Here is a 217,509-nt window from a genome sequence, read left to right as displayed (position 1 = left end):
TAATATTATTAGTAATATTACATAATTATCTAAAGTTGAATATGAAGTTTTCAGTTCTTTGTTTTGTATTGTAGAAATGTGCATGCTGACTGCCCTCTAAAAGTTTAAACTAGTGCAGTTTAATTTTCTGGTGGCCAATCTGGTACCAAGTGAGACCATCAAACCCTTTAGAGTCATATCAGCCAGTTGTTTATGTTTAGCACATAGTTTTAAGTAGTTCTTTGATTTAAAGTCATGCTAGATGCATAGGTGCATGTCAGCCAGAACTCAGGTTAAGTTAACCCTTAAAACTTATTGGTAGAGTTTTAGACCTCCTAGTGGCAGAGTCCTTGTCCTAACTGGAGCGAGCATCAGTGACAAAATCAGCATGATTACATGGATTCCTGTTGTAGTAACCTGATTTAATGTGAGCGATGTAGTGCGAAGCAGCACGATGCAGCACAATAGTTTTTCCCCTGTTGCCTCTTTCTTGTTCCTCTCTCATTAGTGTTTAGATGGACGAGGAACAAGGAAGGCGGTAGATGAGAAGGTATCAGGAGTGTTGGACAGGAATGCTTTCCTCTCTCAACAGAGCTCATTAGCTTGTGCTGTTACTGTGGTTGAAATGTTGTGCTCTGACCTGTGTCAACACAGAAGCCAAACTATTTGGCTCAAAGGTTTCAAAAACTCATCCAAACAAAACACTACACTTCCATTTGTCCGCATTCAAAATAAAAGCACTTTTATACTATTCCTGTGGTCTGAGGAATGGTTTGTATGGTACTGCTGGCTATGCATACAGGGATATTGATGGATATCCTTGATCCCTGACTATTTACAAGGAGAGCTGGAAATTTGCAGGGCAGCAGTAAGTGTGTGGACACAGTCACACTTCCAAAATGAGCCAAAATAAGCTTCAGCGCACCATTGAAGGCTTGAAGCTTTTATATAGTCATGTAAACACTCAACTGAAAAAAATCAGGATGCTTATAAACTTTTATTGGGAACCACTGTCTTCCACTTTCTAAAATGAAAAGTATTGTCAGAAACACCACAAACAAGCCTTTTTTTGTACAAGAGAGAAAATCAATGGGACGCCTTCACTGACAGTTCTCCTTTGGTTACCACAGCAGCTGAGATAGCAGAGAATGTAATACGTACCAATTATGATGACAATATGTTTTCAGCTGAGTGCAGTCATAAAACAGCCATCTCAATTTCTTGCTAAATCTAAGACTTTGATTTGTTCATCTTGTAAATAAGGATCTCATCTGGTCTAAGACTGAAGATAAAGGCTGGGTGCAAGTTAGGGTGTGGGCACCTGTTTTGAAGTTCCTGATAAAAAGAAAGCTTTATAAACCTTGAGACCTGAGGAACAATACTTCTCAACTCCAAATAGGGTCCTCACTGGCTCTATAAAACCAGTAAAATGCATTCAAGACGAAAACAGAATTCCACAAACCATAGAGTGATGGCTAGATCAAATTAAAATACCAGACTTTTCTCTGCAAGGGATTGAAGAACCAAAAAAATTAATTGGTTTTAAAGTTTGGTCTGATTTTGATGCATTATCAGGATTTTGACCAAGTGTCTAAATGGTCTATAACTAAAACATCTGGAGAAACTGGATGCCGGGGTATCTGTCTCTGAGATTACTGGGCAGACTGTGCTGAGAGTAACCAGTCTCCAGGAGATATACGTACATAGAGCAGGACTTTGGCGACAAACTGCCCACAGAGCTGAGACAAAGCGGCAAAGAGACACAAGGGCTCCAAAGGTCAGAGGGAGCTGGCTGTTAAAGATGCTGGGACCTTAGTTTGAATCTAAAAGAATTTCCTGTCATTAAGAAGCTGAAGCACTTTGGTTGGGCTTACTGCAACAGGCAGACGGGATGACTGCATACAGTGGGTGTGGGGTTTGCCAACTGCATGTCGAAAGATGCAACCTAGTCAAGCTTTGGAGCTGTTGATGGTAAGCAGAGGCATTACCACACCTCCATACCATGCCTTACAACCCAGTTAAAGTCAGGAGGAACTTCAACTTCTTAGAACCCCTTAAATTAAGGGTTAAGAGAAACCAGAGAAACATTTCACACATCAACATACTGTATGTAAAGGAATGTCTACTGACCCTTGAACCGTCACTGTGAGCTGACAGTCTACTATACAGCTGGACTGCAAGGGGAGAAAGGATGAACAGTCCTGCATCACAAGAAAAGCCAGGGTCCGGGGTTTGAGCCTTGGACCATTTCTCTGTAAGTTGGAAATCCTATCTACTGGATTGCCTTGCAGTGTTCACCTTAGTCTTTACATCATTATGGCATTCTATAACATGGACCAGATTTAAATTTATGAAAAACAGAAAATTCCAACTACACTGTCAAGGATAAAACCTATGACCATCTTTCTGTGAGTCATTCTAACCACCACAACTGTGCCATCTCTCAGCGCTTACTTGTCGGCACTTTCCACAACATTGTGATCAAACAGAGCCACTCCAGCAGGAGAAAGCCTGACCACTCAAGCCTCACATGGGAAGATGCCAACAGTACATCCACCACACCGCCATGCTGCCTCACTGGTCTTCATTATTAGGAATTATTCTTTTACAAGAACACTATAGTAATTCCAAAGAATAGTCCCATGCCACTGGGAATAAGTCAGAACCGTCTGTCTTCACTTGAAACACCACTTAGCCAGGATTTAAACTCAGAACTACTATATTAACTTCCTACCTTGCAGGGCTTTAGGTTTATACTAAGCTGTACATAGTGGTAGTATAGTATGGTCCAAACTCCAGTGGTAAAAGCTTGGAACGTTATTTCTTCACATGGTAAGGTCCCAGCCAAGATTGGAACCCAGAACCATCTTGCTGCAGAGTGGTAGTGGTAAGTGACACACCTCTGTCTTGTTTTTTGAAGACTTTCTTGTTTTTTTCAGTAGTTCCAGAGTGTGTTTCATAGTCCTGTCTGGAGTATGCCATGATGCTGTAAGGTGTCAGTCCTCAACACCACACAACTCTCTTGCTTGTTTGCCAATTAATGCAGACGACTACAGTGCCTATAAAAAGTATTCACCCCCTTGGATGTTTTACTCTTTTTTTGATTTGATAAATCAATCACAGTCAATCAATATAATTTGACTTTTTAAAGTTTACTCTAAGTTCTGAGTAGATACTGAGGAGTTGTACTGTGAAATCTGATTTTTCCTTGTCATTCCAACCGAGCTGTTCAGGAAGTCACACCTTCATAATAAAGTAATTACACAGCAAAATTGACAATTAGTTGAAGTCATACAGAGTTAAATTAAACACGCGTCTATATTGGTCCACACTACATATAGTTAAGTTACTTTTAGGCCATTAAGTATTTTACAGTCTGACAGAGCTGCAGTACCTCTTGAAAATCTGTGACAAAGTGGTTCTCCTCTGGAAAGAACAAAGCAAAGAGTCAACCTCAGACCAAGGCAATATATACTGATGAAGAATAAGCACTATCTGTCCTTTAGGAACTCATAAAGTCACAGACAAGAACTCAAGCTCTGCGGATATCTTAACTTATGGTACAAATGTGGGTCTCACATTAAAAACAACAACAATCCAACAGATACATGAGCAAAAGACCCCAGCAGGGACCACTGTGCAAGAGATAACATACAAACACACCTGAACACTCTGCCAAAGGGAGAATCGGAAAATCCACTCGCACATCCCCCATATTTGAAATCACAGTGGGTGGAACTTATTTCAGTTTCACCAACAAGGTGAATGTTCTGGATTGGCCAAGTCAAAACCCAGACCTCAATCTAATAGAGCATTGTGGACGGACTTAAAAGAGGCTTTTCACACTTAATCTAGATGCAAGCCAGACTGAGACCTAACCACACAGACTCTTCTAAATCCTTACTTACTTGAAGAGGTTGTAAATAACAATAATGCAATCACTTTTTGACCTTACATATTTTCATTTAATTGACATTACTTTGTGGAATTTTTTTCATATTGACCTTAAAAGGTGTTTTTTTGTCCAAAAAAAAAAAAAAATCCAGATTATATTTCCCAAGGTTCATTTATAACATCAATAAAATGGCAATTAATCCAAGGGGTGAATACTTTTTATGGGCACTGTATTCAAAGGCTTGGTTCAAACTCATCCAGTTGAAAGTCAAACCATTCTGAGATAACCACTTTATAAACATGTCACTTTGTAGGTCATACTTGTTCAAGTTTATTCCAATATTGCTGGTTTAAAGTCTGAATGTGGTTTTCTACATCAGAAGGAAAGGCTCCAGCAGGAATTTGAACCCAAAAACATCTTCCTGCGAGGCAGCTTATGTCATCTTTACCATTTTTTGTAATTCTTGCATTTCTTTTTGTAAAGATGTGGTGCAGGGGTTCCCCTGCCTCAGATACTCCCAGTTTGGGGAGGTTACTGGCACTTGAGGTCATCACTGCAAAACACTCAACCATCCTTAACAACCCCTAGACCTGATGGGAAGGCTCCAGTTGGAATTCAAACCAAGGTCCAGCATGCGGAGGGGCAACAGTGCTCGCCACCAACAACCGCTGTGGAAGTTAAGTTTAAGCTTCTTCACTGAAACATAGATGAGGGGATGAGTACCAACAGTGTAACAAACCTCCACAGGAATTTGTCCCTCAGTTATGAAGAGGACCAGTAGATTGCCAAACTTGAAATATGGGAGAAACATTTGGATTATTCCTTGCTTGTGAAACTGTGAACCAATTTTTAGCCCTGCAGGAAAATAAATCATGATGGTTTAACATCTAAGTCACATATGCACTATAGACTTTACACTTGAGATCTGTAGTGGTGTCCTTATAGGGTCTGTAAATGCAGCTGCTTGTGGAGCTGAGGGAAGATATGTTTTAAAAAATAACAGATTATCACGTCATTGATTTTGTGTCATATTCTAACATAGAACCAGATAATGTGTGCTGAATGTCATCTAAATGTAATTCTGTACTTTCATTTGTTGAAGAAGAAGAGCCGTTTGATTCAGTCCTTCTTTGATTATGAAAACCATAAAGGATATTCTTTATCAAGGTGGGTGTGTTTTGTTGATTGCCGGATGATAATGGTATGCTTATAGATTTTTAAAATATTTTAATGTATTTTATTGTATTGTTTTATTTGTTTTTCATTTATTCATCAGCTCGTTCTTTATTGTTTTATTGTTCTTCAACTTTTATTGTTTTTTTGTTTGTTTGTTTTTTTGTTTTTGTTTTTTGCTGTCTGTTTTTTGTGAAGCTCTTTGGGCTGCATGTTTTTATGTATGAAAGGTGCTAACTAAACGAAGTTGAGTTGAGTTAGTTGTGTTTTTTTCAGGTTGCCCTTTCAGTTGCAAAAGCTTAATCCAAGTCGCTCATGGGCGACTATAGTCATATACCTAATATTTTGGGATTATGACAGTACTTTTACCAACAGATATAGAGTTCTCTCTTTAAGGTGTTTCCTGTAGAAAAAGAGATACTCAGTCTTTAAAGGCAGCCTTCTAGCTGAGAAAATGCAAATCTGAGCAACAATAGGGGCTTTCTAAAGGTAGCCCTGCATGTAAAAAAAACACATTGCCCTTAGTTAAAGATTAACATTAGCATCTTTTGTATGTTATTCAAAGAAACAAACGATTTCCTCATTTTAAGAAAAAGACAAAACGACCATAAGTCAGCTTCAATTGTTTTGTGGTGCAGTCCAAATTGTGATTTTTTTTTGCTGTGTTTTTCCTCAAATCATGTCAATCGTACTCACCTCTATCTACTGTACATTACTGTAACTTCTCTGTCATTGTCATCCTTACTATAACTGCTAGTGGGTTAAAATAAAAGAAGCCCTTAAGGGGGGGGACTCCACATAAAGAGATATGGGGATAAGCAGAGCAATGGCATTCTGGCATTTATTCTCAAATTTTCTCAATATGTGTTCCTTTGTACAACAAAGGCCTTGATATGAAAAAATTGTCAATTTAAAAAATCAAAAATGTCCTAATATGCAGAGTTTCTTTTCAGTGACAAGTGTAATGTAGCTCCCACTGGCAGGACTGCCCACAGATTTGGCTGGGCCCCTGACAAACCCAGACGATGGGCCCTCCCCAGTTATGATTTATGGATAGTAGCAATGCATGTGTGTTGGATCAGTAGCATTGGTGCTAGCATACATCCTTATGTCTGAGCTCAGCCCAACAACCGTATGCAACTTTTACCCATCTTTGCCTTCTTTTACCAATTTTTTTGGGCATTAAACCATATTTCCCCACATTTTAACTGCTTTTCATTCGTTTTTTGCTAATCTTTACCAATTTTTGCTATGTTCTTGGATTTCATCACCTTTTCTGCCACTTTAAGCAACTTTTTGCTATTTTTCACCTATTGCTGCCACTGTTGACCCATTTTTGCCACCATAAACCCCTTTTCACCACTTCATGTCCATTTTCACCTATTTTAAAGGGGACATTTTATGCAAAAATCATTTTTCAGGCTTTTATAACAACAATATGTGCCCCTGGCCTATCCACAATCCCCTCAAATACCAGAAAAATCCATTCCCCTCCACCCTCTCTTTCTCCATCTTTCAGATAATATGTGATGAAACAAGCCATTCTCAGATTTTCCCCTCATGACCACATGAGGGGAGTTAGCACCACCCCCTGGTCTGGTTGGCCCTCCTCGCTTGAAAGAAAGTTCCACCCTCGTCTCCTGATCTTCCTCTCAGCTACCAGCTGAGATGCCGGATAGTTCAGTGGGCTACCCTGCTGACTACGATCTGAGAAACTGATGGTTCAAATCCCAATCAGGTCCTTTACTTTGGATAAAAGTGTCTTTAACATCCGGAGTGCAACATCCATTTCCTGAGAGGGGTGTGGTCAGGGGCGGAGTAGGACAGCTAATTAACATTTAAAGCCACAGACACAGAAACAGCTCGTTCTGGGAAGGGCTGAAACAGAGATGTTTTTAGACATGCAAAAATCCTAAACTAAAGTGTTTTATCAGCAATAAACTTCACAGGCATGTTTTGGGGACCTCTGAAAACAATATAAACTTGTCTTAAAAGGGTAAAATTAAAGTCCCCTTTAATTGCATTATACTGTTTGTTATGCCCATTTTTGCCACTTGGGACCCCCTTTTCACCATTTTTTTCCTGCAGTTTTTGGTAACTTTTTTTTTTTTTCTCTCTCTTACCATTTTTGCCACTTTCGACCTGTGTTTTGCTTCTGTTAACCCTTTTCCCACTTTTAACAGATTTTGGCCACTTTAAACCCGTTTCTGCTACTACCAAAATCTCATTTCAGCCCCTTTCCTGCCACTTTAAACCAATTTAAAATCTGTTAAGAAAAGGGGTTTTACATTTCTAAGAAGGCTACTGCATGATTAATATATAAAAACGTATATATAAATGTATTTGTTTCTTTGATAAGAGTGGTTATTATTCAAGTAAAAAAAGAAATATGGTTATCTCATTATCTCAGCTTAACTTTACAATGGACCACAAATTGGCTGGGCCCCAAAAATCCCTTCCCTTACTAAGTGGATTATAGGCAGCCAAGCAATAAAGGAAATTTTTGTAAATAGAATTTTAGAAAATCAACAAAGTGACCTCCTGCCGATCCAGGAAAGTCGTAGACCTGGACATACCTACTAATGTTTAAATTTTAAATGCTATGGTGTTTCAACCAAGGCTCTACTTTCATAGTGAAAAAGTAGTTCTGTCTGTTACACCTGAACTTTGAGTATGACAAATACGAAGATGTTTACTTGTTTGAACTACAAAAGCTTGTTTAAAAAACAAATTATTGATCAGTAAAAAGTTGTGACGTAGAGGCCTTACAGAAACGTTATCAACTGTTGCTGCTAACTGTCGCACTGACAGTCGACAACCTGTTAAGACTTACAGGTGGCACATTTTATCGTTCCGGGGTTTTTTTTATGGAGGGAAAAGGTCACCATGCCGAGTGTCTGAAAGACCTGGTGCCACACTCACACTAACTGATGTGGAAAAGGTAAGTTTGTTTTAGGTTTGTAGTAGTCAACAAACATCCGCAAAGTAGATAGCTAGCTAAAACTATGCTAAGCAACATCACTGGCTAGTTTCTTTTGCTAGCTAACAATGCTCTGTTGTTTTTCATTGAAAAGAGTCCCAATATGTTAATTGAATTAGCTTAACTGAGACTTACACGTAGATTAGAGGTTAAAAAATGACAAACTTTATATCAACAATGTATTTTTGTTGAACACTGTTGTGCCATAAGGTAACGTGTAAGGGTGCAGGTTATGTTTTAAATAGTAGCCGTGTAAACTGGTGTCACTCAGCTAAATGTGTCTGTAATTGTCGCATTTCCAATAGATGTTTAAGACGGAAAGCGTCCTTAACGAATGCCTCTGGTCTAGTTTACCATTATGAAGATTCTTTTTGACATGTTATGAATATTAAAAAAAGACATTTATTAGGACACTTTGTTTTCCAATTTGGTTGCTGCTACAACTACAGGCATGTTCGCTTCAAGGTCGGCAGTTAACACAGTCACTCTTTAAAATATATCACCTGAAGTAGCCACACAGTTTGACTTTTGACCATTTATAAAGTCTGCTTATTTTAAAATAACAAAAATTCTAACCTGTGAAACATGTATTGTAATTTAAACTCCCATTAAAAAGTTTCAAACGAAATTTAAGCACTTGATTAGCCATTACTGAGTCAACTGCGCATAAATACACGGTAATGACGTGAAGACGTCATTATGCATAATTTTTAAAATTGTACGTAAGTTTTGTGTGCAAGTCAAAAAAAGCAACACTGATTTATTTTTGGTAACTGGTGTAGAAGCCATAATTCCCCCACAATTTATCAAAAACCTAAAATAAGAGTAGTTTAGAAATTCAGTAATAGTGGAAAAACAGTGCACATTGTAAGAGAATATTGTTTAAAATCGAACTACTATTCTCGTATTATTATTGGGGACAGAGCCCTGAAAATATATGCATAAATAAAAATATTAGAACTTTCTTTTGACCTAAATCGTTTTGAATTTATCAAATGTATTCTACATTTAAAAATGTTCAAATGTCTTTAACTAGGCTCCAGGATTGGAGATTACAAGCCACAGTTTTTTTGGCTTTTCAAAATTAATAATGAAATAAATCTTTAAAAGTACACACCATATCAGGCCGCAGTTAGAATTATTAGAAAATAAATGCTTTAAAGAAGTATGTCGTGTTTGAAGAGAAATGATAAAACATCGCTCAAAATTGACCTCCTACCTTATCATTATATTTTCATGTTTGAGCTCAGCCCAAAAGCAGAGGGCGCCATTGCTTTCTTTATGGAAGCAATTTTCTTGACAATTGTTGCAACATCCCTTCTCTACTGTAGCATCTTTCTAATTCACAATCCTTTAGAGGGACCCACCTCCACATTTCTCTCTCTCTCTCTCTCTCTCTCTCTCTCTCGTTCTCTCTCTCTGAGGTGGAGGAGAGCAAGTGAGAGCAGTTTGAGTTGTGCGCTGCGCTCTATGCCAGCAAGAGAGGTGGGTTTCGTCTCCACTCTGTGTATCTCTGGGTAGCAGCACCCCAGCATGCAGCCAGCCTGAGTGCCATGTCTAACAGCTGTGTTGGCAAAGGGTTACAGCTCATCTGAAGGGAAGGGAGCATCCTGCTTTGAGGAAGACAGAAGATAAAAGAAGACTGACCAGTTGCAGGGACAAGGGGGATATAACTGACAGCCCCCCCACCCCCTCGCATCACTAAACAGAGCAAAAACGGAAGGCTTTGGAGTATTCAATTTTTTCTTTCGTTTTATATTTTTCTTATTCCTCATCGCGGTGCTGGGAGGTGCTTCATCTTTTCATATAGTCTCTCTCTCCATCATCTGCCTCCTCATTTATTTTTCCATCTACCTGGTGTATAATTTTCTCTATCTATGAGTGAGGAAAGAGAGAAAGGAGAGAGTTTTGTTTTAATATCGGTCCTTTCTTTCCTCTTCTCCACTCTTCCATCCCTCTCACCAAACCATATCATACCTGCCAGTCCCTCCTTGCCTGTTCATACCTAACTGCTGCCATCAGTTCATTATTCCCCATCCTAATGCCTTTTTCTGTCTCTTGAGTCTGATGTTTTATGAACTTGGATGAATTTTCTTCAAAGACAACTAAAAAACTCCTCATGAATGACTTTTTCCCCTTTTCCTTCTCTTTTTGGTCCCTCCACACCCATTTTCTTTGCATCACACTCTTGCGGGATTCTTAAATGTTACTCTAGGTAGGTTAACTATTGTTTAGTGTCTGTCTATCTGTCTGTCTGTGTGTATTTGTGTGTGCTTTACGTATACATAAAACACACATTAACACACACATGCACTCGCACACTAAACTATGCCTAAAAGAATGATGATGTACAGTGAGTCGATATTGGTCTGGTCTCGCACTGATTTCACTCCCTCTCCATCTGTTCTCCTCATCAGTTCAACCCATATTTGATTGTTGTCTTTGAGAAACCTTTTTATGTGTCCACATGCCATGAACCTATGTTCCATTGGATAAAGCTGATTGATATGTTTCACAACAAACAAACAAAGAGACTTTAGGTTCACGGAAAATGTAATTCTTTTTTGAGCACCATTGGGGCTCTTTTATTTTGATCATAATCTGGAAAAGTTGAGTAATTTCCCAATTTAATGAAAACCATCATATTTCATTGAGTTGCTTTTAAAGTTTGGGACGGATGCCCTTATCGAGCCATTACGATTGTTTCCCATTTCATGCTTGATTTATGCTCTTGATCCGCACATCCATCAGCAGCCATTAGTTCTTTTACTGCCTCTTTGCCCCTTCTCATTTAACCTTCCCAGCACATTAACACACAACCCCCAAACCCAAATTTTCATTTCTGATTTTTTCCAGACTCAAATTCTTGCAAATCTCTAGTTTTCACTTTTCTTTTCCATCTCTCCATTTTGTTTTCACCCAAAACTGTCCATTCGTCATCCCTGAATTCTACACTTGTCTTCATTCTCTTCCTCTATCAGGAAAGAGAGACCGTTTTGCGTTAGCTTGATGTTACATAGTGGATTAAGTTGGTAAAGCCAGGCAGTGGATTTAAGGTGTTATAGACAGTGTGCAGGTTTGTCGATAGACAGACTGATAGACAGAACTTAATCCCCCATTACATTACTCTCTTTCTCTTCTGCTCTGTCACGTCTTCCTCCCTTTTCAATGTTGTGTTTGATCTTTCGTCTCCACTTCTCACTGCCACACCTTTTTGGGAGCGTTGCTTTCCAGTGTAACCACTGATAGACTGTATGTTTTTAACCTAAATATCCATGGACATCTGCCTGAAATAGACTGTGCACTCAGCCTTAAGGTGAAACATTACACCAAGTAGGACATAGGCCCATACACAAACCACTTTAGCCTCCTTTGTCCTCCTTTCTTACGGACTGATAAAGTGGCTTTACACATACCTTTTTCTTGATTGTTCTGAGAGCGGGATGTCACCATGAAGGAATATGAAGGACCACTCGTTTTGCTCTGTCTTTGCTTTTGTGTCTCAACTCTGCTCCTGTATAAAACATCTCCACTACAGTCTATAAATTATGTGTTACAGAAAAGAGTTAATTAGGTGAGTAGTGAATTGATATAGCACCCACTTCCTCCTCGCAACTGAGTGTATGCACATGCATGAACTGAATGTGTGCACGTGCATTCAATTGTCTGCACAGTCCTGATGGAAACGTCTTCCGCATGAACTTTCATCAGCAGGTTCTCTGTCAGGGTGTTTTTTATATGAACCATCACACTGGCTCGTGCTGTTCAACCTCTTCTTCACCCTGCTGTGACTAATTGGATGTTTATCAGTCCATGCCTTTGATCTTTATCCATTTTCTGTACTTCTGCTGTTGTATCTCTTCACGTATAACCATGTAATACTTGAATCCAAACAGGAGAGATTTTGAACAGGAGAGATTTCTCATATCAAGTGGTTTTTATGTTTGGTGGCTGAAGGCAGCCTAAAGTTAATGACACATTTCAAACCGTCAGCAAACGCCAGTTGACTTTGTCAGTTATTCCGGTGCAGGTGCATGTTCTCAGCTGCATTTATTTTAGTCCTCTCCTTTTTGTGCTTTTCAGTTTTTAGTTGGTTAAGGTTTGTAAACCAATGCTGTGCTGCTGCCCTCCTCCTCCTCCTCCTCCTCCCCCTCCTCCCTCCCCCACTTCATTTCTTGTTGTTTCCTGCTCGATATGCAACAGATCTCTGAATATGAATCACAGATCTAATGCCACTTCTACACCAGCTTTATGCTCTCAGACTCTCCAGCATGACCTTAATGAATACACCGTACTCTATATTTGACATTGAGGCTGTACATCTCAAAATGCTGTGATCCACTGCTGTATTGTTGTTCCACTTCCAGATAAAATAATGTTTGTTATCTTATCAGTAAAATTACAAATGCAATTTAGCAAGGTGGAATGCTCCAAATAGCAACCGTTTTACACTTAAAAGTGAACTATTAAACCACACAAACATGGTCATCTGAGTTCAGCTCATATCACTTAGCGCTAAAATATTTGTAGATAAATCAAGAACTGATTTGAAATGTATAAATACATTCAAAGACTTTCTGCTAAATTTCTTAACATTGGAAATGCACATATTTAAAACATAACTAAAGTCCTACGGTGGCTTCCTCTTCCTCTTAAATATTTTCCATTAACTGAGTAAAAGTGTGGGCTACTGCCCTGAAAGTTTGAAGTGGATTTTAATGGAGCGTCTTAAAGCCCAAACAGTCTAAATGATTTAGGACTTGGTCCTTAAGAGTGTGGGGGGGCTGATTCACTGTGAGGACAAAGTGGTTTAAATATAAATGCTAAAATAGACAACTCCACTGCTTGGCTGTAGTCTAATGAAGCATTTATGGTTCAAATAGTCTTTGGGACTGAGTAGAATTTTTGAGATGTTAACCCTAATAGGAGGAATAAGCAGTACAACATTAAACTGATTGGAAAATAAGTCATGTGATACATGCATGGTTAAAACCTTTTGGCTTTCAGGAACAACTCACACTAAATTCAACATTTTTTGAAGTTTTTGATTCATACCAAACAAAAAAATAAGCCTAATTCAGACATTTTAAGCCAAGGTTTATCGAAGGATATACTACAGTTTCTGCACGAGAGCCATTATCAGTGTCATTTAATGCTTTTATGGGAGTTAGAGATAATTAGACTCTGAAGGAACTGGAAAGAAAGATGGATTTTTGTAAACAAAATTTGTTGAATGCATAATTTATCACCCTGCCAGAAAGGATTTAAATTCTCTACATGCAGATATCCTCTGACTATTTTACTAAAGCTTCATTTTGTACTGCCACTCCAACAAAACTACCCTTGATAAACACATTCATATCTCAAGGTACAGATTTATCCCTCTGAGAGTATCTATGTTAAAATGACTTTAAACTCTCAAGACAGAGCAGCATCAGGACTGTATGAGTCCTTTCCATCAACCAATCCATAGATTCATTGTTTAAGTCTATTAAAGATATCCCTGAAAAACATATCCTACTACAGACATCATCAACTGGCGGCCTGGGGGCCACATCAGGGCCCTCACAGCTTCCCATTTGACCCCCAAAAGATGATTAAATTCTGATGAATAGGGAGAAAGAAGATGTTGTGATATTAAGTTGATCTTTTTTTCTGTCAGTCCCTACAGTTAATAAAACAGTCACTAAAACTATTGAGATTGAAAAAGGTTTGTTGGTAATGGCTTAAGATTTGATAACATTATAATAATCCACCTGTTAGCCAATAATAAGCACATAATAAACACATAACCATGAGTCCATCCCAGATTAAAGCTGCCGTTTTCTGCATCAGCTTTCTGATGCAGGATCTTTGAGAGTGTAATGTGCCCCACCAGAGAATCAAAGCAAAAAACCCTTGCATGTGTTCTTCACCATTTATGACATAGTATATTGGCATCAAACCCAGGAAAACATAATAGTGCATGAATGGCCAAACTATTGCAAATGCCACCTTGTAGCTAGTTGTATCAATACGGACTGATCTCACTTGTAAATGATGTATGAACATTTGAAAGAAAATTAGAATGTTTTAACTAAAATATGTTCATTACACCACATTTCAGTTTTATGAAAACTGAAAATAGGCCCCCCAGAGCGTCTGTCAAGAGAAAAGCTGGCACATGCACACATATAGTGGAGGACCCCTGTCCTACGGGATCCCAAAGGTCAAGATATGATTCAGAATAGTTTTTTTTCCTCAACACAAAACAATTAACTAGTTGAGGACAAGAGAAACACCAAATAATCACTTGGTCTAAAATGCTCTAGCTTTTTTTTCTAGAAAAGAACTATTGAAACAGTAATTTATTAAAATAGTTGATTGCATTTCTGTCGATGGATTAAAAAATGGTTTAAACTCCACTGTAGAGTGACAGTGCTATTTTAAGGCTCTCTGTGGAAATAGAAATAATTTGAAATCTTAATGTGTTGTACTCTGTTAAATTGTTAATCACTTTCTAATGAACCTTATATGTGTTTTTATTGAAGAAAATTAATCATTTTTTATCCACTGTCAGCTTTCATCAGCCAGCTCAAAATCCAACAACCAGTATCAGTAAGGGCAAAAATGATTCATTGAAATGTTTAATTTAAGCATATCACTCATGCTAATCACCTTAATTGATTAACTTAAATCAATTAAGAATAGAAATAGTGTCCACAGCTTTGTAATTACAGTAGGGCTTCATGTCTGTTAATTAGGATAATATAACTGTCAGGATGTATGTGAAGACCAACCCATTAAACCTCAGAGACATCTTTTGCACCCTGAACTGCAGTTTTAAGAAACACTGGATGAAAGCGAGCATCAAACAAAGTTTGTTAGAATTTTCTAAGAGAGATAGCACTGTTGTATTACTAGGCAACAACTTGCAGCACATTCAGATTGCAGTGAAAGAGGGCATGTAGACACAACGGCTTGACTGAGCTCAGCCTTGACCTCTCAGGCAATTGACTTGTGTACACAGTGGCATTCAGCCTTCACCAACAAAAACATCCATCCAAAGCCGTACTCTATCTTTTGAATCTGTCCTTCTCTTCTCTTTCTTCAGACTGAGGAAGAGGAGAGCACAGAGCGGGGCTGGCAAACTCATGATCATGACCGGCTAAAGCAAGCACAGGCAAGGAACGAAAGAAAGCTGAAGAAGAAGGAGGAGGAGGAGGAAGGGTGGGAAGAAAAGGACTGTGTACACACACATACACACGCTCACACACACTGCTGCTCATCCTTATCTCCACAGCAACTGTGTTCACACACTCACATACTTCTGGGAGGGGACCTCAGTGAGCTAGTGTTGGAGGAGGAAGAGGAATCAGATGGAAAAAGACGGTTGAAAGATCTTCTATCACCCTCTTATATCATCTTTCAGTTTCTTTTAGTAATTGAAAGTGCTTGTTAACATTTTGAGCTGATGTTCAACTTTTTAAGTCGAGTCAAAACCATATATTCTCCAGGATCCCTGCAGACTCTTCTTTTTCGCCTGAAAACGTTATTTCTAAGCACTCTTCTGCTCTTTTCAAAAACAGTCTTCATGTTAAGCTAATAGAATTTGAATGAATGATTTAGAACTTTTTATGACACTTAAAATCAGCCGTCTTCCCACATACTGAGGCTCGAGCATCGCCCACCTGCACCCCCATTCAACCCCAAAGTACACTCCCCCTCTCCTGCTGCAAGACCCAACTCCAGGCTTCTGTGTGTGACTTCATCTGCCTACCATCCCTTCATCCGAGGCTATGAGAGGAGGAGTCGAACCCCAGATCATTCCATCATGCCAGTTCTGAAGAGCAGAGAGGAGATCCGGGCTGGCAATGTTCAAGGTAGGCCAGTGACTCTTGTGTCTGTATGTAATGCAGAATAGGGCTCAATTTGTCTAACCATCACAATCAAGACTTGCACAGGCTTTTTGTGATGTGTGCACAGGTATAACTTTGGAAATCAGAAAAGAATTTGAAGATCTAAATGATAAAAAGTATAAACAATCAATTGAAATCAAGTGTTAGAGATACCGCATTTAACGTCTAAATTCCATTTAGACATTCCAGAGGAAAGAATGCTGTCATGTCATCGTTCAGCATCGTTCAGCCCTATTGCATGATACCGTCCTCTTAATATCCTATCATTGTTTATTTATGTGTGTAGTTAAACTCTGCCTCATCAAAATGGTTCCAACCTGGGTGATCGTTGACAAAATGATAAAGCTACTTATTTGAATAATTAACTGGTTTTTAAAATGTCATTAAATAGTGGTAAAGTCTAACAAACTTGCCAAAAGTCGAAGATGACTAGAAAAACAAACTGGCGCATTTTTTTTTTTTTACGTAACTATGATTTTAAATTTTTGCACAATTAACAATAATTTTACTTTTTATTGTTTGAGTCACCAACATAACTATAACATCCAAGTGTTTGCATATTGTTTCCTGTTGTATCCATCAATTTACCACACTTTAACCTCAGAAATTGTCCTATTCGTTCCTTGTCATGTTTTTTATGATAGATATCAGAGGAAGAGGAATTATTGGGTCAAAATCACATCAACAGATGTTTCATGTTGGACATTAGATAACAGCATTGTGTAATTTACGATGACACATCTGGCGCCTCTTGAAATAATAGCCTCAAGGACTTGTCTTATAGTTAAATTAGGGAATCACTGCGCTTCATCTCTTATGAAGAGTTCAGTGGGCTGTACAATTTTTCCACAGCGATCCAGTGCATCGTTTAGCAACAATATAGTTGAGAAACTTTCCCTTAACAAAAAGCTGGAGAGAAGTATTTTACAAAACTGTGCAGGGATGTTTTTTAAATGCTTTTTTCAGAGTTCCAGTAACAAGTTTGTCAAATAAATAGAAGTTGATGTAGACAAATCTTGGTTTATATGCAGATACCTGTGGCAGTTTTTGTTCTGTGTTGGTTTTAAGAAAAAAAAGTTAGGATTGAGAATGACATGAGGAGTATGAGGAGAAGAAATAATAGTGCTTAAGACAAATTGTCCTTTTTCTTCACACATTGTTCCACTGCTTTGTGAGAGAATCTGGTGTTGAGATAAGGTATAACAAGGCAGCAGCTTCAATAAGCCCATCAAAACCACGGGTTGTGCTGCTTCACGAGGGAAAACAGGTCGAGACAATAGTAACCATACAGAGCAGGAGAGTAAGGAAGCCGGAGCCTATTTTATTGCTGAGCTTGGGCTCCTTTCAGCAAGTCGCTCAGGAGTTGGACTGATAAAAGGCACATTTAAAACTTGGAGGGATGTGAGAAGATAATGGGAAGACTTGTCTGAGAGGCAATGTGACAAGGCGGACAAGAGTGGAGATAAAATAAAACCAGCTTAAATGGAGAATTCACACATGAAGTTCATGAGTATAGAACAGACTTTTAGACCACTGGAGAATGTGTTCAAACTTTACTGTTACTCCACTGTGCTGGAACTTAATGTGCAGCAGAAAATGTGCAAAATTGCCTTCAATGGAGTAATTCCAGATTGTGTCTCCTGGTGGCATCGAGGATTAAGCTCTTAGCCTGATTGTTTTCAGCTTTGTGTGAGACTAGTTAAAGCTCTGCACATTTGCATCCACTGACTCACGATCTGCTGGAGCTATCTAATTATGATGCAACTCCTTGTTAAAGCGTGACTAAGAGGAGGTGTGTGACAGCTAGTTATGTCCCTCCCGCACGACACTACCACTTCAGCACTGACACACACTGGCCATATTCTTCTCCTCACACACATATATGCTGCACAGTCTCTGCACTTTTCTGTTCCCCAAGCCCCTCACCACAATATTTCAATCAGGACTTCATCTTCTGTCTCAACAGTTGGCTATTGGCTGACACTGCAGGCTTGAAATGGCTGCAAGTGAACTGTGTTCCTGGGGCAGATTCCTCCTCTGAAAAAGGAGCGTGGAGGGAACATGACATGAGAGCAGGCTCCGGGTTGAGGTGTGGCAGAAGGGGATAGACAGACAGGCAAAGATCCAAGTGCAGGCGGTGAATCCAAAGGGAGCTTCACAGACAGAGGATGAAGTAGGTAGCTTTGTAGACAGATGTAGTGTATAAGCAACAAGGCCTAGGAGAAGTGTGTTGTTGCAGTTCGGTGATGCTGCATGTTTTTGAAGAATTGCTTCAGAAAAGGGGATTACTGAATCGCGCATTAGTTCTCCTGTCAGGCTGGCAGTATGGCCCCTGTTTTGATCAGCAGACCATGAACAAAGTAGTAGCACTGAAGTGCTATGAATATATGTGCATCAGGATGCTGATGCTGAGACTCACAGACAGCTGGCTGAGTCACTTTTGGATATGTGCCTCATGTGAGCAGCTTTACAAATGTTGATTGAGTCGTTGAAGGATTACAGGTGCTGAGCAGCCTGGTGTTGATTGTTTACTCAGAGAGGAGAGGGAGAGATGTGCAAAGTAGTCACACAGTTTCTCAGAAGTACTGTACCTCCATCAGTCTTCATTATCAAATTTGTTCAAGGAAAGATCCATGTAGCAGAATTTTAAAAAGAATGTTATATTGACTCAGTTTGCAGTTTCCAAAACGAATATTCCCTCAGTCCAAAGGCTGAAACCTGCTTCTCTGGACTCCATGTGGGCGGAGGGCACTCACTCAGCCCTTTCTTTGTACCAACATCTTGTAAAAATTTTAGCCATTTTATTTCTCTTTTCCAAACCTGCTCCTCAACAGGAGCTGAATAAAGCACCACCAGCTTTTTTTAATGTGCAAATCTGCACATTAACCTCTTGATGGTATGTTGGTGTCAGCTCCTCTGTGATGCTCATAGCAACTGCCTCCAACCGCTTTCAGAGATGTTTACATGCACCCTTGAAGAACCCGTCCTACCTTACGTTTTAATTATATTTAAACAGATTGTGGCAGGTGTTTTGCTGATTGATTTGGAATATTTCGTCCATCCTTTTTATAGTGACAGAAGCACATGTCAAACAGAGACATCTTCAGCATTAAGCACTGCAGCTCAACAGCACCACAATCAACAGCATCTTAAAAACTCCTCTACTGAAAGGTGTATTTTATTTGGTTTTGTTTTCCTTTAAATATTGAACATTAACTGATTTATTTTACACAAGTTTTGTTGTTAAAACATGTTCTCACATTTCTCCAGAGTAGGTAGATGTTTTGTCCTTAAACATGAGCTTCAATCATGCTGTGTAAAGTATTTTGATCTAGTGATGTACGATAATTATTGGTACTGGTAAATGATCAGCTGATATTGCATATATTTTACATTTTTTATTATCCCGGTAATAATATATTAACTGATAAATTCCATAATAAAGGCGTTTGTTTTCTTTCTTCCAAGCGAGACTAAAACAGTAGGTTGACGCCATGGTATGTGACCCATCATTTAGCCCAGGGGAGAGGTCGAAGAAGCCTCAGCGAGAGGCGACAGCCCGTCTAATAACACGGCATCACTGGTGGAGTTATTCTGTCTTTAAGAGGAGGATAACATGACAGTGTTTTTAAAACTTGCCCCGCAAAGATCCTGAAGAGTGAAAACAAAAATCCTTGCGTTTTAACAGATCTTATCAGTCACTTAAGAGTTCCCATCCTGACAACGGATTGTTGATATGAAGCAGCGCTAGTCACTGGCATTAGGACCAAGCAGAAGGCTACAACCAGGCAGAGTGCTGATTCAGCAGGCATTTGAAACTGCAGCAAGTTTGCCAGAGAGCCCAAAGGCAAATCTATTAATTACAAAATCAGTCTCACGTGCTCTTGATCCACCGCTACTTGTTAGACGTATCACTGCCAGCTCTGTATGATGTAGATTCATTCACAGTCTGATTGACATTAGGAACAGAGGTTTGACCAGGTGTACTTATCATACCTATCTCCGATATGACTGATGTCAGTGCGTATGTTGGATCTTTATGAAAAAGCATCAGCTTTCTTAAAATTCTGACTTGTTCAGTAGAAAATAACCCAACAGTTCCCTGACCTTCTGCATTTATCAAGCATGGCAGCCTGTTACCATTTTTGTGTTTTATTTGTAGAGTAATTTGCAGGAGGCTTTTAGTTTCTTGATTTTTAATTAAGGAATGCATTCTGCTTATTTGAAAACTACCTGTTTTTTAATACTGATTTGACTTGTCAGCTGAATTCTTGTTTAGTTGATTGAAATTTCATATTTGACGTTTTGTCAAGATATTTAGAGGTGTTTCATGGAAAAAGGGAAAAAACAAACTCTTTAAAACTGAAGTATGTTAGTTATTTGTGTATTTTGTACTTTGTTTGGTACACAAATGTACTAGTTAAAGTAAAAAGAATGTAACAGTTAAAAAGTCAGAATTATTCTTTGTTTTTGATTGCAACATGAATTAGTTGTAAATATCTTAGATCACTACATATTAACCTCTCTTACCCCCAGATGTGCATAAATACATAAAATTATCTTCTTTTTAAAAATCAGCAATTGTAAAAAGAAGTATTGGTTTTTATTGGGTATCAACCATCAGGAGTAGGAAATTATCAGTTATTGGTATCGGTTCAGAAAATACTTATTGTGCATCACTAGTTTGACTCATTCCACATTCAAAGCAGATAAGTGTCTTATCACACAGAGTCAAAGAAAGCAGATACCTCCTTTGCAGGAGAAGGTTGGCTGTCAGTAGAGAGAGTGAGAGTTTTCTTTGGTGTTCAAAAGTGTACAACAAGGTTATAACTTATGAGGAAAAACTGTCAAAATAAAAAAAACTTCCAATGCAAAAAAACTGTTTTGTTAATTGAAACATAAATTAAATACCAGAACCTTTCCAAACCGATGACTGAAACTGTACTGTGTGATTAATTAAAATTAGAGACAAGCTGTCCTTAGGTTTAGTCTCTGACACGGATACTGACTGATTTGACCTTTATGGTTTGTCTCTGGCACATTGATTTCAGTTTAGGAAGGGCTTGTTAATGGCAGAAAATATAACTGTTACTTGTGTGTTGCCTGATTTCTGTCTCTGAAACATAAATACTATATGGCTTTTTTATTACGGGCTGCCTGCAAATAACCTATTTTCAGTGACACACTTGAGTAAATAATTCTGCTCATCTATTAAACAATATTATCCTGTTTACTTTAGTTCCTGAATTATTTCAAACTCAGATATAATATTTTCAAGGGTGTGATCAGGTCAGCAAAGCCCACCCCTAGCTTGTTTGGTGAATGGCTGTTGTTGATCGTCCTTAGTATTTTTACATGAAGTTCATTCGAAGAGCATTCAGACTCCTTTTTCAGTTTTGTTATGTTTCAGCCTGATGCTATACTGGGGAAAAAATCATTTCTTTTCTCATTAATCTTCACCCAGTACCCAATAATGACAAGGTGAAAACAGAATTTTAGACATCTTTGTAAATTTATGACAAAGAACAAAACTAGGATATCAGATTGACTTAAGTATCCAGACCCATTGCACCCAGTTGGCTTTCATGTGTAGTTTTTGCAAACTCCAAGTGCGTTTTCATGTGTTTTCCACTGAGGAGAGGCTTATGTCTAGCCACTCTACCATAAGACCAGGTTGGTGAAGGGCTGCAGAGATGGTTGATTTCCTGGAATTTTGTGCCATCTCCACACAGGATCTCTGGAGCTCAGTCAAAGTGACCATCGAGTTCTTGGTTACCTCTGTAACTGAGGCTCCTCTCCCCAATTGTTGTTTTGCTGGGCGACCAGCTCTTGGAAGAGTTCTGGTTTTGCCAACTTGTTCCTTTTGAGAATTATGGAGGCCACTGCGCTCTCTGGAACCTTCAGTGCAACAGAATGTTTTTCAGAATTTCGAAGATCTGTTTCTGGCAACAATTCTGTCTCTGAGCTTCCGTAGAGAGGTGTGTGCCTTTCCAAATCATGTTGAATCAATTGAATTTAGCTCAGGTGGACACCAATCAAGGTGTAGAAACATATCAGCAAAGATTCAGAGCAATGGAATACAGCTGAGATAAATTTCAAGTGTTGTTGGAAAGGGGCTAAATATTTATGTGAATGTGATATTTCAGGATTTTTTTTTTTAATATAAATTTGCAAACATTTCTAACATTTTGCTTTCACTGTGTCCTGATGGGTTACTGAGCATTGGTAAATGAGACAAAAATGTTTTGTTTTTTTAACTGTAGCATCGGGCTGCAACAAAACAAAAGTAAAAATATGAGGGAGGCCTGAATACTTTCTGAATGCATTGTATATTATATAAGGAATGCATGATCTTGATATGAGCAGATATTACCTGTAAAAATTACCTATCGTATCAGCAAATGTTATATTGTATTTTTGAATATTATTTACTACCAATACATTGACTGTAATTATCAGCCATATGTACAAATAAGTGTTTGTTTCAGGCAATACCAGCAGACTTACGTCAGCTGAAGTCTTTTTTTTATTCTCATTCTCAACTTTTAAGTGACTTTTTAGGACTACTGCTCATTAGTATTGACCCGTATTGGCTGAAATTAATTTTTTTATGTCGGCACATTGGATATTGTCAAAAATCAGATTAAGGTCCATAATTAGCGCATGCTTGTTTTAATTGTAGTATTTGCCTGCTATATTAAACCTTTCAGCACACGTTGGTTAAGCCACTCCATGCCATAATCTTCAATCTACCTTCAGTCTCTAAGTTCAACACCATCTTTAAAATAAGAGCAAGTCTGAATCCAGACAAGTCATCTACCCTTAGTAGGAGACGGTACGAAAATCCATAATAAAACAAGAAGTTTTAAATGCAGAACAGTGGAATTTAAAAATATGACAAAAGAGGGGATTAATCACATTAACTATGAAAATCCTGATATGGATCACTCTAAAGAAATTGGAATAATTAGCAAGTCCTAGTCCTGTAATGAAAATGAAACAATAATAAGAATTGGTGTGCACTTTGGTCTGCATTTTTAAAAATGTTATCTGAGCTCTGGAGTCCTACTTCTTTCTAACATAACAGCAGATTGCACTGTTGTTTAACAGTTTACAGTTTTAATAATGCAGTCACATGGTATAAGCCATTTAACTTTTGAAAAATGCCAATCACTCCCTGGCTGTTAAGGTTGAGGGGTTTACTTTGCTTCTTCAATAACAGATTAATAATGTATCAGTCAAAGAATCTAAGCAAACATAAATGTTTTCCTCACAGTCTCTGGTTTCACATTTTTATGTTTGAAATGTATTTATGTCAGATTTATCTGTGCTGACAGTTCTTGCAAATATGTGTTGCTATGATATAGACAGGGCTCAAAAGTAGTAAATGTCTCCCTTTTTGTTTGTCAGTAAACGTTATTTTAGGGTTGGAATCTTAGATATGTGTTTTGTAAAATCAGATCCAATGTTTTTACATTGGTGCTTACATTCATTGCTGTCAGTATCTACAAGCATTGGCAGAAGTGTTAAACATGCCTGCTTCTGAATATTTATGAGAGAAAGAAAAAATGTGCTTCCACCCCTCTTTCAAAATTTTTGTCTCTTCTTTCTGTGAGAAAAACCATGTTTAACTAAATATTAATGAGAACAGAGCACTAACATACTCATAAACGTGTCTTGAGAGAAACTTCAGACTCCGATGTTAAATTTATGTAGCTCCATTCAGTCACATTATGGCTGTGAGGAATTTGCATTTCACAGAGTCAGCAACAAGTCTCACCTTTACACACAAATTCTGAGTGCTGTGCTCATTAGATATTGAAGTCTGTGGTTGTTTATCTCGGTCTGTGGCTTTCTCCTGTCACACAGACAAAGAGAAGAGGCTGTGAACTACAGACAAAGCTGTGGGTCAGATGTTGTGCTTGTGTTGTACACAATGAATGTGCAAACAGACAGATGGTTGCAGATGAAATGTTAATTGTCCCTCAGGTAACAGAAACTGATCGTCTAAACAGACTGTATAAGGGAAACCGAGCATTAATACCATCCCTTTTTTGTTCAAGACAGAAAGTGAAGATGCCTTTTCTACCTCTTCTAAACCTAGTCATGTGTGACTGTGAGAGAGAGAAAGAGCTAAGAATAGAGAGAAGGGGGCCCGGTGCTGTGACGCCGCCTCTACCCAAACTGCTCTGCTTCTCTGTTACTTGAGTCAGCAGGCGCTCAAACACTTTTCTCTGATATGTGTTTGTGCAGGCACTGCTCAAACTGAACACAGTACAAACTATAGCTTTTGCTTTATGAGTGATTTTTTTCACTGAAGTATTAGATCTGTGTTTCCCCCCTGCATGTGTTCACTAATAACATTATCAAAATATCTGAGCTGCCACATCTACAAACTGAATCAGAAACTGTCACTTTTCATAACAAGCCAGAGTGATGCCGTTTGAAGTTCCTCCATCGACAGAGATGGAGGATTTTATTTCATGTTGTTTTTCAGATGAATGGGAAAAAAGGACAAGATCTATGATTTGAGGAAGGGTTCATGTGTGGAGATGAGAGACACTGAAGAAGGATCTGATAGCTGAGTAAGATCGAGCTTCATTTGACAATTTCAACCTCTTAAAGGTGCTTGAGAAACAGGCTCAAAGAATCATGTCAAAGAGATGGCTTTGCTACACATGGAAATATGGTAGAGGCAGAGAAGTGGATCAGGAGACATGGATCTGTGTGATGTTGCATATCAGTGAAATTCTAGTTCAGAGTACTGGGATTGCTTTTATTTAATGGCAGTTTAAAGGGAAATGCTTGAAAAACTTTTATGCTATATTCTGATTGTGTGGTGCTGCTTTTACTCAACTGTCTCGTTGATAACAACTTTGCTATCAGCAGATGGTTGCTTTTTGATATCTTTAGTGTTTATATTTGCAGACTAGCTCTAATCAATCTGCCTCCTTAAACCCCTCCATAAGTAGCAATGCCATTAATTAATTTGCCCTGAATTACTTGAGACCGGGAATGAGTTTGAAAAGCAGACATCTGCAGAGATGAGGAGGATTCAAACATGAAGCTACAACACAACAACACATGCTCGGAGGGAGAGTTGTCAGTTATTTATGTACTTCTGTAACAAAGCAGAGAAGCAGGTGATCAGTGTAGACAGAGGCAATGCCGAAAGGTAGAGCAAACCTCTGAGGGGGGTAAATTGGAGGGTGAGGAGAGAGGGAAAAAAAGGACATGTTATCCTGTGGCTGAGACTCTGCTGCAACATTTAGTTCTAAGTGGAGGGGAGTGTGTGGGCTTATATTACTGAGATTGTGTAGGATTGGATCTGTGCGATTGCTTCTTGAAATAAATATTCCAGGTTTATGTGGGAAGAAGAGTTGAGGTGATGAGAAAATAAATTTGCAGCTATTTTGATGAAGGTTTGAAATAAATTTGCAGGCACAAATGCCTCCTATTGCCTAGCTTCTTCAAGTTGGTGCAAATTTGATGATTATAACTGATAAGGGCAGAACAAAATGTGTGGCATAAAAGAAGATAACAGGGAAGTCTGAATGACAAATAGGGTTTTATTGTGCCTTACATGAGGAAGAAACTGACAAACTCAGTTGTTTACAATGATAGAGAAGATATCCGATTCATTGTAACACAACCATTAATCCATAAATTAATTTTCTGCAGTCATACAAATGTTATGGTTTTAATTTTATTGTTTATAGAATAAAATTATTTTATGGTAAAAGAAAAAAAAACATTATTAACTTTGAAATTCAAACCTCTCAGTGTGCAGTTGTATCAAGGAGCCTAATAATAGTAACACTTTCACAAGCATTTTCAAGATTTCATACACCGAGGATGTAAAATGTTACGTTAATAACTGTAGTTGAGCTCATCTATATTGCAAACTTACACCAATCTCTGACATACTCTAATACAGAGTATTTGGAGGTGAATTCTTTATGAATCAATACCAGAAAGAAATTTATAACACCTTTCCTTGCACAAAGCAGCAAGTGGACGATGTAATCAGTGATACGTGTCACGTTATCAACCACAGATCTTGAGGAGGACTTATTTTTCAATCTTAAAAGCTCTTTAGGACACGCCAGCTCATTGAGAATCAGAAGATCCACTCTCATTTAAACACAGGCTCAAAATCAGAGCAGGATTCTCTCCTCACATAATCTTTTGGTTGGAATGATAATGAACAAGATAGTGGTCAGGGGATTTAGGTTGATAATTGGACAGACTTGATGAAGAGCAGAGAACGAGAACGAGTAAGGATGAGGGTTCAGTCCATACGAATAAATCTATGGCAGCTTGATCTAATATACTCTTTTCAGTCTGTTACATAGACAAAAATGATAAATGAACAGTAATACTTGGAAAATTAGGTTGTTTTGCACCCTCATACTGAAAATGTTTGATATTACGAGAGGATTAGTGATTTTATGGCTGTGGCACTACAAAATGCTCACTTACCAAAATAAATATGACAATATCACATGCAGAACTTTTAAAAAGACATACATACAATGCTTAACAAATTTATTAGACCACCACCCAAAGTAAGGTTTATGCCACAGCATTGGTAATTACCAAAATCATTTTTTGTTTCTGCAATGGTTAATACACCAATATGTAGAAGCTCTTTAACTGAAATGATATTTTTAATGCTAAAACATTATTATTATTGTTATCCATGAGTTTTCAAATTTACTGATTTACAAAAACACTGAAAAAATAGTGAAGCACATTATTATTTCTTGATTAATATATGAAAATTATAGTTATTTACTTGCATTCCTGAACAGAAAAATGAGTTTTAGTGGTTGAATGTTATGCTTGATTAATTTCTGACTCCTCAGAGAAGCCCAGTGAGCCGGCTCAAATTTGGGTAAAGAAAGGTGAATTCAGTTTGAAATTCCTCATTCCTGTTTGAAATGGTAAAACATGGAGAGCTCACTGAAAATGAAGAGTCTGCATTAAAGCACTTCATGATGCTGCATGGTCTCTGAGACAAATAGGGAAAGACATAAAGTTTTCTCACAGTGTGGTCAAGTATGCTTTGGAGTCAATTGCTGAGACTGGTGCTTACAAAATGCACCAAGGAAGAGGCAGGAAACAAAAGTTAAGTGAAGCAGATGTCAGACACCTCAAGATATGAAGTACTAGAGACAGAAGGAAGACCACTGCTGATCTTCAGGCAGAGATGAATGCTTCTAGATCAGAGTCTGAGAAAGTCTCCAGAAGGACCATAAGCAGACGACTGATGGAACAAGGCTCAAAGGGAAGAACAGCTGCTAACAAGCCATTATTGAGGCCTGCAAACATCCAGAAACGCCTCAGATTTGCCAGGTAGCACAAACACTGGACTGTTGATGACTGGAAGAAGGTACTCTGGACGGACAAGTCCAAATTTGAACTCTTCAGTCAGCATCGTCATGTTTATGTCCGCAGAAAAGCTGGAGAACGGTTTGATGCCAGATGCACCCACAGTGAAACACGGTGGAGATTCCATTATGGTATGGCATTCCATTTGTAGTGAAAATCAACGGTATCATGAACAAGAACGTCTACCACAACATCTTAGTGCATCATGGAATCCCTTCTGGACTGAATCTGATTGGTCGTGGGTTCATATACCAACAAGACAATGACCCCAAGCATACTTCAAAACTGTGCAGAGACTGTTTGACCAAGCAAAAGAAATCTGGAGTACTGGAACTGATGGACTGGCCAAGTCAAAGTTTGGGTTTGAATCCTATTGAACAAATTTGGGATTTAGTAGATTCAAAGATTGATTGCACAAAAGTTTCATCTAAATCAAGTCTGTGGGAACAGCTAGAAACTATTTGGAACTCTATAACAAAAGAGACTGTGGAAAAGTACATGTAAACAATGCCAGCAAGAATGGAAGCTGTTCTCAAGGCCAAAGGAGGCCATACAAAATATCAAGTTTTTGGTTATTATGTGTGAAAACGGACTATTTAGTTGTTCCAGTTTGTTATTTGCCAAATAAATAACAATAACATTTTTAGTTTTAAACAAGTTTTTTAAAGATTTCTAAAATATATATGTTTTCTCATTTTTATGACAGGTGGTCTAATAAATTTGTCAAGCATTGTACATGAAGAGAAAATTAAATGTATGAAGTCATTACCATTTGTTTAAATCAATAGTTCTCTAATGGTCTAGCCTCGGGACCCACCAACTCCTTAATGAGAAAATAAGATCAAATGTATTTATTGTAAAATGTTGAGGTTTGGACCTTTGATGGAACAAGAAATGACTGCACGAAGAAACCTGACAAAACAAACATGTTTGGAATGCTCATACAGAAACCCTGAGAGGACATGGCATTCATACATTATTATTTTACTCTGTTTGCTGCTATGACATCACCTATTGGCCAGATTCTGTCTGTCACCAAGCAGATTTATGTTGCAAAGCTTCAATCTAAAATGTTTGAGAATGAATGGACCAATCAGCCTAATTTGAGGAGATGGTAGCTTCAGGCAGAGTTTAGTTTTACTGCAAGCTGGTAAACAATGGCAGCTGATGAAGAGTTCAGCTCAGATGTTGCTACAGCAGTAGTTTGTTTTCAGAACGGGACAATATTTCTTTATGAAAAGAAGAGCAAAGAACGGCACTGAAAGCCTTTCATGGTGGACAAGATGTTTTTGCTATTCTCCTGACTGTGCTATTCTCATCTGTAAAACTTTGATTTACCAACTGTCTTCACTGATGGTGAACAACAGTAATGGCTGCCTGTACAGCTCTCAAGTTTAGTAGTTTACTCTTCAGGGATACATATGCTCACTGTGTCTTCTGTCTTGTCGCACTGATTGGCCTGTAATGATTGTGGCAGACAGAATGTTCATCCAATCATCCTCCAGGGTTTTTATTTGAGGTTCTACCGATCCCAAACACCGACTACAAACTGTTGGATGTGAAATATATCCTGTGCAATGGATATGGGAAGCAGTCAAGTTGGTGATAACAAGGGCATTTAGGTTGTTTTCCAGAGACACTGAAAACTGAACACATTATTATGAGAGAATCCGGACAAAACAACAGCAGTTTACTTATTATCGTGACAGAACAAGTAGTAACAGAGAAATGTAAAATGTATGGATGTCTTCTTTTGCAACAACCTTTTTTCCATGCACATATTTGTGATCCACCGATAACAGCTCCACAACCAGCCCACCTATTGGGTTAAACCTAGGGTTGCATGATGTTGGATTTTTGCAGGTATCTGATATGCTGATATTTGTTGATTCATTTTAGCTGATACCGTTATCCATACTGTATTTATATTTATATTTCAGACCTAAAACTTTAGTTTTTAAAACACATTATCAAGCTGTTGATAAGGTTTGGTAATTAATTTGTTCAGAATATCAAAAGATATTTTTTTCTTTTTGATCTTTTTTATTATTGTCATATCTGTGTAACAGGTAAAAAAAAGGTAAAGAAATAAAGGTAAACGTGCAAAAAGTAGATAACTGTTGAAACTGCTGAGTTGTTGTCAGCCTTGTTTTTCCAGAAGTTATGAACAGATCAGATGCTGAAGGTCATTCAGGGCAGAAGTGAACATCTGCTACTTGGTTCAAAGAGACAGGCACCAAGCTGTGCAGAAAGAGAGTTATTAAAGTGGAATATAAATAGAGAGAAAGGTGAGGTTATTGTTAATAATTAAAGCTTAGCAAGTCACATTACCTGTCGCATCCTATAAACAGTGGTGCACATTATAATGGCGCTTTTTGTGCTCCATTCACTTAGAGGAGGAGGGTGCAAGGCTGGAAATAATGCACTTCTTTTTTTAGTTTCCAGTTAAAAGACATTAAAAATGCCATCAATATGGAACTAAAGGCACATTATGAGCACTTTTTAGATTTATTTTGTGTAGAAAGGGAGATGTTAACCCAATCAGAATGCTGTTTTTGGTATTTAAAAGGGTTGGTATTGCAATTTTTTGAAAAGGACATCTATGTTTACTTTCTGTTTGGTTTAACCTTTTTTAAATTATCAACATATAATGATATTCTTTCTGTGATATTGTGTGTGTGAGTTCTGTATGTCTGTATGTGGATAGCTGCTTTGATCTTTATTTTAATGCAGCCCTTTATCTGCCCGGAGACTACAGATGGAAATTAACAAGTAAGCCAAATCTGGTCCAAAGCATCTTCTCTTCTTGACACTAATATTATTTTCTACATTGTCCCCTATACAAAGAAACTTCATCAATGAAACCAAATAAGACATTATGAAGTATAACGCAGAGTGGAATGAAATGGAATTTTATTTTGTGTGTGTTTATTTTTTTAGCTGTGTGTTCTCTACAGGACAAAAAAACTGCAGGTACAGAAGATCTCTCAACATTGTTTCATTGGTGAGAAAATAGAGCAGTTTGTGGTAACTGAATTGTCAGTATCATTTAGAGTTGCTCCAGGTCACATAAGTGTACTTTATATAGAATTTTTATTGTTCATTTACAGCCTTGGTGCATTATTTCTGCAACACTGAGATAAATTTAACTTATTAACTCAGCACAGAGGATTTGCTTGCTGGTGGTGCAGCTACAGGTACTGTTTGAGGGGTTAGTTGGCCTCATGGGGGACTGCAAAGGTATTGGGCTGGTTAGAGACCTCAGGTTATTGTAAAACAAACAAAGTGGATTGTGTTTCTTTTATTACAGCTAGTAATTTTAGTCCTTAGAGTGTCTTTTCAAAATCCCAAGAGTGGCAGCCTTTGATTTCTCAGATTTTGACGCAAGTAAAGTAGTAGATACAAATTGAGTCTGAATGTGGGTCAAAAACTCCTGGATCATTTTTAGCTTTTCAGAAGGAAAGCAAATTCTGGGATGACACTTATAAAAGGGTTGTGAATGCCATTTTGCTGAATGAGTGGTTGAGATGAGAAACATATTCGAGTGAATTATTCTGTTCTTTAGAAAAGAGAGAGAAAAAAACAGGCCAGTAGTGCTTGACATTGACTTTTGTGACGTTTCATAAAGACATGGCAAAGCTCTGCATGCACTTTGTAGATATGAAACAGTGTTGGCCCAGCCTCTTTGAGGCTGTATGGACCCCTGTGATGCTGCCAAGAGGGACACGTCACTTTGCTGCTAAATTAAGTCCGGAGCAGCAGATATAACCTCTCTGGAATAAATGGCTTCAATGAGGTAATGAAGACTTCAGGGGATAGATGGATCCTGCTACTGCCCTGCACCCCCAACCCCCCTCGTGCTATGTGTATGTGTGTCCTCTGCATCTCAGTCAGTTTATTGGCCTCTGATGAAGAGGCCATATAATGTTATTTAGAGAGCTGAGGAAGCCTCAATAAGACAGCAGAGATCTGTAGAGTGTCTCATTAGAAGTGCAATTAGCAGTGAGAGGAGTCTTGACCAGACTAAAGTGCACGTAATGAAACACCTAGGACCCTCTTCAATAACCTTGTGATTTTTTCAGGTATTCTTGTTTCCTCAATAAGACCATAGTGAAGTGGCAGAAAATCAATGAAAAATACTATTAAGAGTTTCCAACACACTAAATATGACCTGCTGTCTTGATAAAAACTCTCTTTCCTTCATGTGCTTTATGTTGTCAAATAAGTGCTATCTCTTACCTATGATACACTCTGATTAGAGGCAATTTTTTTAATTTGAGAGGGTCATACTTCTCTTGACTGGATGTGACTTTGGCTCATTTAACCGTCATGCCCACATTTACGTTTTACTACCGCATTTTCATGATTGTCAAGCTTGATTTTATAAAATAAGAGATGTTTTTCATGACTGAAATTGGCCCTGGTGGCTCATAACACAATGACCTGTTCTACAACAGACCTAAAATACTTTAGTATTGCTTTACAGAGACTTGAAAATTTCATTTCAATATAGGAAAGCCACCATACTGAGAGGTATTTCTTAGAATTTGCTGACAATACTGTTTTAGTCTGCCTCAGGATTGAGAGGTCCATTATGGACCAGTTTTGACAGATTTTGTGAATTGTTGTGACAGCCATGTCTTCAAGTTAAACATGGAAAAAACAAAGGGCATGGTCATTGATTTTAGAATAACACCACAGCCCCCTCTCCCAACCTTTGTCAAGGGCATAGATGTGGAGATAGTTGAGTTTTGTAAGTACTTTGGGATCGTGATTGTTAAAAACCTGACCCATGACATAAACATATTGAAAATCCGCAAGTGCATACAAAGACTGTATTTCCTGCTCAGACTTGATCAGGTGAGTTTAAGTTTTTGTTTAATTTCATCTTATGGAAACCTTACAGTAAAATAAAAATTGTCTGTCCAGAATTGTCTCAGAAGCCAGATAACTGGCATTCAGCAGCTCTCTGTTACAAAAATGTTTAACAGACATGTTGTGCAGGAGCACAGTAAATCTCACCAACTCTGACCGTCCTTTCTTAAGTTAGCAGTTTTGCTACCAAATTATTACCTCCGCCAAGGAGGTTATGTGATTGGGTTTGTTTGTTTGTTTGTTTGTTTGTTCGTTTGTTAGCAGCATAACTCAAAAAGTCATGGAATTTTCAGAAAATGTCAGAAATGGCATAAGGAAGAACTGATTAGATTTTGGGATCAAAATCCGGATCACTGTCTGGATCCAGGAATTTTTTAAAGGATTCTGTACTATTGGGAGATAGTGCTAATGGCACTACATTGGCCTGCATTGTTACCACACTACACCAGGAGATGGCGGACTTATTCAAAGTTTTGGAGTTTATAGGGTTTGAAAGATGCATGTCTGGTTGAGGAGACGAATTGGAGCGTAACAGAGAGAAAGACAGCAAATTGTAGTGAGAATACTCACAACGCTGGGAGGAATAGAGGAATATTCACCCTCTGCCATGACTTCCACACATAGCGAAGCCAATGCTTTGCCTGAGCGAATTAGATTTTGGGACTGATCCAGATCACCGTCTGGATCCAGGAATATTTTTAAAGGATTCTTCACTATGGGGAGATAGGGCTAATGGCGGAGGTCTGCGCTCTCTGAGTGCTTTACTAGTTCCCTATGCATTTGAGCAATTTGGACAGTGTGCATGGATTTGGGTATAACTTTGGGTGGTAGAAAACACAAAAAATGCCTAAAATTGGGTTTCTGGAACTTATTTTTTGTTGTTGAGGCATTACAACAAATGTACTTTGTTAATAGTATCATATTGAGTTTAAAATCTTAGTATCATGACAGTTGTCACAGTTTCAATGTCTCTAACTGGAAAGTACACCGCAGACATAAAAAAAACATATTTTGACCTCTTACATGTCTGTTTGTGGTTCTGATTTCTTTCTAAACAATATTAAAAATGTATTTCTATAGCTATTAAGAAAGGATCATTATTGCCATTTATGAGGAAAAACCTTTTCTTAAGAGCCAGGGCTTATAATTAGAGCTCTTAAGCAATGCTGAAGTTGCCCACTGCCTGTGTTGACAACATAACTATGCAATCTGTAGCAGTTAAATGACACAGCCATCACAGCCATAATCATGAAACTGTTAAATACTCATTAAAGAGCAACACTGTTGCATGGATGTCATGTTCCTTCGATTAAAATAGGCATGTTGGTCTATTCTGTGTCAATGTCAAAATACCCACAAGACCATCAAAAGTATGTTAATCCACAACTGAAAATAGTCCCCAACAAATACTCTATTTACGCCTGGTGCTGAATACTTACTTTCCCAGCTGCTTTAGGATTTTACTGAGCACTTGTATGTACGAGCCGTTTTTAACTCATCAGTAGGTACAAATGGGCTCCATATGAGAGCCACTGGAAGTTGGAAAGTACTGAGAGAACCGAGCAGGCAGTGTTCAGGCTGACTTTAGCCCTGTGTTATTAAAAAGAAGCCCCCTTAATCATCTGAATGAGGACTGTTCAGGGACAAGGCTCAGTGCCAACGTGCTGGACTCCAACAAAAAATCTGTTGAAATGGTTGAACTTTTGGCTGAAGTTTCTGCTGGACTGCAAAGCAACGTCATCCTGTGTGAGATAAAATCATGGCTACTGTAATTATTTCTCAAGTTGTATGATCCAGCCAGTTCCCAAAGTATTTTGGCTCTTCTAAATCTTCAAACTAATGGATCTGCTCCTCAAATCTGTCTTCATAGGTCATATTTCATGTCTCGTTATAAAAAGAAACAACACACTGCAGCCTTCATGGTTTATAATGCTGACCTATTAGAGGTTCAAAGCCTGCTATTGTTTCAATCCTTTAACTGTGTGACATTAAAAGCAAGATGATGAATAAAATACAGAATAACACCAGTGTTATCTCCTAATGTGTATTCACCTTTGACTGTGACATTTAATATTGAAGAGTTGGTGTGTTGCAGAGAAAATGTTGAACTCACAGTGGCACTTGATTTAGTGAAAGTGAATTGAATAATTACAGGGGATGTAAATAGAACTTGTGTTGGCTGCAGGAGAGCCATTAGAGCTGCATGACGTCTGATTACCTGACTGAACCTAGCGATGCCAATCAGCTCTGACTGACATGTCTCGATGATGATTCATTGAAAAAACTCCACCAGCCTTTTGCTGCAGCTGATTCAAAACTATTTTTCATTAGAGCAGTGGCCTTGTACTTGCCTGCAGTAATTCACTTCTTCACTGAAAAACAGTTTAAACCAGCGAGATCACAAGGATGTGAGTCTATTTATTGCTTATCAATTTTTGCCACATCTGTATCTGGGACACATTATGGCTATCTAATCAGAAGAAGATATGTGTATAAAGTCAACAATCTTTGGTGTTTATCTTCACTTCTTTAATTGTATTTTATTTATTTAGGCCACCTTTATGGGTTTTTAAATTTTGGCTTCCAACTGTGATTTGTTGTTAGACGGCTGTTTTTTAGACATTAACTATAAAGACCAAGATAACACTTGAAGTATTAATGCTATTTTGTAGGCCAGTGCCTAACTAGAGAACGAAGAACACTTTGAATAATATAAGACTAGATGTTTGCCTGACTTTTTTTCTCTTTTCTTTGATTTATGTAGTTTTTTTTTTTAATCTTATATTAGCACAAATATATCTGTGGTATCTATCTTAACTTGTGTATTTATGATTTGAAAATGAAAAAAGCACATTTGACTCATATGGTTTGCTGATAGGAAGGCTTTAATGTGTTGGAAAGTGCAGTTATGTCAAATATTTTTCTTTTTCTTTAACTTTAACTCTAATAATGCAGTATGTAGCAGCTCTATTGTGTAAAATTAGTCTTCTTGTTAACAAAAATAATAATAATAATTAACAATCAATCTTGTTAATTCAGGGTGAGGAAGTAGAAAGAGTGCATTATAGCTTTGCATTTTATAGATCTTTAACTGTTAGCCCGACCCTGCAATATGATGAGGCTTGTTCTGTACACACTTATGATCTTTTATAGCACCAGTTTTGAACCAGCAAACCCAGACACTTAGTAAGGACATCTGGAGCAATAGTTTGGCGTGCAAATCGAGACAGATAGATTGACACACACACACCCACAGAAGCAAGTTATAGTAGTAAGATATGTCAAGAGAAGAGAAAAAAGAGATGTCCAATATACATATATACAATGTATTATTGTCTTGACTTGTGTAACAGAATTATTGGATAAATGGTGCCAAATATCTGTTTTTAAATTTAAAATAGCAGTCTTTTTCTTGGACAAAAGAAGTCCTAAACTTTGATTTACTGTCAGGGTCTAACATAAGAGGAAATGTAGGCACAGTGGGAGTCTTACATCAACAGAAGTAATGGAAAACAAACATCGTTATTTTTTAGAAATCAGTCTTGTTATCCCACTAATTCTCACAATGAGTGCATCTCTAGGTTTATCATACATTTTGATACTTTTCCAATACCAGATATAAATACCAGATTTAAAAACAGATACACATTCCTATTTCAACCTAAAGATTCTGTAAGAGGAGGGAGACAGAGGACGGAGTGATGGGGGATTAAATGAGAGGGCAAGTGTGCTGTTGCTGGAAAAGACTAGTGACACTGAGATAGAAATGTTATTTCCTGATTGTTTTAGTTAAACTTTTAAAATAATTGTCCAAATAAAACAGCTGTCCAAGTTAATGCTTGGTAATGTCAGTCTGTTACGCACAGAGAGCAGAGGGGAGAAACAGGGTGGTCTCCTGGTCCCAAAAGTTTTTCTTTACATCCTGACCTGTGGACTGATGACAGCTTCACAGCCCTGCACAAACACTGATGCTCAAAAAAAGACCTACACTCCCTCTGCTTTATTCATAATAGCTTAGAGGACATTTTTTGATTTGATTTTAGGTAGGCCCTATATTTTTAGGAAAACTTAATATATTTTGCCTTGTACTGCTATAAGCTGTGTCAAATTTTGGTGATTGCTGTTCAGTGAACCTTACATATGTGCAGATTGGAAATTAAACAACTAAATTCACCAGTTTTGGGGGTCCAGTAGATCATTTTTATTCTGGTGGTATTGCGACAGGTAGTGGTATTGTTTGATTTTTACTACTATTGTAACACAATTCTAAATTCTGTTGTTGTGACATCTCTAGCTCTAATTGTGTTGTATCCTTAGTTTCCCTGTAATTCCCACCCCTATGATACATGCTAGTAAACAGAAGTGGAGAACATTTTCCCCTGCTATGGATTCCTTCCAGGCCATATTTAGATCTTTAAATGCTAACCAAAAACTCTGCTGTCAAAGATTTTTCTGTCATGTGGCTGTCGGTCTACATTGTGTGTACTGTATGGTTAAAATACTTTATGATTTGTTATGGTTTATAAATCATGTGTGATGCAGTGATTGCTTCAGCAGAAATGACAAAAGTACCACTCTTACCTGAAACCGACCACCCACTTTATGTAAATATGCTGCTTAATAGATATGCCTGTCAGCTTATGTTACCCACAATGCCTTTCAGATGCAATACACTGTAGCCCACCACACAGAGTCTCCAGGGATATAGTAGAGCCTGATAATGATGGCCTACGTGAGATTTAAATAGCATGGCAGCTTCAGTTTTAATGTCTCAGGCTGCTGCTCATAGCCTCTGCAGAATATATACTCTCCACTCTTTAACAGCCCGCAGCACTCAGGAAAAACAGCTGACCATTAAAATCAGCACTTATTCATTGCTGTGGGCGAGAGCTGATCAAGATGTACAGTTCATGGCCTGATTGATCGAGCAGAATCTTTATTGGCAGATTTAAAGTCCTCGGGTGTCAGTGCCTGCTTTTGAGCGTCTCAAGCAGCTCCGGTTTCTACTGGTTTGTGCCATTTGACAGAGTTCTGTGATCAATGCTCTTTGTAAATGTTAAGCGTGATTTGACTGATCTCTCAGCCTTATTGGCATGATGCAGCTCATCCCAGAGCCTGCATGTGAACATACTGTGTGGGGTGTAATATTTGTATGTATATGGGGTCTGTAATAACTCTTGCATGTTTTAATGCTTGATATGCAACAAAAGGGCTCAGGTGGCATCTGACCCAAACAATGCTTGACCTCATGTGCATATGCTCAAACTATTGGCTCAGTGTTCATGCATGTGTGTGTGTGTGTTAACTACTGAAGGTTATTCAGGTCCATGGTAAATTACAGGATACAAGCAGCGTTCACATATGGGTGTTTGTGTAGCCACTTATCTATGCTTTACATGCGCCATGTATGTTATTGTAATTGCTGTGTAAGTGCCATAATGGGCATATGGGAGCACATGTATTCATGTGTCATCTTTGCTTTGTTGATGCGGTGTAAAGATGGCTTACTTAGGTATACTCTGCTGTCAGTGTATGATCCAGTCTTCGACCTCTGTTTGAATTAGGCCTACATGGTAGGAGGAAAACCTGTGTGAAGATTTTGTTCAATATTGCTGTGACAAGATTACTGGTGATAAATACACAAGTGTGTGAAGTGTGCATATGAACTCTAAAGTTCCTTAGTCTTTTTTCTCTGATTAGGTACCTTACTTTATCACGGCCCCAAATATTTCATTGCTTCTTATAAACCTGTGCTTGTGGATATGTAAAATGAGTGCACGGGTTTGCAATCAGTAAAAAAACAGTATTGCACTGAAACTTGTGCTAACAGTTAATGAAGCTGTGGCCACAGTGTGCAAAACTGTGGGCACAGTTTAGAAAATTTGTGCAAGTGATCTCAATCGGATTTTTTTCTCCTATATGATTCATATTTGTTTTTATTATAGCATGAAACAGCACAGTTCATATGGAATGATGTTTCGATTAGATTCAGATCCGGTGTAGTCCACTTTTATATACAAATCAAATACAAGCAGGGCCTTTTTTCAATTCCAAATAATCCAAAATAAAGACACAGCTGAGCTGATAAATGCAGCAATGAAAGAGGAACTGACAGAAAATAATCTGACTAATCAAAAATAATCTGAAAAGTCAAATATAATCTGAAAAATCAAATAATGACATTTAGGCTTATGGGATCCCTAAAATTATTACTTTTTCTCCCTCTAGATTGATAATTTTATCTCAGCAGCTCTGACAGTATACAGAGCAGTATGGGTTATATAGAAATGATTATTAAAACATATCTAACTGAAAGCAATAAGACGGGCCTGTTTGTGTGTTATATGAAAAATAAGCTTCAGTACTAGTTTTTATTTAAACTCAGCTCAACCCAACTTTATTTATGTAGCATTTTTCATACATTAAAGCTGGGGATGGAGGCACAAAACTGTGTAAAGTTTTAAAAACAATTAAAGGAACTTTAAACCAGTTCTAAAAGAAACAGGGAGACAGTGTGAAGTTTTTTAAAATGGAGTTATATGATCAGTTTCTTTTTTCTGTCTGCAATGTTCTAAACAAGATGGAATTTTCTTAGAGACTTTTTGGGAAAACCAGGAAAATGGGAGTTACAATAGTTTAAATGAATGGTGATAAAAGTATGAGCTAAAATCTCAGCATCTCTCTGAGATAAAAATCGCTAAATTTGGCAGTGTTTCTAAGATGATTAAAGGAGGTACTTATGCCCTTGTTAAAATGTGTTTGGTGATAATTCTAAAGTATTGGTGTGAGCTGAATCTTATATTTTATCGGGCCCGACTGATATGGATTTTTGGGGGCAGCTGCCGATATTGGGGAATAAAAAAATCCAATATCCAATGCATCTACAGATTAAATTTAAAATTAAATTCAACATTTATATATATTTTTTTAAATTAATTAATAAATAAACCAAATAGCTTTACTGTCAGAAAACTGATAATTCTGTATGCTTCTTACTGAGGTTTCTTTGGGTACCAGGAGCATCATACTGGGGAGTCTGTGTGTTTTGCCAAACCCACTCACATACATCAGAGGTTCAGAATATTAGGAACACATCTTACAACAACAGCAACACTCACTATCATGTCAGTAAAGAAGAACGAATCATCTCTCTTACAGTGCCAACATTTACAAAATCAAACATTTATTGAAGTAGAATTCCTGGTGATGTGTGTGTTACATTGCACAGACGTGTCTAATGAAGTGGTCAGTGAGTGTATTTCTAAATGGTGCATTTATTGTTATCTGTAGGTGTAGGTAAATGGATAAGCATGTGGCTGCGTAATATTACATTTACCATTATGTTTATTGTGGTGTTACTGACTCAGCCAAAGTTAATAGCTAGCTAATGCTAAGCTACATTATCCTAACTTTTGTGAGCTAATATAAACAGATAAGCGTGACGGACACAATGAGGCACAAAGTGACTCGTGGACAAGTGGGTTGAACTGAAACAGGAAACGTATGGAGTTATTGTTTATTTCACAAACTAGTTATAAACTTACAAATGAGGCAAACAATTCTCTTCAACAAATATGATGCTGAGCCAAGCTGCTCTGTGCTTTAGTATACTCTGCTGTAAGGAGGTAAATATGGAGTGTGTGACATGAAATGAGTCAGTGTGTCATCTAAAGGATGAATGATAGAACACAGACATCATGTGTAAATAAAACCAAGTCTTACCTCCTGCTCATTATTAGTGAAACAAAAACCAAGCGTAAACATCGGTGTCTATCAGCGATTAACAGTGATTTTTTTGATATGCTGTAATCGGTGGATTAAATCGGCTAGTTGATCAATGCTAATACTAATACTTTTCATGAAAAGGGGAATACAAAATGTTTGTTGGTCTTTCTTCTTACTCCCCTCTCACCATCTGCTCCACAACAGAGAGATCTGATTGGTTAGTAGTCAGAGTTTCATGCAGGTTTGTCTTTTGTCCTGAACAAAACACACTTTGGAGCTTTTCAGGTGTTCAACATAAGTTGCCATGGTGATCTACCTCATTAAGAAGTAGCTGTAGGTGATTAACCAGTATTAATATCATCACCTGTACAATTTCTGCGATGGAATGGATTTTTGAATCGCAGTGATTACCAGTTTAAATGCATTGCATTGTGTTGAAGTGTGGAATAGCCAGTGACTCTGTCAGTGTAGCAGAGTGATATGTGACAAACAACAGCTCAGTCTGAGTCCTGACACCTGCATGTTTTGCTCTAGCATTACTATTTGTGCTGTTGTAATGAATGTGCAGCACAGTGGATAGGTAAAATGTGTTCTTTTCTCTCTTAGTTTTGTGTTTTAGCATTCCTATTGGCCTGACTGGGGCTTCAATGAACGCTGTGCTTCATAGGATCAACCTGGTTTGTCTTCAGCTCGGTGCTGCGGTGATTCATCAAACAACAGCTTTACAACTCTTTAAAGGAGTGTTTAAACTCAGGACTCATTTATTTGAAGTCCATGGTGTGTTAAAAGACTTGCTGCTACTTAAATTTTTTTGGTTTTGTTGTTTGAATTATTGTGCTTTCTGTTGTTCTTTATCATTGTTTTAGAAGTGATGATAGAGGTTTGTCATATTTGTCATACCTTGTGGCTTTCAGGTTTGTATTTCTAAATGTGTTATTCTAAAAATGTATTACTACTCCAATGTCCTTTGGGATGAGTTTTTTGTGCATTTTGATCTCATGATGATGATAAAAATGTTAAGACCTTGTTTATGTTATTAACTTGGGAGTACTAGTGATAGCAGAGATATTATGTGAAGGTGATTGTCCCATTGTCATAGCTGCTCCTGTGCTCTTTTATCTGACTCCATGCTCCCTCCATTGAGTTATTTCTGTTTATTTACCTGGAGATTGTTTTTAATGTGAGCTATGCTAAAAGGAAAAGTAGTGGATCTTCTCTGTCTGCAGGAGTGCATTAGCTTTCTTCAAGTGTGCGTGTGTGTTATGTGGGTGTTTGTGCACACGTTTGTGCGAAGGCTTCTTGCTGTTTATTTCATGTGAGAAGCGTTTCGATTTTTGTCAGAGAAAGTCAGCTCAGTGATGCACGCCGCTTAGATAAAAGTAAATTGTGTCTTATTAGGAGAGGGCATGCACGCTGCATGTAGCATACTGGATGAACTAGTGTGAACCGTGTGTATCTTCCTGTCCATCATGGTGTTATGTGGAGGCTTATTTGAATTGTTACTATGGAAACAGGGTACTGTCACTGTACAGAAACATATATCATAGTGGGTCTCCCTCCCTGCTCCCTCATTTACTGTCACACTTTTTGCTTTATTTTAGAGGATATTCTTCCGATAGCTTCCCTGCAGTGCAACCTCTCAGAGGACTCATCAGCAGAGTTTCCGCCCTTTTTTCCCTCTACACACTGGATTTAGAGCATTTCTTCACTCCCTGCTTGTTAACCTTTTTTCCTTAGATTTCTCTACACCCCCCCCCATCCTTGACTCTTCTTTTATCATCCTTTGCTAATCACATCCTCTTTTCATCTTTCTTTCTTCAGCTATGTTACCCTTGCACAACTCCTTCCCTCTCCCTCCCTTCTCACAGCTTCTTCTTGCTGGTTATTCCACCACCTCCATCTCTTTTGTGTATGTCTCTATTTATTCTCTCTCTCGCCCCACTCTCCTCTCTCCTCTTCTTTTCTCTCTACTGCCTTCCTCCCACTCGTTTCCTCCTCCTCCTCCTCCTCCTCCTCCTTCTCTCTCTCTATTTCTTTCTTTCTCTTGGCTCCACTGTGGCGCCCCCATGGAGAATTCTGCCCATTTACAATTAGCATGTGCACCTGCAATTAAGCCTGACAAACCTCTGCTAATTAGACCATTAGACAAACTGTTTTCATGAGGAGATTGCATCCCCCCTCTTCTAACTTCCACACTCTGTTCAGTATCTTCTGTTTCTACCACTGTCAGATGTCACTTCACAGCTTCTCTCTTTTTTTATTTTTTCCTCTTTGAGCTTTTGGAGTTGACTGGATCAACTCCACAACCCATGAGGGGCTACGATAAATAAAAGATTAGCACAGGTGTTGTATGAGCAAAGAAGCCTTTTCCTCTATGCTTCCTTCATCCCTCTCCCAAAGGCTCTACTTAAAATATAAGCATGGATATATATTCCTCTAAACCTTTTCATCTTTGTCCAGGCAGAAAATATGCCCAAAAGGACTGACCCCTTCCATTCGATTGGTCTGTTGGTTGGTCAGTGAGCTCTCATCTGACCACAAATCTTGTTGTTTGGACATTTGCAGCTGAGGTGTGCTAAGTAAGCAAAGGAAGAGGGACCAGAGCAGACAGAGCTTGGCAATCTAGGAAGAGAGGGGAAATGAACAGCAAACACAGAGATTATAATATTTTCTGATTGTTGTATAGTGGTCACACTCAAAACAACTAGGGGGGGAAGACAGAATGATCCTAGATTGTGAAGACATGGAGGGTTTTGACGATCTGCTAAGGCAGTTTTATAAAATCTTTTTTGAAGAGCTTAAAAGATAGTGTCCTAAACCGTATGCTGGAGGAAGGGATCCACATTGGTTAGTCGTACAATACTGACCTGTATTTCCTGATTATAGATCAATCCTTGTAATCAGCATGCTGAAGGTTTGTTGTTGAAAATAACAAAGTTTCTTCTCCTTGCAGAAGAGCGCTGTGTATGAGACTGTACTGACAGTGCAGCATTCATGCATGCAGCTTGGTGTTTGACTTATCCTCCAGGGTGCTTCCATGTAGCGGACTGGATTGGGCTGTATAACGTGACAACTTCTTTTTTGGGGTTTCCAGGTAGGCTACGTGCCTTGTGACACCTGGCTGCCTTTCACAGAACTATAGCCAGTGGTGTGTTTTTAAGGGGATGGTGCATGGTTGGAGAGAGAATTACAAGGGACAAAACCAAAAAAACTGTCACAGTAGGTTTAGGTCAGTTAGAAGCTCTAAATGTCAGTTTTTGTATTATTATTTCTAATAGCCTGAGGGTATTTTTAACATAGGGTGGCGGTGATGTCTGTGAGGTCCAGACATTGTTGTTATTTAAAATGGTATTTATTTTTCCTCCTGATGTCCAGAGTTTGTTGCTTCAGGCAGTCTTCTCTGCTCTTACAGTAGCGAAGTCAGCGTATTCTGTTGCTTGTTTCGTTTGCAGATGTCTGATCAAATTTGTAATTATAAAAACAACACACAACCGCCTTGTGAAATGGTTATGTCACAGATGCTGCAAATGGTCATTGAACTGTTTTCGCTCTCAAGCTTGAAGTATTTTCATACTGCTGATATTTTAGCCATGGGGATTGATAAAGTTGCTACTGCTGCTCTGTTTTCTTACCCACTTGTTTACGGTCTGCCACAAGTTGCTGTGTGTCTATGACACCTGATAGTTGGGGTGATGGGATCAAATTGCAGATCCCTGATCAATTAAAAATGCTTATATTGGCTCTAATCTGATATATGTGATCAGGATCAGGACACCCTTGGCTCTACTTTACTACATGACCCTGTGTCACAGAAATTAATCTCGTTCTGGGTTATGTTTATGTTTTTTTTACTTTGGCTACCTTAAAACAAGGCAAAAGGAAGTCACATATGAAAATATTCAAGATCAGGGTACTTGTAAGCCTACAGGTGTATGATTTAGCTTTACTGTCCACATCAATTGAATTGAAAATCACTATGATAAAATGTGCCTGGTGAATAGTTTTGTGAAAAACTCAAAAGGAAGACACAAATCATAATTTTATGAAAATGCAGGATGTGGCTCCATAAAATCACCATAATATAAATGTTTGTTTCTTAAATATTCTGGGTGAAGACCAGACCCCTCTTACCTGATGGTGCTAACTATGAAATGGCAAATATTTAAAGTACTCCATTAACTCTTAGGTTGTTGCAAAAAAAAACAAACAAACAAAAAAACAACTACGAAGATTTGACTTGAAAACCCAATATTTGTGCATTTAAGAATGATAAGGGGAAAAGGTAATACATTTTTTTTTTATCATAAACTAATGCATTTACCTAAAAAAAAAAAAAAAACTTGCGATAAAATTGAGCTCTTGATCTGGCATGAAAAATCTTGTGAAATGATGTTTTCACCTTTAGAAACATCACATCTTCAACTTGACACCAAGATGCAGGATGTTTGTGTTGACGTGGAGCTGTGTGTGTCACTGGTCTCCCCTCCCTCACAGCTTTGACTCCTGCTGCCTGTTTATTCACCAGGTGGCAAATGCATTGTATTAAGTCCCTTTATTATCTTGTTTAAATGTGCATAGCAGCAATAGTGTTTGTTATGAAGAGATAGCAGAGGATGGACAGGCAATGTCTCTTGTTCTTGAAAGTCCTGACCTGCTGACTTTTTAAATGCTGAATGCTGTTTGGTAAATGCTAATAAATCGCACGGTCTAGGCTGGAACAAATGGTCCTGTCAATAATTACTGTTATAGATGATGACAAAAACAATTATCTATGCTCATTTTGTAGGCTGAATGATTCTAAGTAGTTACTGTGCAGTGATCACAAATAGGCAGATGCATGCTCGTTATTTATGAGTTTTTTGTTTCTTAATTAGTTAAAAAATGATAAAAAAAATTCTGTGATAAAACTTATTATGTTTATTTTTACATGTATTCAGACTACCAGAAGGATGAAAAATTAGGAACCTGTCAGTGACTATACTAAGCTTGACATAAGGTGCAAGGATTTTTGATAACAGATTTTTAAAAAACACCTGAACACCCTATTGATCGGCCAGTGCGTGGATGTAATTGCAGTCAACCAAGATTTTCTTTGGTTGACTACAGACCTACAAATTTGTACCCTGAATACACACCTTTGCCTGCTTACACTCTCACAGTGAGGAACCACAATTTTCACATCAGGCTATAACTAATTGTGTTTCTCTGAGCTTGTCGACTCCCTCTGTTTACGTTTTTCTCTCCCCCTCTCTCATTCTTTCTCTCTCACCCCTTCTTCATTTATTTCTCATCTTTCCTTCACTGCCCTTTGCACTGCTGCTAATAGAGGAGCAGTAAATAATAGCAATAACAGTAAATAAAAGGTCTGCACTAGTCTTAAACGAACAGCAGATGGATCACAAAGGGTGGGGGAGAAGTGAAAGAAAACAGGTTAGGAGGGTAAAAGAGAGAAAAGAAGGTAAAGAATGGAGTGAGAGGGAACAAATAGAGAGAGAGAGAGACTCAGCAGAGCCTGGTCTGAGTGTCTAATGGTCACTTATCCTTGCAGCGAGTCCATGAAGCTGTAAGGCTGTCAATCTGTCAAAATGCACCCAGTGCTGTCCTGACTCTTCCAAAAACACACCCACTCACACACCTACACACACATGTGCACTTACGCACAGCTCAGTATCTGCTTCCTGCTCTGTCTTTGATGTGTGCCACAGGGTTCCTCAGAGGGAGTCAGCACAGAATAATGGATGCTGCGTTGTCACTAATGCTCTATAAGAGCACACAGGCCTCGATCAGAGTATGCTTTGATACATGGATATGTGGGTCACATGGTTTAACAACTCAGCGATGGAATCCGCTTTTTCCCCTTTAGATCTGAAGTGTCACAGGAGTGCATAAATGTGCTTTATCAGTGCTTTTAAGAGTTCTTTCAGTACCATTTTTCTTCCTGATACAGATTCTGATACTTCAGTATTGGTTGATGTTTAGCGCCTCACAAATAATTGAATGTATAACAGGCATTGGTGGAAAAAAACATGGTTTACTGACATTTTGTCTGCTTTATCTGAAGTCCAAACCTACTGCAGCTCATGTCAGGCTGGTTGATGGTGTTGCTTGTGATTCAGTTTGTCATATCACCAGTATCTGGTTTTTGGACATTGCAAGCAGGTAAATGGGAAATGGAAGAAGTGTGAAAAGTAAGCTATTTAATACAAAAAAAAAAAAAAACATGCTGTGAATGTTGACAATGATTACATGTATCTTAAATAAACTTTGCACACTGAAACCTAACCTGCAGCACTATACTCAGATACACATAAAATGGCTTTAGTAGCTAAATTTGTGCATGGAAAAAAATTGCTTTTAACAAATATTCTAAAACTGGGCTTGCAACACATTTTTGTGTTTATATGTGCCATTATACAATGGTTATAACAAGAAACATGCATGCAGCATCTTTATTAAATTAATCACCTCATATAGGAATGTTATGCAATACCACGAGGATAAAGATACAGAAAAAAAAGAGTTCATGTGCAGTACTGTCCCTCCAGCAGAGAAAGATTAATGGCACTGTATAAAAAGAAATGACTTAATTTGAGTGACAGGGAGAGTCATTGCTATGGAAACAACACATTATCTCTTCCTGTTGCGGTGGTGTGAACTGGTAGGGTTTCACTCATCATTGGTCTGAACTGGGCTTCAGATATTTGCTGCTGCAAGTACTAAAGTCTTGTTTCTTATCTTGGGGGATGGATGTGAGTGCATTTACTGACTTGCTGGTATGTGATATCACATTTAGGTCAGTGTCTGAGGGCTGCCTTGTTCCTGTATTTTCTTATTTTGCTGTTTCTGGCACATTTTTCAGCATCAATGTTTGGTCAGTGGTTGTTTGTATGAGCTACCAGCCAGGAAAAGTTTGCAGGACATGATGTTGGAACTGCATAATATCATATCAGCTAGGAGGTCATGGTTAAAAAGAAAGGAAAACCTGTTGTTGTTGGGCTGTGGGGAAAAGAGGTCAACTTGAAATGTTTTGTTAACACAATGATACCAACAAGTGTGTTTTGTCCACCTGAAACTTTCTTTCGAAGCATCAAATAAAACTGTTTCCATGCATTTACTGGATTTCTGATTCCAATTTCTTCCACTGTCTTTGAAAGTTAAAAAAAAAATAATAATAATTATATATATATATATATATATATATATACATATATATATATATATATATGTGTGTGTGTGTGTGGGTGGGCTTTCTAGAGTACAAATTGTGTAACTTTAAAAAATGTGTGTAGTGTCACAGTAAAGGTATTCAAACAGTGGGTCCGTTATTTCTGGATGCGTTTTTTTTTTCGGATCCATAATCCAGATAAACGTCACGCTCTTGGACCTTGCACACTGGATCAGATGCGTTTTTATCTGCCTTCACTGCGAAAATTCGGAGAATGTGGCAAACTGTTTCGTTGGAGAAATAGAGAGAGCAGCTTTATAGTTCTGTCTCTGTTATTATGAGCTGTGAGTAGGTTACATCGTATGCCTTTATCTGTGATATTTCTATAGCTGATATTCACATAATGCACCGGAAAACTACGGTGTTTGCAGCAAGAGTTCGGGAGTGGGAGAGAGGGAGGAGTTGGACGGGGGTGAGTGAGCGAGAGAGAATAAAGCAACGGGTGCTGATCTGAATCATGAATCACCCATCTATCTGTTATATTTCATAGGTTTATACCCACAGAATAAATGAGCAAACTTTGGTGTTTAAAGTGAGGTTAGTGTGAGAGAGATGGAGAGAGAGAGGGAGGAGGGGTCAGGCAGGGGTGAGCAAGTGAGGAGGAAGCAGCAGGCACTGTTTTCAATCATCAATCACCCATTTAAATGACTTTGACTGATGCAAAATTTCACATAAAATCGACCCTGTTCCGAATAAAAATATGATGGACGAAAAATTCAGCGTCAGTCTGCAAACGTCATTAGAACAACATGAGCTCGATTTTCTTTTTTAATGTGTGGAAAATTCGTACAAAATAATCAGACCCAGTGTGCAAAGGTCTTAAAGGCTTGTGTTGATGTGTCTCTGATATCTGCAGATGATATTGGCCCTGAAATTCAAAGGATAGAAAGTGTTTTGCATTAATTTTCTCTGTCACTTTCCCTTTCTTCTTCTCCAGGGACTGCATTTACACTCCTCCACAATGCTTGTCAGCCTCCACCCTTCTCCCTCCTGTCTTCAGGACAAGCATTACGTCTTCCCCTCCTCCTCTCCTCGCCATCAGCGTCCTCCTCCGCCTCCTCCTCCAGGCCAGCCCTCTCATCATCCTTATCTCCAGCCTCGGCTGACTGGGCCTTTCCTCACCTGGTCCTTCTCTCTGCTCCTCATTTCCATACTCCTCCTGCCCGTCTGCGAGTCCCGCAGAGGTGGAGGTCAGGGGACAGGTCCTGGAGGGTCACCAGGGGGACAAGGTGGCCAGAGGGGAGGCGGCACCCAGAGGGGTGTTGCCATCCCTCCTCAGTACTCCCCTGGCTTACCAGCTCTCCCTCCAATCAACCCCAAACTGATCAACTCCCTCAGCATTGCTGTCATCCTAGTGGGCAACTCTAGTGAAGTAACTTTAGGGGTTGGACTTGAGAAAGAGGACTTTCTCCACATCCCCTACCCTCCCAAAGTGGAGGTGGTCACCATGAATGAGACCGACCCCAAGAGTATCATCAATCGGATCTGCACACAGATGACGAGGAATTCCCTGCAGGGAGTTGTGTTTGGTGATGACACGGACCAGGAGGCCATCGCTCAGATCCTTGACTTCATCTCCGCCCAGACACACCTCCCCATCCTGGGCATCAGAGGAGGATCCTCCATGGTCATGGCTGCCAAGGTAGGAAATGTATTTGTTTTTATGGGAAAAGCCACACAAAGTCATTCATGTACATCATAAACTTCACTGGTCTGAAAAATCATCAGGGCAGTCATGTGAGGAAAGGAGAAAAATAACTTTTTGATTAATAATTTATTGTAGGGCAATATTATAGATGTAAAATGTTCTCTGATATTGATTATGTGATTTTTTAAATTAGTTAGCATTTGTACAGGTCTTTGAATGCTTTAAACAGCAAACTACAGTAATATAAAAAAATCACATTAACTGCATCAGTTTCAGTCAGAATTTATAGACTGAAAACAAATGTCTGATTCATTCATTTCTCTGATGACATGTATTTTAAGTAAAAAAAAAAGCAGCTTTAAAGTTTATTTGGGTTTTTTAATGGAGCTTCGGTTTTATTGGAAGTAATGAGAACACAGAAAGAACAATCATGAAGTGCATTAGCAATTTACTGCTCAGTTCTGCTTGTCATTCTGACCCAGCCTCTCTGCTGATTGAGTTTGCTTTTAATTGACCTCCTCTGTGAATCTGACATCATATTGAAGCTCCTGACTGCGAGCATACTCAACTCTAGAAGGACTCACAGTGTGAAGCAAAAGAGAACATAAAAATCCATCTCCATGGGATCGGGATATAAGAGAGTTGGCACCAGACTGCTTGAGGACAATCTATGATCCAGAAATGGAACAATAGCTTTGAAATGTATCCAACAAATCATGTGGAGTTAATAGGCGTTCAAGTCCCTAACAGGGATTTGACGGAATCTATATGATGCTGAGGTTGGGCTCTTTGCTTTTTGATGCAGCCAACTTCCTGTGGAAAACTGGTGTCATATAGAGGCTATATCCATTTTTATGCTGTGATCAGTGATCACGTCTGTATTTCAGATAATCATAAGGTACAAAACATGTTGGTAAAGGAGAAAGTACATACTGTGTGTTTGGCAGTGCAGATGAACAACAAAGTAAGTCTTCTGAAAAAATATATTTTTCCTCATGGCTAAAAATAACTGATAGACCCAGTACAGTCTGTATGCTCCTGCCTCATCCATCTTTAGCACTCAATACTGCAAATATTGAATTAACACATGGCATGACCCTAATGGTGCTTTAAAGGGATACTTCAACATTTTGGCAAATTTTCCCATTGCCATAATTCCTATAGTCTTAGTAATAGGTTTGTTTCCATTAGTTGTCGGTGCAAGCTGTTTCTAGATCTAGGGGGACTGATATACCAGCTGTGCAGCTAATGCTATGGAGACAGACGGTATTTTTGGCTTCCCCTCATCAAACTCATCAAATACACAATTCAACAACTCCAAAACTCTCTCGTGGACAAGTTGTGATCTGCACATTCACCACGCTATGAAATAATAGCGTATAATTATAATTACACAATTATAATAACGTATAATTGTGTGCAAGGTTCGGGGGTGTGACTATTTTTTTTTATTAAGGCTCAGTTATGCTTCCTGCATGGATGGCCACACAATTGCAAGATAGCAGAATTTAGTGATCAGATGTCTGTACGGTGATATGGTGCATGTGTTTTTTTAATGGCCTGTTCTGACAACTATGTGGTGTAGCAAGAATGTGGGGAGTGGCTCAAAAGAAAAGATGGGATCCTCTGACATTAAAAAGGCAAATACATTCAGCAGTTGTAGTTCAGTATGAATACATTCCTAATAACAAAAAAGCAAAAAGCCAAATTACCCCCTCGTCTTGAAATTTTTTTCTGTAAAGATCCAGATCTGATTAGTCCTGGAGGACTGTGCATAAATCTGCATGAAAATAAGACAAAGTGATGTCTTGAAATTGCTGTTGTTAGAGGTTTCACATTAATTGGATTCAAGTGTAGCAAAGTCATGCATTTCAACTAAGATAAATTTACCAGTGTCAAAATGGGCTCTCTAAATGGCCTAATTAGACAAACTGGTCATGCTCAGTAAATGCAGAGATTAAGGTGGATATTAAGCAGTGTTTCCCATACGTTCAGTTATTTGTGGTGGACCGCCACAAATAAATTAGGCCCGTCACAAATAGATTCTGGCACTACCTGTAAAAAAATTATGTGGAAGTTTTGAGCCGCCAGGGTGCATTTCTCGCTGGAGTTTTGCTTCTCCCATTGTCCCTGAATGCATCTCTTACACCAGAGAGCTGTCTTTTTCTCCTCCGCCCATCCAGAAAACTCCTGCACATGCGGCCAGGTTTTTTTTTTAATATTAGCGGTGAGAGAAGCAAGGGAGAAGAAGGTAAACAGAGCAGAGTGGCGAGTTAGCGGCTAGTTAGATGCCTGACGGACACTGAGAAACAGCACTGGATTTGCAGCATTGAACAGTCGTTCAACTTTGAAAAGGAAGAGGTCTAACTCATGCGGTATTTATTAAAATATGCCACAAGATGACTCCGAGATAACAGTGGCAGTAACAGAACACATCACTAAAGACGCTAAGACATGAGCCCAGTGTTGTTGAAAAGCCAGGATTTATAAATCTCATAAAGACATTTAACCCAGAATACAAGATTTGCCTGGGTACAAACATTTTGCTGAAAACTCTCTGCCAGAGTCGTACATGTCAGAGAGAAGATGGCCCAGCAGCAGACAAATGTGATCCACTTCTCCACAACAGTTGAGCCTTATCTCAGCCTAACAGTTCAAAACACCGACAACAAGGAGTTAAGATGTTCCTGCCTTCAGACAAGCCCCCATGATCACACAGGAGAGTTTATTGAAACAGGTCTAAAAACACTCTTGTGTCATGAACTTGTCAGAAACTGGTCCAGCGTTCATCAGCACACATAATGGACTAATACAATCACAGCTGTGAGCCTGAATGGAGGACTAGACTGCAGGGTTTTGGCCTCTGGCTGCATTCAGGATTGGTGAGTTTTGTGTAGGTTTGCTTCACTCTTAATGAGGGAAATAATCATTTTATAATCAGCAATAGTAAATATAACACAGAGAACATTTCAGGACTGTCCGTACACTGTAAAATACAGAGTATTTCAAGATTTATGTATTTTTGATTTATTAGTCAAAGATTGAGTAAAGTCCATTTCAAAATAAACCCACCACCACAAATAGATTCCGGTCCTGTGAAAAAACACTGTTAAGTGACTTTGCTGAGCCCTAAAAAAGACTTATTTTCATCAAATTTACAGGCTTTATATGTTGCTTTACAAATTTTTATCTACTACATCAATTTGGGAGAGTCAAAGAACAAATCCAGTAGAACTTGATGAATGCAAAGATTCCCATAAAATAAAGATGAGAACAATAAAGGATTATAATGTGACAACAGAGAAGAAGAAAACAAGATGATAAACAAGTCAGAGAAAGAATGGGGCGCGAAGTTTATGAAATAACAACTTGTGTGGGTGCAAGGAGGAAGAGGATTCTGCTCAACGTATTATTACCACATTTTACTGCTGACAGAGAGACAAAGGGCACAAACTGAGAGTGACAGCAGAAAGAGAGAAAATGCTAGAAAGATAAAAGTGCATCACACACGTAAAAACACTGCTGAGGGAATTCAACACATGAGAGATGAAGGGGGGGTACCTGCTTTGCTCAACTTCAGCATGTGAAGCACAAGCTTTAGGAAATCTCTGTTTTTCTCTGTTGTTGTCAGTGTGTTCAAGTGCTCATTCTGCTAGAGCTGCATTCCACTATTACGCATCTCTTCCGTCAGTCATACAAATACACCAGCCGAGAGGTTGAATGCGGTGGAAACTGTTGGCATGGCAACCATATGCTTATATATTTTTCTCTACATAGTGTATATAATCAGGTGCAGAGGGGGAGAGAAAAGAAAGGATTATTTCTTAGTCAGACGAAAGCAGTGCAAGGTGAGAGGAGGGATAATGCCCTTGTTATGAAGGGGCGGGGGGGGGGATTTTCAAATAGATGAATGCATAGAGTAAAGCATAAAACAGAAATGTCAAGAAAAATCAGAACTAAACATCAACACAACACAAACAAAAATAACGCATCATGGCACCTACACTCACATACTGGAAAATAAAAGCTTATTCTGAAACTGTTGTTTACTTATTACATAAAAAAAGTTAAGGAAATTTATCAGCCACTCTTAATAAGTTAAGCCGATTTTTAGTGTGTGAATTTCATCAGTTCATGCAATTTAAACATGTGTTAGCATTTTTTATGCTTCCTTTCAATTTGTTTAAAAATGTTAGGATTGTGGACTCTGGTTTGACATCCATCCATGTATTTTTAAAATCTGTCTGCCAGGATTTAAACACTGACTTTGTTTTAATTCAGAGGCAATATACTACAGAATATTAACCTGACATGCTAGATGGATATGTTTCACACATCCATCTAAAAAACCTTCAATACTGAGCATTTAGGAAAGGGCAGAGGCTTTGAAAAACAACTCGGAGTGTGATTGGATGAACGTTCTGTCTGTCACATCTTTACAGGGCCAATCAGAGCAACAAAACGTGAGGTAGCCACTACCGAGGTGTGCGTGCACGGTTACAGAGGAATAACGTGAACTATGTTGACTGTAGACATGTCAGTACACGACTTTTGTCATTTTTGAAAAGAAAACAACTCACTGCTGTTCTTTGTTCTTCTTTTAACGAAGAAATGTTGTCAAGTTCTGATAAAACTGGCTCTTTAGCAACATCCACACTAATGTCTTCTGCCATAATTGCACCAGCCTCTTGTTGCTGCTTGCTTATGCCAAAACTCAGCCGCGCCTGAAAGTACTGCCCCTCGTCACTGATTGGTCCTGTCACTTTCTAACTGGGCCCAAACGGTTCAGATGGGAGCTTTGCAAGATGGATTCACCAGTAAGAAACACGGAAACAGGCCTATCCATCTGCTTTGCAAGGTTAACAGCATATTAAACAACTATGAAAAGTTTTGAAATCTGCAGTTTTGCAGACCAACCAAAGATATGAAGACATCTGATAACAACTTGTGTATTTAAACTGCATCACCAGAAGGTTTTTGATAGTTAAAAATGAAATAACTGCATGTCCAGGACTTCTAGTTTTGTTGTATTGGTATCAAACTAGTTACATCATCCTCAGATTTTTTTTTTTAAACTAAAATCATATCAACATTTATGATTGTGGTATCCAAACATTCATTTATTTCTTTACAGAAAAAGCATTGATTTATTTGTTGTGTACAGACATCAGCTGAAAAACATTGAGATGTGATGTTTGGTCCATATCGCCCATCCCTATCACACATTGGATGTTTGCAAGGTTAATTACAGGCCATAGTAGTTGGAAATGTTTGGCACTGTCACTCCAGCTTGCTTTTCCTTCCTCTCCTCAACACACACCTTGATTCTCACAGGTGTGCAGTTGTTGTCAGAGGTGACTATGTGACTGCGCAACATTAAGCATAGACTACACTCAAAATAATATTTATACCAAAAACCTGGGCTGTAAGTGATTAAATTACATGTAAATTTTCCATGTATTTTTATTAGTTCATGTATTAGTTCGAGGTAAAAAAACAAACAATAAAAGACATTAAAATAATGCTTTAAACCTTGTTGAGAGAGCATGAAATAATTAAGTAACTTGGGTCATATTTCATTGAATTAGAGTTATGCAAACTTGCTCATAAAGGTCAGGTGTTAATTTAGTCACTCAGTGTAAACTTAAGTTATTCTTTCACATAAACATTATTTGTTAATTTGAATAGACATTAAATGAGGATTATCTTCCCTGAGTGGAAGTGATCCAGAACCTTTGTTCAACAGCACTAACCACTAAGGCTGTTTGAACGAATTTCGTAGTTTGATTATAATTTGAATATTTAAAACTCATTAATATTCCAAAGCTGAAGTTACTATTCCAACGTGTGTTTTTTTTTTTTTTTTTTTTTATATTTTTGCTGTTTATAATCATTCTAGAGTCTCTCCCGTCTCTCCTTGGCCCCTACTTCCCCGAAAGGTAGGTGTAGGAACCACATATTTCGTCACATGACACGTGACATGATAAACATTAAAGTTTTCACTCCAAAACACAGAGGCACCAATGGCCGCCATTGGGGATGTTTATCGACAAGGTGGTACACACAGGCAGTATTTTGGCAAGTAAGGCTTCGCTACATCAAGAGATGCTGATGTGCGAGAGTAAACCGCGCTGCCCACGCACAGTTACTCGCTGTCATGGTGGAAAATGTTCCAGTCCAGGTATCCTCTCCTGTCCCAGCTGGCACACCGTTACCTGTGCATCCCGGGCACCTCCATCAGGGCGGAGAGGGTTTTCTCCACGGCTGGGACGATAGTGAACAAAAAAACGCTCTGTTCTTAATTCAGAAGACATGGATTGCCTCGTGTTTTTAGGTAAAAATATGTACGAACAAGATAGTACCAACATCTTTTTTATGTTTTGGTCATTATAAACATGATGTCATCACTGCTGCAAGCGACGGGATTTAATTTGTTTTTGTTTGACATTTAATTTCTAACCTGTTTGTTCGTTTTAAAGTTGACCATCAGTACCAAAATACCTGTTAAAGGCCTCTAAATGGTGCAGGTGGCTGTGTTTGCACTAAAAAAGTACATAAAAATCAACATTAACAACCCACTCATACTTGTTGCACTGGCATCTTACATGTGCCCAGCATCCTGCATTTTATTGGGGGAGGTGGGGGGTTGCCCTTATCTAGAGATGAGGACAGAGGACAGAGGATAGAATCAGAAACAGGGATGAGAGAGTGGGGGAAAGACATGCGGGAAAAGAACATACATCCTGCATTTTTTAAACTAATTTTAGTCTGTAGAGCTGTGTCATTAGTAAATCTTATACACAAGTACAAGGACGTTAACCATGATAAACGTCACAGTTTTATTTGAAAGGACAAAGTGGGCGGGACAAGCTGTGTGTGTAAAAAAGGGAAGGATTTTTGCATGTGATTAACAGAACTGAAGGGAAAGGTGAGCAGGTTAACAGAGCAAACTCTAAAACACATTTCTGAATAATGCACAATCAATGAAATACATAATATTATCTATTGGAAATAGGATTATGTAGCTTATTTTTTAGGTGATTGCCATTCTACATATTTGGAAGGCATTTATGAATAACAGGTAAACTTTCTACTTTCTAGTGATTTATAATACGTTGAAATACAGCATAGCTCCTACTGATTCTTCTAATACTACCAGTTATAAGCTAGTCATGAGGGGAAGCAGAGAAACGACAGTAGCAGGCTCACTGGTCCAGAAATATCACTGTTACATTCTAGTTTTGGGAATCTCAGGGTGCTAATTTGAAGAAGAGATGGAGCAATACATGTGGAATTAAGTTTAAGTTGTTTTTAATGTTGATGGTGAACCATGTAAAAAAATGGTGCAGCTGTTCTCTTGGCTGAGCTCGTCCTCTGAAAGCATAAGTACTGTATTAGAAACATCCTGCTGTTATACGTCATCAGTTATTCCCTAAATCATGTTCCTGGAAATTGTAATTCAGTACACCTGTGGTATTTGAGCCTTAAAATCCTTTATCTGACACAGGATGTCGGTGGAATTGATGACAAACATATGAATGCAAACGCTGAAATAGTGAACATTCTGCATGGTCTTGTTAGCTTTTGAAGGTCACAAAGAGGCCATTTTAATTTTAGTCATTTCCTCTACTAGATTAAAACTCACAGTATGTTTAAGTTTTCAGATAAAATCCCCCTCTATGTTTAAAAATCCCTCATGTGGAGAATTTGGGGGGAATTCCCTCTAAATTAAACATTTGAAGGCAGAGTAAGCAATCACTGCAGTACAAAGTCTTACAATCAGCATCCCAGACTGTGAATCACTCAAAACCATGAGATGTTTTCCAACAGATGTGTGCCTATAAACATGGTATGATGCAACTTTGGCCTCTTTGTCACATATATTCACCAACTTAGCACACACATATTCATGAACAGATGCCCAACCTTTTAAGTCTTTTACTGCAGAGATGATAAATGACTGTCTGAGACAAAGTAAAAAAGTTACTGGTATTGTAGTACACCGTAAAACTCGTGCAGTATGGCCAGGGTTGTGGAGTAGAGGCAGAGAGCATGTGTTTGTGTGCAAAAAAAAAAAAAAAAAAGCAAGTGAGTGATTTTCTAGCATCAATAACTCAATTCCCCCCAGGTGTCCAAGTCCATCCCTTATCTGTTCACAACTACGTCTAATCCATCGTGCAAATCATCCCGCAGCCCTTTTGCCCAGGCCTCTGTGTACAGACCACATATCCTGTCACTGAGCAATTTGACTTGTATTCAAAAGAACAATCAGCACACATGCCCTGTTTACAGCATTTGCTCTTTAAACTGCATTGCCACATGCTTCACAGCCTCAGTGGAGAATAAGGGGCCAAGTCAGGTGGCCTTGCAGGACTTCAGGCTTTATTTTTTTGTCCAATACCCCATTATAATGAATCAGTGACAGATGCAGGTAGACCAGAATGCACCAAACAATTCACACACGTCCATTTAGACATTAATTTGCTCCATGCCATGTGTTGGTATTGGCATAATGGAGCGACAGAGTTGGACCTGGCTGACAGTCAACTCCAGCTCAGGAGACTAATGAGGTCTTCCAAATCTATTGTTAAAACTTAAGCTGTGTGTGTTTGTGCTGTTGTGTGTGTGGGTGTGTGTGTGTGTGTGCGTATGTGTAGATACAACGCACATGCTGGTGTTCAATGATAATGGCCTCTTTGCCTGTGTTTGGGAAGATTACAGCTGTTTTTGTTTTCTCTCCAAACAAGGTACCTATAGACACTCAGCATTCTGACACCGATTCTCCTGAACAGTGCAGTCCTTTAAATTTTTTTTAACACTAGATTTTATTGTGTGGTTTAACACCTAACTGACAAATGTTTTAATCATTGGTGGGGAGGGGGGCTTTTTTATTGTAATCAAAAGCTTTCAGTCAGATAGTCCAGATAGTCAGAAGTTAAACTCATTGATGAATGAGCCACTGTACTGTGGGTCAGCAAATCAAAAAAGTAAAAATCCTGGGTGAGACTAACAGATACTTTAATAAAAGGCTTCTTGCTCACAGCTCTGTCTGTCAGCAAAAAGCTGATTCACGCCTTGATTGATTACCACAATTAAACCCCCCTCTCTATCTCCAAATAGGAATCCTGTGCAGAAGTGTATGAGTCCTTCTTGTCGGGAAAGTTAATTATCTTGCGGACCTGTTCAGCCCCTCAGACCTACAATATTTGATATTAGAGAGAGCAGCTGGTAGCTGTACAATGATACGTAGGTCGTGCTAATCTGTTGCAGCTGACATGATTGTTAGAGCCAAGGGTACACTCTATTTTCTCATCCTATTGTTCTCATTCCCATTTCTGGCTTTATGAGCCCCCTCTTTCATCCTGCATGCACCATGTATCCCATTATTCTTGCTGGTTGTACATGAGGGGATAATGGACTGCCTCCGTAATGCTCTGATTTGCAATTAGGACCAATCCCAAAAGACTAGAGAATTATGGAAAGAACTACAATAGTAATCTGCACATTTAGTACATATTTCACCTAATGTAGCTATATATAATGTAAGTTTGTGCTATTTTTTATTTCTGTGACTTCCATTTTTAAGTCTTCTAATTCAGGACTACATCTCAAGAAGCAAAAATGCTCCATATAGCTCCCATTACTGATGCTGATTGAAGATTTCTTATCAGTGTAACAGATTAATTTGATTCAGTTTTATCTTCTTAAGAGTGAGCTGTCAACTGTGACAGGGATTTTATTTTTACCCCATCATTAATAAAATAGAGATTCCCCTTTCTTTTTAAGATGGATCAAAAAACTATTTAAATCAATTATTCACAGATTTTTTAAAATTATTTTTCATTTCAGCCAATAATCTCACATTGTAGTTTGTTTAAGCTTTCATTATGCAACATAATATGTTTGGCGTCAGGCTCCGACATAATCGCTCCTCACAGATTTTACATACAGAATTTGAGGAGTGATAAGATAACAGCTTAAACCCCCAGTCGGAGCCAACAGGTGGATGCTGGGGTGGAAGTGGGTTGAAGGCGAGAGCACAGTGTTGATCTAGGTGCAGCAATTGCAGCAGAGGAAGATATCGGAAATCTTGCAGCTTAAATAGCCCACTAATTTAGGAGGACGTGTGTCATGTGATTTCATTAAGATGCATGTCAGGTGTGAATGATTGTGCTCAAGATTACTGACAGAAATAACTTGCATGCTTTGTTTTATTTCAGCCAGTAATCTCACGTTGCAGCTTGTTTAAGCATTTATTATGCAACATATGTTTGGCGTCAGGCTCCAACATAATCACCCACGGGGCAGCAAGCCAGGATGCCATATTTTTATCATGGAAGATAAAGAAAAATGCCTTAGTGTTTACAATGACAAATTGAGTACCCCCATCAATATTTGTCAAACTGGATGTTTCAGAAAATGTGACTCCGACTCTTTGGGACTGAATAATGAAAGGCAAGATCCTTTAAAGAATAGGAATTAAAAGTATTGCGACACTTACAAGCCCCCCAAAAGTATTATGTGCAACTGCTGCAAACGTCAAATAGAAGTATAGGGATAGTGGCCATAGCTTAACTTAAGACACCAACTGATGCATCAGTTTATGAAAGTACTCTGTAATTGTTGCATGATACATGACTCATTTAAAAGTCAAGTTATAACCAATATTAAATTTTTTAGGAGCTCAGGGCTGTAGTGCATGGTTTATGTCAAGCTGGATTGTATGCTGCCAGCATTGTTTGATACCATGCGTGGTAAACTGTGGTCTTTGATAGAAAATATGATAAAGCAGTAACTTCAGAAATCTACCGTTTAAGATCAAACAAGCAAAACATAATATTAGCATTAGCATTATTTTTAACAACTTTAAATACGGAGTCTTTAAACTAAGGAATTCACACTCTGTTGAATACATTGATGCCAGTCGATGGCTAAGTCATTTTTTCTAAAAGCAGCTCGTCTGAGCTGCAGTCATTAACTTAGACAGGTATCCTTAATTCAAACATCAGATATTTTATGTTCTATTGTGTATAGACTATTGGCTTATGAGATTTACAAATCATTGCAATCGGTTTTATTGACATTTTGCCCAACTTTTTGGGATTGGGGGTTGTACTTCTTCCACCTCTGCCATTAACACTTCTGAATATCAACTATGTTTAAAGATTGTAGCACTACCTCCAGCCACAGACTAAACAGGGATACAGACAAAGGCCTGGTTTATTCTTATGCATCAGATCTACAGTCCACATAGTCCTCGATCCAGTGTTGAGGCCGACATACGTAGCTGACAGGCTACTCCTTAAAAATGTAACCAAGCCTTGAAATTGCTCAGACTGCAAGCACTTTGATAGGTCCACTGTGTAGCACTGGGTGACTGTTAGTCTCTAAATGTGTACAGGCATATTGTGTGTACTCTAGAGTGAGAAAAATGGCTGCAGATAAGAAAATAAGTCAAATACACTTGCCAGCATCTGAAATTATCAGACCAATTTCCTCAAATTAGGTGGACTATTGTACAGCAACACAGAAAAATTAATGCACATGTAGTGGTGACAATGGTATAGGCCACTTTAGTGTAGCTTTGGTCTGGATTAAATGCAGAAATATAACCGGGCTTAACTTTAAATCCATAAACAACCAAGAGGTGGTGCTGAGGTGAGCCATGAGCCTGCTGACATTCAGTTGAATTGTGCCCACCTGGATTATGCAAATTTATGAATAACTCTTAGGCTTAATAAAATCCACACTGATGGGTAAGTTCCCCTCCCGGTAGTGTGCACCAAAAAAGACATGAACTACTGAGATCAATACTGCTTTTTTCAACCAGGCTGTAAATATGTTTATTCCTGTAAAACTGGGTAATTTAATATGGAGCTAATGGGGCTTCCATGGCTCTCAGCAGCAGTTTTCGTGGGGACTGCAGCTTTCTGAACTTCTGCTTTGGCTTTATACTACAATAGAAGTTACTGCTCGACTTTAAAAACTGCAGGGTTATTGTTCAGTTATACAGTTGCATAGATTTGGAAAAACATGTTGGTCCAAGTGTTACTGGATTAAGGAAGAGTAGGGTTTAAGTCGCACTACTTTGGTGATCCAACCATTAATACAGAAAGTCATGTGTGTTCTCCTGTGTGTTTGTCTCTAAAGCAAACTGTCACTGGAGTAGTTTCACAAGTTCCACCAGACTGGAGGTCCTGGCTAGATAGAAATTTACATGAGTTAAGTATTTTTAAAAACACATTAACTGGTGACGAATCTGAAATCAAATGACAAACTACAGCCATTCTATGTAATGAAATGTCCATTTCACTTTATTTGATCAAAATGGCATCTCTCCCTCAGCCAGGTAATTACACCTCATATGCTGGAGTGTTAAAAGGGCAGATATTTAGTGCTGGCAGGGAGAAAGCAGGAGCAGCTCCCAAAGCCTTTTACCAACCTGTTGTAACCAAGTGCAATGCAGATAGTCTCCTGTGATCTCCGAAATTACTCATCCTGTCCATGCACTGCACAGCCGCTGATAAAACAAACTCATTATACAGAGGGAAAGTTGAGGAAGGAGAAGAGAGAGGAAAAGTGAGAGGGGAGGGTTTTCAGCCCATTTGAAGGGCACAATTAAAATTTATAAGTTTAACAGAAAAGAGTGAGCGTGGAAAGGAGCTAAATGTGTGAGTCTAGGATGAAATCATGGGGCAATAAGGGCAGGACTACATTAATGTACAGTTAAGGTGTCGTTTTAGAGAAAAGTGTAGTAAAAAGAACAGCATAGATGGAAAATGGACGACAAAAGGTGGGACGAAAAGGGACAGGGGCTTTACGTCAGTGTTTTTGTTTTGTTTTGTTTTGTTTTTTTACCTCAACCTTGATGTCAGTGTATATGTGTGTGTGTGTGTGTGTGTGTGTGTGTATCCTGAGAGGAGAGAGCGAGAGAGGCTGTAGAACAGAATGATATGCAAATCTGTCTAAAAACAATACCTAGTCTACTATCCACAGCAAGGTATGGCTCAGCTTGAATCACTTTGCCTTTCCTTTTTTTAGTTTTCCATTGGCACAAGTTGTGGACAGCACTGATCCTTTTTTTAAATCACTTTGATTGAGGTTCCAAGTGGCAGCCAGTGTCTGCACAGACTTACACAGCTTTCAGTAGTTAGCCTGAGCAGGTTGTGGCGACTTTGCAAAGAGCAAAAGACATCAACAATTTTTAAGAAGTCAAATTTCACAATGGTTAGCAAAATATCTTGGGTTAAGTTAAATATTAAAACAACTTAACTTGTGCTGTAAATCATCAACTTCATACAGTACAAGCATGAAATCACTGATGTAACCAACTCTCTGTAGATTTGTTATGAAGCCCTAAGATGGCAGTCACCATATTGGAAATGTATTCTCAACCTACCTTTCAATCAATCAAGAAACCGGTAAAGAGTTGGAAATGTGGTGGGCCTTAAGTCCCCTAGCAAACAGCTACAACGTGTCAGCTTTCTGAAATAAGACCTAATGGGGATTTCTTAGCTTTTGGGGCTAACCTCAAGTGGACCCTTGAGGAGATGTGCTTTTTTTGCACTTCTGCATCAGCTTCATTTTCACACCAAAGGTTGCAGCTTGGTTTTTACACCTCTAGTCATACATCTCAAACTGTTATTTTGACTGTGCTTTGTGTGGTGCTAATCAGAAAGTGTATTCATGCTGATTTGCAAAAGCTCAGATGGCAAAAACTGCAATGTAACTATCATGCATATTAATGCTGAATATGTGATTAAAAATTGATTTTATCATCATTGCAAAAAAATGTGCAATGAATTCATAGCAAATGGCACCTGAGGTGGGATTAATTGATAAAAAAACACATTTTACATACACAAGTTATGCACTCATTCACCATGCATTATTTGACCAATCAGACGGAGCCCTGGATATGCCAGCTAATTAGATAAAGCTCCAGCTAGGAAACATACTCTACCAAGTTAACTCAGAACAACATAATCGTCAGTACGCTTGCATGCACAAGTCAGTTAAGCCACTGTTAAGTCTGGTTTAGGATTTTCAACTTTCAGGGCCACCGTGGGACTACAATCATTGTCTCAGTATATAAGCACAGCAGGAGAATTTATTGGCACAGGTACGAAAGACATGTTAGCTAGCTCATGAGAGACAGGAGAGACAAGAAATGTGGAATACAGACTTTGTTACGAAAAAGAAGACCAGCTCTGACATTTGAGCTCTTTTTGGATTCAGAGGTGAGGACCCTTTACAAACAGAGGTACTGTGTAAAACTTGCCGAGGAGCAGCCACTTTCAGAGGAAATAGGATGAACCTTTATCACCACCTGCAACAAAACTATAAAAATACACAAAACTTGGGACTATTCAAACAACAGAAACCTAGTCAACATTACAGCAAACATTGGTTGGACTTTTTAAAATGTGATTAGCCTAAAATACCAGGCAGACTCATCCATCTGGGATCTCATCCATAGATGATGTTTAGAATGGGCAGAATGTAAAAAAAACTCAGAAGGTGACTGGATGTATGTTCTGTCTGTAAAATTCATTGCAGGCCAATCAGAGCAATGAAACATTTGATGTAGGTGTGCACCATCCCCAAGAAGTGAACTAATTTATATAACACAAGCTCAACTGGCAGCACCACGGTTCTAATCTGCGGATCTGCAATGCTTTCACACCACGCACAATGACTGAAAATCCATGCATACAGTTTACAAATCCACAGGCATGGATTATAGATAGAGATGCACAATTTTTGATTTTTGCTGAAATTTAATTTTAGTTGTAATTTAACTTGAGTGAATTTGAAGTTGTAATTACCCTAACTGATTTAAAAATAATCAGCTGCATTAGAGTACATTTCCACTTAAACTTTTCCACTTTTGTTTTTCTTAAATGTTCAAAAGGCACTGTCTTTGAGCTGTGCTTTAAAACTCAGTGACTACACAGTTCTATTTGAAATAAATCACTTAATACAGCCAAAGACAACACAACTGTCACACACTCACTCTTCCAGTCAAAGACAGAGGAGCTGTTGTCGTTTCATGATGTCACAGATTAGTATGATCCCTTTTGATTTTAGCTTCACAGACAGATGCTCATGTTCTCGTGCCATACTACGATCTAGCTGTCAGAGACCACCAGAATAACGCACAATCAAATGACTTTTTCTCTTTGGGGTAGATTTTCTTACTATCATAGGACCCATCTGTTGGCCCCAACTTTTAACGGGTTAGGGCAATAGCAAAACAAGGGAAATGGGAACATCAATCAAATGTAGACTGCCATGGTATCTCACAAAGACAGAGTAAGATGGAAAGAAAGTGTGTTTGAAGATTGCATAGGAAAGGATTGTTTTAACTGGGAGAGGAAGGGTAAAATAATAACGCTGAAACAATTCCTCAAATTATCCGCGTGATTTGATTAAAAAAAATTCCTCGAGGCAAATCATCTGCCTCGAGGCTGTACTTAAATCAGTCCTGTATACATACACGTCCACACTGTCAGCTTGGACATCGTGCCGTGAGTTGCACGGCATGCTGTTTTTTGCACGGACGGCTATTTGTGTGGCACAATGCACTTGTTTTTGCTGTTACAATAACAGACAATAACATGCATGATGTGAGGCGTGAAAATCACGAGGGAAGAGAAGTTGATGCAGTGATGTTCACAGGCACACGTCCTGCGTTTTTATGCATCCACTGCCTGTGGCTTCATGGCAGATATGGCACTATGCCTGCACCGGTGAACCTACACAGATCTCCGGGTTTACGTGCTGCCTGCATGACTCACTGGTGTGAGACAGCGCTCAGTTTGTGTCTGCAGGCTTCAGGGAATTTCATAAACTTCTCTGATTGACTACAAAAGAAACGATAACTACAGCCCTATTTTACATGATCTAGTTGAATGCTATGTGTTTGATTTATGGGTTAAGTTCACATTCTAAAAGGGTTAACTCTGTTTAGCCCTCTTTGTGTAATACAACACTTTAATAAATAAAATCAATAAAACTAAGGAGTTTACTGTAACTGCAGCTTTTGCCTGGAGGAAATATGAAATAACTAACAAATACCTAAAACGACTGACTGTTAAATTCAACTGTTGCTTCACATTTTTATGTGGCCATCTTTCTGCTCTGCCTTATTGAACCGGGTTTGTGGGTGGAACAAGTTTTGATCATGTTTTGGATCTGCTAATTGTCGATACTGATCCATATGAGAACTTTTTAAGTCTGCAGGATACGGCATCCATGGTTTCAAAAAAAAAAAGAAATCAGATTTTGATTCACCATACCACAGAAAAGATTTCTATTTTTCCTCATTTTGCATTTTGAATGAGCTTTGTCGGCAGTGTTTCTGGATTGGCTTCTTCTTTGCATCACACAGGTGGAGCTTGCTTTTGTGGGATTTCTGGAAGTGTTCCTGAGCCCATGCTGTGATTTCCAGTACAGAATAATGCCTGTTTTTTATTCAGTGTGGCCTGAAGACCTGAAGATCATGAGCATCTAATGTTGACCTTTAGCCTTGTCCCTTGTGCACAGAGATTTCTTCAGTCTCCCTGAATGTTTTAATGAATCTTTTTTATTATGAAATGTATATAGTCGAGCCCATGCAGTGATGTCCAGACAATTAATTCAAATTCTCACCTTTCGATCTGATATAGGTCTTCACCAAATCCTGATTGAAATCTTTTTCCTGAGTTTCTGTCCACATTTGGTGTGTCTACGCTCTGTTTTGTTGGCAGAAATGATCTTACCAGCTGATACTGTTAAGCGCATATCTGCAGATACCAATATTATGCTGATTACATTGTACATCCCTAATTTGTAGTAAGCACAGTAGCCTGCTACTGTGGAATCAGAAATCATTGGCTGGTGTATTATTTTGTCAGTTGTTTTAATTTTAATTTAAATGAAAGCAACTCTAATGGTATAATAATTGTATTTTCATTTTCCAAAGAAAAAGGCTTTTGCTGCTTGACAAAAGTAGTTATAAAACCTAAAGTAAAGCTGGAAAAAATACCAAAACATCAGGTTGAAAAAGGCTAAAATGCTTTGAGGAAACCTTGAAATTTGATTCTTAACAATTAAGAGCTTTGTCACTGCAAGTGTTTGACATCTCTGGTCACAATGTTGATAATAATTTGATTTTTTTAAGTACTGGAATGGCTAAGCAGAGGATGTCAGGAATTTCTGTCGATGTTGAGGAAAGCATCAACTATCGGTATATTCTGTTGTTTAATTTCAAAGGAATTACTTTGGCAGTGAGTCTGTTTGTCTGCTTTAAAAGCAGGCATTGATCAGATGGAGTGATGGGCTGTTGTGCTCTGTGATACTCTGTTTATGTGCCATTCACAGCAGCTGCCTGTGTTTAACATCAGACCATCAAGTGTTTTTGCCGGGGGAATTGAACATATTCATTCTGACAGATGTGCCAACAGTGATATCAGAGAGCATTTAGGTGCTAAATATTAAAAACTGTTGTACTGAGAAGACAGTCTCAGTGTTGTTTTACAACCAAGCACAAGAAGCTAAAGGCTTCATGCATAATACACATCATTACATTCTGCTATTGTTTCCCCTCTTATAGCACCCAGTTTATGCACATTTAATGTTTCGCAGCTTCCAAAGCACCATCCTCAGGGCAGTTCTGCTGCCTCAAAAAGTTCAAGCTGACCCTCCCACAAATTTTCACTATTCAGTATCATTAGTGCTTCAAACTAAAGGCAAACTCTTGCTATGTAGAGTTCATTTTTTAGAAGCTGTGTTCATTAGAGAGAGCTCGGGTGCCATCGCTTATGATTCTGAGCTTCATCATGTCGTGTTTTTAATGTTTGGGGAATACAGAGCATAAAAGCAGTCAGTGGGAGATAAAAGATGAAAAGATAAGAGATGGGGCTAAAAAACACTGTCATTTAAAGTGTTGGTTTTCATGGTTTTGCGTCAGGCTGTAGAAGGGCTCTTAAAAACGGAGAGAGCTAGCTGACTTGTGGGTATTAAATCCCGAACAGGCAAAAAGGTTGAGTTTGTTCTGATTGCGTGGAGCTCTGGGAGGACAGTCATTTACATTCATCAGTGAGCCTGCGCTTGTTGGGACTGAGATAAGAGAGGAGAGTGCGGCTATGGAGGGAAGAGGGAAACCAAAATTTGATGCCATAATGGAGTTAAGTTATTTTATCAGCACTGTCCCTGACAAAATGTGTCTTTTCCATGTCTGTGGATACAGTCCCATCCCCAATTATCCTTAAAGCACATCTGTAATCCAGAGAGTTTTGAGGGTTTTGGAAATGGAACAGGCCCAGTCTTTTTCCTATTAGCACATAATATACATTTTCTGAAGCTTTCTAAAGCTTTTTAAAGGATTCTGTAAGCTATAATAACTAAACAGGACTTTTAACCTTTTTGCATCGTCCTGGTAAATATTTTACTGCAATGGCCACTTATGAAATGCATTAACAGCAATATTTTAGAGAGCATTACCAGCCATGAGATGGAACAATTATGATAATTAGAGTTCCTTTCGCATGGTCTTTTAAAAATGTAGAGAATAGAAACATGAATTCCTGAACAATGCAAGTTTCTAGAATATTAACTACTCAATGTGCTCTAACATTCAGACACAGGCTGTGTCCCTTCTTGACCCGCTTCATTTGGACAAATCTGAACACAACAGTTGCATTCCAATGCGGAACAAAACAACTGGGCAGTAGCTGCTGAGAAGAGGTGATCTCAGCTTTCTTCCAGCTGAACCTTGAAGTGGGTTCCTCACAATTAGAATGCAGTCATCCTGGCAATCACAACACAAAGTAGAAGTAGTAGAGACAGTAATACAGCTACCAGGCAATGTTGAATACAGCTGATAGCATAATGATGGTCTAACATTACTCACTGGGCTGATGCTACTCAACATCACAGAACTCAACATCTTCTGGTTCAGAAACTAATTCAGCTCAGAGAATTTTGTCCTTCTCATCACTGGGCCTTTCATTTTAACCAAGCTGATCTTTTACTCTTGCATATTGTTGTCTCTGTGAACTGACTCGCTAGTTTAAAAACTTCTGTATTTTTGTGAGTGGTGTACAACATATATGCTTATCTACCCAAATATCAATGAGGCATTTGTCCTTGCTGCTAGAAGCCAAACGACAACTCTTTATTGGTGAAGAAACACAAGTCAGCATTTTGAAATCATTCCATTGTATAATGTGCAACCAGTATAGAAAAGGGAGGTTGTGATGTAATGGCATAAAGACAGCCTTTCAGAGGTGTGTTTGGCCTTGAAGTATTGATATGAGGACAAAGACGGACCTAAAAGAATTTTTCATTTTGATATCTGAGTTTTAACTAAGAAAATGAGCTGTAGGTGGGAAGCACCCTTTAAGTTGAATGTGTATATTGCTTTTATTTGAAGTTTTTTTTTTTTTTTGGTCCAAAAGGACAGTTTTCATCATTTTCATTTCTGTTTACAATGTTTTACTCAAGTCAAATGAAAACGATGAAAACAAGCACAGACTCTCCTTTTTAAGGTGCTTTTATATCTAGATCATTTTGAAGATTTGTCCTGAAACATGTGTCTTCTCTATGGCTGGTCCGTTTAGGCACATGTGACCTAGGACTGAATGAATTGGGTAAATAATCTAAATGCATTTTTTCCCCCCAATATTGTGATTTCAATTTAATATGAGATCATTTTTTAGGTTCCTTATCTTATGTATTTCTTGATAAACAATCAATAAATCCTTCTATATTATAATGGAAACAATATTTTGTAGATTAAACTAAGGCTGAACAATTCAGAAAAAAGTATATAATAGTGCTCATTTTGACTCATTGCAAATTTATTATGAATTGTTGTATTGGTGGCAGGGCTACACCAATCAATTTATTTTGTAGTCGAGTACTCCGTTGATTCTTCTGCCGATTAATTGAGTGCTCTAATAAGAAATATTGCAATTTTTTTTACCAATCACTTTTTTTTAAAGAGAAGTAGTACTTGACAAATGAGAAAAGAAGCTAGGCCCCTTCAATGAACTACTGCTATGTTAAATATTGGTATTAACAGGTTCTCTAAAGAAAATATATTTTACAAAGTGTAATGAAGTTCTGATTGCAATATACATTTATTAAAGTTACAAGGAAAGGAAGTTAAATAATTACATTAGATTATGCTATATTTGGGGTTTTAGGGATCCTCTCCCAGGAAATGTTTGGTGCCAACATTTTATTTCTTTCATTGTAGTTTACATTTATTTTCCACTTAATCATTTTAACATCCTCTACTTTATGCATGAATGTAATATCTCACATTATAGCAAGAACAGAATTCCATCATTCACACAGTGGTCTGATGGTGTCTGAAAGGTGAACCTTTAGATTACAGGAATATGGTCTATTTTTCAAAGGGTGTTCACTTTTAATTTTTGCACATTTTTGTTTGTGAGTTCATCCACCATAAAAAATATGACCTTTATGACCAGCCACTGACATGGAGAACACATTTTAGGGGATAACGCTGCCTCTGTGACCTGTTGAATCCTGACATACAAAAAGAGAAAGGCAAGATTGTTTTTTTGTTTTTTTTTTTACAAACCTTTCTAGAAAGAATTGACGCTTGAATATTTGCATGATGTGTTGAGTGAATATCTCTACCTTAAAAATGTATTGAACTAGTGTTTTAACACACATTTTAGGTTAAAGAAATACAGCAACTTGTGAGTTTTTAAAATTGCAGATCATACGCTGAGTTTGTCTCTTGTTATACTTTGTAAGTGGTGTCAGACTTTTGATAGATTTGCTCATCTTTCCAGATGTCCATTTGACATTTGGCCTTCTTGCTGCTCCCAGTCAAACCAGACCTTTTCTAGGTAGGCTAAATGAGTAACTAGTATCTTGAATAAAATGCACGATTACTAAGTTGTGCATGGTATTTGTTGATATCTGCAGTAGGGAAGTACAGCTTTTATGTAATGACAAAGAGACATCACCGTTATTTGAGAATGGATAATTTTTTAAATTTTTATAAAGCACGAGCTATAGGTGTGAAAGCACCCTTATTGCTTTTTAAAAAATTCTGATGAAATTAGCCCTAGTTACCTCTGAATTTGTTTGTAAAAGTATGGAAATATTTGCTGCCTGCTTTTCTTTGCCATGTGCCATCGTACACCTGGTCTGAGTGTGTTAAGGATGCAGAGGGAGAGGTAATTTCTGTTGGTGACAGCTGGCAACTGTCTCCTGTACCAGGACCCTGACACATCCGGCTCAGTGGTCTTTATCTATAGCCAGAGTGACATCCAGTAAGCAGCACCTTCACTGGAACTCTTTCTCTATCTCTCTGCCTTTCACTGTTCTTTGTTAAAGCCTTGGCCTGATTCTCCACACTCAAACTCCGCACCACTCAGGCCTCCTGCTGCGGTTCATAACAGCATCGACCATGAGTGCTCACTCTGAGCCTCTCTTTGTTTAATTCCTCTCAGACATGAAAATGTACAGTCTGTGTGGTGTTTTTTCGCTCATCTTGTTACATCATTGTGGTATCACTCTGTGGAGAACTGAGCCACCAACTATTACCGATGCAGCTGAACAGAGACGATGATGGAGATTTTAAATGACTCCACCATATTCTTTAATGTGTAATATCAGAGATGCTCATCTCTGGGGCTACTAGCTACATTAGGTCAAATAATTTCAAATGATAATGAAGGAGTAACCCTAAAATGCAGTTGCTGTCATCTACCACAAAGTTATTCTAACAGTAAACCTTTGCCTGAGCCTTTTTTGGATGTGAAGAAGAGGAAACTTGATTTTTATTTTCATGTGAACTGATATGTTATCACATCGTACATTTTGAGAGAGCTGTAGTCATACAGAGTCAGGTTAGCTCCTCACACGAGTGTACTCAAGCTGAGACTGATAATGCCAGTGCAAAGCCAAGAGGTGATGTGACACTGCAGCAGTTAGCCTCTGCAGAGTGTTATCTCACACACTCCTGTTTATTTAACACACAGTGGTCTGGGCTGCCAGACTCTGAATGTTCAGAATTCACTGTACAGGGACGACCGCTGTCTTTTATTCTCTAATTTTTGCATAGTTTCTGTGGATTCCTTCAGCTATCTTTAAACCACATCTTCCTCTCATCTCTCTTCCTCTCATCTCTCTAGTCTTCCTCTCTCCCTTTCCTTTTTTGTGCCTCTGTTGTGCTTCAAAGTAAGCCAACAATCCCTGGCAAGCACCTGCTCAAAGCGTACATTCTTACCCTTCAAAGCCACAGCCTGTGGATAAGTTAAGGAAAATACAAAGCTATTTACTATTACTATTTATCATTTATTTTGCATTTCTATATGCTTAGAAAAGACAGCATAAATAATGTAGGCGTGAATTATCCTGCAATGACAGATGGGTCACTTTATACTGAAATAACAGTCTCTCTTTTTGCACACAACACAAAATTGATCAGCTGCTCTGAAAAGCAGAAGCTATTTTGCATTTTGTGCCACAAAGAAGGAAGTCAGATTGTGCTAATGGTTACAGCTGTATGTTTCACATTTGCCTATATGACTTTGACATATAATGGCTATGTTAGATGTCTGACTGCCTATCAGTACTACTCCCTTCACAAAGATCCACATAATGTAGCTATTGTGGTTGATTTCTTCTCTGAGGACATTGTGGCATGTAGGGCTGGGTGATTATGGCAAAAATCTAAATCATGCTTAACTGAATCTTTTTCCTAGATTACAGTTAATGAACGATTAATTCACACCTGACTTGCTTTGTGCTGTAAAATTTTAGAATATTTTAAAACCGATAACTGAAATTTTGTTTATATTACGCAATGTTTAATGCTTCAATCTTGTGTACTTTGAGAACAAAATTACGTGGCTAAATGTTGTCTTTTTTTAAATTTGTTTTTGGATTTTTTTTTTGTGCCTTTATTAGATAGGGGAGGACAGTGGATAGAGTCAGAGACAGGGTCAAGAGTAGGGGTGAGACATGCAGTAAAGTGCCTCAGGCTGGATTCGAACCTGGGCCGTCCGCATACATGGGGAGTGCCTTTAACCACTAGGCCACCTGCTCCCCTAAATTTTGTCTTTAAACAGTTTTTTGCCCTTGTGGTAATTAACCCAGAGGGGTACTGGTTCCAGTTTGATTGGCCAATTTCTAATAAATTTTCCTTGTCTGATCTCCAGATAAAGATTTAAGATGATACAGATATTCTTTCCTTTAACCCTTAGGTATACCTAGGCACATTCTGCGCATGCTGTTTTGGAATTCTTGAACCAATTTGTGTTCTGTTGATGTAATTTGCATGAAACTGCACAAAGATGTGTATTTCTGCTCATTTTTCATTTTTCAAGCCAAATCATTACATTGACCTGTTTGGTATCATGTTTAGGAAAAATACTCACGTCGGTGTCCCTTGGGGACAAAACTGGCCCATTTAAACCCATTATAATTTCTTATTATGGTTGCAAATTTGCAAAACCATGTATCCCTCTTACCACCATTATCTGTGATGCAATTTTGAATAGGAACCTTAGACTTACAATTTTTCCTACTAACCACTAGATGGCGCCATTGCCGTTTTTGATTCTAGCGTGTATCCGTAGGGCACTGAAAAGACACACTTACAGTGGGATTTTTTAATAGATCTGTGAAGTAAAGGCATATAAAGAAATTAAATAAAAAATGTCTGTGGGTGTTGATATGAATGTAACTTTGGGTTTTGCATGTTAGATATGAGAAATTGCATCTCTGAAGTGCCACTTCAACATGCTTCGTTAGATGCATGCTTCAGGTCAATGTTAAGTGCCAAACTGCATCAATACCCATTGATCAGAAATCTCCAAACAGGAAGTCAAAAGTTTATAGTATCATGTATTTCAAATGATGTCATGATTCTCTCCCTCACAGTGTTTCTGCCTTAGTGTTATCCTCAGAAGCATTTCTTTTATTAAATCACCTTTAAATAACCATCGTCATTATTTCTTTTCACCCAGGAACTGATTTTAAAACGGCTGATCTGGGCAAGGAAGTTTGATAATTAATGCGCAATCACGGAAGTCGCCGACCTCCAAAATAGATTCATTTAGGGTTAATTTACCAATGGCATGTGACTGTTAGAACTGTAGGGGCTGGGATTGAATGTCTATCCTTCTGAATAAAAGAAAAGCAACTCTTCCACTGATTAGCAGCTACTCTGTCATTGTCTATATGACTAGCTTAAAAGCTACATCCATGGAACACTGACGCAGAGAAGCAGCAACAAAATGATAAGGGTTAATGAGATCCTCACTGAGTCTCATGTTATGGTTGTACAAGGGTTTGGTTGCCCTAAGAGGATTTTCAGGTCTCAATTGGGGCCGCAGCACACTGAGGTTTAGGAAAGGCTGCTCTGATCTAGAATGAAAATAATGTTAGGTGGCAGCCCTACATGGTATGTTATTGTTCCTGAGGGGAGGGCACGTTTATGTGCCGGGACATCTTGTTCTGATGAAGCAGTGACATAAATCTTTATCTATTGTTGTGATGAGACCTCATTATGTTGAAGCATCAGCCATCTACCAGTGAACAGCAGAGATGTCAGTGGGGCATAGATCTACACATGGCTCACACTTGCAGTTCAGTATAGACACGACCCCCCTGTTTCCCTGCCCCCAACCCAGTGCATACAGCAAGTAGAGCTTATATACAGTCCACTTCTGTCAGCATGGGTCAGTTCATGTTAGTTATAGTGTGTGTGTGTGTGTGTGTGTGTGGGTGTGTGTGTTTGTGTATTGTAGATGAGTGGGTGGTCCATGCCTGCAAACTGTCACCTTGAATGAGGCCATATACGGAGAATTGAGTCATTGTAGCTCATCTTATGTAAGAAATTTGAGAGAAGAAGTTGTAACAAAACTCAGTTCTAACACCTGTTGTAAAGGGCCAAACCAATGATGTGTCCTGTTACTGAGCAGTTGTAACTGACCTCAGGGATGTCAGCTTATAAAATCTGCTTGTCTCCTCTCTCAAATGAGTAGCTGCATGCTCAGCCTCAGTGCGTACAACCGGATACGTTTCTATATTTGTGTGCATACAGTGCAGTAGGGTGTAAGTAGGTATTTTTTCACACTAATGGCATCTTAAGCAAGACCGTTTCCATGGAAACCGAGTTGCCAGGGAAACACTGCATGTCTCTTTGAATTAGAAATGTCTTTCTCTATCCCTCACTCCTCCCTTCTCTCTGCGTTGCTCCTTTCACTTTTTTTGCTTACTATTCTTCTTCTTCCTGACTTCCCGGACTTTGACAGACCAGATGCTGTCAGTCAAAAAGTCTTGTGCTGACTTGAACCACATATGGAGGAAACCAGAGGGGAAGCAGTTCTGGCATCTGTGCTTTCTAAGAAAGAGAAATAAATGAGGAGGAAAGGCGTCATTTTTTTCTTTTTTACTTATTCATTTTCTTAGGGTGTTGGTGAGCAACATATTGAAAAAGGGAGGAAACGCTGAATGACATTTAGAAGATAATGATGACGAGGAGGATGCTACTAAACAGAAGAATGAGGAAGACTGAAAGAGGAAGGGAGGGTTACAAAGACAGAGATAGCTGATGAAAGGGAAGAGGAAGAAGTGATAGAATTTTTTGCTCTCTCTGATGCCGCTGGTATCTGTGAAACCACGCTGCCACACTTATCCAGCTTATCTGATTTATCAGCTTGTGAGATAAAGAGAGAGGAGAGAGAAAGGGAAATACATGCATCCAGAGATGGAGAGCTTCAAAAAAGAAGGGGAGGAAAAGTGCAACAGATTGGGAGAAACACAGACAGAAGAGATTAGAGTTATTTGGCTGAGCTGTACAAATGATAGCATGGAGAAAATCACCCTCAGACCCCAGGTGCTGATGAATGCCTCCAAGTGGAGCAAGGCTTCAAGGGAAATGGAGGAGGAGAGGAGACACAGGGAATCGGAGTGAAGACGTGTTGAAGAAAAGCGCGTCATGACAAGGTTTTGAACTGTATGTCTCTCATTGCAAGCTGCGCTTGACTCCAGCCTGCACTCTCACCCTGAGTGCTTGTTAGAGAGGAAGCAGAATTGAAAAGGCGAGGCTGTATGGATGTAGGAAAGACAGATGGAAGAGGGAGGAGGGATGGGCTTTTTTACGCAGTTAAAGGCTGAAATGGCACTCTTACACCTGTACATTGGACTAAGAACAGGATGTAATTCTCTACAGTTCATAGCTGGGAGCAGTGTCCTTATTTCACTTTACAGAGCTATACATCAGCTGTACATAACACATGGACTCAGGCAGATGGCTGATGGACAACACCTTCTGGCACAGGGAAAAAGGCAGCCCAGCAGAACAGAAGGCAGGAAAAGGGCACAAACTTTGAAGATATTGTTTGATTTATAATAAATAATCAGCTAATAAGTTATCACAGGAATGTGGAAGTTGGCATACAAGGAGGAATGAATACTGGTGGTGCTAGCACTGGTGATGTTAGCCACGCTTTTTAAAATCAACTTCACATCATTTATACTTCTTTGCTATTTTATGGTTTCTCAGTGTTTATGTAACTCTGGACTACTCAGTTTACACAAAGTGACAAATAAATTGAACCTGCTTTAAAATTATTCGTCAAGAAAAATCACTAGTGGTATTATGGCTGACTGTTAAAAGACATCAGGATGAGACTACTCTCTGCTACACTACACAGTATTTATTTTTCCTCTTTATTTCTCACTTTGGCATGTGTGTGTCTGTTTGTGTGTGTGTACAGTGCTTAACAAATTTATTAGACCACCTGTCGTATTTGTGTCAGAGACCATCCAGCATCATGAAGTGCTTTAATGCGGACTCTTTCATTTTCAGTGAGCTCTCCACGTTTTACCATTTTGAACAGGAATGAGGAATTTCAAACTGAATTCACCTTTTTATACCCAAATTTGAGCCGGCTCACTGGGCTTCTCTGAGAAGTCAGAAATGAATCAAGCATAACATTCAACCACTAAAACTCATTTTTCTGTTCAGGAATGCAAATAAATAACTATAATTTGGCATATTAATCAAGATATAATAATGTGCTTTACTGTTTTTTTCAGTTTTTTTGTAAATCCGTAAATTTGAAAATTCATGGATAACAATAACAATTATATTTTATCATTAAAAATATCATTTCAGTTAAAGAGCTTCTACATATTGGTGTATTAACCATTGGAGAAACTTAAAAAGTGATTTTGGTAATTACTAATGCTGTTAATTTAGGGCAGCTGTGGCATAAACCTTACTTTGGGTGATGATCTAATAAATTTGTTAAGCACTGTATACTGTAACAGTAGCAGCTTCAGTCAAAGGAACACAGTGGAAATAATTTTCATTTTACATCCAGCAATTGTCTGATATATCCGCTGATTCCTCTGCATGCATGATGCACTTCATGTTACCTGAGGGTAAAATCATTCATTCAGTCACAGGTCACAGACTTTGATGGGTCCCAGAATACAGTCACTGATGTCAGGCACAAGGTTTTATTCACTTGTCCTTTTCCAAGTGTTCACATACCTCAAGTTACTGATTTACCTTCATGAATGGGAAATGAATATTTAGACCACGTTCATTTTAGCAACGAGCATCATTGCCATTACATCAGTTTTCACAATGTCACTGCTATGTCTTTTCCATAGCTGGGTTTCTTCAACAATATCGCATTTTGTACTGAATAATGAAAAACGAGGATGTTGACAAATGAAAGCAAAGCATGCAAATTAAATGAAATAATCTGTAATTTCTGTATCCTGCTGAGCATTTTGATGGAGCTGCATGTCCACCCGCTGAGTCACAATAATCAGTGAGATTGAACATTAGATCCTTAATTAACAATTGAGAGAGAAGAAAGACAAGAAGATCAAATGAATAAACCTGATTTTTGTTGGGGGGAAAACATCATTACACAACAGAGCACGCATTCAAGCCATGCGTCATGTAGTCTGGCTTACTCAAGGGGTTCTAGGTGTGAGTAACCGTTATCACACTAGTATTTTAGTTGTTTGATTTTAATAACATCAGACCACTTTGTAAGGGAGCAAATGTGTGTGGCTGCAGCTCACTCATGGTTATGATCTCACCTTCAGTCTGTGCAGTGAGACCAAAGCAGAGAATACACTTGGATTTTTACTGAGTACTATTTGACTCATCAGGTGAAGATGTAGTATTAACATTAAAGATGGCTCTGCGTTATGAAGTGTAATTTGGAACATCGGGCCTCAGCAATAATGTTAAGGTTATCAAGTATAACCAGTCATGATACAGAGCACTACTCAGTTTGTGAAAACAGCTGTGCGTTGTCTGCTGCAGCTCAGGGGGAGCTGTCTGATGAAATAACTGTGATGATGTTTCAGGTCAAGTGTAGTAGTCAGGTTTACAAACTGTGGAGTGGGTTTATAAAAACATGGGAAGTTATTTCAGTTATGGCTTACAGTAAGCTATTGTATATAAATTGACAGTAATCTTATTGTATGAATTAGGGATAAATTGAAATTGTATCATTATTTCAGTATGACATTTTGCAGTAAATGCATGTATGGTCTGCATGTATCACAGCTATTTAGAGTCAATTTTTTTATTCAAACAAGCACTTCTCTGTCATCTTGTGTACATTTTACATTGTCTCACAGTGTTGTCATCGTGTCTAATGAAACTCCAGCTAGCAATTAGCTACCATCAGAGTGACTGTTGCAAATTTAGTGGTTTAAAAAAACTTTTTGTTAGATTCATAAGAAACATGTAAAAAAAAAAACGAAAGTGTGAAGTGATTCTAAAACACATAGTTTGTTAAATTCCACCGCCAGGGGGCTCTCAATCAGAACAATAGCACAATATCAGAGGTATAGACCAGCCCTGCCCAGCTTTACCCAGCTCTGCTGTTTACCTCTTGTTTTGAATTGAGGACGCCATGGCTAATTCTCAGCTAACCACTCCACTGACAGGTCTTGTATACAACCACTTGCAACAACTAACCCTTTCCCCATAACTATCACATACTCATGTCGAAGCAGGTCGGCAGAAGAGCAACCTTTTCTGTCACTGAGAGCTTTCAGTGTTGCTCTCTGCGCTTGTTTTAATAAAGAAATGTTTTCCAGTGCTGACAAAAGTGCAGCTGTGGCTAATTCCAAGCTTATCACTCCACTAGCAGCCATTGTAGCTAAGCATTCACTCAACAAGAAACCCTTTCCTCCTATCATAAACTCAGGCCAAAGCAGGTCAGCTGAATAGCGAAAACATCATTCCTAACATGAAAAGCTTTTAGAGTTGTTTTTATCCTTTATTTCATACAGAAACGTGGCCCAGTTGTAGTAAAACGGACACAATGCTTCAGCTATATCTAAGGTATTTACAGCAGTGGAGGCAGCCATTGCTGAGGGCTTTCAGTACAACTAAACCCCACCCATAGCACAGCTCTGTAAGTATTGCTCCATTTACCACAGTGGAGGCAGCCATTACCAACAGCTTTTAGTAAACCAAACTCTGTATGTTATGACTTTCAAAGTAGCATCACTCACTCGGCCAGTCACTCAGGTACATACAGATACATCTGTAGGGCTGACCTCAGTGGTCAGCCAAAAATAAAATAATAGTAAATGAGGGACATCTATAACAATAATTCTTTATTGATGAACATCTGTACTGAACCATGCAACACTGCTAGCACGGGTTTAAATGCCTTTGTTGTGCAGTGATGCATTTGTGAGGAATATCTGCTCCCACATCTGGCGGAGCAAGTGATTTGTGACAAACAGCTCAAGCTGAGTCCAGTCATTAGCACGTTTTGTTCTAGCATTTCATGTAGTCAGGTAACTAACCAACATCATCCACTCTTGTCATTGTGACTAAGTGTAGTTAACAGGCAAAACGTGTGTTCTTTATTCTCCAAGTTTGATGGCTGTAAAAACGGAAACATAGTGGGTTAGCTGTCTCTGTCAGTCTGCCTGGAGCTATGACATAAGCTGGGTGCTGCTTTGGCTGATCTTGGTTTGTCTTGAAATCATACAGTGTTAAAGCCTGGCTTAAGGCTTTTTTAGTAGACAGAAAACCAATGTTTAGTTTTTATTCATAAACTTCCCATAATGAGGAAGAAACGAACCTAAAAGTACACTTCCACGTTCGAGCTGGAAGTGGTCCTAGAATGCGTATGCACATCCTTTTTTTTGTTAAGGTTTTGTGGAATAAAAACCTCTAGAAAAATGCATGTATGACCATTTCAATTGTTTCTGAAAGTTCAAAAACAAGACAGCTTTCTGTTGCATTATGGAGGATTAAGGATTCAAGATTTTTGATATGTGGATTATCAAGATGTTCAGTGTTCTTCAAAGTTGAAAAACTGGTCAAAGCAACTAATCCAGGGGAAAAAAACGCAGACTTTTTAAAACAATATTCAATTTTGTTGTCTTTTTATGTGTATTGTAAGATTTTGCCATTTTCTTTCTTTTATTTTACCCGCATCAGTCTCTACAACAACCCATGCACTCACACATACTGATGTCAACGTGTCATGTTGCAGCCGGGGTCAGGTTTACTTGAGTGTCTGGCTCTTTAGATTGGTGGGATCTGATCCAATCAGCATGAGCTCCCACGTGTCAGTGATTAATTACCTGTGTTCTGTGCTCTGCTAATGAGCTTAGTAAACTCCTCGTGACGGAGCTTTTCATTTACTTGCGAGGCCAAAGGTGATGCTAAATAGACTCTCTGTCTCTCTCTCTCTTTCTCTCCACCTCCTCACTTCATTGTCTTTCCAGGCTTTCTGTTTCTGACATGAGTCCTTTTGTTAAGAAGTAATCTGTGCTACTTAACCAGTTGCTCTGCAGACGGTTTTATGTCTTCATCTCTGCCTCTTTGTATTAGGACAGGGCTTTGGGCTTGACTGACATGATGTGAGTGCTGCCGCAGCATCAGATGGAACAGTGGGAGATTGAATCAGACAATTAATTGTATTTTCCTTGTGGTGCACACTGTGGCGATAGCGGTGGAGTGCTGTAGGAAGCTCGAGGCAAACACAAGTTTCTTGTGCTTTCAGAGCAGTCTGTGTATGTGTGTGTGGGTTTACTTGGCATTATTAGTCTGTGGGTGTATGTGTGTGTGTTTGTATGAGAGTGAATGTGTTTGTGAGACAAAGAGATTAATTTGTCCTGATTAGACACTCAGTTGATGATTATGTTTCAGTAGCTAGTAGTACAGACGTGAAGACATGATGGAGTCTTTGAGAGAAAACAACAGAAACTTTTTTGTTTAAATGGATTCATGATAGGGCACTGGCAGTGTTCTTTCTTTTTTGATGTCTGGCTTACAGTAACAGAAGAGTTCATATTGAAGGATGCAAATCAACCTAAAGGCTCCAGTTCATCTTTAATTGTGTAATCTGTTTTTAATGGAAAATGCTGAAGTGTTTTACATGTCAGCTTCTGTGATTTGGATGTACTCATTTTCTTCTGATTATTAGAAATAGTAAAAAGAGTAAATGAGAGATGAAAGCAAAGATTTTTCACTTTTTCCAGCATGTTATAGAGCAAAAGTTGTTAAATTTCTTTGACCAAAAGGTCAATATTAAGCCAACAAAACATGAGGTAGATCGCCATGTTTAGGTCATACACACATATGTGAGTAATTCTCCTGTCATTTCAAATTACTAAAACTCTTTTGTAACAAAATTGTGTGTCATTTTTCAGTTGGTTGTTGCACAAATGGGAATAGCCCAAAGCTCATGTCCTTTCTGGCATGTATGAATGAGGGAATAAAAGAGAATTGAACATAATAATGCATTTTTGTGGGATTGTAGTAAAAACAGAAAACTGAGCACCAAACAGGACTTCTTTTCCCTGAGTGATGGCTGAATGCAGCCGCCTCCTCTGTGTTTGTCAGCAGTGGGCTAACACTGCTCACTTAGCCAAATAGAAGACATGTGGCTCGCTGCCTTGCTCATTTCCACAGCCAATCATCGTGCTTGTTTGTCTTTATACATGACATGTAGAGTTGCAGATGATGTCATTGTTGCCCATGTGTTAAATCAACTCCCTAAAACAGGATAAAGTCGACACAGATAACAGCAAACATGGGGCTCAGCTGCTGTCAGCAAGACAGTTTAAAACAGAGACAGCTTCATAACACTAGACTTCATATGGAAAAAAAAAGAGGTACTATAAAGGTCAGTATTGGCAAAGTATGGTTCATTTTACTTCAGTTATCTATTAATGATTCCGTAATTGTCCTGTACATTGAACGAAGACTTTGAAAGAACAATCTTAGAGCTCAAAAATAATCAATGAGTGTGTTGAACAAGATCACAAAAGTCAATGTATTCTAAACCAAGGGATACCTGAATTTTTCTCCCTTAACCAGAGGAGACTCAAACAAGCTGCCTTTGTGCTTTCTCGTGTTTTCCTCGAAAATCGAGGAAAGAGATTGGGTGATTGACATGAGGAAAGGAGCCATGGGTCAGATCTGAACATAGACCGCCTACTTTGTGGACAAGAGCCACCTTATGTAGGGTATCTGTACATAGCCATTAGATACCAACACTGCCTGTTTGTTTTCTGAGCAATATAAAATAGATAAACAAGTTCTGTTACAAAACAGAACTCATATCTATGGACAATTAAACAACGTTTCTATAATAACTGTAAAGTAATAAAAAAGGTATTGACAAGGACCTAAAAAATTAATAGTACCATTGAGAGTATCAATATCAGCAAAAATGAGCCATCCTCATCCCTACTCTAACAGCATTGTTCTATTTTAGAATTAAACATGCACATATGTTGATTAAAGTCAGCATCACTGGGCAATTTTCCCTTGACATCGTCTTTCTGCACAATACAGAGTTTCCTATGAGCCTGCTATAAGTAGCAGTAGCATTTGCATGATTTGATTTGTGCTTTACTCATCAGGTGGGATGGAAACTAGTTACTGCGTCAGTCACTGCTGTGAGAATAAACCTATAATTTTCCATGTCGTTGTAAATAAAGCTTTCACTGATATCTGTTTCCTGCAGTTCAGATCTGACTGCAGTGATCTGTTTTTCATTGAGAAAGATACTGATGTAGCATGTATCAAAGGAAAACAAGAAGACCCAATCACAGTGCACAAAAAGTTTTGATGAAACAAAGAGTCAAAAATAAAAATTTAACAATCAAAAGATCAGAGCAGTAAATACAAAAGCTCACCAGAAAATCACTAGGAAGACATGGGAACATTAGAGACATTCACAACAAAATAACAAAAGACTGATAAACACAGTAAATAAATTCTAAGAGAGTAGTTTGATTCAGGTGTGACAAACAAGACACAGGTAAACCTAGTATGTCTAGTCAAATTCTAATCTGAGAAAAGGAACAATGTAACATGATAACTAATCATACTGGGAAATACGAACACACAAGGGCAAGGGAACACAGGAGGTAGAAACAATCACAAAGATCTAGGGAATCACGATAATCTCAAAAAGAAAAACCAAGACCATGACAATTGATACCAGATAAAAATGTATGGATAGACGTATATTATAAGTCTTACTAAAATGGCAAGCAGCACTCGAAATGATATTAAAGACATTTACATTAGTGCAATTCTAGAAAATAAACTTAAAGGGATTCTTCAACATTTTGGCAAATTCGCCCGTTGCCATAATTCCTATAGTCTTATTAATAGGTTTGTTACCTTTAGTTGTCGGTGCAAGCTATTTCTAGATTGGCCGTGCTGAGATGCCAGCTGCTCTGCCAACTCTATGGAGATGGGTTTCCAGTTTCATCTTCTTCTACGACTTCTTTTCTTCTTGGTCGTCTTTTGTTTGTGACGACAGCGCCCCTAACGGGCAGAGGTTGTAGGTGTTCAGACGGGTTGGTCCGTTTGGCTAAGAGCAGATCGGCCCCGCTGAGATGCCAGCTGCTCTGCCAACTCTATGGAGTCTTATGGTGATTCCGGCTTTTCGTCATCAAACTCATCAAACACACAATCCAACAACTCCAAAACGCTCTCGTGGACAAGTTGTAACCTGCACATTCACCATGCTATGAAATAATCATGGAACATTATGAGACGGGGTTGTTTAAAAGGCAAATGCAAAGCCGGAAATACCAAGTAACTACGGCACTGCCATAGGCGCGCACTGTGTCACTCTGCCCAATGGTTTACTCGGAAAGTAGTTCTGAGTATTTGCTTAATGTGTTGTAATGTTACATAATTATACGTTATTATTTCATAGCATGGTGAATGTGCAGGTCCCAACTTATCCACAAGAGCTTTGTGGAGTTGTTGGATTGTGTGTTTGATGAGTTTGATGAGGAAAAGCCGGAATCACCATAAGACTCCACAGAGTTGGCAGAGCAGCTGGCATCTCAGCGGGGCCGATCTGCTCTTAGCCAAATGGACCAACCCGTCTGAACACCTACAACCTCTGCCTGTTAGGGGCGCTGTCGTCACAAACAAAAGACGACCAAGAAGAAAAGAAGTCGTAGAAGAAGATGAAACTGGAAATCCATCTCCTTCTGCCGGTCTTTTCTTCCACATAAACAATGAATAATAATAATAATAATAATAATATCTTGAATTTATATAGCGCCTTTCAATAAACCCAAGGACGCTTTACAGGAACACATAGACATGGACAAACTATGTGAGGGGTAGGATGAGTGTAAGGGGTGGTTTAGTGAAGACTGTAGGCTGTGGTGAACAGGTGGTGCTAAAAAACACAGAATTTACGCCGACTTGGGGTTTCTGCTCTCTCATTGGGGCATCATGAGCAGGCAGCAAGGTGGTGAGCTGTCCAGCATACTGTTCTTTACATGAGACGAATAAATCAGTACCGAGTACGACATGTTGCTATGGCTACACAGATGCCAAGCGAGGTACCAACATGTGTTTGAGTGTATTAAATCACATACAGATCCGTATATCTTTACGCTACGGACCGAGACCCCCTGTTTTCAAGCGGACCAGAGTCCGCTTGTTTGGTCCGCACCAGAGTTCGTTTGAGCTTTCACACCACTCCTAATGAACCGGACTATCCGGGAAAAAGGACCAGAGTTTGTTTAAAGTGGACAAAACAGCTCTGGTGTGAATGCGCCCTAAGAATATACCAAACATCCTGGTACAGTTCACTTGCATTATGTCAGTGTCTCTGTGTTTTCTAACTTGGTTTTTGTGAGCTTTGAGGTATGGCTTCAGTTATGACAGTGTGTGTATATGTGTGTGTTTGTTAAATCTCCGTGTCATGTGCCCTCTGTTAAATCCTGCACAGAGGTGCAGGTTGTGCTCAGGGACATTTGGTTGGATCAGTGTCTTGTTTTGTCACAGAAGGGTTTATGCCAAGTGGCTTTTGGTATTTCCAAATAGTTTGGAAGCAAACAGTCACTATAAAGTACAACAAAGGCATTTTCTGCTTCAAAATATCATCTGTGAAGGTCACTTTCCCTGGCAGTGTTGGTTTATGGCTGAAGAAAGAAAAGATTATCAAGTAATAAAAAAAAATCTACTTTGTCTATTAGAGCTAAAAGCTGTTTTTCTCTGAAATAAAACATCACAAAATCACTGATTCAATTCTTTAAAGACAAAACAAAAAACATCAAAGTGTACAAGTGGAAAACTGGTGTTTAAGAGCTGTGTTGAATTCTGGATTATAAAATGTATTTATTTATGGTATTCTATGAATGACACATAAAAAATGGTATGTAGTTTTCACCAGACTTGAAAAAAAATCAAACAGATATTTCTAAATCTGTTTTGTTTCTATTCCTTTTTTGTTGTGGCTCAGTGTTTGTTTTCCTGAAAAGCAGCGTTTTATCCATGAAATCACCCAGTAATCATCGGCATCTTCATGGCCTAACTGGCTGCTGTGAGATTGAATCTTATTTCAGCAGCTCTGAAATCATTTCCTTGACAAAAATAGCAAGAGAGTGATTCAGTCAGAGTTTTATGGGATGTTTAAAATGAAGTGAACTGAACGAGGCCAAGACAGCGACGTTGTGAAACAGGGTCATTGGTAATTAAACAGCTGAATATGGGATTAATTAACACACACAGTGTGTCTGTGTCTGTGTGTTTGATTAGAAATGTGATGATGAAGCACTTTTGACTCAATCTGCGGAGGATTGACAGCAACAGGGACAGCGCTCAGACTGTTAGGGGGACAGATAGACGCAGGAAGGAAGATGAAAGGTGGAGAAAGACGCGTGTGATGAAGTGGAAAAAGCTGGGTGTTGGAGGGAACGATGTGTACACTGCCTCTTCTGTGTGTGTGTTTGTGTGAGCCCCTGAGTTCTGAGGGTTTGAATGTTTTCTCAAGCGAGACTCTATCTCTCTCAGCCTTAACAGACCCCCCCCCCTCCTCCTCACTTTCTCTCTCTTTCTTCTTTGTCCTCCTCTCTCACACTGTCTCTTCTCTGCTCTTTTTCTCCCTCTCCCTTCCAATCCTCTCCCACCAGGGCTTGCTGAGCAGTGGGCTGATATGTCGCTCTTCCTCTGCAAATCTAATTGGAGACAAGCTTTCATTGGCATGACATGGAGATGAGTTGCCAAATCCTTTCAGCCCTCCTGCTTGAGGCTCACCCCCCTTAGCTCTCCTACAGCAACGCACAGTGATACAGCAGCCGCAGAAACAGGCTCTGCCCCGGCTCAGGATCTACAGATCATCCATGACAATCTGAGCTAAATCAAACCCGCTAATGCTCACTTTCTGTAATTGTCATAAATCATGCAAACAGTCCCTGATTCTTCGCTGCCTGACGCTTTCACTTAAATATGACTCTATGAGGGAGGGACATCAGCACCGTTAGGATCAATCTGTGGAAAAGAAACAGAGAACTTTTATTTACATAGACTAGTGTGTGTATAAATATAGTGTGTATTTCTATCACCCGCCGGGCTTTCAGTGAGTTCACCGAGAGTGTGGAGTCATGGTATCAACTGGAGGTTATACTCATGTTAGGCAGCGCTACAGTACCTGAGGGAGCAGGAGTCAGACACAGAGGTTTGTGTTACTAAGCCGGCTCTCTGGTGCCATATCTGCACAAAGGTTGAATATAGCCTCCCAAAGTGATTCACTCCTCTCACAGGTCTTTTTTTGGGGCTAATTCACACAGTGAGCTGCTGCAGATTCTCTGCAACTACACCTATTTTCAGATCCCTGCGCTGAGGCTGAAACACCAAAGCAGCGTTTGATGTGAGTCAGGATGGGAAATAAAACAGTGGGAAGATGCAAGAGGGGAGGTGTGATTGGTGATATGAAAAGACAAAGCAGAGAGTGGCAGTAATTCATTATCTGGTCACGACCCACCACAGGAAACTAAAGAGATCTGAAAATGCATCTGTTAAATATGACACTCTTTAAACCTTCATCCTGAATTTCCATCACCTTAATTTTTTAAAACATTAGGAATCCAAAAGCAACAAAAAGCTAAAAGAACCATACGTACTAGGGCTGGACACATGGACTTAAAATCATATCTCAGTACCTTTTAGTTTAATGGTGATTCACAAGGGGTCCACAGGTAATACTAATCCCATGTGAATTGGTATTTGGTAATTTAGGGTGGCAATTGACCTATGGCTAAGCCACACCCCCTCCACTTGGACAAACAATGAACATTCAGTGACAGACGCTATTGCAGTTGTCACAGTAGGAGACATTTCACAGGAGGCCATTGATGATTTTTGAAGACAGAAAGATCACAGATCATCTAGAAGTCACCAAAGGGGTCTAAACTACACAGTGGAGGGATATATTATTCATTTTATTGTCGAGAAGGTTGATTAAAAGCTCCAGTTACAAGCCAAAATTTACAGGTCCCAGTGCAAACGTGATAAACCGCATCTCATTGCCATCAAGACCACAAGATAGAGGATCAGCATCAAAGTGCCACTAAGTTAAAGTTTTTGGCTCCGAATATGAGAAAAATATAACATCCTTTTTTACCATCTTTACCAAGAGTGTCTCTCCGTTGGTTTGGTGCTACGATATTTACATTGAATCATTCAGCATAACATTTGCCAACCTTTGTTGTCTCAGCTATTACAAATAAGTTAATGAAGCTAAGCTCCAGAAGTTAACGTTAGTTTAACTAGAGCCCTCTGGACAACAGCTAACAATGATGTACGATCAACAAAGAATAAAAACTAGAACAAACAATGCCAATGAACTCCCAACAAACAACGTGACACAATGAACAACACAGCTAGGAGCTAACGTTAGGCTAACTTTAGCTAACGTGAGCAATGTTAAAGATAACTTTATATTTCTTTCCAGCAAAGTGACAATATGCTGCCTTAGAACAGATGTTAATTTTATCCACGTTGAGTTGATGTTGTGGTCTACCGCAAAACTTTTATCCAAAGAAGACACTTTTAGATGTCTTAGTTTAGATGTGGCTTAGGAAGGGTAAAAAATACACTCCGTCGCCCAGCCTCTCAGGATACCTTGTGTTGGAGTCGCATGTACCCCATGAACACTGTTTGACCATTTTTAAACTTAAAATCTCAAAAAAAAAAAAAAAAAAAAGAAACCTCATGAAACTGGACGAAAACTGACCTCCTATTCATTTCAATGGACGCACAGGCAGCCAATGTCCGAGTGTATTGGAGTGGCTATACACACTGTGATTGGCTCATCGCGTTTGAGGGTGGGACTTAGCCATAGGTCAATTAAGTATTTTTTTGGTCCTTTCGTCTTTTTCTGCTCCTTTTTCTGATGAAAAGAAATAAAAGTCTACATAGGACACTGTCAGCAAAGTTTAGACACAAACAGGTTACTAATAGTGCTTTTCTTTTACTTCATTTCATGTTGGTTTCAAGAATGACTTCACTTTGCTTAATTTATTTAAACTCTCTTGGCGAACTGCATATGCATGCACCACTGCTTTGTAAAAACAAGGAGCACTTCTGCTCAGCCATACATTTCATGCATGACACAATTTACATTTGGAAATGTGTCACTCAACATTCAGTCATTAAGCTACAGCAGCTGGTTTTAGCGAGGAGGACTGTTGTACATACATAATGACCCCAAATTAACAGATTACAGAACATCAACATGATTAGCAGCATAAAGTGTAAGGGTTGACCGATATTGTTTTTACAGGATCGATATTGACCGATTTAGTGCATTTAACGGAAAGCCGATATTTGGAACAGATACACATTTGTTATGACAAACAAAATGTACTTAATGTGGCAAAGTGAAACTGCATGTTAAGAAATTAAAGAAGATTAACTATTCAGCTTTAGCTTAAGCAAACAGGAAGTGATGCCAAACACTGTTCGTGTCAGTGCCACCCAGGCCTCAGAGTTGATTGGCTGGCAGTTGTGTGACATGAAGCCAGTTAGAAAGTGCTGTTGGCAGGAGATTAGGTGAGACTCTAGAGAGTGACAAAAGAACCCTGTTGTAATTGAATTTTACTCATGGTTGGGAAAATGAAATGCAAAGAGTTTCAGAAGAGGTTTATATTAAACATAAGATTTTACACTCTAATACATTTATTGGAGCATCATTAATGTGCATGTCTTCTTTTCCTCTTATATAAAAATTATATAATGAGTATATATATATACTCATGGACAAAAGTATCGGCACCCCAGGAATTTTTTCAGAAAATACACCATTTCGTTTATGTGCATTGGAAAAACACACACACACACAAAAAAAAACAGAAGAAAAAAAGACAAAATTGACATAATTTTACACAAAACTCAAAAAATGGGCTGGACAAAATTATTGGCACCCTTTGAAAACTGTGAGTAAATCATTTTATTTCAAGCATGTGATGCTCATTTAAACTCACCTGTGGCAGTAACAGGTGCTGGCAATCTAGAAATCACAGCTGAAGCCAGTTAGAATGGATAAAAGTTGACTCAACCTTTATGTTGTGTGCCTGTGTGTGTCACATCAAGCACGGAGAAGAGGAAGAAGAGCCTAGAATTGTCTGAGGACTTAAGAAGCAAAATTGTAGAAAAATATGAACAATAGCAAAGTTACAAGACCATCTCCAGAGATCTTGAAATTCCTTTGTCCACTGTGCGTAATATAATCAAGTTTATAACCCATGGCACTGTGGCTAATCTCCCTGGACTTAGACAGAAGAGAAAAATTGACAAATGAATGCAAAGCAGGATAGTTGGAATGGTGGATAAAGATCCTCAGTCAACTTCCACATAAATTCAGGCTGTCCTGCAGACTCAGGGTGCAAAAGTGTCCGCTTGGACCATACGTCGTCATCTGAATGAGATGAAGCGCTATGGCAGGAGACCGAGGAGAACCCCACTGCTGACAAAGAGACATAAAAAGCCACACTGGGGATTACAAAAATGTACCTGAGTAAGCCTAAATCCTTCTGGGAGAACATTTTGAGGACATTTGAGACTAAGATACAGCTTTTTGGAAAAGCACGTCATTCTACTGTTAAATGGAATGAGGCCTACAAAGAAAAGAACACAGTACCTACAGTCAAACATGATGGAGGTTCAAAGATGTTCTGAGGTTATGTTGCTGCCTCTGGCACTGGGTGCCTTGACTGTGTGCAAGGAATCATGAAATCTGTAGACTATCAAAAGATTTTGGGCCGCAATGTAGGGCCTAGTGTCAGAAAGCTGGGTCTGCGTCAGAGGTCATGGGTGTTCCAGCAGAACAATGACCCAAAACATACCTCAAAAAGCATCAAGAAATGGTTGGAGACAAAGCGTTGAAGAGTTCTGAAGTGGCCAGCCATGAGTACAGATTGAAATACCATTGAACACCTATGGAGGGATCTCAAAATTGTTGTTGCAAGAAGCACCCTTCAAATCTGACAGACTTGGAGCAGTTTGCAGAAGAAGAGTGGACCAAAATTCCAGTTGAGAGGTGTAAGAAGCTTGTTGATGGTTATAGGAAGAGATTGGTTTCAGTTATTTTTTCCCCAGGGTGTGCAACCAAATACTAAGTTGAGGTCATAGGTGCAAAGTCCTGGATTATATCTTGTTATCAGTAATAAAAATATCAGGGTAACTAATGCACATAGTCGAAACAACACAAAAATTAATTGAAACCTTTTAGAAATTAAACTTATAGTTTTTGTGAAATGCATTTTTATTCCAGAGTTTGCCTTGTTGATGGATTCATTACTCTTCTGAATACATATTTTATGAAATAGACTTAATTTTTCACAGTTTTGGTTCTTTTGTCAATGAATTAATACAAAAACAGCAACATAGCTGTGTGATTTCTTTATTTACATGTTTACTTTGAAGATCATCATGGAAGAGTTTTGACTTTATCCTACATTTCCTTATTCACACTGTCCTGTTTTTGATGTTTGTGCTATAAAGATAGCTCAAAGCTTTGAAAACTCAGAAGGTGACATTTAAAAAGAAAAAGGATAACTTTTTTCTTTAATATAATATAAGATGAGAGAAGATGACATTTCTGTATCTGATTCACACCACCTTAGATCATTCTTTTTCTTCATATTACTGGTCTAGACAGCAGTTATGCATAAAACAACTTCTGTCCATTGAAAAATAACTGTTATTATGTTCTTATATCACAACAAAACATCAAAAGCAAACAAAAACATAAGTGCTGTGTCAGCAAGTAGTGTAACAGTTCAAACCAGCAGAATGCCAGTGTTTTATGTCACATATTGTATGCCAAATCAGTGAAAATAAGTCCAAATGGTAAAAACAAAACGGAACAAGAGCAGCCTACAGCAGTGTCTTTTAAAACTCGGGGCTTGCTCAGTGGACAAAGGATACCAGTCAGTATCAGATATGTCTATAGTTAAATACTAATAAAGGTTAAAACCTTAAGATAATCGAGAAAGATTTTAGGATGTACACTGGATTATCAAACATGGGGGAGAATTTTCTTGAACAGTCATAGGTCAGTGGCAAAATTATTGAATATTAAATAGTTACTAGAGATTATACCACCCCTGTCAGACTGAATAGTAAGGGTTTATTTAAAAACAGTCTGTGTCTGAAGTGTAAAACAGAACATGGCACATACAAACATGCCTTATTGGAGTGCTGAATTGTTGTTCCGTTATGGAAATATTTTTTAAAAATTATAGAGAATTGGTTAGAATGTTATCTGCCAAGCTCACAGCAGCTGTGTCTCCTCTGGATTGTGTGTGTTTCTGGATTATGTTCCCTAACCCGACACACCAGACTGACTGTTTCAAATATCCGTTGCATAGATATATTTCACATTCATCTGGGAAAGAAAGCATTTGGGAAGGGCAGGGCTTTTCTAAAAATTCTTAGTAGGTGATTGGAGGAATGCTCTGTCTGTCACATTGATGACGGACCAATCAGAGCGACAACACAAAATGTTGTTGTGCTCATACACTTCTCTTGAGCTGACAGGATGCCGCTGCCATAGATTATTAATGGCAGAGGTTCTCAGTGGATATCATTGATGCCAAACCTGGTCTGGAGTAGGGATGGCACCCATTTTCATGATTAATTGCGGTATTAAACTTTACGATTAGTTAAATGTAATGTTTCCTAAATACCATCAATTTCCAGAAAAGATTATGCTGGGAACCATATTGGTACAACGGTGCAACTCACCCAGAACGAAAACAAAGTTACACAACAACCCTGTGTCACTGCCTCCTGTTGCTTCCTGCAGTTGCAGGCAGAGGCATGTCACAGTCCCAAACAACCTACAGCATTGAAGAAGAAGAGCTGTTCCCTCCAAATAAACGGTTAAAGTCAGCCATGTGGAATTTTTTTGGAAAAAAAAGAATGACCAGGGTGTCATTGTGGAAGGTGGCACGTAAAACATGCCACAAAAAAGTTGCCGTGAAAATCAGGCAATACTTCGGCACCTGCGGGATAACGACCCGGCGTTGTACGCCAAAGTAAAGGTAAATATTAACTGGGTTAAGTCATGTCAGTGTTAGGGATGGGGATCAAAACCCGGGTCCATAAGGACCCGATTCTGTGTTTTTGAAATACCTGGAATCAATAACGTTTTATCTTATCGATACTGCTATTGAGTCTCACAGGCTCTGTGACGTAACATTTTAAGATAAGACTGATATAAAAACATACATCAGTTCTTTCAAGGGGAACATAAACTAGAAGTGTCATGCATCACATCAAACAAGAATGTACCTTAAACTGTCGGCTTGAGGAAAAAAGACGCTGCCTGAGAGGCAGACAGGCTCACATATCCCTCACTTCAGCTGCTTCAGGACAGTTTTCTTCTTCAGCTGCCCAGATAAATGCTGATAAATGCTCCAAAACTTTGAGCAAGTCCTGTTTGTTAATATTAATCCAGTGTAGAAATCTGCGGTGAAATCGGCAGAACTGAAGTTAATTGGCAAACTTTACGAGCTGAAGACGGAAAATATGATGCGTTCAGGTAACCTCAGTAAATTAGACGACTGTATTATTCATGTTATGATGTGTTCAATGCCACATAAAATAGGGGAAAATTTAGTTTTTGATGGGAAACTTTAATAAATACAATTGTGAATATGAAGAATGTGTTTATATTTGAGGGATATAAAATAGATGAGATTGACTGAATTATAGCTTTTTAACTCAAACACCACTCAGCTAAGACCACTCGAGTGGTCCATCTAGATGGGATTATTATCATTTTCTTGTAATTATTGGTTACTTTACATTGTTGATGTATTATTTTGTTATGCGAGCATCCTAGGATGGAAATAAATTAAAATACAAGACTTATAAGGAGTGTTCATGTGATTTTACTTATTCATGGTAGTGTGAAATTAATTAATGCAAAAATAATCGTGATAATCGTAAAATCGCAATTATTGCTGACAATAATCGCGCCAAGAAAATCTGTTATCATGACATCCCTAGTCTGGAGACAGGCAGAAAACATCTTCTCTGTCAAGACAAGCCTTTAGTGTGGCTGTTTGCTAGTGTTAAAAAGAAATGTTGTCCAGTTCTGATTTAACTGCCACTTTCCTACAGCTACATCTGAGCTAATAGCTACTACAACAGCAGCCATTGGATACACCAGCAATTCCCGCCCATAACAATCACAAATCCAATGCAGACCAGGAGAAGAACGAAAACATCTTTTCCATCATGAAAAGCTTTCAGTGTTGCTCTCTGTTCCTGTTTTAATAAAGAAATGTCCAGTTCTGACAAAAATGCTGCTGTGGCTAAGTCTGAGCTAATCATTTCACTAGCAGTCATTGTATACATCCACTCATACAACAAGTAACCATTTCACCCGTAACTATTACATACTCATGCCAAAGCAGTTCGACAGAAGAGCGAAACATCTTTCCTGTCATGAAAAGCTTTTACTGTTGTTTTTATTCTTTCTTTCATGCAGAAATGTGGTCATGTTCTGGTCACTTTGAGGCTGCGCAAGAGCTATATCCCAGCTAATCACTGCACTGGACCAGCTATTGCAAAAGGCTTTGAGCCCAACTAAACCCCACCTATAGCTATCGCATTGTTCTCCTTAAATGTTGCTAATTGGTCTGAACAGTAATCAGTTCAGCACAAACATTGTGTACTGGAGCTTTTCAAGATGGATTTGCCTGATGACAGAGATGGAGTCTGGCAAATCCATCAGCATCAGCATATGGATTCTTCTTTACATGATGCATCTTGCATTTGTGGATGGCATGAGAAACTGTGTCAACAGACAGTGATTTCTGGAGGTGTTTCTTAGCCCATGCAGTGATTTTCAGTATAGAATCATGCCTGTTTTTTTATGCAGTGCTGCCTGAGGGCCTGAAGATTACAAGCATCCAATGTACCTTCAGCCTTGTCCCTGATGCACAGAGATTTCTACAGATTTTCTGAATCTTTTGATTTTGTGTACTGTGGATGAAGGGATATTTAAAGTCTTAACAATTTTACGTTGAACATTTTCTGAAATTGTTCCACAATTTTAAGGCACATTTTTTCGCAGATTGGTGAGCCTCTGCCCATCTTTACATCTAAGAGACTCTGCCTCTCCAAAATGCTTTTTTTTAAATACCCAGTCAGTTTCTGACCTGTTGCCTGCAAAATGCTGCTCCAGCTGTTTGTCACTACTACCACTGACTTTCCCAGCCTTTCCAGTCCACACTTTTTTGAGATATGTTTCTGCCATCAAATTTAAAATGAGTTTATATTTTTCATGAAATAAAATTTCGCAGTTACAAAATCTGACACGTTTATGTTTTATTGTGAATGAAATGTGGATCTGAGATTTCAAATCATTGCATTCTGTTATTTACATTTTACTCAGTGCCCCATCTCTCCTGGAAATGGGTTTGTAGCCTGACTATAATCAGAGGGTTATTTGCTATCTAACAATACTCATGGCTTCGTATTCTAATGAGTATCTCAGAGGCTAATGTAGCTAATTTAGGATTTCAAACATAATGTGGTGTACTTAAAGCAAAAGCGTTCAGAAATGTTCAACATGGTCATCCAGCTTTTGTTTATTAAAGCAGAGCAAACCTCCTTTATGTAACTGTGCAGAGACACATTCAGACCAGGTCAACCTGCAGTCCCTCCAGTCATTTTTCACACAGTCTAATCATGTCTGACAGCACAAATAACAATCTGTAACCCACCTCAAAGATAGTCACATGCAACGTATAGAAAAAAAGACAACAGCAAAGCTTGAAAATTACGTGACAAACCTCTTTCCTGGGCTCATAGTAAAGGAGTGCATGATGAGAAACGACAGGCAGGGAGACAAGCAGGCACGAATGCTCTCAGCCCACGTAATGACACACACACAGACCACGGCCTGCAGGACACTTCACACCTCAGTGATATGAACTAATGGAGCTGCAGGACATAATTTAAAACGGAAAAAAGAGAGGAAGAAGATTTGGTGAAAGTGGGTAAAAAAATAAGTATAGTACCACATAAATAAAAGAACAAAATCAAATAGGACTGATTTGGATATGAAAGAGAAAGTGGAATGAGATGATGATTTGTAGTAATCTAAGAAGGAGAGAGTGAAGTAAGTAGTAACACCATGATCCTTCTGAATGGCAGGTTTAGGTCTCACAAGTGATTAAACCTCTCTGAGGCCACTTTGAGAAAGAAGAATCAGGAGAGTGATAACAAGATGAAGAAGGAGTTTAAAGGTTTAAGGACATACGGATACTGAGTGAGTGAGTGAGTGAGTGAGTAAGTGAGAGGAAATTAAAAAAGCAGGACCAAATAGAGCAGGGTAGCTCAGTGATGGGGAAGTAGGCTGCTCCAGACTGTAGATTTTCAAATGTATACAAAGAATCCTAAGAATGTCCATTATGGTGATTTGGTGACCAATCATTCTGGTAGATCTGCTTAAAATTGTCAAGATGATAGTCTAGAGATATCACATTTCTGGTGTATTTTAGAGTCTGTGTAAAGTGCAGAAAATATGTTTCTAGTTTTTTAAGCAACAGAAGACTTTATTTTCCATAATGCTTTTTAATTAATAAAACAAATACGTTTATTAACATTAAGAGTCCAAATAATTAAAAATTCAACAGGAATTTACTCAATAATCAGCAGGAAAACAACTTTAGGGCCACAGAGACACTGTACAGTTAGAATTCTATTTGTTGAGCCATGCTCTGAGTCAAATAAAGGTCTGAATTAATTTGCTAGGCTGAACAGTCAGTTCAGAAAGTTCAGACTGGTATCAGATCAGTACTCAGTATTGGCTGATACCCAACACCTTGGTATCAGAATCGTATCTGGAAGGAAAAAATGGTATCAGAACATCAGTATGAAGGCATAGCTAGTATGCAAATCTACAGACTGTCATTTTGACAGTTGTGGCTACTTACCAGGTATTGCTATTAAAAACAAGATTAATGCTGTAAAACAGTTTAATTGAACATAAACATTTTTCAGTGTCTTTCTCCGTAGATATATTCACCTTCTGCATCAACACAATGCTGCATTCTTATCTGCCACTGATCAAAGCAGTGCAGTAGGTTTTCTTCTTTTCTTAACTTCTGACACAGACTCAAAACGTGCTCCTCTGAGCACAGATTTGATCTGAGGAAAAAGGAAGAAGTCACAGGGTGCTGAATCAGGTGAATAGGGAGGTGATCAAGCAATGTGATGATTAACTCAGAGCTCAGTATGAGCTGGAGTGTTGTCTTGATGAAGAAAGAAACCATTTTTCCACAACTGTGATCTCTTTCTTCTTGATTTTTCTTGCAGTTTTATTAAATCCTGTTTATAATAGTGTTGATTCACCATTGACCCTCCTGGAAGCCACTCCTCCAAAATTATACCCTTTATTTAAAAAAAAAAAAAAACATGGCCTTGAATTTGGACTTGCTTTGTCATGCTTTCTCATCCTTGTTGATGATGATAGTTTTCCAATGCATTGACTGCCTTTTGGTCTCAGCATCATATCGAAAGATCCAAGTTTCATCACATGTAATCAATTCTTCTAAAAAATGTGAATTTCCTTCAGTTTTTTCTTCAATGTCTCCATAAATTTGCTTCTGTGTTTTTTTCTTTTGATGAGGAGTCGTAAGTTTTGAGCTTTGGCATGCACTTTTGCCATGTTCAAACCTTTATGCCAAATTTGTGAACTGTCTCTTTATCAATGCAGACCATTTCTGCTATCATTCATATACTGAGTTGTCAACCAGTTTGTATGATTTGTTTGATTTGTTGAATATTTTGATATTTTTTTATGTACATGGGCACCGAGAACATTCAGCATCTTGGACATCCTCTCTGCCTTCACAAAAAATTGCACCATTCAAACACATGCACATAGCATGCAGTGTTCCCCATACAACTCAGGTGATGTATGAAAAGATTCAGCTTATTGGAAACTTACAGCAGTTATGCATGAATACCTAGCCTTTAATACATAACACCCAGTTTGACTGTGAACAACTTGGTTTTTATCCTACTGCTAAGAACATCCCCAAATAATACTAGCTCAGTTACACACAGACTGTCTCATGTTAGACTGCGGTGCGTTCATGGTCTACCGCAAACTGTAGGATAGATTTGGATCACTCACTTGGATCGGCACTGTCAGTCAGATATCCGATCTATCAATGACGTCCATATCGGACCTGATACCAGTATTGGATCGGATCGGTCCATCCCTAATTTCAATGTTAGATATTTTTTCAACAGCATATAAGCAGTATGACATGAAGCTTATTTTAAAACTTCACCAGGCTTTCCAGATACAGAAAGGAAACAACACTAAATATATCGAATCAAAATGGGAAAAGTAACTTCAGGTGGAAACACCGCAGGGGGATTGGTGTTCAATGTGGAGAACACAACACTCATCCACAAGCTCTGAGAAATGGAGAGAATTTGGATGGAAGATTTGGTACGTTATTTTATAACACCACACATTAAAAATCAACAATCTAAAACACATAACCCATGCTGGAGACAGTGTGGACACATCGACACTGTCTCCAGCATCAGTGCCAACCACTCCCATATCTTTTGGACATGTCCAAAAACTCAGTTATTCTGGGTTAATATTGTTGCATCTCTAGAAAAGATTTTTGGTTATGCAATACCACATGATGTGAAACTATTGTATTTTGGTTTGTTTACAGAAAATGTTTCTAAAAAAGATTGGTATTTGTATAAGATACTGCTTGTGGCTTGTAAAAAACCAGTTACAAGAAGATGATATAAACCTGAGCCCCCTAACCTCAAGAAATGGATGGAAACAGTATCTGAAATATACAAAATGGAAAAATAACTTTTTCACTAAGACTTAAAGGAGCAGATTTCACTAAGAGGTGTTCAAATGGACTCAATTTGCTGCAGAAGACGGGAGCGCTATCTCTGACTTTGAACTTTGATGGACTCGTAAAGGACACAAATCACAACCTCATTGTTGGTATTCCATCATTTACCAGACCTGCTGAAGGACTTCGGAGTTTGGTTGTCAGGGAAAAAATAGATGTTCAGTGTGTCAGTGTATGAGTGTAATAAGGAGGTTTGTGTGTCCTGAATAGATGGAGGCACAGATAATGTTCATGGATGAAGGAAATGACTGAATGCACTGATGGAATTATAATTTAGTGTAAGGTTAAGGTTTCTGTGAATTGCATGTAGTGTTCCAGTCATTTATGAAGTCAGCGTGGTGAAGCTGAAATGCTCGACAATGATGGATGTAAGGTTAGAGGTGAATGGTGCATTGGCTGTCTTTATGCCTGAGAAAACCTTCATTACCTCCCTGAGCAGAGTGGAGCGTGTTCCCTGTCAGAAAAGGTAAAACATCAGGTTTCAGCCTGGGCTCATACATTCTCCCCTTCCCCCCTTGTTTCCACCAATGCCAATCCCTTCACCGCCACTTGACACTGCGCTGTTATTACCTCATTACAGTGAAAAGTAGGTAACATATCATTCTTCTCCCAGGAGGAAGGGGGGAGTTGTGCTTTGATGTTGAGTGGAGGTAGCACACCTCACTCGAGGAGCACTCACTCTCCTGTATGACTAACATTTATGGTAGATTGCACTTGTGGATGGATTCACATAGTTTACCTATGGATCTAAATGCACATGAATATGAAATTGTGGCATATATACAGAGCGTAATAGGGCATCCAGGCATAATCTGATCTGAAGGGAACATGTAGACATTCACTGAAGAGCCAATTTATAGCTTAACCTTTTATTTTTAAATGAAAGGAAAAGACAAGTGAAGTGAAAAAATAATAACTGAATAAAAGGCATACGAAGAATTCTTCACTGAGCAAACTGTCAGGCAGAGAGTAGTTGGTTTCTTTCTTTCTATTTTTTTTTTTTTTTTTTTTCACTTTTTTATCTTGGCTGAAAAATAAGTTAGATGTGAATACAAAAATATCTTTTCAACCCTTAACAACTTTGATTTGAATGTGAAATTATCTGCTGCTGGATTCAGAGCTATTACTTTCCCCAAACATTTATGGTGTTCAAAGTACAAATTTTACAAAAGCTTAGTTTTTCACTGACTTGTTTTTTTTTACTTGTTTTGAATGAAGTGCCATTACAGCTGCTTGTTGGATTACTTTTTTCAGCTATGTACAGACATTAATTTTACTCTTAAATCAGCATGCGTGAAACAAGTGTACCCCTGACTTTTCTGCCGAAAGCTCGGGTCAGGGGTCGTTCAGAGTCTGGAATTAAGACCTGCCAAAGTCCAAATATGGAATCTGAGAGGGCTATCTGCCACATGGTGAATAACATCTGTACCAGAAGAGTGGTAGAGTTTTTTGGGCCACTTTGTTTTGACTTATAATGATAGATCAGTTGGTGACCAGAATCTGCTCATTTTTGTCCTGCTTAGCTGTAATCAGTGATCTTATGGTCCTTGCTTTATTTTTCTGTGATATCATTGTGATTTTGTGCTTGTCACAGGTAACACACTGTGTCATGCCATGCCTGCATTGACACCTAAACTATACCTACAGCTACACACACATGAGCTAGCATGTTGGCAGAGTGGACATGAGGTTCCCATCAGCAGAAGAGGAAAAGCACTGACACACTAGAGAATAAACCATTTCCCTGCACCCGCTCCTCTTGCCTTAAAGTAACCCTCTACCCATGGCAGATCTGCTCTGGCAGTTTGCATTTGTGTACTCGCTTCCTCTCCCTTTCAGGCTGCTGAAGCACAATACATTTAAAGATTATTGTAATAAAATGATTAAAACATTTTTTTTTGGTTACAACAGGACAGTCGTGGTATATGACAGAACCTCAGCTTGTGAGCCTGTGATTAAAAAACATGACCTTATTTGAGACACATCACTTTGCAGGAAATATTATAGACTTATATTGATAACTAACGGATATGAGAACATGATGAAAACTCATTGCAGAATGTGTTCACTGAGGCAGTTAGAAAAAGAGAGGCAGTCAAGTATAATGCTGTAAGAAGTAATTACATCATGAAAACATCTGATTGTAGTTATGTTGTGTGATTTGTAATTCCTTCAGGAGTCATGGAGAATACATCTGACAAGGACGTAGTAATAAACTTCTGTCTCTCGCATGACATCTGCTTCATTTTAGATATTTTGATATATTTTTACATTTTACTCAACAAATATAAAAACAACAAAAATGAGGGCGTAAAAGTAGACAGGAATACAGGAAATACAGGGTTTGAAACATAAATATATTTTGTGGGAGATTTGTCTGAGTGGGAATGAGTGATTGTTGATTTGGTTAATTTGGATATCTATTATAAAAAAAGGACTTTTGTTTCTTTTTGCTGTCAGTTAAATTTTTTTAAAGAAAGGGAATCAATAAATTTGTCTCAGATCACATACTTCTGATACTATACTGTATTACAGTACACTTAAATGCAGTACAGAGTACTTTATCACAGTAAATAGGTATCATCCCAAATTATGGACTGCTGTTTTGCACTAACAGGAAGTATAAATAGTTTATCCTCCTTTATTTTCTTCTTCTACTCCTTTTTCAACAGACAATAGGCGTATTTTTGCTCAGTACTGATATTATGTAACTATCATTTTAACTATGTTAACACTATTGTCTTCAGTAAAAATGAACTTATATTGCCTTCAATGTATTGTTTTAATTAAAATGTGCTACTGCTAACAAAATGTTAGCTAGCATGCCAGCATGCTAACAGTACAACAAACTACATCACTCATGTGTCGTTCATTGAGGCCGTGAGGTGTCCATTGTTCCACACCCAGATCTTGGACATTTTTGAGTGTGCCATTAGTATACTGCATTTAAATTTACTGTTCAGTTTGAGCACACTCTGAGCACTGATGTACTGAAAGTATTTATTAGTACAGAAGTATTTGACTTAGGACACACTGTATCTCAACCCAAATTGGTCTCAGCAGGTAAGACAAGAGCAAAATCAGAAATATAAATTGGCCAACAAAACTGGAATCAGTTTATCTCTGGTTGTGGTGTAGCTACAGGTTCTTTCTCCTAATCCTTTGCGGGCTAAAACACACACATAAAGTGATACATACATGTTAGGAGTGCCAGCCACTGTGGCATTATTTGCTAAACAGATCATCAGCTTACCTTTTGCAAGCAGCCTGTTACCAACTAGCCATAGCATAAAGCTAACTTAGTAGCTAGTAAATGGTGATACTTACAGAGAGACAACCCTCAAAATGATTTATTTAGCCATTTTTGTCAGTGAAAAGGTGCTTGGCTAATAGATTGTTTTCCTCTCCTTGCCACCGTGGCCTGAGTCAGAGTTCCTTTCAGACCTTGATGTTTGCATAAAGCTTAAAGAACTACTGGGCCTGTTTTAAGAGTCACTCGGCTGCATGTTTGTAGACTGCTCACTTTGGATGCAGCTATGTGAGCTACCTGAGCTAGTTTAATCTCCTCAGTTGAGCTATGCTCTCCACATCCTCAGGCTTTAAAACTAGCTTTATTTGACATATTGACATAAGAGTAATGTTGTCACAATAACAGAATATTGAATTTTGAAACAGTAGCTATCTGTTTAGAAGCACAATATCAAAATGATTTCCTGGATACCAATTAGTTAATAGTTACCTGCACATAAGAAAGGTTCACAAAACAGCACATACTAGAATTCTGCATTATGTTCCCAGTGATAAAAGGTTAATTCAAAGCAAAATGAATACAAATTCTCCTGAAAAATTGTATAGGGTCTACCTAAAGTCAAAAATTTTCTCTGAATTATTATTAATAAACCAGAATAGATGTATGGATTGGTTCTTTTTTGTGTTTTTCAAACATTTCATATTTCGGTCATTTCATGGGGTGTCAGTGCTTGTGCAGGGCTGGAAGGCTGTCATCAGTATGCAGATTGTGATGTAAAGAACTTCTTGGGACAAACAGGGAGTGAAACAAGGACAGAGGCTCTGATGGAGGGGGGAGCAAAGAGGCATGCAGCGGGCAGATAGAAGCACATCTTCAGCATCAAACAAAACCTTGAATCTTCCTTCATGTCTGTATAGAGGTTTTGGTGTGTTCCCCTTCTTTAGAGCATAACTGCTGGGAAACAGTCATGACAATACTGATACTAAGTCCTCTCTCAGTATCAGTCTGTTTTAGCAACAGGATACCAGTGTTTACTGCAAGCTCTGCCTCTCTCTCTCTCCACCCACAGCATCCTTGGGTTCGAGATACAAATGTGTATTGGTTCTTCTTCAAGGTTTGGTACTTTTGGTACTAAAGCTGTGTTAAGTTTGTCAACTAAAACTATGACTAAAAATGTTTGTCAACAGCCTTTTCTCCATGAGAAAGACTAGACTAAGACCAGACTTAAACAGATCTTTGATGACTAAAACGGACTAAAAGCAGATTTAGTTTTTTTTCAAGATGACTAAAACTAGACTAAAATATAATTTAGTTTTCGTTGGACATTCAAAATCCATGATATTTCTCCTCTGTGGGTAAATCTGTCAAAATACAATGCATCTGTATCTGTATCTCTTCTGCCTCTCACCTGTAGAAAACAGGGATCCCAGGTTTGGCAGGGTGTGTAGGACATACTACCATGATTTGGTTCCAGATTTAGGTAAAAGAATAAATGCTTGGATTAAAAGTTAAGACTAAAAAGCGTGGACTTTACATTGACTAGTTGTTGAGTTTTCATAGACTAAAATTAGACTAAAACTTTAAAGGGTAGAAATGACTAAAATGTGACGTAAACTAAAAGGCATTTGATCTAAAGACTTAGACTGAGACTAGAATTGAAAATAGCTGTTAAAATTAGCACTGTACTAAAGAATTAAAAAAAACCTCAGATATTTGTATCATATAAACTCTTCAAAGTAGACAACCTTACATAAGACTAGTGTCATTTAACTCATTCATCTTACATTTATCCTTTTAAACTATGTTGGCTGAGAAATGGTTAAACAGCATCCAGTGAGTCAGCATGACCCAACACCCCCAGTCATCTCAGTCACCTTTCTACTGTATACTTCACTCTGTCCACACAGAGAGCCCCTGACATGATGCTGTTCTCATTACAGCCCCTCTGCCACGTCGCCTCTGGTCACTAACATTCCTGAATAATCCGTCTTGACTTCTGTGTCCCGTCGAGTTACTTGGCAGTTTAATATGGTTGACTGACCTTCACCAATCTACAGCACCAGACATCAGGCTTCTGTAACTCCAGGACTTCTTTTACTTCCCGCTTCCTCTTTTCTTTCTCCCTCCTTGGAGGAAAATATTATGAAAGCGATGTCTGTCATCAAATAGGGCCCCCCACATTAAAAATAATTGTACCAGATGGCAATTGTACCTGTTATTCTTTGGCATTCCCTGGGCAGCATATTTAAATGCCCCTGAAAAAGAATGAGTCATCTTTTTTGCTGAATATTCATGCTATTGAGAAAACCCTAAGACATTGCGTTGATGTAAGTATTTCAAAATTATTGAAATATATAAAGTTCTTTTGATTTATAAAAGATATTTCATAATGTTGCTTATTTTCAGTGTTCATAAACAGAGAATGCTCTGAGCTCTAAACAGGACTATATTTGCTCCTGAGGCTCACTGGAGCTGGACACGCTCCATAATCATCTGTGGCCTACCTTCCAGTTTTCTCTCTCATGCTGTATGACTCATGACCTTGTTTGCTGATTGGCTCCGTGTCTTTGGTTTCCAGGACGACAACTCCATGTTTTTCCAGTTTGGCCCGTCCATCGAGCAGCAGGCCTCGGTCATGTTGAACATCATGGAGGAGTATGACTGGTACATCTTCTCCATAGTCACCACATATTACCCCGGCTACCAAGACTTTGTCAATAAGGTAAATAAGCAATCAAAGTCACTTACATAAAATTCTGTGTATCTGGACACACGGTGCCTATCAAAAGTATTCATTCTGTTGGATGTTTTACCCTTTTATTGATTTAATAAATGAAGCATGGTCAATATAATTTGGCTTTTTTTTAATTGCAAAAAACGTTTTAAATTTTAAAATGAAAACAGCCTTCTGCAAAGTAATATCAAATTAAATAAAATTCTGTAATATAAAATAAGTGACGCACAGATATTCATTCCCTTTAAACTGACTGATCAAATTTAACAGAGGTCTAGCCAATTAGGACTAGTAGTGTCTCAGATGATTGTAGTGTGCAGACACCTGTGTCTGGAAAGTCCAGTCACTGGTTAATCAGTATTCCTGGCTACCATTACACCATGAAAACAAAGAAACACTCCAAGCAACTCAGAGAAATCGTTATTGAAAAGTAAGCATTAAGAAAAGCATTAAGAAATGGAAGGAATGTGGTACTTGTGCAAAATGCCTTGATCAGGCCGTCCTCACAATTGACCATGCAAGAAGGAGACAGGTAAGAGAGACCACAAAGATACCTATGACTTCTCTGAAGGAGTTGCAAGCATCAGCAGCTGATAGGGGATACTCTGCATACAAGTAAAGCTTTATGGGGGAGTGGCAAAGAGAAAGCCACTGTTGAAGAAAACTTTTCAGTCTCAACCAGTTTTCCCAAAGGCAAGTGGGAGACTCCATGGTCAAGTAGAAGAACGCTCTTTGGTCTGATGAGAAAAAAAATGTGCTTTTTGACCATCAGACAAGACATTATGTTTGGAGGACAAAATCACATCATCCCCAATTGAAGCACAGTGGTGGCAGCATCATGCTATGGGGATGCTTCTCAGCAGCCAGCCATGTAAGGGTTGTAAAGGTGGAGGGTAAAGTAAATGAGGCAAAATATAGGAAAATCCTGAAAGACAGTTTTATTAACTCTGAAGGATAACTATGGCTTGGGGGGAGATTTATTTTCCAGCAAGACCATGACCTGAAGCATACAGTGAAAGCTACAAAGACATGGTTTAAAGACAGCAAGGTGAATATTCTGGAGTGGCTGAGTCAAAGCCCAGACCTAAATCCAATAGAGATTTTGTGGCTCTTGAAAAGGGCTGTTCACACCTGATCCCTGTGCAACCTGACAGATCTTGAGCAGTTTTACAAAGAAGAAGGGAGTAAAATTGAGCTGTCCAGATGTGCAAGCCTGATACTGACTTAAAGGAGGTGAATTTATGCAGTCACTTATTTTACATTACATCATTTTGTTGAAATAGTCGTTACTTTGAAGAAATCAGTTTTCACTTTGACATTAAAGCAGGGTAAATCCTAATTATTTTGACCATGATTGATTTAAAAAATCAATTAAAGGGTAAAACATCCAAGTGGATGAATACTTTTTATAAGCATTGTATCTTAGAGGGGGCCCACAAAATGCACTGCCTTTAAACCTGCAAGAAGTATTCCTTTGACTGCAGAAGCAGAAGGACATTAAAATGAGAAATCCAGTTTCACTTTGGGTCCCTGGCACATTAGATATTATTACTTCTATCTTTTGGGGACCTGTTATAGAAGGTCAGTTCTCTACCATATTTTCACATTGTTTTGTGGCACTGTAATAAGATTTCAGTCCTATTGCTTTTACTTTTCATTTCTTCTGAACTTAAGCAAGGACTATTTACAATGGCTGAAATGATCCAAACAGCTGCAACTATTTCCGGGGACATGATTGTCTTTTTGGTTTCAAGCCATAATTTCAAGCTTTTGGGGAAAAAAATGATAAGGTTTGGCAGAGCCTGATGTAAGTGGGAAGCGAGTTCCCTTTTCTGATTGCTTTAATGGAAGAAAGCAGATTGGCCGAACATGTCTCTTTGAATGCAGCCCCTCAGTGAGGCTCCAGACGCCTCCTTATCTCCAGAGCTGAGAGGAGACTCTTTAAAGTCAATGGTACAAGATCCTGAGTGACTTTGAACATCAGACACAGTTGAAAAGAATTAAAAATGCTTTTGAAAGTTGGCTAATTATAGTTCTCTATATTACTGCTGAAATGGCTGCATACCCTTTGAACAAAGTTTAAGTATCATTGTAGTTTAAACAAAAGCCAAACATTATAAATCTAAATGGAGGATATGTATGTGGATATTAAGCATGCAGTCTTCTTTGGGGAACATATTAGAGTAGTCCAGTTTATTTTATGTTTGTTTATGTTCATACAGCATCTACAGTACAGAGTCTGTTATAAGCTTAGTGTGTTTACTGTCCCTGCAGTACTGTATATCTACAAAATGTAGAGGGAAAATATGTTGAAGACAAATTCAAACTCTAGAGAATTAGGTAGTGAGAAGAGCTCCAACTCGTTTATATTTGGGCAGCCACTTTAAACTAGCATCATAAATCTGAAAACAGCATATGGATTTAAGGTTTTCTTTTCTTTTTCTCTCAGTACAGAAGAAAATGGGTGTTGTTATGGGTTATCAGTACTTTGTATTCAAATCTTTGTTCTGCTTTTCACACAGCCCAAATAAGTCCTGCTGCATTGATTCCTACAAGGGCCAGCTATTTCTCTGAGACCCTGAAAAATAAAACAAAAAATAAAGATATGTATTTAATTTAAATGCCATCTTTTAAAATAAGAACCCTTGATACAAAAAATGGCTTCTTATCTAGTATAGCTGTGCTTGGCGCAAATAAAATAGACACAGTTTTTCAGTGAATTTCCTCTGTGTTCAGATAGAACCTGAAGATCTGGGATAAGAGATTACCTAATTTTGCTCTTTTGCATTTGAAAAAAAATCGACCACTGCGTCCTACTCCCAGAAGATGTGTTAAGAAAGAACAGTTTTGCTATCTGGGAGCTGGAGGAGGAGACATCTCAGTCAGTTTTGTTCCAGCATCTCTCCGAACAACTCCTCCTGTATGTGTGCAGCCTACACTTTGTAAAAATCACTTCTCCCTTTCCCTTCCTATCTAGGTCCGCAGCACTATCGAGAACAGCTTTGTGGGCTGGGAGCTTGAAGAAGTCCTCCTATTGGACATGTCAGTGGATGATGGCGACTCCAAGATTCAGAACCAGATGAAGAAACTGCAGAGTCCGGTTATTTTACTTTACTGCACAAAGGAGGAATCTTACACCATCTTTGAGGTGGCCCATTCTGTTGGCCTCACGGGTTACGGCTTCACCTGGATCGTTCCCTCACTGGTGGCTGGAGATGCAGACAATATACCCTCTGTCTTCCCTACAGGTACACCCAATCACCAGGGTCCAGTTAAACAGAGGCATACTTTGACTGTGGCTTATATTCATCAATCGTAGACAGGGGGTATATTAACAATTTTTGTGCAAAGCACAAAACATTCAATTACATCAGTTGCATTTCTAAAACCACTCAATTACCTAACAATATGCTTAATAAGTGAACATACTTTAAAAAAAAAACAGCCTATATTACAGCTTCCCATCAATGGCCGCAACACAAAACACTTTCTGCCACTGGATCTGCCCTTAGTCAGGATGAGAATGAGAGGGGAGATGCTGACAGCTCATCTCTACATTCAGACAAAACAAAATCAAACCTCAGGAAGCTGATGTCCGTGCATAAAGTTGCCAAACTTTATCGTAGTGTTGGTGCTTGATGATGATTAGAGCGATATGCTTTGTAAAGTGGACCTTTAAATGGAGCAGATAGTGGATCAAATAAGTCCCATTTATGCTGCTATTTGCTGCCATAGTCCTTTTGAAGTTTTAGCTCTGAACTGTATTTGTCTGTATTGATATCAGTATTGGCTTTAATGAATTTGTAAATATCAACATATCATGCATCCCTTGTCAAAAATAAGAGTACAATAGTACAATATAGCACAAGCTTTATGTTCTAATGTGGGCTTTGTCTTATTTTATTTCATGGATTTACTGCAGGCCAATTAAAATTGGACCACAGGCTATAGTTTGGACACCCCTGGTAAATGTAATGATACTTAAGGAAACAGAAAAATACCTTAAGACATGCAATAGAAAATGTAAGAGAGGACATCTATTTTTTTAACACACTAATAATACACTGCCTGGTCAAAAAAAAGTCGCCACCAAAAAAAGGTCACACACTAATATTTTGTTGGACCGCCTTTAGCTTTGATTACAGCACGCATTCGCTGTGGCATTGTTTCGATAAGCTTCTGCAATGTCACAAGATTTGTTTCTATCCAGTGTTGCATTAATTTTTCACCAAGATCTTGTATTGATGATGGGAGAGTCTGACCACTGCGCAAAGCCTTGTCCAGCACATCCCAAAGATTCTCAATGGGGTTAAGGTCTGGACTCTGTGGTGGCCAATCCATGTGTGAAAATGATGTCTTATGCTCCCTGAACCACTCTTTCACAATTTGAGCCCGATGAATCCTGGCATTGTCATCTTGGAATATGCCTGTGCCATTAGGGAAGAAAAAATCCATTGATGGAATAACCTGGTCATTCAGTATATTCAGGTAGTCAGCTGACCTCATTCTTTGGGCACATAATGTTGCTGAACCTAGACCTGAGCAACTGCAGCAACCCCAGATCATAGCACTGCCCCCATAGGCTTGTACAGTAGGCACTAGGCATGATGGGTGCATCACTTCACCTGCCTCTCTTCTTACCCTGATGCACCCATCACGCTGGAACAGGGTAAATCTGGACTCATCAGACCACATGACCTTCTTCCATTCCTCCAGAGTCCAATCTTTATGCTCCCTAGCAAACTGAAGCCTTTTTTTCCGGTTAGCCTTACTGATTAGTGGTTTTCTTAAGGCTACACAGCTGTTCAGTCCCAATCCCTTGAGTTCCCTTCGCATTGTGCTGTGGAAATGCTCTTACTTTCACTATTAAACATACCCCTGAGTTCTACTGTTGTTTTTCTTCGATATGATTTGGCCAAAAAATTTAAGTGATCGCTGATCATGATCATTCAGGATTGTTTTCCAACCACATTTCTTCCTGGAAGACAATGGTTCCCCACTATCCTTCCAGTTTTTAATAATGCGTTGGATAATTCTTAACCCAATTTTAGTCGTTTCTGTAATCTCCCTAGATGTTTTCTCTGCTTGATGCATGCCAATGATTTGACCCTTCTTTAACAGACTAACATCTTTTCCACAACCACAGGATGTGTCTTTTAACATGGTTGTTTAAGAAATGAGAAGTTACTTATTGCATTAGCTGGGTTAAATAATTTGTTGCCAGCTGAAAGATAATCGCCCATGCAGTAATTATCCAATAGGAGGCTCGTACCTATTTGCTTAGTTAAATCCGGGTGGCGACTTTCTTTTTTGGCCAGGCAGTGTATTTAGTCTGTCTGTCTGTTTCATGCGGTATGACTACATATGCAGATGCTTATTAGCCTATTAACCTAAAGACAGCACTTGTAATATCAAAAAGAGATAGATGCATTATTTGATAGATAGAATTGTAATTAGAAGTTAGTGCAGAGGCCAACACTGTGTCATTTCACCAACTGGAACCTGTGATGTGCCATGTGTAATAAATTAGTGGAGCAAGAGCAGAGAGAGAAAAAGAGAGGTGAAGAGGAGCAGAAGGGGAAATTATTTTGACTGATACTTGTAATTAACATCATCTAACCTACAGGCCTGAATAACAGTATTTATGGTTTGTTTGAGTAAGCTCTCCTTAAACATAATGCCCACCTGTATCATGCATGCCTTTAGCCTGCCCTGTCAATCGCCTGCAGTGACATGCTTGGCACCGTGTCAGCAGTGACTGCTCACACTCCATGCACAGAGGGTTATGCAGGATGTGAGGGAGTGACATTCAGGTCCATTCCAAATTTTACCACAAATACATAAAAAAAAATTGAGCGGGCACAAGTCTCTAATCTCGAGTCCATGTCAAGTCCGAAGCCTTTGAGAGGTGACTTACAGTTAAGTTTACGCATGCGGCACACACATACACATACCTCTCTCTTTCCCAATCTATCATCACACGAGGGATGCGCTATAAGACGATCTCAGATCGTGAAGAAATATAATGTATTGGCGATCTCCTTAATCTGTTTTATTGTAGGATCGGCTCTACTACTTCTCATCTCAGGTCATGACAATCCTAAGTAAGACTGGTTTAGTTTTTGTTATGAGTTTTAAGTGAAAGACAGTTTTACAAAAGTTCTTCCAGCATGACATTGTGACACTGCAGTGCATCACTGTGGTAAAACTGAGTTGCTCCTAACTTGGCTAACTTGTCGGTCAGGGTCAGAATAGTTTTGCACAATGGAAATATTTGATTATTAACCCAACATCAATGTTTGCAATTAAGATAAAATCGAATGTCATTAGCCGATAGGTGCAGGATGTTGATGCGGCATCATGAAGACAATGAGACTGAGAGGAAACTGGCTTTCTACCAAAAAGGCATTTTATTGTTCAGCTTAACGGCGTGACATCCTGTCTAACAGCATGTTTTACTTACTGTGTACGCAGAGAAATGGTCTTTAAATACCTAACCGTGTACAGAGTCCGGTCTTTCAAACATGCAGTCCTAACCTTGCAAAGCAGATGGATTTGGCCCGATTCCATGTCTGTCATCAGGCAGATCCATTTTAAAAATCTCCAGTTTAAAATGATTGTGCCACATCTGAGAATGGATCTGATAAGTCAGCGTCAATTTAGGAGAACGAGGCAAAAGCTACAGGCAGGGTTTAGTTGCACTGGAAGCTGGTAATATTGGCTGCCATTGATAAAGCAATCAGCTCAGATGAAGCTGCTTAGTTGTGGTGCAAGCTGAAAACCACACTCAAAGTTTTTCTTGGTTGAGAAGATGCTTTGCACTTCTCCTTATTGGCCTCAGCATGAGTTTTATCCACCCACAGCTCCACCATTTGTGAACTACAACAGTACCTGCTTGGAAGCTCTTTTTACTTACTGGAGCTGTGCATGTCTGCTACCTCATTTTGGCATTTTATCATTTTGTCACAGACACAGCATTCATCTAATCAACTTCCAAAAAGTTTTTAGAAAGTCTTGCCCTTTCCTAACATTTTGTATTATAACTTTCTCAGGTGAATGTGAAATTGATCCCATGCAATGGACATTTGAAACAGTCTATATGGCCTGTCATGTTAATTCAAGCTAGCATAAAAGATATTTTTACTTGACAGTTTAGGTTTGGTCATGAAAGTCTCTATTTGGCAACTGTATTTCAGTCTGTAAGGACTTGGATAGGTCTGGTTGCTGAAGAAGTGCCAGCTAATTTCCTGAGCACTGCCAAGGTGCCCTTGAGCAAGGCACCAACCCCCCAACTGCTCAGACGCCCCTCACTTTGACATCTCTCTACTAGTGCTTGTCCATAACAGGAGTGGGATCCTGACTCATAGATGTATCCTGTTTTGGAGGGACAGAGTGTAGAAAATTACAGAACTTAACTCTGAATATGCACAAACCTTGAGAGGTAAATGGAGGGAACTAAGGATTTCTAATACATCTAGTATGTAATGAAGGCAAGCCCAAAAATTCTATGTCATCATTTATGCAGGGTGAAAATCTGAAACAGACTGCTTATGAATCAAAAATCTGTATCAGGGGAAGCTTTAAGCCAGGTGTACATTGTGCGATTTACAGACCATTTGGACACTTTTTGAGTACATTCTAATTTAAAAGTCAATTTCACAGGAATTCATGCAATTGCAGATTGTGTTTATTGTAACAGACCTATGAAGGAGCAAAAGGTAAGGGCCCCATTGTTGGAAATGCAATCCTGAAACCTATCAGCTGCAATTAATTGCATTTAATGGTTGGTTTCTAGGTGTAGTGTCAACTTAGCATCTAAGTTTGTTGACCAGGTGGTGATCTTTAGCCCTTTTGTGTTGTGCATTTCCACAACATTGCTGCAGTGAAGCTCCATGTCATGTCATTTCTGCACGTTGTAATATTAGTGTCCCCATCAGTTAATTCACAGTGCATTAGGGTATCCCATTAAAACTAGCCCCAGCACAATATTGTGGTTTAAATAAAATGCACACATGGTTTAAATATTTTCTCTGCTTGATGTGTTAAACCTTTATGGACTGTAAAATATACAACTGAAGAGTTTTTGAGGCAGTGCTCATTTAAAGCTAATTGCCATATATTAAGTATTAGGCCAACTTTCTCAAATCAATTATGATATTTATTTAAGAAGCACTGGAGATGTTGGACAACTGTTTCTTCTTTTGTCTATCTTCTGAATTAATTTATTTGATTTTTATGTATTTTAGCATTTTTTTACTGTACTGCTTTCCATATGAGTGCACACACATGCTCACCTCAAAAGTATGACTGCTCCAAAATCTGCCTTAAAATCCAAAACAAAAAGGTTTGAACAGGGGAAAAAATGTGTTTTAAAAAAATGTCAAAATGACAGAAGTGATTTGTGCCTGGTTGTCCCTCTTGCCAGCCAGTAACATTTATTTTGTTTCATTTAAAATATGTTGTCCCCAATTTTCTAGTCATTTCCTTGTAGTGAAATACACTTAATGTCAGTGTTTCTGCTATGAGTAATATGCATTTAGTCACTGCATTCTGTCAACCTAAACTGAAGAGCTATAACTGTCCTCCAATTAGCCTAAATATGAGGGATCCAGTGAGTTTTATGCAGTGTGCCTCATAAATTTTTAATATGGGAATGAAAGGAGTTAAAATTGGTACTCCGCATCAACAAGCACCATTAATATTTGAAGTAAAAATTCAAAACTTAACCTCATGGTTTATGATACCACTAGAAGTGCAATAGAAATCTAATATCACAGTGATTTATGACAGTGAAAAGATCATCATCCATCCTCTTCTTGATACTGACCTTGTTTAATTTCATGTAGGGAATCAGATGATCAGATGTACCATTTTGAACAAAAAACACAAAACTCACATAATCAGACAGCACTGCCATTTTTTTTTTTTTTCAGTTTTTGAGAAAAACACTGAACTCTTTATGACACTGTTTCATTGCAAAGTTTCATGAAAACTTTGTTCTGAAATGTGGACACCAGTGACAGATGGGCATGTTTGCATATGCAAATGTTGTCCTGGTGTGTTTGCAGTACATTGTGCCAGTCAGTGCCGTGTGCATACTGATTCCAGCTAACCTTGGGTGAGGGAATTTCTCAAATGTGTGGGAGTTCATTTTGTTATATATGATTCTTTTATGTGAACTTATTACACAGTAACCCTCAAAAATGGGAGATAAATGTTGACTGCAACGCTTTACTTTTATATCCTGGATTTCAGTTCTAAAAATAGTCAGGGATTTCACCTCTCTGGGGTCCATCATTAAGAAAATTCCTAGGGATGTTTTGAAAACATCTCTCCGGGGAATCAGTTCAGGCAGGAGAGAGACCACTTTGTCATTTCGCAGCAGATCTCCAAGCGTGTTTGAAGCAGTTTATTTGGAGCTTTCACTTCTGTAGTCTCATTTTCTTGTGCTGCCGAGAAAGAAGAAAAAAGTGAAAACAGTAACAACACCAAGGCTGCCTGAAAGTTCAGGTTCACCCTTTTAAAAAGATTTACAGTGCAGTTTTCAAAAGTGAAAACATCATCTAAACAAGCATCTTAAAATGACCTGAAAACACGGTTGTTTCAGGGTGTAAGAAATGAACACTTACATCTGATACCCAGCAGTTCCTCGTGTGCTAAAGTTACACAGAACAAAATGAACTGGGGGGTCATCACACTCACATTAAGCTTTTTTTCCCACACACTTTCAACCCTTATGACAGTTTGTTTTGTAAACAGCAGAGTAATCATCTTCCCTGTGGAACAAACTAAAATATTGTAGGTGTGATTGCACTCTTCATTTTGTGTTAAACTGCTTTTCAGCTTCCTCTAAATTACTTTCATTTCTTTGTATCTCGTCCCCTTCGGATATTTTTCATTGCACTGTGCCCCTGCCTGCTTATTTTTGTCCTCTTTCTTTTTCTCACATTTTCTGTCCTTCCCTCTCCTTTCTTCTCACCTTTCTCCATATTTCTTAGACTTTTTTCTTCCCTCTGTGGAAATATACCCCTTCTTCTCACCTCACTCCATCTCTCTCTCTCTCTTTCCCAGGGCTTATCTCGGTGTCGTATGACGAATGGGACTACAACACTGAGGCCAGGGTTCGTGATGCAGTAGCTGTCATTGCCACAGCGACCTCCACCATGATGCTGGATCGGGGGCCACACACCCTACAGAAGTCTAGCTGCCTCGGGACGCCTGACAAAAAAAGCTCCAACACCGGCCACTCCAAGGAAATCCTGAAGTGAGTTGATGCTGGGTGGATGGTTGGTCAAGGGGAATTATTGCAGAGGGTCAGTGTGTCAATGAAATCATGCCCCTGAACAACATTTGTCCCATTATAGCTGGTAGGATTGTATTCAGACATGATAAGTCTTACAAGCTTTGGATTTCTTTATACACCAAAGCATTGCATATGCACACTGCACAGGTATGTCTTTTTAATGCCGAGCATACAAGCCATTCAAGGATATTTGCACAAACATTTAAATTATATTACTACTTTGAATTCTTTATATTTTATCTTAGCCAGTAGAATAGACAATAAAAAGTCTCTGTGACAAAATTAATTGAGAACTGCTAGCTAGACATGAAAAAACACTGCTGCTTATCTTCAGCTTGGTAAGGTAAGTTATGAATGCTGCTATCAAGTGATTAAAAATATAAAATGTATACTAATCATAAAGCAACAGCTGTCTAAATAATGATACTCAAAAAAAGCATGTGTTTATAAAGAACCTTTCACAGCATCCAAGGACACTTAACAGAAAGACAGATGACAAAACAACACAAATAGGAGTGCTGGATGCATTTTAGGAGCTCCACTTGCTGATAGGCAGCAGTATACTGTACTTGATAACCCTGCCTCTATGTTAACAGATGGGATATGTGTTAAACAATAAAGTTAAAATGCATGTAAATAATTTGTAATTTGTGAAACTCACACTCTGTTGCAATGGTGAGTAGGGATGGGGATTGAAACTGGACCTGGTTCTGTGTTTTTGAAGTACCCGAAAATCAATAATGTTTTGGCTTATCGAGTCAAACAGGCTCTGTGACGTAACGTCGCCTTAAGATACAGTCAGCAGAATTAAAGTTAATCAGCAAACTTAACAGCTGTAAGACAGAAAATATGATGCATTCAGGTAACCTCAGTAAATTAGACAACTGTATTCTATATGTTACAATGTGTTCAAATGCCACATAAAAATGGGAAAATTTAGTTTTGGATGAGAAACCTTAATAAATACAGTTGTGAATATGAAGAATGTGTTTATATTTGAGGGATATAAAATAGATGTGGCAGACTGAATTATAGCTTTTAACTCAAGTACTACTCAGCTAAGACCACTCGAGTGTAAATATTTGTCTCCATTTTGTTTTTCCAACAAACTATGAAAAAGTATCGATAGCGGTATCGATAAGGACTCGGATCAATAAGGAGTATCAATAAGGGTATTAGTATCAATAAAAATTAACGATCCCCATCCCTAATTGGAGTTACTATTCTGTTGAATTTTTCCCAAGTACTTATTTTTAAAAGCAGTTTTGTTTTAATGAGTTTAAAATCTGGACCATAAGTCATCTTGGCAAATAAGCCTGTTCTGTGTAATCTCCCAAGGAGAAAAAGGTTTAAATAGTCCTCCTGCATCACGACTTCCATTTCATTCAGCCGTGGCCACAGTGTGGAGTTTTTCTGTAGCTCTGTCAGTCTTCTAGTATCATCTGTGCTTTTTGCAGTATGGAGTGTGCACATCTACTTGCTACAGTATGGTTGTTCATCTCTTGGCCTTCTGTGGTTGTTGTGAGACAGACGCACAGCCATGTGTATCATTCTGCCCTCTCTGCCTGTCACTTGTTGGACGTACTGAGGAGTATTCCCAGTAAAACTAGTACACAGTGGTAACAGTAACACTGATGATATACTTTCAAAGGAAGAAAAGCGGTTCAAAAGTGGTGCCAAACCCCACTGGTCTGGTCTGTGTCAATATTTATTCCAGCATGTTCTGAGCAGTGAAGCAATACGCAATGAATGGGGCAAATTTTCAACTGTACTAGGTCTCATGCAGTTAGTCTGGGGTGGACGTTTGCACTTAAGGTAATGACATTGCATGTCTCAGAGCTTTATGCTATTCTTGTAAATAGAATGATAAAGGGGAAGAGCTGTCCATTTTGATGTGGAATCAATGTTTCACACTTTACCATAGACTGAGACAGCAGTTGCATTCAAGTGTTTTCATGATCTTTTGCTTGCTAGTTACAGCTTTTAAAATCTACAAGAAACACTTGTCACAACAGACAAATTAGTGTTAATGCTGGGTCAGACTACATGAATTGCAATGTTGCAGCTCCTCGTCAGTCATTGGGTCTGATTATTAACGCAGGGAACGCTCTTAATAGTGTGACATAATCAACAATGTGTCCACGATGTCCCACGACCACAATTCGACTAGACTGGTGTGTCAGAATTGTTCTTGCACCCTTGTCGAGTTTGACACCCTGCCCTGATGTCAAAACAGTGTGTATCCTGATGCCTACCAATAGGAGAACATTTGCTCCTTATGTTTGTATCATCATTTACCAGAGTGTCATACAAGTCCCCACTCTTTTTCCCCCTGGGGATTTATGTATAAATGGAGTATAATGGAGGTAAACTGGGCTAATTTTCTTGGTATGTTGCATTCCTACCTCAAGCTCAATTTAAAGGATATCCGGTCCATATTGTCCTCATCCTGATATATCAGGATGAGCCCCCAGCATCACACAGAGCTCTTATGTTGTAGCTAAGACTGAAAATCTTTCATCAGCACCCCCATGACTTGTAATTTCGCACACAGTTGTGGAGACAGCGGTAACGTCAACATACAGTAACTTAAAGTGGGACCAGTCTGTTGACCAAGACGGGACAAGATTTTTGTCTGACGTGATGCCATCATAACCTGACATGCCAGATGATCCGGGAAAGCTTCAACAGGAAACGTTTGAGAAAAGGCAGAGGCTTTGAAAAAAACTCGGAGTGTGACAGGAACGTTCTGTCTGTCACATCTCTACGGGCCAATCAGAGCAACAAAACATGACGTAGCAGCTATCGAGCTGCGTGTGCAAGTCTATAGTTACCATCTTGTTAAGCTGTGCACATGCAGATGGCTGCGTGTGCACAGCTTAACAAGATGGATTCGCCAGTGAAAAACAAGGAAATGGGTGTATCCATCTGCTTTGCAAGGTTAGTGCCATCATGAACAACCAAGAATAATTGCATTGTCTGAGCCGATCTTCAGTCAGCTTTAAGTTTGCATTCTAAAGTGTCAAATCAAGGATGCATTGTTTTAGAAATGACTTGTCAGCTGGATAGTACATTCATGTTTATGCTCCCTTTGAGGATGGGAATCTTGATCATTTGTCAGCAGTAGCTAAGTGAAGCAGAGGCTTCAAGGGTCAGTTGAGTGTAGATCAAAGCTTTAAATAAGGCCACCAGTTTCCCTTCAAAGTAAACATGTTTGCCTTTGCAGCAAAAATCCCTTGTATTTGCTTTTGATTAAATAATGCTTTGAGTTGAAACTCGGGTCTTAGAAAGATGATCTTTCTGTCTTTAGAAAATATGTCAGATTAAAAAGCAATGTGCATATTCACCTAGTTTAATGGTTTGAAATGTATTTTGGGACAGAAAATGAGCCTGGTCTCATACACAATGCAAAAGATATCCTGAACAAAAGCAGATGAAATCTTTTTGATTCATGTGAGTCACTACCAAACACACCGGCTAGTAAAATAACAGGAGAAATAAATGTGCTTTAGCTTCCAGTCTCTCAGAGCACAGGTGAAAATATCTCAATAAATCTAAGAAATGAGCTGCAAAGACATGCACCACAACATGGAGTATACAAATTCAGCAGTAATGCAGACATGTGCCCTTAGGACACCCAGAATTTGTTTAATTATTGAATTAAAAACATGAAACACAAGCTGAACTCAGACTTATAAAAACACTGTTTCTCATCTTCAGCCTAACCCACAGCCATCATTAAATGAAAACATTCTTCTTTTCTGCCTCTGACCCTGCTTGCTTTGCTTTTTTTTTTGTAAATTACAGAACAACTCACAGTATTCACATTCAATAATTAATCCCTATTTAACTTCATAGGGCATGCTTTTACAGTTCAAATTGATCAGAGATTCCTCGGCTAATTGAATGCTCGAGGACAAAAGGATTAATGAAAAAAGGAGCTGAAGAACAGGAGTGCACAGAAAAACACTCATATACACAACGTGTTTTCAGCGCATGACATTCAGCTTCTCTCAATGGCTTCATCTAATAAGTGAAGATTTCCTCATGTCATTCTTTATGAAATTTTTTTCAACTGTCTTCTTTTCACTTTTCCCCCAAAAATATTCAACATTTTCTCTATTTTCTGGATATTTTTAACTGTCATTTAAGACACAGTAAGGAGACATTATGCTGCCTCTCCTGCTTTAATCTCTAGGTTGAGGCTGATGTATTACTGTAAATATTGGTCCTACATTGTACACGTTTCTGTTTTTAATATCTCAGCAGTTGCGCATGTCGCCTAGGATTTCACCACCAGCAGAACTGAGATAACTATAACAACACGGCCATGAATATTTCAGTCCCCAAAGGGCACTATCAGACACAGGGTTAGCTCTCAATCATCCTTCAAGCTCACACCTGGGATGCTTCTCCTCTGTGTGTGTATGGAGGTGTGATGTGTCGAGTGTGTTTTTCAAGCAGCTGTTCAATCTTTCTCCATTTGACTGAGCCAAGGTAGAGAATCTGGATGTTGGATTTTGGTGGTGACCCCAGAGGCTTGAAACAACCTAACTCATTCACATACACACACACAAAAACAAAAACATGCAATTCCACCTATTCCATCCTCTCACCCATGAGACAGATGCAATAATAAAGCCATATGCCTCAGCGTGGTCCTGCATCGCTACGGGGCCCCGTTGGGCTGCATTCATGCAGGATAAGCATGCCATCCTGACAGCACTGATGACGGAGGCAGGAGGCCCCTGTGAGTCATGCTCTCCAATTTGTTTAGGGGCTGCTTGACCTTATGGGGCAAACACAAGCACACACACGTAAAAATGTATACATAAATACACCCTTACACCACAAGCACTCAGATGCCTCAACACAAATAGGTTAACATGCACACATCCAGAGCTCCAGAGGCCATCCATTGTTTCCTGGCAGACAGTGAGGGCAGGGACACTGGGATAATGAGAAAATGTGCTCCAAGTGGTTTTGGATGAGTTGCTAAGGGATGTATTTGTGTGCATGGATGTTGCATGGCAAAGCATGGTGTTTTGAATTCATGTTTGCTGCATATGTACACTTGCATTCATTCTCTCTCATGTCCTCGTGCTGATGTAAGAGCTGCTCTCTTAGACATGATGTAAAAGCTAATGAATATTATGTAGTGAGTTCCCTTTCATGTGATCTGACGAGACATTTGTCTTCATGTCTTCGAGCCAACAATTAAAAAAAATAATAAGCTTCTTCTCTTCAGGCCATTCGACCCTCCCTCTCATGCATGCAGTGCAAGCTTGTTACTATCATCTGATTTCACCTTTTAAAAATACTATTTTCCTTGTGGCAGAAGTGCAGTATTACTGCATTTCTTAATAGGCACAATAAAAGTGACTGTCTAATAAATCCTGACTCTGTTTATTAGAAGGCAGGCGGGCCATTTCATTCTGCTTCTGGGCATCCAGAGTATAAATGACCGCCTCTTTTTATAGACCACTGTTTGGAATAGAAGTGGGTCAGAAATTCACACTTCAGTGTCTGCTACACAACGTATCACTCTGTTTCTATTTCTTTTTCTCTAGCAGTTCTGTTTTTCAAAACTCATTTACACCAAGGTCAGATCTTGATCATGTTGATGCCTCACTTTTATTCCTGAATTTTCTTTTCACCTTTCTCCAGCTTTAATGGCTCTTCTCCACTCTCTGTCCAACCGCTTTTTTCTTCCTCAGATACAAACCTGTTTTTGATTTAAAAGATGGTTTTCTCCCACTTTTTATATGTTCTATATATAGATTAAGATCATTTATAGTAGAGAAAAGGATTACTCAAATAGAGGATACATTTAATTCATCTCTTTCAGCTGTGTCCTCTTTCTTTTTACGACCATCTCCATGGGTCCAGGGACATTCAAATGTCATGGAAGTAACCAATCAATACTTCATTTGGCCTTTAGTTACTGTTATATTCACTTATTGGATCAGTGAGCAACACATCTGTATCTGTTCAATACATGCTCATGTATGTGTGAGACATCAGTTACACATTTCATTGCTGCTGACGTTTAATATAGGCTGATTCCCTCTAGGTGTTTGCTGTCACTTTGGATGGAATTTTTGCTTGCTATAGGCATCTGTGGTCATGTCAATTCACAATTCCTACTATCAGGGGATCCGATTGGAAAATTAAACCCTAACCCTAGCCCAGTTGGGAGAAGGGCAAAGGCATCTTTTTCACCAAGAATTGCGCTCAGTGTGTTTCTTTTCCTTGGTTTAAATAAAGAATTCTTGTCCTGTTCTTGTAAAACAGCTGCTCTAGCCACCATTTTTTACAGGTTTGCAGTCATTTCAATAAACCACACCCGTAGCTACTGCTGCTTTCTCCTCTCCTTGGTCCAGCCATTTTCTGACCAGAACAAAGGGTATAGGCTTGAAGCTTTAAAAGACTGATGTGCCTCATGACAGCCATGATATCTGGCCAATGTACCTGATTTACAAGGTTAGGGTGAAGGACTTCCAGTAACCTTTTAAAAAATTCTTTCATTCAGCAAAGACAATATTGTGGGGTAAATGTTCAGCCTAAACATACATCAGAAAAGGGCAAATAAATATATGACTTAACTGTGAGAGCACAGATGTAACCAATGTCGGCAGTGTCCCATTTAAGGCCTCAAATGTTGATACAAAGCACAAGTTAAGACAGAAGTGAGCACATTTCCATCAGCAATATCAGCTGTAGTTAGTCAGGGAAAAAACTAAAGTTGCCTGAATTTTCCTTTATATGTTTAATGTTAATTTTTAAGTCTGCTTTTCAAATTGTCACAGGTAAAATTAGATCATGAAAGACATGTATTAAAAGCTTCTAAAAATTATTTCTTTTCTATTGGATCCTCTTGGGACACACCCTTCTCATCTGTTTTCTCTTTTCTCTTAAGAATCTTAATTAGTTTTGAGATTATATACTAATGTCGGAGAAAACCCAACTTCATATTGCAGACAGATGAAGGTCAGTGTCCTGGCCCATGAGCTTCTGTTCACATTTGAAATGACAGGGTCTCCCTCTGATTCTCTGCTCCCTCTCTGCAGTCTCCACAGGTAGCTGTCTGATGTATCCTACTCAGTGGGGGTCCTGGTGGGCTTGAATCACATGGAGCTCCTGTGGACTCTTTTATTAAAGGCTGAAGCTCAAAGACATTCATAGTGTTACATCTTTCGGTGTGTAAATCAATGCTTTTAGTGCTGTGCAATCAGCAGTTAATATCACTAAACAAACAATTCATTTGAGTGAAATAAGTTTTACATATTTTTTAAAGTTTGAAAGAGCCATCTGGAAGTTTAAATACAGTGTTCTGATTAATATTCATCATGCATTGGAAATGTATGTTTGTTGCTACTTTGAAGCCCTAGAGATTGGCAGTGGACTGCAGATTTGATCAAACTTGCTGGCAGAAAATGAGATGCTTTAATTAATTCAGAAGACCTTTTACAAGTTCAGAAATCCTTTCCAACTCAGCTTTTTATCATAATTCACTGGTCTCAAAACTCACTTGTCATGCTCTCAGTCTCTGTTGTTAAATTTAACTCACACATAATACCAGTTTTCAGTGGCCTTAAATTAAAAATTCACCAACCATGAGCTTTGAGTCATACTGTCCCAGTCAGCCAAAGTTATATTTTAAAAATAAAACTGTGAGTTTAGGTAAAATATTCAAATAGAGGGCAGACTTAAAAAAGTAAACTAAAGCAAAAAGTTTTTTCTTAAATCGAAAAACATATTTTAACTGCACTTTGCCATGGCAGAGATAACCAGATAGAATCTTCCAATTTCAAATACACCACACCCTGACATTCTTATATTGTCATTGTACCCCTATTCATTTTGTACCGCTAGATGTTGAAAAAGAAGTTAAGTAAAGGACCCTTGATCATTTTGCAGTTTATATGCACATAACCTAGACTCTTTCATATATACATTACATCCATCTGGTCAACAAATAATAGTTTTTACTGTTGTGTAGGGATGTAACAATATTAAAATCTCATGATTAGGGCTGCAGTAATAGATTCTTTTTGTAATCGAGTACTCCGCCGATTCTCCAGGTGAATAATCGAGTACTCTATCGATTCTTTTGACCATTAATCGAGTGCTCTAACAAGAAATATTAATCAGTCACTTTTGCTTTTTCAAGAGAAGTAATACTAAACTAATGAGAAAATTTGACTGGTCCCTTAAATGTACTACTTCTATATTAGAAATTGGTATCAACATGTTCTCTAAAGAAAATGCATTTTACAAAGTGCAATGAAGTTCTGATGGCAATTTACATTTCTAAAAGTTACAAGGACAGGAGGTTAATAATGACTTTGGATTATGCCATATTTGGGGTTTAGGGATCCTCTCCCAGGAAATTTGGGGTGCTGACACTTTATTTCTTCTATTGTAGTTTGTTTTTATTTTCCAATATGTCATTAAAGTAAAGGGAAACTTAATCATTTTAAAATTTTCTACTTTTTGCATAATATTTCACACATTATAGCAAGAATAAAGCTCCATCATTCACACAGTGGTCTGATGGTGTCTGAAAGGTGAACCTTTAGATTACAGGGTTAATCCATCATAAAAATATGAGCTTTTAAGACCATCCACTGACATGGAGAACACATTTTAAGTTTTAACGCTGCTTCTATGACCTGTTGAATCCTGACTGTATGATGATGAACTTTAACCTATTTAGTCTCTGTCTTGGTGTCAGTTCATTATCAATATAAGTCTTATTAAATTATTCAGGTGAGGCTGAAACTTTTTGAAAAATACGCTGCAATGAAGATGTCAGTACGCTGAATTTAAATAATTTATAATTAATGTATAACATGCGAACGTGGGAGAGAGAGAGAGAGAGGGAAAGCACCAAAACAGGATTTTAATCATGAAGCCTGGCTGGGTTCTGTAAAACTGTCCGGTCAATCAGAGAAGTTTATGAAATTCCCTGAAGTCTGCAGACAGAAACTGAGTGCTGTCTCACACCAGCGAGTCATGCAGGCAGCGTGTAAACTTGGAGATCTGCGTAGGTTCACTGGTGCAGGCATGGTGCCATATCCGCCATGGAGCCGCAGCCAGTGGATGCGTAAAAACGCAGGACGTGTGCCTGTAAACATCACTGCATTAACTTCTCATGCCTCAAATCATGCATGTTATGTTATAGTAACAGCAAAAACAAGTGCATTGTGCCACACAAATAGCCATCCATGCGGGGCACAGGTGGCCGAGTGGTTCTTGTTGTGATTTAAAGTTTACCTTAAGTACTGAGTAGCTATTGAGGAATTGTACAGTTATATATAATCTTTTCTTATTGGCAAGAGTAACGAGAGAATAGATCTCCAACCAGGCTGTTCAGGTTGAGTCCCAACTCTGTGATAAAGTTAATTACACAGCAAAATTGACCGTGTTAATTTAACTCATATAGAGTTCATTTTAATGCAGTGTCTACGTTGATCCACACTACATATAATTAAATTACACTTTTGAAAGTGTTAAATATTTTACAATGTAACAGAGCTGCAGTAATGCTTGAAAATCTGTGGCAAGGTGGGTCTCCTCTGGCAGAATCAACCTCATAGCAAGGCAATGCATACTGATGCATTACTGTATGCGTTCTTGAGGAACACCCCGAGTCAGAGATGGGAATTCTAACTCAGCAGATAACTTCAGTCATGGTGCAAAAGTGTCTCATATCAAAAACAACAATCCACCAGAAACATAAGAAAAAGAATCCCAGCAAGGATCGATCACTATAATCAGGCAACATCCAAACACAGCTAAACATATAAAACATCTTAACGCTCTGCCCAAAGACATGATCGGAAAGTCTGCCCACACATCTCCCCAAATTTGAAATTGCAGTAGATTTGAACTAACGCTGGTGGATCAGCACTGTCAAATAACTCTTTCAACAGAAGACTGTTTTCACTCCAATTTCACACAATGGAGTTAAAATGTTCCCTTTGGGAAAATTAACTCTGAAATGTTTAACCCTGAGATGTCAACACTCCAGTTTTTGCTGTTGTGGGATATGATACGAAATCATTTTCTTTTTATGTGCTACTGTGTAGTTAACAGAGGTGGAAAAAGTACAAGTATAGTTCTCAAGTAAAAGTGGAGTTACTCTGGTTAAAACTTACTTGAGTAAAAGTACTTGTTTCATAATATACTCAAAAAAGTACATGTACCCAATGAAACTACTCAATTACAGTAATTTGAGTAAATGCAATTAGTTACTTTCCACCCTTGTTTTGACATAGAATCAGATGCTGTAGACATGAACATGCAAAACTCCAGCCTAAAGTGAAAGCACCTGCTGCCCTGTCTAATTTGTTGTTGAGTTCACCCTGTATGGCACAGCTCCACATGTTCTCTGTCTGGCTATATTTATCATATTCTATAGCCGTATATATCACTGTCTCCTCACACACTCTCTTCTTCCTTCCTACAGCTCTTGTAATGTGTAGTACACATTTCATCAGAAACGGGTAACTCTTCAGGCAGGTCTTCTGCACTCATCCCAGATTATGAGTCATCTAGCCAAACCTGATACTGTGTTTGTGTGTGTGCACCACAGACTTCTCTCACAGCAGGGATCTACAGTATATTTTAGCATCCCTGCATTGCAGTGACAGAGAATTTGTGACCCTGTTCAGCTTCTCTGGAAATAAGAGAAAGTCACATTACTTGGCTCTGGAATACGTTTGAAGAGATTTAAGAGGAAAAACCAAGGGATTGTGTCCATGCCATCGATGATTCAGTGTCTCTGTAACTAAAAAAAATAAATTCCCTCACAGCCAGTGATTAGTCGGAGAACAGTTGGTGAGCAAGGCGCACACAAGCGCTGCATATGGCTGTGATGAAGCCACATGAGGTTCTGTTGGTAGCTCATCCCGGTAGTGTTTTTTTTTTCTTCTTCTTTTCAGCAGAGTCAGAGGGGGATTTTGACATGAGGGGGATCAAACGGCACATAAAAGCTACATCCACAGAACAGGCGTACAAAATGATAAACAGAGCAGTAAATTCACAGCATGCAACACTCTTTGTGGAGGTGCAGGTTAATGCACGGGCGTACGAGTCATATTGATGTGTGATTGGACGGGCTGCTCAGAGGTGAGACGCAGACATTGATCTGACAGCATGAGGGGAAGTGGGTAAACATTCAGGTTTAGACAGAAAAACACCGCTTTCACTCCCTCTCTCTTATAACCAGCCTCTCTAGGGGGAGATTACTGTTCCCATGGCAACACGGCTGATTGCATGAAAATTGCTGTGGTTGTGGGAGCCATGGCAACACATTAGGTGACATTACACTGGTGTTAAGAGCCGCCCTACATCCCTGTGAAGCGTTTTTTGGTGTAAATGTACACATGTCACTCAAATTCTCACTCAGGCTGCTGGTCACACAGGCGGCAACAAGTTGGACCTCCTGAGCCTCCACCCACGCCGCCTCAATCTTTGGGTTCTCTATTCAAAATGAGATTATGTTCAGGAGGCTAATCCCATGTTACACAGGAATTACAGCACTTCTAGCCAGCCGGAAAGCAGCAATAGACATTTCATGGAGGCTTGAGTCATATTATTGACTTACTCAAAGCATGTAGCCTACTTAGCTGTTTGTGTGAGCTGTGGGATATAAATACCGTTGAACACATTACAGATCGAAGAACTGAGTGTTCCAGTAGGAGGTACTTGCGATAAAATCTTGGGTAAGTTTCTTGCTCATCTGTTGTCTGCGTTTTTTTGTCCACTTGTGAATAGATTTATTGTCCTTTTTCACACTGTTGGCTCGTTCAGAGATGACGATGGTGGGTAATATGTGCACGCCACCTCCTTTGAAGAGCCCGCACATACACACTCTCAAACACACGGCCCCTCGCTCCTTGCATTCAGACGAGATATTTATTTCTCTGGTGGATTGTTTCAGAGGCTGAGCGTCTCCATGGTGATGGCAGCCCACAGTTCAGGACAGGGAAGAGCGAGGGAAGGAGGCGGCAGAGAGCAGAGGGAAAGAGGGATGATTCCAGCTTATCTGCTGCTGCTGTACACTTGTTGACACACATATATGCTGATGTGTTTCTACACAGGCAGTTGATACACTCCACTCCATCCCCGCTCCCTTCCAGCCTTCACTCCTGGTTTCATGTTGCCTGCTTCTCCTCTTTGCTCTAAACAGGCCTCTTTAACCTGATTCTTTCTGTATCTCAGTGTGTATGTTTTAAACATTTCTGATCTTGGCCATCTTTATCCTAATTACACTAAAAAAAGCAACTTCTGCAGCGTTAATGGCACTGTTGGTATAGTGTCCTTGCTTTTAATTACAGTTTTTTTTTAGCTTAATTAAAGGACTACACATTTTTTTGTTCTAAAATCATACTTTAGACCTCACCCACAACAGAGACAGGCATTAAAATCACTGCTTAGAAATAGTCAGTGCTATTACTGATTATCTTGTTTGCTTTCATTCATGCTGTAGAGGCATCAGTATTACATTAAGGTCTGCTCACAAACTGCTCCCTTCACACTCGCACACCTGAAGTAAACTTCATCTGATGTCACACCCACAGCTGAGAGATAGGACATCTGCAGGGTCTTAAAAAGTATGGTAATATTTTATATTAAGCGCCTTGTAATAAGTTTTAATGAGTAGTTAATAAGCCATTTATAAGACCTGAGATAAGACTTGTTAACAGTTTGTATAGCTATATAAGTGTTAATGAAAATAACTGTGCACACTTTGATTAGTGCTTTTAAGATACTCACAGGCTCTTATAAAAGACTTTCAACCTTTAAACCTGCTAGTAACGTTATCAAATGTAATATTGGTGTAAACATAATAAGATGTTTTTTAACATTGACTTTTATTATTACGGCAATATTAACCCTTTGAGACCAATTTTGTCATATAAGAAGAGATGAGACAAAGGTTCCAAAATTTAAATAACTTTTGAACCATTATTTGCAGTAACTATACTTTTCTCCCTCTTTAAGCTGTTCTAATGATGATATCCATGCTTTGGTTGCCCTTAAGAGAGGCTACTTTTGCAAGTCTGGAACTTGGGTTACTTTCCCAGGCATTGAAAGATTGAATCCAGCCCGGTAACTCAGATATTTTGTCTTTTTATCCATTTTATAAGCCATTTTTCAATTGTTTCTGCTTTTAGCTTAGCTTAGCCACCATATTGTTTTCCTACAATTTTTGTCATATGAGCTGTGCCAGCCAATGGCAGGCTGTTCTGTCGTCGTGTCAGGATTTGCCAAACTACATGTCTCAACAGTAGAGACAGCCTGAATAGCTCATAATTGAGAAAAAGAGACAGAGAGCCTGTGATATTGCCCTCTGTGTCACTGCAGACAGGAACTGCTTTGAATAATGCCTTGAATTCAGCCAATTTGAAGTAGCCTAAGGATTGCTTTGTAAATATGTGAATATTTTGAAGACTTTTTGTCATAGAATGATTTTTTTCACTTTCTAGGTCCCAAGAGATGAGAAAACGAGCTTGTGCAAAAAAAAAAAAAAAAAAAAAAAAAAATCTTGGTCATTTTTGTTTACATGTTGTTAACATGTTTGTTTTGTTTTGAGTTTGAATTTCTATCAAGTTTTTTTCTTTTGTCTGCAGTATTTGCTTGACTGCAGCGCACACATTCTCAACGGTTGTCCTTAAAAAATGGATGTTTTAAGATTGGATGTGCTCCACAGGGTTAATGTCTTACAAGCATTTTAAGACAAAAAGTCCAGGTGAGACAAAATAGCTGAGGGCTCAAAGGGTTAACACTTTAAGACGATTACCAGATACTAAAAGGCTCCTAACAGAGATTTGTTTGCCGTTCATATACCTGTTGTTAACACTATAAAATGTTTATTAACATTATTTACACTATATATTAGTAATTGAACTAGTTTCTTTTTTCACCCTAATAGGCTCTTATTACACAAATATTAACAGTTCATATTAGTGTCAACATTATGAGAGTTTTATTGACATTAATTAAAAAAGTATTAACACTTTATGTAATGATAAGACTCTTTTTGGCTCTTTCCTTTAAATGAACACTTATTATGACCTTAATTGTATTAAGAACCCTAATTCAAAGTTACCAAAGCATTAAAAATGTTAAATCAGTTAAATGTAAATTAAGGCTTTTAAAGAGTATTTTTTTAAAACTTAAAAATAATTTTATGGTGTTAGACTTAATAGTTTCTAGCTAGCAAGTTAACTGAATTATAACAATAATAATAATAATAATATCACAAAGGTTTACAAAGTGCTTTGAAATGCAGATGCAAAAAAAAGAGCAAGGCAACAGAACCCTAACAGAAACAAAAACAACAACAAAACAACAAGAGACACAGAAATAATATCAGCAGAACCCAAACAACATCATGTGACATCAACAACCCATAAATCATAAGAAACCATAACAAAGAATAACCTTGCAAAGCAGATGGATACACCCGTTTCCTTGTTTTTCACTGGTGCATCCATCTCGCAAAACTTCCATCTGAACCGTTTGGGCCCGGTTAGAAAGTGACAGGACCAATCAGCAATAAGGGGCAGTACTTTCAGGGAGAGTCGTGACGTAAACAAGCAGCAGCAAGAGCTGGTGCAGTTATGGAGGAAGAGATTAGCGTGGATGCTGCTAAAGCGCCAGTTTTATCAGAACTTGACAACATGTCTTCATTAAAAGAAGAACAAAGAACAGCAGTGAGTTGTTTTCTTCTGAAAAACGACAAAAGTCGAGTACTTTCGTGTCTATAGTTGCCAAGTTTCGCATTATTCCTCAGCAACTCAATAGCGGCTACGTCACTTGTTTTGTTGCTCTGATTGATAGAGATGTGACAGACAGAACGTTCACCCAATCACACTCCGAGTTTTTTTTCAAAGCCTCTGCCTTTTTTCAAACATTTCCTATTGAAGCTTTCCCAGATGGATGAGTGAATAAAATCCATCTGGCGTGTCAGGTTAAACAAAGAAGACATGGGGTCTTAAAATGAATGAAGAGGTTCCTCAGTGCAGACTCACTACTAGAAGGTTTAAGAACATAATCTCATTGGCACTCAGTAAAGTGGACTGTGAAAGTGCTTTGGGAGTGACCTAAAGTCCTGTTTAATAACTACATAATAAGTCCTCAGAGGTTGTTTGAGGTTACAGTTCATCTCATACTGATTGATGACAAGTGAAGGCATGTCTGTGCACCTCCCTCAGCCTCACTTCCTGGAGATCTCAACGGTGTCACTGGTGTGTTGTCAGCCAGCTGTCTGTCACATCTATATAAGAGTGATGTTCTTTGCTTATCATGCAGGCTGTCTATACTTTGATGGAAATAAAAAAGAAGCAGAAATCATAAGCAGACATTTGCCAGCAAGTGGACACAAAAATGTTATAAGACAGTGTTTTAAATTTGCACCATTAACATTTTCTGCTTATCACTTATTGCTTGTTCTTCACTGTTCACACAGGCAGAGTAAAGCAGTCACCTAGCAGTAGCTCTTCAGTCTTTATGAAAACACAAGGCTTTTCATCAGTGAGCCAGGGGTTCAGTTAACAATGTGTTTACTCATTTGGTAAAAGATGGTTAAAAAAAAAGAAAAAAATAATTCTTCAGCCACTGCTTATAATAATAGTCATAACTAGGGCTGCAAGCAGCACAGAAGGGCCCTCGCACCCCGGTGCATGTTGGGGTGCGAGGTGTTGGTGGACTTCCTGTTGGGATTTTGACATGGGTCCAGATGACTTTTTGTAGCTCTGATGATGATCCATAGGCACAGCGACAATCATAGGCCTAGGTTGATGGGTGTATTTTTAGTGAATTTTTTTGTGGCAACCCATTAAACAGACATGAAAAATTAATGGTGTAAATGTTCATCTGGCAGAAAGGGGCGCTGTGACAAAGTACTGATATTAATATTTAGATGTATTCAGGACCAATGTGTGATTATCCATGTGAAGTTTGGTGATAATTGACATAAGCACTAAAAAGTTATAATGCATTAATGTGTAAAAAAACACATCAAAAATAGGGTAAAATCAGACCCCTATAATGGCCCCGCCCCATGACGAAAACTCAAACTTTTGATAACTTTAGATCTCTAGGTGGTCTAGTTTATGCAAAAAAATTCTGGAGTCCATCAGATGAAATCCCTCGGTGGAGTTCGTTCAAATACGAAATGAGTGCTTTTCCAAGAACGCCAAAATTTGACGAGAAATGGTTTGTAGTTCGGTTCCTGCAGATTTTAGAGGATGGTCATAATGTAATTTTTTTGTTTGTCTCATCATGATACATATTTGTGCCAATTTTGGTGCATGTAGTTGTTACCCACGGCCCTATCTCACTTATGGCCCCGCCCAGTGGTGACTGCCTGATGGATTTGCAATATTCTACCATAAGGTTGTTATTTCCCCTTGGGGACAATTTTGGGTAGAGTTTGGTGAGTTTTTGAGCATGTTAAGGCCCCTAAATTAGCGATTTTGCAGTCAGGATAATAATCATAATAGTAAAGAAGAACAGCTACAGTTTCAATAGGGTCCTCGCTATGAGGGTGCTCAGGCCCTAAAAATACGTAGATAGAAAATAACAATAAAAAATACAACCAGAAAGGATTTGTGTAAAAATGATCTAATTACAACTACAAAGGGGAGGAAAGAGGCTAATTTAAAATCCATATTATGGTTTAAGATGAGTGTACATACACTAGGGTTAAGAAAAGCATAAAAGTCAGGTATTTAAGTGCTTATGCAGGAGTGGTTAAGAGAACACAACTTATTTTGCAAGTTTGTGTTCCTCTTGTGGGTTTTAACAGAACAGTCTTTGACATATAAAAACTGATGTAACAAAAGCTGTTGTAAGGGCAGGGCAGCTAAGAATGAACGATAGAGTCACTTGTCTCTCATCTGGAGGTCTGTATGTTCACTACCTAACCCTTGGCAGTCACATGTTTGACGTGTCCCCGGGAAACTACAGTTTGCTCCTCTGTGTCAGTGGTGTGTGAATGTGCATGAGTTTCAATTAATGTGGTTAGCCAGTAGTGATGGACACTAAGCAGCCTGTGAATGTGTAAACAAGACCTACAGTCTACAATTTACTTTTAATACTCTGACAACTAGAAAAGCACAGTACAAGCTCTAGTCCATTTACCATTACAGATCAGAGACCTGTAAGGGACTAAAGAAACTACAATTGAATTCAAAATGTATAAAATTCAAGAAGAAAAATCAAGCCCATAAAACAAACATGTTCAAAAGTACTCCATGGAACTTAGTATTGTCAGTTATTAAACACAGCAATCATAAGATATTGTTTTTATTAACCATGTAGTGGCATATTTCATTAGAAACGAAACCATGACTAATGTCTTACTACTTAAGGTTTTTTGATGACTAACAGACAGCACTGATTCATTAAAAACAGCAGCCAGCTGTGCTTTGAGATGGAAATATTTTGGCTTGATATTTCATATTCAACACCTTTAAGAATAGTTTTCAAACTGTGTTTTTGAGTTTAAGTGTATGCTTACTCATTTCCACCCTTCAGACACAGTTTCAAAGAGTGAATATTTAAGCCATTTGACCTCTGCATAAATGCTATCTGCCTCTATCACTGTACAGTGAAGGACTGTTACTGTTTACTGCTACTATATTATACTGTAGCACACAAAGCTGCCCTATCAGTATTTTATTGTTCCTTATGTGAAAAGTGTGAGTACATATAGGAAACAAACAGAGAGCTATTGCTGCAGCTCTACTGAGAGCTTTGATGCCTTTCTGATGTTTGTTCAATGTGACTCCCACACTTGACTGCTACAGTCAGGTAACTACTTTTATGGACCTTATATTTTAGGTTTGAGTGCCTCTTATATTCTTCAGAAGTCAGATGTGGAAAAAATCAGTGCGTGAAGGTGTGATAATATTGGACTAAATGTAAGATTTATCAGATTATTAGAAAAATAAGTGTGAATGATTACTTATAGTATGTGCTAGTTTTTTTGTTTTTTTTTTGCTAAAACATAGCAATAAAATCCTGGATGTAATATTTCATTTTTGTTTACAGTTTTTTGTTCCTTCTAGAAAAGAACCAGAAAAGAAGCATTGCATGTATTTTAAAAGAAACTTTTGACAATCTCTACATCAACAACATGTTTAAATCTTTGTGGCAAAGCTGTCTGGGTGAAAAAAATGTATGAAAGTGCGATGAAAAGCCTCAATTTATACCAATTTGTATCTTTAAACTACACTAAGGGGTAATAATGTAAAAGTATTAATTCTTGGTTGAGATCTTTATGTTTTAATGAAGGCTTGTGTTGTCGTTTTCAGGTACCTCATGAATGTGACATTTGAAGGCCGAAACCTGTCGTTCAGTGAAAAGGGTCACCAGATGTTCCCCAAACTGGTCATCATTCTTCTGGATAAGGATCGACAGTGGGACAGGGTGAATATAAACTCTTGTCTTCTTTCGTCTAATCTGTCTAGTGCCTTTCTTCTCCCGAGTTATATTTTCCTCCCTCTGCAACGTGGCTGTCACTTTGTCATTCTGCTTGTCCTCCTGCCTCTTGAATCACCTGTTACGGTAGCCTTAATATCACTCAGCCCACCTCCCACTCACTCATGCAGGTTGGCAAGTGGGAACGAGGCTCTTTGACGATGAGATACCATGTGTGGCCTCGCTTCGAGCTGTTCTCCACAGCGGAGGAGCATGAAGACCACCTGTCCATCGTGACTCTGGAGGAGGCCCCGTTTGTCATTGTGGAGGACGTGGACCCTCTCAGCGGGACCTGTATGAGGAACACTGTGCCATGTCGCAAGCAGCTAAAACTCAGGTTAGACTTAAAGTTAGATTTAGAATAAGGAAACAATGGAGAATGCTATTTTTTCCCTCTGAAGAGAATTGAGTCAATTGCTTCTCTATATATAACCTAGCATCTGGAGAATCATAGTCTTTGCTCCATACATTTCCCCACATTTATTCATGTGCATACGGTTTAGGCATATAAGGCGCTAAGGATTCATGGCCTGGTGTGCCAGAACTCAGGGATGGAGAGAGGGGGGAGGGCAGCCAAGATCAAGCTCAACTGCATTTATTTTGTTAGAGCCTTTTCACCCCTGGTAATACACCCGGAGACTGCTGGTGGTTTTCATGCTCTTGGATCATCCACAGCATGACCCAGGGGCTCTTGGCACCCTTACAACCCGCCTGGATGGTACCCAAGGCTGTACTTACTCGCCACATCCACCCCTTACCCTGCCCCCGAGGTGTGGATTTTGTTACTTCTTAAACAGATTGTTTTTTCATTCCCCTTGTAGTATGCAAGGATATCCAGAGCATGACTGGGGTTGTGTCAATCCTCTTTTCCACCTGATGGTGCCCTTAGGTGGGCTTACCTGCCATTATACGCCTTACTTAAGCCTCATTTTTTTGGTGCAAGCATGCCTCAAAGTTCAGCACAGTACTGTAGCTAGAAATAAAGACACCAACATCTGCACACGAAGTTGAGAAGAATATCATGCAGAGTAGAAGTCAAAATAGGATGGAAATAGAGAAATCATGCATGTTCTCACAGATTATCATGAACTGTTCAACTTTTCCTTTAATGATCATTTTTGTTTGTTTCTCTGTTTTTTTTTTATTGTCACTTTACGGTGGTGCAGTTCTTTTCCTTCATCGTGGGAGCTTTTGCCCTTTAAAAAAATAATTTCGTCCATCTCACAGTCTCCTAGTGTCCTGTCATTGCCTGTATTTGTTCACTTCTGCTAACTAGATCATTGTCTTGGTTTCTTTCACTATTTCCCCCCTCTTGGGCCTCTTTATCCTTCACCCTCTTGCTATCCACTTCTCCTTGGTGTGTGATAATGAGTTTTCTTCAGTGGCCTCGTTTTCTATCACTGGCCTACCTGAAACCTTCTGAGGGCTTCCTATGTCTTCTGGCTCAGTCTTTTATTTTAACTGATCTTTTACCATCTTTTTCCGTTATTCCCCATTTCTTTTCCTCACTTTTGTTTGTCTGTTTATCTGTCTGTCTGTCTCTCTGTCTCTGCCTTCAAAGACATCTTTAGTTTCTGCATTTGAGGAATGAGAAGCTGTGTACCAAAGAGAATATTCAGGATTTCTCTGCAGCTAAAACTTCTCACTGATGCAGATGCACAAGAAGATTTATATTTATGTTTGTGTGCCCCAAAGCCAACTATGTGAAAATAGCCCTGGTGTCAGATAGATAAACCCCTTTGGTACAGATCATTGAATGTGAAAACATCTGGAAGCTTTTTCATTGTAAATTTTTTCTTGATCCTCTCCCTTAACAATGTGCTACCCTTTCTTACTTGAACATATAAACCTTAATCTCAGATTCTTGTTTTTTTTCCTTCCTCTTCTCTACTTTCTCTCTGTAACACTTCACAGCAATCAGACAGGTGATTCAGGGATTTACATCAAGCGGTGCTGCAAAGGATTTTGTATTGATATCTTGAAGAAGATCGCCAAGACGGTTAAATTCTCATATGACCTTTATCTGGTTACAAACGGCAAACATGGCAAGAAGGTTAATGGGACTTGGAATGGTATGGTTGGAGAGGTAAGAAATCTTTTATTCGAAGTCATTCACTATGTTCAATAATAACTATAATTCTGTTTAATCAATCTGTTGAAGGCTGATGCTATTCTTTTCTAAACTATCGTCAATCAATCTTGAACTGTATCATGCCAATACATAACCAGGGTTATCTCAAGACACTTTCAAAGAGGGCAGATATAGACTATACTCTCTCTCTTATATGAATGAATGAATCCACCATGAGGTTAGCACAAAGAAACATTCAGCAAAGATACATGGGGCTTTTCCACTATGACTTTATGCCACGCTGAGCCAAACCAAGCCATGCTGATTTACTTTTCCATTACCGCACTGCATCAATGTCAAAGTAGTTTACAGGGTTCAATTTGCCGGGAAGATTAACCCCTTCTGCTTCTGATATCCTGCCCTTTGATGGTACGCTTTTAGCAGACAGGACAGACCATGCACAGATCCAGGATTACAACTTTCTCTGTACCTACTAATAACAAAAGTTTGACCCTTTCCCTTTCTTACAGACGAATAAATTCTAGCCCGTGACAGAGTCAGTCTTTAATTTATTAACTGGAGCTTGTAAAGCATGCTGTTCTTAGAGACCCATAAATCAATCATCAAAAGACTTTTCTTTAACTTATATGTTGGAAAAAAAAATTTTCGATGGTAAGCTTTAATTATTGTTTGTTTGTTGATTGCAGAGGGAGAGAGAGAGAAAACGAGAAAAGAGCAGCGTGCTGCGCTGTCAGTTTGCGGTTTAATTTTTAAAACAATGTAGAGTCGATCAGACCAGATGGTGTAGAGATCAGAAAATAAGATCCAGGAGGGTTCAGAACACTTCGTCATCAGCTTTAGACACGCCCTCAAACGGGTAGCTCCAATGTGGTGGAAAAGCAAATCCCCTGCTTCGCTGGGCTACCGTGCCAAGTAAGACCAAGTAGAGCCGAGCTGCCCCTTGTAATGGAAAAGCTCCATCAGTGGCCAGGAAAACTTCCCTTTACTGGACAGAAACCTTGAGCAGAAACAGATGAAGTTGACCAGCCATCTGCTGTAGCTGTGTTGGGTTTGAAAGAGATACAGGAAAAAGCAGAGAGAGAAAGAGAAGGGAGAAACAGAGAAAAAGAGAGAGGCAGGTAAAAAAAGAGAGAAAGAGGAGATGCAGAAAGATAGAAGAGGGAGGTGTGGAAATAGAGGGTAAAATGAGTATAAAGCAGCCAGAATAGCTTCCTTAAATTTTATAAAAGCCCTATCAGATAAACTTCTCTAGAACATGTTTTTGCTGTATGTGGTAAAGTCTAGTCAGATGATGTTGAAACTGATTAAGAAATGCTCTGATCATCATATACAATCTAAAACGTGCACACTTTGTTGTGATAAACCCAAGCTCGACAGTAGAGAGACCTTATATCTTTGCATCCACTCTTAAAAATTAAAATAACCACAATGCAAGTTTAGTCGATGTCACACCGACCTGCTGGCACATGAGCTGATTGCGTATTTCACAGCCGAGTGAACACTGCAGCAGAACACCAGGGACCTCACCACACTACTCTTTATTGAACCAGCAGTGTGACTAAATATAGCAATATACTTTGAATAAATTTATTCTCTGTGTTTCTCTCACTTCCATCAGAACCAGTAAATTACAACACCATATTCACGATTACTGCAGGTCTGTTTATTAATTGGCATCCAATTGGCTTACCTTTGTGGGTGTTGTGTCACTTTGGGAAATATAAATGAGTTCCAAGAAAGGCTCCCAGAATATCAACTGAGTAAAAAATAAACTGAGGGAATAAACTAAATTGTTTCTTTTTGGTTGTTAACCCAGCATATTTTCTTTGAGAGAAAACATCAACACTGATTCAGTTTCCTTTTCATAATAATGGCTATTAATCTTTTTTCCTTTTCTCACAATTTTTGCTGCTCATTCTTACTAATAAGCTGTCTATAATTTAACTTTACTACACAAATATGCAACACGAATTGAAAAATACTTAGCACACTATTTAAATGTGTAAAATGTATTTTCACATCCATGCGTACTTAGCTACAACTGTGGAATTTCCTGCCGCTCTTGGAAATTTGTCTGTATGACTTTGCTTTTTATACTTTCTGAATGAATTTAAATTCTGTAAGTTTCAGTGTTTGTCAGCCATTAAGCACTTGTTCCCCTAGTCTGACCTGAGGGGATCTGTGATCAGTTCCAGGAGAATAATGAGGTTCTTAATCAGTGATAAATCAGAAAAAAAATGTAGAAAAAGAGGGAGATTTCTAGAGAGAAGCAGAGAAGGAAAAGCAGCCTCAGGGAAAGTCCCACTTCTCTCCTGCACTCGTTACGCATAAGACATTCTGCACAATGCACCCTTTACAAATCGATGGGATGTCCGACTTAATTGATTAAGTTGAACAAGACGACAAGAGACATCATTATCTTAAGAACAAAGACGATGTGTACAGTGATATAAAATTAGAGAATCCAAAGTATCTGCTCTTCAATTCCTGACATATAAATCAGCATAAAGTCAAAGTGATGCAAATGTGCAGGGCATTTATGCATGGATGCATTAGTATTTAAATGCCTAAGTAAGCAGATAATGATTTAATTTGAAAGGGGAAAACAGAGCAACAGAGGCAGAAAACTGAAAGAAAGAGAGTGTGAGAAAAAAAAAAGATGGCCCTGGTGAAGAAGTGTGAAAATGATGTGTAGGATTCCTGCTCACTCTGGCAAACATACTCCTTATTAGCACAGTCTTTTGTCCTCCATTTACATTCATGGCCAGGGGCTACTTGAACTGAGTGCTAAATATACCTGATGTACCCAAAGGGGGATGGAAGAGTAAGAAGCTCAGTGTTGATGCAGTGTAGAAATTATCCCTTTTACTTCAATTTACTTTCAAAAAAAATTGCTAAATCAGATGAGAGATGGTAGTTTGTGGATGAATTAGAGCCATGAGATATTCTTTTCATAATTTTCAGCTCTTTTGAAAATTCAGTGTCATTCATCTGCTGATCTTTGCTTTTGTCTACCTATGTATCTGTTACCCCCAGGTTGTGGTGAAAAATGCGCACATGGCAGTGGGTTCGCTCACTATCAACGAAGAAAGATCCGAGGTCATCGACTTTTCTGTTCCCTTCATTGAGACAGGGATCAGTGTCATGGTCTCCCGTAGCAATGGGACTGTCTCCCCCTCCGCCTTTCTTGGTACGGAGACACACACTTGATGCTTCGGTCAGGTTTACAACACAATCATTAACACTGACACACAGCTAAACTCGCATCACAAATTCAGTGAAGTCATAGAAATGATTACAAGTTGTTTCTTTGTTTAACTTCAACATTTTGTTGTATGATTGGTGGACTCATGCAAATTTCAGTTGCATGGGAAGTAGACTAAGTAGTTTTATAGAAGGGTCCTCACAGTAGAGTTTGCAATCTTCCTTTGTAGTTTGAGGTCTCTGTAACTTACCCCTAACTGTGGCTGCTCCTTCTTAATAAATAACTCTGCAACATTTGAATTTAATTTAAAAAACTGCCAAAAAGTTTTATGCCTCAAATAAGATGAACGATTGCTGTCAGCGTGCTGTCAGCTCAATGATAAATATCTTGCTTTTCCAGTTACTGCTTTAAAATGCCACTACATTGTGGGTTAAACATTTTCAGCAGAAAATGTAAACCAAAAAGCTGGACTACATACTGATTTTCTCCTTGGTACCTATAGGCGGTTTCAATTCAGCAAGCCAGTGGCTGACACAAACAGTGATTACATGTACAGGTATATCTTAAGTAATTAGAATATCATAAAGAGGTTTGTTTTAGTCCCATTATTTACTTAAAGTGGGGGTATTATGCCTTTTTTCAAAGCTTTACACCATCTCTCTGATACCCAGGTAGTAGCTTAACATGGTTTACAGCTCAAAAAACTCCTCCAACTGGTCGATTTTCAGGAGGCTGGCTGGCGGCAGGACTCAATATTTTGTGCCCGCCCCTCCAATGTGGCTATATTGCTATGCTAGTACTAGTAAACTTTGAATGAACCGGTCCGACTGAGTAAAATATGGCAAATTTTGATATACGTCCATATGTGTTAGACCCAGAGTCTGACCCTGATAGTTTGGAGAGAGACAGGGGAGAAAACCAGCAGCAGCAGCGAAGGACAGGGAAGGACATATCTGTTTAGTAAGTGTTTAATTACTGTGTTACTAAATGGCTTTAATAATGGTGGACTTATCCCTCGCTGCGCTTGGTGATGTATTTATTCATCTCTGTTCATCTTGTGGGGGCACCGACAGCACGGACGAACCAGTCAGGAGATCCTATTGCGATGACCTCATCAGTTCCTTCCATTGAAATCTCGTCTCGGGAGGATCTCGGAGAGATTCGCAACGAACCGTTTTCATTAGTTTACACTCTAATTCCAAGATTACTGCCACATACGTTTATCTTGCGGTTTGAAAATTTGCAGACTTGAAGTATGGACACCCAACATTGTGACTTTATATTTAGGTTTTAAAAATCAGAAAAGTATAATACCCCCTCTTTAAGAAAGTTAAGTTATAGTCCATTTGTCTCATAAAAAGTGAAATATTTCAACTGTTTTTGTTTTAATGTTTATGGATGCTCCTTCAAGCTACCCAACAATAAAAAACATCCCCTATCTTGAAATATTAGAATATCCCAAAACATCAGTCCAAAAAAAGATTTATAATATGGAAATGTTGGACTCCTGGATATTATGCTCATAAATACACTCAGTAAATGGTTGGAGCGCCTTTTGCCCAAATTACTGCATCTCTGTGACATTGCATGCAGCCAATCAGTCTGTGGCACTGTTGGGGTGTTATGAAGCCCACTTTGCTCTGATAGCAGCCTTCAGCTCATCTGTTTTGTTGAGTCTGGTGTCTCTCATCTTCCTCTTGACAGAGATTCTCTATGGGGTTCAGGTCAGGCCAGTTGGCTGGCCAATCAAGCAAGGTAACAGCATGGTCAGCAAACCAGTTTCTGGTAGTTTTGGCTGACTGTGACTTGGTGCCAAGTCCTGCTGGAAAAGGAAATCAGTATCTCCATAAAACTTCTCAGCAAATGGGAGCACAGCATGCTCTAAAATCACCTGGTAGATGGCTGAGAGCTTTGACTCTTGACTTGATAAATCACAGTGGACCAACACCCCCAGATGGCAAGGCACCCGACTATGGAAACTGAAAACACCTTGGATTTTGTGCCTCAATGATCTCCCTCCAGACTATGGGACCTTGATTTCCAAATAAAATTCATCATTGACTTTCATCGGAAAAACAGGACTTTAGACCACTGAAAAATGCTCCAGTTCTTTTTTCTCCTTAGCCCAGATGAGAAGCTTATGGCATCTGTGGTTCAGGATTGGCTCAACACACATAGTTGCCCATTTCCTGGACCCATCTGTGTGTGGTGCTCTTGCATTTTTTCTTAGCACACTTTTCACTTCCAGTCAGCTTTCCTTTAAATATGCTTTCATACAGCCTTTTAGGAAAGCCTGCCCTTTCAGCAGTGAAAGTGGCTTACCCTTCTCATGGAGGGTGTCACTGTCTTCTTGACAAGAGTTAAGTCAGCAGTCTTCCTCATGATTGTGGTTGTGTGTATTGAACCAGAATAAGAGAATGAAGGCTCAGGAAACTTTTGTAAAGTGGACTTTTCCACAATATTCGAATATTATGAGATAGTGGATTTTTAAATTTTTGTGAGCTGTAAACTGTAGTTGTCAAGATTAAAACAAAAAAGTCTTGATATGTTTCAATTTGTATGAGATGAATCTAGAATATATTGAAATGTAACTTTCTGAAGTAAATCACAAAAAAAATAACTCTTACACAATATTCAAATTTTTCCAGAAGCATCCGTATATCTCTAATTATTCACCACAAAATGGCCATTACAAAAAAGACTCTTCAGTAACTTCAGTTTTTTTGTCAGTAATGTTGAAATTGAGCAACTTTACATTCTGGTAAATATTTTCTGAGGCTCAGTAGCTACTAAACAACTTTGTTTTTGTGACTACAGTACTGTGGTGTTTGTCACATGATATTCAGTGTGTGAAAATTGCTGAGTGCAAGAGGTGGAAAATGTGCCAAATTCAATGAGTACATCTGCCCATTCACACCTACCTACCTACCTTCCACTGTGTTTCTCTCTTGAGGAGTGCTTGTTAGTGTTCACACAAACTCAAGCACAGTCCATTAGTGTGAACCAGTGAGCACACATCATGTAAATACACATAATCATGTTGATACAGGGAAATTATTTTTAAATGTTCTTAATTTGGTTAATGAACCTCCTCTCTGTGTTTTCCCACATCTCCTCCTCTCTCTTTTCTCTTCCTCTGCACCCCTCTACAACATCTCTTCTTCCTGACTCCCTTCTCTCTCTCTCTCTTTCTCTGTTGCAGAGCCCTTCAGTGCTGATGTCTGGGTGATGATGTTTGTGATGCTGCTGATTGTGTCGGCTGTTGCTGTATTTGTGTTTGAGTACTTTAGCCCGGTGGGTTACAACCGCTGTCTGGCAGATGGGCGAGGTGAGAGGATTGCAAACACACACATACACAGAAGCTCTCAGACCCTATCAATTGATGCTGAAGAGGTGACAATGAGATAGATTTACAGGCAATGTCATGTGCTAAAATGAATATTGTGATACCTTGAACACACCATTCATTCAGCGCTCTTCTTGTGTAAAACTACTTTGACAATCCCCTCTGAATAAGAGCTACTGGAGCTCTGGGAATTGATATATTTGAGTACTTATCTACATCTACAGTCACTTGAGCTGTTCCGCTAATGAAAAGGATCATTGAATAGAAGCAGATCAGTGATCTTAAGTATTCTAAGCATCACTTTGTGAACAAAGATTCCTCTGAACTGGAATTACAATATCTTTTCATTGTGTAGTTCTCAAAATTACACAACACTGACATACCATCACATCAAGGCTGGTATAAAAGATGAATATACTTGAGTAGATAAAACCATTCATTGGACATATGTGTCAGGTTTAATGTTATCTCACAGTAGGTGACAACGCTACTTCACTGTTAAATCAAATTGTGTTCAAGCCCACCATTCAAATCAATTAACCACCAAAATCAATGGTTGAGATTCAGTCTGATATTCTCTCCTGCAGCTTTTATTCACCCAGTTCTGTTTGACTCCCAGGTTTGCCTTAGCTTGACTAAACTGCAGCCACTTAGTGAAATCGAAAGAAGTGTTGCTGCTCACAGTCTCTTTATCAAAGGGGGAATAAGAGTCATGATGTTTGGTTTGCTTGGTTTTGTACTGTTTCCCGCAGTAGTGTTTTCTGCCAAAGCTACAGTGTATGGGTATGAGTTGTTTAATCGCTAGGTTATGTAAGGCTGTTGTCCTTTACTGCTGTTCCAGCTGTAGCATAATTGTAGCCTGCTGTGAGCATATCTACTCCCCTCCACCCTCTCTCTCTGTCTCTGACATCACAGAGCCACAGCAGGTAGTGTTTCCATCCCGCTACCTTGTCATAGTATTGTAGAGGAAGGGGGCGCAGAGTGAGTCTGTAACAGCAGGTTGTCAAGTTAGAGGTTGGACAAGTGCGTAAGGAGCATGCAGTACATCCTGTGACCACTGATAGTCTAAGGAATGGCAGTAAATCCAGACTTTGTGGCTGCCTTTTGATAAGTGCCTCCCGTTGTACCTTTAATAAGTGAATGCAATGCAGATTAAACTAGGTTTAACCTACGATACAATGAAATACAATATAACAAGCTACAATACCATTTCACACCATATATTGTACAGACTAGGGCTAACACCTTTCATTCGACTGGTCAAATAATTGGTCAGTATGCTCTCATCCGACCAAGATTCCTGTTCTCTGGTTGGTCACGCACGCACGTGCGTGCAAGAGTGGAACAGCGGAGCGTGCAGCTAACTGACAGATGCAACAGGAAAGAGAGAGGAGCAATGCTGGCAACACAGGCAGAGAGGCACACAAAGTGATGCAGAACATGTTCTATTCTGATTGTTTCACAGCGGTTAACTTGGAAACACCAGGTCTTAAACTTGACATGAAGATGCAGGCTTTTTGTAGGCCACTGAAGTGGCACTGCTGAGTGTCTCTGCTCTGTCCTCTGGTCAATAAATATGGAGTATAGTATTGCCCATTTATCATCAGATTAAAATGTTCATGTCAGCGTTGGTGTCTGTAATAGGCAGACAGAGAGCAAAGACAGAAAAGTTGACTTTCTCTCTTCATCTCAGTAAATAAACACTACCTGCAGTCTGATATATGCTCATAAATGACACAGCACTGCCTGGAACGAGTGATCCTGTTAATAGTTATCGTTGTAAGTTAACCCTTTAAAACCTACCATTGTGCAAGTCCGCCAGGACATATTCTTACATTTTTACATACTGTAGTGCCATTTTTGGGAGTACGTTCATTTGCTTACATCAATATAACCCTTATATCCCAAGTTTTAATTATATGTATTGACTTACAGTGCTTAACAAATGTATTAGACCACCACCCAAAGTAAGGTTTATGCCACAGCTGCCCTAACATTAACAGCATTGGTAATTACCAAAATCATTTTTTATGTTTCTGCAATGGTTAATACACCAGTATGTTGAGGCTCTTTAACCAAAATTATACTTTTAATACTAAGATATAATTATTATTGTTATCCATGAATTTTCAAATTTACTGATTTACAAAAAAACTGAAAAAATAGTAAAGCACATTATTATTTCTTGATTAATATGTCAAATTATAGTTATTTACTTGCATTCCTGAACAGAAAAATTAGTTTTAGTGGTTGAATGTTATGCTTGATTCATTTCTGACTTCTCAGAGAAGCCCAGTGAGCCGGCTCACATTTGGGTATAAAAAGGTGAATTCAGTTTGAAATTCCTCATTCCTGTTCAAAATGGTAAAGCGTTGAGAGCTGACTGAAAATGAAAGAGTCCGCATTAAAGCACTTCATGATGCTGGATGGTCTCTGAGAAAAATATGACAGGTGGTCTAATAAATTTGTTAAGCACTGTATGTCTTAACTGCTACAATAAATTGTTTAGAAGTGCAATAAACCAAAAAAAAAAAAAAGAAAATCGTTTTTTTTTTTTTTTTCACATATATTTCAAAATACAGAAATTGCATAGCTGTATCCCTCAAATTTTTAAATGTAAAAAAGTTTCACAATATCCTTTGGAACCACAGGAAATTTATTTGGAGTCTGTACATAACTTGCTTTGTGAGATAAGGTCAGATTTGTAACCTTTTAAAAAAACAGAGCCAGATGAGAAGTTGGACTCTTCATCCAATGCTGTAATTAATTTGAAAGCTTTATGCTAGCTCTAAAACTGTTTGGCATGACCAGGGTAACTACATATGTGTGGAAGTGTGTCAAAGGTGAGTGTGATGGATGTCTGGTGTGTGTGGGTTGTGTGTCTGAGTGTTTTTTAAAAAAATGTAGGGGTGAAATGAGAGCGAGGGCAAGTATGTGTGCAGGCTAAGTTCTTCAATGTTTTCCGTGGAAAAAAAATACAACTCCTGGGAAAATACACCACTTCCTGTTGTTGGAGTGGGAAGCCTAAGAGGTAGACACTTAAGAATCATGTGACAGGTCATGCCCACAACGTGATGACATTTATTTCAACGTAGGAAGTGCCGCAATTACCCGTGGTGTCGTTTATAAAGATTTTTGTTCCGTGCATTTTATTGTGTATTTTTACAAAACCATCCCTACAGCAAAAAAGCGCTCCGAAACATTGTGAATGTGTGAAATATTAGTGTAACTCCCCAGGTTTTATATGCAAAAAGAATGATCGATCTATCTATCTATCTATCTATCTATCTATCTATCTATCTATCTATCTATCTATCTTATCCGGTTTCAGATCTACTGCCAATCAAAAATGGATATGCTTATCATAGGGCCGGCACTACGCTGTGTTCTATAGGGTTAATACAAACAATTGTCTGAGAATATTTTGAAGGCTATGATGCCAAAAAGTTATCGTGCCGTTATCACAATTCTATGATTAAAGGTAGGTGCACGCTGATCGTCTCTGAGTCAGCTGTGATTTTAGTACCACAAAATGAGGATAAAGATAATCAGTAGTGCCTCATAAGGCTTGTTGTTTTGATTTTTGAAGGTCATCCAGATAGGGATGTTCCAATATCAATTTTCCTTCCCAGTACGATTCCGATACCAAGGTGTTGGTATCAGCCAATACTAAGTACTGATCCGATACCAGTCTAAACCTTCTGACAGACTGTGCAGACTAGCAAATTATTTTAGACCTATATTTGACTCAGAGCATGGCTCAACAAATAGAATTGTAAATGTACAGTGTCTCTGTGACCCTAAAGTTGTTTTCCTGCTGATTATTTGGTTTTGCTGCTAAATATTAAAACAACAACAATACAGGGGGCTGCATCACAGGCTCTCTCTATTGCTCTCTTTTTTTTTTAACTAACTTAATTGCACTTTTCCAAATACAATATAAAACTTAGAACTCACATATTAACAATTGTTGTATACAGACATGTACTTAATGTATACAGCTGTATAAATCATCAAGTGTATTGAACTCTATCTCCCCTTTCTGCTATTTTGTGCAGCATCAAATGATTACAGACCAGCCTGCTATTGGCTGACAGACACTCACAGAGAGAAACAATATGGTGGTTAGCATTCAAGCTAGCGATAATAAATGAACGTAATTTGATTAAAATGGATAAAAAGACGTTCAATATCGGGTTTACTGGTGTCGATTCAGTCATTAAAGTCCCCAAAAGACACACGAGTTCTAGGCTCGCTGGAAATGCTGCTGCGCGGGATTCAAAGGCATCAATAGCGTCAATGGGAAAACACAGCGGCTAGCTTCAAGAGGAAAAACAAGTGAGAGGCAATGATTTATGATTCAAAAATTATTTAACTTTTGATAAACTTTGTCACTTCTTGTCTTGTACGACAGTGCCGGTCCGAACAGTCACATTCTTAGAAAAACTGTCACAGCCACCATTCTTTGCTGCTGCAGCGGGTCCCTTGGTTCTTCTTCGCTGAGCTAAAAATGGAAGCCCGCTCATACAGTGGCAGGGAACAGGAATTGATTTCCAGTTTCTAGCGCTTACATTTTGCATGGCTAAATGAAGCAAAATATAAAGCTAAAACAAACTGTATCGAATCGGTGCATAAACTTGTGTTCTCACTAATACCAGTACCTGCATTTTAAGCAGTATGGGACTTATTTCCAATACTGTTATTGGTATTGGAACAACCCTACATCCAGACTACCAGTGGGTGCAATGATCAGCCTGAATTAAGCTGATTTTTTTACCAGTTGATTGGTTGGTGTGTGGGTGTAATTTTGGTTGACCAAGGTTTTCTTTGGATGACTACAGCCCTAGTACAGACCCAGCTGGAAAGTTTGTCAATGACTCAAATGATGCAATTTAGTACAATGCAGTGTTGTTTGATATGTTATGATTTGATACAGTACAGCATGATTCAATGCAATATGACATGTCACAACAGGATACCATAACATTCAATGCACACTGTTTTCCCAGTTTGGCTTGGAGTTTAATGAAACGACAGGATATGAAAAGATTTGATAAGATATAATATCATCCTTAAAACCCTTACAAAATAATGAAAAGGTTTTTCTTACAAAGAAAACTTGGATGATTTAACAAATGTTTTATCATGATTTTAGTTCATATGTGCAAATGTAATATTTTGACAACCCTAATGCAGATAAAGCGTGATGCCCCATCTGACATCTATGGCTTCCCCCCAAGGGGTCCTGGACCCTAGGTTGGGAACCAATGCTAAATACTACACTATACTATATCATACCATGCTATACCATGTACTGACCCAGCTGGAAATTTTTTGTTGGAGTTAATTGATGCAATAAAGTACAGTGCAATGCAATACTACATGGTTTAATACAAGACGACATGATAACATAAAATAACATAACATAGCATCCATGGTATTAGAGTATTTAACCTTTATTTTACCAGGCTAGCCCCATTGAGATCAAAGATCTTTTTTTCAAGGGGGACCTGGCCAAAGTTGAAAGCGAAACACAATGGTTTATTATAATGTCATGCTTATTAATACATATACATAATACAATATGGTACGATACCAAATTAAAGGATAGAATATGATACCATACAGTTTGCTGATATGGAAATTCATATTGGACTTAAACGATGCAATAAGATGATACAATTTCAAACCAAACTATTCATCATACTGTGTTGTTCTTGTTGTCTATTTTGTCTTGGACTTGAATGCTGCACACACTCAGCTTTGACACAGTTGTACCAGTGAATAAAATGTTTTTGAAATAGTAAAGAATAAAGAACTGTAGTGTTGGCAAACTAATCAAGTACACCACACCAAATAACCTGTGATCTGTAAAATGTTTTGCCTCTTCTGTTCTCCTCCATCTTTTTTTATTTCCCCTCCTCATTCCCTCCCAGAGCCCGGCGGTCCTTCCTTCACCATTGGTAAGGCCATCTGGCTTCTTTGGGGTCTGGTTTTCAACAACTCCGTCCCTGTGCAGAATCCCAAAGGTACCACCAGTAAGATCATGGTGTCGGTTTGGGCCTTTTTCGCTGTCATCTTCCTGGCCTCCTACACTGCCAACTTGGCTGCCTTCATGATCCAGGAGGAGTATGTGGACCAGGTGTCAGGACTGTCAGACAAAAAGGTGTGAACTTAAGGCAGTGGGAAGGGGTTATGGGGTGGTGGAACAGGTGTCTGAAGTACATTTCACAGGGAGCCCTGATAAGGAGTGTGGAAATTCTTTAGATGTGATTTTTAGTCTGCACCGTGTAAGTTTGCTATTTATGCATGATAATAATAATAATTACAAACACAGAGAGAGGCATTTTTTAAACAGAAATGCCTTATTTCTGCTACAACTTGCTAACCTATCATACATTTGGGCCAGAATAAGCTAGACGTAACCTTGTGTGGGAAGTGATAAAACAAGAAAAACTTCTTTCAGAAGTTTTTACAGGCTGTTTTAAAATTGTCAATCTTGTCTGAACAACAGTCCAAAACGCAGCAGTGTAAAGTTATGAAAAAAAAGGAAAGCGTCTGATGTCTGCGGAACAAGTGAATCTGTTTCATGTTTTCTAAATGGGTTTTCTAAAAGTTAAGTATTTGCCAGCACTGCTGGGGATTGACTCAGCTTGTACAGTTTTTTTTTCTATGAGATCCTGTCCCACATAATAACATAATACACTGATTAGTTTAAACTGCAAACAGATGCATCTATCGAGTACTCACAAAACATTACATAAGTAATGCGTTGAAAATATCTATGACTATAATTTTCAGTTTAAAATATGTTTCCACTCAGTAAAACTTTAAGTAATATTAGATTCAACTCCTTGTCTGTGAGGATTTGCTCTTCTTATCTTTATGATTGCATCTTTTACTTGGCTATTGTTCAAATGAATTGTCACCTTAGGTTTAATAAAGCTGATGGTCTTAAATGAAGATGCAGCCCTAGATAAGTCACTTGTGCACATGGACTGTATGTCTTGAGATTTATTGTGGATGTTTTGAACTTTAGCTTAGTACGTTTGTCCAGATGTGTCCTCCAGATTCTCTCATGTTTGCCTGTATGTTGAGCACAACCTTAAGCATTTAGCTAATTTTAAACTTCCAAAAGCACAGTCCCAGGCTCCTGCTCAACAGTGCATTAAAGTCTATTTGTTGCAGCTCAGTGCCTTTTTCCATGCTAACGAGCACTTCTCTGTCATTTTTGCTCTGTGTGGTTTCTTTTCTGGTAAACCCCTACCCACAGTTCCAGAAGCCTAACGAGTTCTCGCCACCGTTCCGGTTCGGCACCGTGCCCAACGGGAGTACAGAGCGCAATATCCGCAACAACTACCGGGACATGCACGCTTACATGACGAGCTTCCACCAGAAGAACGTAGACGAAGCACTGTACAGTCTGAAGACCGGGTGAGGAAGGGGGGAAGATAGAAGGGAGTATGGAGCACATATGGGGAGGGAGGTAGTTGAAAAGGATCTCAGCAGGGAGAAATGAGACATGATGGAGCTGTGAGGTCCCGTTCTGATGCAATACTGAGAAAAAGATGATCAAGGAAAAAGCAGAGTGAGTCGGAGGGAGAGAGAGCATTCTGGGCAATGTGGGTGGGCAGCCAGTGGGTCTGTGTATCTGCCTGCTAAAGGCGCCCAGAAATAGCAGCATGGCCTGTGGTTGCTGTGAGAGCTGGCTAATATTCACTCTCTCTGCCTCTAAAAGCAAGTTAATAACTCTCTTTCCTCTGCACTCTCTCCCTGTGCCTGTCTTCAAATATTTTCATCAAGCCTTGTCAGAGAATTAAGAATGCAAAGCACTGAAGCACCTCTAGATGACCACAGAGGCCCGCTGAGCCCCAAGGCACCGTATGATGGTCGTTTGTCACCAAGCTGGAGACTGTCATGTGAATTGACCTTTCATATCACTCATGTGAGAAGAATAGAACAGAACATATACGGTTGTCCCCAGGAGATTCTTCATGTGGGCTGTGACATGTGTGTCAGACACTGACACACAGGTTGTCACAGGGTCAGATTAGTCATTTTGCCTGAGCACTTGTCATACCTGAGCTTAGAGGTTATTACCTGACCTTGAGAACAATGCATCAACAAAACAACAAATCAATACAAGGGTGGATTTTGCTCTTATTAAAGAAGCATTTTGCCAAGTCTTTTATTTACGGATGGCGATGCACAGTTGTCATGGAGACGGTAACGTTTTTCCAATATGGTTGAATCATCGAAACTATTTGCATGTCAACATAATGTCTTTATTCACTGAGGACAACTTTATGTACTTTAAAGCTTCAATAAAAGGGCTGGGTCATATGGTGAAAAACATTTATGTGAGGTACTCCTATGTGATAAAAATAAAGACAAAAAATGTGTTTTGTTTAGTTTTTGTTTGTTTTTGGAGTAGCTGACCAACTGTGAAATATAAGAGGTAGACCAGGAATAAAAAAACAATGAAATGATAATTGTAATGATTAGATTTTCAAATCGCATTTAATCTCAGAATTTCTGTAGTTAATAGCAATTATTTTCCTTTTTGTCCAATTTTAAAACATCTATTTTGAAAACTAAGAATGATTGGCTTCCTCTTTGGATACTGACCTAGTTTATTTTGAAAGAAATTAAGGGATGTAGCATTCCCTGAGCTTAACTCCTTGACACTGATGGTTTGTCAGCCTTTTATTTTCTATGAGTTGTACACATTTTATCACAAACACCGTAAGTGCCTAGAGAGCAAACAGAAAAACAAACATTTTAAACTGCAGTAGCCATTACCATAACATGAAAACAACCCCCAAAACAAAAACCCATATAGACATTTACCATCTAATCCCACAAAGAAACAAGAACATTCAAATTAAGCGAGTGAGGTTAAGCTATCCTGTTAAAATGTAGCACTCAGATTTATTCAAGAAAAATACAGTGACATCAACAACCCACAAAACCTCATGACATATAGGAAATTAAACCCTAATACAACAAGCTAGCAATAAATAAGCTGGTAAACAAACCATCATAAGCAGAGGTCTAAAAAGCCTAAACTAGCAGAGAGCCTTGCTAAGCTAACTGCTAACTTAACAAGTAAAAGAAGCAAATGACTGAGCATACAACACATCACACTCAAACTTTAAGACAAAACGAGGCATCAACCCAGCAGTAAAAACACTGAGCTGTCTGTGAGTTATTTAAAGAGCCTGTAAAGTGAAAATAAATCTGTATTCAGGTTTTTTGTATGACAGGTCACTGTGTTATAAACCCCTAGTTCAAATTTCAGTCTAATAAAAAATCTCCAAGATTCTTAAATTAAGCTTCGAAATCATGAAAAATGAGGCAGTAAAATCTGCTCCAGGATGGTGTGGCCGTGTCTGTTGAATGAGCTGAAGCCACTCCTACTCAAGGGAGAAATAGGATCCTCTCAGATTTAAGAAATGTTACAATCTGAATGGAGGAAAGCTCTCACACCATTATCCCCCTTGATGTAATGATCAGTTTGCTGCTGACTGGCTCCGTGCCAAAGAAGAGACAGGTCCTTTTTCTGACTCAAATCTCTTTAAGATACATTCAGTGATCCATAGTCCACTGTGGCTGATAGATCTGGAAAACTGGCCTCACAATGAATAAAAAACAGCATTTAACTGTTAACATTCAATAAAGGCAGTGACATCAGCTAACAACACACTGTACTGAGATTAACTGCTTGGTGATTTTGTATTGTAGTGCTAGAGGGGCTGGGTTATTCCCCATTGTGGGCTCATGACATCATGAGCCCACATATTTGCCCCGCCCAAATTAAACCAAGCCAGGAAGGAGGTGAAAAACTTTCTAATGGTCTAAACCCAAAATTCAGTCACATGTAGATCTCAGTGTTTTCACGTTTACAGCAACCATATTCCAACTAATGCCCTGCACGGGCCTATTATCTGGGCCCGAGTCTGGCCCGGTCCCGAGGGAGTGGAGCCCTAGCCCGGCCCAGCCCGACAGGTTTTCAGAATTATCAGGCCCGAACCCGTATGAAGCCAGACTTTTTTTTTTTTTTTTTTTGCACGCGCGATTCAGCAGCGCACAGCAACAGCTGACCTGCATATCACAGCAATTGTAGGCCTATTAACAAATAAACACTTCTATTCTGTTCTATAGTAGAACTATTAATCAATTCTGAACATGGCGACGTCCAATTCAACAACAGTGAGCTGCTTAACATGGCAAACTCTGTTGTTTAAACACCACAAGAAGAGCAGTCTGTTTACTTGGCATCATGCAGAAAAAGAATAGCATCCACAGTTTCAGGGGCAAGTCCAATCCTCCTTTCTTCCATCACTCTTCCAGCTGCGCTGAAAGCACACTCGCTGCTGCTACCACTGGCTGGGACACGTAGAGCAGGAAGGGAGGGGGCAGAGCGGCTGCTGCATCAAGTGTTGCCATTTAAATTGGTTAAACACAAACATGACACATTGCTCTTATTGGCAGGTTTAAAACAAAAGAGCCTGAGCCCGGCCCGTGTCCAAGGTAATGATATGATCATTTGCCCGAAGCCCGGCCCTTGTGCTGTCAGGCTGTCGGGCCCCTTGGGCCTAGGGCTCCAGTGCAGGGCTCTAATTCCAACGTATCTAGTGTGTTAAGACAAAAATTTTATATTTTTTACACTACAAGATCTTGAAAGTGAAATGAGATATTCAGCAACAGTGGTGGACTTATTTTACATCACTGTGGCTGCAGGAAGATGTTTTATTGCCTTAACCAAAGTGAGCTGAAAGGGACAATGCATTTTTTTAGCAATGCACTTACTATGTACCCAATGCATCAATGTTAACAACCCTCCTTTCCTCTTATTAATTTAGTTTTCAGTGTTGTTGTAGTGAGAGCAGAGCAGGCCAGTTGAGGATAGAAAATGTTGAAAGAATTCCTTCTATAAAATTGTCTCCATAAATAGTACCAAATCTAATCATTCTTGCAAGGTTCACGGCTGATTAAAAACCCTCTCTTCAATAACAAAGGAATAAACCCTTAGAATCAAGTGTTATCTTTAGCTGTTAAAAGCTGTGTTACTCTACACGTGTGCAACACTACTCATCAGTGCTCAGGGCAAGCTAAGGTGAGTCATAGGTATTATAAAGTCTGTATGCGGTAAAAACTATTGAGAGAAAAAAATGATGAATGAGTGAGCATGAAAGTGAATTCAGCACATTCAATATCTTTCACTGTATGACTGGAGGCAAAAGAGGCTTTATAACTGTAACAATGTCAAAGTGTTCTTCTCACATATTTTAATTTCAGCAAACTGGATGCTTTCATCTACGACGCCGCGGTGCTGAACTACATGGCGGGTCGAGACGAGGGCTGTAAGCTGGTCACCATTGGGAGCGGGAAGGTGTTTGCCTCAACTGGCTATGGCATCGCCATCCAGAAAGACTCTGGCTGGAAACGAGCCGTGGATCTGGCCATCCTCATGCTGTTTGGAGATGGTAAGGGCTTTGATTACACTTTTATTCAATGAAGATTGCTTATAGATATCCCTAAGTGACATTTATTTACATGTTTGTCTTTTAAAGTAATTGCATTTCAATCTCTCTTTACTTGGTTATTGTTGCCTTTGTTTAATAATTTAAACATCAACCCAATAACCAGAGGTTTAATAGCTGCTGTTTATTGTCCTTGTACTGAAGAAGACACAACAGTAGCATAATTTCATGTATTTATGGAGATGTTGTTTTTTATGGTGTCCTATTTATAATGTAATATCCATGAAGTGATTAGCCCATAGAAGTGGCCTAAAAGGGATATTAAAAACACCCATTTTAAGGAGAATTTCATTGTAGCTTTAACTCCCCTCAGTGTTTAGTCACCCCTACCAATTTCACAACACAGAAGCTCCATTTGAGAATTCCTAAATGAAGTTTAAACTCTTGTCATTGAAGTAAGTTGTAAACAGAGACTGTAGCTGTAAAGGAGCTGTGAAGGTGAAAGTGGTCAGAGCTTGTTATGGTGACAACCTGAGAACCTGCTGGTAGAACTGGCGGTTGATGAGACTGTCAGCAGCAGAATAAGGCCTCCTGAGCCAGGTTGGCACAGTTTTTTCCTTCATCAACAGCGAGGAAACAGCAGGCCTGAGAGGCTGCAGCTGCTGCAGGTATGAGAGTGAAAGCGTGAGACTGGACAGAGTTTTTGGATGGAGGTTGTGGTTGTTTTGGTTGGCAGATGTCTGGGGACAACATCAACCTGGAGATGCTGAAACATGTGGACATTGTTAGACTGGCTGTGATTGACATGTTTTCTCAGTGTGGAAGAGAATTTAGAAGCAACGGCTGTGGTGGATTTTTTTATAAACAGGGAAACCTTAAATATTTGATTTGTTGTGGCTAAGTCTAGGGCTGTAGTCAACCAAAGAAAAACTTTGTCAACCAAAATCGCACCCAGGCACCAACCAATCGATTTGTTTTTCAGGTAATAAATAAATAAATAAATAAATCACCTCACTGGGTACCAGTTAAATCCATATAGATTCCTTACTGCATCTGTTCGGTGCTCTCAATGATCCTAAAATGAATATAACAAGCCTTTTGAAGGCTCATCAAATTGTACTGAAAAAAGTAATTAATTGAGAGACGCAGTGATCCCGGTGCAGTAACTCTTTAAACTCATACAGCCAAAAAAATAATCTCTGATCATTGTTTTTTATTCATTTATGAAGGTAATTAATAATAGGATCACTTGATCTAGCCCGCGCCGTGTCATTTACGAGCATAAAGCAGACAGCATGCAGCGTTTATTTACGGAGTTGAGAGGGAAAAGTTCACTGGTCGGGACCAGCAGACATCGCCTTTTATCTCCTCTGCATTCTGCCTGTCTGTAAGAGAAGCTAACGCTAACGTGAACACTTTAAGGAGATTATAAAAGGGAGATGATAACCTGTAGCCTATTTGCCAACAGGTGAATTAAACTAACCGCAGGAGTTTATGCTGTGAGGGTGGGCAGAGCAGAGACACTCAGCAGCGCCACTTCATACAAACAGCCTGCATCTTTCTGACAAGTTGAAGATGCATTGTTTCTAAGAATTACTGCTATAAAAATATCAGAAAATATCCCACTCTGCAGCACTTTATTTGCTTCTCAACCTGTATTTTCCAGAGCTGCATAACTCCTCTGTCCCCAGCTACCAGTCTACATTCGACCAATCAAATGGAAGCTGTCAGCCCTAGCTAAGTCTATACTAAAGTTATAGTACAGTTTTTACAAAAGGATTTGAAAGGTTTGTCAGGATCCATATCCTCATGTTTCAGTATTTTCATTCACTTCCTATTTTTGTCCAGAAATAGTCATACCTTTTGTACACCTTTAAAGTCAAAGACCAGTTAAGAGCTTTAATTTGCACTCTCTGATAGTGGATAACATTTTTGACATGGTACAGACATCAAAGCTTTAAATCCTAACCTACAATTTCTTAAATTGCCTTAAAAATTTAAACTTTCCAACTTCCAATGGCTGATAAAGGATGTGAAGGGAGTCCATAAGTAGACTAAAGTGAGTGCGTTTATGCCTCCGTGAATGCGATAGCCAGAGGCATTATGATTTCCAGTTGTCTGTCTAAACAAATTTTGTGAACCTGATATTTAAAGAATGCTTTGAGGGATTCTCTACAAATTTTGTGCACATTCTCTCTGTCCTCTCTGATTGACATGTCCTCTAATGACACACGTCATTATGGTCAAAATCTAACCTAGTCCTTCTTCCTGACCCACCACTGTACTAACTGCACTGTAACTGTCAGGCAGTAGTTTTAGTTTACCTGGGTGTGTGCAAGTCATGACCAAGTACTTTGACCCGAGCCCGTTACATCATGCATAATAACACAAGTCGCCAAATCCTCATTTATGCAGCACCTTCTCAAAGCACAGCAGGTATTTAAAGTGTGAAACACATACAAGACAAAGACATCTATAAAGCATTGAAAAAAATCCAAACTGCCTTAAGAGGGAAGTTGAATTTTGGTTTTATTTCAATGTGTTGCTAGAAGAAAGCAACGGTATAGCATGTGCCATAGAGCACTGCTCTCCATTTGTAGGCCAGTTTTGTTTTGAGCCCCAGCTGCTCTTGTGAGTTTTGGGTAGTGACCGAGAAGAAGCCGGCCAGGCGTCTGGCGTCACTCTGAGAGGATGACGAGTGCAGCGATCCATGAGGGCCTCTGCATCGAGCTGCTGCTGCTCCATCATGATGAGCTGATGGAGCCAGCAGAGGTGGTTTGTGTTCATTGTAATGAGGCTTATTTGGCACCTCTGTTTTGAAAGGTTGTATTAAAATGACACTGAGCTCATTTAGAGGACATAGATGATGATAATGCAGGACACACAAGGGACATTTACCATCTGGGCAGACAGCTAATGAGACACCCTACACTCTTAGTTATGGACACAGAAATCAATGCACATCTAAATAGAATAGAATGCCTTCATTGTCATTGCACATTGTAAAACTAAATATGCTGTGCTTCTCTTAAAGAAATAATACCATATATCACATTCATACACAAAAACTCTTAGGTGTTTGTGTGTAAGCAAAAATTCAAACACTGCATCTGAACATATTAGGACTAGGGATGCACGCAGTTAATCGGTAAAACGATTAAAATCATTTGTTAAATTAGCCGGGGCGGGATTTACTAGTCTGTTAAACTGATTAGCTGTCATTTTTTATGAACACAGGCTTGAAATCCCGGTCTATATGCTCTTTAAAACTGTAATGAACTGGGGCGCATATGGCCCGGGTTCGGGTTCGGGCCTGGGGCCCTTTATCGCATGTCTCTCACCCGCTCTCGCCCCTGTTTCCAACTCCATCCACTGTCCTCCTCTGTCAAATAAAGGCACAAAAATGCCCAAAATAAATCTTTAAAATAAATAGATAAATAAATAAACTGTAATGAGCCTCCCATCACTAGAGGCCTCAGTAGCTTCAGTTAATGGCACCTGCCTTCCTCTCTGGCACTTCAACGGATGTAAATATGAGAAGTTCAGCGGTAGTTTAGCGGTTAGTGTGTAGTAGGAAGACCGCGGTATGACAGTTTTCTAAAGTGGTAAATGGAAGTAAAGTGGTATATAGGCTGTCAAGGGATGAACTCACGTTTAACTACTCACCGATGTGAAAAGAGGCCAAATATCAAAGGACGATATTAATCTGCTAAGAGAAATGAAGGTGGGTGGAAATAGACACTGAGGAACATCCTTAATTAGGACTGACACCTCTAGATGTGAACAAGAGAGGGGCAAGCAGCTGTGGACAGTCTAGGTAGCAAGAAGGAAATCGTGGTATTGCCAGTGTCACTGCTCCTCTCTGTCACAAGCTGGTTGGCAAATACGTCTTATGTTGTATTAAGCTTTAGAGCAAAGGGGAGAGACACCTATGTCTCAGTTTAAAAGGTCAGACTTATCCAGTTTAGTCAAACTGTGAAAACACTCAACAGTGATTAAAACACACAATTGCAGCACGGCTCGTTTACAGATTGATTCATTAAAAGACATGAAGGTGCAGGAGATAGAGTCATCTGTGAGCAAACTATAAATCTGGAAGTTTACTCAGATAGTCAGCTGATTTAAAAATTTGAGCAAACAAAATAATATCCCCTAATATGAGATGCATCAGGAAGAAATACAGCTGTCCCCATCCTGCAGGTGCTGATTGCTCACAGTGTGTGCCAACTTTTTAAAAACTTTTTTGTCTTACTATGGCATCATCATCCATTTAAAGAGAACAGTGATATACTACTGACTGTTTTAAACAGTGAGAGACTTTGGTTTGTGTAATCTTCATTTTTGTTGATAGTCTGATAGAAGTTTGAACAGGAGGAAGTATGTTACTTGGCAAAACTCACCTTTCAGTGGACGCTCACATGAGACTGCATGATTCGACAGAGTCAAGCTGTGACCGCTCTATGTTGGTATGTCGGTGCTCTTGGTGTAAATTTGAGACAACCTCCTAAACCAACTTTTTTTTCACTTCCCTTTGGTAAATAAACATTTCATGATGTCAGGTATATGCTGTTAAATTATGCAGTAAGGGCTGGAACAAGTAGGTTCTGTTAAGTTACTGTTGTAAATTACAATCCTTATTCCAAAAAAAATATGGACACTGTCAAATGTGAATAAAAACTGAATGTATTGGTTTGAAAATCTCATAAACCCATAATTTACCCACAATAGAACATAAACAGCATATCAGATGTTGAAACTAGGAAACTTTTACCATTTCATGGAAAATATTAGCTTATTTGGAATTTGATGGCAGCACCAAAAAAGTAGGGACAGGGCAATGTTGACCATTGTGCTGCATCCCCTCTTCTTTTAACAACAGTCTGTAAACGTCTAGGAAGAAGGGAGAACAGTTGCTGGAGTTTTGGGAGAGGAATGTTGTCCCATTCTTGTCTGATGTAGGATTCCGGCTTCTCACAGTCCTGGGTTTTCTTTTTGCTGGATTATTCATTTTATGATGCACCAAATGTTTTTTGTTGTTGAAAGGTCCAAACTGCAGGCCAGCCAGTTCAGCACCTGGACTCTTCTACTGTAAAGCCATGCTGTTGTGATGGATGCAGTATGTGGTTTAGCATTGTCTTGCCAGAATATGCAAGACCTTCCCTGACAGGGCTGTTGTCTGGATGGGAGCATGTGTTGCTCTGAAACCTCTTTATACTTTTCAGATTGATCATGTTTTTCCAGATGTGTGAGCTGCCCACGCCATAGGCACTAATTCAGCCCTATGCCATCAGATATGCAGACTTTTGAACTGTGCACTGATAACAAGCTGGATGGCCCCTCTCCTCTGTAGTCCACAGGGTACAAAACCCATGGTTTCCAAAAATACTTTCGAAGTTTGATTCAGCTGACCACAGAACAGTTTTCCACTTTGCCTCAGTCCATTTTAAATGAGCTTAGGTCTTGATTTTTCCAGGTCATTACCTCCGCCAAGGAGGTTATGTGATCAGGTGGGTTTGTTAGTTTGTTTGTTAGCAACATAACTCAAAACCTTATGGACAGATTTCGATGAAATTTTCAGGAAATGTCAGAAATTGCATAAGAAAGAACTGCAGTTTGGGACTGATCCGGATCACCGTCTGGATCCAGGAATTTTTTAAAGGAGTCTTCACTATTGGGAGATAGGGCTAATGGCGGAGGTCTGCGCTCTCTGAGTGCTTTTCTAGTGTTCACATATGGTTTCTTCTTTACATGATACAGCTTTATCTTGCATTTGTAGATGTCATCACAACTGTATTGAGAGACAATGATATCTGGAAGTATTCCTGAACCATGCAGTGAATTCTAGTACATATTCATGCCTGTTTTTAATGCAGTGACATTAGACCTTGTCTCTTGGACACAGAAATTTCTCTAGATTCTCTGAATTGCCTATTAATCAAATTAGTTACAAATAGTCCTCCAGCTATTTGTTGTAGCTAACTCCTGCTTTTCAGAACTTTTGCTTCCCCGTCCCTACTTTTTGAGATGTGCTGTTGCCATCAAATTCAAAATGAGCTAATATTTCTCATGTAATGGTAAAATTTTTCATTTTCAAAATCTCATTTGTTTTTTATGCTTTATTGTGAGTAAAATATGGGTTTATGCGGTTTGGAAAAACAACATATTCTGTGATTTACATTTTATAACTTTTTTGTGGATTGGTGTTGTAAGATAAAAACAATTCTCTGAAATTATTTTAAATAAAATTCAAAATAGTTAAAGTGCTGTGATTAGGGAAATCATGTGAATATAGGCATGTGCATGCTGTCCTCCAAATCAGTTAGCCTGTTGTTACTGCAGTCTTTCAGCATAACCTGCAACTGATTCGGTTGTTGAGGAATTTCAGGTGACCAATGTTTTTCTTTGCTTGACTACAGACCTTAAACACATGTTCAAAGCTTTGCACTAATATGACGAGTTTTTTTTCTTTAAAAGCTGGATGTTAGATGAATGTATTAAAAAAACGCATAGAAAAATATATGAAGAAAGTTTAATGTGATATATGCTGACACAACTTTATTTTGATTTGAGTCGTACGGGGGATATAAACACTGTTCTCTAGAAGTTTTGTGTTTGTTCAACCCATTCTTTAGTTTATGCAGCATTAGTCTTGAGGGGTTAAGGACTGATTTAAAACAACATATTTCACAATGTCATTACCCATACTAGCACATGAAATAGTGCCTGAGCAGCTTTGGAGTTGGGTGCTTTGCTCAGATGCATTTCAGCAGTCCTTGAAATCTAAACTGGCCCTTCTCCAGCAACCTGACCCAGGAGCCAGCAACCATACAGGGTCTTGTGTCGTTGTCCCTTTGGTTCCCAACTCAAGTCCCTGCAGAAGGAGCTGCTGCCACCCCCAAATGAAGCAAGTATTACCATACAAGTCCGTATCATCTAGGAAGAATCCGATTTTTATTCACATATTCACACTGATGGCTAATGCTTTTGGGAACAAAGGCATTAGCCATCAGTATTCTGGGTCTTGAGCATACTGTAAATTCCACAACATTGAAATCATGTACCTCAGAAAACATGTCTCCATGTGCAGTACCTCTATCGTAGCTGTTACTTCACCTTTGTTGGAAGTTTGCTGACAGATTAACAAGAATGTGACAGAAAATAGTTACATGAATATTGTAAATCATGGTTTTTGACTTACAAGTCAGCTTACTCTCACTTTTTCTCACAAACGTGAAGAATCTTAGTTTCTGCTTTTAAAAACAGAATGAATGTTTACAGGGAAAATGTGTGGATTAGAGCATTTAATATCTATAAAAGACAGAAAAGTGTCATCAAAGGAGATGCTTGTCATGGATGTGAATCTGTCTCCTAAGAGAATACACCTACAGTCACACTCCACCTCCTGAGACAGTATGTCCTCCATACCGCTCACCACCTGCTAGAACATATAGTGCAGCTTGTAACAAACACGCACACAAGTACAGCCTTCGCTGTGCTATCACTTTCCATCCCCGTGTGAGTGATCGACACTGAGGTCAGCACAGACAGAACATTCACCTTGGATCAGATCTTAAAGAAATAAATCGACTCGGACCCCCGCACACGCTGCTGACTGATGTTCACCAAAGTGCCACATGTTTGCTGCGTGTGTCTGCAATGTGTGTGTGTGTTTCTGACTTGGGACTTCATTGTGTGTGGCCCCTAAAGATTCGACAACATGTCTGCACAGATTTGCTAAATAGAAGTAAAGTGGGATTGTTGTGTTGACGGCGTACATGGGGCAAGCACATCAGACATTACCTCTCATTACTTCCACTGTCAGCACATAAACATTACTCCAGGTTATGAGATCAGACTCATCAATGTTTGCTCATATCTGTCACTTTCTGTTAAGAGTCCAGACGTGGACCAGAATATGCTAACAAGAAACTCAGCGCAGTATCTAGAACAGATACAGGGTCAGGAGAAATGTGGGAAAAGAAGGAAAATGTACAAGAGCGATGGGAAAAATGATGCCTGAGAGCTGAGGGAGGATTACAGAGCAGAGAATAATTTTCATGATATAGATTTCAATTACATTCTGCTTATTGATCCAGTTTCAGGGATGCTATTTGGGTCAGGCTTTTTGGTTGAAAACAAGAACAAACACAAGAATGATAAAGCAGAAAGTGTGCTGAAGAGAATATTTTGTCCTGCTTTTATTGTCTCAGGAATCTGCGGTCTGATAAGAAGAAACGATGTTGTCTCACTTAAACTGGAACGAAATGGCAACTTTGATTTTTCCATTGCTTCTGTGAAGACACATTTTATTAATCAACAAACAGCATCTATCTTTATAGTAACCAATGTGTTTCTTCTTTTGGCAGATTTTTTTCTTTCCTTCTGTCAGGTAGTTTGAAAACAAGATGTTCTCATATCTTTGTTTAAAGTGTTGTTCTTGAGATCAGGAAATTAAGGTCAGCTGTCTTAGCATTAAGACTCAAACCTGGCTAAAGCTAATGTCTTCATGAGTTTCTGAACCTTTAAAGGTGCTGGATTATGATTAAGTTTGGACATTACTGCTAACCATTTTCTCCTGCGTCCACCTTTCTCCCGGGGTTACTGTCATTCCTTTAAAAATCCTAAGTCAGTTTTTTTAATGTTCATTAGATTTCCTGAAAGTTTTTTTTTTTTTTTATTATTCACGAGAGGTCTTAAATGTTAGTTGGCAGTTTGTTACAATGTCACAACACCGTTCAGCAACGCTTTTGTCCCAAGTGACATACATCTGAGGGAAGGTGTTCCTGGCGTTAAGGGCCTTGCCCAAGGAGCAACACTGAATACCCATTGTGCCCTGACCAGGTTGCAAACCCCTAATCTCCTGTAACAAAGTCACTGATGGAAACCACTGTGCTACCCAGCTGTTTGTCCGAGATATATCTGAATAATTATCAGATCTACACTAGATATTTACATGCACACAAATAGTTGGAAGAAAAGCCTTATCAGAATAAAAATGTGCCATATAGACGTACCGATCTGCATACTTATCTCATACTTTACCAATGATTAATTCCAGAGCATATCATTGGCTGCTGCCAAAGCTTTGCATGGCTAATTGCTTCTGATTAAACACTTGATGCATGTATATGCATGTCATGATCACTATATTTCACGTCCTTGTAAACTCTGCAGTCTGAATTCACAGAGTGATGTTAATCAGATTGATAAAATGTTATTCATCCAAACAAAACTATTGTCTAGTTAGCATTATATGATTTTAGTTTTTTTACCTTGCAGATGTTTGTTCACATGACTATTCACAGCTTTACTCCAAAGAATTACATTTGTATTGACAAACCATCAACAAAAGAAGAGAAGACTAGGGAAAGTTCAAGTTCAAGGAAGTTCATGTTCAAGATGAAAAATATACAAAGTGGTTGTTATATGTAAAAAGTGTTCTATAAGGCAACTTAAGAATAGTTAGAAAGGAAAAAACTCTATAAATTTGGAAACAAAGCCATTGATGACCACATGAAACCAGAGAAGCTTTGACACTACTTGGTGCAAAAATTTTACTTAATTTTCTGAAGTTGGGGTCAGACAAAGGTCTTGAAAAGTCTTAAATTTAATTGTTAGCATGCAGAGTAGTAAGCTACAGTGCCTATAAAAAGTATTCACCCCCTTGGATGTTTAACCCTTTTACTGATTTTGTGAATCAATCATGGTCATTATAATTTAGCTTTTTTTGACAAAAAAGTATACAAAAACCTCTTTGTCAAAGTGACAAAGTAATGTCAATTAAACAAAAAGATGTAATGTAAAATTCCCCTTGAGTCAGTTTTTAGTAGATGCACCATTTGGCTGCAATCACAGCACTGAGTCTGTGTGGATAGGTCTCAGTCAGACTTGCACATCTGGACATAGCAATTTTACTCCATTTTTCTTTGTAAAACTGCTCAAGCTCTGTCATGTTGTACAGGGATTGGGTGTGAACAGCCCTTTTCAAGTCAAGCTACAAATTCTCTATTGGATTGAGCTTTGACTCAACTACACATGAACTTTCACCTTGTTGTCTTTAAACCATTTCTATGTAAGTCTTGCTGTATGCTTCGGGTCATTGTCTTATTAAAAAAGAGAACTCATCTCCCAAGCTGTAGTTTTTTAAGATTGAGTAAGATTGTCCTCCAGGATTTTCCTATATTTTGCTACATTCACTTTACCCCCTATCCTTAACAAGCCTTCCAGGGCCAGCTGCTGAGAAGCATCCCCACAGCATCATGCTGCCACCACAGTGCTTCACAGTGGGAATGGTGTGTTCATGGTGGTGTGCAGTGGTTAGTGTCTGCCAAACATAGCATCTTGTCTGAGGGCAAAAAGAACTATTTTGGTTTCATCAGACCAAAGAACGTTCTTCTACTTGACCATGAAGTCTCCCACATGCCTTTTGGTGAACTCCAGTCAAGATTTAATGACTTTTCTTCAACAGTGGCTTTCTCTTTGCCACTCTCCTTCTTGCACGGACAGCCTGGTCAAGGCAGATTTACTTATATGCCATATTACTTCCATTGAAGGTTCAGCTGTTCTTCTTGATGATGATTTAACTGAACTCTATGAGATGTTCAATGCCTTGGAATTTTTTTTTATCCATCCTGACTTACACTTTTCAATAACATTTCTCTGAGCTCCTTGGAGTGTTCTTTTGTCTTCATGGTGTAATGGTAGGGATACTGATTAACCATTGACTGGTTTCACTTTCATTTTACAAGTTAATTTTCATTTTTCTCTGTCATACTGTTTCTTTTGTTCATAGCAGTTTTTCTTTACTAGTTTGCAATACAAGTAGAGACAGACCCATGTCCAAACTGAAGCACTCTCTTGTTCCTCCAGTCAAAAATTATGTCAAATCAATCACTGCGTCAGGCACCACACATGTTGAATTTCTTGCTGCACACCAAAGACTAAGAAGCATTAGCATCAGCTACAGGCTTCTTTCAGGCTTTATACACCGCTTTCCACATTATTAAGCAAATGATATTTTTCTCTTATTTTCCTAAATATTAATGCAAATGACAGTCAGAGTAGTTTTCAAGTCATCAGCCATTAGAGCATAATTCAAATGTTTTTAAACAAACTTCATAATGACAACCATTATTTTTTTAAAAATAAAAACCTCAAAATGCACTTTTCCACATGTTCCACATTATTAAGCAGTCCACAGGTTTCAAGCAATATAGGAACGAAAAAGGATCTCTCTGCTGCCGAAAAGTGTCAAATAGTGTAATGCCTTGGACTAGGAATGAAACATTAGATATTTCATGAAAAATTAATTGTGATCATCATACTGTAAAGGAATTTGTGGCTGATTCAGAGCACAGACGGGTTCCTGCAGATAAATGCATAATGAGGAAGGTTTCTGACAGACAGATTCATCAGATTAAGAAAGCAGATGCTAAAATGCCATCACAAAACAGCAAACAGGTATTTGAAGCTGCTGGTGCCCCTGGAGTCCCACCAACCTCAAGAGGCTTGCAGTCGAGCATAAACCTACTATTCAGCTGCCAAATCCAATGCTCATAAGCAGAAATGGTTGCAGTGGGCCCAGAAACACATGAAGACTCATTTTCAAACAGTCTTGTTGACTGGTGAGTGCTGTGCAACCCTGGATGGTCCAGATGGAGGAGCAGTGGATGGTTGGTGGATGGCAACCATGTCCCAACAAGGTTGTGACGTCAGTAAGGAGGGGGCAGATTGCTGTTTTGGGACGGATTCATGAGGAGAGAGCTGGTAGGCCCCTTTAGGGTCCCTGAGGGTGTGAAAATGACCTCGGCAAAGTGTATAGAGTTTCTGACTGACTGCTTTCTTCCATGGTAAAAAAAAAAAAGAAGAGCAGTTCCTTCTGTAGCAAAATTTTCTTCATGCATGACAATGCTCCATCTCATGCTGCAAAGAATATTTCTGTGTCACTGGCTGCTATGGGCATAAAAGGAGGGAAACTTATGGTGTGGCCCCCATCCCCCCTTGACCTCAACCCTACTGAGAACCTTTGGAGCATCCTTCTAGCTAAAGATCAATGAGGGTGGGAGGCAGTTCACATCAAAACTGCAGCTCTGGGAGGATATTCTGACATCCTGCAAAGAAATTCAAGCAGAAACTCCCCAAAAACTCACAAGTTCAATGGATGCAAGAATAGTGAAGGTGATATCAAAGAAGGGCTCCTATGTTAACATGGAACTTGGCCTGTTAAGATGTTTTTGATTGAAATAGCTTTTGATTTCATTAAATATGACTTCCTAGTGCTGTAAATTCAAAAAATGACCATTTTCAGGTCTTTACAACCTATAAAATGTTTTAAAACTCTGTCATGCTTAATAACGTGGAACAGTGCATTTTGAGGTTTTATTAAAAAAAAAAAAAGGTTATCATTATGGAGTTTGTTCAAAAATATTTGAATTATGCTCTAACAGCTGATGACTTGAAATAAATACTCTATCATTTGCATTAATATTTAGGAAAATAAGGGAAAAATGTCATTTGCTTAATAATGTGGAAAGCGGTGTAACTAACTCTTATTTCAGAGAAAAGAATTATAATATGGGAAAAAACTCTCTCTGTCATTGTGGTTACATCTGATTGCAAATCCTTATAAGAATGCCCTTTTTTTCACACCGAGCCTCATGTAGGTAAGATTGTCTTTGTTAAACTAGTTCAAAGCTGTCTGAGGAGGACACACAACCGTTTGAACATCCATTACACACACAAAACCAGGCTGTGCATCCATTGAGAAAATGTGTCTACCCCGTTGATCTCACACAGACACACTAGAAACAGATCGTCGGTGCAGATCAGACAAATCTCTCTGGACGTGTTCTTCCCTCTCAGCAGCCCCCTCAGACAAGTGGAGCTTAGTGTGAGACATTTCAAGGCGGAAATACTTGTCACATGACCACACACACTTCCTCCCTGGGGACTGTGAATTCCCAGCAGGCAGTCTGTGTTTTCCAAACAAAGAAGGGATAGCCGCACATAAGCAGTCTTAATGAGGATCAACCTCAGGGGAGCATTCAGTCAAAATAATGGGACATGACATTGGTTTAGGTACATGAGACCTGAGCTGTTTTGGCATCACCCCCCCACCCCCACCCCCAATCCAAAAACTTGTCCCTTTTTTGCACTCTTACTTGATCAGACACCTGAGAGCGAACTCAGCCTAGGTCAGTACAGTACCTCAGACACAGCGATACAGTCACCTGTATGTGTCTCTCCTCCCTGCAGGTGAGATGGAGGAGCTGGAGGCCCTGTGGCTCACAGGGATCTGCCACAACGAGAAGAACGAGGTGATGAGCAGTCAGCTGGACGTGGACAACATGGCGGGGGTCTTCTACATGCTCGGGGCTGCCATGGTCCTTTCATTAATCACCTTCATCTGTGAACATTTGTTCTACTGGCAGCTTCGCTTTTGTTTCATGGGCGTGTGCTCCGGGAAGCCCGGACTGACCTTCTCCATCAGCAGAGTGAGTGCACTCATGTTTTATTTTAGGTTTGACCTTAATTCTCCCGACAGAGAGATCACAGGAGGTTGTTTTAAAACCAATGACTGTAGTTGAGCTGTATCCAGTCAGTCAGAGTGAAACAATGACTCACCTGACTCACCTGTGGCTTTTTTTAAAGCAGAGGCAGTCAATGAACCCAAATATAAAGATACTGAACCGTGCAAAAAAGGTTTTCGTTTCCTAGAAGGGTGGCCGTTTATTCTCGTAGAACATTCAATAAATATTAAATAGAGACTGAAAATTTGCTGCCAAGACCTGGGATTAGAATATTTTATGGTAATAGTTTTGCATTAAAACATTTTTTTCAAATGTTTGAATCATAATATTAAAAGTTTACAGAGCATAGTGAGCTCTTTCATAACGGTTATGTAGAAAAAGCCAGGGTTTTTTTCAAGTCACTGCCGCTGCAGGGCTCATAGAGACTCTTAAAGAAGTGGATTTTGCCTCTTGATTTCAAAAGTTGGTATAAAAGTATCTTAACCTGTGTCCTTCCTAGGCAAGTGTTGGGAATTATTAGTTTTAAAATAAAGGTGTTAAATTACAGGATTACTGCAATTAGAAACAAACTTCTTAAATTACTGAATCATATACTATGAGCAGTTACATGTTCAAGAAGTATTGCATTGCCAAAAATTAGAATATCATGTATTTTTCTCCTGTGATTTACTTCAGAGTTAAATTATTATATTTGAGATTCATCTCATTCAAAGCAAAATATTTCAAGATTCTTTTTGTTTTAATCTTGATGATTACGGCTTACAGCTCACAAAAATCTAAAATCCACTATCTCAAAATATTAAAGGTGCAGTGTGTAAAATTGAGACTATCAACATCTAACAGTCAATTCTGGAGTGTGATGATCATTTCTCTGGTGATAACTGTGGGAACCAGTGAAGTTTAAAAATCAATACATGCTTAACTGTTATTTGGTTGCTTCTATGGTGCCATAGAAACAGGCAAAATGCAAAAATCCAAGATGGCAGCGTCCTTGGAGGGAACCCTCCCTATGTATGAATAAAAGGCTTATTCTGAGTTAATTTAAAACATAAGTTTAAAAAATGTGTTATCAGATGTCAGCACTAATTTAGATCAATCTACTTATAAATGTTATGTTTCATTTTAACCAAGCTTGTTTTGCTAAATGCTACTAGGCTAAATATTACACACTGCACCTTTAAAATATAGTGGAAAAGTCAAATTTTCAAAGATTTCCTTAGCCTTCATGCTCTCACTCTGGTTCAGTTCACACAACAGCAATCATGGGGGAGACTTCTGACTTGACAATTGTCCAGAAGACAATCATTGTCATCCTCTGTAAGGAGGGTAAGCCATAGAAGGTCACTGCTGATAGAGCAGGCTGTTCTCAGAGGCCACATAATTCATAGAATTCAAGGGCAGCTTCACAATGTTTGGACTGAGGCTGGAGTGGATCAAGAGCCGCCACAGACAGACTGGTCTAGGAAATTGGCTACAAGTGTTGTGTCCTAATGTCAAGCCTATCCTAAACCACAGACAATGTCATAAGCTTCTCACCTGGACTTAAGAGAAAAGAGCTGGACCGTTACTCAGTGGTTCAAAGTCCTGTTTTCAGATAAAACCAAATTTAGCATTTCATTTGGAAATCAAGGTCCCAGAGCACAGAGGGAGATCAGAGAGGCACAGAATCCAAGGTGCTTAAAGTCCAGTGTTATCATTTTCCACAGTCAGTGATGGTTTGGGGTGCCATGTCATCTGCTGCTGTTGGTCCACCGTGTTACATCAAGTCCAAAGTGAAGGAAGAATTACTAGAAACTGGTTTGCTGACTGTGGTGTTACTGTGCTTGATTGTCCTGCCAACTTGGCTGATCTGGACCCCAAAGAGAATCTCTTGGGAAATGTTCAGAGGAAGATGAGAGACACCAGACTCAACAATACAGACGAGCTGAAGGCTGCTTTGAGAGCAACCTGGGCTTCATAACGCCTAAGCAGTATCACGCACTGATTGGCTTCATGACACGTGGCAATGATGGAGTTTGTGCAAAAGAAGCAAGATCAAGTTCTGAGTTCATAAATGAAAATAACTTTGTATAAGGTCAACATTTCTGTATTATAAATCCTATTTTGGACTGATGTTTTATGATATTCTAACATTTTGAGGGAGTGGATTTTTTAATTAGCCATTATATACAAGATTAAAACAGAAAACTCTTGAAATATTTCACTTTGTAATGATGAATCTAGAATATATTGAAGTTTCACTTGTATTAAATCACAGGAAAAAAATAACTTTTTCATGCTACTCTAATTTTTTGAAATGCACCTGCATAATCTAGTCCAGACAATGACGTGTAGCCCAATTTATGTCCATCCTTTAATATATTGACTTTATGTCTCTGAACAGCCTAATTTATAGCCCATTTTCAGTTACTCGGCAGCCTAATGATAAAAAAACAGAGACCTTCAGGACAAACCTTTCAACTCATTATTGTGCGAACAATATTACAAAAACCTAGCTGAGGATTAGACAGTATTATACAATACCAGTATTAGACACAGCTGTTTCAGTCAAAACAATGCAACACAAGCCTTTGAACTTACGCTTCATGCTGATGTTGCTTCTGCCACCTAAGTCCAGAAATTCAACATATTTCCACACAGTAAATGCTGTCCTCTCTGACATGTCATCAGTTGAGTCAGCTCACCACACATGCACACTGACACAGCTATGTTTATGTCAGCTGGAGCAAAGTTACGTGCTGACAGGAATAAAAGAAAGAAATGGCGCAGATGCTTCAGGGATTTTTTGTGGTGACAAAAAAGGAAAAGTAAACAGTGTTGGGCAGGTTACTGAAAATAGTAACTAGTTACAATTACTAGTTACTGCTTGCAAAAAGTAACTGAGTTAGTAACTGAGTTACTGCTTTGTAAAAGTAACTAGTTACTTTGAAAAGTAACTCAGGCATTACTTTTTCCACTTGAATTCTCATTATTGTACACATCACATTAATTTGTGTTGTTATGACAGTTTGAGAGGAAATAACTCAAATTTTATATAACATTGTAGCCATTATCATTATATTGGGAAGTGGTGAAACAATAGAACGCAGTAGAAATGGTTCTCAATTTTTGACAGTGTTAAAGCATTCTTAACACTGTTTAAGAAGTCTAAATAGATCTGGGCTACTCTACTGACAGAGTAAAGATTAAATCCTGGCTGCTCTCTGAATATCTTTTTACATGGCGGTCCTATCCCTCGTCTTATCTTTTTCTTTTATTTTTCTGAAGACAGCGGACTATACAGCTTATATCAGAAGCGTGTCTTTAACAGCATACCTTGCTATCAGTCTGTTTAGTGCTTCCTTAGTGACACACTCTGCAGCTGGCAGTGAATTAAATCCAGTCTTGGGTTGTTTAGATGGGGCGGTTCCTCCCTGCTCGCTCTGCCCAGCTAACGTGAGCTGTACCTGGGTTAGCGGTGTCTTTAGCATCCAGCTCTCTGGAAATTAATTTAGCTGAAGCGTGTTGTCTAACTCAGTAATTCATAAAATTAAAATTGCTGTTCGTGGAGATTGAAAGGTTTTACTTCCCTGTTCTTTTTCGTCCTTTAACCCAAGGAGGGAAAAGTTATTTTGGTGTTTCCAAGACAGAGAGCTCACGCTCGAGTGCTCAGCCATGACGTGTGTGTGCGTGCTTCAGTGCCTGTGTTTGTTTGTTTCTGCAGAGGCTGTTCTGTCTCCCAGGATGCTGATGTGCTTACCGCTCTGTCGCGTCGTCTGCCGAACCGGATGTTTGCTAAACTTCTTCAAAGAGTTGTCAGCTGTAAAAGTAACGAGTAACATGTGATGTAAATTCCCAGTAACAATAACATTCATTTTCATTTTGAAAAGAAACGCGTTACACTACTAGTTACCATAAGAAGTAACAGAGTTACTGTAACGCGTTACTTAGCAACGCGTTATGCCCAACACTGAAAGCAAATACAACATTTTGCCTTTACCTTGAAAAAGTGACAAGCTTAAAGATGACTTGAATTGCAGAACTAACAGGTTACATTATTTATTACAACAATAAAAGTAATCTGAATACTGTGATGGATTAATTTGTACCATGTTACCCACTAGGACTGTGATGGCCAGCATGTGGCAGAAATTAGCCAACATGTACACAACCAGATGGGAAAGTTAACCTAAATCTCAGCTGGCTTTCATCTCAGTTTTCATTTTTTTTAGATGAAATAAAGTCTTAAATAAAGCATAACTGTAATTTTCAAAATTATCAAGTCATTTAGAATAAAACTGGTGATGGATTAGGACATTCAGACAGTTGTTTGGTTAAATATTCCAATGTGGCTATAACCAGAGCTCAACTTGATTGTCCATGTAAACGTAGTGACTATGTTGATTGACAGCCAGCACAACCACTCTCAGCATGACGTGAGCCTCGGGTCCTGAACGGGTAAAAAAAAAATCTAGCATCCTTTGATAAATTCTTCATTTTATCAGCTTTTTGCCAAAGCCATAAAAGTGTCTTCCTATGCTGCGTATTCTCAGCCCAGTGAGCTGAAGCTGGGTATGTGTGAGGATGTCTCAGTGATTGCCTCAGTGTGGTAACGACTCTTTACAAAGGGGTCAGCTAACAAGGTGTCTCAGTGTTATTGCAGCACATCATTTAGGTCCATATAAACAATCACCTGAGGTCTAATTCATTTGCATAATGCCACCTTTAAAAAGGGTGGGGGTTGTTGTTGCATGCAAAATGTCTCAATTATTGTTTGCCTGAGAGAAGGGCACAGGTCTTTATGTGTCTGGTTTTAAGGCTGAAGGAGTTTCAAATTGCAACAGAATTTAGTTTACACCTACTCAGTCTAACCTTAAAGCTCTGAATACAGATCTGGCCACGAGCACTTCCAAAACACTTGTTTTTCTCCTCAATTTCTGTTGAGTTGGCAGCAATCTCGCTCTCTTTGTAGCTTCTGAAACTCATATTTTTATGCAAAACATAAGCACCCCCTTTTGCACGGTAGCTTTAAGATTCACTCTAAGCTCTAATGCGCTTGAGGCTTGTGATACTTGTTGCATTACAGCATCCATTTTAAGTGCGCACACATTTGAAAAGTGGCTCCTTTTACTCGAGCGGTTACCCAGCCAGATATCTTTTTCATGCCTGGTTTAACACACAAGTTGCGTAGGAGGAAGAGAAAATTTTGGAAAATTTGGGTTCGTAGACGGTATATAGAGTGTAAGGATGTGATGTGACCACAAAAGGTTAATCAAACACAGGTGAAGAAAATATAATCAGTGATTAGAAGAAAAAATGGTCACAGGACAAAGGCAGAGCAGAAAAGAGCAGACATAGTGCTGTGCCAGTAACCTCTGTTCTATTACCTTCACAGCATCTGTAGTCACTAAAAATGAAGAGAGATAAGACAATCCCATTGGAGCGTCTGCTGCTCACCTGAGCATCCGGAAATGGAGATAAACGGACACAAAGAGTGGATGGAGGCATAAAAGGAAGGGGCAGAGGGTCGGGGGTGTTGACGATTCAGATTCATGAATGTAGCTCTGTGATGGGGAAAATGACTAAGAGACAGACAGAAACTGTTTCTGACAAGTTGACGCCTTTGAGGAATGTTGGCCCACGAGCTGGCTGGTGGGTAGTGTGTCCTCGACCTTTCTGATTTGGCTGTCGCCTCGACTACAGATTCCCGCAGCTCCCGTTTAAACACGCTTGTTTGACTTCACTCACAAAGGCTTTCCTCTGTTCTTAGCAACTTACTAAAACAGCCCACACATACCGATGGATTATGACATTTTAAATGGGTTATTTTTGATGGATTTGTCTCTGATGTCAACACTCAGTCAAACAAACTTTTACTTGTGATTCATTCCCTTTCGAGTAACTTTCATGAGAGAAAAAAGATTATAAAAACTAATAGAGTCAGGGTCACTAGTGTCTTCTGATTTAAATGATGTTTATTAAGCATATTGATTCTAGTTTGAGCAAAGTTCAGGACTGGTGTCATCAGTCAAAGCTTTGATCCTCTCAGCACTGGGCTCAGTGTGTGATGTGAAGTGCTAAAAAGCAGCAGGAAGGGTCAATGATGTTCCCCTGAGATAAGTCATTTATGAACTCACCCCTATTACTGTTTAATAGTGTGTAAACAAGAGGGTGGTCAGAAGAAACACAGCAAAACATTAACCTCTCTGCCTCTGTCTGTGTCTGTTTGCCTCTGTCTGTCTGTCTCTGTTTATGTGTCTGCTGTTTTTGTCTCCCTCTCTCCAACTCTAACCCTTCTCTGGATCTTAATTCTTTACTATTACCCGACAATTTAATACTGTTTTCTTTTCACTTTCATACCTTATCACTCTCACTCTTACCCTTTCTTCCTCCCATGGCCTGTCTCACCCTCTCTTTCTCTACCTCCCCTCTCTTCTAATGTTCACACTCCAGGGTATCTACAGCTGCATCCATGGGGTACAGATTGAGGAAAACAAGTCAACCATAGACTCACCCTCATCCACCATGAAGAAGAACATGAACAACACCCACTCCAACATCCTGCGGTTGCTCCGCACTGCCAAGGACATGACTGCTGTCCCAGGTATTAACGGCTCTCCTCACGCCGCTCTGGAGTACAGCCACAGCGGCCGTGAGTCCGCAATATATGACATCCAGGAGCATCGGCGCAGTCTGGTGGGTCACCCTGCAGACTGCAAGTCAGCGCCACCGTACCTGCCTGAGGACAACATGTTCAGTGACTACATCAACGAGGTGGAGAGGACTTTTGGCAACTTGCCCCTGAAGGACAGCAACCTGTACCAGGACCATTACCTGCACCACCACCCGGCCTCGGCTCTGGGTATGTCCGGCCCCCCGCCCAATAGGCCGCGTAGCTTAGGCAGCGCTAGCTCGTTGGAGGGGGGCATGTTCGATTGCGACAGCTTAGGGGGAGGGGTAGCGCCCATCTTTACCACCCAGCCCCGCCCCTCCATGACTCACAGGAACACCAGTAAATTTGACCTGATTGCCGGCCACTCCCCTGCGGAATCCAACCAGGGTGGGTTCAAGGGAAGCAATGTGTACGGCAGGTTTTCTTTCAAAGGAGGTGCTTCCAGCACGGGGCTCATCGGGGGTCACGACAGGTACTGTGGCGGGGGTGGGGGAGGCTCAGGGGGTGATGATGGGAACATTCGCTCTGATGTTTCGGATATTTCCACGCACACTGTCACCTACGGCAACCTGGAGGGCAACAACAAGCGACGTAAGCAGTACAGGGACAGCCTGAAAAAGAGGCCGGCCTCGGCCAAGTGCCGACGGGAGCAGGACGAGATAGAGCTGAGCGGCTTCAGGAGGAGACCCCACCACCACACCGTCCACCACCACTTCCCCCACGGACCCCTGGCACACCGCACGGTCTCACCTACCCTGGAGCGGAAGAGGGGAGGAGGAGGGGGTAATTCTTCACCTTATTTATTCCGCAAAGACAAAGAGAACCTGAGGGAATTCTATGCGGACCAGTTCCGCTCCAAGGAGGGCAAGGCCATGTGGGAGCAAGAGGGTGGAAGCGGAGGAAGCGGTGTGGGCGGTGGTAGCGGTGGTGGTATCTGTAAAAGCTTAGTTCCTGTTGAAGACTTCCTGAAAGGTAAAGGCAAGAAGACGGAGTGTAAAGGTGGGCTGGGGTCAGCAGGGCAGCAGGCCCACACCTGCTGGGAGAAGGGGGTTTCAGGGATAGGGGGTGGGGGCATAGCAGGGGGGGATTGGGAGTGTCGTAACTGCCACAGTGTTTGTCACCACAGTGGGGGAATAGGGGGAGGAGGCACATGCTCAGCTAGTGGGGCAGGGGGAACCAGCAGTCGCCCTAGCTCTGCTACCTGCAAGCGCTGCGACTCGTGTAAGATCCAGCCGAGTAACCTTTACAACATCAGCGAGGATAATAACTTGATGTTCACTGTAGGGAAGAGTAGCGGAGGATCAAGTCAGCCACAGACTCAGGTACAACGAAGGAAGCTAGGGCCAGGGGGGAGGGTGCTACGGAGGCAACACTCATATGACACATTTGTTGACCTGCAGAGGGAGGGGGCGGGCCGGTTGGCAGGGATGGGTGGGAGTGCAGGAGGGCAGTTTCCCCAGCCCAGAAGTGTGAGTCTGAAAGACAAAGACCGCTCCATGGAGGGCCCGAGCCCTTATGCTCACATGTTTGAGAGGTATTCAGGGGACAGGGATTCTCCCATGTTTGGAGGACTAGGTGGGGACAGGGCCAAAGGGGGCTCCTCCTTCAGTTTGTTCCGTGGCGAGAGTGGGTTGCATCAGCGGTCGCTGGGGGAGAGAGACACGAGGGACAGCCTGAGGGACAGAGAGAGAGCTATAATGGGAGGTGGGGGCTGTGGTGGTGGTGGTGGTGGTGGTAGCAGCAGAGGGGCCGGGACTTACTCCTTGTCTAAATCTCTCTACCCAGATAAGGTGAACCAGAACCCCTTCATCCCAACCTTCGGCGACGACCAGTGTCTATTACACGGCGCCAAACCATACTACATCAAAAAGCCACAGACGCAGCAACAGCAGCAGCAGCAGCAACTTCTCAACAACAGCCGAGGAGGAGGGGACTTCCGCGGCTCCATGGGAGCTGCTTCCTATTTACCTGCATCAGCCACAGCTGGAGTGATGTCCAATGTGGCCCCCAGGTTCCCCAAAGAGCTGTGTCTGGGTGGGGTGGGGAACCATCATGGGTCTGGCAAGCTACTGCCCGGAGGCAGGGACACGTTAGGTTTGGGGCAGGGACAGAGACCTTTCAATGGTGCCAGCAATGGACACGTTTATGAAAAGCTCTCCAGTATTGAGTCAGACGTCTGAGGGTGAAGAAAGAGAGAGAGAAGATGGAGTGGGTGAAAAAAAGAGGGTGATGGAGGGGAAAAAGGGGAAAAAGCACAGGCTGATGTGTTCGCTGTGTGAGGAGAACAAACAGACACAATTCTGTGTGTGTTGTTCTCACTTCACTAAATGGAGCGAACTTGGACGATGCACAGAGGCCACTGCAGGCTAAGCTGTGGTGAAGTCCAGCAGGAGACAAGATTTTAATGAGAAGAGAGGATTCTGGTGCTGCTCCGACACTCAGAGATAGATAGGAAGGGAGGGAGAGATGGAGGGATGGATGGAGGGGAAAAAGTGAAATCAAATCTCTGGTCTGCTCTCTTCACATGTTTGTTCTTTCCCTCCTTCCAGCAGATCTTTAACACCAAAACAAACATTTTGTTAAGCAACGGAAATACAATCATGAATGAGAAATCAACACTTCTGTTGAAGTTACAGGGTAAACTAATAATTGTATCGATAATGTTAATAATAATATTATTGAATATTATTCCAGTGTTTAATGATGATCAGTTGGATTGTTTTTAAATTTGATTAATTTAAATAGTTCGTGTTATATATTTGTATGATGTTAATTCTTTCTTAACTTACCCATATTACAGGAGACTGCTAGATCAGTTGTTAGTACAGATCTTTTTGTTTTTGGCTTCCTGTAATTTGGTCTCTTCTTTTCTTTAATTCTTCACGTTTTATTCTTTTATACTTTTCCTACATTTGAGTGCTGTGAAGTATACGTAAAAGGCATGACTTGCTGAGTACATCTGTGTGCATAGACATTTGCAAAAAAGGTCTTTTTTACAGCTGCAAAAGCAACATCATCATACTGATTTGCCGTTTCCTCTTGCTTTTTTTTTTGTTTTTTTTTGCTTGGCAGTACCAAAAGGTCCCCACATTTTGAGCTGGATGTGCCTTAAAGGATAATACAGATTTTATAAACACTGACCTGCTCTGTTAGTAGACAGATCGACCTTTTAAGAATATGTCAGTTGTGATTTACGATTGAAAAATGCTTGAAAAAGTCTTACATGGCTGGTTTTGTTTCAGTGCTTTATCAGACTTCTCAACATTTAACAAATGATTTACATAAAGGTAAAACCTAGAAACTGCTGCAGTACATGAAGCTTTACCCTACTGAAATGAAAAAACACTAAAAGGATCGTAAGGGTTAAAACCACAGAGCTATGATAAAAACATTCCTGTCCCTGGGACGCCAGCCATGAAAAAACTGAAGCGCTCTTTAAGAAAGAATACAGTAAAACTAAAATAAAGGCTTGTTATTGCAGTAACAACACCACAGTTAATCTAAGCATCATTACTCCTCACCTCCTAAAACCCCCACCAATCATGTTCTTGCTTAACAGATGACCCAAAAACCAACTATCCATTAAATAAACCTCTCTTAATGTCTGCTTGTTGCTCTCAATGCTTTTCATTGGGTCTTGAGTCAATTGGCCGTGACAGTTTTGCAGTGCAGGACAGGGACATAATGGACTCTCAGACTGAAGCCTCTGTTACTGGAATGAGCAGCCTGGCATGTTAATTATTTCATGATTATAGACGTAAGCCCTGGCTGGCTGTTGTTCATGGTCACATTAAAATGATACTAAGAGTCCAAGGAGTAAAAAAAAAAAAAGATAATAGCAGGGTTGCTATTACAAAACATCCCAAAGATATCAGGAATTCTACACGTGAACCTTACAAACTGATAGCTTCACATCACAATACAGCCTTGTCATGATTTAAGACATTTTTAGAAATACACTTATCTGCCTCCTTATTTAAGTAGAGGATCAGATGAACTCCACTTATAGGTTTTTACTGCAAATGTTAAGCTAAAGCTAGGTGGCCAGCTTAACATTCAAACCAACCAAGGACAAGAAGTGGCTTGGTTTAAACATGACAAAGTCATCCCACAAGTACATCTAAAGCTGATTTATGAACATGTTATGTCTTGTTTGTCTAATGTGTAGCATTTAATGAGACTTTGTCTGTCAAGATGACATTGCTAAGGGCACTAATCTAATTCTTGTGTACTGTTACAAAAAAGGATATAACGTGTTAAGTAATGAGCTTTAGAGGTGCTGGTGGGCATGTTGTGGTATTGTTGGTGACAACCAGGCTCTCTTCCCCTTCTCCTGGTCGAGGTTAAGCTCTGGCGTTATCTTGACCATACATGCTATGTTAGAGATCATCTCACTCTGCAATAACGCTTTAAAAAAAGAGTTTTCCAGGTTTTCAAGTGTGAAAGGAGAAGTGGGTTATTTTAAGTCATTCTTCCTCCTTGAAGTTTAACTAACACTTGAAACCAAATGGAACATACAGAATGATTTCAGCACGTACTGTAGCACTGATCGTTGATTTCTCCCTCCACAAAAGCATGATCTGTTTTTTATGGTGAGACTGTGACGACAGGAGGAATTTTCCATCAGTCCTGTCAGTGTGCTGCATGGATTATCTCCTCTGCAGACACTTGAAGAGAAAAAAACTAAAGAGGAAACAGCATCCTAAAAGCAGGTAGTTTCAAGTCACAGGACATCTCTGCTCTTACACATAACAAAGACAAACATACAGAATAACTTGTGTTTAATTCACAGCTCTACGGTCACTCTATCAAAGGTTTGAACTCTTCATTTCAAGAGTCATCACTTAAATTAGTCTCTTCTTGGTTTTACTGAACTACATTTTATAACCTAAGCACAATTTGACCGACAGGGTCTGATATCTAGATATTCATACATCCTGGTCCGATTTTTACATTTTTCTTCTGGTTGACAAGTCAGTATGTATGATATTAGGAGGTCAATGGTGTTTGTGAGGACTTGCATGTATACACTTTTTCTTTATTTGTTTTTAATCTTAACTTTTAGTCCAACAAACATGGGTGTTCTTTAACAATATTTGAAATCTTATCAGTTTCATGATGATCCATGTAGTACTGTAGGTGTGTATGCGCGTGTGTGCTTGTTTGTGCAAGAGAAGATGCCAATATTACAGTCAGTATTTTAACCAAAAATGGCTAAATTGGAGTAAAAACTTGAGTAGGATAAGGAACATTTTTTAAAAATTATTACTGTTATTCAAAGATCATTTTTTTGTAAATGGTTTTAAACAAGGTTGAGGTCTTGCTTTCTACATTTTGTCACAGAACAAGCCTTCTTCATTTAAACTATTTTCCCTTTGAATATCTTGATATGTTTCTTTTTTCTGTTCTTGTATGTGCCTGATTACATACGCTTGATTACCTCTGTGTGTGCTCATATGGAAGAGAGGCAGAGTGTGTGTGAGAGATAACTGTTTATTGTAAATGTATTATAAAACTGTTTGTAAATACTTTACCTCACACTCATGGACTTTTGATAAAAAACAAACTGTAAAAATCACAGAGAATAGATCTATTTGGAATAAATCTTTGATTCATATAGGTCCCCTTGCAAAATTGCTTTTATAAAGACTTGAGGCCAGGATGTGTGCAATCATTTATAATAACGGAGAAAATGTGCGCATTCAATAGGTGGTGTTTTTTGTTTTGATGTGGTCAAAGACCAGCTAAGACGGTTGTTTTCTCCAAAGGAAAAATTGTAAAGCTCCATCATCCATCCAACACTCAGAAAGCACAATAGATGATCTATCTACGTTATTACCAGGATAGTCTTTTTTTTGTTGGCTCATCTTCTGTTTTTGCTTTTGCCACAGAAGATCGATCTCCACCCCCTGAGCTGTACAGATTGTGAAATATGTACATAAGACAAAAAAATCTAGTTCACCCTCACCTTTTTGTATGGAGAGAAACTACTTGTGTGAAGAGAGTATTTCAAACTTGATTGAATATTTAGTAATTTTGAAAATGAGATTAAACACAGTAAATGTGAAAATAAGTGCTGAGAAATATTATTCTTCTGTCTCTTTGGAATAAAAGTGTTGAGTATTAATAAAAAATAAGAAATCTCACCCTTTTATGTCTATTTTTTACTTGTTTTCTACTGGTATGATTGTGTTCACAGGCACAGGACAACAACGTTTCATGGGTTTGTGTGTGACAACTGAATGAGCTCATGTTGTTACAGATCATATTCTAAGAGTCCCACAGGCCACAAAAAGGATGTGAGGTAATGACTGCGGCTGAGCATCTTCTTTTCTTCGTTCCTCTTTTCTTCTGTCATCATGTGATGTAAGCACCGCACTGGACAAGTAGTCACAAGAACGAGTAAATGAAAGAAGTCTGGTGATAAAAGATGGAGGGGCAGGGATTATTGAAGAGAAATAAAAGAGTGATGCAAACTGAAGCATGCAGAAAAGATCAAAGTCTCCTCTCTCGTCAGACTCTTTTACTCTGACAGCCTCGTCCAGCAACAGGAGTTATTTAAAGAAACCCGCAGGTTGGAAAATGTACAGATGCCTTCTTGTGGGTGTAGATCTGGTGGGAGAATTTTTAACATCTGCAGTCGGCTGGATGCTGACACAGACAGAGGTGCGACGCTAGAAGTAATCTCATAATCCATTTTATCTCCTGCTTCGTCTTACAAAAAAATCCACTGTTTAGTATTTCTCCTCTCTGCCATCTATCCTCTTCGCTTCTTTACCAACCCAACAACCCCGGGATGCATCGCAACACATGTAACTACTTCTTGACAATTAACTGTTACCTAGCAACTGGCTCTTTTTCCAGAGATGGGGGTGGGGGTGACAAGGGGAGAGGAAGTGAGGGAGGGGTAGAAAAAGAGAGGCTGAGATTTATACAGTATTCCCACCACATTTTGACTGGATTGGATGCAACAATGCATTGACAATACAAAACCAAAATAGGAAAGTACAGCCTGAGCTCAACGCCCACACATGGCAGCGTAGAGAGGGAGAGGAGGGGGCTGCTTGATCTACAGATTACAGTATGGTTAAAAAAATGAGGACAGGCAAATCACATCCACTAGAGAGCTAAAATGTGCTAAAATGTGGGTACAGATGCAGGTGGGGAAAGGAAAGGTGAAATTAAAAAGACAACACTACAGGAAAAGAGAATATGAAAGAAACTGGTTGCTGTAGAAACACTTGGCAAAGTTTTAATGAAGGCAGAAAGTTCAGTCGCCTGAGCCCACATCGCACATGCTCAGACACGATCACCATAGGCAAACAAACAGTATAATTATGTTAGCAGATAATAGGCACCCCCTGCTGGGTCTTCGAGCACGGTTCCTGACTTCAGATGGGCAAAAACAAAAAGATCAGGCTCGCACTGATTTAGAACTAATGGCACATGTGATCACAATATCAGGTCAGCACTGACACCATGTGGCTAAAACTAGACATCCTCCTGGTCCTGTGAGGAGCACAGGATCTGATTCACAGGCAGATGGGGTTTATGGAGATGATTATTGTCTATGTTTATCTGTCAGTTATACATAGTGTTTCAGACTTAGGGAAATACAGGGAGGTTTACTCTTTCCTGTCTTAACCTGTAAAGTTAAATAATTATCACTATAAGACAGCACTGAAAATTGATTTCTTTATTTTCTTAAAGTTCTGAGTATTTTTGTAAAGCCAGAACTGTGATGGACCTAATGGAATTAATCGGGATGTCATAATAATAACTATTATTATTATTATTTAACAAAAAAGAATATTGAATAGTTTTAGAAAGGGATTCTAAAATTAGCATTGATTAAGGAGGATTTCAAAGCCTCTCCCTGTATCACAAACTTTCCCACACTCCTCCTCCTCCCTCAGTGTGTCAGTCTCTCCTGCACCTCCTTCAATCCCCCGGGCTTCAGCACTCTCACCCGTCTCCTCCTCACAACCCGGCTCCTCCTGGGCGGGCTGTACCGGGCCAGGCTCGCCACCTCCCCTCTCAGACTCTGGGGAGCCAAAGCAGCCCGGCGGCCTCCCGCCTCCTCATCCTCTTGCTTCCCTTCTTTCACCTCCTCCAGGTAGCCATGATGACGGAGGAATGGTTCCAGGGTTGCTAAGCGATGAGAGAGCTCAGTGATGCGCCTGCGCAGGAGGGACACTTCTCTGAACAGGTCGTTGACAGACTCGGACAGAGGGCGCACCCTGCAGGACGAGAAGAGGAGGCTCATATTTACAAAGACATTGGGTTTAGTGCAGGTGAAGAGTTTAAGAAAGATAATGAAACATTTAAGAAACGTTAAAACAACTGCTCTAGAGCATTTAATCTAGCTGCAAAAAAAATCTAATTTTATATACAAAATGATCATTCATTAAATTTTCACAAGTATCAAAAGTAGTTACTCAGTTCTGTGAATACAATGCAAAATGAAAGACTTTTACTTTTACATGAGGGTATTTATAAACTAGCACTTTTACTTCTACCTAAGTAAATTGTAAACAGAGTTCTGTATTTTGACTTAAGTATGGTAGTCTTGATCTTCAACCTCTGCAGAAATGCTAAGTCATAAAAACTTACAACTGCTACATTTGTACCCTTCTATTTCAAAGCACTGATGGTCAAATTAAAGGGAGCTCATATGACTCAGTGGGATAAGTGATATATTTACAAGGGTAATTGCGGTGGTACCTGGAGTAGTCAGGCAGCAGTGTGCTGGGCTGAGAGTGCAGTAAAGTCTTGATCTCATTAAAGATCCGTTTTCCCCAAGCGTCTAAAACTCTGGTCACACTGCGCACCATGGCCACATTCACACTGTCAGCTGAAACCAAAACATGTCTCCATCAGGCTTCAGTTTAGAGAAGGAACAGCCTTAATTGTTCAAAAATATCATAAGCTATTCAGAAAAAAAAACATTTTAAGCTCTAAATAGCTGTCTCATCCCTGAAGTGTTTTATCCTACTTCTGCATTTCATTCAGCTCATCCATAAATTCACTTTATTATTCCAAACCTCCAGCGGGTTAGTCACTCAGTGATTTACAGGCTGTGTATCTCTAAAACGTGGGAGATCAAACGGGTCGTGATTTACCGCCCTCTCTGTAGTTCCAGTACCCATAATCCAACTCGTTCTCTTCACTGGCTGAATGGGCCCCTGTTGCTACAGCAACCACCATCAGCACCATCCTCAGATAAGGAGGGGCCATGACGAGAAGGCAGCCAACCTTTCTTCTACAAATTGATGACAGAGAAGAGGAAAAAACTTAGGTGAGTTAAAGAGGAACAGCTTAATTCTTGCTAAAAATAAAAGCAGAAATATGTGTGGAAGTGAAAAGATAGGAAACATCTGTAAATGTTCTTCATCTTCACAAACTGAACACAGGCGTCAGAGTTTAATACTCGGCAGTATGCAGATGTGAGAGCCCACACCTGTATGTATGTTGGAGAGACCTCTGTCCTTTCCCAGCAGGACTCAGCACCTGCCCACAAAGAAACCAGATATACCAGAAGTTTATATACCAATAGTTTGCTGACCTTGGTATTACAGTTGATTGGCCAGCCAACTGTCCTGACCTGTTGTTAATTTGAACAAAAAAAAGCTCCGGTTACTGAGTACATAACTTTCCAGAGGGTCAACATTTCTGTTTTATAAATCTTTCTTTGGACTGATGTTTTCTGAGAGTCTAACATTTTGAGATAAGATTTGATTTTTTGCGAGCTGTAAGCCGTAATCATCAACATTTAAACAAAAATGGTAAATATTTTACTTTGTATGAGATGAATCTATAAGTTTCACTTCTTTAATTAAATCACAGGAAAAAAATAACTTTTTCATGCTATCCAATTTTTTTTAGATGCACCTGTATATTGAATGTAGTATTGGTCTAGTCACTACCTGGAGCTTGCATTTACAAATTCTGAGTCTAATGAAGGTGGCAATGCTTTTTAGGCTGTTAGCGTCATGTGGCAGAATAAGTAAGATAAGAACGTCTGCATGTTGGCATGGTGAATGGTGAAAGCTAGCATGGATGAATCCTGTCACTGTCCAGCCATCCTGAGGTGTCATGGGACAAACCAAATGAAACACCTGTGAGGGGAGGTTTCCACTTGACGTGCCTTTCGGTATTGTGTCAAAATAAAGGAAACTTGGGATGATATTGAAAAATGGATCTAGAAACCTATAAATATAAGGTGGAATTCTCCACAGTGATTTGTCTCTTTCAAAACTGTGGCAAAATGAAATATCCAGTTTGATGATAAATCTTATTTTCATCATTCGTTTATAAAAAGCTTGTGTTGCAACACTGGAAAAACAAAGAAGCACCCACTAATAAAATATATGAATATTGAAAGGACATTGATAGCAACAAGGAAAAACAATTTACCAGTAAATGTGCTATACAAATAAACTTGCCTTGCCTATATACAGGTGCATCTCAAAAAATTAGAATATGATGAAAAAGTTCAATATTTTTGTCACTCTTTTCTGAAAGTGAAACCCATAAATTATATAGACTTGTTACACATAGAGTGAAATATTGTAACAAAACTGTTTCATGAATGTAGGTGCCAGACTCTGTTTCTGGATGAAGTTGAATTAGAAAAAAATCTATAACTTCCTTTATACTATTCTATACGATGTCTCAGATGAACAGTCGGTTAGATTGGCTGTCAGAAAATGCATGGTCTGCAGTCAGACCCCTCTCTGATTTCTCAAAGATACTTTTAAAAATGAAATTGTTCAATTATGCAGGCCTAGTACACATTTATGCTTAATAAAAAAGCACTCAGGAAAGGGACCAATTTCATGATGAATACTTTTACTTTTGATAATTTAACTAAATTTGCATCTACTTCTTCCAAAGAGCATTATTAATTTGAAAGAGTACATGCATTACAAAGAACAAATTATATACCAGAACAAACTGAATATTCTATTTTAAGTTCAAATTATGCCAGAAATACCTCATATGGCAGTTGGATATGCTATTTTCAAGCAGTAATAATAGAATAGAGGCAGACAATCATATCTCAGGGTTAGCTGAGACACCCCCCTCCATGGCACCTTTGGTACGATGATGTAACTTTTACCTTTACTAGCCAGCTAGTCTTATTGAGTTCCTACAGCTGTTTTGATTCAGTCAGTGATACATTTCATAAAACTGCACCATGATTATAATTACACATATAAGTGCTAGTCTGTAAGAAAAAACAGTTTTATGGCCTACAAAATCCTCTAACTTTCAAATGAAGAGAGCAGCAGTTTTGTCCTGTGCAGTTTTGTGTCTGAGAGGGGAAAAGAATGATCTCACTTCACAAAACCAAGGAAGTTTTGTAAACTTTATTCTCGTTCTGACCCTTTGACTCCAGGTCTGAAACAAGAGAGGAGGAGAGGGTGTGCGAGTCATAAAAGCAGAAACCAAAGGAAAACAAAATCAGGATTGCATCCATGTGACAAAGTCTGTGAATCATTCTGGACCATAATAATACACTGGTGACTCACTGGTGAGGTATTACAAATGTTTTCAGAGCACATGAATTTGGACAAGAATCAAAGGTGCAGTGAAAATTAGCTGTGCTGATAATCAAATACAGCTTGTTTCACATCTGGCCAAACACATCAACAACACTGGAGAGCTGAGCCACAACACTCTCACACCTCAGTGTGATGATTGTGTTTGCACTGGAATAAAAACGCAGTTAACTTTGCAAACCAACAGAGCTCTGTGAGAAAAAGCACATGCTGGAGACAAATAAGGCAGCATACTCACGATTTACTATGAGGATGGCGTTCAGCAGGAAGCGCTTCTTTGATCCAGATCAAACACAAGACGACAGTTCTTCTCTCACCTCTCCACTTTGTTGCCACCGCTCTCTCTCTCTCTCTCTCTCTCTTCTCTCTCTCTCTCTACCTATCTGTCGCTCTGTTTCCAGGAGCAGAGTTTGGCAGGTTCAGAACTGAGCCACTAGCTTAAAAATGCTTATTTGTGGAGAGCTGTTGTATCCTAACGGCCTAACACACGCCCAACTCTGACAACCCCCTTTCTCTCTCTCGCTCTCTCTCTCTCTCTCTCACACACACACACATACACTCTATGAGATACAGCTGCTCCCAGATGTGTTGCTTGCCCTCCTGTTTCACTCTCTTCACCCCTGTGTGGAGCAGACAGGTATAGAGGCTGTAATCCAACATTTCTTCAGGATCTTTTTTTGAAAGAAATGTAACTCGAGGTCCTCAAAGTTGAAGTTAAGGACCTTCTTCATCTGGCTCTTTTTCCCTGCCACCTAACCTTTACCCTCACAAAACTTGGAGCCCTTGTTTTTTTTACTTCTGCCTGCTCTGAAAAAGAGGGCAGAAAAGTAGCGTGGTTGAGAAGTGATGAAGTGAAGCCAAGAAAATGTTATCTTATAGAGATCAAGAAGTTTTCCCTTACGATTTTATGAGCACTTTTTGAAAACTAGATTTATGTTATATCAGTAGTTAGTGTAAAAATATGTTTCCGTTTTAAAGATTATACCTACAGTAAACCTCTGGACCACTAGATCTGCCTGGCTCCAAGTGTGCTTCATGTGACAATATAGATTTTCCTGCTTTGTTTCCCCATCTCTATTTTCCTACAGCCCTGTCAGCTGTTCCAGGCAACGTACTACCTGAACTTGCTAACACCAGTCACCTAGACACACCCTGAATTCTCTTAAGTCGATGGCGCCTGCTAAGGCAATGCCACCCAACTAAGACACCGGCCTGCAGCCTGCCAGACACCCGTTATCAGCTGCAGCAGTCCCCTGTTCTGCCAGGCTGTGCCAGATCCTGGTTTCTGTGGTCCTCTTCTGTTTGGGCTGCTTTTAAAGTCCAACACTGTAGCCTCATTTTTCTGACTTATGCTGGATAGATGGAAGATATCTGTAGACACATCAATGAGGCTTTAATTTGCCCGTTGTATCCCCATTGGTAATGTCTTCTTAGAGACCAAAAATAACTTCACTTTAAAGTGATGTAGATTTTTTTATCCCAACAGATTTGATAGATTTTACTATTACTTTTACCACTACTTTATGATGTTCAAATTAATTGATTAGCTATTCTAACTAGAAAAGCACTCGGAGAGAGTGCAGACCTTCGCCATTAGCCCTATCTCCCAATAGTAAAGAATCCTTTAAAAAAAATCCTGGATCCAGGATCATTCCTAAGATCTAATCAGTTCTCCCTTATGCCATTTCTGACATTTCCTGAAAATTTAATGAAAATCCATCCATAACTTTTTGAGTTATGTTGCTAAAAAACTAACTAACTAACAAACCCTGCTGATCACATAACCTCCTTGGCGGAGGTAATTAAGGGTAGACAGATTACCAGCCTGGCTCATTACTGAGGCCAGTATTTGGCATTTGGCTCATTATATAAGCATTACATTTTACTGATGATCGATAAAATTAATTAATCAAAAAAATGTGTCTCCACTGTAAGGTGTGTCTTCCCCTCTGGCATTTTTTTCACTCTCCAAAGTCTTGCCAAATGTCCTGCATACAACATAATCTGATTGGCTAGATGTCATGTGAGTGCCAGCCATTCAACACTTAAGCCTTAGTGCCACTGACACAGCAAGCGTATGGAGTCACTTCCTGTTTTCCTGCTGCTGCTCTGTGCTGTTTCTCATGCTGATAGATAGGGCTTCATTGTTTTTGCTGCTTTTTTTAAACATGAAATTTGATGTTTGCCACATCTGGTACATTTTCTATGTCATAATAAATACATAACAGTTCTAAATATCAGTTATCATTCAAACAATTGGTATCTGTATCAACCCTAAAAAACAAAATCAGTTGACCACTAATATTAATATTATTCTGTAATGATGTATTCTTGTTCAGTGTTTTTGTGTTTAACTCTGTGAAGTACTTTGGTTGACCCTGGTTGTTTTAAACATGCTATATAAATAAAGTTAAACTGAAATGAAGTCACATGACAGCCTGGCAATATGAATATCTACTAAAGTTAATCTTTTACAGGCTCAAAAAGATGCAACTCCAAAATCACAATTCAAGTACAAACAAAAGAAAATGTTCCACATTAAAATGCATTTAAACAGTAGCTATTGGCAGCTTGTTGTTGCACAGCCCAAATAATTGTTTTAGCTTAACTCCTGCCTTTTAAAAGGCCAAAGCCAATCGCTATGTAGTGTTTTTTCAAGTCCACTGGCCTTGCTTGTTCGCAGTAAAAGAATGCCGTTTATGTGATGCTTTCCACTCTCCTTCTTCTCTGTTGCAGTAGCAAAAGACCCTTGCATCCACTAGGCTACAGCAATAAAACCCTAGTCCTGTGGGGCTACATCAAAATGACCCTGGCCTTGTTGACCTCCAGAAAAAGTCCCCTTTACTTACCCCCCTTTGTTGTCTTCAAGTCTCCTCTGTCTTAAATCTATCATTCACACACGCCAAAAATACTCAGTTCTTGTACATCCATCTTTTTCACCCAGTGGCAGCTGTGTGTGTTAGCCTTCAGAGATTAAGTAACTCTTTTGTTTCTTATATGCCTTCTAGCATTGTAATTGCCTGCATGGCTGCTTGCATACTCTACCAATCCAGCCACGTCTTCATACTTGTGTTTCTATATCCATCTATAAATCACTCATCGGTATTTGGGATATTAAGTAGTTATTCAAGAAAATGAGTGCATCTCAAAATTTTGCATTGCAAAGAAAAAGAAAAATCTAATCTGATGCTGCTTTATTTATTTTTTAAGTTTATTTTGAGGGGGCTTCATTTTTAACAGTGGTTCTAAACAGAATCAAAAATCATTTAAAGTTAAATAAAGCAGGAGATTAAAATATGAAGCAGTGCCAGAGTGTTTTAAGGTGGCAGCATTTCACATAGGTTGCTTATCCCCTGTGGAAATGGATAATAGTTATTGAATTTGCTCGTAGGTAGAGTGGAAAAAATGGAGATGTGGGCAAGGAGCTAGGATATGAAATGGAGTGAATTATTCTTTATTGAATGTCATCCAGATGTTATTCCAGCTAGCTCGCTCTGTCTGTTTTCGTGCTGTGGCTGATATGAGGTCAGAGTTGGCTAGCAGTACTTCCAGAGAGAAGATGGTGGAAAAGTCAAGTGCAGATGCAGAAAGAAGGAAGGAGGTTTGAAGTAGAGAAGAAAAACAAATGCAGACAAATGGGGTTAGATAACGATAACCTCCGCTCTTCAACATCTGTCACGGCTCTCCTGACGGCCTCAGAGAGCGATTCAGCTGAGAGTTACTGCTGTGAAGAAGTCACTGTATACCATCCACAGCTGGTTCACATTAACAACAGGCAATCTGTCACCTTCAGCTGGATTCCAGCTACACACACACACACGCACATACACACACAACAAACTTTCTCCCATTCTGTGTGGTTTTTTGTCTTCTAAAAGTCACATGATGGAGTGTGTGCTCGTGGGTCACACTTTCATTTCATCAACACTGTCTCTCTGTGGAGGAAATTCAACATTACACCAAACTTCACATGCAGAGGCTGATGTAAGAAAAAATTGCAACCAGAAATACTCCCTCCTTACACAACACAAAGCAAGATTGGTGCTGCCTTTGTACAATCTTTTACTTTTTGATGTTTGTGCACAAAGGCTTTCTGGATTTTCTTACTAAATGTATCAAACACAGTTCTGTATATCTTAACCATTAGAGCACTGGTCCTTTAAAACCCCCCTGTGAGTCAATGTCCACAAAAAATACTAGCTTTTTGAGGAAGTAGCTTTGCCAGAAACAGGAAACTCAACAGTTCAGCCTATGTACCAAGAAAACTGTGAAACTGAGTAGATCGAGGATTAGCCTCACAGGAGACAATTACAGCGACCAAGAAGAGCTAAAAATTACAACATGGAAGCCCAAAAGATTTGGCATGTTTTTGCTGAGTTGGCCTGTATAATTGTCCTCTACCTTCCTTCTACATGCTCTGGAGTCGACAGAATATGTAAGCCAACTCAAATCTTCCTCAACTGAATATGTGCTGTGATACGCTTTGATTGCTAATACATGCTTACATTTGTGTTTCTGTAGTTTCAAATCAGCTTTGATTAAACCGGATTTTGTCTGTTTTATGCATCATTTGATAGCAAAAGGTTCTGTATTTGTGTTGTCTGATTAACAGTTGAGTCTAAATGATCTGGTTTATAAAGTCATCTAGTATAAGAGAGAGAAAAACACCAGATCTCCACCATGAAGAAGCAGCAACAAGAGAGAGTGTCATGGTTGTGCAAAAAAATATACCAGCAGTTGTAGTTCTGTGTCAGTGGTCTGTTGTTGAATCTGCCGTGTTTGGACTCATTTGTTTACTGCGTTATGTCTTCTCTCAGGCCTAGACCTGGGCAGCACAGTCTTTATGGCTCTCAGAGGCAAAAGGCTCATCATCGAAGCTGAACTGCAAATCCCAGTAAACCAGAGTGAGGGCATTTTGGTGTGCTCAGATCCTTTTCCTTCAAACCGCCAGATTTACAGCTGTCCTGTTCCTGGCACAACTGACCAGCCGCGCAGCCTCAAGCTGAGTTTGGAGATGACAGGCCTGACCAGATCTGGAGAATACAAGTGCTGTTATAACACATGCGTGGTGTACTGGTTTCTTAGAGTAAGAGGTAAGTAAGTTATCAATCAAAGATGTGAGTGATTTTTTTTTTTCCATTGCAGCACGTAGTATTGTTTTCTAAAAAGACTTTGTAAAGCCTAACAATGGCAGTCACCAAGTTGGTAATCACCTAACTTTCATTCCAAAACAGACAAAAAGGTGAAGCAAATGTGATACAGCAACGGTATGCATTACTCCTGTCCTGAATATAATCAAAGCATGTGACTTTGAGGGAAAAAAAATCTAGTGTGTACTCCTAAAGAAATGAGCTTTTCGGACCAAAATGGCATTTTTTCCCTTGGTTGTAAACATGTTTATTTCACCTGTGAATAATTAACATTTTAATGTGGGACATGATGTGAATCCATTTGTTCTTAGTTGGAGCCAGCCTTTACTGGCTACTCAAGAATGTTCTTCTTTCCTCTCCCACTTTTACATTGCTCTCATTTTTCATAACCTACGGAAGAGAATTAGGGCCACTGAAAAAAAAAATTTTGAGACGAATTTTTTTTTTCACTTGTAAGAAAAAAGTCAGAATTCTGAGATTAAAGTCAGAATTCTGAGAAAAAAGTCAGAATTCTGAGATTAAAGTCAGAATTCTGAGAAAAAAGTCAGAATTCTGACTTTAATCTCAGAATTCTGAAAAAAAAAATCTGAGACTTTTTTTTCATTTGAAGAAGCAGATTCTGACTTTTTTCTCTGAATTCTGACTTTAATCTCAGAATTCTGACTTTTTTCTCAGAATTCTGACTTTAATCTCAGAATTCTGACTTTAAACTCAGAATTCTGACTTTACTCTCAGAATTCTGACTTTTTTCTCAGAATTCTGACTTTAATCTCAGAATTCTGACTTTTTTTCTCACAAGTGAAAAAAAAAATTTTCGTCTCAAATTTTTTTTTTTTTTCAGTGGCCCCAATACTCTTCCGTAATAACCAGAGGTAGCCATCTTGGAAGAACTGATTAGTATTTAAGTAGCTGACATCAGGAAAAATGGAAAGCTGTGACCTCACATTATATGGAAATCAATCTCAGTGTGTTTTGCCTGAATTAGGCTAATACTTCGACAACTTTTAAGTAAGTGGTCCCTATGTTTAAAATATTAAAACCTAATAAAAAAAAGCTTTTAACCTCATAGCCTGTGAAATTTAAATTTGAAGGTTTGTTTGAATAGAAAGTAATCTCAGGGGTACAAGTATCTCATGTTTACTTCAAATTTAAATTAGTGGACATGTCCTCTGAACTTATAAAGTTAAAGCCACACAAAAACACTTTTAACCTCCTAGTCTATGTAAAATACTCCCACATATCCTTCATTTATACAGACCAGGGTGGGAAATTAGCACCCGCCACCAGCCAAATGCGGGTGGCGGTAACCTAACCTAACAGAGATTTTGTTTGAGTAAACGGCAAAAATTAAATTTCTTTTTTCTGCATGTTCCTACGGACTTCATAAGCAAAGCCAAGCAGACCTACACATTCACTGACCACAAAAAAATCTACCTCCTTCTCCCTGAGTCAGAGTTGCCGTCAAATGTTTACAGGTGTGCTTGGATGACTTGAGTCAGTGTCATATGAGAGTAGTTCTCCACTGCAACCTGTATATCTGATAAAGGCGTGTTTGAACCTATGTCTTACTGTTGCAAGTCCAAGAAAGTTAAATAATGCCTGAATTTTAGAGTGAGACAGCAGAAAATGCGGAAAACATCTTAAATTCTAGCAAGTCTAAAACCCATTATGCCCAAAAAACATGCTTATGAATTTACAGTGCCCCTGTAGGAAGCACAGCAAATGTTTGAATAGTTGAGTACAGGACAAACTGGTTAAAAAAAAACAGGGTTTAAAATAAGCAACTGTTTGGATTATTTGTGCAACAACTCTTTTTTTAATTAAATAGCCTCTAACTAGAATAGTATGAGCATGTATTCTTACATTATACATCATTAAATAATGCTGCTTTTTAAAACAGAGTTGCTGGTAAAAATGTTTGTGGATCTACAAGCCACAGAGACAGGTAGATGAAAAAGTGAAATTCCAACTTTGATGCACACATCTGTAAACATCTTCCTGTCAATGGATTGTTTCCATGGCTTGATTCAAGTCTTCTTATGAACAATATGATGCCCATTTAGTAAACTGTTCCCATTTAGAATAAAAGTAAATAAAACAAGGTATATGTATTAGGTTTTTGCTTATGCTCGATTGACATGTTGCTACTTTTCTGCCCTTCAATTCATCATAGATGTGTAATATGCACATCCACCCTCACATCTGGCTCAAAAATCTGGGCTGATGAAGTCCAAAATGCTAACCTCAGGCTTTAAAACCATGAAGATAAGAAAAAACATTCTTAACTTTTATTTAGGTGCTAATTATTCTGAAAAGGTCACATCTATTGCTCTATATTAATTCCCACCATTAAAAGCTCTGTAACATGCTTCATAAATAATGATGTTGGTATTGTCATATACGGCATTTCTGCAGCAGTTGTACTACTGTCTATTGCATTTGAATTATCATGCAATGTTAAATGAATTTAGAGTTTTCTAACAAGCTACAATGTTTATGTTTATGTCCTGAAGAAGCACTAGTATGCCACTAGGTGTATATTTCTATTGTCAAGATGCAGCTTGACAATAGAAATATACTGTAACATGAAAAATATCTTAATAAAGTATATAAAGGGTTTTGTAACAGGAATTTTGTTGTCCTTATAATATTTCTAATATTTTTTTTAACTCTTTAGACTTGAACAAAACAAGGACCCAACTAGATCATAGGAAAGCAATTAGTAGACTAATTCTGATGCTGGCAAAACAGCCAGTCTGACCCAAAAATGTCCACTGATATGAAACATGAGTCTGAAATATTTTCACTCAGTTGAATACTTTCCTAACAGATGAGGAATTTAGCAGCTGTCCAGCTGTGATACGTTCCTGCACTGACAGAATCTAAACTGAATGTGTGTTTTCCAGATGAGGGCTACAGTGAACCCATCTTGTGGAATCCTACCGAGCTAATAGTGGCCATCTTCACCAGTTTGCTGCTGGTTTTCAGTGTGGTTGGCTCTGTGTATGTCTTCAGAGGAAATTGGGTAAGACGTGACCTGTAACCTGGCATAAGCTGAGAAACAACATGATTCAGTGTGATGAACTAAAATGAATCATTGTTGATTATATGCAGCTCCACTTAAAGCTGTATATTATTATTTTAATGTTTACATTCAAATGTTAAAGAGATGAGTTGGTTAGTAGTTCAAGTTTAACTTCTTTTATGAAATGGTCCCTGCATCTGAAAAGGAAAACATCTATATGTAATAACGTTTTGAGCCAAATAAATATAATTATTAGTTATCTAGAAAATAATCATAAACTAAGGTGTTCCTGATTTTTTCGCATTCTCACTTTTTTCTGATATGGCCTTTTTATTCCAATAAGCTTCACAAAAATATTTCTCAGTTGACAACATATTTGCCTCAAAAGCCAACAGCTCTCTTTCATCATAGGTTCACATTAACTGCTGTCTTCATACCCTTTCACATTAAGAGCAGAAAAGTGCTCCTATCAAAACATAAATCCCAACTTACCTGGTAGAACAGAAGTTGTCCAGTCCAAAGCCATATTCAGCCATACATCCAAGAATAAAGAATTGAATTGAATTTAGAATTACAGCACAAGCTTCTTTTAGGAAATGCTGCACCATGAGGAAACCATTTTCTTGAGCTTATTTGTTTTCTATTTGGTTTATGTCCTTTTTGTGTGTTTTAAAGTTTTATGTATCATTTTAGAAAGAACACATCACTGATCATGGCAAAGGCAGCAACAATCAGAAGCAGACTAAAGAAGACGGGACAGCAAAAACGGAGCGAGAAGAAAGCCTAAATGTGGTCACAGATCCATCTACTTCTTTCTATGCTGTGAGCACCTTTAAACCCATCACTCTATAGACAAAAAAGGGTGTCATTTATATGTTACTAACATCCGCTGTCCTTCATGCAAATCCTCTCAGAGTCTAGAGCATCGACCCAGGTCTATTTATGATGTCCTGGACCATTCAGCTGCTAAAGGAAAGCCGGACAAAAGCAAAGCAAAAGCCAAGAAAAAGGAACTCCAGCAAACGGTCTGTGTAAACTTCAGGTGCTCTGTCACAATTATAATTAGTCAGTGAAACATTCAGTTTGTGACCTGTCTTCTAATTCTTCCACAGAAGGCCCAGACCGCACAAAACCAGCATGAAGGCGTATTTGAATCTGTCTATGAAAATTTTTAAACCATGGATGAGCTTTTTCAACATATCATGATATTTATATTGCGATTTTTGCCATTTACTTTGCTGTGAATCTTAACTGCAATGAATAACAAATGAGACAGCATGAATATAATGTACATGTAGAGCTGTAAAGTAGAATTACATATGTATATTTACAAAATGTGACAAAAGAAATAAAGTATAATGCCCTCAAATTTATTACACTGTCTTTGATTGTTCTGTGTGATTATTACAATGCATGGATTGACATGTGACCAGAATTTAACAAGAGTACCTTGATGCAGACAAGATGGCCGACATCAAACCCTGGCAGCTGAGTCCAACACGAAGAAGAAACTTCCGCTGGGGACTTCCGGCATGGTTTGGATGTATAGCGACGCCCTTGTCGGCCATCTTGACTGCAGTTGGGTCCCTCTCAAATTTAAAGTTACTTCTAATTCATTCTAAATATCTCAGCCGAGGTTTAATTTACTCTTCGAAAATATATGTTTACAAATCTGCAAAGCAAAGCCTGTAGTTATAACATTAATGTGTCAAATGTACAACAAAAAATAAGTATTCCTCTGTGAATTTTAGGTGTAAGCATCCGTGTTAATAGTCCACATCTGAAAGTCAAATATGATAATAATTAAAGATGTTTTGCTTCCTATCTCCGTCTTGACGACTTTGAATTTCTTTATAAATCTCTCCATCATGATTCTGGTGAGCATTTGCAAAAATATCTCCCGCCCACTTTGGCCACGTCGACCAATGAAAGCCTAAGTTTATGAGCCTCACTCAGTAGCACTTCCGGGTTGATTTGTTGTGTTTTTCCTGCAGGATCATGGCTGCGGAGGGGGATTTTCTGGCGAGATACCGTGCTGTGTCAAATAAACTGAAAAAGTAAGACACATTCAGACCACACTACAACTCGGAAAACCACGAATTTCCAGATTTAGCTAAGTGTTATGTGGCAACAAAGCTAAAGACACGTCTGATAACCAGCCATAGATAAGCTAGCTTATGCTAACCGTTAGCTTGCCAGTGCTATGATTCAGATCCCACAGTGGTAGCTTAACAAGCTGATGTATAGTGTCTATAATTGAGATTTCATGGTTCATATTTATCTAGATGGATATGTTTTTTGGACAGTTAACGGTAAGGTTAAATTAGCATTAGCTGTAACTAGCATATGAAATTGCGTGTAAATGGTTTGTATTTATGACTAACAATAGTGTTTCGTGTTACTTTTAAAAATATAATGTGTTGCGTTGTTGCAGGCGCTTTCTACGTAAGCCGAATGTGGCAGAGGCGAGTGAGCAGTTTGGTAAGTGCCAACTTTTTCATGCCGCTAATTTACACTATTTAACATAAGAGGAGGAAGGAGTTTACTGTCTGTTCCCCTGTGGTCTTCATGATCAATAGATTAAACTGCATAAATTACACTGCATTTCTGAGTCGAATTTCTGTTTTCGCTGTTGTTTTAGGTCAGTTAGCCAAGGAGCTGAGACAGCAGGACTGCCTTCAGTATGCTGCCTTCTGTAACCTCGCCATGGCTCGGTGAGTTCACTCCTTAGCACGAGAGTCAAACTGAATAAACCAGAACACAACCTATTCAAAAGACGATATATGCCATGTGTTAAAACTACCAAGTGTCCTCTGCAGCTCTCTGTATGCTTGTCTTCTGTTCTTATGATGTAAGACTGTCCATAAAGAAATGTGATTTCCACAGTTTCATAGGAGTGCTTTACAAGCATTAACCCCAGCCAACTCTTCTGAGAGGAGCGCAACTCTAAGCCAGACTTTACCACTACATCATTAATCATATTGTGGGTGAATGTTTGTTTCTCCCTTAAGCTGGTTTTCAGATAAATGAGAGTGGTTTGTGAGAAATAAAACATTGTTCAGCATTACAATGATGAGTAGCTTGAGCAAGTACGAAGATATCGCCTATGATTTAAAGGTCCCATGTCTGCTGAATCCAAAATATTTTGTGTGTTTTGGGAGGAGGGGCATAATGAGGTAGGGCAGATAAATGGAGAGACAGGAATTATGGTGCAAGAGTGTCAAGATCGAAGGATTAGGAATCAAACCAGTGACAGACAGACAGATATTGTATTCATCCTGAGGGAGATTCAAGAGTGCTGGTGACCAGTGTGATGTGGAATGTCTGCTTCACAAACTGAGCTAAACTAGTTTTTCACACCAGAAGATATTTAAACCACATCTTGGTGCCATCTTACTGGCAAAACTGTGTAAATACACAGCAGATGTGCACAGGGTGCCAAGTAAACTGTGCTCACTTTGGTGTAAAGGCATGGTACTGTTTTGGGGGTTTTTTGCCTTTGGTCAAACTGTGTTGATGCAGAAAAATATGATTAATATGAGCTGTGGCAAAATGCTTTCCAAGAAAAGTGGTGTTTAGCCAGCAGAGTGACAGAAGTGTCAGTAATTATCCCAGGGTGAATCGGTATCTATCATGGTAATGACAGCATGTTTACTGGCGATGGCACACCTGTTGTTTTTACTCATCCTGAATTTCTGGACTACAGGTGTGAGCAGACTCTCTTTAATGCTCCTGGAGAAGCTCTGGCATTAACAGATGCTGCCCGCCTCTTCCTCTCATCTGAGAAGGAGAACAGGGCGCTGCAGGCTCCAGGGTTTGATGAGAACCTTCAGGCTGCAATCAACTGCTACAGTTTTGCCATAAAGGTAAAATTCCCATTTTGATCTGATCTGATCTGATCTGATGATATCTGGGAAGTCAAAGTAATTTTTACTTTGTAGTTTCTGTATACTGTTGACAGTAAGGGTGCACCAATTGCAATTTTCTGGCCGATCACCGATCTTTAAAAAGCCTGAACTGCCGATTCCGATTTTAGCCAATACCAATTTTTTTTATAACTGACAGCATACACCTTCAATGTTCCAATCTTATTTTATTGAATAACATTGAACAATACCCGTGAAACAATACAAACTTGTTGTTTTAACTGCACATGAGGTAGTTCTCTTAAATATAAATGAAAAGTTTAAAGCATTGCTGTCTAAACTAGTAAATTATATCAGTTCCTTTAGTCTTTCATTTTTCACATTTTAGTAGGTAGAGGAATAGGAAACCGATCTTATCCACCAATCTTATTTACAAGGATCGGCCGATCGCCGATCTCCTAAAATTAAGGAAATCGGCGCCGATACCGATTTTGGCCCATCGATCGGTGCACCTCTAGTTGACAGGTCTCATGAAATGTGCACGTATAATATCTTTGAAGGATAGATTATGAAGTACACTACAATATAATTTTCACATTTTCCTAGAGTTAGTAAAGCATTATTGATGTGGCTTACAGGTGTACATCGAGATGAACCAGCCTGTGATGGCAGCCAGCTTATGTCTAGAGCTTGGCAATGCACTTAAGGTAAAAGTTCAGAGCTTCAAGCTGTTTGAAAAACTTTTTTTTTTCTTTAATATTACTCTTAAGTCAATTTACTGCAAATCAGATACCATGTTCATTTCAACTCCATTCGTGGTATTAACAGGAGATGAACAGGCCTGGAGAAGCCATTGTTCATTACCAAAGGGCTGCAGAATTACAGACACAGACTCCAATAGAGGCTCTACTGTCAATGGGAGAAATGGCGACGTGTAAAATTCTCACTCGTAAGTCCAGTCTATGCATTTTGACCTGATGGGAAGCTGACTTTATAAGCTTGTGTTCTGTGTCCATTTATGATTTAGCTTGAGCTTCTGTTAGTGATTACTCTCTTGTGTCTCTCACAGGTGACTATGATGGTGCTTTGTCAGTGTTTACAGAGATGCAGATGATGTGTCAGGAGAGGGGACTGCAGCTACCAGGCACCAACACTCCTGTTGGTGAGGCTCTGTATTTACTTACTTTCTTTACCTGCGTATTGTTATCTCATGCACTCATAGGTCCAGTATTGGAAGTCAAAATGTAGCAATAATGAGACCACTTTGAACTAGAAAACCTGAGCATACTTTTATTGCAGAGTGTCCTTTTCATTGATGAATATATTTGTTTATTTATTTTCTGTACAAAGGAGCATTTCTGGACATTGTGGCAAAATGTGAGATCTCCAGAGTACTACTGCTGATGTTGCTTGAGGTAAGGTCACTGTTTTTACATGTAAAGACAAGGTATCACAAGAAAACTGCCATAATATAGCAAAGTTTGACCAAATCAAGGCTTCCAAGGAGTAAAAATAACTGAGATACCCCTTAAAGTCGGTCTATGAATTGTATCTCAGACCCCATTTAGACTGATTTAGTAATGTAGACAGAACAAATACTAGTTTGCATTAAAGACCACCCTTTGGTTTGATGTAATCTGTGGTGGTTAGCTTGTAAACAAAAAACACGGCTTTATTTCTATCCACGTGGTCTTGCTCGCAGAGATGAAAATCCCAGCTCTTTCTAGAGATCTGCATCATTTGACTCAGCTCAACAATAACAAAAAAATGGAGCAAAGAACCAGCTGTCAAACAGTAGCTGGCTCCTAACTTTCACAGGAAAGAGGCAGCTCATAGAGCCAACTTGTTTGTGAACAGCAGATCACTTTTGGCTCCTAATTTTCGGTCTTGAGGTGTCATTTCAGACTAACCAGTACCCCACACATTTTATTTTCTAAATAATTAATCACTGCTTCCTTTACATGCATGTTCATGTCAAAAGAAGGGAGAAAAGCTGTTAAAGAGGTACCATTAGCCCCATAGTTTGTAGCCAATATGCTCCCAATTATTTAAAGCTAATGATAAACAAAGCACTCTAAACTTGAGCCATGGAAATGATGTCTTTTCTGTTATTGTTCTAGAGGCAGGCCGTTAAATTTTTGTTGCAGACTGTCACTGAATGTGTTGTTAAGGCATAGTTAGAGCGTAGATGGGTCTCCAAATGCCTAAAACAGTTGTTTAATGCAAGGTATAAAATTCAGTTTAGTCACTCAGTATTAGAAAAGTTTACTTGGGCGCACAGATGGTCGAGTGGTTTAATGTGCGCACCATGTACGCAGATGGCCCCGGGTTCAAATCCGGCCTATGTACTGACACAGGGTTCCTGCAGATCCTTAAAGGTCTTATTTTTTACCAGCAAGTGGTCTTCAATTTTAGAGTCTAGACATGTCTTTATCCAATCTTTGTTTTCTACCTACGTTTATTCCATGTTAATCATTCTTTTTTGACTTTGTGGTTGTTGGGTATGTTCTGATAAGTATCACTGCACCATATATTTACAGAAAAGAGGCATTACATGTGCCAAAATTCATTAAATTTGGGTGTTCATGGCCAAAGTCTTTGTCCTATATCAATTGACAATTCAGCTCTGTCTGGCGTGCCAAGATATCTTTCATGCCTTTTTTATTTTTGACAGTTTGCCTCATGGACTTAACTCCTGTGGGGCAGCTACCAAATTACTGGTACCACATATCAGTAGATTAATGTTTTAGAAAAAATATGGAGCTTAAAATAGATTTCTCTGCCAATTTGACATTGTTTCACTACCTCATGACTCCCTGTGTTGGTGCTTATGACATGAATTAAGGTAATTGAAGTTAATTGGTCCAAGAAGCTGACAGCAGGATAATGTCAGACAGAAGCATCATGAGTTATCCCGAGATTCCCACTGCCAGTAAAGACTGTAGAATAATTAATTTTCTAAGTTTTAAAATTGTACCTGTGCATACACCGTTCAAGATCAGAAAAGGGACCAAAGGTGCAGCTTTAGCAACAAGGGTCAGAAAAATCAACTCAAAATCAAGTTCAAATCTGTGGCTTTAAGCATTATACTGTAAATAAAAGCCATGTTTACACCGCTTTCCACATTATTAAGTAAATGACATTTTTCTCGTATTTTCCTAAATATTAATGCAAATGACAGAGTATTTTTCAAGTCATCAGCCGTTAGAGCATAATTCAAATGTTTTTGAACAAACTTCACAATGATAATCGTTATGTTTTCTTTTTTTTAATAAAAACCTCAAAATGCACTTTTCCACTTTATTAAGCACAACAGAGTTTTAAAACATTTTATTGGTTGTAAAGAACTGAAAATGGTTATTTGTTGAATTTGCAGCATTAGGAGGTCATATTCACTGAAATCAAAAGCTATTTCAATCAGAAACATCTCAACAGGCCAAGTTCCATGTTAACATAGGAGCCCTTCTTTGATATCTCCTTCACTATTCTTGCATCCATTGAATTTGTGAGTTTTTGGAGAGTTTTTGCTTGAATTTCTTTGCAGGATGTCATAATATCCTCCCAGAGCTGCAGTTTTGATGTGAACTGCCTCCCACCCTCATAGATCTTTAGCTTGAGGATGCTCCAAAGGTTCTCAACAGGGTTGAGGTCAGGGGAGGATGGGGGCCACACCATGAGTTTCTCTCCTTTTACACCCATAGCAGCCAGTGACACAGAGATATTCTTTGCAGCATGAGATGGTGCATTGTCATGCATGAAGAAAATTTTGCTACAGAAGGAACTGCTCTTCTTTTTTTACCGTGGAAGAAAGTGGTTAGTCAGAAACTCTATATACTTTGCCAAGGTCATTTTCACACCTTCAGGGACCCTAAAGGGACCTACCAGCTAATAATGTGGAAAGCAGTTTATTACTTGATGCTGTTGATGTGAGTGCGGGGGAAAGTGCATCCCTAATAAGGGAAACTTTTTATTTTAGTGTGTGCTCAAATGAATCTATATTTTTCACTCCCCAAAGCCAAGTGTTATGTAATAGGGAGCTTAACTGCATTTTATTGATATTTGAGATGGATCACTGTGATTCCTGAGTAGAGTATTTTTACCACTACTTCTTGGCAACATGAATATCTGCCAATGTTTTTTGTGCTGATCAGCCAACTGGCCAGAGGTCAACCTGCCACAAAGCAGAACAGTTGCATTGAAAGAAGTAAACTCCTCCACACCAGCAGTGCAACAGAAAATATTGCGTTGCTGATGCTGAGCGTATTGATATTGCTCATGACTTTGTACTGCAGCAGCACTTTAATAGTCCATTCTTCATGATTTCCCATTCAGCCTCCACCTCAGAAGCTGTTACCAGAACATGCCCAGACCCTGGAGAAGTATGCATGGGAGTCTTTTGACCCGCACAGCCAAGGTAATCCAGTTTAAAAGCAAGCACTGTTGTAAACATTATTACCTGTAATGCATATGTAGTTTTCTAAATTCTTTGAGTGTGATTATTTAAAAGTGATGTATACTTATTTCTTGTCCCCTTGTTCAGCCACCTTCCTGCCAGAGAATGTTTTCCTTCTCCTGCAGTCAGTCGTGGTGAGTTTCATCACCCACATACTTGTACGGTTCACAGGATTTCCTGATCCTTCCTTCCTCATACAGGAAAGTCATGGTCCTCATGACCTTCACATAATGGTGTTAGTCCACTTATAGATCTCTTTAATGTGAGACTCACAATATAAACTGTTGATTTGTTTTTATTTATGACTTGAAATATCTCTGTTAGCAAGAAAAATCTGTCAAACAGCTTTCTTTGGATCAAAAAGTTTGATTTATAAGAGAGAATAAACATTAAGGAAACTAAATGTTTGTCAAGTTCATCTGAATCCTCCGTTATGGTTTTGTGTTCAGTTCACAATATAAAAGCAAATCTGTTTTGCAGATGGCGTGTCAGGAGAAAGACACAGAGTCTCTCAAGTCTCTCCAGACTGAGCTATGGTGAGTGTTCAAATATGTAAATTTCCATCATGTGTTGAAGACTGAGCAGCTTTTTTACTGCTCCTCTGTTCTTACTTTCTGTATTGATTTCTTTTTGTTTTCTTGGCCTCAGGCCTCTTCTGACAGCAGAGCAGAATCATCTTCTCCACCTAGTGGTTCAGGAGCGCATCACACCGTCTGGCCAAGGCATCTAGTACAGTCCAGTTTTACTCACTTCCTCTGGGAACGATACTTTATATAATGGAACATTCCTGTTTCTGACTGGGTCTGTTGTAAGGCCTGAAGAAGTGTTGTTTTCAAAACCTCAGTGTAGTGGCTCGCACTCAGAAACACACACGAAAGACGAGACTTTGCCCTCATCGAGCAAAGACCTTTAGAAAATATTAATGAATATTTAATAAGACTAGATTGGAACTGTACATTGTATGTTATCACCCCAATCACTGATTTTTATCAGGATGTTAATTTATTCTAAATTTAAATATATTTGTTGGTTGTTGTGATCTGTATAAGTGAAAACAAAGAACTTCACCTCTTTATACCTGTTTATTACATAACAGTGATGTGGATTTTCTGCCTTTATTGCAGTTTAATACATTAAACACACACTTGTGATATAGTTTGTTTTATTAATAAATGATATGGCTTCAATTCCAATGTAATAAAGAAAACCTTCTATTGCAAATATTGTGACATGAAACACCGTCCTCCTCCATCCCTGGTTCACTTAGGCTCAATTGTACAAAAAGCCTGTACTTTTCTTATGATAGCAGCCAACTACAAAATCAACATGTTTAAAAAAACTTTCAATACAAAATGTTACAAAAATATACTGATTACATTACAAAGATAAAAAAGATTACAATAGAATTCAGCTGTAAAATGATACATGATTAAAACTACATGTACAGAAAATGAAGGCTTGTCTTCTCTGGTTGTTCAAGTACTGCAACAGGAACGCTGCACTGATACACAAATACAGACTTTGACCAATTCTTGACTACAGAAACCTGTAGTAGTAACAGTAAGCCTCACAAAGGGAGATACTCTTAGAGTACTTCTTATAGAAACTACATCCCGAAAGGCCTTTACTCTTACTACGTGGTCTTTTTTTCTTTTAAGGGTATAGTTTGACACATTTGGAAATATTCTTTTTCTTCCTGAGATTCAGATTTATGGTAAACACAAGGTTTCCTCCAACAGCAGGTTAGCTAAAATAGGTTTAATGAAAAGATGGAAAAATAAGCCCTATTGTTGTTTATATAGGATAAATTCATATATCAACATTTTACAATTAGTTTTTGGTAAAATTGAACCAGAAAGTAAAAGATAATGAGGTTTAGGGTGTGGTTTGTAGTTAGTGCTTTTTAGACTAAGCAAGGCCAGTAATTTGGCCTGTTCCTTGTCTTTGTAGTAAGCTGTCTGCTAGTGCCAACCTAAAATCTGTCAGAGAAGAGAGGCAATGATCCTCTCATACTACTGTCATCAACAAAGTGAATAAAGAGATTCTTAAAATGTGCATCATCACTTTACAGCTCTGAATAAAAAACTGTTACGGTCAGGTTGCACACCCTGCTCAATCTACGGGGTAAAATTTCACTTCATGTTTTTAAAGCTTTGGTTCATTACCATTTTAAGTATTCAAAAATAAAAATATACACAAATGGCTCTTGTTAGCATTTTAACATCAACACAACACACTTCCCTAGCTGCAAACGTAGATCAACAAGTATTCTGTTAACCAACATTTTCAAACAAAAATCCTACTGTTTAACTTTCCTCAAATTCAGAGTGGGAATCTGATCCCAGACCTGCCCTCCTTCCTCTTCTCCTCTCACTCACTCTTCTTTCGCAGGACCAGATAGGTAATCGCTAGGAGGAAGGTGAGGACAAAAGAGATCCAGGCCAGGACGTAGGAGTGTCCGTAACCTCCCTGTGTTTCGTCAGCGTGAAGCTCAGCCGTGTAAATTGAGGCTGCTATCATTATACACAGGCCTGCAGGGCGACAAAGGGGAATACTGTCACAGACGTGAGCACAAGGAGTAATTACATTCAAGAACAGGCTTGTTTACAAAGGAGCATTTACTTCTATCACATCAACAGACAAAACAGTTTCACTTTTTATTTTACAATGTAAGGCTGGAAAATGTGCTTTATTGCCAGGCTACTTGAACTCCACATATATTTTCTTGTGAACTAGTTTAATTGACAAAGATAACCTATAGTCAAACCTTTTAATTCAACAGAAACATCAGAATATGAACATATAAAACCACTGGTTTCATAGTGTGTAAGTGACCCTGTAATTTGATGTTGAATACTTAGGTTAATCAAAGAAATTATGACAGACTTAAGGCTTCAAATCCTCATTATAATATCCAGCCAAAACTGCAGATCAATTATCAGCCCTGAAGCCTTCAAGTCTTGTCAAGTGGTTAGTTGACAATTTAAAAATACTCTGCAATTGATTGTGAAACGAAACTGCCAAAAAGAAACTTTTTGAGCTTCGGAGATGTTATTTTTTTTTTTAATGTTTTTTATTAGATCCACAGCTAACAGTTATTGTACATCACGGTCAATCCTTCATTATTGTCTACTGATTCCCTTTCTTTTCTTTAAGAAAATGTCCAAAAACAGTTTAAAAATGTTAAGTATCTTTTGAATCTTGCAATGACATCCTCGTATCACTTGCTCAGTCAACTTCACCCATTTTATCTTTTTAAACATCTTTTTAAAATGTGAAATTTAACTCTGATTTAAAGTCAGCAACTAAATGTTTTCAAGTTGTAGCTTTGCTAATTTGTTGAGAAATGAACTGTTTTTGAATATTTGACTAATGCCTTGATTTAGATAGGATAGTTAAAACTCGAGAGCAAGTAGGGAATGCCATGCAGGATAAGAGCCACAGGCAGGACCTGAACCCAGGCCACCCCCTATGAGGGCAGCAGCCTCTGCACAAGGGCCATGTGGACATAACCACGTGGCTTCTGGCGCTCCTTGACATTTTTAATGACTATTTAAATTAAAAAACATATGAATAAACAATTTCAGATAATATCTGTTACAGACACATAAGTATACATATTCCTGCATCCCGGCCAAAATGTGTATAATGTCATGTGAGTGATGCAAAAAGAGATGAGACATCATCTCAGTATTGTTAGGGAAAAAGAGACTTTTTTATAACTGGTGAATGTTATTTAATGCTCAGTCCCTTTATGAGATAGTCATAGCTGAATAGCTCCTGGAGTCTCGAACAGCGTACAAATGTCAGCTGCTAGAAGCAGGCACATAAATCCATATTTCCAGAAGCTAGAGATCAGGACACTTGACTCCAGGTTACTTACAGGTGATTAGCTGTAAAACGCCAGTGAAGGTGAACCTCTGGCCTTTGGGTAGGGTGAACAGCTGGGCCACAAATACAAATAAGGCCAGGATGGCAAAAACACAGGCCAGTACTGAGGTTGCCTGAACCGCCTGAAGGAACTCTGCAGCAAAGGGATAAAAGGACAAACAAAGGGCAACAATGACACAGGGGCATTTTAATGTTGTTTTAACAACAATCCCAGTCTTAAAAGCAGTGGTTCTCAACAAGTCTAGCCACAAAACCCACCACCAAGTCCTTAATTAGAATTCACAACTCAAATCTCATGTATATTTCAACCAGTCAGATTATTTCATGAAGATAGTGTGGTTTGGACCTGATGTGTGGAACTGAAAACAGCTCCATGGCCTCTTTTTAGTTCCAGACCCACCAGTAGAGAACCACTGTTTTAAAGCATCCACAGTCTTTTTTTTTACCCTCTGGGTAGTTTTTCAGGTTGGTGTAATGCCACTCTGAGCCAGTCAGCTCCCACCTGCCCCACAGGTCAGTGGACACTGTGCTTGTGATCCACCAAGCCTAAAAACACAGGAAGAAAACACAAACAAAATAAAACATCGACTGGTTGCATCACATGTGAACGAATACTTTTTCCACATTTAGGCAGGCTTGACCACAGAATTGTCTGAGGCCCTGAAAAATCCAGAGAATGGGTCCTCCCCAGTTGTGATTAATTGAAATCAATGCATGTCTGCTGGATCAGTAGCATTGGTGTCCTGACTAACAGTTTCCTCTTTTTGGAGCTGCATTTGCAGCTGAAAAATGTGTTGAGATTGTTTATTTTTGCTGCTTTTTAACCACTCTTTCTGACCATTTTTTCCAATGCTTTCTGCATTTGCTTTCCACTTTAACCTACTTTTAATGCTTTCCACCCATTTTTGCCATTTCTTTTTGTTACTTTAGCCCATTTTATCACTTTTTTGCTACTTTAACCAATTTTTCCCCTTTTTTGCTAATTTTATCCCATTTTGCCACTTCTCTTTGCTACTTTATGCCATTTTCTTGTTTTTTAAACCCCATTTTGCCACTCTTTACCCATTTTTTGCCACTGTTTGACTACTTTTGCCACTGCAGCCATTGTTAGCCAATTGCTGGCCTTTTTTGCTACTTCTGCCACTTATTTAGTTCTTTTCAGAGCTCTCTCAGTTTCATCTACTTTATTATCTGGCATCCTGATGTTTGTGCACACTATCCTCTAGCTATGATTAAAAAATATGGTTATCACAGCATTAATTAACAATGGACTCTGACTTTGCAGACCTCCATGGGGCCCCAGTTTGGCAGTGTATTCAAGAGGTTTATTGACAGATGCAGGCCTGATCCTTCATGAATAAATATTAATAGATGTAAACATACATTATGTGTGTTACAGGGTGGGGGTCACTCACATTATCAATGGTGGCCACCAGCAGCAGGATGATGGTGGTAATGTGCAGAACAACGATTCCAGCCAGCACTAACATTGTGGCCTTGTGAACACTGATAACAGGGGAGAGGCGGAAGGATGCACATCATTATTTATTTTCCAGGAACAGTTACTGTAACACAGGCAGACTTATATGAGGAAGCATCCATTCACACATGACAGCAGCTTTCCTAAATGAAAACTGTATCAAAACTGAAAGAAAAAAATCTACTGAGAGGCAAGTTGTTAAATACAAGTCCAAACCTGTCCATCCAGCCTTGCGAACGGGCGCGGTTAAGACATTGCAGTCAGAAAGATTTATCTCTCTGTTTTAACGATAATGTCACGTCTTAATGCTTAAATAAGTGCGAAAAATGCAAGTACTCCAATTTGTAAGCTCTAATTAAGTATCCCCTTTCTGTAGCGACCCAAAACACGTACCCTTCCTCTTAATGACATAAACTTTATTGACCTTCGCCTGTTTCCGTCGACAATAAAGGCGCATTTGTGTGGACGGTGTTAGGGCATTCCCAAATGGTGCCGCTCCGCTACACACAGGCCTTATACCACAATCAACAACTTTGAAAAGAGCGCGAGAGCACAAATTAACACCAAACACGCCTCTAAATCTTTATACAGAAATATATAAACTATTACATCTACAACTAAATGCTAATGTAAGGAGTCTAGAGTCGCGCATCCTTTCAATACGTTTTGTCCATTTTAACGCTTACAATCATATCCGTACACTTCTGCTCAGCGCTTCACTCCACTTTTCCTTTCCTTCAAACATCAACGAAACACACAAACTGAGCATGAGAGCTTCCCATAGCCAACCACGACAACTTAAAAGGTGTAAACAGCGGGAATAAACGTTACCTGAAGGCGCTTCAACGCACGGAGATATTTGGGAATGTGAAACACAGTAGACCCACCCAGCTTTGAATTCACAGCACACACATCACTCTGTTTTCTCTCTCTCTATTCCCTCTCTTTCCTCTCACCAAGCCCCACCCAGAAAGTTTACTTTTTTTCCCCCCTCAATGAAACGTCCAGACTCACCAAACGGTTTCAGGTTGCATCATGAACTCCAAGCAATGGTTGAAGAGGCGTAGGGACTTCAAAACATTTATTTTAAACTTTTTTAAGCACCCCAAGCTTTTGCATGGGCAGGGGCGTTTGAGCTCTCATCCATCCTTAAATACGTCATCTACAGGCTGTTCTTAAATGCTTTCTTTGATTCATCATCTTACCTGTGTATTATCCTTGTAGTGATGGGAATAAAGACTCTAGTGATGCAGATCATTTGGCTCAGCTCAGCAAGAGGGGCGTATGTTCTTCATGAATATGGAGTTATGTATAAACAGATAAATCTTGAATTTTTGTTCTGTTTCTTTGTTTCTGCCTTCAGACACATTTGCTGGGTCATTATGCACACGAAATGACTTCAACAAAGATGGGACATTAAGAAGCACTGCAGCCAGCAGCACAGTGACGCCAGAGGCATCTTCATCTTTCTAAGAGCTGCAACACTCTGATGGAAAAACATTTGACAAGCAAGTAGCTGGTGACACAAATTAAAATCAAGTTTATTATTGAAAAACGTCCCTGTAACAGAGTGCCTGCAGTCAGTGCCCCCACATTAGGATCCATAAATTCTTCTCTCACTGCAGTAACACAAGCTCATGGTTGGTTCAGCAGCCAAGTCTAAATCATGGAACATAACAGAAGCAATTTCCTCACAAAGACAAGCAACTCTGGAATTCACAAAAATAAGAAAACAAAGATGACTTACTCTTGTCATGCTTTGCTGTTATAAAACCCTTTACACTCTGTAAACAGAGAGAAGAATGTTTGTTTATATATGCATATACATTTTACAGGATGCCCAGTGGGAACACAAGATTTCTGAGCTAGCATAAATAAGTGACCCTAATAATGACCCCAAGTTAAAGTTGATCATATAATATTCTGTGAAAATGTTTTGGTAATCTGTTTTCTTATAATGCTTAAAATAATATCTCTCCACATGTGTAGCTTTATATCATTGTACATACTATATTAAATGCACTTTACATAAGCTCAATTTTAACATTCACATTCTGAGTATTTCCAGTTGAACCGATAATCTCAGGAGGCTGAGGCTATATGCTTTCCTTTGTTAAATGTTTACATAAAAGGTTTGAACAGAGCAGAATCACACTGGTGAACATTATTACTGATGGCCTCCATAAGAGGAGGGGCTACATAAAAAACCTAACCTGTCAGATGAAGACAAAGCACTATTTGAAAAAGATACTGTCAAATATGTGTCATATGATACCACGTTATTTGGAGATAACTTGATAGACAGTGCTTATACATTCAACTTCAAGCCTTTAATCACCTGTCACAGATGCGGGAAATCTTAAACCACTGTGGGCCTCGTTTTCTCTACAGAGATGGAGTACTGGTTGGTTATTAAGTACATGATATCAAGTACTGTTTTCAACTCAAAAATGTTGTTTTTTTCTTTCAGTGCTGCTTGGTTCTTCTACTTAGGGGTGTCCCTGACTAAGGATTTACATTCAAATATAACTGGTCAGACTTTGCCAATAGTCTACAGTGCAAAGGTTTTTTAAAATATCCTTTAATTATACTATTTGTCCTCTAAACTTTGAATAACAACTTTTTTCTATGATAGGACAAACTGATCTTTTTTCTCACTCATTAGATCCACGTTATAGTGATCTTATTTTCCCATCTCCAACACAGAAGATTCATAGCATAAGGATCTTCTTCATGAGTCCATAGGCTCTCACCCCTGGAGCACAGTTAAAACAGCTCTCATTTTACTTTTTTAGGATCATTGTTGGTTTGATAAAAATACTCCCAATGTCTCTGTCGGGACATTATAAGCTATTGTAAAACCAAAAAGATTTAGAGGCAAGTCAAGAATTTGCTGCTCCAATTGCCCCACAAAATGTAAGAGTCTACCTTACATTTATTGATGCACACACTAATGTAAGGGAATGATTATATGTAAAAGAATTATTTCTATAATTGCAATGCAAGTATTCATTAATTTGCAAAAACAAGTAAATAAATGTAAAAGTAGATATACAGTGCTTGTTGAAAGTATTCATCCCCTTGAATGTTTTACCCTTTTATTTATTTTTTAAACCAATCTTGGTCAATATAATTTGGCTTTTTTTGACAAAAAATGACCAAAAAAACTCTTTAATGTCAAAGTAAAAATAGATTTCTACAAAGAAATGTCAATGAAATGAAATAAAATATATGTAATGTAAAATAATTGACTGCATAAATATTCACCCCCTTCAAGTCAGTATCTAGCAGATGCACCTTTCGCTGCAATCACAGCACTGAGTCTGTGTGGATAAGTCTCAATCAGGTTTGCACATCTGGACACTGAAATTATACTTCAGTTTTCTCTGCAAAACTGCTCAAGCTTTGCCAGGTTGCACAGGGGTCAAGCGTGAACAGTCCTTCTCAACTCAAGCCTTAGCCCTATTGGATTGAGGTCAAACCATTTCTGTGTATGCTGTATGCTTCAGGGCATTGTCTAGCAGTAAAATAGACTTTCTCGCAAGCTGTAATTCTCTTGCAGACTGAACAAGATTGTCCTCCAGGATTTTCCTATATTTTGCCACATTCATTTTACCCCCTACCTTAATCCTCCCATGGCCGGCTGCCAAGAAGCATCCCCACAGCATGATGCTGCCACCACAGTGCTTCACAGTGGGGATGGTGTGTTTGTGGTGCTGTGCAGTGTTTGGTGTCTGCCAAACACAGCATCTTTTCTAATGGCCAAAAAGCACCATAATGGTCTCATCCAACAAAATAACTTAATTCCACTTGACCATGGAGTCTCCCACATGCCTTTTGGTGAATTCTATTCGAGTTTTCTTCAGCGGTGACTTTCTCTTGCCACTCTCCCATAAAACTTTGACTGTTGAAGAACCTGGGCAACAGTCGTCATATTCAAAGTCTCTCCCATCTCAGCTGCTGAAGTATGAAAGTCCTTTAAAGTAGCCATAGGTGTCTTGGTGGCCTCTCACTAGTCTCCTTCTGCACAGAGGACAGTCTGAACTAGGCAGAATTACACATGTGCCATATGCCTTCAGTTTCTTGGTGATGGATTTAACTAAACTCTGGGGAATATGCAGTGCCTTGGATTTTTTTGTATTCATCCCTTGACTTAAACTTTTCAATAACCTTTTCTCTGAGATTCTCAGAGTGTTCGTTTATCTTCATGGTGTAATGGTAGCCATGAATACTGATTAACCAGTGACTGGACCTTCCAGACACAGATGTCTTCACACTGCAATCACTTGAGGCACATTCACTGCACTCAGGTGATCCCCATTTCACTAATTGTGAGACTTCTAGCACCAATTGGCCTCTGTTGAATTAGGTTGATCACTTTAAAAAGGGTGAATATTTATGCAGTCATTTGTTGTACTTTAATTTCATTTCAATGGCATTGCTTCGTAGAAAGATGTTGTTTGACATTAAAGAGTTTTTGGTATTTGTCTTGGCTAAAAAAATCCAAATTATATTGACCATGATTGTTCCATAAAATCAATAAAAGGGTCAAACAGCCAAGGGGGTGAATACTTTTTACAGGCACTGTATAGCCCCCTATATTGCTGGAATAAAATGATTCTTGTTGCATTAGCAGGTGTTCAGCAGTGAGATTGGCAGTCAAATGAGGCTCTTTGGAACAAATCATTGAATACTGGACCATCCAGGGTCACACCTCTTCCAATCCATTACATGTAAAACAAAATCATTCTTACATGCACACATCAATCTGACAGATTTAGTTACAAAATAGGATTTCTGCACACTATGCATATACTAGGCACAGATAAATCATATGTCAAGCTTTAAATGCATGTTGTTTAGAGATAAATTTCCAATGGTTTAACTATGAGAGGACTGGAAAGTTATTCATTAGAACCTTTCTTATGGTTTCTTACCCTTCATAGAGATTCTGCTGGAAAAATATTTAAATGACTAATTTACTTCTTCAGCAAAACCCTTAACCTTTTTAAATTGTGAGCTTTGATCACTTGTTTCAAGTGTTGTGAAGGTTTTCATTTTGGCTCCAGGTCACTGATGATATTAATATTTTCTGATTTTCTTCTCTAAAACCAAATAATCAGATGATGAGGAAATAATAAATACATTAATGATTGATGATTATTTGCATGAGTTACTGTCCTTACAGAATTGTTCACTTTAATAACTTTATGAGTGATAGTTATCTAATATGTGAACATATTACACCAGAACAGACTGTAAGGGGACTTTTTTTTTTTATTTTTATTTTTTTTTACTTCTTTACACATTTTAACAGCATTTTAAACAGCCAACTCTTGCTTTAATAGAGTGCTCTAGCATTGTGGTTTCAGTGCTTTTACATAAAAACTGATGTAAATAATTTTTGTGGCAGGCAACAGAAAATAAAAAACAGAAAAGATGTTTTCTAACAGGCCTCAAAAAATCTCTGCCTCTGTCTTAGTGGCCCTCAGGCTGTGATGTCTCACTGTACATGGGCAGAGGACGTTTTGATCTGAACACTACAATGGCTGCTTTATCCTCTTGGAGGTGGGATGAGGAGAGATACCATAATTACTTCCCTTTTTCCCCCTTCATTTGTTAACAGAGTGGATTCACTCAGAATGAGCAGCCTGACCTGGAAACACATCAGACTGAGGACCTAAACCAACACTTTCCCACTCAGGTCATCTGTGGCCGGTACAATAACATGAGGCAAGAGTCAAATACTCAGTTCACATGGCTCTGCAGAGAGCAGGGAAGGTACAGTATGTACAGCTACTGTGATTTAAATCAAACAGGAAGATGAATGTATTTCTTCTGTGGCTTGGCTTGGATCTACACTGAGGGCTAAACTCTCATATAAATATTTGTGTAGTGTCACCAATGGATAAAACAATCTTTAGACATGACGCCATTAACAGGCTTAAAGCAATCTTTTAATAACACTTGCAGCTGCACTGAGTGTATTTCCAGAATCCTCTAAGACTGTTCATCTATTTTAAGATCTTGAACAAGCAGGAACATAATGTGTTTTTAATAATAATAAAAAAATCATTATTCTACAGAAAAAGTATAATAGTGAAGAAAAGCACATCAACTGAAGTACTCATAATCTGGGGACCGTTTTGTGTTGTTCAAAATTAAGCAAGTAAATACCAGCTACAATTTCTATTAGAAGAGAGATGCAGTGATGCACTGTTGTTTCACAGCAAGAAAGTTCCTGGTTCAAATCCTAGTTGGATGTACATTCAAGGAGCTCTTTTTGATCTCCTTGAGTATAGGTGGATTCTCTTTGGCTTCCTCCCACACTTTAAAGATAGGTTCTTGGGTTAAATGGTGACTCTGAATTTCCTTCAAGTGTAAGTGTGCCTGATTGTTCATCTCTGTATGTTAGCCCAGAGACCAATTGCTTAAAGACTTTGTGCTTGATGTGCAAAATAAATGTGACTTATGAATTACTACTTCTAACATATTAAGTCATAAATAAAGATAAATAATTGTGATTCATCAGGATGATTGATCATTAATTTTCTGTTAGCAGTGATAACAAAGCCTTCACTCTGGGGTTGTATTATTGCCCAGTCATCGTTCCACAGTTATCTAACACATCACCAAATTGTGTTCCCTCTACAACAGTTTTGTTGTTTCAGTCTGATCCAAAGAACAAAATATTAGTTTTGCAAACAATAGAAATATATCAAATCAAAATCCAAATAAAAACATGGTAAAACAGAGAATCCTCATCTTTTTAAGCACAGGAATAATACAATCATATGATATTATTGAACTTAAAGTGTTACTTCCTTTGCCAAAATATATTTTTCTGGCTATTTTAAAAGTAATTTACATCCAGCAAAGTTTAAAGATGTTCTCTCTGCTTTTATTCCTCTTCTTTCCTGTCTTGTTCCTCCAATCTGGAAGTGAAAGGGTGATGCAAGAGTGTAACAGCTACAGGATCTTACAATTCTCTCAGTGCTGGGCAGGTCCTTGCACTGATACTGCTGAACAGGATCCGTGATCCACTGTTCCAATACCAGCGGTCTGAAAAGTCTGGCTTTACACCTAAGAGGTCTACACTAGATTGTCTACCTGACATTTCGGGTGCTCACTGAGCGCTTTGGGAATTCAACGGAGGGTTCCTTGCAGCCTAAGTTGACTTTAGAAGGCGTTCGACTTGGTGAGCAGAGATGCTCTCTGGAGGATCTTGGCAATCCGCAGGATCCCACGTGTGCTCATTTGGCTGACGTCTGCCCTATTTTCTGTACAGAGAGTGCTGTGACTGTGGCTCCATCTCTGACTTCTGCCCAGTTGATTCTGTGGTGAGGCAGGGGTGCATCTTAGCTCCTACGCTCTTCAGTACCTGTATGGACTGGATAATAGGGTGGGTAACAGGTGCAGCGAACTGTGCAGTGTCACTGATCCGGACTTTGCTGATGATCCTGTGATCCTTGCGGAGACTGTAGATGTCCTTGTTGGGGCTATTAACTCGATAGCGCCATCAAATCTGTGTCTGCAAATGGTGAGAGCGTGGATGTTTTAGAGCAGTTCATCTACCATGGCAGCATAATCTTTTCATCCACTAACTGCAAGGCTGAGATCAACAGCAGACTTGAACTTGCACATGGGGCGATGGGTTTGCTGAGCAAGACAGTGTGGCATTACTGGTATCTGAGCATGTGGATGAAAGTCAGAATCTTTCAGTCTTTGGTCCTTTAAATCTTATGATACTTTTGTGAGGCCTGGATGTTGACAAATGGCCAGAGGCGCTGACTGGACTCCTTTGTGACAAATTCTCTTTGGTGCATTTTTGGTATCACTGGCAAGACCATGTGTCTAAAGCTCACAAGCTCAGGAGAGCTGGGATAGGAGGGTCACCCCCCTGATATGGGAATGACTCATGGCGAGCTTTCTCGGGACTTATACAGCTCACAGTATACTTGGTGCTCAGGACCTGGTGGGCTGGTCCAGATGCTGGTGGTGACTGTGTGTGTTGCAGATGGGACAGCTGGTAGGATACCTGGAGAGATGGGGCATGGGCCAGGGGCAGGGCTGAATGATGGCCATCAGGTGACCAGAGAGGTACAGGACCAAGGTTGACATGGTGAATTGCCAATCCAGCTGCTCCAATACCTTTCCTGTCATTGCTGCTACATCGCTACATTTCTCGAAGTGTTAATACATGTAGATCAGAGCAATTTTCTGTCAATCAACTTAATAGGGATGTAACATACCTCAAAATACAACTGAAAATTGAAACCCATATATGGAGGATTTGAATTGATTTAACAAAAATATATATATGTTGCAATCCTGTTTTTAATCAGCAGATGGTGTTATTTGCCTTTGGCTCTCTTGTCCAATGTCAAGAGCTAAGAAAAGGATGCATTCAGACATGGTGAAGGCAAAAAAAGGTTTTGAGGTGTGTGCACCTTGTTTCAAAGTGATAGTTAAGATACAATACACATTTCATATTATGAAATATGTTGTATTGGGAGTTAAGTGTATCATTAAACCCCTACCACTAAAATAACAGGCAGAAGATAAATAAGGTAAAATAGCCAGAGAAAATGTTGACTTTTCCCCTATGTAATGGCGTGGCACTTTACAAAAGCATTATAGGCAGTGGTGGAGAGTAACAGAGTACATTTACTTGAGTACTGTACTTAAATACATTTTTTTCAGTATTTGTACTTTACTTGAGTATTTGTTTTTTTTTTTTGAAACTTATGACTTTCATTCCACTACATTCAAAGACAAATATCGTACTTTCGACTCCACTACATTTCTAGGAAGCTTGTTGTTACTCGTTCCTTTTAGGTTCAGCATAGCTTTGTTGTCAGATGTTGGTGTTTTTCTTTTCTAAAATGCAGTTGGCCACACGCTGTGCTCCTCACAGAAGGGAACCAATCACAGTCACTGCTCACACCTGGGATGGATTTGGAAAAAGGCTACGTCATCCTCGCTCTGTGTAGCAAGCCCTCCCTCCTTCATTCAAACAAAACTCGGCAATGAAGATAGCATGAGAAACTCAAGCTGAAAAACCAGCGCACCCATGGCCATATCTCAGCTCGATGTTTGAGATTTCAGAAATGAAGAATGATTCATATCATCAAAAATTAAATGACTGTTGTTCTAATTCATAAATATAAATAAAGTATTATAAAAAAATAATAAATGACAATAGCTGTCTTTTTTGTTTTTGATTGCATTTTTATGGTGAAGTTTTTACAGGTGTTTTTATAGACTTTTTGTAGCAGAGTGGTTCTACATGTAAGTCAGTACGTCATTAGGTGGTTTCAGAGCGTTACAAGCTTCTATAAAAGCACTGAGAAAACAATACAGCAATGATATTAGATATTAGAAAATGTACTTTGTACTTTTGAATTCTTAAGTATTTTTAAAAACAAGTACTTTAGTACTTTAACTTGAAAAAAATTTTACCGAGCAACTTTTTCTTGTACTTGAGTTAGATTTGACCATGAGTATCAATACTTTGACTCAAGTACTGGAGTTGAATACTTTGTCCACCACTGATTATAGGTACAAAAGTAGCTCACATCAGAACTAAAGAACAGATATTTAATTTTTTAAAAATCCTGCAGGCTACCTCAGGTGATACACATAAGGAGCCAACAATGGGGTTAGGTTTTATGAGAGCATAATTTGATAATTTAAATTCTGTCCCAGTGCTTGTTACAGATAGAACCAGCAGAGCAAGTCTATGTTTTTATTTCAGAGCAGCAGAGATGAAAATCCTGGCAGAGCTGTATTTCTGTCTCTGTGTGTAGGAACAGACTAGGAGGAAGTACTTTCTCTGGCAGGGAGGCAGTAGAAGTTAAGATTAAAACCAACTGACCCTTTGTCATATCCTCACTGTGAACGGTGAGTGGGTGCTGGCTGAGCGGTGCTGGTTCCCCTTGTACGTCACATCTGAGTCACTGGAGTTTTCTATTTTCATCACAACATGTGAGCCTCTACAGAAAGTTCACTTTAACATCAACCTCACAGTGGGTGTCCAGCGAGTAGACTTCATACTTAAGAAACTGGAGATGATTTTAAAGAGAGAAATGTTCCAGGAATAAATCAAAATGGTGTACTTGCAACCTTGACGGATTTGCTTTAGAAATAAATAAAGCAGCAAGAAATTTCATCCACAAGACAAGCACATGGTAGCAAACAACTTCTGATTTTCACAGCTGTCCTAGAGAGGCTCATGTTTATTTATCTAGTTATTTTTACATGACTCTGGGTGTGCCATTGTTGGTCTATTTGTGATAATCTGCTCTTTCATGTTGCAGCACCATAAGGTAGACATTTTTGGTGAAATGTTTTCAGAGTTGTTGCATGGATTATGTTGACATTTGGTTCAGACTAGAGATGTGCCAGCTGTGGAAATCCAGAATGGTATTGATACCGATGCTGAAAACAAACTTCAACCTCAGGGGTCAAAAAACAAATAAATAATTAATTAGTTAATTAATTAATTACTATAATAAAAATGAAAAATGCAGTTCCTCAAGGGTCCACTTGAGGCTGGCTGCAGAAAAATTAGACATCACACACATCAAATGTAAAAATAAAGCTTTTTTTTTTTTCAAAACTGAAATAAACATGTTTTCAGCTTGGTTCAAAAATGATTTTGGTTGAAATATTTTGTCCTTATAGACAAATACTATGGGGTTGGTGAATGTTTTTTTAACTCCCTTTTTTGTTTTAAAAAGGATACAGGTTATACATTTCACCACTCAGGGTCTGTCCCATATTTTCTACAGTTTATGGTTTAAAAATAATAAGGAATTGGCTGACCAACAATATTGATACCACTGTTTTTTCCATAATTTGTTATGGTGCAAGACTTCCAATAGCAAAACCTCTGCCCACTTAAAAAACCCTCCTCTTTGATTCAGTAGTCAGATACTTACCAGCATTAAACTGATTTGACACAAAAGATAAACATCATCTACAGACATCTGTTCATGCCACATTATTTGCTAATGGGTAGATGTCTGTCAACAGGGCTGTTATCAGCTGACACTGGTGTTAAACCAATACACTAGTGCATCCCTAGTTCAGACATTATTAGACACAGGAAAAAAATCTCTAAAGATTTTGACCACTTGTCTATCATCTTTTATTTTGGTCCAGTTCTAATCAGGTACAGCTCCAGCTACTCTGCAGGATTTCTTTTGGATGATTACTAGAATACAACTGAACACCACAGCTAACCACCAGGCATAAAGAACCTGATCATTTAATCCTAAAGTAGGCTTCTGCAAATGTGCTGCAACACAATAACTAACATACTCCCCCACAGTCAACAACTCATGATTCATCTCTGCAAGACTACCCCTAACCTTTCATCCCTGCACCTCATACAGGACACATATGGCCTTTTTGCTTTATCTTTTTTTAATCTTTTTTTCTGAACAGTTTA

General features: G+C 38.9%; 5 protein-coding genes across 13 annotated transcripts; 3 read left to right on the top strand and 2 right to left on the bottom strand.

The window, feature by feature from the left end:
- Positions 1-7,871: 7,871 nt before the first annotated feature.
- grin2bb (glutamate receptor, ionotropic, N-methyl D-aspartate 2B, genome duplicate b) lies at positions 7,872-179,716 on the top strand. Of its 7 annotated transcripts, none has more exons than XM_041784809.1 (17): positions 9,498-9,816; positions 15,121-15,889; positions 48,082-48,786; positions 103,356-103,499; positions 106,489-106,759; positions 113,583-113,775; positions 132,150-132,264; positions 132,447-132,652; positions 134,230-134,401; positions 137,444-137,597; positions 140,815-140,940; positions 146,895-147,124; positions 148,232-148,392; positions 152,260-152,447; positions 165,699-165,937; positions 172,406-172,814; positions 174,411-179,716. In XM_041784809.1, the coding sequence occupies exons 2-17, from the start codon at positions 15,881-15,883 to the stop codon at positions 174,803-174,805; spliced, it is 3,717 nt and encodes a 1,238-aa protein (XP_041640743.1). In that variant the 5' UTR covers positions 9,498-9,816; positions 15,121-15,880; the 3' UTR covers positions 174,806-179,716. The 7 variants fall into 7 exon arrangements, with proteins under 7 accessions (XP_041640738.1, XP_041640743.1, XP_041640742.1 ...); XM_041784808.1 differs by having other exon boundaries at positions 172,406-173,408; XM_041784805.1 differs by adding an exon at positions 11,587-11,601 and having other exon boundaries at positions 172,406-179,716.
- Positions 179,717-179,863: 147 nt separating this feature from the next.
- Positions 179,864-184,678, bottom strand: si:ch211-243a20.3 (uncharacterized protein LOC100151507 homolog). 2 transcript variants are annotated; one of them, XM_041784811.1, is made up of 5 exons: positions 184,428-184,677; positions 182,086-182,135; positions 181,748-181,887; positions 181,350-181,479; positions 179,864-180,865 (listed from the first exon to the last, which is right to left on the bottom strand). In XM_041784811.1, exons 3-5 carry the CDS (start codon positions 181,860-181,862, stop codon positions 180,538-180,540), a joined length of 573 nt encoding a protein of 190 aa, XP_041640745.1. In that variant the 5' UTR covers positions 181,863-181,887; positions 182,086-182,135; positions 184,428-184,677; the 3' UTR covers positions 179,864-180,537. The 2 variants fall into 2 exon arrangements, with proteins under 2 accessions (XP_041640745.1, XP_041640746.1); XM_041784812.1 differs by lacking the exon at positions 182,086-182,135 and having other exon boundaries at positions 184,428-184,678.
- Positions 184,679-188,425: 3,747 nt separating this feature from the next.
- si:ch211-243a20.4 lies at positions 188,426-193,737 on the top strand. Of its 2 annotated transcripts, none has more exons than XM_041785694.1 (6): positions 188,426-188,624; positions 189,007-189,282; positions 192,246-192,364; positions 193,058-193,186; positions 193,279-193,389; positions 193,480-193,737. In XM_041785694.1, the coding sequence occupies exons 1-6, from the start codon at positions 188,531-188,533 to the stop codon at positions 193,537-193,539; spliced, it is 789 nt and encodes a 262-aa protein (XP_041641628.1). In that variant the 5' UTR covers positions 188,426-188,530; the 3' UTR covers positions 193,540-193,737. The 2 variants fall into 2 exon arrangements, with proteins under 2 accessions (XP_041641628.1, XP_041641627.1); XM_041785693.1 differs by having other exon boundaries at positions 193,477-193,737.
- Positions 193,738-194,328: 591 nt separating this feature from the next.
- f8a (coagulation factor VIII associated) lies at positions 194,329-201,603 on the top strand. Its single transcript, XM_041785982.1, has 12 exons — positions 194,329-194,421; positions 194,799-194,845; positions 195,006-195,078; positions 196,071-196,230; positions 196,869-196,937; positions 197,059-197,179; positions 197,300-197,392; positions 197,581-197,645; positions 200,563-200,644; positions 200,771-200,817; positions 201,164-201,219; positions 201,332-201,603. The coding sequence occupies exons 1-12, from the start codon at positions 194,363-194,365 to the stop codon at positions 201,411-201,413; spliced, it is 954 nt and encodes a 317-aa protein (XP_041641916.1). The 5' UTR covers positions 194,329-194,362; the 3' UTR covers positions 201,414-201,603.
- A 148-nt stretch (positions 201,604-201,751) lies between these two features.
- emp1 (epithelial membrane protein 1) lies at positions 201,752-206,982 on the bottom strand. The gene is made up of 5 exons (XM_041785984.1): positions 206,886-206,982; positions 205,990-206,080; positions 205,021-205,120; positions 204,567-204,707; positions 201,752-203,214 (listed from the first exon to the last, which is right to left on the bottom strand). The coding sequence occupies exons 2-5, from the start codon at positions 206,062-206,064 to the stop codon at positions 203,054-203,056; spliced, it is 477 nt and encodes a 158-aa protein (XP_041641918.1). The 5' UTR covers positions 206,065-206,080; positions 206,886-206,982; the 3' UTR covers positions 201,752-203,053.
- Between the last annotated feature and the right edge of the window lie 10,527 nt (positions 206,983-217,509).

Source organism: Cheilinus undulatus, linkage group 4 (assembly GCF_018320785.1).
Source record: "Cheilinus undulatus linkage group 4, ASM1832078v1, whole genome shotgun sequence".
Lineage (NCBI taxonomy): Eukaryota > Metazoa > Chordata > Actinopteri > Labriformes > Labridae > Cheilinus > Cheilinus undulatus.
Note: the sequence above shows the minus strand (reverse complement) of the source record. Positions and strands in the feature narration are given on the sequence as shown.

Excerpts from the sequence above, each read along its gene's own strand:
- grin2bb (XM_041784804.1), top strand. Across the intron at positions 113,776-132,149 it reads CACTCCAAGGAAATCCTGAA|GTACCTCATGAATGTGACAT; the intron begins GTGAGTTGATGC and ends TGTCGTTTTCAG. Across the intron at positions 137,598-140,814 it reads CTCCCCCTCCGCCTTTCTTG|AGCCCTTCAGTGCTGATGTC; the intron begins GTACGGAGACAC and ends TCTCTGTTGCAG.
- si:ch211-243a20.3 (XM_041784812.1), bottom strand. The coding sequence starts at position 181,862 with ATGGCCCCTCCTTATCTGAGGATGGTGCTGATGGTGGTTGCTGTAGCA. Across the intron at positions 181,480-181,747 it reads CTGGAACTACAGAGAGGGCG|CTGACAGTGTGAATGTGGCC; the intron begins GTAAATCACGAC and ends TTTTGGTTTCAG. Across the intron at positions 180,866-181,349 it reads CTGCTGCCTGACTACTCCAG|GGTGCGCCCTCTGTCCGAGT; the intron begins GTACCACCGCAA and ends CTCGTCCTGCAG.
- si:ch211-243a20.4 (XM_041785693.1), top strand. The coding sequence starts at position 188,531 with ATGGAAGCCCAAAAGATTTGGCATGTTTTTGCTGAGTTGGCCTGTATA. Across the intron at positions 188,625-189,006 it reads CTCTGGAGTCGACAGAATAT|GCCTAGACCTGGGCAGCACA; the intron begins GTAAGCCAACTC and ends GTCTTCTCTCAG. Across the intron at positions 189,283-192,245 it reads CTGGTTTCTTAGAGTAAGAG|ATGAGGGCTACAGTGAACCC; the intron begins GTAAGTAAGTTA and ends TGTGTTTTCCAG.
- f8a (XM_041785982.1), top strand. The coding sequence starts at position 194,363 with ATGGCTGCGGAGGGGGATTTTCTGGCGAGATACCGTGCTGTGTCAAAT. Across the intron at positions 196,231-196,868 it reads GCTACAGTTTTGCCATAAAG|GTGTACATCGAGATGAACCA; the intron begins GTAAAATTCCCA and ends TGTGGCTTACAG. Across the intron at positions 200,645-200,770 it reads TTTTGACCCGCACAGCCAAG|CCACCTTCCTGCCAGAGAAT; the intron begins GTAATCCAGTTT and ends CCCCTTGTTCAG.
- emp1 (XM_041785984.1), bottom strand. The coding sequence starts at position 206,064 with ATGTTAGTGCTGGCTGGAATCGTTGTTCTGCACATTACCACCATCATC. Across the intron at positions 205,121-205,989 it reads TGGTGGCCACCATTGATAAT|GCTTGGTGGATCACAAGCAC; the intron begins GTGAGTGACCCC and ends CTGTGTTTTTAG. Across the intron at positions 203,215-204,566 it reads CGTTTTACAGCTAATCACCT|GCCTGTGTATAATGATAGCA; the intron begins GTAAGTAACCTG and ends GTCGCCCTGCAG.